Here is a 288358-nt window from a genome sequence, read left to right on the forward strand (position 1 = left end):
AACACCCATGCAATCTTACCTCCACCCTCTTTGAACAATGCCCATAACACACATACTGACTCTCTGCCTTTTTGCTGTAATGAACAGGTTCTACCTGCACTAGCCCGACACCCAGACCCCGAGCCTATTTCCCCTGACAAAAGAACACACTTGCAAAATTTATCAACCACTTCATACCCTTCACATTTGCACACAGGATACCACCTATACCTATCCTGTCCCCTACCCGACTGCTTTCATATCCCACCGCACTACTGACAATACCCCTGGCAAGAAGACCCCAATGCCCTGCTACTCACACAACCTACACAATTCTGTATTGAAATGCTGCAGACTGGAACCTCAAGGTACACATGTGGGCATTTACCTTTACGCTGTATTTCCTGGCTTTCTGACATTTGAGTTTTGCTGAACTGGACATTCTGGGAAGACACGAGCTATCACTGGTCAACCTTAACTCTTCATTAACAAAATTTTGTGCCATTTAATTTCCAATATGGTCAGAGACTACTTGCAAACTTCTAGTACTATTGGGGACCATGCACAGTATTCTAACCCAAGATTGCAAAGTACCAGGGCACCCTTGCTTTTCCTCCCCATCTAATTTATCTAAATATTCTTTAACCTGTTCTTTCCCTATTTTGGCTTATGTTCCTCCCCCCTTATTGTTAATATTGTGTCTAATATCTGGTCACAATTTACCTTTTTAGTGAAGACTGAAGCAAAATAGGCATTAATCACCTCACCTTCTTTATGTCATCTATTTTTAGTTCTCCTTCCCCACTAAGTAGAGGAACTATGTTTTCCTCTATCTTTCTCTTACTCCTACTGTATGTATAGAACCTCTTCTTACTGCCCATTATGTCCTTGCAAGGTGTAACTCAGTTTTTGCCTTAGCCTTTAGGATTTTGTGGTGTTCTGTGAATTTTGTGATGGCTTTTTCTACATACTTTATATCCTTTAAACACTTTGTATCCTCTAGTATTTCTATAGAAACACAACACAAGTTAACAGATAGAAGACCTTATATGTTTCCTCCTTCTAATTGCAAAACATAAATATTTGATTTCTTTTAACTATAATTATTCAATTTTTCTGGCACATACATGGAATTTCATCTTTATTTCTTCTTATTCCTTTTTTCAGATTCTCTCACCTGGCATTACTATGTTTTGTATCATTAATTATTAATTAATATTATTATTATTTGTTAAACACCAGCAGCATGTTTGGCCTTGTTCAAGGCACACAAAAGCATGGATTCATGAAAAATGCTTGTTGGAAGCTTTAGCAGTCAATGTACATTCATATTTTATTGTGAATGTGGGTGGCTGGCATTGAGAGGGTAATGCCTTTGAGCAGAATTTTAAAAATCTGTGCAGGATTGATCTACATGTTGAGACAAATTCTCCCCTCAGTTGTGCATGCCAGTCTGTCATTGATGTCAATAGGAGCTCATCCAAGGTCAATATCTGGACACAGACCACAGTCCTTATTTGCAGAATTTGGACATTAGCCCACTGTGTTTCAGTTTAAATTACAATACAATACCAGGTATCAATTTTCCTTAAAACCTTTTATTGCTCCTAGGATAAGTATGTCTGAGGATCCCTGATTGGCTTCACCCAAGCCCACAGACAAAGAAGAGGACCATCCAGCAGGAAAGGAACATGCAGACCTCCCAAACAATCCCAGGTTTCTCCTCCAAAACCTTCTCTCCTGGTTGAAGCAGCTGCTGTCCTGCAGGGCTGGCTGGGCTCAGCTCCCCGTTTCAGGCATTGCCACCTGCTCTCTCTCCCCAGGGCCGGCTCCAGGCACCAGCAGGTGCTTGGGGCGGCCACTTCTGAGAGGGACGGCAAGTCCAGCTGTTCGGACGGTCCCTCGCTCCTGCTGGGAGCGAAGGACCTCCTGCTGAATTGCCGCTGCAGATCGCGATCGCGGCTTTTCTTTTTTCTTTTTTCTTTTTTTTTTGGCTGCTTGGGGTGGCCAAAACCCTGGAGCTGGCCTTGTCTCTCCCCTTCCTTATCCCTCACAGCCCCTCCCCTCCCTGCTCTCCCTGTCTACCCAGCAATAAAAATAAAATAAAATAAACCTGCATCAGCGAGTCGCAGATCCTAGGTCAACTGACTCGGGTTTGCCCTACAGGGCTAAATATAGCAGTATAGCTGTTCCTTCTGGGGCTTGGAGCCTGGACTTTGAAACCTGTGAGGGGGGAGGGTCTCAGAGCTCGGGCAGAATATCTACACTGCTATTTTTAGCCCTGTTGTGCGAGCCTGAGTCAGTTGACCTGGGCTCTGAGACTCACTGCTACTGAAAAGAAAAAACTGGTAGGATTTGTCAGGAAAAGCTGTCTTGCCCACTTCGATGCCAAGTTTGTTTGGTTGACCACTGAGCCTGATGAATGCCTGTTGCAGGTCATCCTGCCCTGTAGCACTTCCTCTTGATTTAGTGTGGTGCTGCAGGCACTCCTGGCCTCAGTTTCTCTTTTCTGAACCCCTTCCACACAATTGAATTGAGTGAAGACAAAATACCCATGCTGGAGATCTCCTTTATTAAAGCAAAATAAACTTGAAATAAAGTCTCTCCCTTTGGGTTCAGGGGTTGCACATCCTTCCTCCTTGGAGCCTGTGGGTTCTCAGTCCAGGCCTCTAGTCTCTCCTCTTGGGTTCAGGAGGTGGCACAGCCCTCCTCTTTGTGCCTGTGGTTTTCAGGGAACACCTCTCTCTTAGGAGTGCTTCTCCTTCTGTGAAAAGCAACAGAGGGTCCTCTGGCACCTTTGAGACTAACAGAAGTATTGGGAGCATAAGCTTTCGTGGGTAAGAACCTCACTTCTTCAGATGCAAGTGAAGAACCTCACTTCTTCTTGCATCTGAAGAACCTCACTTCTTCTTGCATGTGAAGAAGTGAGGTTCTTACCCACGAAAGCTTATGCTCCCAATACTTCTGTTAGTCTCAAAGGTGCCACAGGACCCTCTGTTGCTTTTTACAGATTCAGACTAACACGGCTACCCCTCTGATACTCTCCTTCTGTGAGCACCTCTCTTCAACCGAGTCCTGATGGCCTTTTATCAGGCTGCCTAGATAGGCTTGTTTCCCTTAAATCAGTTCATCATGGGTAGCCTGGGCCCAGACTCTTCTTAAATGGGGTCAGTAACCCCAGTGATAATGCCCACATATCTTTCTGTTTTAGAGTTATTTGCAGGTACAGCAACATATATAACATAACTCACAGAGCAAGTTGTTTTGGAGACTCAGAAAACTAGTATTCAGTTTCACAGAATGTTTTATTATCCAGCTAGTTAATGTGAAAGTGCTCAATACTTTAGTCTGTATATCTTTGTAGTATAAATATCATAACCAAGACTACAAACAATACACAAATGTATCAAGACATAAATTCACATATGTTATGCAGTACACAGCAGGAAGCTATATCCATTGGGATATTTTCTGTATCAACACATAAATTACAATCTTTCAGAGTAATTGTGATATTTTAGGGCCTGAGCCAAACATCGTTGATTTTAATGGGAGTCTTTCCTTTGACTTGAAGGGTCAGATTAAAGCAGAGGTTCCCAAACTCTGGCATGCGTACTCCTGGGGGTATTCAAGACATCTCTGGGGGGTACACAGGAAAAATTGTGTAATGGTGGATTTTATTTATTAATTATTTTATTTATTACATTTTCATAATAGGCTATGCAGACAAATCTTTAAAACTCTGTGGGAATTTGTTATATAAAATATGGTAGTTAATTTACTTCAAGATGTATCAATGAGAACACAGATACACAAAGACACAGATGTACAGAGGCCTCACCCAGGGCCAGACATAGTAGGCACGTACCTAGGGGCACTAGCATTCTAGGGGCGCCTTACCTCTCTAAAATTGTGTGCAACACAAAGGTCAGCTGTAGTCAGGGGACGGGGGTGCTGAAGATGCTGTGCCTAGGAGTGCGTAAGGTGTAAATCCAGCCCTGTCCTCACCTCCAATCACCGTACAGTGCAGGTTCAGTTGCCCAGCAACGGTCCAGTCTAACTTAGCTCAGAATTTAGGGGGATTTTTTTGGTTGTATATGTCGCACTATAATTATATCTGTACATAACAGTGAATATGGACAGATGGCTAAAGACTGGTAGTGTTAAGAAGAACACACAAAGTATCAGTGATGAGAAGGGTAGGGGTACATGGGCACCTGGTAGATCTGGAAGGGGGTACACAATAAGAAAAGTTTGGGAACCTCTGGATTAAAGAATTATTAGATAATTCATGCAATATAACAACACCAAAAATCTTTCTTTATTCCTTTAGTGAAATTTTATTCTTCTTGATGTTTTTGAACAGCAATACACCTAGTGTGAACAGGAGGACCTGAAAAAAGGAAGAAAGAATGGGTTAAAAATTAAAGCGGGTCATAGTCATTTATGCTCATTGATATCTAAATTTAATCTGTTGCAGTTTAGAGGCCAGATCCTGCTCCCACTGATGCCACAGTAGGCAGAATGACAGGAAAGATAAACCAGTGGTTAGAATGCTAATGTAGGACTTGGAAGATGTGGGTTCAGTTCCCTCTCCCTTTCCTAAGTTTCTTGTGTGACCTTACACAGGTCATTTGGTCTTTCTCTGCCTTCGATCCCCCTCTGTAAAATGGGAATAATAGCACTTCCCTACCTCACGGGAGTGTGTTGTGAGGCTAAAGACATAAAAGATTGTGAGGCACTATGGGAATGGGAGATACATACCTACTTAAAATAACGTAAATGTTGCCATAAATTTCATTTGCCCCTAAAACACACCAATGGAAGAGATGATGTGCAGATCAGAAAATCCCAAAAGTAAAATAATAAAATATCTGACAGAGAAAAGATTCCAGCAGAATATACTTGCAGATAAAAACGGTGATCATAGATCAATTCCTTAAAGGGCTGTATGTCAGGAGAGATGGATAAATCAGTTCAGTCAGAATATGAATTAGTCTGTATCACAGTCCAGTACTTAATATAAATAACCTCTAAACCATTTTTTATTACTAATTTGGCCAACACTGATAATGGGGAATTCCACTGACCTACCAGTATATGACAGTGGAACAATAAAAGTGTCTGGAGATACAGAGTTAGATTCTGCTCTCAGTCTCAGTATAAAACTGAGGTAACTCAATTTCCAACTCAGTGATTTGGGATCTGAGCCAACTTCCTTTGTGCTCCGACAACTTCCATTGGTGGCAGTGGGACTTCGGGCTGCCTATGGAATTCAGGATGAATCTTTGTTGTAATTCGACACAAATTTTGTTTTGTTTTTGCAGAGTTTATAACTTTTTTATGATATATTTTTCTCATAAATTTGAGAATGAATTTTCTTCCTAACGTGATTTTGTGCTGTTTGATTTAGTGCACATTTATCAAATATTAATAATAAGCAGTAGTAGTATGGTATCACCTCAGAGCCCCAGTAATGGACCAGGACCCCACTGTACTAGATGCCGTACAAACAAACAATAACAAGATTGTCCCTGCCCCAAAAAGCTTACAATCTCAGTAACTGACTTTTCCTCCACTGCAGGTTAAAGAAACAAGCTGTATAAACAAATTAGAGACAGAATGGGCACCAACATCAGTGAAGGAGTCTTTACTGCTCTGGGTATAGGCATGGGAAGTAGCGGTGTGGGAGGTGCTGCAGCACCCTCAGCTTTTATGCAGGGCCGCCGGCCCAGCTCCCCGCTCCCCAGCCATTGGGGTGTTTCCCACACCTATGCTGTGCTCCCAGCCCTCCGCTCGCACTCCGCTCCCCAACCCCTCATCTCACCTGGGGCTCGGGTCCTGGTCGCCAGCCCCACCCCCCACTCCCAGGCGTCCGCTCCCGGGGCCTGTCCCTCTCCCAGCCCTGCACCTGGGGCTCTGCTCCTGGGACACCGGCCTTGCTCCCCAGCTGATGGCCCCATGCCTGGCCCCACAGCTGGGGCTCTGCTCTTGGCCCTGTACGTGGGGTCTCGGCTGCTGGCCCCTGCCCAGGGCTCCGCTCCTGGCCCCACGCCTGCCCCCAGCTGTGGCCTTGGCCCCTTTACCCTGTCCAGGTCCCCCCTCCCTGCTTCCAGCCTCTTGGCGGGGGGGGGGGGGAGGGGAGAGCAGACAGGGATAAGGGGGCTGGCTTTCAGCACCCCCACTACTAAAAATGTTCCAGCAACACTGGCTCTGGGAATACTGTTTCTGAGGCTATGTCTACACTAGAGATCTTACAGCAGCACAGCTGTACTAATGCAGCTGCCCCACTGTAAGATCTCTCTTGTTTCCTCTCTATCTTGATGGGAGAGAGCTCTCCCGCCAGCATAATTAAACCACCTCCAACAAGCAATGGTAGCTAGGAGAAGCTCTCCCACTGACATAGTGTTGTGCACACTACCACTTATGCCACCGGCGAAACTTATGTTGTGCACAGGAGTGTTTTTTTCACACCCCTTTCACATAAGTGGTAGTGTAGACATGGCCTAAGGCTGTATCTACAATGCCACACAGTTCAGACTTCGGGGTTGTGAATAGCAGTGTGCACCAAAGTGCTTTGCTGTAACTCTCCTAGGTAGACACAGAGAGCATGAACTAAAAAGTTCCTAGTTTGCAATACACAAACCGGGGACCTTTTAGTTTGAGCCCACAGCATCCTCTTACGGGAGCTACAATGCACTCTATTATTCACAGCCCTGTCATCCGAACAGTGGGTCAGTGTAGACATTAACTTAGTTAACAAAGCCACCAATAAATAGAGACTTATCTTGCTCCCGTTGAAGTTAATGTAACTTCCTACATGATTTTAATGGGGCAGGGTCATGCCCATAGAACACTAAACTTATTTTTGTGGGTCACACTAGTTTGTCAATATTTTCTTATTTTAAAAAAAATCAAGTACTCTTACCTCTACAGTTAGCAGTGCAATATTAATTGCAATTAAGACCAAAGTGTTGTTTTCAAACCACATTTTAATATACTCGTCACATCCCTAGGCAAAAGCAGATGAATAGATATTAACTGCAAAATTATTTTTGATTCCTGGATTCAGACTGCATGTTTATAACATGTCCCTGTTCAAATTTTATGCAACAACTTCCTACCAGGGATTTATGGGTTCTGATACTTACTCATTGGAAGGCAGTCACATTAACGCTGAGAGTTTGGCCCAAAACATTTTCAAGTGTTTTTTTTTAAATGTATAAACCAGTTTTTAAAAGTAAATGACTGAATCAGTTACCTTTGCACCCCAAAATCCTGGGACTAGTGGCTGATCTATCTAAGGGGGAATTTTGCTTTTGTAAAAGCATATTGATGGCTCCTCAGTCAAGCATCCAATCACTCTACAATTGGATGCTTAAAAGAGTATGTTTAGCTATTGCAAGTTTACTGTGAATCCCACATATTATTCATCTCAGGATGGACTTATATGACTTCTGGATCATTGTTTGTGTTTGTTATACCAGTCACTTCAATAATTAATAAACTGTTATATAGGAAAGAAGCTGAAAAGTAAAGAAGGGTCATTGTTACTGCAGGGAAAAGGTATTGTGCAGGTCTCACACTAATATAAACTTCCAATCTCCATGTCTTTTCCTCTTTCCACTTCCCTGATTTTGAATAACAGTACGTGTACATATTCAGAAAACTGTATCTTGGAATAGTGTCAAGAATAAAGTTTTTATAAATTAGGACTGCTCAAAGATTTTCTGTTGAAACTGTTTTCCAACAGCAAATTGGATTTTTGATTAAATGAAAAATTTCATGAAGAGTTTCTGTTTTTCTTTCATTTGGGGATGAGGGGGTATCTAGGAAAACAGAAACCCAAAGAAGGATTTCTGTTGTTTTTGACTGAAAGCTTTCAGTCTCTGACAGTTTTCAGGTAAAAAAATAATTAGTTTCAGTTGTCAAACCATAAATACATAAATAAAAAATATCTATTTTTGAACATTTGCTTTTTTGACAAAAAGTCTTAATATTCCACGGGGGAAGAATACTCTAATATATAGATGATCAAATATGTCTCTATATCCCAGTAAATGACCTGCTATCAGAGTTAATTTGTTGCAACAAAAGGGGACAGTGCCAACTTGATATGAAAAGAATGAAATATTGTCTGCCAGTTCCCTTTCAGGTGAAATTCAAGTTGCTGATTAGTATCTACAAACCCCTCAATGATCTTGGTCCCATTTGTTGCTGAAAATCTTTCTTTTCATACTATACCATTCCAAACTATCTATGATTGACATGAGGTGCCTTCGGCTGTTTGTCTGAAGAATATTGCTCAAGAGCATAGGATTATAGTATTCTCTCTGGATCCTGCCCCTCTTGAATTTGTTCCCAATGTAAGATTATATGAGATCAACTTTGGGTGCTTTTAGGAAGTATGGTAAGATGTATCTCTTTGCTCCAGCTTTCTAATAACTGCAATCTGATGGCCCTAGACAAGCTTGTCCTTCTCTTTTATAATTAGCTAGTTCTGATCTATCAGGGTTCTCTGATAATATGATTCTTATTTTTCTGCTTGGGGTTCTTTAATTCTGTAAAGTGCATGCAGATGTTTTGGTGAAAGACAACTCCTAAATAGGTGAATACACTGCTGGCATGATACAAATAACAACAATGATAACAATTATGTGTTGCCATTGCTTTTATGTTACATTCTTCACTCTTTTCCTGTATCATAGCTGTACTTGCACAGAGCACAAAATGGTGGATGGCAACAACTTCAGTACTGCACAAGCTACCAGTAAATGTTCTCTCATGACTGACTCACTCTGTGATGCTCCCAGCTCCTGTTATCCTGAGGTCTCCTCCTTGATCTAGAGTTTCCTGTGTGGTAGACTCCTAAAGAGTAACAACCACGCCAGCAGCCTGCCCAAGAATGTCTTTGCTTTAATTATGATGATCATTACTTTTGTTTCAATTTTTGTAAAGGCACTTATGGTTTAATTAAGATTTGGAAAGAGTTTTCAAAAGTTAATTTAGGGTATGTCTACACTATAAATGTAAATTGATCTATATTAGATAAACTTACAGCCATTGCACTAATTACTGTGGTGGTGCATGTCCACACTACCCTACTTGGGTTGGTGGTGCGTGTCCTCACAAGGAGCGCTTCCACCGACCTAAGAGAGCCAGTGTGGGGAGCTGAAAGCCTGGTCTCTCAGCTCCACTTGCAGCTCCCTGCTGCAAGCCCAGCTGCCCCACAGGCTCTGGGGCTCCTGGCAGGGTTCCCCCCCCCCCCACACGCTCCCTGTTCACCTCCAGGAGTCGGGGGGGAAGCCACCAGGGGCTTCTTGCCTCCCCATTCCCTGCCAGGAGTGGGGGAGAGCCACTTGGGCTTCTCACCCCAGCTCCCAGATGATAGTGGGGTCCAGCCACCCAGCTCTCCAGTGGAGCAAGGGGCAGCTGGGCTCTAGCTGTCCAGCTTTCTTGTCAATTTCACGGATTCCGCCTTACTTTGACCTAACTGTGTAGTGTAGACCAGCCCTAAGTTATGAAAGCTAGCTACTGTGGTCACTCAGGTAAAATAAAATTGGTTTTTCCTTACCTTAGTGTACACTTCATTCGCGGGGGCATCACAAAACCATTCCTTCCTATTAGATTTTGTACATGAACATGGGACCTGATTTGTGTGTTCTTTATTTTCATTCTTTTTCCAGTCTGTAGAATTGTGTCTTCCACAGCATTCCAGCTAGAAAAAAAAGATCCTGTCACTTTTAATGCCAAAACAAATAAAGAATGACACATTGTGCCCCCAAGGTAGACAGAATTATAATACAATAAGAGATAGTAGTAGTAGTGTCAGTGATGTAGTTTATTCCTTAAAAATATGGTTTATATTGTCTCACCATTCTCTATCATGTAAGAATCCAATCTCTTTTCCAAAACAGCCATTGCAAATATTACATATTTGTAATATTCAATGACATGTTTGGAATGTACATTTTACATGTGTATATTAGGAGAGGAATATGTTCTTAAAATATATATTTTAAGGGAATTTCTATTTGGGGCACAAGGGTCATGACAGAACTACTAAAAATGTAAACTGGAAATGTTGTTATAATGTTTTTATTCCAGGCAAATGCCAAACATTTTGGCCATCACACTCAGCCTTCATCAAGGTTTAAATGTGAGCTAAGAAGGCATTCACTTTATACATTGTTGTTTATGCAGTCAAGCAGTAGAGGCACCAAACTGACAACAGGCCAGGGCACAGTGAAATACTACCAGAAAGAAAAGAGGAAAATCTGTAAAAATACCAAATAAATAGTGTACACTTCCATAATTAGGGCCAGATTTCTAAGGTGTACAGGTCTGATTTAGACATCTCTATAAGAGCAAGATTTTCCAAAGCACTCACAACTCAGCAGCTCTTATGGTGACACTTACGGTAAGATTTTTAAGAGCTCAGCTCCCAACATGCTGAGTTCTTTTGAAAACCTGGCCTTTTATGTTAGTACCTAAATGAGAGTGGAGCTCTTTTGACAATCCAGCCGTAAGGTTCTCGTTTTTTGGCAAAAAGCTAACCACTACCACAAAATCACATGGGTCAGCTCCAGGCATCCTTCCCAAAAACCTGTTTGAATATCAATGGTAGAACTGTTTGGAAAGCTGGATTTCTGTCCCAGGGGAAAGTCTAATATTTCAACATTTGTTTTCATCCTAAAACAGTATGAAAAGTCAAAATATAAAATAAAAATAAAAAATAAAATAAAAGAAGAAACAGTTCTGAAAAATTTCAAATTGGAAATGGCTATATAAGTGTCGTTTTTGACACTGCACAATATTGATTCAAAAATTTTCAGGTTGAAATATCAACTCAAAAGGAAATGTCCTGTTTAGAATTTTCCTGTTGAAAAAAATTAGATAATTCAGTTAAAAATAACATTTTCCTACAAAAAAATGTTGTCAATGAAAACCCATATTTTGCTGGAAAAACTTATCAAGCAAAAAGCTGTGAAATCTTAGGTTGTGGTTGTGTTTTTCTAACAAATTGTTGATGACATCATATAAGAGCTGGAAGCATATTGGTTTATGATGATGTCAGTATCAGCTGTTGCTGAAATCAGGACTTTGCAACTCAGAGAAGGAAGAACAGATTTTCAAAGAATGTTTGTTTTAAAATGTATCTGCAATGCAAATGAACTTGTAATTTTAAGGGTAGATATTGCTGTGATTATTTGGGATCATAAATCATTGCTTATCATTTGCAAAGAATTCTGTAGTTCACCTTTTAAGCAATTTATCCCATGGAAAATGATGCTGCTATTAAGGACTTCTAACAGAGGAAACTGTTCATGTATCGCCATGTAATGAAAATGTTTATGAATGCTCTGAAATATTAGTAATAAAAAGTTGATATGCGGGACTAATGTGGCTTTAAGTTGCCTCTGGCAGTCAGGGCTGGTGAAGAGAAATATAGCACCAGCAGGTGTTCTCACATGCACTTGGACACGATGGTGATGAGTATGGTATAATGCATTGGAGAGATCAGCATTGCCCCTGAGGAAGGCACATGACAATTCCCATGTGATTGCTGCAACAGTGTGACCCCAGCTATACCCTCTTACAGGTTGCAGTGTTCAAGCCTCTCCATGCTGGAACACCTCCATTAGACAATTTGCATGGGGTTGAGGCCACGGCCACATCCTGCCCACATCCTTTGTGGTTTCTAGCACTGGCCAAGGCATTAGAGAATTCTTGCCCTTATGCCCAGGGGCCTAATTAGACCAGTGTCCTACAATGACTGGGACTGTGCCTGCTCCTGCACAGGGTGGCAAAGCAAGGATGGGGAGTCCTTTTGCACATCTGCAGAGCTAGTCCTCTCAACCCCATAGACATCCAAGTTTTCAGTTAAACAGTAGAGAATATATCTACTTACATCTGACACCAGCTGCCATGATATATAAGCCTGTAGCTAAACAACAGTTTTTTCAGAGTGCTTTATGACATAGACTTTTCATATGATAAAAGGTGATAGAACATTTCTGGGGTGGTGATTTTTCAATTTTCTGCTTACAGTATGCTGCACAGCATTCAGAATATCCCACTCATGTTCTCTTCCAGTCAGATTTTTGTTCCCATAGTTAGAAATAACTGCATCAATTCTGTCATTCCACATAATCTGGACCTGTTAATACAGAGCATTTACAATACACACTGGTTGATTTAAAATAAACTGCTCAAAATATTGTATTATTAGTATGACAGTGGTGCCCAGAGGCCCCAACTGAGATCAAGGCCTCATTATGCTAGGCACTGTACAAACATGTAGTGAGAAACAGTCCTTATGCTGAAGAACTTTAGTCAAAATAGATGACATAGGCAAAGGGTGGGAGGGGAAACTGAGGCACGAACTTCAAATGACTTGTCAGAGATCACACAGCAGGTCAAAGGCAGAGGCAGGCTCGTCCAGTCTCCCACTACAGTGCCCTATCAACTAGACCATGTTGCCTCTCCTGAGTATGTCTCCTTAGAGTTCTGATGAAAGAACATGTATGTCAGCAGCATGTTGTATACTCTAGTTTTCATGAAAAGGCTCAGGGACCTGAAACCTGGACATTTCTGTTGTGGAAGGAGGCCCTCAATGTTTCCACTTTTGGGAAAGGGGATACTGCAGTCTGTGTTTTTTCTTTTACTGACATTCTGCTTTCTCCAAGAGCCACCTGTGAGCAGCGTTGCTTTGGCCTCTTTACCATATGTGAGAACAGCCGCGGTCACGGGAGCAACAGAAAAGAAGAAAGCAAAAATAAGAAGATGAACAAAGTGACCCAGTGTAACAGCAGCCTCAAGTGCAGGGGTGGCCACATGCGGCTCTTCAGAAGTTAATATGCGGCTCCTTGTATAGGCACCAACACCAACTCCAGGGCTGGAGCTACAGGTGCCAACTTTCCAATGTGCAAGGGGGTGCTCACTGCTCAACCCCTGGATCTGCCACAGGCCCTGCCCCCACTCTACTCCTTCCTGCCCCCTCCCAAGCCTGCCGTGCCCTTGCTCCTTCCCCTTTCCCCCCAGAGCCTCCTGCATGCCAAGAAACAGCTGATTGGGAGGTGTGGGGAGGGAGGGGAAGGCGCTGATCAGCGTGGCTGCCGGTGGGCGGGAGGCGCTGGGAGTGGGGGGGAAAGCTGATGCGGGGCTGCTGATGTATTACTGTGGCTCTTTGGCAATGTCCATTGATAAATTCTGGCTCCTTCTCAGGCTCAGGTTGGCCAGCCCTGCTCTAGGGCATTGGAGTGACAGATCACAGGGAAAAGTTACACAGAGGGCATGAGTAACATATGATGACATGCGGTAGGTTGTGGAAACATTTCATTACAATGCAAGCAAATGGTAAGTCTCTCTCTGCCACCCCAATTAGCCTATTCATTCTGCAGACATGGTTGGAAGCTCTGCATTGTGAATTATAGCATGTTAGTCTAATTTATTTTAATACCTGAGCAGCATTATAGTTAGGTTGAGATACAATTGTATTTGCTTTACTGCTGTCTTTAAAATAACATACACACACACACAACATTCCTGAATATATCATATCTGTTCAAATATTACAATACAGAAAATTATTCTATGACAGGCAGAACTCAGTCAGCATTAATTACTGGTTAAGAGGCAAATTCTGGTGCCATGGAGAGACCCAGATGCAGCAGAACTGATGCAGTTCTACTGTATAGTGTGGGGATAGGAGCTGGCTTTGGAAAACCTGCACAAGAGCCTGCACCCCCTGTGCATTCTGAGCCTAGTTTTGTGGGGACTCTGTTTGCATTCCCATGCAATAGAGTTTAGGGAGTATGGCCAGGAGAGGGAGGAGTCAGGACTTCTGTATGGAACCACCAATTACTGCCCTCCATAGAGCCGCAGTGCTGAAGTGAAGTGCATAAACTACTATATGAAGGTACAAAACCATGGAGTATCAGGTCAACAGTTTTGCACAGTCTGTAGCTGCTGCTTCCTATTGTTAAAAAAATGAAGGTATGTAGGAGTCAATGACAGATACTGGGGAGAGAGGTGTGTCCTAAAGCCCACCCCTTGCAGAGTTAGGCACCTAGCTAATGTAGGGAGGTGCCTATTTCTGCTCGTGATCCACAGCTAGTAAGCGTCTCCTGGAGTCAGTTTCCTAAGCCATTTTTGCAAGAATAGCAGCAGTGCACACCTAACTCCACACAAGAAGCCTGGGAGGTGGGGGGAAGAGAAATGAGACAGGCTAGGGGACACCTCCTTTATAACCTTCAGTCCAGGGAACTTACACACCATGGCTGTCAGATGGGGAAGAAAGGGGTTTTCCACCCTCTATGTGCATGCCCTAACCACTAGACTATGGGATGCTCTGATGTGGGGCTCGCAGAGGCTTTGTCTACACTAAAGGGAAAAGTCGATCTAAGCTACGCAATTTGAGTTACATGAATAGCATAACTCAAATCGAAGTAGCTTAGATCTACTTACCTGACTCCAAAAGACGGTTCCCAGCTGTGGACTGCAAGCTGTACCTAAATCTGGGACTTGGGTGCCCAAATCCCTTTGTGGATCTGGGCCATAGTCATCGCATAGAATTTTGCATTCACAGATATGCTGGCTGTGCTTGCATTTAAAATAGAACCTAAGTTAACAAATAGTGTAATTAATTCATATATTTTACATGTCATGGTAACAATTACTGTTGCTATAAATTGCAAGATAGATGCAGTTGTTACATAGTGGTTAATTATATCATTCACATTAATAAAGCTCATTACATAAGCTAATTATCTAATTACAGCATAATTCTTTTATCATTTTTAAAAATACATTAATTCCCCATTAACGGGCATTGGAATTTTACAAAAGGTCTAGCAGTGGCAGTACTAATGTATTGTACATTACCTACGCATCTTATATTGCATAAGAGAAAATACCTTCTGTCATGTGAACTATTTTAGGACCATCCCATCTAACACTGTTCCATATTTTCCCCCACCCAGTCATGATCTTGCAGAAACATGTGCTCTATGTGGTCTTTAATTCAGCCAATATGTTCCCTCTAAACTGGGATAATATAAGATGCACTATAGCTCTATGAAAAGCAACAGAGGGTCCTGTGGCACCTTTAAGACTAGCAGAAGTCTTCTGTTAGTCTTAAAGGTGCCACAGGACCCTCTGTTGCTTTTTACAGATTCAGACTAACACAGCTACCCCCCGATACTATAGCTCTATGGTCATTGTTTACACAGTCTTTGCTTGGACAGTGGGATTAAATACTTGGTACAGGGCAGCCTGCCCCTTTAAGGGCCAATGGGACTTGTGTCAGTCAGCACTGTTCAGTTAGCCCCACCCCACTTCACCTGTGCTGGGTGTTGGATTTAAGAGGAAGGAAGCCCAGCTGTGGGGAGCTGGCTGGAGAGGTGGGTATAAATCAGGCAGAAGCTAAGGAGTGGCTGTTCAGGAAATAGCAGGGAGCAAATCAAAGGGGGGATGAGATGGAAATGAACCTGGAAAGGGCAAAAACTGAGCCCTAGGGTGGGCAGAAGAGTGCCTGAAATTAAAGGAGAGAAGACAGACCCCTTGGGAAGGATGGGCTGTGGCAAAGACTTTGGGTTTTAGATTTGGATTCCCCAGAGGGGGTGGACTCTTGTTAATGACTTAGTTGGAGGGCAAAGTCACTGCAGCAAGTCAATGGCATGGTGAGAGCAGGCTGAAGATCTGTGGGGAAACTGGAGTGGAAGTGCTACATCCGCTGGTCTTGCTGCAGGGGGGTTCTCTGGGATGGTGAGTCATGTAACAATACCTGTGATTTTCTAAGGGTCAAATACCAACGCTGCTGGCCTGTATTGTGAGAAGTTGAATTTTATGAGGATAGACCCGTTGGCAGCAGCCAGAGGTGTGCCATGGATCCCCACCCTTCTGTCTCTTCCTTCCCACTTCTGTATGCAGCAGGGGTGTCATAGTTACGGGAATGTGGTGCCTCCCCAGATGTCTTGGCGTGGGGATAGCATCCAAGCTAGCTGATGGCTGGAAAGACAGCAAGTGAGCCTTCTCCCAGCCCAGCACCGGAGCTGGCTGACATCTCCAAAATGGAGATATCACCAGGAAGTGGGCCCATCGGCCCACAGTGAAAGGTAGTGGGGTTCGGGGAAGCTGACGCCTACTCAACCCACACTCACAAGCACCTGTATCATTTCCTTTATGACATTATGACAATTCCTCAATCCCTTTCTAGCTCACCCTGGGCAGATCTATTGGTGCTACTGCTGACCATAATCTCCTTGGCTCCTTCACAGGAGAAGGCTCTATGGAGAGTCCATGGAGGAGGAGGTGGGGAATTAATTTGCAGGAGAACCTTCCAAATCTGCCTGGGTTCCAAGTGGCTCTGTGTCCTCTAATGTGTCAGCATGAACATACTTGGGCATAGTAAGTCCACTGCAGAGCTCCCATCTCAGTTCATAACATATCTTTGTACCCCATAGGGATCGGCCCTTAATAATTTTAGCAACAATTTTAAATTAATAACAGGCCTATATGATAGAAAGTTTACATACCTCTTCTTTTCTTATATATATTAGTACTGGCATTGCAACTTGGACACCAAACAGCAAGACTATGAGTCCCAGATACTAAAAAAAATCAAATACAAATAAATATATAAATAAAAATTATTGCACAACAGAACAATGCATGGAAAGCTGCTTCATAAACTGAAATCTGATCAACCATGCTTATTATTTAGATGTATTCCAATAAAAGCAAGGAAATATGTTCCTATAAAAGCAATCTGAGAGCAAACTGCTTAGCTATCACTGCTGCTGCCATTCAGGATTAGACCATGTCTATACATACAGCATTGCAGCAGCACAGTTGTACTGATACTACAGCGCATCTAGTGAAGACACGCTATGCTTATGGGAGAAAGCTCTCCCGTCGGCATAAAAAACCACCTCTGTGAGCAGCAGAAGCTATGTCAGTGGCAGACGCTCTCCCATTGACAAAGCTCTGTGCACAAAAGCATTTATGTCGGTGCAACTTATGTTGCTCGGGGAGGGGGGGATATTCACACCCCTGAGTGACATAAGTTTTGCCGATATAGGCTGTAGTATAGACATAGCCTTAGATATTAAGTAAAACACATCTTGGTGACAATAGAGTTAAAGAGGAAGCTTTAACTTTTATTGAAATAACATGCAAAGTTACTGATAGGTAGCAGAGATGTTAAGCATAGGGATAATAATTACATAGTACAGTGTTTCCCAAACTTGGGACGCCGCTTGTGTAGGGAAAGCCCCTGGCAGGCTGGGACGGTTTGTTTACCTGCCCCGTCTGCAGGTTCCGCCGATCGCGGCTCCCACTGGCCGCAGTTCGCTGCTCCAGGCCAATGGGAGCTGCTGGAAGCGGCAGCCAGTATGTCCCTCGGCCCGCGCCGCTTCCAGCAGCTCCCATTGGCTTGGAGCAGTGAACCGCGGTCGTGGGAGCCGCGATCAGCAGAACCTGCGGACGGGGGAGGTAAACAAACTGGCCCGGCCCACCAGGGGCTTTCCCTACACAAGCGGCATCCCAAGTTTGGGAAACACTGATGTAGTAGTTGCAGTATATAGTGCCGTTCATCTTGAAAGCATTATGAAACACAGGATGAAATCCAGGCTCCTTTGAAGTAAATTATTATTTATTGGTATTATCATAACAGATAGTAGCCTCAGTTATGGACCAGGAATCCACTGTGCTAGGCACTATACAAACTTAGAATAAAAAGACATAAGAACAACCATACTGGGTCAGACAAATGGTCTGTCTAGCCCAGTATCCTGTCTTCTGACAGTGGCCAATGCTAACTGCTTCAGAAGAAATGAACAGGAATGATCCATCTCCTGTTGTTCACACCCAGTTTGTGGCAACCAGAGGCTAGGGATACCCTGAGCATAGGGTTGCATCCCTGACCATCTTGGCTAATAGCCATTGATGGACCTATCCTCCATGAATTTAACTATTTTTTTAACCCTACTATAATTTTGACCTTCACAGCATCCCCTGGCAATGAGTTCCACAGGTTGACTGTGCATTGTGTGAAGAAGTACTTCCTTTTGTTTGTTTTAAACCTGCTGCCTATTAATTTCATTTGGTAACCCTAGTTCTTGTGTTATAAGAAGGAGTAAATAACACTTTCTCCACACCAGTCATGATTTTATAGACCTAAATCATATCCCCCCTTAGTCATCTCTTTTCCAAGCTGAAAAGTCTCAGTCTCTTCTCATACGGAAGCTGTTCCATACCCTTAATCATTTTTGTTGTCCTTCGCTGTATCTTTTCCAATTCCAATATATCTTTTTAGAGAGGGGGTGACCAGAACTGTATGCAATATGCATGGGCATATCATGGACTTATATAGAGGCATTATGATATTTTCTGTCTTATTATCTATCACTTTCCTAATGGTTCCTCGTATTCAGTTAGCTTTTTTGACTGCCACTGCATACTGAGTGGCTGTTTTCAGAGAACTATCCACAATGACTCCAAGATCTCTTTCTTCAGTGGTGACAACTAATTTAGACCCCATCATTTTATATGTATAGTTGGGATTATGTTTTCCAATTTGCATTGTTTTGCATTTATCAACAATGAATTTCATCTGCCATTTTGTTGCCCAGTCACCCAGTTTTGTGAGATCTCTATGTAACTCTTCGCAGTTTTTGGACTTAACTATCTTGAGTAACTTATCATCTGCAAATTTTGCCACCTCATTAGTTCCCTTTTTCCAGATAATTTATGAATATGTTGAACAGCACCGGTCCCAGTACAGATCCTTGGGGGACACCACTATTTACCTCTCTCCTTTCTGATAACTGATCATTTATTCCTATCCTTTGTTTCCTGTCCTTTAACCAGTTACTGATCCATGAGCGGACATTTCCTCTTATCCCATGAATGCTTACTTTGCTTAAAAGCCTCTGTTGAGGGACCTTGTCAAAGGCTTTCTCAAAGTCCAAGTACACTATGTCCCCTGGATCACTCTTGTCCACATGTTTGTTGACCTTCTCAAAGAATTCTAATAGATCGGTGAGGCATGATTTTCCTTCACAAAAGTTGTGTTGACTCTTCCCCAACAAACTGTGTCCATAAGACAGCCCCTGTGAGTTTTGCCATTGACTTTAGTGAGGCCAGGATCTCACTCTTAGTAAATAATCATAACAACCTTATGGAGACTGGCAGTTAGATACCTGTATTATCATCTCCCTTTAACAGATGTAAACAAGTGATGCAAAAAGGCTAAGATGCCTTCGTCTAGTGCCATAGATTGAGCTGGGATAAGAGCCAGAATTAGAACTCAGGAGTTCCTAGCTCTGACTGGTGTGCCTCATTGATGTTTGTGGTACTCTACTGACAAAAAGGATATCTCTCTGCCTCAGGGTTCTTATAGTATAAATTAGATATTACACAACAAAGGATAATAAAGAAAGGGGGCAAAAAAAGGAATATAAGAGCATGAATGTAACAAAAACAAAAACTGTGAGAATTTAAAATTATAGCCCAATCCTGCTGAAATTGATATGTGTCTTGCCATTAATTTCAATGGAAGCAACTAAATCCTTAAAGAACAGATATCAAATATGAGTACTAGTTACAACCATAATAGCCAAAATAACTGCTAGCTATTCTTTATTTAATCATACTTGGTGTTTCCATAATGTAGCTATATTATAGCCATTTGTGTCTTCAACGTATAAGTTATCTGTCGTGAAACACTCTTCATACTTAGTGTGATATAAATCTAATGGATGAAATCCTCATGCCATTGTATCAATGGGAGTAATATCTGCACAATCAGGCCCAAAGACAAGATTACATGAAATATTCTTGTTTTACAGGGACTCACCGTAAGGCTTGCTTCACATATTCTTAGCTTGCTATTTGTGCTGTTTGATCCCCTAAGTTACATGGTACTGTCACTGCTTCCTGATTGGATGAGTCCCAACATGTGAAGAGCTTTCAAGATGGCCACATGAACACTTTCAGTGGGAATAGTTTTACTGATACTCATTTACATGAGTACCTGAAACACTGATACCTGTGACATTTTCCCTCCTTGCAAACATGCTTGTGAACGAAAACACTTGTGAGAAAAATTTATACTGATGCCAATTTGCAATTTAATTCAAAATGATGCTTGTGAATACTTTTGTTCATTATTCCCAACTCTTGTTTGTATGGATTGGATATGATCTGAACTTCACAGGACTATACAGGCTTCCCTTCTGAGCTATTGGGAAACCTCATTCCAGAATTCTCTTGAAAAAGTATGTTGAAAGTGTGCAAAGTCAATGTGCATTATGCTGTTGTTATAAGCCTGTATATTGTCCTGTGAAAATCCAGCAAAGAAATAGTTAAAAAATGAAAACTTTGTTTACTGTTTAGTCAACATACCTAGACATAAAAACAAATTTTCCCCTATTTTATCCTGATCTGAAATAGTTGATATCAAAATGAACTTGTCCAAGATTATATATGTATATAATTTACCATGACATTCTATAAATGACTATAAGTTATATTTTTGTAGCCTGCTTAAAGCCAACAGAAAACTGATAGAAAATAGAGAAAACACCATTTCAGTCTGAATTTGACCAAATCCGTATCATCCCTGTTTAAAACTTCAAGAATTTTTAGAATGAAATATAAATAATCAGAATGTACATCCACATTTGAAAAGGAGGGATATATTACTGCATTATATTATCTTCACAGCATCCAGAGCATCTTGTTGGGAGGGAGAGCTTTATAAATAAATTAAAACAAAACCATCCCCTCCCCCCCATGAAAATCAAACTTAGATTGTAAGCTTTTTGAGGCTGTGTTTGTGTAAAGTGGCTAGCACAATGGGTTCCGAATCCCTGATTGGGCACTGATTACACTGTAATACTAATTAACAAAAGATCAAAACCAGAACCTTGAATGTTCAAACCTTTCGAGTTAAAGAGATTCATTTTCAAATCTCCAGCTATAGGCCTGCCTGCCCCTATAGTTTTGGATCTAAAAGAGGAAGGGGCCTATTTTCTGATTCCAATTTGGATATAGGTGAAATCTTATGGGAACAGTTGTTAGTATTTCAGCCCAAATTGGTGGGAATCCCATGAGAACAGATTATATTGTATTAATTTTTTTTATTTTATTTTTTTAGTTTTGGATTAACGGATTTTGAGACCTGCACTCCAGACTTTGGTGTTGTTGAATCTGAACTGTAACCTTAGTCCTGATTCAGCCTTGAACTTCAACTCAGAATCACAACCTAAAGTTAGTCCAGATTAAAACACTAGTTCTAGCAGTGATCACATGGGATGTTAGTGCATGACAAACTAGTGTGCTACAGATTCACACACTGGATGGCTACGCACTAACTCACCATGTAGAAAGCCCCGAGTCACAATTTGGTCTCTCCTTGCTCCATAAGTAAAGTCAGCTGCTCCAACTCTTTTCTTGACACAGTTTACTTTCCTCCCCTCACTATCTCAGCTGTACTGGCCAGCACATCAAAGAGGTCAGTGTCAAAGTTCTGCCTTTTCCCCACCCACTCTCCTCTGAATAGCATCGGAGGGGAAGCAGCAGTGCTGGGGCAGTTGCTGTGTTCTGCAATATAAGTAGCCCACATAGGGACTAAAGTCCCTTATTTCTCCATAATCTTTGGAGTATGTACATAGACTGGGCTCACGACCCATTAATCAAGTCCAACCACATTCTTAGTAGGGCATTTATTTTGGAGTTCAGATAGGCCCCAATATATGCACAGGGGTCTGCTGTGTAGACCTCTCTAGGCTCTCTCTACTGTTTCACTGCATTATCTGCTTCCTTTCTCTAATGTGAAGCTACAGAAAAAGCAAAGGCTCCTTCTTAGATTCTATCATCATTACAACATCCATAAATTACTATAATTTGAAATAAGCCCTTGTATGCACTTCTGCTTCTGTGCAAAGCTGTGTTGAAAATATAGCCTATTTGTAGATTATAAACCAAAAAGGGACTATTGTGATCATCTAGTCTGATCTGTATAACACAGGTCATAGGGCTTAAGGTCCTTAAAGTTCACAAAGCAATTGCATGTTGCAGTGTTACAAGTGTAGTGTTAGTAATTTTGCACCTGAGGCCTTTTTTTTTCTTTTTTACCTCCAGCTGTTTTTTTCTATTAGACCAGCAGATTTAGTATTTCTTAGGTCTACTTCTAAAGTTGTGAATGTCAGCCTGTCAAGGAAGGCCCTTAAGCAAGGAAGCTTGGCAGATGGCACACACTGCTAGTGAGTCAATAATGCTCTTCTGATTCAAAGGGCACCAGCATCCTTAAAGCAGAGGTCCATGCACCCCTGGGGGTCCACAGACTATGTCTAAGGGACCCGCAAAAGGTTGCCATTACCATAGAACAGTGGTTTTCAACCTGTGGTCTGCAGACCCCTGGGGTCCACAGACTATGTCTAAGATTTCCAAAGGGATTCACACCTCCAGTCAAAATTTTTAGGGGTCTGCAAATGAAAAAAACGTTGCAAACCATTTCCTTACAGGGACAGAATTTTGACCAGCCTGAAAAGAAGAGACTATTGAAGTAGCTGACAGATGTGGAAGAAACCACTCCCAGGTTGGAATTCTGGTTATACATGGGAAGATACTTTTAACCTGAGCAAGGCACAGGGGGTGGAGTTGGGGTAGTGTTTAATTCTCCACTGCCCTGTACTTTGCACCATTGTATTTACACCTTCCAAATCTGAATTCTCCATTCACACTAGCAATATCAGTTTACATTCACTTTACACAGGTATGAATGACTACATCGGGTCCAAGGCAATGGAGAAACAGGCCCTAACTAATTAGCTGTAGTGGGAATTGCCCTTCTAATCACCCATCTCCTGAATGCATGTTGTATGGCAGAAGTGCCCAACCTTTTCCTCTCGTACCCCACCCCCCCTTACCAGTAATGGAATCTGTCAGAGGGCAAAGCTGGGAGTGGAGCAAGGGGAACAGTGGAGTTGCCTCTGGGGCTGGAGCTGGCCGGGGACAGATCAGAGCTGCAGCTGGGGCCGGGGCTGGGCTGGGCTGGGGGTTGAGCAGGGGGCCAACTGGAGCTGTGGCTGGGGGCAGAGCTGGGCTGCGGGCAAAGCAGGGGGACGAGTGAAGTTGTGGCTGGGGGCAGAGCTGGTCTTGGGGCAGAGCAGGGCTGGATGGCACTCCCACCCTGCCCCCTGTGGGGGCTGGCCTGGGCCCCACCACACCCCCCCCCGAACATTCCTCTGCACTCCCCCCCAGAAGGGTATGCCCAACAGTTTGGGGACCACTGTTGTATGGGATGGTAAATATTTCAATTACTCCTTCTCTTCCTATGCTTGCTAGTCTTCACTTTCAGAAAGGCAATAAAGTGAGCACTGCTATCTCTGCTGAGCTTGTCCCTGCTAACATAAGTCAAACTGTAAGCCTGCCCTGTGGAGTCTGCTGTGCAGCACACAAGTGCTTCATCTCACCCATCGAAGCACTGCACTAAGGAGAGCTGACTCCACAGAGCCTCACAGCTTGCTGGGCAGGCAGACTATTGTCAGCAGGAGGAGCAATGGTTTAGAGCAGTGGTTCTCAAACTGTGAGTCAGGACCCCAAAGTGGGTCATGACCCTGTTTTAATGGGGTCGCCAGTGCTGGCTTTAGACTTGTTGGGGCCCAGGGCTAAAGCCAAAGACTGAGCTTTAGCTTCCATTAAGCTTCAGCTTCCATTTTGCTTTGCCCCCATCTGCCCGGGGCGGCAGGGCTCAGGCTTTGGTGCCCCTGCCTGGGGTGGCAGGGCTTGGGCAGGCTCAGGCTTTGGTCCTCCCTCCTGGTGTTGTGTAGTAATTTTTGTTGTCAGAAGGGGGTCCCGGTGCAATGAAGTTTGAGAACCCCTGGTTTAAAGTGAAATTTGATTGCCCTGTTGAGGTTTTGTCTGAGGGACATGGACACTTTTTCTTGAACAGTTCCAAGAGCACATGCAATAGCACTGCCAATTTACAACTGAAGACAGCATCAAGTAATAAATTAAAGTCAACGAAATGTAAGGGTTTAAATGAACTGAATGGATTCTCCTCTGACAGCTAGCTGGGATGGGGAGAGACTTCCGGAGCAAACTGTATTTACATGTACACACCTACTCTGCATAGATATCCAGCAGTGTTGCTCAAAATAATCAACTTTGGCTGGTGTTGGGTTACAAATCACTTTAGTATTGAATGCAGGGGTAGTGAAATGCTGTTACCAATGTTGTTGGCATTATTGTATGAATACAGAGAAACAGGACTGTACTTAACGTGTCCCAAATGAGGGGGTCACCCTCAGATGAAAGGACCTCATTAAACCAGGGGCTCAAATGCCAGAGCCCTGTGAAAGGCTTCCTAGGGGGCCCCAGAGTGGTTTAACCTGTTCCTCCCCATTGTTCAATGAAAGAGCTAACTAGGCTTCATTAGGAGCCTCTTAGTTATTTTAAATGCTGAATCAGAGCTGAAATCAGGTGTGGTGGGACTGTATTTCTGCCCAGCCTGCTGAAGAGCTAAAAATGACTGAGAGTTGAAATCACTTGAGATGGGGTAGTGTTTCTGCCCAGCCTGAAAAGAGCTGAAAATGACTAAGAGACTGATGTGCAGAGAGACAGGTGGCAGCAGAAGGTGGCTGACAGTTGGCCGGTGAACGAGTGAGGCGGTGAGCAGAACGAGAGGCTGGAGAGGCAATGAGGAACCGCGGTTGGTGGGGTGACCAGGCGGCAAGGAGCAGCGGCCGGCGGGGCAGCCAGCCAAAGCAAGTGCTCAGCTGGAGGTGCCAGCAAGGTTCCTTCTCCTCTAGGTGGGAGGTGAACTCACACAGCTGTGCCCCTGAACCCTGAGTCCTCTCTGACCCAGGACAATCACTGTGAGTGAGGTATGGTGAGGGAGCAGAGAGGGGCACAGAAAAGGAACTTTTGGTTGTCGGACTCAAGAACATGAGTTGGAAGGCATTGCCCCATGCACTCTGGGGTGGGTGTCCTGCTCACAGTTTTATGATTATGAATCCCGCTTGTGGCATTCTCCCTAATTCATGTCGGGTGATTTTCCTCCTTTCATTAAAAGTTTCTTTTCTACACTCTGTGCTTGCGAGTGGGCAAGTATTACCTCTCAGAGGCGCCCAGGGGTGGTGTGTAATTTCCCCAGGTTACTGGGTGGGAGCTCGAGTTGGTTCTGTGTTGTATTGTTGAAAAGGAACCCCTAGATATTGAACCTGGTCCTGGTTGCTGCTGGATCCACCTGGCAGAAGAGTTATACAAATAATCCAGTAAAATAATCTGGCCTGGTAGCAAAACTGACAACGCAATTGTTTTTTTCAGTACTGTCATCACATGATGAACCTATAGTGTTAAGAGGGTGGCAAGATGTACAGCATACTGTAATTCGACAAGGTGTTGCTGTAAGTGGCTCTTTTCAGGAAGCAACCTTTATAGTCTGAAACTATAAAGGAGTTTTACAAATTGCTTCAGGGGCTAGAGGCATTTTTCTCCCAGAAAAGAGCTTACTGATAATAAACCAATGATGCAAATGTACCTAATGGATAAAATTTGCAATGTTCTGACATTTTAAAACCCATATGCTTAATGCTCACTAGTATTGTGACTTGATAAAAGCAATTTCCTGCAGTTTATTCTCATCTGGTAATGTCTTCTCTTATGCCACACAGCTCCTCACATCATGATCTCTCATCTTATATTCACTTTCCTTATCTATTTCTTCAGAGCTTCACACGTGACACAGGCAGTTGGTAGAAAATAAATAATAATATTGGGACACTCTGTTCCTGTAGTACGTTCATTGACTGTGCTTTGCAAATTAACATCTTAAATCTGGAGTCATTTTACAAGACTGTACTTACCAGAATTAGTAACCATCTGATTTCTTCAAAGCTTCCTAGGAATCCCAAGAATGAAATAAAAACAATGATGGATCCAACGCCAAGCAACATATAAGAAATGTATGCTACCAAGTGGTTTTCACCTGTGAAAGCTGAAACAAAATGAATTCAGAAAATGTGATTTTTTTCTTAGTAACCTTCACTTACAAAACCTCTGCCATTAAAACGTCTTCTTTTTAAAAAATTCAGTGTACCAACTTTTTTAAAGCCATTGTTGAATAGACGGAATTAGTGAAGTCACCAAATGAAGTTATTACCTGCACTGCTAGATCCGGCTAAAGAGACAGAGATCTGCTTTCCTCCTGAAATTTTGCTAACTCCCAGTATTGTTCAGAGGAGGTATATACTCACATAGAAAGTAGATCCATTTGTGCGAGTTCAGTCTGAAACCATAGTACAAGGCATTGTGGGACACCCAGAGTTGTCCAGCAGTACATCAGATGTAAACAAGGAGATATATATAGTAGAGTTGTGTGAACACTTCATAGTGAAACCAGAGGACACTCACCTGCTTATAGGTTTGTTGTGCACTCAAAATTCATGCTAGATTCACAAACTCTTTGGGCATGGGTCCAGTCCTCCTTACTTGGAGGATCAGAACCAAGCTTCCATTTATATTTTATCATCTTTGTGGACATGAGAAGATGGTTGTGATTCCACCCTCCACCCCTCTACATCTTCAGTGTCTTGTGTCAGAGTTACTCTACATGAGTTGTGGTTCCTTGGCATACAGACAGCTCTTAAAGGTGTGGCTCCTCACAGGTGGGAAGGATCCCTATCTCAAGAAGTAATTCTGAGAGGGACTACAGGAGTGTGGGTATGTGCTTTCTGCCTGTGGGGAGAAGGCAAAATGGTTGGTGCCAGCAATGCCAGCAGCAGGAGGGGAGCTGCCTCTATACTGTATTGCAGGAATAAAGAGATGTGGTTTTGTTCTTTAACTGAGCTTGTTCTCGTATAATTATTCTGGGGACTCTGCCTAGCTGTGCCAATCCACTGACGAGTAGACCACAAGGTCACATAATGCTTTTCAGGGGCAGCTTGCTTTCCTTCTCCCTATCTTAGATCTCTGGGGGTAACCATTTAGACCAGTGGTTCTCAAAGCCGGTCCGCCGCTTGTTCAGGGAAAGCCTCTGGCGGGATAGGACGGCTTGTTTACCTGCTACGTCCGCAGGTTCGGCCGATCGCTGCTCCCACTGGACACAGTTTGCCGCTCCAGGCCAATGGGGGCTGCGGGAAGCGGCGCCGGCCAAGAGATGTGCTGGCCGCCCTTCCTGCAGCCCGCATTGGCCTGGAGCAGCGAACCGCGGCCAGTGGGAGCGGCAGGTACACAAACCGGCCCAGCCTGCTAGGGGCTTTCCCTGAACAAGCGGCAGACCGGCTTTGAGAACCACTGATTTAGACCACTCTCTGCCCTAAAGGCTGACATGGGAGGAGCCATCTAAGGTGAACTCTTTCCTTCCCTTCTTCCATGTCTACAAGAAAGGTTTTTGGAGTTGTTCTGTGACCTTCAAATCACCTCAGTGCTGATGTCTGGGACAATGTAGTTGGTCCCTTCCCCCACATTCAGCCTTTGTGGCGGTGATTGCTCTCCTCCCAGTCTACATAGGAAATAGCTTGTGAACCCTTGAAGATCTTTCCCATGATTAAAGGTGTGACAGGGGCTCAGGCCTGGTCTATACCTAAAATTTAGGTTGACCTAGCTATGTCGGCTACATTCACACCCCTGAGAGATGTAGTTAAGCTGACCTAAGCTCTGGTATAGGCACTGCTAGGTCGATGGAAGAATACCTCTTCAATTGCTGTTCTAAGGGTCTATGCTACAGATTTCTTTCTCCCACTTTGATAATAGATTTGTCCAATGAGGGACAACATAAATTACAGCAAAGTTAATACATTGTATTTTAATCCAATACTGCCACCTTGTGAAGAAATCCTATAATTATTTCTGTTGTTAGCGTGTGTATGTTTTGCTAGTCATGGAATGCAGAAAAAAATATCTATTTATACTCACATAAAACAGTGAATAAATTGTTTCTGTCAATTAGAAGCCACATGCCGAACATCATAAGCATAAGACCTAAAACCTGAAAATAAGATTTTTTTTTAAATTAAGACAGTTACTGAATAATATTTACCAAGTTATTTAACTTGTTAAAAATAAATCAAGATTCTTACCAAGAAAATTCCGTTGAAGATGCTTAGAAAGTATTTTAGGATTAATATTTTATCTCTCGGTTCCATTCTCTTTCTTTTTCTGAGTTTTTAATGGCTTTCTGCAAATATAATTATTCATTCAACACAAATCATTCATTCAATATAATCAATGAGATAAGTAACTCCTTAGGTATATGTCTGAGTACAGTTCTATAAGAGTAAATATTTAAAACTGCTATTTTGAGTTACAAAGTGGCAGCATCATCAGAGGTGCCAAAATGGCTGACACGTCATGACTGCCTTATAGCTGTGATCAGTCTTACATTTTCTTTTTCAGTCTTTTCTTTCTACATCTGCAAAGACTTTTTGGAGCAAGAGGGATGAAGGTGTGTGTATCGAAGATGTCAGTTATGGTACTGCCTGCTATACACTTACACAGCACCACGGTGATCATGAAACTCCCGCTTGGCTGCTGCTAACACTGTAGGTACTTTAACTCACTCAGCACCTAACATTCCACTGTAAAAGTTCCCTAGATGCCTAAGTTTTAGACCCAGGGGCATGTGCACCGCTTCCCCATTCTAGGTGTTTGGAGGCCTATCTCTCATATAAGCTCCAGAGCAAATCACAAACCAGGGGAAGACAGGCATTTGGCCACCTAAATCATGTGAGGGGCCCAATCTGGTAGGTGGTCACTGATCACATCTTCCATACTGTGTCCCATTCAAAATCTGGCCAGAGGAAGAAGTGGTATTATTGCTTACTTTATAACTTTTAGCCACATGGTTAGAGCACTCACCTGGGATGTTAGAGATCCAGGGTCAATTCCTCCAGAGCTCTCTGCAGAGGGGGAGAAAAGATTTGAAAAGGAAGTATCCCTTCTCTTCCTGTAGCAGAAAGGGGGTAATTGAACCGCACTCTCTCACATCCTATATGAGTGTGCTAACCACTGGGCTACAAGTTATGAGGTGGGTAAGGCCTCCTTCTATAGCTATTTCATGTGGAGTAAAGTGGTGCTTAACTCATGCCCTCAAGATGTGGTTTAGGCATCTAAGCCATCCCATTCCAGGCAGTGGATACCAATTTGTGATTGCATACCAATTTAGGTACCTATCTCTATGAGGGAGTGGGGCTTAGCATACACCCCTCTCGTCGGCATCTCCCGTTGGCTTCCTTAGGCATCTCCTTGCTTAACATGCTGGCTTTTGTGGATCACATTCTTAGATGCCAGGCTCTCCCCATTCATGGTATAGTGAGCCTAGGTGCCTAATTCAGCTTCGTGGATCGCAGTGTTGTTCCTGTGATTTTCTAGGCACCTAAAAGTTAGGCGCTGTGATGCTCAGGGCTGCAGTGCCTAAGATCCTTCATGGAGCCCACCCTATGAGACTTGTCCCTAATGGACAGTCACATTTGTCTAAAGTCAATTACCATCCTCCAATCTATAAAAGTCTGAGGAGAAAGAGCATGAGTCCTGCCAGTTAGGACTGAGATACTTTAGTAGAGCCCTATGGGGAAGACTGTAGAGTGTCTCCTGCATTATTTCTGCATTAGCATTGCATCTTTGCGATCTGAATACTACACATTGAGTAGGCACAATACAGCAGTGAAGCAGGGCCTAGATCCTCCAGAACAAAGGAGCTGTATTTGGAGAAAGTCTGCAGGAATGGGAGTGAGAGTTGGGGAAAAGGTTGCATTATACCATCTTTGCAGCTCTACAATCCTGGAGCTAGAACATGTAAATCCAGTTCCTTGTGGAAGACAGAGCAGCCTAAAGATTACTCTATTTTATGCCAACTGCCAATGGCCCACAGCGGCTTTTCTAGCAGTAACGAAACAGACAGATATAGGGACATCCCAGCCATGATATCTTTTGCCCTGCCCTATTCCTTATGCTGGGCACTAAGACGGAAGGTGGTATGAGTAGGAAATGATACTCCACTGATCAGCTGAGACAGGGTTAAGTCTGCTTCACTGTGCTTAAATAGATTTAACAAGATGGATAATCTCATCCTAAGGGTCTATCCAGGAGGGCTGTAAGGGAAAGAGTCCATCAGGACTGGCAGGAAAAGTCATCAAAACAGAGCTGAGGGAAGACAATCAAGGAATCTTGAGGAAAAAGGGTTGGGGCAGGAGTATTGAAGTTTTGGTGCATTTGAGTTCCATTTAGTTTTAATCTAATGGCTCTAACTAGTGCTTATTCTTGCTTTCATGAGCATTAAATTCACTCACAACATACATAGATAACAAACATACTCAGATTTTTTTTTGTTAAAAAATAACCTTTACTTTCTACCACCTTCTTTGGTGATAGAAGTGGTGATACTGAAAACTGTGAGATTTGTCACGTGCTTATAATACTGTATTACAAACCTAATTCACATAACACCACACTAGTATTAAATTACACCTTTAACCACAAAAGTTATCTGTACACTTTTCTGTAGATGAACAGAAATCTCCACTAACTGATTTCTCTGGTTTATGACATCATTCAGGTAAGTGGAAGAATTAAGTTGCTGAAGCCCCAAAAATTTAACAGTGCTATTCAAATGGTATTTCCCAATGAAAATGTCAAGAGATGCAATACAAAAAGAAAGGATGCCTACGGCTTTCTCCTTTGTCAGGGCTGCTATCAATTTCTGTGCACGAATGAGAATATAATAGTTACATTTTCTGTCATTTTTAAAATAGAAGGAGATTTACCAGGATAGATGCAGCTTCCATATTTTCAAATAACTGTATCCAATAGACAGTTTACTGTACAGACCAAACATATATAATGAAGTATAGTGAAAGGCATTGATTAATAGGAGTATCATTCAAAACACAATTAGTTTTTGCTTTACTTGTCAACATTCTTATTCTTTGCATTAGGAATTTTTACTTGCTAAACACTAGAATGATAAAAAGTATAAGCTTCTTAAAACTGCTGCTTTCTGATGTTTTTAATTCTATATTACAAAACCATGTACAATTTATGAACCATACTGGATAACTGTTGCTCCACTTCCCCTGGAGTAGATTCCATCATTCTTAAAATGATGCACTATGTATTCACAGCGAATTAAATCTCATCCCAGAGTTTTTCACATCTAGAATTTAATGAAATGCTGTACCTGCAGCATATTCTCAGCAAAACAATACTAATGGATACATTACCTGACCAACTTGTACATGAAATAGTCAGAAATCTTTGGAACAATAGTGCTTGCACTTCAATGTTTCATTATTAAAACTGTTTATACACATTTTTTCAATCTTTGTCTAACTGTTTGATCGTATAAAAGGTAAAAATAGTGTTATTCCCACAGAAGCATGTACTGTAGTTGTCCTATTAAAATACAACTCCAAACCAAAACAAAAAATCCTTACCAGTGCTGAATATTTCACTCTCATCTATGGAGCACTACCATATGGTGGCATACATTCGTTTCTTCACTGCATCTCAAGTACAGTATGTTTACTAATTCTTTTGTTGATAATATTTTACTTCCTTGTTACAGAAGACAACTATGTACAAAACTCTATAGAAGTTTCATTCCTTTCAGTGCTGCAATAAGTTGTTTGCTTTAATCACCATGAGCACAATGATTAAGGCCATGTCTACACTAGAGCGACTATACCAGCATAGCTACAGTGCTGTAGCTATGCCAGCAAAACCCTGTAGTGCTGACATAGTGTACACTGATGCAGGACCTTTTCCATCAGTGTAGGAACACTACATTCTGAGTAATAGTAGCTAGGTTGACAGAAGCAGTCTTCCATCAACCTAGCTTAATGTCTACACTTGGGGTGAGGTTGGCATTTTTCACACCCCTGAGCAACGTAGTTATGTTGACCTAAATTTTAAGTGTAGCTTAGGCCTAACGTACTAGAAGATAAATATCACTGAATCAGTTCTGCCCCCGAAGAATTTTTAAAGGATCTGATTTTCTCTTAAATGACAACTTTTAAGGTGGCGGAGATTATATCTTTTACTAGACCAACTTCTGTGGGTGAGAGAGACATGCTTTCGGGATTACACAGAGCTCTTCTTCAGGTAAGCTTATGTCTCTCTCAACAACAAAAGTTGTCCAATAAAAGACATTACCTCACCCATCTTGTCTCTCCCATATTCTGGGACCAACATGGCTACAACAACACTGCATGAAAGAACTTTTAATATTGCTTTAGATGGCGTTGCCAGGCACCCAGTTTTTAACCGGAATGCCCGGTCAAAAAGGGACCCTGGCGGCTCCAGTCGGCATTGCCAACTGGGCCATTAAAAGTCCAGTCGGAGGTGCAGCGGGGGCCCAGGGCTAAGGCAGGCTCCCTAACTGCCCTGGCTCCGCATGGCTCCCAGAAGCAGCAGCCAGGTCCCTGCGGCTCCACCGCCCTGAGTTCCGGCTCCGCAGCTCCCATTGGCTGGGAACCACGACCAACGGGAGCTGCGGGCATGGTGCCTGCGGGCGCGAGGGCAGTGCATGGAGCCTCCCTGGCCACCCATGCAATATTATAAGTATGAGACAAATCTCACAGTTTTTCAGTATCACCACTCCTATCACCAAAGAAGGTGGTAGAAAGTAAAGGTTATTTTTTAACAAAAAAAAATCTGAGTATGTTTGTCATCTATGTATGTTGTGAGTGAATTTAGTGCTCATGAAAGCAAGAATAAGCACTAGTTAGAGCCATTGGATTAAAACTAAATGGAACTCAGATGCACTAAAACTTCAATACTCCTGCCCCAACCCTTTTTTCTCAAGATTCCTTGATTGTCCTCCCGCAGCTCTGTTTACATGGCTTTTCCTGCCAGTCCTGATGGACTCTTTCCCTTACAGCCCTCCTGGATAGACCCTTAGGATGAGATTATCCATCTTGTTAAATCTATTTAAACACAGTGAAGCAGACTTATACCTGTCTCAGTTGATCAGTGGAGTATCATCTCCTACTCATACCACCTTCTGTCCTAATGCCCAGCATAAGGAATAGGGTGGGGCAAAAGATATCATGGATGGGATGTCCCTATATCTGTCTGTTTCCTTATTGCCAAAAAAGCCCCTGTGGACCATTGGCAGTTGGCATAAAATAGAGTAATCTTCAGGCTGCTCTGTCTTCCACAAGGAACTGGATTAGCATTTCCAGCTCCAGGATTGTAGAGCTGCAAAGATGATATAATGCAAGCTTTTTCCCAATTCTCACTCCCATTCCTGCAGACTTTCACCAAGTACAGCTCCTTTGTTCTAGAGGATCTAGGCCTTGGCTTCTCTCTGCTTCCCTGCTATATTGTGCCGACTCAAAGTGTGGTGTTCAGATCCCAGAGATGCAATGCTAATGCAGAAATAATGCAGGAGACACTCTACAGTCTTCCCCATAGGGCTCTACTAAAGTATCTCAGTCCTAACTGGCAGGACTCATGCTCTTTCTCCTCAGACTTTTATAGATTGGAGGATGGTAATTGACTTTAGACAAATGTGACTGTCCATTAGGGACAAGTCTCATAGGGTGGGCTCCATGAAGGATCTTAGGCACTGCAGCCCTGAGCATCACAGCGCCTAACTTTTAGGTGCCTAGAAAATCACAGGAACAACACTGCGATCCACAAGCTGAATTAGGCACCTAGGCTCCCTATACCATGAATGGGGAGAACCTGGCATCTAAGAATGTGATCCACAAAAGCCAGCATGTTAAGCAAGGAGATGCCTAAGGAAGCCAACGGGAGATGCCGACGAGAGGGGTGTATGCTAAGCCCCACTCCCTCATAGAGATAGGTACCTAAATTGGTATGCAATCACAAATTGGTATCCACTGCCTGGAATGGGATGGCTTAGATGCCTAAACCACATCTTGAGGGCATGAGTTAAGCACCACTTTACTCCACATGAAATAGCCATAGCAGGAGGCCTTACCCACCTCATAACTTGTAGCCCAGTGGTTAACACACTCATCTACGAGGTGAGAGAGTGAAGTTCAATTATCCCCTTTCTGCTACAGGAAGAGAAGGGATACTTCCTTTTCAAATCTTTTCTCTCCCTTTGCAGAGATCTCTGGAGGAACTGAATCTGGATCTCTAACATCCCAGGTTAGTGCTCTAACCACGTGGCAAAAAGTTATAAAGTAGGCAATAGTACCACCTTTTCCTCTGGCCAGATTTTGAATGGGACCCAATATGGATTAGGCCCCTCACACAATTTAGGCGGCCAAATGCCTGTCTTCTCCTGGTTCATGATTTGCTCTGGGGATTAGGTGGGAGATAGGCCTCCAAATGCCTAGGATGGGGAAGCAGTACACATGTCCCTGGGTCTAAAACTTAGGCATCTAGGGAACTTTTACAGTGGAATGTAGGGTTACCATATTTTAATAGTCCAAAAAGAGGACACTCCATGGGGCCCCGGCCCCGCCCAACTCCGCCCCTTCCCTGCCCCGGCCCCGCCCCAACTCCGCCCCTTCCCCAAAGTCCCTGCCCCAACTCCGCCTCCTCCCCTGAACACTCCACCCCCCTGCTCCTCCCCCTCCCCTGCTTCCCGCGAATCAAATGTTCGCGGGAAGCCTGATACAGGCAGGCAGCAGTTAAGCTGGGGCTGGGGCGGTGGGGGGGGGCGTGAGGAGGCGCGGCCCAGTCTGCCCCCCCCCGGCTGAGTGGCTCCTTCCGGCGGCCGGCCCCGGCCAAGAGGCTCTGGCCCCGGCGTCTCCGGCCCAGCTTGGCTCGGGCCCTGGGGCCCCGGTTCCGGCCGAGCGCGCCGGCCCCGGCCCCGGCCCTGGCCGAGCGGCGTCGGCCGGCGGCCGAGCACCCCCAGCCCCGGTCCCAGCGGCTCCGGCCCAGCTCGGCTTGGGCCCCGGTTCTGGCTGAGCGGCTCTGGCCCGGCCCCGGCTCCAGCCGAGCTGCCGAGCACCTCCAGCCCTGGTCCCAGCGGCTCCGGCCCGGCTCGGCTCGGGCCCCGGTTCCAGCCGAGTGGCGCCAGCCGGCAGCCGAGCACCCCCAGCCCCAGTCCCAGCGGCTCCGGCCCGGCTCAGACCCTGGTTCTGGCCGAGCAGCTCTGGCCCGGTCCTGGCCCCGGCCCGGGGCAAGCGGCGCCGGCCGGCGGCTGAGCACCCCCAGCCCCGGTCCCAGCGGCTCTGGCCCGGCTCAGCTCGGGCCCCGGTTCCGGTCGAGCGGCTCCGGCCCAGCCCCGGTCCTGGCTCTGGCCGAGCACCGCTGGCCGGCGGCCGAGCACCGCCGGCCCCAGCAGCTCCGGCTCCAGCCCCAGCGGCTCCAGCCCGGACCCAAGCCCCACGACCCCTCCCTATTTTCCCAGACATGTCCGGCTTTTTGGAATTTCCTCCCGGACGGGGATTTGAGGACCAAAAAGCCGGACATGTCCGGGAAAATCCGGACGTATGGTAACCCTAGTGGAATGTTAGGTGCTGAGTGAGTTAAGGTGCCTACAGGGTCAGCAGCAGCCAAGCGGGAGCTTCATGATCACAGTGATGCTGTGCAAGTGTATAGCCGGCAGTATCATAACTGACATTCACTTCCTGGGAGCCGTGGTAAGTGCCACTGGGACCCCGTACCCTCTCCTGCACCCCAACCCGCTGCCCCAGCCCGGAGTCCGCTCCCACACCCAAACTCCCTCTCAGAGCCTGCACCCCACCAAACCCTAACCCCCTGCCTCCAGCCCTGAGGCCCCTCCTGCACCCCAAACCTCTCATCCCCAGCCCCACACCAGAGCCCACACACCCAGTTGGAGCCCTCACACACACCCCCGCACCCCAACCTCCTGCCCCAGCCCGGAGTCCCCTCCTGCACCCAAACTTCCTCCTGGAGCCTGTTCCCCCCCCCACACACCCCAACTTCCTGCTCCAGCCCTGAGCACCATCGTACACCCCAAGCCCCTCATTCCTGACCCCACACCAGAGCCTGCACCCCTAAACTGGAGCGCTCACCTCCCTCCTGCACACCAATCCCCTGTCCCAGTCCCATGAAAGTGAGTGAGCATGGGGGAGAGCGAGCGAGTGATGGAGGGAGAGGGGGTGGAATGAGCAGGGGCGGGGCCTCAGGGAAGGGTCAGAGTCAGGGCAGGGGTGTTCGATTTTCTGCGATTAGAAAGTTGGCAACCCTGGATTTGGATAACATTGTTACATATTATTACAGACTGCTGGGAGACACTGGATGGATTTCAAAAGGACAAGCTTTGCAAATACTTTCAGCATTGACATCCCATCCAATTTTAGTGGAAGTTTCACAATATTTGTATTTTTCCCTCAAAATACCAGCTCCTGGAGTCAGACGATTTCTTGAAAATCACAACTTTCTTTTTAAAGTATGTTTCTAGCTATAGGTGCAGAGAAAAGCTTAGAAACACGATGCTAAAGAGAGCACAACCCAGAAGACAAAAACTAACAAACCCAACATTAATTGTTTATAAAAATCTCGTGATTGTTAAACCAAGCTCATGATTTGAGGGCAGCGGGGATCTGACTACTCGATTCGTGAATGCCTGGGGTTGGGAAAACTATTTCCCATGCCACAAGCCAATCAGTGTAAGAAAATAATGGGGGTTTGAAATAACATTCAAGCTGGATGGGGAAGGGGGGAGCTGCTAACAGGAGCCCAGCGGGGCTGGTGATGGAGGGTTTCCCCTCATCCTGCAGCCACATTTCTCTCTGCTTTTCTTCCTTCACCTCCTCTACCCCGGCTGGAATGCAAAGAGATCGCTGCTCACTAGGTTAGTCCCTTCCGGCTTGCCGTAGCACAGGCCTCGCCTTGCCCCCAGTCTGCCGGTGCCATGGTTACGCTTCCTGTTTAACGCCGCAGCGTGCGCAGCTGGAGGGTTTGCAAAGCGGTCTGCGTGACCGGGAGCTGCAGGATCGGGGCGACAGGGCGTCTCCAGGGGCCGCGGCCCGGGTAGGGGCCTGACTCCAGCCGCGGGTGGCGACCAGCTCCATCCAACCCACGGGGACTGTTCGGCGAGATCCTGGGGGCTGCGGCTGGTCCCCCGGGGATGGGAAGTAGAGGGAACTATCACTCCCAGCATGCCCCGGGGCTTGGTTGGGCGGATCTTTGTCGCCTGGGCGCTGTAGGGTCTGCGAGGGCCGTTTCTTGTTGCATTCTGGGAGCTGTAGTCCTGGGCGGGACCTCGAGAGAAAATGAGCCGGGCGGGCACCCTGGGGCTGTTTGTTCTCCCCCAGGCTAAGAGCCTGGCCTGTTCCCGTGGGATTCTCACCTCCCTCTCCCCCTTTGGGGCCAGGGCCGGCTTTAGGCCAATTTAACCAATTCCCCTGAATCGGGCCCCACGCTCAAGCCCCGGTATGGCGTACCCGCAAGAGCCGGTGTGCTGTACCCAGGTGGCCTGGCTTCCCCATGGGGCAATTTAAAGGGCCTGGGGCTCCCAGCAGGGGCTGGAGCCCCAGGTCCTTTAAATTGCCACCAGAGCCCCACTGCTGGAGCCCTGGGGTAGGACTGCGGGGCTCTGGGGGGTATTTAAAAAGTCCGGGGCTCCCGTTGCTTCTACCGCCCCGGCCCTTTAAATAGCCGCTGGAGCCCCGCCGCTTCCCCAGGGCTCCCGCGGCTATTTAAAGGGCCGGGGCGGTGGAAGCAGGGGAGCCCCGGGCCCTTTAAATACCCCCGAGCACTGGGCTGCTGCTGCTACCCCGGTGGGGGAGGGAGAAGGAGGGGGCACTTACCGTACAGGGTGGGCTGTACCCGCACCCCCTGCCCTGCCCGCACCAGCCCCTGTCTCCAGCCAGCCCCACACCCCCTGCCCTGCCCGCAGCCAGCCCCTGTCTCCAGCCAGCCCCGCACTCCCTGCCCTGCCCGCAGCCAGCCCCTGTCTCCAGCCAGCCCCGCACCCCCTGCCCTGCCCGCAGCCAGCCCCTGTCTCCAGCCAGCCCCGCACCCCCTGCCCTGCCCGCAGCCAGCCCCTGTCTCCAGCCAGCCCCGCACCCCCTGCCCTGCCCGCAGCCAGCCCCTGTCTCCAGCCAGCCCCGCACCCCCTGCCCTACCCACAGCCAGCCCCTGCCTGCACCAGCCCTGCACCGCCTGTCCTGCCCGCACCCCCTGCCCACAGCCAGCCCCTGCCGCATCCCCTGCCCTGTCTCCAGCCAACCCCTGCCGCACCCCCCTGCGGCCCTGCCCGAAGCCAACCAGCCCCACACACACCCTTGCCCGCACCAGCCCTGCCCCCCCTGCCCTTCCCACACCAGCCCTGCCCCCCCTGCCCTGCCTGTAGCCAGCCCCGCACCCCCTGCCCTGTCTCCAGCCAACCCCTTCCGCACCCCCCTGCCTGAAGCCAGCCAGTCCCGCACTCCTCTGTCTCCAGCCTTGCCAACCCATGCCGCATCCCCCTGCGGCCCTGCCTGAAGCCAGCCAGCCCACCCCACACACCCCTGTCTCCAACCAGTCCCGTACCCCTTGCCCTGCCTGCAGCCAGACCCTACCTCCAGTCAGCCCCTGCCCTGCCTCCAGCCAGCCCCATGTCTACTGATGCCCTGCAGTTCCCAGGGCAGTAACCCTGCACACCTGCTTCAATGAGGGGGGCAGGGAGCAGCTGGGACCTACTCATGTGCACACCCCCAGGGAGTGGTGGGGACCCACACATGTGAAACGGAGCTCATTTCTAGTTCAGGCCCATCTTTTTTAAAAAAAAACTTTAGGTAGGGTTCACATACATCCGTATTTTCCCGGACATGTCAGGCGTTTTGGTTCTTTTTGGACGGTATGATAACCCTATTGCTACAAAAAATACATACTGTGGCACATCCCTTAAATCAGAACTTTTTATAGGGAACCGGTTGCTAAGAAATTAAAGGCTTTTTTTTACATGTTTTTTTTTTTTTTTTTAAGTCATCCCTGCTGGGGCCCCGCCAAAAATGTTCGAATTGGGCCCCGCACTTCCTAAAGCCGGCCCTGTTTGGGGCTGTTTTGCCAGCACCTGCCTTGAACCCCCGAATATTTTTAATGTAATAACTTGGCTGTTGTTTGCCTCTTTGGTCCTGAGCCTTGTGGCTCTTTATACTCAATCTTTTCTCCGCAACCATGAGAGCGAGACACTTTTTGTCTTTAAGTGAAGGCTGAGCTTCTGGAGCCCACTCAGCAGCTTGGTTCTGGCAGAAAAAAAAAATCAAATAGCATGTGGCTCCTGAGACCTTAATGAGGGTTGGCAACATGATAATGTTACTTGTGGTGACGATTAGCGCTGCAATTGCGTTGATGGAGTCGAGAAAGGAGGGATTTTGCTGCACGTGAATGTATCTGCGTGAAGCAGATTTTGTGTGTGTGTGTGTATGTGTATATTATTATACACTGAACTTATCAGAAACAATCTAGACATATGCAAATTTAAAATAAAAATTGAATCAGAATGGCCCAAGGACACCAAGCTCCTCCTCACCTTAAAAAGACCTTTATCCCTAAATCAACTCTTCTGTCCCAAAACCTCAACTCCCAAAGTGTGCTATATTGTATCTGCTGTACCTTTTCACTGTGCACTTCTTGAGCAATACCTATCTTAGCTTTCATATCTAAACTAGTGTACAGTATGCAGATGAAAGGCATATTTTTTGTGTATCCTAAGTGGCAGTGTAACACTGACAGATGCCGCTCATCGGCAGGCGGGATTGAATTTGGGACCTCGGACTGAATACACGAGCCTCTACCGCATGAGTTAAAAGTCATGTGCTTGTTAGCTAAGAATGTAGCAGACTCATTAATCTCTTTCTAAGTGGTCTCGGTGCCATTAGATGGGACAGAGCACCACACCCAGGAGGCGTGTGGGTTCAGCAGCATCTGCAGAATCCATAGGAATAGGCTGTTCTGGGATGCTTTTCTTATCTCAAACTATTAAGCAAACCTTTTCCTGGGTTGTATTGCTTTTCTTCATGCCTGTTACAGAGTAAAGTGTGTAGTTGGGATAAACTTGTGCAGTTCCTATTCTCTTTATTAAAAAATAGAGATCTAGGTACACTGCTCATACTCTAAACAAACTACGGCCCGCCAGTTGGATCCTGCCCGCCAGCCGTTTTAATCCAGCCCTTGAGCTCCCGCTGGGGAGTGGGGGCTGGGGCTTGCCCGGTCTGGCGCTCCAACCGGGGAGCAGGGTTGGGGGGCGCTCCACGCAGCTCCCGGAAGCAGCGGCATGGCCCCCCTCCGGCTCCTACATGTAGGGGCAGCCAGGGGGCTCCACTCTGCACGCTGCCCCTGCCCCAAGTGCCACCCCTGCAGCTCCCATTGGCTGGCACCGTGGCCAATGGGAGCTGCAGAGACGGTTCCTGTGGATGGGGCAGCGTGCAGAGCCACCTGGCTGCGCCTCCACATAGGAGCCGGAGAAGGGACATGCCGCTGCTTCCGGGAGTCGCTTGAGGTAAGCACCGCCCGGAGCCTTGCACCCTTGAGCCTCTCCCCATGCCCCAACCCTGATCTCCCTCCCACCCTCCAAACCCCTCGATCCCAGCCCGGAGCACCTTCCTGCACCCCAAACTTCCCAGCCCCACCCCAGAGCCTGCACCCCTTTCTGAATCCCTACCCCAGCCCTGATCCCCCTCTCACCCTCCAAACCCCTCACTCCCAGCCCAGAGCACTCTCCTACACCCCAAACTCCTCATCCCTAGCCCCACCCTAGAACCCACACCCCCAGCTGGAGTCCTCCCTCCCCCCCCCCCACAGCCCACTCCCCTGCCCAGCCTGGAGCCCCTTCCCGCACTCTGAACTCATTTCTGGCCCCACCCTGGAGCCCGCACCTCCCAACCAGAGCCCTCCCCCCCTCCTGCACCCCAACTCCAATTTTGTGAGCATTCGTGGCCCACAGACAATTTTTATTCCCAGATGTGGCCCTCAGGCCAAAAAGTTTGCCCACCCTTGCTCTAAATCCATTATCAATAGCTGACTAAACTGAGGCCAAATGGGAATGTATGTTTACTATGTTTTGTTTAATACAGTCAGTGATTGAAAGTAATGCTCTTTGTGGAGCTTTAAAGGTTGATAAGAAATCACAGATATCTGTACTTCCATATAAATAAATTAGCATGGTCTACCTACCACTACGGCAACTTGGTTAGCAGCTTGAGTTCATTTCTAGGCTCCCCTTTAGGCTTTAATTTAAACTGCTAACCGGAATTGCCATGTCTTTGCTGCTATTTTAATCCAAGTTAGCTAACCTGAGTTAAGGACACACCTTTTTTTCCAGTGTAGATGTACCCTTAAACTCTCATAACTTTGCTCATCTGAGTAGTCCCATTGAAGTCAATGAAAGTTGCACACATGTAAATGTTTGTGGGAACAGGGCCCAAGGTAATATTTTATTATTTGTCTGCATCCTTCCCTCTCAACAGTATTGATAAATATAGAGCTTTAGGTCCCAGTACAACCAAACCTTAACTTTACAAACGTGAGTATTCCGTTGACGTCAATGGGAATACTCACGTGTCTAAAGTTAAGTGTTCATATATGTCTTGTCATAGTTGGAGCCTTACTGTGGATGTGGATGATTTTTGTTTTGTTTTAGAGAAAGAGTTTTGAGATACCTACTACTGCCACAAATCTAGCAGTAAATACAATATCCACTAATGTATTCAATTTTATTTTTCCTCTTTGCTGTTACAATTTTATTATGGAAAGCTATGGAAGATGATGATGTAAAACTTGAAGAAGAAATAAATATAGAATTGAGCAGAATCAGTGTTACTTCCCTTGAAGTGGATGATCTCAACACTGATTTATCAGCAGAAGCTTGGAGTGATGGTGAAACAGTAAGTGTTTAATGGACACAGGAGGGATAGCACTGCCTTTTCTTTTGCATGGCAAACTTGTGTCTTTTGTGGAGGCCTCTTGCATTCCTGCCTTTCTAAGCTACTTGGAGGTGTACTATAGGGTGGATTTGATTTAAATCACTAGTCAGGAAGACTTGATTTAATCATGAATTTCTACATAAAAGTGCATTCTAAGTGATTTATTTTGAAAACTTTTCAGATTAGTTTTACAGCTATATCAGAAAATGAATGATTGTTTGGTTATTTCATTTACGAAAGGTAATTGAAGCAGATAGTTCACCTCCCAATGATTTCATAAATATCTCCAGTTCAACAGGTTAATCATTAATATTTGGAGGATTTTCTTGCCATGCTGAATTAGGAGGAGACCATCACCAGACAGACATTTAAATTGTTTTATTTAACTAAAACAACAACGTTCTGTATTCTGGATTTTTTTCTTCAACAGCAAACATAGAATATTTTAACAAAACAAGCATATGAATTTTTGAATTTAGTTAAACATTCAAGTTTTTTAAAATCAGGTTTGTTTTTGTTAAAATTGTTTTTAACTAAAATAGTTAAATGAAATTAAAAAAATAATTAAATCGACTATGTCAGCCAGGTCAACATGAGAAACTTAAAATATTGGCTTGTGCAGTTAACTCAGTCGTCTTCACCTTCATTTTCCTGTTTGTTCATAATCTGGAAAAGAAAAACAAGCTTTCCTGCCTTTTCAGGTCCCAAATGATTTCTCAATTTGAAATGAATTAGTCCAGAGGAAGAAAATATTCTTTCTACACCTGCAGAAGAAGCTACTGCTGTTAAAAGTGAGATTATCACGTCAACAGTCTCTGAATCCAAGTGCTTAAGTGACTTCCACCAGTTCACTGGTGTGACTTTCTTTAAAACATCATCAGCAAACATATATTTCTTGAATGGTTCACCCTTAGCTCTGAAGTTTATTATAGTTGGCATTATGGAGGGATGATTGCTGGATGTCCATGTCATAGCCAACTCCTCTTCTTCAGCAGTTAAGGTTTGACCCTGGTACCGAGTATTGAGAATATTTGCAGCTGGAGATAGTGCTTGTCCCATTTTTTTTTTTTTTAATGCTTGTAATTTAACTCTGTCATTGCATATTTTACTTTTTAAGATCTCAATCAGTTCCTTCCAAATTTCAACAGCGTCAGCAATAAAACAGCTATTTCCCTGCATTTTGTTCGAGGCTACAGAAATAGGCTTCAGGGTACTCAGCATGTGTTCAACATTTCTCTTAAGCCCAATGTTGAGAACTTTGGCTGTGACAGTGCCATCTATTTTTTCATGATTTTGTTCACAAACTGTCATCAGATTAGGCCAGTTCTTTATATAGTGCTCAAAACAGTCCACTATTGAGTTTCATCGCACGACTTGTGGGAGAGTTAGCTTGGTTCCTTCTACTTTTTCCAGAGCAGCTGCTGCAAAGTGGTTGTTACAGAGGTATTTTGCAATTTCAACAACATTAACCGTTATTTCTGGAACACTGAGGTCTTTGGCTAGGAGGTGCATCAAATGAGCACTGCAACCGTATGTTATTAGCTTGGGACTCTCTTGTAAATTTCTTCTCATCTTGGATACATTTGTAGCATTGTCTGTGGCCAAGCTGCATACTAGACATTTGATTCCCCCCCCCCCCCACACACACACACAGTTTGTTATAGCTTTTACTGCTACTTCTTGTAAGTATTCTGCTGTGTGTGCATTTCCCGATGTATCAATTGTTTCTGTAAGGAAGACATTCCCTTCTTCTGTTGTCACACAAGAACATACAACAGGATCATTGTGGACATTGCTCCACCCATCAAGACTCAGGTTAACAATTTCACCCTCTAGATCTTTTGCACACTGCTCAATTTCTCTTTCATACACTTTATCCAGCAATTTGCCTGCGACATCTGCTCTGTTGGGTGGACTGTATCCCGGTCTTAATTACTGAACCATGTTAATGAAGTGTGGGTTCTCAATCATATGGAAAGGAGAGTTTGTTGCATAAACAAACCGGGCAATTTTTTCATCAATTACCTCTTTTTGTGATTTGCTGGTTCTTATCACAAACATATCTATGGTTGTTTCTGGATGATAGAGATTTTTTTTTCTTTTTGCTACAAGTGATATATTGTGGCAATGTGACATACATGATGTGACTGAAACACTATCATTGGCGGACAACTCTGAAACTATAGAAAATGATGGTGTTCTTAAAGGTGGATAGTCTTCAGAATCCTGTATGTTGAAGATGGATTCTCCTAAACAAAATAAGTCAAAGCAGTTATTTAATTATTATTACCATACTGCTCATTTAGTATTACTCATTGCATTCACTGACACTCAGTACTGCTTTAAAGGTGAAATTGTAAAAGGAAGATCTGCCTATTTCAGCTATTTATTTTTTATCACAACTGCATCTAAAATGATAGTACCATAGAGTAACAGCTATAGTTTTTGCTCAAACATGAGAATTCAAGAATAGTCCAGAAGAAAGACAGGCAGTCCTTAAGAAAGAAGTATGAAATAAAAAAGTTTACCAACCTGAAGATCCTGCATGTTCAGACATGTTCCTTTAATCATCTTCAACGCAGCTTCCTCCTGAGAAGGAACACTTCTCATTATGTTGTTTTATTCGGGCAATCAGGCCTTGCATTTCTTTGTTGCATGTTTGCATTTTGCAAATATGCCTGTCTTACCCACAGGTAGAGGAACTTCATTAAAATATTCCCAAACTGGGTCTCTTTTATGGCCTGCTGCCATTATAGGTTTTCCCTTCTAGTGAGAGAATGGTATGGTAGATCTCAAATCAATGAAGGCTACACTCAGAAAGACCTCAAGACTTCTGGAATATGCTGCTCAAACAGTTTCACTTTTGTTTCTACTGCCTGTCCCTCCCTTCTCACATTTATCTCCAGACTTCTCCTTGTCCAGATCTATTCTGCCCCCAACAATCTTCTGTTCATTGGAACTTTTTGAAACTTTTAGAGAGAGGTAAGGGATTGACTTTGTGTACAAAAATTTGCAAGGGACAATAGGGTTGAGGTCTGTTATTTCTCACCTCTAGGTACTATTTATTTATTTATTTAAAACATTTTTGCTGTTAACAAGCATGTTATCTCCGGAGACACAAATCCACAGTTTGAGAACTGCAAAAGTAACTAAGCATCTCTGATGGTATCTGCTAGACTAAGCACTGAGTCCCATTGGGTAGATAGAAAGATTAACCTAAATACTCTAGGCAGAAGCCCCTGGAACCCCATAAGGTTGGGTCCCTAATCCTTGAACTATTGGAACTCATTTACAAAACTTTTCTTAAACACTACATGAATATATTCCAGTGGATTGTAATTTTTTACAGAACCTTTCAACGTTAAAGATGGGTGAACTTTAAAAGAGATAACAAGATAGATAAAAGTTGTGATGGTTAACCAAATTAATCTTTGGTCTTAAAAACTGGGCTTGGAAATCTTGCAAGAAGAATCTGTCTTGTGATATATTTACAATACTTGCTGAGTTTTGATTCTTTCTATGTAAATTAATCCCTTTAGTTTTCCCCCCTCCCCCCTTTTTTTAAGCTGTCTTCTGAATTCTATCCAGTTGATTGAGACAAGGTAGGTGAGGTAATACTTTTTATTGTGGGCCAACTTCTGTTGGTAGAAAGTACAAGCTTTTAGTGTCATAGAGCTCTCCTTAGGTATGGGGAAGGTAACCAGACTGTTGCAGACATTCCCTTCCCCATACCTGATTCCCTTCCCCATATCTGAAGAAGAAGCTAAAAGCTTGTACCTTCCACCAACAGAAATTGATCCTATATCCTGAGACCAACACAGCTACAACACTGCATCCCGTTTAGATATAATTCAGGTATGTAGGTGCCTAGAATTATATGCAGTATTCATAGAATCATAGAACTGGAAGGGACCTCGAGAGGTCATCTAGTCAGGTCCCCTGCACTCAGGGCAGGACTAAGTATTATCTAGACCATCGCTGACAGGTGTTTTACCAACCTGCTCTTAAAAATCCCCAATGATGGGGATTCCACAACCTCCCTAGGCAATTTATTCCAGTGCTTAACCACTCTGACAGTTAGGAAGTTTTTCCTAATGTCCAACCTAAAGTGCCCTTGCTGCAATTTAAGCCCATTGCTTCTTGTCTTATCCTCAGAGGTTAAGAAGAACAATTTTTCTCACTCCTCCTTGTAACAACCTTTTATATACTTGAAAACTGTTATCATGTTCCCTCTGAGTCTTCTCTTCTCCAGACTAAACAAACTCAATTTTTTCAATCTTCCCTCATAGGTCATGTTTTCTAGACCTTTAATCATTTTTGTAGCTCTTCTCTGGACTTTCTCCAATTTGTCCACATCTTTCCTGAAATGTGGCGCCCAGAACTGGACACAATACTCCAGTTGAAGCCTAATCAGCGAGGAGAAGAGCGGAAGAATTACTTCTTGTGTCTTGCTTATAATACTCCTGCTAATACATCCCAGAATGATGTTTGCTTTTTTTGCAACAGTGTTACACTGCTGACTCTCATATTTAGCTTGTGATCCACTATGACCCCCAGATCCCTTTCCGCAGTACTCCTTCCCATTTTGTATGTGTGCAACTGATTGTTCCTTCCTAAGTGGAGTACTTTGCATTTGTCCTAATTGAATTTCATCCTATTTACTTCAGACTGTTTCTCCAGTTTGTCCAGATCATTTTGAATTTTAATCCTATCCTCCAAAGCACTTGCCACCCCTCCCAGCTTGGGACTGTCCGCAAACTTTATAAGTGTACTCTCTATGCCATTATCTAAATCATTGGTGAAGATATTGAACAGAACCGGACCCAGAACCAATCCCTGCGGGACCCCACTCGTTATGTCCTTCCAGCATGACTGAGAACTACTGATAACTACTCTCTGGGAACAATTTTCCAACCACGTATGCACCCACCTTATAGTAGCTCCATCTAGGTTGTATTTCCCTAGTTTGTTTATGAGAAGGTCATGCGAGACAGTATCAAAAGCCTTACTAAAGTCAAGCTATACCACATCTACTGCTTCCCCCATCCACAAGGCTTGTTACCCTGTCAAAGAAAGCCATTGGGTTGGTTTGACACTATTTGTTCATGACAAATCCATGCTGACTGTTACTTATCACCTCATTATCTTCTAGGTGTTTGCAAATTGATTTCTTAATTATTTGCTCCATTATCTTTCTGGGTACAGAAGTTAAGCTGACTAGTCTGTAATTCTCCAGATTGTCCTTTATTTCCCTTTTTATAGATGAGCACTATATTTGCCCTTTTCCAGTCTTCTGGATAGTCTCCCATCTTCCATGACTTTTCAAAGATAATTGCTAATGGCTCAGATATCTCCTCAGTCAGCTCCTTGAGTATTCTAGGATGCATTTCATCAGGCCCTGGTGATTTGAAGGCATCTAACTTGTTTAAGTAATTTTTGACTTGTTCTTTCCCTATTTTAGACTCTGCTCCTACCTCATTTTCACTGGCATTCACTTGCCTCAAAGTCTTTGGGCTACGACTGTAACCTCAAGGATCCATTCTGTTATGTCCATCATCAGAACCTTTTCTCTTCGTAAACTGCCACTGCCTATTGGCAGAGAGTTCCTAGAGCATTGGCCAGTGGGGATCTATTTAAAAACATACGGCCTGATCCTGACAGTCACTAAGCACCCACAACTCCCACCAGAATAATGAATGTCAGGACCTCTCAATGTTCAGAGACTCTGAGTACTAAGTGCTTCCTGAATGATGCTGAACACCTTAATCTCCTGTTGATATAAAAAGGCATTGACACTCAGCAGCTCTCAGAAGGCACTGGGCTCTTCACAGAATTTGGACCCTTAATCGGGAAAAACAAATACAAACTCTGAACAATGAGGGTGAGGACTCTCTTGCCCAGGTGAACAATCTGCTGATGCTATTCCATACAACTGAGTTCACTCCTCTGCTTCTGATTGCTCCTTTCTGCCTGTGACTTATGTAGTCGGGGATAGAGTAGAGTACCAGTGAAAAGAAGTGGAGTACTGGGGGAGCAGGGATGTCATTTGCAGGCTCATCTGAGAGAGCTAAATTCTATGGTTAATTATGGTCCATGGGTTGGGGTATAAATTCAGGACTATACATTCCCTAGATGCACAATGGAATGCTCTCTGATGTCAGTAAGAAGTTTTTACAGAGATCAAGGAGACTATGTGGCCTTTTTGTAGTAACTAAATGTTTAGATATTTATTACTTGTTAAGTGCCTTCTTGTAACGCCCATCATTCTGAGGAAAATCTGTTCCCCTTCAGGTCACTGTGATCTCTGCCTTGTTTCTCTTTTCCCTCTCCTCTGTTCTTTTCATTTCCATCCCCGCAGCAGCATCCTGTTCCCAACCTAGTGCACTTTGCTTCCATCCACTGAAATGATCAATAATTAAATAGTAGAGCTGCCTGAAAAAAAATTCATTTAAAATTTTGTTCCACCAAAAATGTTGTTTTGTCAAAATTGAAATGTTTTGTGGAAATGGATTGGTGTTGATGAAATTTTCATTGGGAAGTTTTTCAGGTCTAGCGCCTGTGTCAAGGCTGTATCCCCACTTTGAACTTTAGGGTACAAGTGTGGGGACCTGCATGAGGACTTCTAAGCTTAATTACCAGCTTAGTTCTGGTCCGCTGCCACCATTCCCTTCCCTGGGAAGCTTTGAGAAACTTTTCAACAATTCCCTGGTGAATACAGATCCAAACTCCTTGGATCTTAAAACAAGGAGAAATTGACCCTTCCCCCCTCCTTCCTTTCACCAACTCCTGGTGAATACAGATCCAAACTCCTTGGATCTAAAAACAAGGAAAAATCAATCAGGTTCTTAAAAAGAAGGCTTTTAATTAAAGAAAAAGGTAAAAATTATCTCTGTAAAATCAGTATGGAAAATAACTTTACAGGGTAATCAAACTTAAAGAGCTCAGAGGACCCCCCTCTGTCTTAGGTTCAAAGTACAGCAAACAAAGATAAACACTCTAGTAAAAGGTACATTTACAAGTTGAGAAAACAAAGTAAAACTAAGACGCCTTGCCTGGCTTTTTACTTACAAGTTTGAAATATGAGAGACTTGTTTAGAAAGATGGGGAGAACCTGGATTGATGTCTGGTCCCTCTCAGTCCCAAGAACGAACAACCCCGTAAACAAAGAGCACACACAAAAGCCTTTCCCCCCCCCAAGATTTGAAAGTATCTTGTCCCCTTATTGGTCCTTTGGGTCAGGTGTCAGCCAGGTTACCCGAGCTTCTTAACCCTTTACAGGTAAAAGGATTTTGGAGTCTCTGGCCAGGAGGGATTTTATAGTACTGTACACAGGAGAGCTGTTACCCTTCCCTTTATAGTTATGACAGCCTGAGAGAGGGAGAGACCCACCCACCCTAGCATAGCTAGAAGCCTGGTGGTCAGGATACTTGCCTAGAGCGTAGGGAACCAGGGGCTCCCAACTCAGGGTCAGGAAATCTCGGGGGTCTCCTACATTTCAGGAAAGTACCCTAACCACTAGGCTACAGACTCATTCTCTTGCTGGCCCACTGAATATTGAATTTATCATAAGTGGAACAGTTCCATCAAAAGAGATTGAGAGACACTGGCTCTATAATCTGGTGGTGAGGGCATTTGCTGAGGATGTGGGAGACCTAGGTTCAAGTCCCTGGCATATTTGTATTTGTGAATCTAATCTGTCCTTCAAAAAATCAGTATCTCAGTAACAAAGACCCCACGTCACATGTCTGATTCCTCCATATTGAATCATTTGTCCTTTTATTCAACTTGGATCAAACCAATAACAAAAAAAACCAATATAAATTAGAAAGATGCTTCTAGAGGGCAGTAGTAATTAGATTGCTGTGAAGTCTAAATGACTGTCAAGTAATGAGTGACACAATAATGAAACTAAGGCCTGACTGAAAAAATACTAGTGTGTTAGTGAGGGACACATACAGTAGGTCTACACAGCATTTTGGAGTGAATCAGGAACAAGTCTCCCAGACTGGGTGGATTGGCTTGGCTAGTGAGGCTGGTGCTAGTGCTCTAAAAATAACTGTGTAGACCAGAAGTCAGCAACCTTTGGCACCCGGCCCATCAGGGTAAAGCCGCTGGTGGGCCGGGCCGGTTTGTTTAGCTAGAGCGTCCGCAGGCACGGAGCCCCGCAGCTCCCACTAGCTGCGATTCGCCATTCCCGGCCAATGGGAGCTGCAGGAAGTGGCACAGGCCGAGTTATGTGCTAGCCACTGCTTCCCACAGCTCCCCTTGGCCAGGAACGGCGAACCGCGGCCAGTGGGAGCTGCGGGGCTCTGTGCCTGCGGACGCTCCAGATAAACAAACCGGCCCGGCCTGCCAGAGGCTTTACCTTGATGGGCCGGGTGCCAAAGGTTGCCGACTCCTGGTATAGACAGACCCATGGACTTTAATTAAGAATGTTAAGTATTTACCAGTGGTCTTCACAGAGAGATGAACATACAGAATTTAATTAAAAATAATGTTTACTTCTAGACTTCAGATGAATTACCAGAATCAGTTCTGTACTGTCTAAACGTTGTGAAGAACAGAAGTCAAAATGCTGAAAATCTTATACTGCAAGACTTGGAAGATGAAGAAACCACAAGTAAGCTGTGATTGTAATAAATATATGTGTGATGTGCCTCCCAAACCCTCCTATTGCCAATGCAGATCAAACAACCATCCATAATATAACATAAATCCTCAAATGCAACAAAACTATGAAACCTATTGCACCAACTTTAACTCATCACCTAGTATTGCAGCTCCTATGGTCCTCTTTTAGATGTTCTCCGAATAGCACTAACTAATGTAGCATGTAGTCTGAAAAATATGTGGTCCTGTATAGTATGGTATGCGTCCCTTTTATTACTGCAAAACAGTTTGCAAAAGATTGGCTAGGAAATATGACCCTTTTCAGTGGTATGAAAACCTTGGTTAATAGTTTATAGACTGCAATGCTTACAGCTTGAGGTGGTGTTGCTTTTCTAGCCTGCACAATAGCATGAAAGGTTTCTATTATTATAAGAGTGCTTAAAATCTGCATTCTTTTCTGTCTCATTGACTCAGTCAAGGATAATCTCAAGTTTCTGCATAATGTAGACGGTCTGCGGAGATGGGAGTCCAAAGGCATTTTACACATGTGCTGTATAGAGGACAAGTTGAAGTTGTCTTAATCCCATCCTTAATTCCTTTCTCATATCCTGCATAATTTACTGGGAAACCATCCAGGCTCCAGAATGTCACCACAGTCACTTCTGACTTCATTGTTGTGGGATGCTGAAGAGTGATGCATAATGTGCCTTCCCTTCTGGTGTCTTGAAGCCCCAATTCTGTGGGCTACAAGGAATCAGTGTTTCTCAATGACTGGTCCGTGGACTGGTGCCAGCCCCTAAAATCTCCCTGGCACAGTTTTGGAAGGCAGCAAGTCAGTCCCTGGTATCAAAAAGGTTGAGAAACACTGTTCTAGACTATTCAGGTCAATCATGAGTTTTCTTTTTTTTTTTTTTTTACTTTTCAAACACATATGTTTAGCACTTGTAAACTGGAAAGACTTAATCCAGAAATAGCATTTGCTAGGGTTGATCTTTGCACCTGGTGATTCCACACAGGTCCTAGGGCCATTGCTGGAAGGTCTCCTCACAGGATTGTTCTCTGAAATACTATTACTCAGCCACTCTAGACCATGTTCTTGTTAGGGTCAATCTTGTGAGGTGCTCAACACCCCTGCCTCCCACTGAAATTAGTGGGAGCTGAGGTAATTGAACACCTCACAAGACTGAGCCCTTAGTTTCTAAATTACCCTAGGTTGTTGAGACTCCAAATTCCAGTTTAGTCAGAGTTTCCAGGTTTCACATCTTTTAGTTGGGACCTGTTGTGAATGAAGTTAAGTGTTCCCTATTCATGCTCATCCTTAGGGGAAGTTTCTTCCATTTTCTCAGTAATAAGAATTATGTATATTCTAAATATAATTTATGTATATGCCTACTTATTTACCTTGTCCTTTAGGGGAGCTTCAATTTGTCACAGTTCTTATTCTAAAAAAGTAACCACCCCAGTCTTATTACTTCCTGCTAGCTGGAGAATGTTCAAATGTGTTTTGCCTCCTGGAGTGCTTTTCTTTGCATAGATGCTGTGGCCATAGACTTTTTTTTTTTTTACTCTATTTTTTTATTTCTATATATCTAGTGCTTTTAATTATCATAGATTAATTAGATTTAATTAATATTAAAGGGGCCGCTTCTTGTCTGAGTGGATTTGGTGTTTTTCTTTAAATAGTACCTGTGGTGTACACTTTTAAAGCAAAAACACATTGGGTTTCAGATTTTGGATTTTATGGACAGATAATAGGAAACTAGCATTCATCAGAATTAGACTACTTAGAAAGACATCTTCTCCCAATGTCCTTTTTTCTCCCCCTTCCCTCCTCAGGTGACATCTATCGAGTAGTTTCTAGCCAGGCTTCAGAGTACTTGGCAGAATTGGCTTCTGAATACAATGAAGATCCAGATGCATTGAAGAAGAGGGTATTCTATGTTTAAACCATCTTTGTAATAGATTAGATTCCATAGTCATTACAGATAATCAATTCCTTTTTTGGACCCAATCTTTCAATGACCAGTGCACATACTTAAATTTACACACTCTAAGTAGTCCCCACGGGACTAGTGGTGCACATAAGGGGAAGCATTTGCATGTGGTTTTGCAGGATGGGGTCCTTGGTTGTGGTTTAGTCCCTAGATCATGAAGTTATAACATTCGGTATAAATGTTCAGTAGTCTTAAGTGGTGGGGATGAACATTAAATGACTAAAATAGACTTGGACTATCAATTATTAATATTTAATCCAGTGGCAAAATGTCATTTCCATAATATAAGATTTTTATAGTGTTCATTTTTGATCTTATCTATTATTTTATCATTGTCTGTTCCTTTTCATTATTAGGATTATGAGATCACTAACATAATTCACTTATTGAAAAAGTTTTTCTGTTTCATGGAAAATGTTAAAAGAATTATGACTGGAATTTTCAAGTGAGACTCAGGGAGTTAGGCACATAATTTCCATTGAATTTCAATGGTATTCAGTTGCCAAACTCTCATAGGCACTTTAGAAAACCTGAACCTATATTTAAAAACAGTTCTGTTTATGGGCCATCTTTTACTTCTTTCCCTGTTTTTACCAGTGAGCACTGTATAAAATATGAAGTTTAATTACATTAAGAGATCACTTTCTTGTGAACATCCTGTTTGTGACAGCACAATTATTTACTGTGATGGTTGTTATATCACAAATGTAGAACTATACATACTCTATGCAGATGATCAATACGTAGCAGGAATAGATCAATTCTTGGCAGTGAAGAACAAGGGAAGAAAAATAAGAAGATGTGATCCATGCAGTGTTGTTTTCAAATAATGTTTTTTCAGTTTCCCTGTGTGATCAATTTAACGTATTTATTGCCATAATAGAATTAATTTATACATATAGTACTTGCATTTACTTGTGCAACTTCTTAAAAAAAATTATATTCTGACCATTTCCCCTTCAATATACAAAATATAAGAAAGCACTACAATCATTTGGGAACTGCTCCAATATTCCTTACCCTAAAAAATAACATTCTAATTTTAAATATATTTGTGTGACACTGGTGCTTAGAGGCTGCAGTCAGGGATCAGAACCCCCCAGATTGCTAAACTCTGGACAATGAAAATGAAGTCCCTGACCCAAAGTCTTTATCTGAAGTGTTCTGCTTGGATTGTTATAGCTTCATCCCATTTCATTTCATCATTAGAATGTGTTTGGTTTTATACAGATACTGTCTGAAATAGAAAATGAAGAATTGCAGAGCAGAGCAACTTCTGATAGTAATAGTCAACCCATCAATGAAGATATAACTTGCAGAGTGGTTGCTGATGAGTGCTCTGTCACAGGTAAACAAACTTAATATTAATTTGTTTGTGCTGCTATTTAGTGCAATACTCATATCACTGTATAAAATATTTCTTCTGCTCTGTTCTTTTGATGAGAATAGTTATGGCAGTCCAGTACAATATATATTACAATGCATAGGTGCCAACTCTGTGGGTGCTCCGGGGCTGGAGCACCCACAGAAAAAAAAATAGTGGGTGCTCAGCACTCACTGGCAGCCTCCCTCCCCTGATCAGCTCCTTCCCTTCCCCCTCCCCAGCGCCTCCCACCCACCGCAGATCAGCTGTTGGCAGCATGCAGGAGGTGCTTGGGGGGAGGGGGAGGAGCTAGGGTGGGACACGCTCCGGGGAGGGGGCGGAACATGTTGAGAAGAGGCGAAGCGGGGGCAGGAAGAGTTGGGGGAGCAGAAAGAGGCAAAGCGGGGTGGGGGTTTGGGGAAAGGGGTGGAGTTGGGGGCGGGGCCTGGGGTGGAGTGGCGGTCAAGCACCCCCTGGCAACTCAGAAAGACAGCGCCTCTGTTACGATGGGATTTAGATCCTGATTCTGGAACTGGAGCTACTTAGGCAGATGCCTGCATTTATCCAGCTGTAGGAACGGGATCTTAATTTCTTATTCTTTTCTTTGTAAAGTCTTAATAATGAGTTTATTTCAAATGGTATTATACACAGATGTCTTAAGTAATATAATTTATTAGCTAATTTCATTTGCTGATTGGCTAAGCATACTTAAAAGGTCCCCAAATCAGCAACTGGGCCAAATGTATCGATCTTAATATTTGTTAATTTCAGTTTTTTTGACATTAAGGGCCGCATTTGCAGAATGTGGCTTTGGTCTGAATACACACAATCTGAACGTGCTTGTTTTTTTGCATACATAGATCCAATTTAAATACCCAAATTGAGTGCAAATAAACTCAATAAATAAATGTATGTGTCAGTTCTCTTGTTTCTCCATGCAAAACATAGTATGAACACAAATGAAAGGTCGATTGTGGCCACTGAGCATTTGCTTTATAGACCATTCACTTTAAATGTCACCCTCCAATATGGCCTCTGTATTCTACACTGGTAGAATACAGGGGCCATAAAAGCCCCAATGTGGCTAAGGGAAAATTGCCCTGGTGCCTGCATGTATAGGACTGCCCTAAACAGTCCTACACAGACCTCCTTACAAATCCTGGTATAGTGGGCATGTATGTTTGTAGCAGATCCTTAGGCTGGAGTGCGTAGGCCTATAAAACTGTGGGCATTTTGTGCAGTGCCAGCTCTTGTAGGCAGCCCATAATAGGTTGCTGTAATTTAGAGCAGCTCCAGGGGCTGCCATGTTCTGCTCATAGCACTTTTTCAGCCCCTGGAACAACTCCTCCTGCTCTAGGGCTTCAAGTTATAGGCTGTACAAACACAGAATCTTATTCATATTGTTTTCTTTTCAATCCATTAAATTATTTCATGATTTCAGATTACTATGAGCTCAGACTTTTAGTTAAAAGGTGTGTTTGCTTAAATTCTTGTAGATAATGGTGACATGGCCATTAGCTTTACTTACCATGAAGTAGAGGAAAGGTGCAGGCAAGAATTTGAGCTGTGGGAGGAGCGACAAAAAGAACTTGAAGACCAGAAAAGGAAAAAGCTGAAAGCTGAAAGGGAAATAGAGGAAAAACAAAATGAAGAGGAAAAGAAAAGAAGGCAACTGTATCTGGAGGAATTTGAGGCTGAAAGGATGAAGTTAGAGATGCTTCATCAGGTAACGTTTTAACAAAGATATTTATAACACACCCCTTTATTTAGCTGGACTACTTGAACATAAAGATCAATGCTGAAGAAAGGGAAAACAGTACCCTCTCAAATGTGTGCACATCCCCACACTTCTGGTTCCAAAGAGAAATATTGCTGAGAATAGATCATGTAGATCTTTGTATTATGATTGTCTCTCTTCCCTATTTTGATAAGCTGTGAACTACTTAACAAAGCTGATATTTAAATTGTCATAATTAGGCTTTATCATTATTAGTAAGTATTTGTAGTATGGTACCAGCCAAAATCCCTGGACAAGAATGGAACCCCAAAGTGCTAGATACTGAACAGATACAAGATGGTGCTAGAGCAACTCATAAAAAGGTCCTTTTCATGGAAAATTTTAACTTTTTGGTGAAAAATCCCAAACAAAATATTTTGGCTGAAAGCCAAACATTGCTGTGGTGCCTCTTGGGATTTGTAGTTCTGGTTTCTTGTGCTCCAGTTCTCTTCTTTATGCCGTTCTCCTTGGTCAGATTACGTCTGCCCGATGCACCAGAGTTCCCTCATAGTGAAGTGAAATGGTTGCATCATGGAAGATATAGTCTGGCTGGGAATCTCAGGCCATAGAGAAGAATGAGGGCATAAGAAAAATGAATTACAGCTCCCATGAAGCACCTGATTCAGATATCAGATTTCTTTTTTTTTTCTTTTTTTGGTTTTCAGTCTAAATATTCAGGCTGAAATATTTTGGTGCTGAGGAATCTGCTTTTTTGATGAAAAATCACAATTTTCTATGCAAGTTTACCGTGAAAAATTTTATTTCATCGAAACCCCAGTTTTCCATCGAAACCCGTTTTGGTGTAAAATTTTCATGTAGCTATAGGAGACATTGTTCCTCCTTCAAAGAGCTTATGAACTTCAGAGTTATACAGTATTCTAATGGGGGTAGTTCACACTTCTATCAGAGCAGTTGTTTCAGACTTAGACATCATTGCATCAGTTAGCCTGTATGCATTTTGAAGGATCTCTTCATGACCCATAAGGATAGACCTTTTTTTAATTTTCAATAATAGATTGAAGATTTTGAAGAACAAGATGGCAGTTATTTGGGTAAAGTACCAAGTTTCTGACCTGGTTTTGTTTGTCTGGGTATACCGCAAGAAGGACAGGAGACTTGTTATGGGTTTTAATCAGGCCGCAACTTTATTATATAGATGTCTGGGACTACCCGGCAGATAAAGTGTACAGAGCAGGCAAATCCATGGTTATTCAAATCAATTCTCTGGGGCTTTCACCAGTCCCCCTTTGTTTCTATCCAGGTCCCTCAGCCGACCCATAGCTTGGACCTTACCATCCACCAGCCTCGCAAGAGGCTTAAGGAGGGCTATGAGAACGGGGGGGTGGGGGAGGGTTGGCTCCCTGCCATACCGGTCATGGGAGTCCCTGAACCATCTCCCTCATTCTGTTTCTTTATCCAGTACCTCCTTTTAAGTTCTTTACGAGGCCATTTATCTGGTCACTGGCTGCCCTCCCTATGGAGTACCTGCACTGAACATCCGCCACAAGGAGGCGCCAGCCATTTGCTTGGCTGCCTCCCCCCAACCCCTCCGGGTTCCCAGACATCTGCAAATGGCCTCTTGGCTAGCAGCCCTACTGGGGAGAAAGAACCCATTGTCCCATGTGTAATCGTCAAGGGACACCAGCAGCTGCATTGTCCTTGACCTGGTACTGCAGCAACCGCCCTTAACGGGGGGCCGCATAGGCCACCCAGTCTCTGGATCCTTGTATTGAGAGGAATCCTTAAAAGAAAACAAAATAAACAATTTGTAAGTTAGAGCCAAAAATCTGCATTTCGCCAACCACATGACATTCCGAGGTTCCAGAGAGCTTGCGGCAAACTAGAAATGAGACAAGGCATCTGCTATGGCATTATCCATGCCTGGCATGTGCTTGGAAGAAAAAACAGATGTTCAAGGTTAAGCATTGGAGAACAAATGCCCTTGCCAACTTTCCAATCCTGTGCGATCTGGAATTTTGGCGATTGATAACCTGTACCACTGTCATGTTGTCGCACCAACGGCACACCCGTATATTAGACCCAAATTAATAACCATTTGTATCTCCACAATGATACCTCCTTAAATTGACTTAGAAAACTTTTCCAAGTCTTACTACATCTGTGTAGTGACTCATATGTAATTGTGTGGTCTGGCTATGCCACCTGGTTCCGCTGCCAGCTGGGCACAAAAAGCCTGCCCCGGGGCAACAACCCTGTAAGCAAAGTTCAGCGCAAAGCCCAGGTAGGTTAATGTCGTGAAAGGGGGCTTCTGTTTTGTCCTTCACTAGGGTTTTCCCCAACTATTTAGCCAGGACCTGAAAATGTGTCCCAACAGGTGAAAACACTCATTTGGCCCAGCTCGCCCTGCGAACAAAAATTGTGCAAATAATGCACTGTTTGGTTTAGTCCCACTGACTGCACCACTGCCCAGTGCAACATTGTACTAAATTTCTGAAAAGCTGCACAGGATACTGAACAGCCCATGGGCATAGCCTTGTCGAAATAAAGTTGCCGGCGGTAGGCGTCCTAAACAACCACCATTATTAAATGCCCAGCAAATACTATTACGTGTCCAGGGCCCTTTTCAGGCTTGTTGCGGTATGGACAAACCCCTGGCGCCCTTGGTGTTATGCCCTTGAACCACAGTGCGTGATGCCACCTAATTCCAGCTTGTGTTGCTGCCCTTAATGGAAACTGCTTCACCTCGCTTGCAAATTCACCCTCCCTGGTTGCAGCTTCCAGCCTGCCTGGGGGTGAAAGAACCTGGGGTAGGGGACGCTAGTTCCCCTTCTTTTCACTGTCCCCTTCTGTGTAATTTGCCTGTGCCTACCCTTCCTTGTCTCTGGGGCCGGGGGAAGAGGGGTAACCCTCCCCCCCCCCGTTTTCCCAAGCTTACTCTTCTCTGTGCCCCTGGAACCATGCTGTTTCCAATGCTGTTTGCTGCTTTTCTGGAGCCATGCTTTCTTGGGGCCATGCTGCTTCCACGTGGTCCTGCAGCAAGCCTTAGAGCCCCAGCCTGTTTCTGTTCTGCTGGCTTCCTCACCGCTTTCACATAGAGACTTGCCCCACCCAGGTTTCATACCTTTATGCACATTCCTGGGGGGACAGGGGGTGAGTCATTGCTGCAAAGTTGACCACCGAGCACCTTTTGCAGCAGTTTCTGACCTTCTTCCTCTCTTCTCCTCCCCCCCCCCCGACACACACACACAAAGCAGAGCTGTACTTCTTTGGGTGAGCCCACACAAATTCTGCCCTACCTTTAGTTGTGGTGCATCACTTTCAATGCATGACCAAATGGGTGACACTGAATTTGAATTTTTAGCTACTGTTTGTTTTTTTCTGATCCAACCAACCTGACTGCTTATTATATTTCAGGTATCAACACAAAATAAGTGGATCTTTGGAGAATGCTATTTTTATAGTCAGCTATGATTTTAGTGAGTTATATAATGAAATGTATTAAAATAATTGATATAAGGTTACTTGTTATACAGCAGCAACAAGCTATGATGGAAGAAGAGTTAATGAAAGAAAAGGAAGTTTGGAGAGAGAAGTTTAGGCAACATGAGGTAATTTGTACACGTGAATTTTTGTCAAAAAGAATTTGAATGTTATTAGAATATGCTCGAAAGATAATTTCATTGTTATGTAGGAAAACACAATCAAATTGAATGATTTATGCCATATGTGTTAAGAAAGATACCTGTGTGTGGTTTTAAAAAAGAAAAAAGTTTTTGAAATTTGTGAAAGCAGCCCTTCTCTGGCTGAGCAGTCCATTTCTCTTCTTGTTTGAGCAGCTGCAAATAGCTCTCAGGTTCGCCAGCTAAGCAAAACTTTTGGCCAACTTTACAAACTGGAGTTTGTCTCCATGTACTGATAAGAAGACAATCCTGTGTCCAGACTTACCTGAAGAAATGAAGAAGAAACCATATTAGCAGAAAGTAAAATAACATTTAAGAATAAATCTGTCTATCTTGTTTCACATATTATAATTACATCTTAAGGAAGATTTCAGTAATTCAGATGCTGAATAAAATGTATTTCCATTATTGTTTTGGCACAGGAATTGATCAAAAGACTACAGTTGCAAGTAGAAGAGGAGAAAAGGGCCTTTGAAGAGCAGAAAGCAAAAGAAAGAGAACACTTGGCAGAGCAGTGGAATAAAGCAGCTATTAAAATCCAAGCTAGATTTAGAGCATTTATCGTGTACAGAAAATATGCTCCTATCTTAAAAGAATGGAAAGCGGAAATTAAAAGGCAGAAGGAACTGCAACAAAAAATGGAGAGAGAAAAGAGAGAAAAGGAAGAAAAAATGAGGAGACGGATGCAGGAAAGGAAGCAAAAAGAAGAGGAGTCGAGAAAGAGACAAGAAGAAATAGAAAGACAAGCACATATGGAACAGGTGAGGAGGCGTGAGGAATATGAAAAGAAGAAAGAAAATCTCAGGCTTGAACGAGAAAAAAGCCTTCAGTTAGAAGGACCAAGAGGGCAACAAGGAGCAAAACAAAAAGAGAAAATAGCAATAAATGCAGTGGCTGAAAATAGAGACAAAGACACAAAAATAACAAAGGAAGAAAGAGAGAGAGAAAATATAAAAGACCTAAGAGAACAGGAAAAGGAGCAGAAGAAACAGATACTGGAAATAAGAGAAGAGGAAGAGAAACAAGAAGAAAAACATGTTGGAAAGATACAAGAGGCAAATAATTTAGAGAATACAAAAGACAGAAAACAGACACCATCGAGCTCTGAGAAGAAAGAAGAGTCTCATGATAAAAGTAATGAAAATGAAGATGGGTATGTGATGACACATACAGGAAAAAGTTCCCTACAAACTATGGATCTTGATAAAAATACAAATATGAATATACTGGATAGAGAAGCCATTGTTCTTGTAGCTAATGATGCAATCTCAAATAAGGAAAACAGTATGCACAATAGTCAGTGGAATTTGGAGGTCCAGCCAGATAACAGGAACAGTGAACACAAAGTGCAATCTTGTAAGTTTGAAACAGTTAAAACAGCAGAGGTTGTGATGAAGAAAATTCAGGAGGAAGTTGCTGAGGATTGGGACAAAAGTGAGAGTGTAATTAAGTATTTTGAGAGGCCACTAACGCTACCTGATAATGTTGAGAAGAGGAGGCTAACTTGGATGACGATGTGTAAACCCTGGTCTAAAATTTATAGGGAAAACCAAAGAAAGAAAGTAGTTAAAAGAAGCAGACCAAGAAAAACCTCAGATAGCAAGATGCCTCCATTAAGTGTAGAAATGATTATTCAATGTGGCCCTTGGAATGCCCTCCAACAGGTAACTAAATACTGTAAGTGATTCTTAAGCAGTGATTTACATGAGAGCTGACTAGTCACGTGAGGTGGAATTTTCAAAACTGTCAGTGTTGGCCTAATAATTGGTTTTTCCATTGACTTCTTCAAAGGGAAAAGAATGAGGCCAATGTCGAGTGCTTTTGGAAATCCTGCTCATGGTGCTGATTCTTTGTTTTCAGCTGCTAAACTGCATTAAGTCACAGCTGAAAATACATTATTTTTCCATATAAGTAATTGATTTATTGAAACATGGATGTTCTGTGACTGGGATAGGAAGTGGTGCATAAAACAATGTCTCTATCAAAATGTGGTTCACACTAATAAAACGGCCCAGATCTGCAGAACAGTTTATTTTAATGCAAAAGAGGCTGGCACATATTTGTACTGTGGTCATCTGATTGGTATCAACATACCATTATTATTCCTACTATGTATGATATTTAGTTTAGCGATGATTCTTCTCACTTCTATTATGGTAAGATTATGTACACTTCTAATCTGTTGACATTATAAATGAGACAAAACCCCATTGACTTCTGTTTTGCTGTCGCATTAATCTTCTATTCATTCACATTATACATTATTAGTAATGAAGCACTTATGTTTGAAATGGACATCAAAATCAAATGAGTTTGGTTACCTTTTTATAGTTTTACCAATTAGGGCTTTCAATTAATTGCGTTTAACTCAAATGATTATCTCAAAACAAATTAACTGAGTTAAAAAATTAATCATGATTAAGTGCAGTTTGAATCGCACGGTTAATAATAGAATACCAATTGAAATTTATTATAAATATTTGTGGATATTTTTTCTACATTTTCAAATATATTGATTTCAGTTGCAACACAGAATACAAAGTGTGCAGTGCTTTGTAATTATTATTTTGTATTACAAATATCTGCACTATTCTCTGGAATGGTGGCCAAAGCGTAAAGGGGCATACGAATGTTTAGCATATCTGGCACGTAAATATTTTGCAATGCTGGTTACAAAAGATACATGCAAATGCCTGTTCTCACTTTCAGGTGACATTGTAAATAAGAAGTGGGCACTATTATCTCCCATAAATGTAAACAAAATTGTTTGTCTTAGTGATTGGCTGAACAAGAAGTAGGACTGAGTAGACTTGTTTTGTTTTTGAGTGCAGTTATGTAAAAAATAATTCTACATTTGTAAGTTGCACTTTCAGGATAAAGAGATTGCACTACAGTACTTGTATGAGGTGAATTGAAAAATACTATTTTTGTTTCTTTCTTTTTTACAGTGCAAATATTTGTAATAAAAATAATTATATAAAGTGAGCATTGCAATTAATTGCAGTTTTGTAATTGTTTGACAACCCTATTGCAAATCATTTCTATGTTTTTATGATGCTTAAGTAGTGTTATGCATTTTTTTTTTTATCATGGGAGCAACATTTATCAGTTAATGTTTTTGCTGAAGATCAGAAAACTTTTAGTCTTTTATAAGTGTTTTACAGTAAATTCAGAATCTAGACTTAATCCATATAATTATATGTTACATAGTAGGTATTTAACTTTAAAAATACTTTTAAAAGGCTACGTAAAAATACTATTAGAGTGCAATCTTATGGGCATCCTTTTCATTGAATGTGTGTAGGTTACGACACTTACACTTCAAGATTTGCCTGGCTGTAGTCTCTCCACATTGTCCGAATGTTCAAGTCTTCAATTATTGACCCTTAGACGCTGTGGACTAACTGCATTGGAAGGACTCAGTAACTGCAAAGGCCTAAAGTATATTGATGTGGAGGTACCTAGCATATTTTACTATCTATATGGAGGTGGGGTGAGACTGCCATCTCTGCCATTCAGGATATGATGAGACTGAATCCATCTGTTTATATGTGTATGTACATATAGGACAAGATTTTTTTTTTTTAAGTGCCAAAAGTTAGTCTACTAAGTGCATAGTTAGGATATGCACTTAATAAGCAGCCTGATTTTCTAAAGTTCTGAGTACCTAATCTTGTTCCTTGTTTTTGGCTCAAAGACAAAGTTGAAGGGACACAAGGAGATACTAGTCTACTGTATATATTGTTATAATTTTAAAGTGCGGTAATTTGAAGCTTCCAGAACTAGGAAATAGGCACAGTCTCTTTCTCTGTCTCCGAGTATTCGGTCGTGAATGGCCCTAGTGTGAGTATGGAGGGAAAGTGATAAATCTTCATTCCCTCTGTTGCATGGCTGTGCAAAGGCTGTTCTCCCTAGCAGTTTGTGTGCTCCACCCCCGCCCCTCTTAGTGACTAGGGCATTTAAAAGTGGGCGAGGAGGAGGAGGTGAGGCCTTAGGAACATAACTCCTGTGTACTAGCCCAGATTGCTTGCCCACGTGCACAAGGAGCAGCACCAGCATTGATTTCTGAGGCACAATCTCTCCAGTGCTGCTTCTGCAGGTGGTGGCAGTGCACTGCTGCTTACACGGAGCTGTGTCTTAAAATCTAAGTGACTAAAGAAAATGTGTCTTTATAATGTGCCTCATTTAAAGAACTTGATGATCTACATGAAACAGATGGTTTTACCTTTTCGGTTTTTAGCATTTTGAGTATATCAATGCACTGGGAGAGTTCATGCATAATGACTAACAGAAGACCCATTGTGTATAAAAGTTTTTTGCCCAATGATTACTGTTTGGTGTGTGCTGTGACCTTCTCAAAACTGTGAGAGAAATGGGCAAGGTCAGTTATAGCTAAGGCAACATTGTCTAGTGGTTAGAGCAGTGCACTGGGAGTCAAGACTCTTGTGTTCTTTTCCGAGTTTTCCTACCTATTAAAAATAATCTTGGGCAAAATTTTCAAATGTCCACTAATTTTGGATGCCTCAAATTACAGCGCAAAAGGAGTAAGAGGATTTTATATCTATATCAGGGGTAGGCAACCTATGGCACGCGTGCCGAAGGCGGCACGTGAGCTGATTTTCAGTGGCACTCACACTGCCTGGATCCTGGCCACTGGTCTGGAGGGCTCTGCATTTTAATTTAATTTTAAATGAAGCTTCTTAAATATTTTGAAACCTTATTTACTTTACATACAACAATAGTTTAGTTATATATTTTAGACTTATAGAAAGAGACCTTCTAAAAAGGTTAAAATGTATTACTGGCACGCGAAACCTTAAATTAGAGTGAATAAATGAAGACTCTGCACACCACTTCTGAAAGGTTGCCGACCCCTGATCTATATATATCTATATCTATATCTATATCTATATATATCTCTGTATAGCTAACCTGTTGACCTTTCTCTGACTGACATTTATAGGTGACGAGGTTTTATACTAAGTATTTTTACACACAAACTTGGTGTTTCTAAGCATTAAAAATGTTATTCTAAATATAGTATTACACTAGCTGTCTATTCGCTGGAAGTTGGGTGGCTTGATCTACGGGCAGTGCTGGCTTGTCTGATAGAAGACTTCCATTCAAACTAAAATGACAGAGCAGTTAAATGCCCCTTTGTTTAGTAACAGCTGAAACAACAAAAGACACTGCCCAAATCACAGACCAGCATGGCAAGGCTTGAGTAGGAGTTGAGCCAGTTGGTCTGAGGGTTTTTCCTAGCATCTGCATGCCAACACAGGGGACTGAGTATTCACAGATTCCAAGTCCAGGAGGAACCATTGTGATTGTCTAATCTGAGCTTCTGTAAGACACAGGCCATAGAACTTCCCCAAAACAATTCCTTGAGCATTGTTGTTTGGTGGAGCTGTAAGTGTCTGTGAGTCAGAAGCAGGCAGCGAAAGCCAAGCAGACAGCAATAGAAGCACTAGTAATGTGGTCCTGGGGGAAAAAAAGCCAGGAGAGCTTTATAGGCAGAGTGCTGGCTGGAAAGAAGCTTGGAAAAGTGAGCAAAGAAACTGCCTCCTGTTGTGTGCTTCCTACTGTGTTCAGTGAAATAGGACTCTCTGTACATACTTTATAAATAGGATTACATCAAAGATGGCTGACTCAACCATCAGTTTCGCCTCTTAATGGAAACACTCCTCAAGGCCCCGAATACTGGCTAACTGCTCAGACTAAAAATGGTTAACAGTAGTAAAGTTTACAATATTTTTGAATGACCCATAATAATGCTTAACTTAATATTGTGATTTTCATTAGTAGATCTCAGTGTTTCAGTCTTTCTTGTATTTCTCCTCACAAACACCCCTGTGAGGTAAGGAAGTGGTGGTATCCTCATTTTTACAGATGGGTAACAGAGAGACTACGTGACTTGTCCAAGAGCACACAAGAAGTCTGTGGTGGAGTAGGGAATTGAGCCTGGGTCTGCCAAGTCCTAGGCTAGCTATCCAAACACTGGACTATCTTTCCTCTCTCACTGAAAACTGTCTATGCTTTTCTATTCATGATCTTTAATTTTATCTGCTTTCTTCTTTGTGGTAGGAAAACAATATTCAGACAATAAATTGTGAGAATCTAGAAAATCTCTGCATTTTAATTCTGAATAAAAATCAACTTGCATCACTTCATGGCTTAGATGGCTGCAGTGATCTCAGGAATCTTGAACTGTCCTGCAATAAAGTCACTCGAATTGGTAAGAAAATATTAAAGATGATGCATTTTATTCATTTAACATCAGTATTGTGCATTTATTCTTAACTTGGTTTGGTTGAAGATAGAAAACGACTGTTGCCAATGTAGTAGTGTTTATTTTTAATCCTGTAACAGGCTTATTTCAAAGAAGATATTACTCAGTACTCATGTCCTTATTAGGATGGAAAAATCAGAAAAATACATATAAAATCTTGCACCCTTTGTAGGATGTGAATAGTTTAAAATTTCAAACAAATTGGGTGGGTGGACGATGAGAGAAGAACCAGAAACTTGGGGAATGAATTTGTTTTAGATTAGAAAGGAGGAAAAAAATATACAAGAGGAGAAATCCTTGTCCTAGTTCCTCCCTCTGGGGGTAACCAGGAGACCCACTAACCTGATGCTGGTACAGCAGGCCTCAGAATGTTTCCTCTGTAATGAAGGGGCAGTTAAATTCAACACAATGGAAATAATTGCTGATTCTGCTGCATTAGAGTGGGGAGAATCGGTTCTTTGGTTGTCTACAGAAGAACTAACCTATTCTGTCCCCCCTCCAAAAGTAGCTTTAATAATTGAAGGGGGGAGAGAGGTAAACCGCCTTGTAATTACCTAAAATGGCGATCCCAGTGCTGAAAGGAGCAAGGCGCTTCTTCCTTCAAGAATGCAACACAGCAGGTAGGTCTGCTGCTGAAAGGGTTGCAGGTCCTGCTGTGGGGACTGGGTCATGTTGGAAGGTAGAGAAGTGAGGGCCACAAAGGTGTAGGTAATCATTGGAATACTTAACTAATTCAAACACTGAGCCTTCTGGGGCTTGCCAGGCACTAATTCTAATGAAAATCAAAGCATAGGTTTTGAGTCGTAAGGAAAGATTTCATTTGCTGAAGCAATTCATCTTTTGTTTGGAGGAAACTCATTTGAGCTGAGGAAGCCTATGCAAGCAGTGGGTGGGTAGGTGGCCAGCTCTTGAGTTGAGGCCACTTCAAATGTGTGTATGGCAGGACTCGAGTTGAGCATCAGAAAGGTGGTGCTTTTGAGTGCTTTGTCTTGCTTTAGACTTGTCTTGATGTTTACCTATAAACAAAATGAGGTGTTAAAGGAAATAAGGAATTGAATTAAATGAAAAACCAACATTATCACAACTTCCAGGCTGACAAATTAAGCCTGTACACATAAGGTCATTAAAAAAAAATTTAAAACGTTTTTACAGCAGCAAAAACAAACATTTAGACAAATATGCAGATATGAGAGGTGAGGACCAAATTCCATGATTAACAAATAAACAAGAAAATGGCAAATAGGAAATACTAAACTTGAGAAATTAGTGATTGTACAGCCACCTATGTGGTATTAATAGCTTCAGTTTCAAAATACTAATACTTTGGATATTGGATTGTTGATTTTACATATTAAAGTACATGACCATAATTCATGTTTCTGGGGACAGTGTCCTGTGGTGGTGGTAAATGGTCGTGTTATGGGCACCTACTATAAAAACCAATGCCAGTAGCCTAAGGGGAATTGAGGAAACAAACTGCAAGAAGCAGTGCTGGAACTTCCTTCATGTCTGGTTGCCAGTAATGCGCTGTGAGATTGTTTGTTTGGGATGGATTTCCTGTGGCAGAATATCTGCAAGATTAATATGCAAGTGACATAATATTAATTGATGATCCTTAAGTATGAAGTATCTGTGTACAGAGCAAATGGAGTAAAAGCCTCCAGTACTATCTATTATGTACAATGAAAGTACTGTATTCACTGAGTGTGATTATGAGTTTAAATGGGGAAGTGAATGTTCAACGAAAAGCCACATGGTTTTCTCTCCTAAGGAACAGCTTTGAGGATGTCTGGATAAACTAAATGCATAACATAGATTTTTTGTTTTGTTTTGTTTCACACAATAACATATTGATAGTAAGAAATCTTATAGAATCACACAAAGATGGACTTGTGTTTTTAAGATGTTAATTTGCTCCTCCCATCTATAAATCTAGCAGCATGTCCCATGGCAATTTTGGAAGTTGCACTGCTGTGTAGCGTTCTTTTTTACATTCAGTTCATTCTGTTTTAAATTATTCTAATCTATGGATTTTTTTAAAGGCTTATTTATATTATGGTTGTAGCAATTCAGGTTAACTTGTTGCAGGAAGTTTCCTAGATACTATTACTTTTGTTTTCACCAGAGTAAAAAGTGGGGAAAAATGGCAGTTGGCAGAAGCTGTTAATAAAATAAATGGGGGCTGAGGGGAATGCTTTATTGCAAATGAGCATGTCCCCTGAAATCAGCATGCTCACTTCCTGGGTATACATTTGTACCATGAACATAAGGAACTTTAGCATATGTATATACTTGGGAGGGGGCTGGTTCATTTAAATATTTCTTTTATTAATGAAAAATATTAAAAAAAAATCTTGCCTAGAAGGGACCTTTGTGATCATCTAGTCTTGTCCCCTGTGTAACACAGGTCATAGAACTTCCCCAAAATAATTCCTAGAGCAGAGCTTTTAGAAAAAACATCCAATCTTGATTTTAAAATTGCCAGTGATGGCGAATCTACTACATCCCTTGGTAAATGGTTAATTACTCTCATTATTAAAAACGTATTCATTATTTTCAGTCTGCATTTGACTAGCTTCAACTTCCGGCCATTGGATCATGTTATACCTTTCTCTGTGATTGAGGCACCAATTAACCTTCTCTTTGTTAAGCTGAATAGATTGAGCTCCATGAGGCTATTGCTATAAGGCTTGTTTTCTAATCTATTAATCATTCTTATGGCTCTTCTCTGAATCCTCTCCAGTTTACCAACATCCTTCTTGAATTCTGGACACAGTATTCCAGCAGTGCCAAATACAGACAAAATGTAACCTCTCTAGTCCTATTTGAGACTCCTGTTTATGCATCATGGATCACATGAACTCTCTTGTCCATAGCATCACACTGCGAGCTCATGTTCAGGTGATTATCCACCACAGCTCCCAAATCTTTGGTTAATAACTAGATCCAGCCTCTTTGAAAATGCATGTGTATGCTGCTGCTGCTTTTTCCCCCCTGTGAATCTCTATGTAGGTCATAGATGTGTATTCTACCCAGTAGGCTACCAGTGCTAATGAGAACAAAGCACAGCCCTGGATCCCCCTTTCAGGCAGTCTTGATTTTACCATTTGTTAGAAGTTAAGAAACGCCTAATTGGAGCATCAGCTTACTCAGAACCCCTCCTCTCTCTTTCAGTCAGAAGTCTCCTCCTGTTCTTCATAGGACCTCACTTCTTTTGCCTCATCCATCTTCTTACTGTTTTAAAAAGAAAGTTACTTTTATTGAGTCAGGACAGTGTGTGCTGAACGGGGTGCCGTGGGCAAGTGGATGCTCCATGCAGCTGCACTGTTTTCACATTACCAAGAGCAGTTCTGCTTATAGAGGAGTTTTCACCTCTGCTTGTTTTATTGAGACATATGCATATAGTTACAGAACACCTTTTTTCATGTACTGCCATAGCTGATATCACATCGTGTGTTTTATGTTGGTGCCTTGTCAGTGCCCATGAGAATTCAGACTTTCAAAGAAATCATTACTATTTAAGCATGACATTGTACAAAACATAGAAGACATGTTCTTGTACATAAGATTGGCCATACTGGGTCAGACCAATGATCCATCTAATCCAGTATCCTGTCTCTGACAGTGGCCAATGCCAGGTGCTTCAAAGGGAATGGACAGAACAGGCAATCATCGAGTGATCCATCCCCTGTCATCCACTCCCCTTGCACCCTGCATAGTGCAAAATATATAGTCACCTAACATTTGTGGTTATTTTTAACCTTGCATATGTCTGCAATACAGCCAGTAAATATACAAATTACATATTTGTATTACAGTAGCACTAAGAGATCCCAAAGTAGATTGGAACCCCATTGTACTTAGCATTATACAAACACAGTGAGCAACAATCCCTGTCCCAAAGAGCTTACAGACAAAATAGACAAGACAGACACAAGGCTTGCGATCTAAATAAATGAGGAAACAGGCACAGAAAATGAAGTGACTTTCCAAGATTGCATAGTAGGGTAGTGACAGAGCTGGAAATAGAATCCTGGTCTCTTGATTCACGCACACCTCCTGTAGAGATCCCTTTTGCACATCCTCTACTGGTCTGCCACCTATTTGAATTCAGTGCTTGTCTTTTAAGGGTGTTGACCTTCCTATACAGAAGTACAAAGCTTTAAAAATGGAAAAATGATGTTGAGGCAAGTTCTTGCAGCTGTCAGTTTTCAGTATTATGCCTGAAATGAAACTGTGCGCAGTCCACTAGATGGTGCTAGTTCCCTTTAATTTTTTTTCCTCAATAAATAAATAAATAAATCCAGAAAAGCAGCTTGCAGTCTGGTGTAGTATGTCACAGGCATATCTGAAATTCTTTTTCGGTAATTAAAAGCTAGTAAATTAATTTCTTAAAGCTCGGACGGGAGGAAATAAACTGCTCGTAACAGACCATTTGCCTTAAGTTTGGTGTAGTATCAGTTTAATATCTGATATTCTTTTCCATTTCCAGTTATTATTATCCTAAGTCCTATGCTGTATAAATTCTTAATGTAATCTGAATATTGATGTTTAATTTTTACTATGTTTTTTTCCCCTTCATCTTTTCTCTTCTTTCTCCATACACCCTCTGTACCTGTGGTAACCCTTTCTTTGGCTGGGACAAACAGTACTTTTGAAGGCCCAGGTTGCTCCAGGGAGATTACCACAAAGCTAGCTCCATACTTGCACAGATCATCTCTATTCTGTGCATGGAAGGATGGGAAGGTTGGGGGTAGGTCTGAGAAGGCCTGTCTCAACCACCTCCCAGTTCTGTGACGATTACCCAGAAAAAAGGACTGGGAGGGTACTACATTTTTCTCACTTTCCCTCCTCCCCCCGCCATAGGTTTTTATACCATATTCATTCCTATCATTTCTGAGCTCCCTTGAAGGGAGCCACAATGCTAGGAACAAGTGAGGAGGTGAATGGGCCCAGAGCTGGTACAGAGGTACAAGGCCTGCCCATCTTTCAGATCCCCTGGGTTCCACAAAGTTGTGGGAGGAACCTAGTCTCATATAAACTGCTAACAGAATGATTTGGGAGCAACTCCAGGAGAGAACTCTCACTCTCCAAGAGTGGGATGTGATAGTCTGATTCTTGCTCTGTATACCAGCTGTTAGGATTGCTCTTTAAAAATATGGTAGTTGTAGCTATAGTTCAAGACATACATATATTTACAGATACCTCACTTTCCTTATAAGACTTTGTTTTAATGTGCTTGCTTGTACAGTGCATGCCCTCATTCACATCCCTGCTGATTGGCCTCTGTGTGTTATAGTGATATGATTAGTTCTTACCATTTCTGGTCACTTTTTTAAAAAACTTTAATTAAAATATTTCAAATTGAAACTTTTGAGCATTTGCTCTTAGTAGAGATTTTAAGATGGCGGCTAGCATTTTGCTGACACCACAGGACCTTGACTAAATATGCTCTCTGCCTTGGGTATTTAGTAATTTCTCTAGTTACAGCATTGTAAGAGTACTTTATTGCATGAAGCATGTCCTGTTACAACACTTTGACAATGTGATGTGCACAGGGAATCTAAGCTAATTTGGTTTCTTGTTTAGTTAATAGACTCAGACGTTTGCAATTTTTGAAAATGATTGTTTAAAATGCTTGAAACACATGGGGATGAATATAAAATTAATCAGTGTTTAAAATACCTCAAAATCATTGTAAAGCCTTTTATAGAAAACTGAGTGTGTTCATTTTTTATGTATAAAATATGAACCTGTTACAATCTCAGCGTGCTTCATGTTTCAAAACCAACACAATTTTAATCGCATTATGATTTAATTCAGGTTAAAATATGAGTTTTCCTTTTCAGGTGGTTTAGAGTCATTGAAAAATCTCCAGCAACTAATTGTGGACCACAATCAGTTAATCAGTACGAAAGGTCTTTGTGATGTGCCAACTCTCATGCACATAGACTGCTCTTTTAATCATCTTACTCAACTTGAGGGCATTGAGAATTGTGGTCTGCTTCAGATTCTGAAGTTACAAGGAAATAATCTAAGTGAGGTAATATCCGTGAATCAAATGGGCTGATTTTTCATACCATGCTTCTCTGATACCAGTAATACAGCCCATGATGCTGATCACATTTATTTTTTTCTTGAGGGGGAGATGTACAAAGGGCCAGCTATGGGAGTTTGGTGTCTCAGTACCCTTTGTACCTTTGATAATCCACCCCCCCCCCGCCCCTCGCTAATTTAATTTCCATTCGTTGTACTATAGTGGGTAGTTTTCAGTTTGTTGTATGCAAAATTTATTTTTTTTAAGTTGGTCAAACTGCTATGATCATTAAAGGTAAAACGAGCCATGCAGTAGAGATATTTCTTCCAGAATTCAGTATGGGATGATTTCATAGGTGATAACTGCCTACAACTTGAATTAAATCATTGTGGGCTGCAACTCTAAAAATAAGGCGCTAGATGGCTACCTGTACATTTAGTAACCTTTCTTGGCAATGGCTTTTATATAAAACTGAGGCAAAACCTACTTGTCAATAAATAGTCAGTCATTAGAATCATAGAATATCAGAGTTGGAAGGGACCTCAGGAGGTCATCTAGTCCAACCCCTTGCTCAAAGCAAGACCAATCCCCAACTAAATCATCCCAGCCAAGGCTTTGTCAAGCCTGACCTTAAAAACCTCTAAGGAAGGAGATTCCACCACCTCCCTAGGTAACCCATTCCAGTGCTTCACCACCCTCCTAGTGAAAAAGTTTTTTCCTAATATCCAACCTAAACCTCCCACATTGCAACTTGAGACCATTGCTCCTTGTTCTGTCATCTGCCACCACTGAGAACAGTCTAGATCCATCCTCTTTGGAACCCCCTTTCAGGTAGTTGAAAGCAGCTATCAAATCCCCCCTCATTCTTCTCTTCTGCAGACTAAACAATCCCAGTTCCCTCAGCCTCTCCTCATAAGTCATGTGCTCCAGCTCCCTAATCATTTTTGTTGCCCTCCGCTGGACTCCTTCCAATTTTTCCACATCCTTCTTGTAGTGTGGGGCCCAAAACTGGACACAGTACTCCAGATGAGGCCTCAACAATGTCGAATAGAGGGGAATGATCATGTCCCTCGATCTCCTGGCAATGCCCCTACTTATACAGCCCCAAATGCCGTTAGCCTTCTTGGCAACAAGGGCACATTGTTGACTCATATCCAGCTTCTTGTCCACTGTAACCCCTAGGTCCTTTTCTGTAGAACTGCTTCCTAGCCATTCGGTCCCTAGTCTGTAACAGTGAATGGGATTCTTCCGTCCTAAGTGCAGGACTCTGCACTTGTCCTTGTTGAACCTCATCAGGTTTCTTTTGGCCCAATCCTCTAATTTGTCTAGGTCCCTCTGTATCCTATCCCTACCCTCCAGCGTATCTACCACTCCTCCCAGTTTAGTGTCATCTGCAAACTTGCTGAGGGTGCAATTCACGCCATCCTCCAGATCATTAATGAAGATATTGAACAAAACCGGCCCCAGGACCGACCCTTGGGGCACTCCGCTTGATACCGGCTGCCAACTAGACATGGAGCCATTGATCACTACCCGTTGAGCCCGACGATCTAGCCAGCTTTCTATCCACCTTATAGTCCATTCATCCAGCCCATACTTCTTTAACTTGTTGGCAAGAATACTGTGGGAGACTGTATCAAAAGCTTTGCTAAAGTCAAGGAATAACACATCCACTGCTTTCCCCTCATCCACAGACCCAGTTATCTCCTCATTGCATGAATGAAAGCAGTAAGTCTGTGTATATTGCTAATCTCAAATGCTGTGGCGTACATTGAATGTACAGACTATGCACAAAGCATAGAAAAATGTTAGCATGTGATAAATCGAAAATGCTATACATACTATGTAACAAAGCATATCTGTAATAGTATTTAATAATATATTCAAGAAAAGCAGCTGATAAGCATTCAATTGTTGTTATATGCAATCAATTTTTATTTGAAAAATAATAGCAAAAAATCACTTTTCTGTATTTAGCTCCCTACCTTGGAAAATCATGTTCTGCTAAGAGAACTATACTTGGATGACAATAGTATTTCAACTATGGAAACATTTTCTTTTTATTGGCTGCCTCTGCTACAGATCCTTTCTCTATCACAAAACAGGTAAAGTGGAAACTTCTTCTATTCAAGCAATTTAATACATAGATATTTACAAAATAAGAGTTCTCTTATGAGTTTTCGGTATGAACCTGAGTGTATATAAAGGACCATAAAGAACAGTTCAGCTGTATCAGACAAAGCAGAGTTCCTAGGATGATGATGTTTGAAAAGGTATATTTAGCAATTAATAGGTGTAATCTTCTTTAGACAATTTTGAAAACAATGGTGACCATAAAAGGTTAATTTAAAAATATAATTATGGCAGTGCTGTGGCACTGCTGAAACCATGTTAACAGAATTCTACCTTACTCTATAAATAGGATTATTAGTAAAACATTCTCTGTCTTACTTCCACCATAGGGCTTGTTTTGCTCCAAACGTTGGACCTAATAGAGGCCTCCCACTCTATCTGGAATAAACAGTGCTAATTAAAATGTTCATCAAAAAATAATTTTCATTTCCATGCACACATTGTATTCAAGTGTCAAAGAAAAGGAATTTCAAGTTGCTTATCAGCTTTTATTTTTCATTGTTACAGTTTAGTTTGATTTAATGTGTAAAAAATAAAATGGGTTTTTGCTTATTATTTATAAGCCATATAGTAAAATACTAATTAATGACTTCCCATAGCTTTGTATGTGGCAATCTGTGTTTCTATGGGAATATAGTGGCCACATGTTCTGAGTCAAAAGTTTGCTACCTTTTTTTATGTAGCTGATTTCAAAATTGAGTCTACCTCAGTGCATGAGCAAAGGCAAACAATAACAAACACTTACAATTCTGGATATTTCTAGTTCTCTGTATTACTTTTGTACAATCTCACAGGGCTGAGTATGTGTGCGTGCGTATGTAGTTTTTTTGTTTGCTTGCTTTTGAGATATAATTTTTGAGATATAAGCAGCTACAGTTTCTGAATGAGAAGTGTATTTTACTAGCTTACATCACCATTTCAACAACAAGGAGTCTGGAGGCACCTTAAAGACAAATCTGTTAGTCTTTAAGGTGCCACCAGTCTCCTTGTTGTTTTTGTGGATACAGACTAACACGGCTACCCCCTGATACTTATCACCATTTCAGACATTTTGTAAAGAATTTTTGTTAGCAGCTTGCCCTCTTGTCACAATGTAAGGTAAAGGTCTGCAGATATTTTACATGCCCTACTGTAGGGCATATACAGAATCGATAGCCTTCCTGAAAACATAGAGCAGTGCTAAAGAATTTAGGGCATGTCACACTAAGCAAGGTTCTGTCATAGCTGGGGCATGGTGCTTTCTGTGTCTAAGGAGAGCTAATTGGATGTGATTGTGGGGAGATGTACATAAAAAATAAGTTTAGATTCACTTAGGGGGCATTCTGACTTTTCTAACTAAGCTTTACAGGTCACCTATAATGTAGTAACGCATATGAAATTGCAAGGCATGTAGGGTGGATATGCCAAAATCTAGACTTCTTTCTTGATCAAGCTTTCTGGAGACAGTGCTTCATGTCTGTGACTAACATGAGTACTGTTTGGTGGGCAGTGGATTTTGATTTACTCTTATTTTGGTAACTCAGATAAAAATATAAGTCTGTGTATGATTTCCCCAGACAGTATTCTCTGCTATTATTCCTCTGTTTACTTCATGTCTTTCTTTTCTGTTTTCTATTCGGCTTCTATGAAACACCCATCAAAGTGGTATCTGAGGCCTGGATTTGCAAAGGTACCTAGTCACCTAAACCCCAGACTTAGGTGCCTACATTTGGGTTAAGGTGATATTAAGTCCCAGTTTTAGGCTCCACTGTGATTCAAAAAATTCCTCCTGAAAGCTTTATGCATCTAAACTCACTTGGCACCTAAATTTTCAAGGTAAAAGTTCCCTTCGCACCTAGTTTTCTGCCTCTAGATGTGTGCACTGCTGCCTCACATGAGGTGTCCGATTCACAATTCGGGGAAGATAGGCATTCAGCTGCCTACCTTGTATGGAGGGCCCAATCTGGTAAGAGTGCTCAGAGGTTGCCTACCGGATTGGGTCCCATTCAAAATCTGGCCTCCGTACAAGATGATGGTGATGAACTTTGAGCCAAAGTGGTTAGAGTACTCAGCTGGGATGTGGGAGATCTGAGTTCATTTCTCCCCGCCCCCTGCCAGAGAAGAAGAAAGGATTTGAACATGGGTCTGCCACCTCTCGGGAGAGTGCTCTAACTGCTGAGCCATAGGATTGTCCAGTGTGAAGCTCCCTCAGTCTCTCCTATTGAAGCTGTTCTACTTTGAATAAAGAGTCTTTGGAGCAGAGAGAGTGGATGCTGGGCCTTCCACCTCCCAGGTGAGTGCTCTAATCACAAGGCTATAGAATCATATTTTCTCTCGCTCTGTCTCCCAAAGACTCTTTAGTATTTGAAGCTGTTCCACTGTGTATAAATACTTAAAAAGTCACAGAGTGAGAGAACGACTGACTATAGGTTGGTGGTTAGGGTATTCACCTAGGAGGTGGGAGGACCCTTGGGCTAGTCCTCCTGCTCCAATCATTCTTCAAATATTTATCCAAACTGGAACAACTTCAGTAGAAGAGACTGAGGGAGCCCCATATCAGACTATCCCATAGCTCTGTAGTTATAGCATTCTACAGGACGGGGAGAATTGAACCTGGGTGAGTCTCTAGCTATTTTGTGTGGAGCGAGGCTCTGGCCTAACTCAGTCTCACAAGAAGCAGCTTAGGCATCTAAGCTGCCTGACTCCAAGAGAGGGGTTCCTCTTTGTGAATCGCTAGCAAAGAGAGACATCTCCCTACAACCTGGACTTAGGCATCTCCTTGTCTAGAGGGCTGGGGTTTATGATACACCTTTGATGTTGGCATCTCCTATTGGATACCTCTAGGCATCTCCCTGTCTAGCATGCTGGCTTTTGTGAATTGTATTCCAAGGTGCCTCTCTCTCCTCATTCATTGTATAGGAGCCTAGATGCCTAACTCAGGCTTGATGAATCACAGTATGTTCCTGTGATTTTTCTAGGTGCCTAATTGTTAGGGGTTGCGATGCTCAGCATTTTAGTGCCTAAGTACCTTGTGAATCCGGCCTGAGTGCCTTTTCCTCTTCTCTATATTTTATGGAGTCCTTCTCTGTTTCCTGTCTCCTGTTTTTCCCCTCTCTCCCCTGTCTCTCTTTTTTCTGACTCATTCACCCATCCAGTTGCCATCTTTTCTGTTAAAATCCTCATTCCCTGTCATGTGTCTTCTCTCTGCTAGTCCTGCTGACATGCTGTGCTTTAGTGGTTGGCTGAAATATGAAGTGCTTCCTGTAGTGGGGGAAGAAGTGCTGTAGTATGTCAGAGCATCAACAGAACAAATATATGAATGATAAGTCAGACATGAACGACTACCACATCATGTGTCAGTGCCTTAAATCAAATCTCTGGGGCAAAAGAGACAAGTTAGCATTAAATGCAGGATAGAAGCCTCAAAATTCCTAGTATTGCAGTAGCCTATTCTGTTACATTCACTTCATGTACATTATAAGCAGCTCCATATGCATCTTCTTTGGCATGAATAACTGGATGTTCTATATAGGAGGAATTAATGTAATGGAGTAAGCTGTTGAAAGAAAAGCTGTTTCTTTGCTTTAATCCTTCAGCCAATGCAATCTTGTGAATCTTTTTAAGAGTGTGCACTGAGTGCCATTTCCTTTTTGCCGATTTCAGGAAGCCTCTGCAATGGTAAGACTGTGAATTTATATTCTCCTTAAAAATAAAGCACAGTGTTTAAGAAAAATCAAAGGAAAAAAGAAAGTTCTTCACAAACTAATTTATAAGGATTTCTTGATCTAGATATTATGTCCATATCCGATATCAAAAATTGCTCCCCAAAATCATTTTTCAAAGTTGAACCTCAAAGCATAAAGAAAATGTTTTAAATCCACAAATTAACAACAGGGAATTGCTATAGAGCTAAACATTACATATTGTAAATTCATCTGAACACAAAATATCTGAAAACAAGTATCTCTTTTATATACCTGCAAAAGTCCAAGTTTTTTGTGGTTGCAGTGCTACAGCTTAGATGATCTGTTTGTCAGAGGGTGGAGATGGATGGCAGGAGAGAGATCACTTGATCATTACCTGTTAGGTTCACTCCCTCTGGGACACCTGGCATTGGCCACTGTCGGTAGACAGGATACTGGGCTGGATGGACCTTTGGTCTGACCCAGTACGGCCGTTCTTATGTTCTTATGTACTTACAAAACTCCCATTGACTTCGGTCTAAGCGGGATCAAATTCAGTGCGAACACATTGATCCTGCAGCATGTTTTTACACCCAGTTGAATGTGTTTTTTTTAAACGAATTCTAATCAAAATGCTAATAGGCCTTCTCAGAGCTCTCACTTATTAATACATATTAGTCTCTCTATTAAATGCACATGTTATATGCATTTTTATACTACACTACACTAATGACTGTAATTATGGTTAACTGTATTTCTATTGCAAGCCACTGTCTTTTGGGAATTACAACCTTTCCAGAAGTCCTTAGTGGTAATTAACTATGATATTGCAGTTAATCAGTCATAAAAATACATTTGGATATAGAATTTTTCTGAATTGGACTGGATTCTATCAAATTCAGTAACCTTTTGTTGCAGATATTTATTTTGAATGTCTAGTATTAGACAATGTTCTTAAGTATTCTCTGCCAGAATATTCAGGAAAAATAGAACGATAGTATAGGACAATAAAGGTGAAGTTTTGTAAGTAAAACATTGTATATTTTTTAAAGAATGTGAAAGAAATACAGGAGCTTTATTTTAAGATAAGAATATACATTATAGAACATAAATTAAATTTTAGTTCTTCGGTCTTCCTACCTGTTAAACTTCAATTAATGTTAATGAAAAGTTTCCTGGGTAAAGGCAGACATTCAACAGGATTTGGGCCATCATGTAATATTTGGTGAGCAGGTTCTAAATTTCATTTTTACACTGTTTTCGCCTAATCAAGTTTTTAAAAAATCTGTTTTCTGACTGGAAGCCTTTCTGGCTGTCAGTGTCCTATTCCTGCTACAACATTAAATGGGAGCAGAAAGCGGAAGCTGTTGCTTGCTTTTTTGTGAATATCTTTTACTTTTGTGTCTTCTTTGTAATTTATATCTTTTTTATGCCGAGGGCTAGTGTGACAAGGTCAAGTGGTATTAAGTTTTCAGTAATGTCCTTTGTCTTTCTGGTTTGAATTTTCTTAGAAAAAGAATTAACAAAGAATGTCAGTAAAAGGAAGGCGATAGATTGACAAGAAAGTTTTAAATCTCATAATAATCCCAGCAGAAAAAAGCAGAGCAGGAGTCAAATAGAATTGTCAGTTCATCACAGAACAGCGCTACAACTACCAACATAATCAACACAGCATAAAAAAATAGTGCATCATTTTGTCTAGGAAACTGAACTCTTAAAATCAGCGTTCACCCCATAGCACCCAGTCCAATTTTTGTTGATTCTGAGGTACCCGAGCCTGTGTCATGGATTTTCAAGATGCAATATACACTGTTATGAGAAATAAAAGTAGATGCACTATTTGTGTGTCAGTGGAAAAACTACCTTTGAAGAGATTTTTAAATGATATTGTTATTTCATATTAAACCATATTAAACCAATTGTTTCTAAGACTGAAAAAAATATGAAACATTATAATCTAGTTGAAAAAATATGGGCAGAGGATAAATTGGAGTAAGTGCAGATCTTATTGTAAAATGTGACTCAAAAAGAAAAGGCATACTGAGACACAACTAATATGAATTTTACTAACTCTAGAGCTGGTTTTCTGACTTTGAAACTATATTTTTACTTGTAAGCTGCCCTCCCTGTGACTTGACATGGGATGTGAAAGTCAGGTTGAGCTCTCTGTGGCTCACGTGCACACATCTTCATCAGTAATAAGGATTCTGCAATCAAAACTTGGTTCACAATTCTATTGATGATACATGAACCAGAAAAAAATCCATCTTTCTCTTAGCAGTAATGACTGCAGGAATAACAGTGTGTTTAAAAAGTCATAAAACATATATTTTGGCAATATATGAGCAGCTTTGACTAGCAGGTTGTGAGTCTATAAGTAGATATAATTTTTACACAAAAAAGATTTTTGACCATAGCAGACTCTAATTTATAGGTTCATTTACTTTCCTCCACACAGTACATTCCTTTCAATTGTAAAAACTAATAGTTGCCAACAGTCACAGTGCCATCTGTGATATTTAGGTCTTGTCCGTACAAAAACTTGAACCAGGTTAATTAAATGTATGGTTTTTAACTGATTTACCTAAACTAGTGCAAGTTTGTGCATAGACCCTCTAATTTTGGTTTAAGAGTGGCATATTGCAGTTTAGCTTGATCCCTTCTTTTTTTTTCAGGTTTAAGATAAAGCAAAATATAAACTACTCTTAAAATGAAAGAATAGCATTTGCAAACAAATTAGCAATGGTTTAACTAAATCCAATTAAAAACACACTTTTCATTAAACCAGTGCAAATTTATGTGTAGACAAAGTCTTAGAATAACAGTGCATCGCACAACTGTGGATAAATTTTGATTTTTTTTAACAGCCATATCTGAAAATTTTCTTTAATTCAGGAAAACTGACTATGTGTTGAGCATGCCCATGCCACAAATACTCTCCACACTAGATTTCCTATTTTGGGGACCCAGTATTTTGCCATTTCAGTCTCCAGGGAGAATTCTGTTCTGACTCGTGTATGAAGAGTAATTTTATATCAGTCCTTGTACTTGGCATATCTCTGATAGAGTTTTCTGAGGTAGTGAGATACAGGAGGCTCTACAGAGCTAGTTGACCTCAATGTAGCAGCTGATATATGAGAGCATATGCACGCCTACACGGATATTACTGCTGTGTACCTTTTAAGGTCTAGGAAGCAATTTGAGTGAGTAGAGAAGGGAGATGGAAACAAATAGTGTAAGAGAGGAGAAAACTGAGAAAAAAGAGGAAAAAACAGATTTTCTTATTTCTCCAGAATCCTGGCCCCTTGTTAGTCCCATACTGGTGGTGCTATCTCAAGCAAAGTCATGGTAGTTGAGTCATTGAAAAGTAGCAGAAGAGTTCACATAATCAGAACTACATAAAAAAAGAATAAAATCTATGAAGCAAAAAAAGAAAAGAAAAAAAGAAAAACTCCTAAAGAGAAAATTGTTAGACTAAGCTGAGCTGGTCTAAAGTACTGTGCTGCAATGCCATGCCATGCAGAGGATTAAAATACTATAAAGCACTATAAGCTTAAAAGGAAAACTGCAGCAATTAGTTGTAGCACCTTGGATAGCTAAATGAATAGTTAGTAGGGCTGTCAAGTGATTATAAAAATTAATCACGATTAAACGTGCAATTAATCGCGCTGTTAAACAATAATAGAATACCATTTATTTAAATATTTTGGGTATTTTCTCCATTTTCAAATATATTGATTTCAATTACAACACAGAATACAAAGTGTACAGTGCCCAGTTTATATTTATGTTTGATTGTAACTATTTGCACTGTAAAAAAAAAAATAGTATTTTTCAGTTCCCCCTTTGCAAGTTCTGCTGTGCAATCTCTTTATCATGAAAGTTGAATTTACAAATGTTGAATTATGTAAAATATATATATATATATATTCAAAAACAAAACAATGTAAAACTTCAGAGCTTACAAGTCCAATCAGTCCTACTTCTTGTTCAGCCAATCACTCAGACAAGCAAGTTTGTTTACATTTGCAAGAGATAATGCTGCTCGCTTCTTATTTACAATGTCACCTGAAAGTGACCAACAGGTGTTCATGTGGCACTGTGGCACAAGATATTTACGTTCCAAATGCCCTAAAGATTCATATGTCCCTTCATGCTTCAACCACCATTCCAGAGGACATGGATCCATGCTGATGACTGGTTTTGCTCAATAACGATCCAAAGTAGAGTGGACCAATGCATGTTCATTTTCATCATCTGCGTCAGATGCCAACAGCAGAAGGCTGATTTTCTTTTTTGGTGGTTCGGTTTCTGTAGTTTCCACATCGGAGTGTTGCTCTTTTAAGACTTCTGAAAGCATGCGCCATACCCAGTCCCTCTCAGATTTTGGAGAGCACTTCAGATTCTTAAACCTTTGATTTAGTGCTGTAACTATCTTTAGAAATCTCACAGTGAAAGTCTTCTTAAAACAAATAACATGTGCTGGGTCATCATCCGAGACTGATATAACATGAAATATATGGCAGAATGCAGGTAAAAGAGCAGGAGACATACAATTCTCTCCCAAGGAGTTCAGTCACAAATTGAATTAACGCTTTTTTTTTTTTTTTTTTTAATGAGTGTCATCAGCATGGAAGCATGTCCTCTACATTGTTGGCCGAAGCATGAAGGGGCATACGAATGTTTATCATATCTGGCATGTAAATGCATACCTTGCAATGCTGGCTACAAAAGTTCCATGCAAAGGCCTGTTCTCACTTTCAGGAGACATTATAAATAATAAGCAGGCAGCATTATGTCCCGTAAATGTAAACAAACTTGTTTGTCTTAGTGATTGGCTGAACAAGAAGTAGGACTGATTGGACTTGTAGGCTCTAAAGTTTTACATTGTTTTGGGTTTTTTTGAGTGCAGTTATGTAACAAAAAAAAATTTACATTTGTAACTTGCAGTTTCACGATAAAGAGATTGCACTACAGTACTTGTATGAGGTGAATTAAAAAATACCATTTCTTTTGTTTATCATTTTTAGAGTGCAACTATTTGTAATAAAAAATAATAATATAAAGTGAGCACTGTGCATTTTGTATTCTGTGTTGTAATTGATATCAATATATTTGGAAATATAGAAAAAAACATCCAAAATATTTAATACATTTCACTTGATATTCTATTGCTTAACAGTGTGATTAAAACTGCAATTAATTGCAATTAGCTTTTTTAATCGCAATTCATTTTTTAGAGTTAATCGCATGAGTTAACTGTGATTAGTGAACAGCCCTAATAGTAAAATTTTATTTATATATATCCCTGACATCGTATTTCAAAACTTATTTCAGTAATATTTGTCCCTACATCTGTCTCAATGAGAAGTGCTGCTTTTTTATTTACATAACTTTCTCTGTTTTGTTTTTAGTTTGACTCAGCTTGCACCCCTATTTTCATGTGTATCTTTGGAAAAGCTTAATATCAGCAACAACTGCTTGTCAGGTGAGTATGTAAAATGAATTAAACAATATATTTTTGTAAAAATTACCTTTAGGCTTTTTTTAGGAATACAGGCAACCAGCATATTATAAATGTCAATTGTTTATTAAAATATATAGAATGGGGTCTTAAAATGACAGGAGCTATTCTATTCTATGACCACCTTCATAGAATCATAGAATATTAGGGTTGGAAGAGACCTCAGGAGGTCATCTAGTACAATCCCGTGCTCAAAGCAGGACCAGCACCAACTAAATCATCCCAGCCAAGGCTTTGTCAAGCCAGGCCTTAAAAACCTTTAAGGATGGAGATTCCACCACCTCCCTAGGTAACCCATTCCAGTGCTTCACCACCCTCCTAGTGAAATAGTGTTTCCTAATATCCCCCTCCCCCCAATCATTTTCCTTCCCTTCTGCTGGACTTTTTCCAATTTGTCCACATCCCTTCTGTAGTGGGGGGGACCAAAACTGGACGCAATACTCCAGGTGTGGCCTTACTAGTGCCAAATAGAGGGGAATAATCACTTTCCTCGATCTGCTGGCAGTGCTCCTACTAATACTGCCCAATATGCCATTGGCCGTCTTGGCAACAAGGGCACACTGCTGACTCATATCCAGCTTCTCTTCCACTGTAATCCCCAGGTCCTTTTCTGCAGAACTGCTGCTTAGCCAGTCGGTCCCCAGCCTGTAGCAGTTCATTAGTGTAGTATCTGGGCACCTTCCAGTTGTGTATTAAGTGATATCACTAACATCTGTCACGTGTGGTTTGTTCTCTCTCTCATCCTTTCCCCAGGGGAAGAATTGTGTTTCTTTCTTTCTTTTTTTTTAATGTACATGCTGCTATGTGCTTATGTTAAAGAAGGGTTGAAGAAGTGCATCTTGCATTTGGATTAGAAGGTGATGAAGTTTGTGAGTTCATTTTGCCATCTCAGATGGGCCCCCCCGAGACAGCTCTTTCTTCCACACAGAAGAGTATTACCCTTATGATAGGAAGATTCATTATTCTTCAGGAGCATTTGTTGGTCAGACTTCATCCCAAAGTTTCTAATGATCTTTGAGATATGCTGGGCCTAGGCTGTTGAGCACTGCAAACATAAGGACCATTATTCTATGGGAAGCCAGAGTAGGCAGCAGAGGACATGTTTGACATGCACACAGTAGCCTATGTTGCTAAGGAGATGCTTGTCTGCTGTACTAGTTGTAGTTTCCCAAGGGCTGAGTGCTTGCACTGCTGTAGTCCAGATGAGAGGTGAGGAAGGCTTATGTAACTGAGGCCAGCAGCATGGAATGGAGTCTCCTATCCAAGTAGAGTTGTTAGAAGGTGTTTTATTCATGGATGCTGCTATGTGAGAATTTAGAATCGGAGTGAGGAATCTGGGAGCACTACTCACCTACAGACTGACTTCACCAACTGAGGGTGTGTACCTTCAACCAAAGGAGATTGCACTATGGCTGCAGACTCCTCAAACTGCTTTCCTCTCTCTATCAGCATAACCTCTGTAAAGTTCTTTTTCAACCAGTTGATCTTAATCCATGAGATGATCTCACCCAAGCACTGGGGCATCTTAGTGGTAGGTCATGTATGGTGAAAAATAGGTAAAGCTGTGTGCCACCTGCATGCTGCTGGCTAAAGAACAAAAAACCTAGACATGAATTACTGCTATATTCCAAACACTGAAGAGTATCTTGTAGCTTTTATTCCACAGACTCAAGCTGGAATTGTATACCATCAGCTCTATTTGTAGTAGTCCGTGTTAGTTGTGCATTTCCAGCTATAATGCAAAGGATCATAATTTAATGTCAGAGTGCTCTTTAGATGCAGGAAATCTGGAAAGAAGGAATATATCATCATTCTATGTTTTGGGATGTTCAGATGCCTTGTTGTCCTCACCTGTATTTCTAAATGTAATAGCATAATGTTTGATCAAATACCTATTTATCTAGATATTTCAGGTATTTCCAAACATATTCAGGTAAACAGGTGACTACTTTACAAGACAACAGAAATGTTTGTACACTTTTGCTGAATTTTATGATTTCTGTTAAATTGAATTTTACTTGAATATACTCTATACTAGAGCTGGTTGAAATTTGAGAAAGCCTTTTCACAAAAAAGTTTGGACAGTTGTCATTTTGTTTCTAACAGAATCCACAATAACTGAGAGTTTGTTAATGATACTACTTTACTATAATTGTTTGCTTTTACACATGTCTGCACCTTAATTATTCAGTATTATATTTACTTTTTCTTCCCTAATGTAATATAGACCTTGAGAGTGTCATCATATGGTTTAGTGGATGTCAAAAACTAAGTGAGTTGTCACTCAATGGAAATCCAGTTCTCCAAGAAAAAAATTGGAGGTAAGATAAACAATTAATTAACCCTTACAATATATCCATTGCTTAACAAAATCTAAATCAATCAAAGTTCACACATAGCCAGATGGTAAATAAATCTTAATATTTAAGTTAGCTAAATAGTAATTTTATAAAGATCTGGAGGTTGCAATCAATACATTATACATTTTATTATTCAGAATATTATATCTGATCATTTTTGAAATCTAAATATTATAAATACCTCCATCCAACAAATGAAATTATCCCTCAGCTCTCCTGCACACACTGGAAGTGCAGGGTTAGTATACATTTCTGCATCTAGGCTTGTGGCAACATCAGCAAATGTTGATATTTTTATAGGTGATCTGATTTTTTTTTCTTGGTGTAAATGCTGGTATTTTTTAAAGTTAGATATTGTTGGGAAATAATATCCAGAGAGTCATCATCCTTCTAGGGATTCTAATTTTAGGCAAAGATTAAGGCCTGAGCTTATATGATCAGGGAAAACTTATAGTGGTAAATATTAATCTTTCTCTACATTTCCTGGATGTAACAAAGACTTGGGTAAGTAGCTGGCAGTGAGATTAATTATGAAGAGCTGTGCAGGGCTTGCCAGCTGTGGGAGATATTCATTTCCCCTTTTTGTTTAGAGGGATGCATTTTGCATCACTCACTAACCTCAGATTTGGGGCTGTCTTCCAGTTTATGACTATGATGGTTAATTGTCTGGGCAGCCTGCCTGTGGGTAGGTGTTCACTGCAAAAACAAACACTTTGTTCTTAACTCAGGTTAGCTAACTCAGGTTAAAATATCAGTGAAGACACAGCACACAGTTTTTAATTTGGGTTAGCAGCTTGAATTCAACCAGCTTTAATACAAGTTGCTAACCCAAGTTGCCATGTCTTTGATGCAGTTTTAACTTGAGTTAGCTAATGTGAGTGAGCTAACTTGAGTGAAGAACACACCTTTTTTTGCACTGTAGGCATACCCACTGTTGCGGAGAACATGCCTACTTCAGGCCTCAATAATGATAAAAGTATGAATCAATAAAACCCTAGAAAAAACTGCCAGATGGCAAGCTGAGACTACCTTCTACTTTTCAAACAGTTCTGCTGTTACCATTCCCTCATCCTGTTTACCTGCTTCATCTATGTGTTGTTTCCGGTTGTGAGTTTAGCTTCTGAGCTCTCTAGGACAGGGACTGCCTTCCTGTTCCATGTTTGTATGGCACATAGCACAATGGGGCTATGATCCTGGCTGGGGCTCAGAGCCTGACTGACATGCCTGGACAACCAACCCCACACCTATAGTAACGTGCACATAGCTAAGACCATTCAGACATGTGTACCCAGGCCACACTAGTACACCCAGGCCACACTAGTAGTGTTTTGGGGAAGGTAAGGGAATTGACTTCAAGCAGCAAAAGAAGGCCCAGCCCCTTCGCTTGTCCTTGAGAGTAGGGCGAAAAAAACGCTCTGTTTTGCTTCTCAGCAAGAGGAGTGCAGCTGATCAGAAGTACCCAGCTTTATGGGGTGCTGCCCACCAAAATCTCTGCCATCAGCAACAGACAGAAAGAGAAGCCAGTTCCCTAACATAAGTAATCGCCCCCCACAAACTGGAATGAGCAGATAGAGAGAAAAGTCAGCATGCCCTATTCTGTAGAGAGGGAACTCCCAGATTACACTGTCCAGTGGAAGACTGACTGTCAGCATCAGTCACTAGGCTTCTTGTGCACCAGGAGTCGAGGGAAGGCCAGGGTTTCAGCAACCCAGACCCTGCTTCCCTGCCAGCCTAGCTTGTAGTGAGATTTCACAACTATGAGTACAGTGGTACTGCATGTAGGTGGTTAGGAAAGAGGAGAGTTTAGACCTGGTCTGTGTTTGCACAGAAAGGTGGAGGTGCATAGAAGTGAAGGAGCATGTCAGTATCACCATGTACCAAAATGCTGGGCAGGCCGGAAAAATTCATAGGATTATCTGTAAATTTACTTGCTTCAGTAAGCCTTATAGAGCTTCAACACCAGGAATATGCCAACCACCCTAAAATTATTTAAAAATCTCATCTTGTGCTTGTCAAGTTATAAATGGACACTTACACCATAGTAAATGTATGTGAAAGGCAGTATTGTGGTGTTTTGGGAGTGTTTTTTGGAGGGAAGATTTGTTTCCCTGATACTTAGTATGGGTGTAAGGTGCTGAGTTAAAGTTGGATCCTGCCTGATCCTGCCAATTTTTGGACTCGAGCACCTTGCCCTCCCTTTTCTTCCCTTCCAACTCTGAATTCCACTGCTTAAAAGGAGAACAGTTTTCACCACCACAGTTAAATTTGGGGCTGGGAGGAACCCTGGCTCATCTCAATACAAAAATTTGAGACTGGCTGCTGGATTCTGCAGTCCTTTTGTGTTCAGAGATTTATAACTTGGATGGGGGTGAGAGGGAATGAGTCTGGATAAAAAGAATTGGAAAAAGTTCATGACTTCAGCGTTCGTTTTATGGAGACATTCTGTTTCCTTCTGATTTCTTTTCTTCGCAGTGAAGGACTCTGAAGAGTCATTGAAGGTATAAGTGAGCAAGTAGCTGTCTCTCTTCACTTGTAAAATTGTTGACACAAAGCATGCTTTCCCTACCCACAACTCTTTGGTCTTAGATACACTTCTGCAAACAAACTAGTATGACACTTCTAAATGAATGAAGTAGGAACAGTAGAGGGTATACTGTGGAAGAGAACTGTGATGTACATACATACATCTCTTTACAATAGCACTGATGGGGGGGAACTGCATAAAAATGGGCTGAATTCTGCACTGTTTATTTGAGGAAAATTCTTATTGATATCAATGGAAACTTTGCTCAAGCAAGGACCCCAAAATGTAGCCCAACATTTCTGGATTTTTAGTAAAATGCTGTATATTTTCATAAGTTTGCCAGAGTGTGGCAGTGGTTACTTCAAACTTATTCTCCCTTCTAATTAGCATTTTTTCCCCAACTCCAAATAAAATTAAAGAACATGTCTTAAAATGTTTTATAGCTTTATAAAGTTAAACACACAAATTAAGATGTTTTAGTAGAGTACTTACTGCTTCATAAAAAGAGTGAGCATTGGCCTGTTCTGGCACAGATGTTTGTCACTCAGATATTTCACAGCATACCTATCACTTCATCTCTGTTCTCTTTCTGAAATGGTGTACAAATTTAAATTGTCAGGTTTACTAGGTTCCATCTCTTTGAGTTACTGCAATCCCTGTCATAATCTCAATAGAACACTTTTATGATATTTCCAGAGTGTGATTGCTGTGAAATGCTTCTTAAAAAGTAGTTTTCATTTGACTAAACATTGAGAAAACAATATTTGATTATGGATTTTTGTATGCAATGGTATATAGGACATAAAAACATAAGAACGGCCATACCGGGTCAGACCAAAGGTCCATCTAGCCCAGTATCCTGTCTACCGACAGTGGCCAATGCCAGGTGCCCCAGAGGGAGTGGACCTAACAGGCAATGATCAAGTGATCTCTCTCCTGCCATCCATCTCCATCCTCTGACAAACAGAGGCTAGGGACACCATTCCTTACCCATCCTGGCTAATAGCCATTAATGGACTTAACCACCATGAATTTATCCAGTTCTCTTTTAAACGCTGTTATAGTCCTAGCCTTCACAACCTCCTCAGGTAAGGAGTTCCACAAGTTGACTGTGCACTGCGTGAAGAAGAACTTCCTTGTATTTGTTTTAAACCTGCTGCCTATTAATTTCATTTGGTGACCCCTAGTTCTTGTATTATGGGAATAAGTAAATAACTTCCTTATCCACTTTCTCCACATCACTCATGATTTTATATACCTCTATCATATCCCCCCTTAGTCTTCTCTTTTCCAAGCTGACGAATCCTAGCTTCTTTAATCTCTCCTCATAGTTCTTCAGTTGTGGCTGAGATGTGCTTAGTGTAACAGTGTGGGGGAGAGAAGCGGACAAAGTATTAAATCTCAGGCTTCAGAAACTGAGCCAGTCTCGGGTGTAAAGCAGAGCAGCTTCAGGGACATTGAGGCCTGGTCTACACTAGGAGTTTATGTCGAATTTAGCGCCGTTACATCGAATTAACTCTGCACCCGTCCACACCACGAAGCTATTTAGTTCGACATAGAGGTCTCTTAAATTCAACTTCTGTATCCTCCCCAACGAGGGGTATGTCTACACTACGAGAGTAGTTCGATTTTACTTAAATCGAATATGTGGAATCGATATTACAAAATCGAACGTGTGTGTCCACACTAAGGACAGTAATTTGACTTTGTGAGTCCACACTAACGGGGAAAGCGTCGACATTGGAAGCGGTGCACTGTGGGCAGCTATCCCACAGTTCCTGCAGTCCCCGCTGCCCATTGGAATTCTGGGTCGAGCCGCCAATGCCTTCTGGGTAAAAAAATGTGTCGAGGGTGCTTTTGGGTAACTGTCGTCATCCGTCCGTCACTACCGCCCTCCCTCCCTGAAAGCGCCGGCGGGAAATCAGTTCGCGCACTTTTCTGGTCAGTGACAGCGCGGACGCCACAGCACTGCGAGCATGGAGCCCGCTGCGACCATCGCTGCAGTTATGGCCGTTGTCAACACCTCGCAGCTTATCATCCACCTTTCCCAGAGGCAGATGCAGAGAAATCATGCGAGGAGGCTACGGCAGCGCGGTGAGGGCCTGAAGTCTGAGAGTGGCACAGACCTGTCAGAAAGCACGGGACCCCGCGCCGAGGACATCACGGTGGCAATGGGTCATGTTGATGTTGTGGAACGGCGATTCTGGGCCCGGGAAACAAGCACGGACTGGTGGGACCGCATAGTGCTGCAGGTCTGGGATGAATCACAGTGGCTGCGAAACTTTCGCATGCGGAAGGGGACTTTCATGGAACTTTGTGAGTTGCTGTCCCCTGCCCTGAAGCGCAATGACACCCGGATGCGAGCAGCCCTGACTGTCCAGAAGCGAGTAGCCATAGCCCTCTGGAAGCTTGCAACACCAGACAGCTACCGGTCAGTCGCGAACCACTTTGGCGTGGGCAAATCTACCGTGGGGGTTGTTGTCATGCAAGTAGCCAATGCAATCGTTGAGGTACTGCTCTCAAAGGTAGTGACCCTGGGAAATGCGCAGGTCATCATAGATGGCTTCGCCGCGATGGGATTCCCAAACTGCGGTGGGGCTATAGATGGAACTCACATCCCTATCCTGGGACCGGACCACCAGGCCAGCCAGTACATCAACCGAAAGAGCTACTTTTCAATGGTGCTGCAAGCACTGGTGGACCATAGGGGACGTTTTACAAACATCAACGTCGGATGGCCGGGCAAGGTTCATGACGCTCGTGTTTTCAGGAACTCTGGTCTGTTTAGACGGCTGCAGGAAGGTATTTACTTCCCGGACCACAAAGTAACTCTTGGGGATGTGGAGATGCCTATAGTCATCCTCGGGGACCCAGCCTACCCGCTAATGCCCTGGCTCATGAAGCCCTATACTGGCGCCCTGGACACTGAAAAAGAACTCTTCAACTACCGGCTGAGCAAGTGCAGAATGGTGGTGGAGTGTGCTTTTGGCCGTCTCCAGGGGAGATGGAGAAGCTTACTGACTCGCTGTGATCTCAGCGAAACCAATATCCCCATTGTTATTGCAGCTTGCTGTGTGCTCCACAATCTCTGTGAGAGCAAGGGGGAGACCTTTATGGCGGGGTGGGAGGTTGAGGCAAATAGCCTGGCTGCTGATTACGCCCAGCCAGACAGCCGGGCGATTAGAAGAGCGCAGTGGGACGCGCTGTGCATCCGGGAGGCTTTGAAAGCTAGGTTCCTGAGTGAGCAGGGTAACCAGTGACTTTTAAGTTTGTGTACAGAGAAGCTGAACCTGCCCCCGTTTCTTTACCCACTAAATGTTCAGTATCCTCTGCAGTTACATACCCCGTTCCCCCCCTTCCAACACACGTTTAAAAATAAAATCACTTGAATTTTGTTAATGAACACCATTTTCTTTATTACTGTTTTCGCGGGAAAGTGTTGAACCTGGGATGCAGACTGTGGTGGGGAGCGGGTGTAGTGTAGTGATGCAAATGATGCTTCTAAACTCCAGGAATGACAGGCTCCGCAGTGGTGGACTGGTTGTTTCAACGGAGCCTGCCACCCCTCCTGTTCGGGACTGTGTGTGTGGGGGGGGCTATGTGACTTTGTGGCAGGGGGAGGACGGTTACAGATCCCCTGCTCCGTGGCTCTGTGATCCAGGATAAGGACCGCTGCATAAGATCTCTAACTGCCCTCCCCCGCCACAAAGTCACAGAGCAACCCCCACCCCCCCACCACAGAACATGAAAACCACCTCCCAGACTGACCAGGGTAACTAGTGACTGCACTGTGTGTGTGCCCTCCTGCTGAACCTGCCCCCGCCTCTGTACCCTGGTAAAGGTGACTGTCCTGTCCAATTACCAACCCCCTTCAGACAGACTCTCCTCTAAAAGAACATGATGGAAACAGTAATTAACAGAAACATATTTTTTATTAGCAACTACACATGAAACTGGGGGGTGAAACTTGGACGGGGGCTTGGGTGAGGCGGGAAGGAAAGGACTTGTCAAATTTTGGGGAATGAGAGCCTTCTAGTACTAGAGCAGTCTGCAGGGGTGGAGTGAGAGTTTTCACGGACTCTGCCGCCCCTCCTTCTTGGGACTTTGGGTGAGGGGGGTATGGGACTTGGTGGCGGGGGAGGGCGGTTACAGATAGACTGCAGCGGGGCTCTGTCCTCCTGCCTCTGGTCCTGCAGAACATCCACAAGGCGCCGGAGCGTGTCCGTTTGCTCCCTCATTAGTCCAAGCAGCGTTTGAGTCGCCTGCTGGTCTTCCTGCCGCCACCTCTCCTCCCGTTCCATGTGTGATCGGTGCATTTGGGACAAGTTATCCCTCCACTGGGTCTGCTGGGCTGCCCGGGCTCGGGAGCAGCCCATAAGTTCCGTGAACATGTCCTCCCGTGTCCTCTTCTTCCTACGCCTAATCTGCGCTAGCCTCGGGGAGTGTGATGCCAGGCTAGGTCGGGAGACAGTCGCAGCTGTGGGAATGGGAAAAAGGGAGTGAATTCCTCAGAAAGATAAATTTAGTTGTGAACAAAGAACATAGTCTTTCTCTGTGAACAAGACCATGCACAGCACCTATCACATGCGCACTCAGGACAAGTTCGAATTTTCGGCCTTCGCATTCAGTGCCTGGGGTCTTGCAGTGCAGATCAGAGAAGCGGGGCAGGACACCGGAATTTGTGTAGCAGGCCGACATGGTAAGCCGTAGACTTGTGGCTGCTTAAAACTTTAATAGTAGCACTGGCCTCCTTTCACATTGAAAGCAATGCCAGTCCCTGCTGCCAGCAATCCGGCAAGCATGAACTCTGCCCCTGTCCCACCCCCTCTCGGCTGTCCCAGGGAAAGATCCCTGTATGCTGCCCCTCTCCTGCCTCCACCGCGTGGCTGTAAACCGCCGGTTACAGTTCTGTACAGGAACAGGCAAGCAGTCCCAATACTAACATTCCCCTACCTAATTCAAAGCAGGTCACCATGAGCCACATCACTCTGATGAGGATTTCAGAGACGGAAAAAGAAAGGATGCTTCGGGAAAGCCTGCAAAGACCAGGGCCATATGCCGCCATCCTCTGCAGGGCAATGATCCCGGAGTACTTGCTTGTCTCCTGGCGCGGAAATGTTTGCTACTACGGAGGACCCAATAAGGCCGCTCTCCCCAGGAACCTGATGCAAAGGCTTTCCAATTACCTCCAGGAGAGCTTCGTGGAGATGTCCATGGAGGATTTCTGCTCTATCCCCGGACATATAGACCGGATTTTACTGTAGCTGCACTGGCAGGGACTAAACAGTAGAGCGGCTTGGGCAGAACAATCATGCTAAACCGGACATTGTTAGATTTTTTTTAGTAGTTGCACTGCCAGGGACTGAAACGTTAAGCGCCTAGGGCAAAGTAATCATGCAAAACCCATTGTTAATATTCCTGTTTTGTAAAAAATAAATGTTTAGATGTTTTAAACACTTACTGAGTGATCCTTCCCCTGATTCTGTGTCCAGGTTAACGGCTGGGGACGGTTGGTAGGGGATTTCTGTAAGGGTGATGAAGAGATCCTGGCTGTCGGGGAAATCAGCCGGGGAAATTACCGTCGATTTCCATCCACACCTAGCCTAATTCGACATGGCTATGTCGAATTTAGCGCTACTCCCCTCGTTGGGGAGGAGTACAGAAGTCGAATTTAAGAGACCTCTATGTCGAACTAAATAGCTTCGTGGTGTGGACGGGTGCAGAGTTAATTCGATGTAACGGCGCTAAATTCGACATAAACTCCTAGTGTAGACCAGGCCGAGGGGAGTAGCGCTAAATTCGACATGGCCATGTCGAATTAGGCTAGGTGTGGATGGAAATCGACGCTAATAGCTCCGGGAGCTATCCCACAGTGCACCACTCTGTTGACGCTCTGGACAGCAGTCCGAGCTCGGATGCTCTGACCAACCACACAGGAAAAGCCCCGGGAAAATTTGAATTCCTTTTCCTGTCTGGGCAGTTTGAATCTCATTTCCTGTTTGGACATTGTGGCGAGCTCAGCAGCACTGGCAACGATGCAGAGCTCTCCAGCAGAGATGGCCGTGCAATCTCAGAATAGAAAGAGGGCCCCAGCATGGACTGATCGGGAAGTCTTGGATCTGATCGCTGTGTGGGGCGATGAGTCCGTGCTTTCCGAGCTGCGCTCCAAAAGATGGAATGCAAAGATCTATGAGAAGATCTCTAAAGCCATGGCAGAGAGAGGATACAGCCGGGATGCAACGCAGTGCCGCGTGAAAATCAAGGAGCTGAGACAAGGCTACCAGAAGACCAAAGAGGCAAACGGACGCTCCGGATCCCAGCCCTAGACATCCCGTTTCTACGAGGCACTGCATTCCATCCTAGGTGCGGCCGCCACCACTACCCCACCACTGACCGTGGACTCTGAGGATGGGATATTGTCGACGGCTGCTTCCTCGGACATGTTAGTGGATGGGGAAGATGAGGAAGAAGATGAGGAGGACGAGGCAGTCGACAGCGCTTACAACGCTGATTTCCCCGACAGCCAGGATCTCTTCATCACCCTTACAGAGATCCCCTACCAACCGTTCCCAGCCGTTTGCGTCCCCTTCCGCATGCGAAAGTTTCGCAGCCACTGTGATTCATCCCAGACCTGCACTATGCGGTCCCACCAGTCCGTGCTTGTTTCCCGGGCCCAGAATCACCGTTCCACAACATCAACATGACCCATTGCCACCGTGATGTCCTCGGCGCGGGGTCCCGTGCTTTCTGACAGGTCTGTGCCACTCTCAGACTTCAGGCCCTCACCGCGCTGCCGTAGCCTCCTCGCCTGATTTCTCTGCATCTGCCTCTGGGAAAGGTGGATGATAAGCTGCGAGGTGTTGACAACGGCCATAACTACAGCGATGGTCACAGCGGGCTCCATGCTCGCAGTGCTGTGGCGTCCGTGCTGTCACTGACCAGAAAAGTGCGCGAACTGATTTCCCGCCGGCGCTTTCAGGGAGGGAGGGCGGTAGTGACGGACGGATGACGACAGTTACCCAAAAGCACTCTCGACACATTTTTTTACCCAGAAGGCATTGGCGGCTCGACCCAGAATTCCAATGGGCAGCGGGGACTGCGGGAACTGTGGGATAGCTGCCCACAGTGCACCGCTTCCAATGTTGACGCTTTCCCCGTTAGTGTGGACTCACAAAGTCGAATTACTGTCCTTAGTGTGGACACACACGTTCGATTTTGAAATATCGATTCCACATATTCGATGTAAGTAAAATCGAACTACTCTCGTAGTTTAGACATACTCTGAGGGCCATCCCAGCAGCTGAGGAATACGGGCAACCAACTGTGCACATTTTCCCTGCCCACATCCCCTAGACTGTGGGAGGGTTGTCAGGAAGCCTCTATAACAACTTTGTACTACCCAAGGATTATTCTATAGTTGGGAAATCTTTAAGGGGCTGGATCTGCCATCTTTCTGGCTGCTTTGTGAGATATGAAGCAGCCAGAGTGGGCACCAGGATCTGGCCCTATAATGTGGGGTGATCTTTGCTTTCACTATATGCTTGATGCCTTTAATGGACTTCTTTGCCCAGGAGTTGTATCTCACTCCTTCATATGGGATTTTAAAACTGGCTGAAAACCATTCCATAAATAAGCTGCATATTTTTTCTTAGGGTAGTCCAATAATATTCCATAAAACCTGTATTTTAATTTGGAGAAGGAGCCTTCTCAAGGTTACTGCCTCCCCCTGTAGCATCTCCTGAAGCAGTGAGTCCTTGTTGATCCCTTTTCTTACCACCTTTTACCCCCATAACAGGAGAGGGCACTGTGCTGACCTCCCCCCCCATCACCTACAGTGGTGTTTGTTTTTGCTCCCAATGCATGTACATTTTCCATATTTAAATGTAAAGCACATCTTCATTTTAAATCCGTGTTTTGAAAGTGAATGTCTATGAATGCCAGCTAGGTGGGCTGATAAGAAGTCATACACTCCAGCCAAAGTTCCTGGTCTGTTGTAACCCAGGGTATTTGTCTCCTTTGCCATCCTCTGTCTATATTCTCTGTCATGCTTTAACCGTGCTACCTCACAATAATGTAGCATAAGCCTTTGCCATTAAGTCCTCTTACTTGAACAAGGAAATACAACTCTCTCGCAAATTATGCTCACATAACTGCAAAAGGTTGCTCTTAAAATTTTGAGGCACTTTAAGTCTGCGGGGTTTATTCTCATCTTTTTTTTGTTCTTTTTGCCCCCTTTCTCTGACTGTTGTTCCCTAAAGAGCCAAGTAAATAAATCGACAAACTCCCCCTTCCAAACCTTTTCCTTAACCTTTTTAGACAGATGATTCCTGAGCGGCCAGTCTGATCCTGCATCAGATCCAGAGTTCTTTCATTTAACTTTCTGGCTTGGTAGCTTCAAGAGAAAGATGGCAGGCCTGGAATCCAACTTTTGTCTTGTACATGATAGGGCAGAATAAACTATTGAGTCAATAAGCTGTCCCTATTACTCAACTTTTTAAGTGAGCCATTTAGTTGATTCAGAGAAGCTTTAGATTGACCAGAGTAATCTAAACTGTTCTTTCCAAATAAGGGCATCTAGTATTTATTTGGGAAAGTATTACTTATATAGAATAGCTCTAGGGATAGAAAAGAGATATTAAGCCCATTAAAAATGTCAGTATTCTGGGTTGAGATAACAAGGGAACTTTCAGATAAGTTATGAGTAATGTAGTTGATTATGATTTTGACTAGGAACATTTAAAAATAAAATAAAAGAGCTTAGCAATTGGATCCTGGCCTGGCTTGTATTGTTTATCAAAAGTGATATCACAAGGCGGTGGAATATGTAGCAGTGTTTGAGGGTTTATTTTTAAAAATTATTTAAAAAATATATTATTGTCATTGATAAGCCCTTCTTGGAACCATAGATTGAAATATTTCTTAACTTCTTTTCTTCTTTGTTTTCCTGGTCTCTGGGACCAATCTTTCCAATCCACAGAAATATGCTGCTAGTAATGTTCTTGTGTTTTCCTGCTTTTGCTGCCCACGAGCCATAGTCCCTCAAGTGCAGTACCACATGACTGTATATAGTAACCTTCAGTATGATCATTTCAGTATCTGAGTAAACATTTACTTTGACATTCATTAACATTCATTTCTGTAATCATTTTTTTTTACTTTTCTCAGTTCCTTGCATAACTTCAAGCCAGTTAAACACAAAACTTTATGCTTCAGTATTACCACAAGCTTCCCCAATGCAGTGACTTGCCATTTTTTTACTTTATTGGTGTGAGAAATTCAGGGTTTTTTTTGTTTTGTTTTGTTTTTGTTTTTTGCATGTGGTATATAAAGAGAGAAAAATATATATGCATATTTTCTCCAGTAGGAGATCTTTTAGCAAACTTCAGGTTAGTATTCAAGTGGAAAAACATGTGTGCACGTTTTTGGAATTTGAAGCTTTCAAACAGTAGCAGAAGTAGCTGTAAATACATGTTTATATTATTTAATGCATACAGGTATTTACACTATTGTTAATTAATGCAAGTACTATTTAATATTCTTCAACATATGACATTTTAGTAAAGCTCACATTTACGTTTCCACTGTTTTTAATTTCTGATGTCTCATAAAACTAATTTCTTCCTCAGACATTACTCAGGAAAAAGAAATTACTTCTGAATTCCTATTAACTTTAAGAACTGATACCTCAGGTTCCTCTCTTAGATCATTTGACCCAATAGAGCTTTTATGATTGGACAAGAGATTCATTTATCTAAAGGATTTAAAGGCTGGGATAGTATAAAATATGGATTTGTTGAATACAGCATTAACTATAACTTCAGGCAATATGTTCCAATGAACTTTACGTAACCCCTTGATACCAACAAAGGAATTAGTTGTAAAATTTTCCAATCGGTTTCCTACTTTCATGTCCAGCCAGCGATAACACCGACAAAACTGAAGTACTAAGAAATTGCTTTTTAAAAATTAAACCCTGGGATCAGTCTGAGCGCTCCTAGGGGAATGTGTTTCACTGCAGTAATGATTAATAGAGCCTCTTAAGTGACAGAATATTCACCAGGAAGTTTTCACTAAATGAAATATTGACTCAGCCCTTCACCAGGAGAAACCCAGCTGGAAAAACTAGTGTTGAGATCCCATAGCTCGAAGATACACTACTTCCAGCATTAATCAACTTGATATGGCACTTTTTAAATGTATCATTATTCAACATTGGCTCTTCACTACAAGCTCAAGGCCAGTGTATCTAAAATGATCCTTTTATTTCAAGTATATTTTAGACAGTATTACATTTGCCATAAAAAGGAGGGTGGGGGTGGGGGTGGGGGGAGTGTAATCTTTATATCTGCATCAAATAGCACTGCTGTTGTAAAGACTTTTGCCAATCTATGTTTTGGATAATGTAACTCAGCCATAGAAATTTGCTCGGATTTGAAACTTGGCATATATGATCTCAGCTAAGTAACATTCTTTTCTTTAAATATGGGGGGTGGTCAAGGAATGCTTTGGTTCTGAAGGATTATGTAATGTAGTTTTAACTGATGGCAAAGGTGCCTATAGTGCAGAATAGGCTTTCTTTAATGTGTGTTGTTTAAATCTAAATAAAGGAAAAGCTAATTCAGACTTATTTAAAATTCTTTGCATTAAGATATACTACTTTACCAATTTAAGCTATTTTTTGCCATTTGATAACTTGAAAAAAATTTGAATTGAAAATAAGGAATATCGGACACAATACATATAGTATTGTCCTAAATAAATATTTAAAATACCATGAGGTTTAATTGGCGAATTAGACACACATAAAAAGTGTTCTTAACATCTGTGTGCCAGATTATCCCTTGCATGTGAAAGGGCTGCCCAGGAAATTCATTAGCCCTCCCCCCTCTGATTTCACTGGTACAACCTCCTTTCTTCTAGGATGGACTTTATACTATGAGAGGCATTGTTAATCCCATAGTCTATTAAGTCAGATGTTACACATTTCTGAATATTTTTTAAAGTACATCTTTTAGAAAACTAAAAATGAATTCCAATAGCTATCTAAGGTGTTTTTTTTTAAAGGGGGTGAATTAACCCAGTCCTGTTCTATTGAAGTCAGTGGGAGTTCCATTTAGGTATATACAGAAGCAGGGACCTATCCTAGTGACTAGGATTGGAGCAGGAGCCATCCCTTAATTCTCATAAAAATGTGTGATTTACAGCACTAGAATTTGCAAGTTCCGTGCTATTTTCCTCTCATTCATAACTTGCAACACCCCTGCTGTTTCACATGGACTTTCCTGAGACTGTGACTCAGGTTGAATTGTCTTGTTTTTGTTGTGTATACAAATGAAATGAGATTGCAATGCCATTTTCGTTCGCGGTCTATGCAGTATTTGAATTTGTCTCCAAAAGTGTCAGGTCAGCCAGTGCTGCTTTATTTTATTGTTGTTACTCCATCATGATCTAGTTTTCTGTATTGCCTTCTAATCAGTTGCCTATGTTTAAAACAAACCACAAAAATATTTCAGGTACTCATGGAGTTATTAATGGCAATGGATGACATCTGGGCCCTTTTGAATCAGAAATTTTTGTCACTGACTTCAGTGTGGCCAGGATTTCACCCAGTGTCTATATACCTAAAATGTATTAAGAATTGCTGCTAAGAAATGATTTCTTATGTTAATTTTGTGGTTTCCATAAGAGTAATTATTACTAGTAATAAACAGTAAATAAATATCAAATAAGGTATAGTAATTTTATGTAAACATTTTCATGTATACCAAAATGTTTAGTAAAATAACATACGTAAAGGTCAATCTCTTTATGTAGTTGTGATGGGTATTTCTAGACTTTGGATTCTAAAATGCAAGTTTTTCCATAATGCTAATGATGGATTGTTTTCTCCTCTTTTAAAAGGTGTTCCCTACTTAAAATATTTCCTAGTTTGCAATTTCTTAATGGTGAAAACCTAAATTCTCCTGCAAAACTCTCAACTGAAAGAATCAAAGAGTCAAAACCAGGAAGCTTTTTGAAATTTTGTCAAGCCCAGATTGAAGAAATTAACTTAATAAAAAAGAAGACCATTGAACAAGGGTACATATCTGAAATCTTTTTATGCAAATATAATTATTTTCAAAAGCATGCTTTTTAAAATGTTATGTCTTTAGGATACTTCCTCATTGTTTTCCTGTATTTTATTTAAAATTTTGTCTGGGAATATAAATTACGTTAAGAATGAGAGTATATATTAGTAATTTTAAACAGAAAGAGCATTACAATGATGTTATAATTATCCTCAAAATAAGCTTACAAAGCCAGGTCAGAGTTAAGGTTAAATTTAAGAGATCCAAACATGTCAAGGCCTTCAAATAAGTTTAAGTCTATCCTCTAAGGGCCGATTCAATCAATACATTTTAGTATTTGTGGCCCAAGATTAGAATAAATTGATTTTTGTTAAAGGCACATTGAGGTTTTTTTCCATATTAGTTTTTCTTGGGTGTGTTGATAATACTCCAAATGATTGGAGGTACATAGGTAAAAGCTCAAAGTTTTTATAAGGGAAGACTGTGGTCTTCAAAGTCTCTCATACTTCCAGACTTGATGCTTGAGCAGCAGTCCTGTGGTAAATTTTTCTTAAATAAACGTATGGGATTGAGATTGTCTTGCAAGGAGATAATGTAGAAGTATGGAGAAAACATCTTCCCCAGAATAACTTTAAAAAAGATAACATAAAGCAAGTAACAATGAGGCAGGTAACAAATTAATTGGTCTTGGGCCAACCAAAAGTTTCCTGTTTGATCATTATTAATTTAGTTCTGATACATACTCCAAGAAATGGATATATCAATTCAAATAATTCACTTGTCTAGCACTGAAATGTCAAGTCCTTTTAGAAACCAAGAAGCTGGTCACTCTCTGTGTGTGTGGGGGGGGGTGTATACGCTTGCATAAATAAAATGTACAGTATTTGTTAACAGACATCCTCCTACTATATATGTTGCATAAACAGCTTTTTTTCTTTTTTTCAAATTTGTTACAAGTTTATTTTTGCACAGGTTTTTTTATGTTTGCTTTATTTTGATAAGGGATCTTATTGGAGCTTTTGTTGTGCTGATTAATCTCTGGAATCACTCAATGTTTTCATTCTGGGGCAACATCTACATTTCCGGGATGAGACCTTCATGCATTGTCTGTAGTGATTGTCCTATTCCTTACTAGGGGTTATAGATTTTGTTAACATAAAATATTTGTGATATGAATTCTGAACTGCATATTATTACAATAAGGTATCTTAAAATATCCCATACAAAATATCTATTTGTTTTTTAGCTATTTATCGGAAACACACTTTTGTGTATATTTCATAAAATTATACAGAAATCCGTGATCTGTGTTTCTCATTCCATTCATGAGTTCTTTGGTATCTTGCATAGGGATAGACTCTTCAGTTCAGGAAAGTACTCAAGCCTATGCTTAACTGTAAGTGGGTGAATATTTCCACTAAAGTTAATGAGCCTACCCATATGCTTGAAGTTAAGTGCTTGCTTAAGTGCTTTGCTGAAACAGGCCCAGATAAATCAGGAAACTATAAATCTTTCCAAGCCTTTCTGTGACATATTAGCACCTTTACATTAAGGACTGTAATAACTTCTTAAACCAGAAAATAACTCTTCTTAATGTTAGGTAGTCTCTGAAGGGCTTTAGATATCTACCATTTTATGGTTCACAAGGTCTAGTATTAAAGGTTCTTCACTCAAAACAAAACATTTTACCCATGTTTGTTAGATGTATTCTCTCATATCATGAGGTGTATCTGAGTTGTCTTGCTATATTTACAGATTATCATTCTAGTTTCCTACATGAGTAATTCTGTCATGCTAACTCTTCTTACATTGTGTGTTGAAGACTTGGGTGTGTTATTTTGCAGAGATATTCTCACTACTTCTTCAACTGCTTGCTCATGTCGATTCCAATTAGGTATGTGTGCTCTGAGTGCATAGTAGCCAGAAGGTTTTTTTCCTAACAGTACTCCTGAGGTTGGCTCAGGTGCCCCCTGGAGTCACGCCTCTATGATGCCATATATAGGGCTCTGCCGACCAGCCCCCACTTCAGTTCCTTCTTTCCACCTGTGACAGTTAGCCAGAACACTTGTTCTCTCTTGCTTTGGTAAGCTTTCTCCCTAGTAGTCTTCAGACTATTTTTTCTGTAAATAGTTAGAACAGTAGTTAGTAGTTGTAGTTAGTTTAGTCATTATATAGTTAGAATTCCAGTAAGGAATTGTTCTGGTGGTACTCCCCATTCCACTCAACCACAAGGTGCTACTCAAGGTTTGGAGGGACAAAGCCTCGGTAATATTGATAGCTCCATGTCAGCACTGGTACACATCTCTTCTGAAGCTGTCAGTGGAAACTCCGATCACTCTACCACTTCTCCTGGACCTGATAATTCAGGACCGTCTTCAGCACCCCAACCGTGAATCTCTCCACTTCATGGCTTGGAAGCTCCAGGGCTAAACCTGATGGAGCTTGCTTGCTCTGATCCAGTTAGGGAAGTCCTCCTTGGCAGTAGGAAACCGTCTACTAAGGCCACCTATCTAGCCAAATGGAAGAGATTCACAATTTGGTCATTGCAGAAATACACATCTTCTGCGCACTCGACAGTACCTTTTATCTTGGACTTCTGCACCTGAAGCTGTAAGGGCTTTCTGTGTCATCAATAAAAGTCCACTTGGCTACCATTTCCGCCTCTCACCCAGGTGTGGTGGGCCAGTCGGTCTTCGCCAACCCAATAGTTGGATGCTTCCTTAAAGGACTTGAGAGGCTATACCCCCAAGTACAACAACCGATCCCGGCCTGGTTCTTTCCAGAGTATCGGGCCCCTGTTTGAGCCACTAGCGACATTTTCTTTGCTTTGTCTCGTGAAAGGGAACATTTCTGGTAGCAATAACATTTGCCAGGAGAGTATCCAAGATTAAGGCCCTAACATCTGAACCTCCTTACACAATGTTCTGTAAAGACAAGGTTCAGCTTCGGCCACACCCAGCCTTCCTACCGAAGGTCGTCTCCCAGTTTCACTTTAATCAGGACATTTTTCTTACAATCTTTTATCCCAAGCCACATGCAAACAACCGGGAACAAAGACTTCACTCTTTGGGTGTTCGCTGGGCGTTAGCCTTCTATATTGAACGGATGAAGCAGTTTCGAAAATCTACTCAACTATTCATCAAAGTAGCAGACAGAATGAAGGGGCTCCCAGTCTCTTCTCAAAGAATTTCTTCATGGATTACCTCAAGTATCTGAACATGCTACGATCTGGCGAAAGTACCTGCCCCCATGCTGACAGCACACTTCATGAGGGTGCAGGCTTCTTCAGTGGCATTCCTGGCCCAGGTCCCAACCCAGGAAATTTGCTGGGCTGCAATGTGGTCCTCAATCCACACCTTTCCCTTGCATTATGCCATTACTCAGCAGACTAGAGACAATGCAGCCTTTGGCAGAGCGGTGTTTCAATCAGCAAACCCATGAGCTCTGACCCCACCTCTGAGTTCCTGCTTGGGAGTCACCTAATTGGAATCGACATGAGCGAGCACTCGAAGAAGAAAAAATGGTTACCTACTTTTTGTAACTGTCCTTTGAGATGTGTTACTCATGTCCATTCCAAGACCCACCTGCCTACCCCTCTGTCGGAGCAAGGCCAGCAAGAAGGAACTGAAGTGGTGGCGAGTCAGCAGGGTCCTATATATGGCGCCATGGAAGTGCAACTCCAGGGGGCACCTGAGCTGACCCGACGGGTACTGCTAGCAGAAAAACCTTCCGGCTACTGTGCACATGACATGCACACACCTAATTGGAATGGACATGAGCAACACATCTTGAAGAACAACAGTTACGAAAGGTAGGTAACCATTTTTTCTATACATGATAGTCAGTATATCCTAAATGGAGTGTCTGTCCTCTTCTGTTTCAAATTATATGCACGTATTATGTGGGCTTGCAGTGGAAGAATCACCTCATCAAGAGTCAACTTTGTCCTACCTTAACCACCTTTTAAACTAGTAACACCTTCCTTCTTTACTGCGTAAGTTCAGTATTGGAAGGGTTTTTTTTTTTACCTTTATCTGTAGCAAACGCTGCAGATGAGGCCTGTAGAAGGTCCATTTAGTTTGTGTTTACAGTTCATTTTGTCTGACCGTTCCTGGGTTCTAGGTCATACTGCCCTGATTACTTTTCAGGGCTATAGTATTTAGATTTATTCTTATTTTATGTGTCCAGGTTTCTCTCTGGTTTCCAGAACGTGTTCACACTGCATGCTCTTATTCTTACAGCACACAGTAAGAGTTTTCACATCTCCATAGCCAGCTGTATTTTTAATTGTGATTCTTGACTTCAGTTTTGCAGATGAAGCACTGATGCTTCCTCACCACTTTACCACTTGAAGCAATATCTCCTTGCTAAAAATTTTGCCTACTACTTATTTACCATGTAGAGAACTTTATAGTGTCCTGAACTGTGGATCTATAACTGGTACCTCAATAAGCAAATCACTTTCCTGCAAAGTGACTACAGACACTTAGGACTGCTTCAGCCCTCAATAAGGATGGGAAATATCAATTGCTGGTGTATTGGGGAAGGATACAACAAAATTCTAAAGCTATGGCAGTTCCTGCCATAATATAGCACTATGCACCCAAAATTTTGGATATATTTGAGAAGAGCGATTACAAGTAGATAATTCTCATGTCCAAATTTTGTTTCACAATTAATCTTTAGTTTAACTATCTTCTATTGTCAATTATATCTGAAGATCCTTTAAAAATTTGACCCTTAGTAATTTTTAAATTTAAACTTGTAAATTGGGAATGGATGAAACAACTCTTATGAAATTTGGTTTAAAGAAGTATTCACTTGGGTTACAACCCTGTATGTTATATTTTTTGGCCCAAAGCACATTTTATGGATGATTTAAAAACCATTGAAAAGTGCACTTAAAAAAACACACACAAAAACTCCTAAACAAAACATACCTACATAAGCCTAAACAGCACAGCTATTATACTTACATACTGCAATACTTTTTCCAAGTTGACTGACTTAATGTAACGTTGAATAAGAACAGACTGAAAAAAGAGCAAGCTTCTTGTCTGTTTCACATCTCACTAAGTTATGAGCCCCTGTAGGTACGACCTCAGCTATGTAATCTGCCAAAAGTAATCACTGGTTGGTTCTCTAATCCATGTTTCATATACCACTGCTGCTCAAATAAATTGTCTGTGCAGTTTCTGCTTTCAAATGTCTTGTTTTTACCATGCTTAAGAATTATGTTTTTTAAAAATTAAATTTCTGTATTCTAATAATGCCTGCCATGTAATCTTTTGACACTTACTAATAAATAGCTATATTAAGAAATACAACACTTCAGTTTCAGTAATAGATACTGATGGAAGTTGAAAACCTTATAAATAGTAACTATTTAAAATAGTGAAAATGACAGGCAAGCTCTGTTATGGGAATGTGAAAGAAGAAATATAAACCGTAAACTCTTTTATGTATCTGTAAGGGACTTTTGTACTTTGTAGTTGAATAATAATGATACTTCTATGTGTTTCCTCTATGCAGAATTATTTTACTACACAATTACAAACAGAATCTAATGTAGTGTCTGAGTGTATAGTCTGCATATACTGTTTGTCACAACTCAAATTTCTTTTAAACACAGAATTGTGTAATAATTCTTTATTAAAGCAACATACGCTGAATACTGAAACCTGATATAATTTAGGTTCAGGAAAGTAAGTCATTCTACACTATCAGATGGCATGGTGCATTATTAGTGTTTATATTGCCAGCATTGGTGAAAGGGTGCTTTTAAATATGTACTTGTAGGGTAAAGATCCAGATAAGAATAAGACATTTTTGCCAGAGCATTACTAATGCTTACATGTATTTTTGCAAAATTGCCATCTAGCATGTTAGGCAAAGTCTTTGCTGGCTTGTCAATAGTAGTAGTAGTAGTAGTAGTAGTAGTAGTAAAGTCCATTTGTTTCTGGCTGACATCTGGTGACATCATAGCAGAATTTTCGGAAGCCTTTTCAATCCATCGCTAACTTCACACACACAGCAGCTGAACTCCTAGTGATCTGCTGCAAATCTTCTATCCATCTTCTCATTGGTTGTCCTTTACTATAATGATCCATCACTATTGCTTTCATGATAATTTGTTCGAGGGTATTTTCATGTCTTTGTTGATTTGATCACAAAATATAAGTTTTCACCTGTTGATTTCCAAGAGCCAAATCCACTTCTCTCTGATAATATTTTGAATGTAAGTGCTTTTCTTCTTTTCTGTCCAGGAGATGCACAAGAGTCTTCACCAGTACCACATCTCAAAGGCTTCAATTTTCTTTTTGTCTGCAGCATTAGTTTCCCAGGATTCATATCCATAAGTAACTAAAGTTCACCAGTTGAACTTCCATGCACTTTGAGATGGGAGTTTTTCCACACTTTCATATAAAGACTATGGCTGAGTGATCCATCTCTAATCATCTTCTGATTTCTTTGGAGCAGCCTCCTTGGTTGGATATGTATGATCCCCAGATAATGAAATTGTAGCATTTCTCCATTTTTAATAGTCTTTTTAGACTTTATTCTCTTTTAGACCCTCACTAGATATTGAGGCTTGTTGGTTGGAGTCTGTGTTTTGTTATGTTCTACTCTAGATTCAGAAATATTTAGTACCATCTTTACTTTGTCTTGCTTAGTTCCTATTTTACAATAGATTCATAAGGTTATTGGTGTATAAAATAAAATAGACTCAAATCCTCCAGAATTTGCTGCACTATATGCTCCTAACCGCACTAAAATTTGCAGTGAAATAGATACCCCTGTACGTATTTCAAACCCAAAGTCTGAACACCAAGAAAAAATAATTTTCTAATGAAGCTACTGGTACGGTAAAATAAGCAAACTAATGTGTGTTAGTGTATTCAAGATATTGGAAAAATAAAGAGGGGAAAAGAAACAATTTCAGAATATTATAAATTGGCAATTAAAGCAGGAGTCATTTAGTACTCAGTGTTCACAATGTTATGTGTGTGCTAAACTCATCCAATACGTGGTTTATGTACATTAGAAAATAAAGACATGGTTGTTTTAAAAATATAATTCCAATCGTCAAAATAAATGTAATTGCATTTTTATCTTTCTTCAGAAATGCTTCTTCCTTGGATGCTGCACAGAGTCAGTGCTGGTATTTTAAGGAGCTGATGAAACTTAGTAATGAACACCGATATGCACATGAATATGGAGACCTAAACATTGCTGACAGAGACGAACCAGAAGCACAGCAAGATCATTTGAAGCAAACAGCCACCGACAGGCTACAGCAAAATAACCTCTTTATCGCTGGTGCAAAGGAAAATAAGCAGGGCTTGTTGAATCCTTCTGAAAGATGGATTACTACAAGCCACATTCAGCCTATGTTCATTAACTCCTCCGTACCTGTGCCTCAAAAAAAAAGTAATCAAGAGCACAAAATAAAGAAGAAAAGTACTGAATGTTGCATCAGTCACAAAGGGGAGAGCAAAGATAACCGTAAAATATCAACCCCAACTACAAGAAATACATTCAGAGAGACAGTTATTGCAAGTAATGAGGGAGAGACTCTCCAGCATGTTGAGAACAGTGTGGAAAAGTAAGATATAAATGTCAAATATTTGCCATAAAAACCCAGTTCCATTTCTGCATAATCGTAATGTGAAAAGTTAGTTTTCAAAATAGTATTCCAATGGGATACAAACGTACAACTATTACGTTCTATTAAGGGCTTGTCTACACAGCAAGTTACCGTGCTGTGAATCTACGGCGCACTAGCTTGCCATGCAGTAGCATCCTATGTGGACACTGCTACAGCACAGTGAAAGTCCTGGAGTGTGGCTTAGCATTCTTCTACTTCAAAACGTAGTATGCTATATATAACACACTGGCTTGCTGTGCAGTAACTTGCCATGTAGACAAACCCTTTGTCTTTTCTGTTCACCTCCTATGTACTTTTTAATAAGTTTTAACTCTTATCGTCTCCTAATCATGGTTAAAATTCATATCCCTTAAGCATGACAGTTCTGTGGTATTTTGTCGGTGATTGCATTTTAACAATATTTTTAAAATGTATTCTAATTGAAAACTGCGTGAAAGTAAGGAGAAAATTTAAAAATGTGACTTCTATCTAACTTTTCCTTTCTTGGTACTAAATACATGAACCCTCTGCCTAATTGTATAAAACAAGAAGAAACAATAGTCCAGAGGTTTTTTACCACTGTTAGTAAGATTTTTTTTTCTGTAACTTTCATTAGGGCTCAGTCCTAATCTGTGCTGAGTTTACAGTTGAGAAAGTGGGAGGGGAAGGTGCTGTTAAAGCTACTTCTCCATTTTCCTGACCCTGGGCCAATCACATGCAGCTGTGCTGACTGAAGAGCCAACTATCTGTCCTGTTCTTGGCATTCCCAACATGCCTCTTTCCGTCCTGGTCAAAAGGGGCTGGGGAGCATACAGCCAACTACACTGGATTTGTGCCACCTAAGGATTCTCCTGTGTGAAGTGCAATGCTCTGTTGCCATTTAGGGCAGATTTCTAGCTGCTTTGTACTGATTCAGGCTACGCAGGCAGAACTGGAGGTGAAGATTTGGTCCTATGTACATAAGAGTTCAGATAGGACAAGGTGTCCAGTTTCAAAAATACACTGTACATAGAAGCCTGGGGTACATTGTGAGGGGCAACACTGAAAGGTATGTTCCTTCAGTTTCCTTAGAAGTACAATATGCAGACAGCATTCCCTGTGTTTTGGGGTTTTTCTGTTTTTTTGTTTTTGGTTGTACTTGGGAATTGATTAATTTATTATGAATGTATTTCTTGAGAAGGACTGCAGGATACATAATGAACTCCAGTGGAAATGAGCGGGAGCATAGTAGCCCATTATGAAACCTGAGTGTTTTTGAAAATCTAAATCCTTTTCTAAACATTGCATTTAAAGTATTTTAGTTACTCTTCTAATATAAATATTCCAGGAATTCTGCTGTTGGAAAGCCATCCTCTTAACTGTGAGTTGCACCCAGTGGTGCTGGAATATTTTTTATAATGGAGGTGCTGAAAGCTATTGGGCAAAATTGTAAACTAAACTACTTAAAATCAGGGGTGCTACTGCACCCCCAGCATCCCTATTTTCCCCACCCCTGGTTGCGCTTGCTCATCAGTACTTAAGCAAGGTTTTAAAATATACTTTTTATGGTGAAATCAATTATTTTTAAAATTTTCCTAAGTATTTTCTTAGAAGTGCAGATTTTTAAAAAGCCACATATTTTCTATGTAATATTTACTTATCTCTGAGTTAACTTGTTGACTTCAAAATATTCCTGTGGGAGGCTGTGACTTGTTTCGGAGTATCTGCTTCACTGTAAGCTGCTTCGCATTTTAAGCAGCTACACCTAAATAAGAAGAGAAAACAAAAAAAATATAGAAATGTGGGGTGTGTTTCAATTCTTCTGTCCTTTCATTGGTTTGTTGATATAAGAGATGCAAGGGTTTTTTTTCTAAAATTTTGAGATAACAACTTAGAACTGCCATCAGACATTAACTTCTCTATAAAAAATTTATCTGCAGATCACTGTAGGGAGAATGTGCCTTGGTTTCTTGAATTCCCCAAACCTTTAGAAAGCACCAACCATTTGACAGATCTGAATATTCTGATTATAATATAATCAAGATTGTTTTACAGCATTTAAATTAATAACTGTACTTTTAAAACAATAAGCAAAATGGAACTTGAACAATACTTTAACCACTAGGATTGCAGTATGAAATTATAAACTATATTATGATTGCATAAGGGTAACTCCATGGCACCCCATACACAACTGTTTTAAATCATTGTGTAGATTTAAAAGCATCCCTAGTGTATTACTCTCTTGAATAGTCTTGTTGTTTAAAAAGTAAAAATAGGTAGAAGGTGGAAATGCATTTTCCAAGAGTCTCTCAACCATTGTGTGTGGATGAACACATGTATGCATATCTAATGGGGAACGTCTTTACAGTTACTGGTAGAGCCTTCAGTTGCATAAACCTTTCTTTTTTTGGTGTTCATAGCTTGGCAGCTACACTAATCCAGTCATATTGGCGAGGCTACATAATTCACAGAGATATTCATTTCTGTGCTAGACTACATATGGCAGCAACGGAGATCCAGTGTGCTTGGCGGAAGTACCTTGCCAGGAGAAACGCTGTCTACTGCAAAAAAGAAAGCAATGAACTCACAGACGCTATAGAACAGAAGCATAAAGCTGCTGCCCTTATTCAGGTTGGTTTGCTACAGTGTTCTCTTCATTTGTTACAGTTAGACTTAGTAAGGAATGATTTGATTAATTAGCTGTATTTATAAGTAATGTTCATTCTGTTTTTTTCTTGAACCAAACAGATGATTCTAGCAGAAAACCCTTTTTTTGTTTAATAAAATCCTGCATAAGCATCAAAAGTTTTTGTCTTTTACAAAATATTAGTTTGATTTTAATTTTACTGTGGTGGCAGAGGTAAATAATGCCATGTACCCTGTATATTCTTAGTTTCAAAATCTTTCTAGTCCTTTTTAAATTAAAGGGACACTGCCAGAATTTTTGGCCTTACATAAACCTATCTTGAAAGTTATTCCATATTTTGTTTGTTGGATGAAAACATCAAAGGTACCTAAGTGATTTAGGATCTTGTCTCATTTTCAAAAATACCTTAGGCACTTTGAAGCCTAAATATTATTTAAATGTCAATAGGATTTAATCTACTAAGTATCCTAAGCTACTTTAGAAAATTTTACTGCTTGCCTCATGGATTTCATCACATTGTGGCATCTGTTCAACGGAACTTGTCTTCTGGGAATGTAGAATGGGTATCAGGAAAGGACCAGCATTATGGGGAAATGCTGGCTTTTCCTTCTCTCTGAATTCTAGAAATGAGCTCTCCAAGCACAGGTCACTTACCCATGAGGATGCCCTTTCCTGCCACCTGTGCTCTGGAAGAGTTGAGGATATAACCCAATATACAAGTTTTTAACCCAGCCAGTCATAAGTGCTACGGTATGCCTGATTTAACTTTAATTGTATGTTCCTAGTAGTTACAGGCCAACAGAGTAACCAGTAGGAAAGCAGATCTTCAGTCTCAGCATTTCATTATGTTTATGATAAATCATTAGTTTGTGGCAGCACACTGCAAATGATAAGGCAAAGCAGATACAGGGCTATTATTTGCACATAATTTTTGAGAAGGAGGAGGAAATGTCAATATCCTCTCATTTATACAGTGTAGAACATTCTCAGTGAGCAAGGAAAATTGCTATCCAAGTTCTAACACTGTCTACCATAAAACAGGAATTTCCCTTTAAAACCATGATCCATAAAACTACAGTTATAAAAATAATATTCCCGTGTATAATGTGCCTTTTATCCTAAAGTATCCAGTATGTCTTTGCACATGTTCCTAATGTCTTGCATCATTTTCAGGTATTTAAGTGCTCATTTTTTTGCTGTATGTTCTTTTTTACCTAGATGATAATGATGATGATGATAATAATAAAAAACCTCTTTCTTAAAAAATGTAGAGTAGACGGTGACTGTGAAGATGTGGTTGACTGGTTTAGGTTAATGAGATGACAACAAGAATTGCCACTTGTAACCACTGGAAATTTGCTATAAGTGTGTTTTTATTTTTGTTCTCAGTAATTTGAAAGTGAACACTCAACTTTTTCTTATATCTTCTTCCCCCTCTGCTTAGAATAGGCCCTGTAGGAATTGTCAAATAATTAATTAGTTGACCTAGGTTTGTAGTTGAGGGAGTTTCAAGATTCCATTCTGCTTACTTGAGGAAAACCTCTTGAGTATTCTGAGCTTTAGACATATGCTGGCATTTAATTTGTCTTGTAGTTTTAAATGTCACATAAAGTTCAAAAAACAGATCATTGAGCTATTAAACCAAGGTCTAAGATGTTTTATCTTCCTAATGGGATAACATAGAGAATCTGGATTTGGGTTTGATCTATGGCCTTGTATAACATGCTTTAAATTTTTGTTTAGGCATTTTGGAAGGGTTTCCTCTTGCGGAAGAAACTAGCCAGTGCTCTTGCAGCTGTTAAAAGTGATGAAGTGGAGGATGACTATGAAGAAGTAAATGTGGATGATTTTACATTTGATGAAGTAAGCGCAGTTGTTAACATAAAAGTTCACCTAAAACAGCAGCAAACGTACCTACATTAGAACTGTATGTTGGATGTCTTAAATAACCCGAGAGAGCAAGAGAGAGTTACATTTTGTGTACATAATTAATTTAAATGTACTTTTTATGGATTATTGGCTTCCTGGTCGCATTGATGTTCCAGTGCTACTATGCTATTAATGACACACCTCATCTATATGGAATCTCATCTATTTCTAGAGCCTGAAGGCAAATAAATGGATCATGCAAGTGGCTGTTTTTGTCCAAAAGTGTGCAGTTCTGTAACCCTTTTAATAATATTTTATACCCTATGGGATATAAGGTACAATGTAGTTTCAAAAATATTACAAAACAATAATTTTTGGAGAAAATAAGGATTGGCCTTGACCCTCACGAGTGGTCCCCAGGAACTCCAGTGTCCCCAGTAGGTGTGATGTCATCAGCATAGTGATCAGTAGGGTCATTTGACAGATTGGGAGCTATGACACTGATGGATGCAAACTTCTAAAAGAAAAACATATTTGGGAAAATATATCTGCTAATTAACATTGAGGGATAACAAAATAAATAAACAAACCACCACCATCAACAACCGGAGGTGGAGAATGCTGAATTGTTTAGTAGCTATCTCACCTCTGTCTTTTGGAAAATGACTAGGAGGATCAGGGTTCTTAATGCAAGAGTAGTTAATGAAAGGGATAGTGAAATTGGGAAGGAAAAGGCTAAAGTAGCAGTGATCCAGAACATCCAGCTGCAGTACTACAGGAACTATTAGAATCATTGTCAATATTGGCAGTTCAGGGAGGGTAAGTGAAGTTTTAGAGGACTGAACTTGAGCAAAAATATTCATTTTTAAGAGATGACAAAGATCACCAAAGGAATTACAGAGCAATAAAGTAAAGTTCAAAACCTGGTAAATTGATATATAAAACATGTAGGCAATGCTCTACTGCATCAAGGGAATCAAGCAACTGCCAACAGCCACATCTTTTCAGTAAGCATGTAAAAGGAGCCTTACATAGCATCATCTTCACTTTCCTGCAAAACAACTGAAACTCCTCTTTGCAAATACTTGCACAATTGGGGCTCTGTTTTTTGGAAACAGTTGGCAGAGTAGACTCCAGCAAGGATGTAATTGTTGCTCAGAGCCAGTCAGAGGGTCATTTCAGGAGAGAATTAACCCAGTGTGAATTAAATACTACACAGTACAGTCCACCATTTCTGGAAACTGGATGGTCTCTCCAAAACTGAGTATCTGTAGGAGCAATTCTGGATGAAGAAAGTTACTCACCTGTAATTGGAGCTCTCTGAGTTCTCTGCACATCCTCATTCACTCACCCTGCTTTCCTTGTCCTTTCAAATACAAGAAAGGAACTCATCGTGGCTGGCGCCATGGAACCTTATATGGCTTTGTCATGGACATTTGGATACGGGTGAGCATGGGTGCTTGCAATAGTCCTGTGTTAAAATCCCACCATAACTTCAAAAGGGAGGTTGAGATGACCTACTTCTAATGTGGTTAACCCCTACTTGGCTGGAGATGACATGTTCCTAGGGCTCATAAAATACTTCTGAACATCAAATATTTTTGCCTTTGCGGTGTACCAAAACAGGACTGTACCAGTATCTGGTGACCTGAGGATCAGCCACCTTTTGAGGACCCCAGTTAGAGTTGCACTGGATTAAACAAAACAGGAATGGTGTTTATTATAGACACATGCAATGTGTTACTTATGACTTGGAATAATTTTTAACAATCAAAATTAATTTTTCTTCAGTCTTTGAGTAGCTATAAACTTTTCAGGGGTAAATTTTCAAAAGGGCAGCCACCCTTTTGAGAGTGCAAATCAGACAGAGACACAAGTACCAGGAAATAATTTTGCGGGCATAAAATGGGGGTTTAAACCAGGAGAGTAGGCTTAAATTTTACTTTTTAATGTTTAGGATTTTAAAACGTATCCAGCATAAAGAGCAACTCTGTTGTTTGCTCCCATCTTTCTCTCAAATAATACTCAATACTAGAAAGTTGCAGAACTTCCTTTCTAACACAGGGAGGAAAATATCTGTTCATGTGTATCAAAGAAGGGAAAAGCACATATGCTGTATTGCATTTTACACCCAGTGAACCAGATTCTTATTTAGTATAAATCAGTGTACTTGCATTAAAGTCAGGGGAGCTATGGCCTTTTATACCACCTGGAGATCTGGCCTGGAATCTCTATTTATTCCAAATATTATAGTATTTTTCTAAAATAAATAACAGTGGTGTTTATAGCCTGTATTACATATCAGAGTGCTATCATGTCATTAACTGAATATTCTTAATAGTTGTTCATCTAGGTGCAAATACGAAGTCAAGCAGCTGGCCTGAATGGCTAGGCCAGGCACAGAACAGATGTATAAAAGGGAGGAATCTTTCTACGCCTCCCAGGGTCATGGAGTGATTAGTCCAGGCTAGGAGGCAAAGCAGTTTCTATGGCATGTTACAAAGTGAAAAGGCAGGTGAGGATTCATGCAGTGATAGATCCTTCCACTTTGCCTGTTTCTCAGTACAATTGCATCAGGAGTCCTTGCACAGCTGCAGTGAGCATGAGGTGCCAATTCCCTGCATTCAGCTCATCCTTCTGCAATGGACCTGCACTAGCTCTCTTGCCAGGGGAGTCACTGATCTCATGGAGGCGGGGACTGGACCTGGGTCTAACCCTAAATTCACATATTTTTGTGTCCAATTAAAATTAGTATTTCAGTGATGGTATATTTTGCCTTTAAAGAGTTGTCCAGAATGTATAAATATCCAGAGATCTGTCACATCAGTTATTCAACATGGTCACATAATATTTGGTACATTGACTGCTGGGGAAGAAGACTTCTGTAACATCTTCTGGGGAAGAAGACTTCTGTTTTCAAACACCAGGAGTTTCTCCCTGCCTGGCTGCTCCAATGATTGCATTCTGGCTTACTAATATGGGTGTCCCTCTATTTCTTCTGCACGTTCCTGTCCATATTAACTACTCTTCTAGGTGTTCCTGTATTTCAAGGACAAGAAATTCTGTGTCTGGAATGACTGAGGGTTTTATACATCTTTGCTGTCATGCTTTTAGCCTCTGTACAATTGAAATGCCAAGAGATACTATATTAAGCGTCTCCATCCAGTTGTCTGCCATTAATTACCCAGAGCTCCCATTTAACCCTCATATAGATTTATCATAATCTGCTCCCTTATATAAATTTATCATGGCATGTATGATATCGTTATATACAAGATGAGGTAATGTGGGGCCTAGTTAATCTTTTCCAGCCCATAGCCTAGGGGCTTTATATATAGTTGCTTCTAAAGAGTCAAGAACTTTGGGTTACACTCTTACTAAAGTACTTGGAGATCTGTGTGCCAAGAATGTGCTAATTGTATCAACATTCACTTCCATACTCTGTGAAAAGAGGTCATCAATGCAGCCAGTATTGTAATTGGCTTTAATATCAATACTTTTAGAGGGACAAAGGAGGAAAGTGAAGTGTCAATTTCCTTTCTTTCTCTCTCTACGCAAAGATCCATATGTATCTCATTGTTTGTTGCTTGGCTCATGAAATCCTTTTAGTTTAGAGCACGGGATATCTTCTAACCCACAGATCAAATATGAGGAGAAATTTTATTCATCATTAATTATTTTGTTTTTTAAAAGAACATCAATATTTAATGTAGCAATAATAGAAAAGAAAGACCAAATTATTCAAAATAAAATCTAGAAAATAACAAATTCTTGCTTCCAGTTGAAGCTCTTGTCTTTGAGAGCTGTTCTGAAGAATTCATAGATATAGTCAGCATCAGCTTAAACTTCAGAAGTATTAACTTCTTCCAATCTTAAGAAAAGCGATGAAAGAAATATTTGAGAACATTACTAAAGGAAACAATCCTCTCCTGAAAAACAATTACTGTTATCTTCTTACTAAATAGAACAATGTTACACAGCTTTTAAACTGTGGATTTGTCACGCAACCTTTCTTTCCTAAGCTTATTTAGGACCTATCCTTCATGTTTCAAACTACCTGGAAGTAAGGAGACAAAGGTGGCTATAAGTAGCTCAACCACCTACTTCATCCTCACTGTTTTTCCTCTTTCTCCTGGTAGCGTGAAGTGTATGCCTTATTTCTCTAAGCCTTTTCCCCCCTCTTATCAGTTCCTGAGCTCCTAAGGAAGAGGAAGCTAGGGAAGGAAGGAACAAAAAACAAATGATGTTAGGAACAAAACAGGCAGAATACGTGCATCTTGTAACCATGTACATTCTTTGAGTGTAAAGAGTCTGTAAATTTTGTCAGGTTCTAATAATTTATTCCTATGATTCTTAAAAGTGGAACAAGACATTACAAATCTCTTTATGGAGACTACTCAAATACTGTATTATCTTTGCTTATAAACAGGCAGATTTCCCTGACCCTGTATCAATCAAGTCCGTCAGTTTTAGGCATGATTACACCTTGGTATGAGGGGCCAAAAATGCTGTTGGCTTTCTGTGGGTTCTTACATTAATTGTTTATTTTGTACCCTCTCCCCCCCCAATCAATTTTGACTCACAAACAGTGACAATTATTGATCTGCAGGGGTGACTGTCCGACAGAGACACATTTTGGAGGGCCCAGCACTTGGAGGTTCTCAAAACCTCTCTAAACAGTGGCAGATTGAGTACAGATCTCAAAAGAATAGTGGATCCAAGTCCTAGACTGACAAGATTCGGGGACCAACTGTTTTTAGAGCTACATAGGACTCGTTTCTAAAGAAGAGTTGGAGCCAGGAGGCACAGAATGTGGGGACTCAGGTCAAAGCAGGTGGCTAGCCACCTTCTGTGCTTCCTGGCCCAAATTTTCTCAAGCAGTGGGTCTTATGAAGATAGATCTTCTTAATAATTAAGCATCTTGTGTCCACATTAAGCACCTTATGTTGTGATTTTCAAAAAAAATAGGAGCCTAAAACTATGTTCTGAAGTCCATATTTAGACGCTTAAAAAGTAGCTTGTCTTTCAAAAGTGCAGAGCATGCAGCAGCTCCCCTATTTTGAAAATCTCTGCCTTGGGCAATACCTCAACATTTATCCTGTTCCACTATTAACTTTTCTCTCCGGCTTCTCTTCTCCTGATAAAGCTGCAACCCCCAGTAAATGTAGCATATTCTCTAGTGGTGATATCCCATATTGGAAATCTGGAGGTCAGTATACTCTGAGTTACCTTTAATAGAGAAAGCTCCAAGTGCAATATTATTTAGATACAGAAGCTTGTGGTCTTGCCATAGTGTAGCAAAGCTGCTGTAGTTTGAGTTCCATAGTTTTATTTACAAAGTTAGGAAGCATGGGAGATTTGGTTATGTGGGCACATCATCTGGAACATTTAGGGACAGTGGTCTGGTTGGGATCTTGTAGAGTGTGGTGGAATCAGAGGTAGGAAGGAAGCAGGAACTGGGAGCCTTTGTAAGGAAGATTGTTTGGGGATCTTGGAGCCTTCAAGGAGGGCTGAAGGTGCCAAGAGTCTGGGGATTCTTGAGGTTGGTGAGAGGGTGGAATTGGGAACTTCAAAAGGATTGGGTAAGCATCCAAGCATTTCTGGTGCTTATGTGAACCAAGTCTAACCTCTGAAGCTTATGAGGTTCACTCATCTGTACTTTGTAGTCTTTTATTCAAAACAAAATGTAGGAATTGGCTTCTGACCCATAACTTCCTTTGAGTACTATCAAGTTTAGGGCACAAAGCACATTTTGCAGAAAAGTTATGTGTATGTCATGAATGACTTCTGTAACATTATCATAAGACTTGACCTCTTTGGAGTTAAGTATGGAGTGTTTTCATTTGCAAAAATTCCAACGTTCTGTGAGATTGTTTTATTTTACTCATTTACTTGCATCCTCCTTCATGTACTGAGTAGTCAGCTAATTCTACACAGTCCTAATCATATTTATTTTTTAAAAAAACACAGGCAATAGGAATAAGAGTGAAATCTATTGTTAGAATGATTGTCTAAGGTTACTCTAAGCATTTTGGCAAATGACATTTGGTGCAAACATTCACAAATGTGGTCCTGCCTTAAGTTTCTCTCAGCAAAATGTTGTCGTTTTCCATTGTGTCCACTTACAAGAGAAAGATACACTATAGCTGTACTTCTCTTCTAAATTAACTGTCTCTTAAGGGAATGTTCTGTAATAATTACTCTACTTTCTTATGTCTTTAAAATCTCTTGAGATCCCATGAGAACAATTCGCTGTTGTGATATTTCTTTGGAATCCATACAACATCTCTCTCTACTTTTCTTGGCTGGACATATTGTTTGCTTTTAGCAATTAGAATAGTGTTTTAAAATAATCTCAGTTAGTAGTAGCTCAGAGTTCTTTCTGAATCCAGGTACAGCAGGTTTCTAAAGCTTCCTATTTTTGTAGATAGAGCTATGCAATAGTCTTTTTCTGTAATCCTTATTTTTGTATTTAGAATGCACACAAAGTTTTGCACAATTTTTATTGAATTTACAAATTCTGATGATCCGTATTTTCCTCACTTTGTTTTCAGAGTGGTTTGCTGTATGGTTCTACTTTGTAAAATGAGGGTATGTCTACATACCAGCGGGAATCGACTTATTGCATCTAGTCTAGATGCGATAAATCGACCCCCGAGTGCTCTCCTGTCGACTCCTGTACTCCAGCGCTGCGAGAGGTGCAGGCAGAGTCAATGGGGGAGCGGCAGCAGTCAACTCACCATGGTGAAGACACCACGGTAAGTCGATCTAAGTACGTCGACTTCGTAGCTGAAGTTACGTAACTTAGATCGATTCCCCGCCCCCCCCCAGTGTAGACCAGGGCTGAGACAAACATGGCACTCCAAAATGCCATTTTAATAGCAATTTACCTATGAAATGTGCTATGTTTACAAATGGAAATTTTTCTAACTGCCAGCCTTGCAAAACTGGGATCCAAAAGCTGAATTTTTTCCCCGCCATCTTCACTAGTCTGCACTACAGAAATCTCCTTTGCAGATTCACCAGAAGCAGCTGAAGTGTTGGTGTCAGGCTATGCTGCTTCCTCTTACTGCTCAGGCATTCTACATTCAATGGCAGAGATAATCATCATGCTGCAAGCTCTCCCACTACAAACAAAAGTGTATACCCACTTTGCTAGCAAGTAAACAGTATTAACCTCTCTCCATTCTGATTCTATCTAAGGGACATTTTTTAAAAGCAACTTTTGGAACTTCTTTAAGCACACATGATCATTTTCCCTTTCTCAACTCCTCCACCTCAAATAATGTCAGAGCTAAGGAAGAAGCATTGGTCAAAGGTTAAAATGCTCTTCTGGGGAGCTAACCTGCTTACTTCTACCAAATAGAATAGGTGAAGTATCAGGAAAAGTAAAACCAACAGAAAAAGGCTACTTTATTCTTATTGGCTGCAATTCTAAGATTCTATCCATGTACGTGATTCATCAACTGGACTGTTTGAGGAAAGATTGATTAAAAACATATCAGGATGATAGCTTTTATAAAAACAATAGGACCTGATCCACCTAGTTACACTGTTTCTTATGCTTGTGTAACTCCACTGACTACAAAGGTGTTTGCACTGAGGTGTAAAATCAATGTAATGCTGAGAAGTATCAGGCCCAATATGTACACTTTCTGTAACACATCATTCATACTCCCTCAACTTCAAACTTGTATCTGATCTTTTTGTTTAAGATTAGTACTTGTGTACTACCAGTAACTTCTTACCTTTAATTGAAAAAGCAACTAAAAATCTTCCCCTTTTAATGGAAATTGTAGCAAATCTGCCTGAGGACACTCCTTCACTAGATGTAAATTGGTGTAGCTCCATTGGATTCAGTTGCATTTATACTAGCCAAGAGTCTGGCCCTGAATGTCTAAATATGTTTGGCTTCCTGATTCCAAATTAAGCTATACAAGAGAAGGCCTGTTGCTTTCTTGCTCTGGAAAACTAGCCTGTAGAGTAATCTGATTTATCAAAATTCTGGGGATGAAAGAGAACTTTAAATGCACTAAAAAAATTCAGATCTCTAATTTCAAAGGCAGTTTTCATTCACAGTCAATCAGCAATATATAAACAACTGGGAAAGAATAGTTCAGGGATCTTTTGCCAGGAAACCTGTGAGTTAGAATTGCATGTTTTCTTGCAACTTTTGCAAGTACTTAAGTTTACAGAGAAGAACTTTGTATCAGAGATACTAAGATTCTTGCAGAAAACAAAAGCTAGATTAAGTGGTGAAAAGGTTTGTTCTGGAGAATTGAATGGGGTACACCAGAGAGAGAGAGATGTTAGCCAGAAATCAGGATAGAAATTTGCAGCTTTCAGCCAAATGAAAGTCAATACAGTAATTTTTTCTCTGGTATGCTCTTTTCTACTTCCATCATCCACAAAGTTGGCCACCATTACTCGATTCCTTATTCCTGACCCAAAGAAGAGAGAAAGCAACCATATAGCCCACTAAATAGCCAACATGGGGTGAAGAAGTTTTAGTCTCTAGCTTGTCACATGGAAACAAAGTTAATCATCCTCAGCATCTTGGGGAGTGACAGTTCTGAGAACACCGTTGAATGTATTCCACTTGCATTGTGGATTAAAGCATTTTTATTTCAACACTGAGCTAGACTGTTACTCATTTCTGTTAAAGACCAAAAGTGAGCTTGGTACTGTATAAGAACAACGTGAAGACATCCCCTACCATGAAGAATTTAGTTTAAATACAAAACTGAAAACACTTCCAGCATGGGGAAGATAAGCATAATGATTAATTTTGAGTCATTTTTCTATTTGTTCACTCTTTGTGGTCGATGTGGAAAAATCAATGTTAAAAAAAAAATGGATGCAGAGAGGATGGTGGTGTGGTAAAATCAGAATGAAGACGACATTCCTTACCTAGAGATGATGTGAAAAAGGCATGGTGACAGGATTGGGAACTGGAGATGAATGACCTCATTGGCAGAGCAGAAGGCAGGGAAACTGATTAAACAAAATCAGAGGTATAAACTGGAACTGAGTATAGAACAGCCTTGAGTTAAAATAAGCAGTGGATTTAGCTGATAGGCCTGTGGAGAGGCTGTTTTTTAAAACAAGATTTTACTCAGTGCCCTCTTTCCTTCCATTCTTCTCATGCCACCATCACTCCCACAGGCCAACAGGGCACCTGAATTCAGAATAACTGTCAGAATAACTCTTTTCATTGCTTTGTTTACATTTGGAGAATTCCAGCCAGTCACTCCCAAATTTTGGTTTTGAAGCCCAGTATAAACACAAATATGACAATTATTCTGGACAAACCCATGCTGTACTGTAGGCAGAGAAGGGGTTAATTGAGGGGGAAGAGGGTGATTGAGGAGGTCAAAAGGATTTTCTAATTTTAAAAAGGTAACATTCAGCATTTTGAACAGCTCTCTTGTAGGTTCTTTTTCTCCCCATATAATATGTAGCTATTTAAGTGAATACTTCAGTATAATAATGAATTGACTCTACTTCCTAGAAATTCAGTAATAAATATATTCTGGGATTAATAAAAATATAGCTTAGGACATAGTTAGTACTTGTAAACAAGAAGAACTGTCAAGCTATTATAATAACTGAATCATGGGCTAAATCAATTTAGAAGCCATAAATCTATTGTGTGTTTGTAGGCAGGAGTTTAGGATTCTACATTAACTTGAAGAATCTTTGCGTAGTTGATTGTTTGAAATGCTGATTTATTTAAATATTTTGAGACTCTTCCCTCCCTCTTCTCCTTCCTGTCAAGCCAACCTCTCCCTATTTTGTTTTTTGGTTGTGTGTTTTTGTTAACTCTCCTGCTCCACTTTGCTCCTGGAGAAGACTATGGTCCAGTCCTGTCCAAAACTATTCATGTGCATAACTTTACTCACATGAGACCTGTCCATTGATCTCAGTGGGGCTGCTCACAAGAGTAAAGTTACTCTAATGTATGTTTGCGTGATTGGGGTGCAATCTCCACCTCCCAGTAGGCCTGATCCAGCGTACATTCAATGGACATTGGATTGGATCCACTGGAAGTAATTTACTTTTTTGTAATGCTGTTGTATTTTTATAAAAGATGAATTAGGACACCCACCTTCTCCACCCACTGCCTTTTCCTTCTTAAGAAGTCACTGACCACCTCATCATTGCTATTATTATTATTTATTATTATTTTATTAAGTTTATTTAAATTGTACTCAGCAGAATTCCACACTTTTATGTTCTGAATGTCATCTGCAAAGTGCTGAGCTCCCACAGCTCCCATTGACTAACACTCGAATTGGGGGTGCTCTGCACTTTGAAATATCAAGTCCAAAATGAGGAGTACTTAATAAAAGCAAGATATATAATGCTCTAAAAAGAAATATTGGGATTATTTTAGAATGAATAGATTAAAGGTAGGAAAGAATAGCTATATATGAAAAGGTTATGTAGTAAACTATGGAGTGGAAGAATTCACTGTTCATTTGGAATTCATTTATGAGATACCAGAATACTGCGGGGGGAATCACAGGATTACATTCATAGAAGCTGAAAGAATGTGATGCAGTGAATCACTGAATGAAGTTTTTTATCTAATGGATATACCAAAATCTACTTACAGCATAAGAATTCTTTATTACTATAATACACCTCTACCTCGATATAACGCTGTCCTCGGGAGCCAAAAAATCTTACCGTGTTATAGGTGAAACCGCATTATATCGAACTTGCTTTGATCCACCGGAGTGCGCAGCCCTGCCCCCCCGGAGCGCTGCTTTACCGTGTTATATCTGAATTCATGTTATATTGGGTCGCGTTATATTGGGGTAGAGGTGTATATATTTACATTTTAATAGTTCTTGCAATATGAAGCGATGAGGAGAAAAAATACTGTATTTAATAAAGAATTCCATGAGAATGAAGGTATAATCTGGACATTCTTGTGCCCACTCCTGGTAAATCAGGAGGTAAACTGGTGCAAACATTAACTGAATATTACTCAATATATGTGTATTCTTTCTTGAAAAAAGTGCCAACAAACTAGCGTTTAAAAGGTGAGACTGAAAGGAGGTTAACATAAAGAATTTCTTTTTGGATTTAAAAATGTGCTAGATGTTCCTAACTTGCAGCCAATTTATGTATTATCTCTAGCCTCATGAAAAATCACATTTTTCCAAATCATCAGTACCATTAAATGAAGCTTTGTAAATTGCATTGCTTATTTTGAAACAAATAGAACTAGATGTAAAATTCCCAGGGTATAATCCTGCAGCGAATTGTACGTGAATTATTGACTTTACACATGTGAGTTGGGTCCATTGAATGGGATTTGCAAACATGTATAAAGTTACTTGTATATATTAGTGTTTGTAAAATCAAGCCCTTAATTTGGTTTCAGAAATATACTTAATATTCAACAGAGGCTCTTCCACATATACACACTCGTCTAGTAAAAATGGAATTGGTAATTTTTTCTTTAGTCCATATAATCATGCTTTCTACTTTTTATACATCTTTAGTCTATCCCAGCTTGCATTTTTTCCATCAGAGTATAGCCTCAGTAGCACTGGGATCTAATTTTTAGACTAAGTTATCAAAAAATCATTTATGTATAAACTTTGTTTTAGATAGTTATACTTCAGTACTATATTTATGGGGGGACTATGAACAGGAGTGTCTTGAGCTTGGTACTGTAGAAATCTCTAGGGATAAACATAATAGAATAACATACATTTTGAAAATCAGTGATGTGTTTATTGTTGTTGGCCAAAGTAAATGACATTTTAGAATATTTTTAATACACAGTACATTCTTAGTAGTGCCAAATGTGTTTCATATTAACAAATCTGATCTTAATGATAAATCAATTGTCTTGGTAATGTTTTGTTAGTTACTGTACCTTTTATACCTTTGAATAATGCTTTACCATTCTGTACTGTGGTGTCTCTTTTTACCAGACAGCTTTAGACATTTTATATTTTAATGTACAATTAGTGAAACAAATGAAAACACTATTAAAATAGTAACATTGATATAAAATTTAGTAAATGGTAAAAACTGAATTTAAAAATTACAGTAAGGCTTCAACATACATTTAAAAGCCAAAGAAAGAATATTCGTAAATAATGCATCTCTAAAACAAAAGGATCCAATCCATACTCCAGGCAGGGACCATAGTGGCATCTAGTCTGACCTCCTGCATACCGCAGGCCACAGAGCTTCACTCACCCATTCTGACGATAGGCCCATAATCTCTGGCTGAGTTACTGAAGTCCTCAAAACTTAAAGCCTTCTAGGCTTCTATGTTTATTTTTGTTGACTGATTTCCGTAGCAAATGAGCTCAGTTTAGACTAGAAACTTAAACTGCCAGGTCTACAAACTTGACCGGAGATGTGAGAGTCAAGCTTGGATCTTATTCTGCATTAATAAATGTTTTGCAGAATCTCCTTTCAAATATGCCTGTGGACCACAAGTAGCTTCAGTGTGATTACCCAAGAGAGATTGATTAGAATTCAGTATTATCAGGAGCAAGGCACTGCAGCTGTGCCTACTCAGTACTTCTGACACCCTAACGAGCCATCTGGGCTGCCTGACAGACCATCCTGCATGACTGGATGAGGCAGCCAGCAGGCTGGTTCTGAAGATCAACAGGAACTGTAGCTTGCTGACTGCTCAATGCACATGCCCACATACTTTCTGACTCCCTATGCTTGTCTCACCAAGCCCTGCTCCTGCTCTGCTCCTCCACAGCTTCAGCCCGGGCCCTGCCCTGCATCCAGCCTTGTTCCCATCCTGTCCCTGCCTTGTTCCTCCCTCAGAACCAGCCCTGCTCCTGCCTTCTGTGACTTCTTGTAATCCGGTTCAACACTCAACTCTGATTCCTGACTGCAACAGTGCCTCAACCCTTAGCTCTGGCATTTGGACTCTGACTCTGGTTCTGACCTTCGATCCTGGTTCTGGCCTTGTCTCAACCCTTGGCTCTGGAAATTGGAATCTAGCCACTAGGCCTGACTCCTGTTCTGACCACTAGGCCTGATCGCCTATGACCCAGTCTCCTGACAAATATGGAGAAGAAATAATAGACTCCAGTACACACTTATCTGTGTTGACTTTGTATTGCTAACAGAGAGGGAGGAGATTTTTGAATAAGAAGTCTACATCTTTATATAGCTGCTTTTTGGAGCAGAACTTCTAGTGTCAGTGAGACTACTTGTGATGATTGCAGGACTGGACTCGGGATGAATGAAGGGATGCTCATTTGAACAATTATAAGTGTTTTTCTGCTAGTTAATTGAAGCTGAGTACAAATTAAAGAGGGCATGAAGAGTACTCATTTGTAAACTAATACCTATTTCCAAATGAGATGTTTGATAGTCTCATTTAATTTTAAGAAAAATACACAAATTTGACTCCATCTAAAATTGTTCTTTTTGTCAAGATTGAAGAGATTTTTAGCTTCAAAACTTCTTCCCACAGCAGATAAACTTCACAGGCCAACAATAAGTATATACTTTTAAAGTCTGATGTCCTGAGATACCATTCCAAAGCTTAGAAGCAAATTCTGTGTGGAAAATCTGGGACGCTCCCAAGTCTAGCTCTGCTGGGACATAAACATAAACATATCAAACCTAAACATTGTCCATCTTGCATCTCAGATAGGTGGCTTTTAAGGTGTGGAGTGCAAAGACAGAATCCACATTTGGAGTGGCACTTTGATTTTTTTGTTTTTAAATGGGAGCGGTTTGAAGCTGCTCACTGATTAGGAGTGTTAGAATAAGTTCCAAAGGAGATTGTCTCATTTGCCCTCTGTCCACTGATCAGTCATAGGTGCATGATAAATTTATCTGGCAAATATGTTTTCAATTTATCACACTGCTATTTCCTTAACATGCAACTGATGTGAAGGGGGTTAAAGGAAAACCTACAAAACTTTGTTCTTGAAATTAAGCGATAAATGGGAAAGAAGAGTGATGATACATCAGATATAAATGAAGAGGGAATATAATCTGATCTAGATTTTAAAAAAAAAGTAAATCACAAATACCAAATATGGTTAACCATCATATCAAGCTTAAGGTAGTTACAGAAACAAGGAGTCTAACATGGAAGAGTTCTTACGATTTAAAACTTGCATATACACTCTAAAAAACCTTGTTTCAGGAATTTTTGAGTAAGTATGGAGGAAGGATGGTGATTCAATATCGTATAGTACATATACATCAGAGCTGTTTTAAAATGAGTATAGTATTTGATCATCATCCAAGGTTACCTGTTCAAAATAGGTGAAATATGAACCTGTCATCTCTTCTTCAGAAAGAACCTGGCAGCACCCATTGTTCAACAATGTAAGGTTATGCAAAGACTTGTTAAGCATGCTAGCCAATAAAGAATTACTGTAATCATGTCTTAAGGTATTCAAAGCTGGGAGTTCTGATGGAGGCAGAAATGAATGCAACCTAATAATATTCCATAAATGGGAGAAAGATGTTCTAGCCACATAAATTAGAGTCTTTTTGGAAGAGGAAGTAGAATTAGAATGAACCCCAAGATTCTTTGCTGCTGAAGTAGGAGCAGTCTGAGTGGCTGAGTCTTCAGTAAGAGAAGCCAGATTCTTAGAGGTACTTACTTATTCTCATCAGGATGTGCATTTCTATCACTTGTCTAAAAGTGTTAAAAGAAAATATGGTCAAAAAAGTCAATGAAGTGTAAGAAAAAAGTTAGTCTGGCTGAGTTTTAAATTAGGAAAAAATAAGATACCCTTCAGGATCTGATTCTGCGACCCTTGCAAGTTGTTCCATTAGGCTATAAATCAGTTGGACTACTTGCGTGAATGTTTGCACAGTCTGACGTATTGATTTCAGTGGGACTCTTCACCAGATAGGTACAACTCAACATGAGTAAGGGTGACAGAATCAGGCACGCAAACAGGGATTTAAAATATTAATTGTTCAAAAAAAGCTTACAAGCTTCTTTGTGCCCTTTATATTAATATTTGAAAACTACTTTAGCTCTGTAGTTTTCTGCTTTAGTGGCTCTTATTTGCTTATTTTAGCAAAGGTGTTGGAGTAAAATAAAGAGAATTTGAGAAGAGGATAGAAACATCTGAGTGAAAATAACTATTAATTGTGGATTTATTTGTGTCTTTTTGTTCTATTTCTACAGCACCTAGTACAATGGGGGTCTTGGTCCATGATCATGGTCCTAGATGCTACGATAATACAAATAGTAAATAATAATAAAAATCAATCCAATGCAGCACTTTGGAATTGTGACTGTGATTGCATTGCAGATGTATTCTGATATACAGCCTGAACACATTTGAATCAATATGCATGACAATTTAAAAGAGACTTTGTAGAAATTATCAAAACTAAACTAAACTGTTTTTTATCAGTGCATTATTTGACTTTACTCATTCATACAGGCTGCCTTAGAGAGAGAATGGCTAGCTTTGGATTCCACCCGCTTCCCTTCAAAAACACTGCTGCTCACAAACCAGCTGCACTGGCCAAAGGTAACATGTCATGGAAACTTCTTAGTCTTCAGTCTTTGTTCATTCCTTGAGGATATGCTACACTGGGGTGATTAATACTTCAATTTATTGACTTGAAAAACACAATTACTTTTAGAAGCCTCTGACTTCCTCCTCATCCCCAGATGTAATTTTTCATGTAGCTTTTCTTTCATTTGCTTAAATTTTTCTTTATTTTGGATTTCTTTCAACACTTTACTTCACAGTAGCTCAAAAAAAAAAGATGATGTGCTTCATCTGCACATTTGGCAATGGATTAAAAATTGCTCATTGACACAGTACTTCAAAAATACTAAAGTCCTGCATTATATAGCAACAGCTGAGGACTTTCAGAACAGCTAAAGGTCATTGAACTGTAATGTCTGTTAGTTATTTGATAAACTTTGAAGTTTCAGCTTTCTGAGGTGTTTTTGTTTTAGGTTTTTTCCATTTTTTTCCTGCTATATGCAAAGTATTCTTTAAAATATTTTTGCCTGGATTAAAATAATGGATATTCATAAATGTACAGTGAGTTAATTTTTTTTTGTTTTTGTGATATAATTAAACTCACCATCTTTTTGCAATATTCCATACAGCATTTAGTTAATTTAAGATAAGGTCTATGATGGACCTATCATGTTTTTACTATACCTCTGAAATACAAACAAAGGGCATGACTCTGCAAACACACTCATGTTTAACTACACATGCGAATAGCCCCATTAAAATCAACGACGCTACTCGTGTGCATAAAGTCAAGCCTATGAGTAAGCATTTGTAGGATCAGGCCAAAGTTATAATACTATTCACTGACTTTTTTTTTTCTTTTTCTTTTTTTTAAATATTTCCTTACTTAGAAGTATGCTAGGCCTTTAAGTTCAGATCATAATTCATTTAATTTACTATGGCCTCCACATGAAGCCTGGCAGTGTGATGAGAGACCACATTCGTTGTCATCAGAAAAAACCCAGTTTAGTACCAGGTAAGCCAAAATGATTTGCTTTTTTTATTACTACCTGTACCTGCTCTGGCAGATACCAGAATAAACACTGGAAGAGTAATTAATACTCCTCTTTGTGGTGCTTTTTGCAACTGTTTGATTGGTAACTCAGATAATTACTGATTTGTAAGTAAATGCACTTATTAAAACTGAACAAAACAAATACAATCTATTAGGTTTGCAGTAATTTAATGTTCATTTAATTAAAATATAAAAGTTATAAGAATAAAAGGTTTCAGAGTAGCAGCCTATACATATGTAAATAATAAAATGTTAAAAAAATCTTATAATGTAGGCCTTAACATACAGATACCTATCAGATAAGAATTTAAAAGTATTTCTCACAGTGCTGTATTCCTTTGCAGAAAAGGACTGAAATATGCTTCATTGTAACTGAAATGTAAACATTCAAAATTGATGGCAAACTTTTATTACTCTCAACGATAAAGCCTTCCAGGAGTATTAAAATAAATGTTTTTATTTCTGAGTTTCAGAAGGCATAAATAGTTTGCAGAATAATAAAGGCTGCAATGCCATCACACCATACTTCTACTACTGACCCAGGTTTCAGTACTGCTCTGCTACTCTTTTGTCAGGTCAGAGAAGAGAGCTATGTCACGTCTCTCTGACTTGCAACCCAAAAAGAAATTGTCTTTCAAATCGGAAAAAGAAGAGAAAATTTCAGAAGAATGGTATGTCCAAGTGTATCCTACTTTTTTGTTTTTAACATGAATTCTACACATCAGGAACTATAGATGTAGGGGCTTTTAATAGGTACCCTGGTTAAGTAGGTATTTATTTCTAAATGTCAAAAATATTATTTTAAACTTTTAACCAGCATGTGAGATACCAAGTCAATTAACTACAGTTTCTTAACTGTTTAAGATGAGCATTGCAAGCATCTCTGTAGTTCAGTGTGTCAAGTATCATACATGAGATGTCCTGTGCGCTTGCTGTATTCTGTGTGAAAAGTGTGTGTGTGTGTGTGTGTGTGTATATCTATAGATATATAGATCTATCTATCTATCTATCTAGATAGATATATACACACACACACACACACATCTATATATATATATATATATATATACACACACACACACACACATAGAGAGAGAGAGCTGTGCAGTTGATATGTGAAAATGTGTATATATTGATAGTAAAATATCACCTTCCCTTAGGGGTTTTAAAGATATTGCCACTGCACAGTTAATGCTGAAGAGGGCCCATAAAATGAAATCCAAGAAATCTAGTAATAAAAATCTAGGTAAGTCAACAGTTCTATTACAATATATGTTACATAAGAATATGTATAAAATGTTGGAAACAGCAGGTCTCTACTTCTTCATCTGAAAGCAGGTTGTCACTTCTAGAAATGTTGCTTGTATTTTCTTAGATCACTTCACACGTTAATATGAGGGAGGGAGGGAGGAATGTGCTTCAGAAATGAACATATTAAATCATCATAAAAGGAAGTTTATTTTGTTTATATGTTCAATATATTAATATTTGAAAAAGTACTCTGGTGAATATTGAGAGTAATATTTGACAAATGTATGAAATGGGAACTTTGTTTCATTGTGTTCTGTGTATTCCCTTTGATAGATATAAAGTTTATATTTCTGTATTTTTGTGCTGATTAGATTTTTTTTTTTTCCTTCAAGAGAATATCTCAAGTTATAATAGCATTGCTCAGTTTGGGTAGTTTTATATCTGTTTGATATGCTTAAAAGTCTGTCCTAAAAACATTTCTGTATCATGTAATCACACCTATCACCTCCGGCTCTTGATTGTGTAAAGTGTTATTGATATACATTTGTGAAGGTTTCACAGTTTTTGGTGTCTCTAGAATTGATCATAATTTGGCATTCAAGCTTCAGAGATGATTCTGTGAATCTTGGAAGGTGCTCTCCTCTTCTTTCTGACTGATGTTAAAATGATTCCTTCCCTGCATGGTCACCTCTTATGTCTGTGAATTTTCTCTGTGTATACAGTTGTTAATACAGGAAAGGATAAAATATCTTAGTTGATTATTGGTGGACACCTTTAAGTTCATTAGTCGTGGTAAGCTGTCTTGAGAAATCCTTCCATTAATAATGTTTAACTCTTTGGTGATATGTTTGGAATACACCACTGGCTATAATGCATTTTCCATTACTGCATAACATGGGAAATCCCTGTTTTGTGTCAAGTGGTGGTTGGTTGGTTGTTTTTTGTTTTGTTTTTTAAGTTCAAGAGTATTTTTCACTCAAGAGGGGGAAACACCACTTACAAATAAAAAGGTAAAGTTAAGAAAAGTTTGCAATTCCCCCCTTCCCTAGCCAAGTACCAGCACCTAAGACTACTTATGACAGATAGATCTCTAGATTTAAATAAAAGGTAGCATACAATTACCGTAATCTTTTCCTTATGGGTGAGGAAAAGACAATGGGCAAGAGGCTAAAACATTATTTAATCCTTTATAGTTTCCCACCGCGCCCTACCACACTGCCCAGCCACAAAACCATAAATATCTGGTGGCCAGCTGAATGTTTGACATATGTATAACTTGGTGGCCCATGTATCATTTTTAATGAATAAAGTCTATTTGGTTATATCATCTTTTCTCCATATGTTGTCTGGTTTATATTCGTAGTGATTAATTCAGTCATAAATGGTTTGCAAGTATCAAATTCAATTATCCTATTTTTTATTGTTGTTCTAGAGGATTTTTTGGATGTTTTTATATTCAGATGATTGGAGGGGGTTTTGTTTTGTTTGTTTCTAGAAAGTGCTGCACTGGAAAATTCTCATAAGCACGTGACTAGTGTTTAAAAAGTTAACAAAACTTTACAATTTGACTTGTTAGATCTGTATAGACCTGATCTGTTGTATAGTTGCAAGATATCTCCTTCCATGACTACCCAGTAAAGAATCCCCTTTCCACATATTCCATCCAGGCAAAGGAGAGCACTGATTTTCAGTGTCAGTGCCCCCTCACAGAAAATGCCTACCTTCAATCCCCTTTCAGTGTTTGGGCTGTTAGGTCAATTACCTCTCTTCATCTGAACTGCTCTGGTACAGCATGGTGAAAGAGGCAGACTCTAAGGTAGTCAGATCTAAATGGAGTTTAACTTAAAACCCACATTTTCAGTTGCACCCTGATCTGAATTGGACACTAGTGCAGATACTGAAGCACAGCTGTCAATCCCTCCTTGCCGGAAGCAGCACTAAGTATGTAAACAAGCAATTACATTCAGAACTTTCTGGGCTGGATTCTGTAGTCTGCCAAAGTTTCTTTGTGCTGCTTATGTGAAGTGGCTTAAATACTGGTCAGAAAATCCTAGTGGAAAATTCACCCTGTATAGGGAGGATCTCCACAAGCATAGCTGTCTCCTACATCCCTCCCAGTATATGGGCTGGGGAGGAGAAACAGAAAGGGAATAGCAGGGATGGGCTGAGGGCATGGTGAAACTGAGACCTTACACCAGAAGCTTAAGTAAGAGCGGGAGGAGTCCTGTTCTAACTTGTTCTGAGACCATGTAGCCCTGAATCAGGGAGCTGCAACAAGCTATGTGTGGCTGCCACTCTCCCCTACTTAGGGATGAGTGGTCTTCAGATGCAGCCCCAGTAGAACAAATTGCAGTAACTCCAGTCTTGAAGGGAAAAAATGATATTTGGCAATGTCAACATCCTTTTTAAGAATGAGAGAGGTCACAATCTCTTAGCCAGACCATTTAAAAAAGCAACCACCACCACCTTGGGTCACTTCTGTCAGTTGAACCTCTCATGCAGCTGGATATCCCCAGAACATGTGCCTCTTACTAACAAAAGGCAGGTAACAACCTCTCTAAACAATAAGCAATTGTCAGCCCCATCATTTCCTCTTGTTTCCATAGCAACCAGCATCACATCCTTTCCATCTTCTCTAAACAGATCCTCAGCCACCGTCCAGTCATCCACACCTCACTATTACCCTTATCCTGATTATATCTTGTTGGGGTTTTTTTTATGTTTGATCTTTTCCTAAACTCCAGATTGAATGTTATGTTATTTGGCACTATTCCGTCCTAACATAGCTTCAACTAATTTCATTCAAAAATTTAATACTTATATTAAAATAATACAAACTCAATGATATAGACATTCCCACCAATCTGAGTATAAAGTACAAAGTATGCACCTACAACGTTAATTAAATGCTATAAAGAAGCAGGTTTCCAGAACATCTAATATGTCCCTTCATTGCTCTATACATTATTTACAAACAAAAACACAATAAAAATAAAGTTGTCAGCTGAACCATAGAATGACCAACCTCCAGTAGCTCTAAATACAAGGAAGTTACAGAATATTAACAAGTAGGCATCCTTTTGTGCTCAAGTCTCAATGTCAGCCCGCTAACCAAACATCTTTCATGAGAAATCTTGCTATGCTATGGTAAGGATCTTGCTAAATTGAAGATGTTGCATTCACACAGTAGTGACTTATTAAATGCTGTTTCATAGGACCACTCATGTGGTCTTGTCACAGTGGGGCTACCTTCTTGCAAATGTCACCAACTTCCTCTGCCTTAAGGCTTCATTAGCTGACATCCACATACCCCCAAAATATAAAGTTAGCATCTGCCCTGAGTTTTACATAGCCCCTCTTTAAAATGCCTACTTATTTACCACAGTGGAACTTGGATGGGATTAGCATTGTAATGAACATCTTGGGTTCCTGATGCTCTCTGGTGAGGGGACTTGTTCCCTTCTTCTCTCCATATATCTGCTTCTTATGGAGCTGTGATGAGTAGTGTGATGAGTGAGTGGAATTCCAGATAATTAGTCACATTGTGTGGAAGCATGTATTTTCCAGGGTCTCTTGGGTAGCTCACCATTCCACTTCATTCATAGTCTTCTGACCACTGAGCTGAAAACACACCAGCATGGAACCTTCTGTGTTTGCAAGGGATACGGGCCAGAACAAGCCCTTTGCAGTCTTTGCTGCTTCGTGATCATGGGAGCACAACCAGATTTTGGTGACTCTCTGAAGCAAGACAAGAAAAAATGTGGACTTTAGTAAAAGTATCAGGAATTCCCATGCATACCAGCAGACAGCAAAGAAGCTAGCAGTTTTGTAAATTTACTTGACTGGTGACCAGTGCAGGCAGCAGATTAAATGGCACAAGAGTATGTACCGGAAGACCAGGGACCAGAACTGCACCTGGGGCAACTTGTAGACATTGTCCCAGTTTTGTGAGGAGTTTAACCGGGTGCTGGGCATTGTGCCCAGCACAGAGACAACTGTGGTGCATGATGACTTGGTCAGCCAGGTTGGTGCCCTTTTGGCCCCAGAATCCAGCATGGGGACTGATAAGAGCAAGCAGCAGGCACTGAGTGAAGACCATGAAGTAACTCTGTTGCTAAAACCAGTCCCAGAGCATGCTTTGGAACAGGATCATCAGCAAATTCTGGGTCCATACTCAGAAAAGCTGTTTGATGCACTCCCTGAAGAATAGCCTGCTGTGGAGCCTGTAGCAGACACAGAAGGGACAAAAGCTGCCCCTGAGCCCGGAAAGTTTCTGGCTCCAATGTAATGTTTATTACTACAATAATGAGAGGGATTCTTGCTCTAAGAACCAATGCAAAAGTTATGAGGAGTCCCGACTAGCAGCGTGTATTCACTAATGGCAGATTGTATGTCAGGAGCTTGGCATTCTGCCTTCCTTTCCCCTCCACCTCCACATCACATGGAGTTCAAAATGACGACCAGGAAGTGCAAACCATAATAAACACCTTTAAAGAGGATTTTTACTGGAAAGACCGATTTTTTTGCTAGGCCCATTCCTGTTTCATAAAAATAATATTACATTGCCATGCATTTGCATTTGCCGCACTGTAATCACTCAATGGTCTATGGAGCTGCCTATAAAAATGAACTGTGTGTTTAGGGAAATGTGATCCATTTTCAAAACTAATTAATTTCAGTTAAAGGTAGTCTATGCAGTCCATAGATGACACAATCATTTGTCCCAAGTATGACTGGGGTTTGAAGCTTAGTCCAGAAATGTGCTGTAGGAGGGAAGGAGGAATGCAGCCATAACAGAGTGAGATAACTCAGCATTCTGTTAATTCAGTCATGAATTCTGACCCAATCCTGGTTGCTAATAGCTGCAAACTTTTCCTGAAACAAGAATTCCAGATAGTTAGTCACATTGTGTGGAAGCATGTATTTTCCAGGGTCACTTGGGTAGCTCACCAGCCCACTCCATTCATAGATGTGTTGTTCAATCATTATATGTTTGAATATTTCTGATGTATACATTGCAGATTTACAACCAGCAGCTTCGAATAACATCTTCCTTTGCCTATAGGGCACCATAAGAACAGTTATGTCCTCCCAAAATATGAAAGGCCTGAAATGATTAAAAAAAAAATAAAAAGCTTTTTTGTAGCAAGGCCACCGACCATTCCCCCTCCCTCTCTCTCCAACCCAAGTAATTATGCAAGTTTTGTAAAACAAAAACAGCTTTGCATTTTTATTTACCATTGTGTCTGCACTACTTTAATTGTGGTTACACAGGCTGTCTCTAGGGAGATTCTGTGGACTGAAGCATCCATTTCACAGAATATTGCTGTTCAGTTTTGAAATGTAACATTTTATGTCCCTGAAATTCCACAAGAAATAATTCTGGGGTCCTCTACTTGACATATTTGATACCCTCTATGTTGTGTCCTATTGCAGTCTCCACTACTAGCTGCTGTACCTCCACAGCTCGATATCAGTACCTTCATGGACCATTCCAAGAGGAAGCATATCTGTGTACTGATAGTTGATGTTCTTGAGAGGGCCAACAAGCTAGTCCAGTACCAGAAACACAGGGACTTAAGAGTGGAGAAAAGGCATTCTGAGAGGCAAGAGGAAAGGCTGAGAACAGAGTATCTGTGCAGGAAGAGGAACAGTGGCTAAGGACAGGACTCAGCAGAAAGAAGTGTTTGAGCTGCTCATCTTAGTCATAGCTGCAAGATTACTGGCTCCTGCTACCTTTCCCACACTATGGCTTGATTCTCCTGTGACATACCCTGAGTCCAAAAACAGCTGCAAAAACTCCATGTCTGGGTGGCCCATTCAGTCTGTCCCCATGAGCAGCTGGGCAGGGCAAACTAAACCCAATCCGGCCCTCTATCTTGACCCCCTCTCCTGTGAATACCTCCATCCACCTCCTGCGGCACCAACTGCATGGAAAATGAGGAAAGAGGGGAAAGGAGAATAGGGTAGCCTGGGAACATATTTTGGGGATGTTCTTTTGTAACTGGTATTTTGGTGTTATAATGGCAGCTGTCCTGCCTGGCTATGTGACTGCTGCACTGTTTTAAAGCATGTGTGTGTGTATATGTATATATATATATAAACCTTTTATGTCACCAAGAAAGTTTATTGCTATCACTGTATCTCATAATACAACCAAGATTTGAATTAATAAAGCTAAACGTAAGGTCAGGAACAATTAAGAATTAGTAAGCAAACACTATTCCTATACAGTTAGGTAAACCAATCCACATGTCAATCACTTCCTTATTGAACCCATACTATGACTCACTTCCCACCCATTTCATAAGACATCGTGATATTCATAATAACATTGCATGGCAATCTAGCCCTGTTTTTCCCCCACCCCACCCGCACAAGCACATTTATAGAGATACTATTCCACCTCTTCTACTGGGCCATGCAAGTCCATAATATGGGAGCACAAATCATCCCTGACTTCTGTTGCTCGGGTGCATCTAGCTCCAGCAGCGGTAGGTGCACTTTATGACTGAGTGTACCAATTCAGCGGCCCTGTGACAGAGTGCAGGGAGTGAATAGATGAGCCTGCACTCTGATCGCTTAGAGGCTAATTAGTACCCAGGAGAAGCTGATTGGGATCAATGAACTCACTTGGCTCATCAGCCCAGGGCTGATACAAGGCACAGGAAGGACGTGCAAAGGGAAAAAAAGAGAGAAAGGGGAGATCAGAGGGACAGGGCTAGCTGGGGCTGATCACAGAGAGGGCTCAAACTAAGGAGACCTCTTCTCCCCTCAGGTCAGGACCTGAGAGGGTCTAAAGCTGCAGCTGGAAGCACTGGGTAAATAGGGGGGAGCATGGGGTACTGCGGTGATATTGGTGAAGGGGATGTGCACTGAAAGCATACCTAGAGGACTCTGTGCAGTTTTCGCAGATTAACATGAGCCAGTTGGGGTTTGCCTTCCCCAAAAGTTTATGGGGGGGACTTTATGTGTATGCATTCTACTTGTGTATTTGTTGAAACTTTGTGGAGCAGATTCCAGTGCAGGAGTTCTAAGAAAATGTGAGGTTTTTACCAATCTTAACCTTGAGCACAGGGTTAGAAAAAATTTAAGACAAGACCTGTAGGGCATGGGGTCTTCTACAGAGTCATGCTGTGTCTGGGCCCAAGAAGCTTTGCACAAGGTAAGACAGGTCTGAAGGATGCTAGTAAGTGCCCTAAGTCCAGTGGCTTGTATCATTAGGGAGAGATAAAGGTACCCTCTCCTTACAAAGTGGAGTGTGTGCAGACAATGAGTACATATTGCACTGGACCAGTACCTCCAGTGTAGATTATGCTCCAGTCTATTATGGTTATGGATGCAGATATAAACAGTTAAAATCGTGGCCTGTATTTTAACCATAACAAATGTATGCCGTGTTTTATATCTCCACTATGTCCACATCAACTACTTTTTCTTGACTGTCAAATAATATGAGACGTGTGGGCAAGATACTAGAAATTTTTGCAGCCAAGTAGAAGCGGCAAAATATCAAAAATATTCCCATTTATTAAGGATGCATGAAATCCTGCAGAACTCTAATTAAAAACCTAAATGCAATAGACAGTAATGCACTTCATTGTGTCTGGGTACTAAACATCTATAATTCATAAGATCACAGAGCCCTTAAAGATATCTTGGCACAAGAGAACAGAGTTTCTGGCTTAACTTTGGGATTTAAGGGGCTATCATCAAATCCACAAAATCAAGGAAATTCAAAAACTTTAATAAAGTTAATTTATTTTTTCTTTTAACAATTTTTTTATGATGGCCAGAGGCCTGGAGTAACTGTTTTCAGCTGCTATCTTCTGCCATGCTGTACTGTTACTTGTTTAACCATTTCCCTTCTGGAGGCAAAGTTTGTCAGTGATTGACAAAATGAAGTGATACTTCTGCTGCCACCCAGACAGAAACACAAGAAGAGACAAAGCAGAAGTTAAGGCTGAGACTTGACTATTCAGATAAAACTGAAACAACTGATTGATTTGTCACAGGACAAGAAGTATTGTTCGGTCAGTCTGTTTTCTTCATCTTTGAAAGATACTACATTAACTACATTCAGATTTAAAAGATTCTCTGAGAATACAAAACAACACCATTCACCATCTGTACCTCCGATATGAATTCAAATACCCTTATTCCTGAATTTTCCTTAATGGATGCAAGAAATTCATCTGCTGTAAGAAATAAAATGCTTCCATTTTGTTGTCTGTTTATTTATTTAGTTATTCTTTGTATTGCAGCAGTCCCTAGGAGCCCCAATTATGGACCAGTACCACATTGTGATGAGCACAATACAAACACAGAACAAAATGATGGTCCCTCTCCCATTGAACTTACTCGGACTAATCCTCCTTCACATGATGCAGTATTTGCAATTTTAAAATATCAACTCTTTCAAACTGGTACAAATAATACCTATTTTCATTTTTTCAATTTTTCCCCACACCCAAAATCAGTGACAAACCAATTAAAGTTTTGGGTTTTTTTTGTAGTTTCACACATTGCCACAATGTCATGTAACAAATGCCAGTTTAGGCAGTAACATGAATTTCCATAGTATTTCTATCACATTTATAATGTTTGTCCAAATTATCTTTTATATCTGGAGTCTGCCAAAATGTGTGCATTAAATTACCTCCCTAGTTTCCAGATATTCAGTACAAATCATCAACAAATATACCACATTTAAACAAGTATTCAGGAGTCCAGTAAGATCTCAATGTAATTCTGAACTGTTTAACTCTTTCGCAGTTCCTCTGTGTGAAATCTAAAACATTTGCTGATTGTCTGTAATAAAAACATAAAATCTAATCCATTTCCCCATTTCTCTGATACTTAAAAACACTAGTATCATAAAATAATCAAAGTAATATTGCCTTAATTTGAGACTAGATTTTAAAAGGGCTCTTTTTAATATCAAAAGAGCTGTAGGCAATGATTAAGGTAGGGTGACCAGATAGCAAGGGTGAAAAATCGGGATGAGGGTGGGGGGGTAATTGGCACCTATATAAGACAAAGTCCCCAATATCGGGACTGTCCCGATAAAATCAGGACATCTGGTCACCCTAGATTAAGGTGATCCATGTAGGTGTAATTTAAGTACTCTGGCATTGTGATAAATCTCAGTGGATTATTTAAATTATTTTGCAGAGCTCAAAAGTGGACTATCTGATATAAATCTCTCAGAACGGTTTCCATAGCTCTCTTCCCAATATACATATCTCCTTCAGTACTTACTTTGACAATCTTATACATAGATCAATTATAGAATAATTCTGGTGATATTAGCCATTTTATGTGACTTCATCCAAATGTCCCTAATGCACTGTATTGTTAGACTGGTCATCTTTTTCATGGGTGTAACTAGGCAGGTTTGAATGTGAAAAAGTTCCATTTCTAAAGCTTTTAGACATAGCAAGTTTAGAATAGCTTCAATAGACCCAAGAAGCAAAACAATTTATAATAGTCTGTTGGGAACATCAGAAAAGAAACCTAGGAATCCTTTATCACATTTTGTTTTGTGAATTTCTAATCTGTCAATTTTAGTAACTTGGTCTTTTACCCTCCTCAAGAAAGTTACCATATTTGAAATTGTTCTAAAGTAGGGTGCTGACGTGTCTGGTTTTTCATTGCACATTACAGGCTTGGTTTTGGGGAAACAATTAGTACAGAAAATATTCTTCTCTACCTTTCTCACTGTGTGTTGTACTGTACATAACAATGGGTCTCATTATATAACTATAGAAAATACAGTAATGAATTACACTATAGTTTAATATTTTTATATTTCATATAGCTTTTCTGCCAGCTAAAGTTATTGAGAAAAAGGATCTCTGAAATTAAAATTATATGTGCATGACTGATATAGTTATACAGTTGCAGTATTTTTATTGAGTTATAGTAAGAAGTGCAGGATAAATTCTCTTGTATATTGTAACAAGGACTGATTATCTGTTACTGTATTTTAGATATTAGTTATGAACCTCTACACCAGTATGACCGAGTACTGTAAGCATTTGCTGACACTAAGAATGCCATATTAATAAAGATTTTGGTGATTTGCCAAAATGGAAATACTTGACTGGTCTAGCTACCCACCATAACTGCTAAAATATCCACAGTTAACAAGTTAGCCCAGTAGTCCGGTTCCTCAACAGATATAATCTAGTTATCTGAAACACTCTAAAATGTCTGATTTAAGTTAATGGAGCTAACCTTGAGAGAAAGGCTGATGAAACTTGCAGCCAGGCGGGTAGGGGGTCAGGCTAAGCTGACTTTACACTTCCTTTGTGGCATCTCAATCCTTGGCTCCTCCAGAGGCTGGAGAGGTCATTACTACAACATAGACAGCCATTGGAGGCCTAAGATATGGCAGCATCCTCCAGACTGCCCTAAAGACCACAGCACTGCCTGGAATCTCCGGATTCGGTACGCTGCAGTCCCTGTTTCTATATACGTTTTTATACCATGCTCATGACCATAGTATCAGAGTGCCTTTCAGTAGTTTCAGTTTAATAATTGAGGCCAGATCTTTGGAGTCCCTTAGCCAATCAGAGATGGTAAAAAGTATTACTTCTAGATGCTGCTGTGTGAGAGCCTAGTGTCAGCAAGGAATCCAAGAGTACTCCTGAACTAGAGACTGAATTGAATTATTGTGAATTTGTTCCTTCAACCAATAGAGATTGCACCATGATTGGAAGCTCTTAAAAAGCCTCCCTCACCCCCCGATACACATCCCTCCCCCACCCCCAGCCATGCCTCTATCATGACTTCTACCCTAGGACTTGTGATGGGGTCCTGGGTCTGGAGTACTTGCACCAAGGGAATCCTCCCCTGTGCAGAACTGGAACTTCTATGGCCCCTTCAAGCCACTCCAGCCCTTTTTCCTGGCATGAAGGGACTCCAGCCAATTTTCTAATCTAATTCTGCTGCCATTGAAGTTAGTGGAAAAACACACCTTGACTTTGGAGGGATTAGGGTCCAACATGTATAGACCTAGCTGCCTTTCCCCTCACCCTCACCCCTCCAAAGAGCTACATACTTTGCTGCTGACTCTCAGAAGCTCTGACAGCCTCACTGATTAAGAAGTAATGCTGTCCCCACTAAAGCCTCCTCCTCCCCCGGCTCCCTCGGTAACAGTCTCATAATGGAGAAACTGACATTATCAGTCTGATACACCCACTCTCTCCAAAACTGCACTTCCCATCTTCCCTAATCCTTCTACCCTGCCTGCCTACTCATTCTTTTTCCTGCTAAATTATATTCTTTTTTCTCCTAATTGTCCTCAATCTACATCCTTTCCTCATTGTCCCCACTGCTAAAAGCCTTGTCACTGCTAAAAACCAATCCATCACCTTGTAACTATCTCTTTTCTTCCTTCATTTACAGTCTCCTCCCCCCTTCACTAACCATATGACCTTTTCCCTTGGTTCCCTCCTTTGGGTCTCACACTGTTTACTGCATCAGGTAGGGTTGCCAATTTTGGTTGGATGTATTCCTGGAGATTTAATCACATGACATAATCTTTAATTAAAGATTAATCTTTAATTCCTGCAGACTCCAGGCCAATCCTTGAGGGTTGGCAAGCCTATCTTCAGGTTCAAACTTACCATACTCACCTACATGATCCTATACAATGCCTCCCACTCTAACTCTGTGCATTTCTTCCAGTTCTTGTGTTCTTCCCACCCCTTTCTTCATTTCCTATTCCAGATACCTGACTTTAGCTTATTTCATTCTGCCCCCGTGTGTGAGACTCTCTCCTTGTTCTCAAGCACTCACTTTCCTTCATAGCCCTACTTAAATTCACCTGTTCAAGCAGTCCCTTCTCCCTTCCCATCATTAATAAACTGCAAAACTCCCTTCTCCTGAACTGTTGTCCAGTATTGGTTTTGCTTTTCTTATATAAATTGTAAGTTCTTCTGGTGTGGGAATGATAAGTTATGAAGACTTAAGACTATGTAGCCTGGTAATTATGGGAATGATTATGGAGAGTATGTTTCCACAGGCTGCTGAAGGCCACCTCTACTTTGAACAGGATAGGATATGTTAAAGGGCTTTCAGTCCATTTATGTTCCTCAAGTTTAGCCTCAGATAATAAAATATTTGTGATTTTCTTTGCTTTGGTTCAAATAAAGGTGTTACCACCTATCTATTAAGTTGTAAACGTTGGGGTTTACATATTTGTATACCTAATATTTATGATTGAGATCCCCACCTTCAAAATAGAACTTCTAAATATTTCCTAAAATATATATCCTTTTAAAATGTAGTTTAGCTTTTCACAGGTGGCTGATTTAGAAATCATTTAAAGGTATGTAAAAAAGTCAAGATGGCTGCTTCTTTGTACTTATATTAATTTATTTTAGAAGTAATATAATTGTTTTTGTTAATGTAAAACGTACACAAGAGATTCTGTTTCTTTTATTACATGACTAAAAGGTGAATAACTGCTTCAAGGAATGAACAAGCCAGATCTGACCTCTGATTTTAACTTATTCTTGTCGTCTAGACCCAGCTGTGCGCCTGGCGTTGTTCAGAAACAATGAAAATAAACATCCCCCTGTGAAACCACCAAGGAAGAGACAGCCAGCAAAAGAGACAGCCAGCAGTTACTTTGAAGGTATGAACAGGAGTTTCCCTTTATATTTATATATGTATTTTGCAATGTCTTTGTGCAATTCTTTCTGAGTTATGAAAAAACATGCAGAAGTAAGAGAAGGCTCCAAGTGTGTGTGGACAACTCAAATGACGTGATGAAACATTTCAGTTTTAATACATTTTTTTTCCAGTGATTAATTTGTAATGTGCACTGTAGGCCTGACCCAAAGCTCATTGAAATCAATGGGAATTTTTCTGTTGACTTCAGTGAGCTTTGTATCAGGCACTAAATACTTTTAAATTGGGGGAGTTGTTTTAAGTGACATGCTTGAAGCTACATGCAGAGAAGGGAGGTGAAACCAATGTGCCCTCTAATTTTTTACATCCATGTGCGGAATTAATTTTGTTATGTGCACCAATATGGAGATGATGTGTGGCAGGGGTGGCGCTGAGGGTTTTGGAGTGTGGGAGGGGGCTCAGGGCTGGAGCACAGGGTTGGAGTGCAGGGGGGATGAGGGCTCTGGGGTGAGGCTGGGTATGACGAGTTTGGAGTGCGGGAGGGGGCTCAGGACTGGGGCACAGGGTTGGTGTGGGGGGGTGTGGGCTCTAGCTGGGGGTGAGGATTCTGGGATGGGGCCAGTGATGAGGGGTTCCGGGTGCAGGAGGGGGCTCAAGGCTGGGGCAGAGGGTTGGATGTGGGGGGGAGAGGGCTGAGGGCTCTGGCTGGGGGTGCAGGCTCTGTAGTGGGGAATAGGGGTTTGGGGTGCAGGCTGCCATGGGGCTGTGGCAGGGAGAGAGGACTCCCCCAAGCCCTCTATCACCTCAGTAGCCAGGGGCCGGGGGAGAGGCGCCTCTCCCCGGCCGCAGCAGCTCTGGGGCTGGGACTGGGGGAGAGGCGCCTCTCCCCGCCTGCACAGCCCTTGATAGCTTGCTGTGCAGCCACGCAGCTGCGTAGCTTAGAGGGGACTCAGTGAAAGACCCTTTCAACAAAATGGGGAGCTGCTCACATGCTGTGGGATTGGAGGTGGAGCTGTATGACACCAGCTGCTACAGATTTAATAAAATATTTTACACAAGCAACAAAGCACTGTACAGAGAAAATACAAAGCAGTAGCATAGAATACTATGAATGGTAGTAACCAGAGAAATAATATAGCTTAGGCCTTGTGTACACCCTTATTTATTTCAGACACAGTACTTTTTTCTTACCTATTTAAATGCACAAAATAACCCCATTTCTAATCTCATTTCGTTTCTTGATTATTATTTTTTTTCAAGTTACCCATTCCTGAAGACAATGGACCTTTTTTTATTTTTACAAACTGTTCTGTGAATTCAAAAGAAGAATATGATAAAATCTTTAAATGAAAAAAAAAAAAAAAAAAAAACATTTTTTTCTCCATGCTCATACAATTCAAACATTGTCTTGAACATTCAAAAAGAATTCACCTTTGGGCTGAGGGTATACATGAGAAATGTCAACAGAACATATAAAAGTTATAGATTGGGCTTTTCAAATGCCCTCAGCGTTTGTTCAATTCTGCTACTATTGAAGTCAGTGGTAATACTCCAATTGTCTTCACTGGAAGCAGAGTTAGGCCACTACCGGGCACTTCTCCTGTCATTCACAGCTATTCCCCTCTGATCAGTGACTTGGCTGGTTATTTTTCCAGCAAACTCTCACAGGCACTGCATGCTATTAGTGACTGTTCCTTCTCTGAGGGGGTTCTGGTTAGACTGAGAATGCTGCCACATTGCTTCATTTTGATCAAGTGTGAGGAAAGCATCTCTAGTGCACATAAGATGGCTTCAAATGGGCTTGCCAGAAGGCATTAAGTTGGGGTTGGGAATTAGGGTCAAGAGCACACCTGAGAACAGCTGCTGGTGCTGTTGTGATACTACCAGGACAACTTCGGAGCTTTCTGTGCCTCAGTTTGACCCCCACAGAACAAAGAGCTTGCATGAGAGTTTCACTGAGTTGGGCTGGAACAGGACCTGTGCAGATTGTTGCTTGTCTCCCATCTCACAAGCACCAGGCCAATGTCTTCCCTTCCTGCCCTTTTGACCATGCCTTTTCTTGCCTTGAGCAGATCTCCTTGAATCTTTTTTATGGTAGGAGTTCCCACTCTCTGCCAACAAGCTCTGTAGAGATACCAGGTAGATACAAGGTGGGTAAGGTAATATCTTTTATTGGACCAACTTCTGTTCAAGCCCTGCAGACATTGTCCCCCAGAGCAGGAGGAGGAACGAACCAATCAGCTGACTGGTAGGAATCAACTTCAACCATACAACCCATTTTCCCTCCACAGCCAGCCAGCTTGCCTGCCAGTCAGTGCTCTGGTGGAGGATTTGAATCCCAACCCCTCTCCTTTAGAACCCACTAAAGAGAGATCTCAAAGAAGAGGGTATCTACATTCTAAATATTCCTGCTTTAATGTGGGAGGTGGGGAGGAGAAATTATAACATCAATAGCAAGAACACATGTTATCTGTTAAATAAGGGGATTGCTACTTTTGAAAGGGGATGCCCTAGGAAGTGAAACAATTAGACCATTTTTAGCTTTTTAAACTGGAACACATCACAGTAGAGAACATCTAGAAGGATTTAAGTTGTCAAATGTATGGTATGTCTCTTGAGTCTTCTCTGTTCTTTTTGGTTGTAATTATGGATTATGGTTAACAGTATTTAAAATAAACCTAATGCAAAAAAGAAACACTGCATAGAAGGAAAACAAGTGGTAGAAAAAATAATATATATAAAAGCTTATATCTGAGTCCTATGTATACAGTATTAACCAGTATTGATGATTATTTAAACCACTGGTATCATATTTGTATTTTACGTTCTATCCTTGGGTTGGTTAAATTTGTTTCAACTTTAAATATATCAGGTATTTCATTTTTTCATTGTTATTTTAAAATATTTATTGTTCTAAGGATTAATGGATGCCAAGCATTTGTAGGAAGGGAAGAATATAGCAAACTTTTTGTCTGGTAACAAGTTCACTGGATGGAAGGAAAAAACTTGCACTTAAATAAGATCAACAATCTGGTGAACTAATTAAAGCAAATCAATTCTGTCTGAGTTAAGGATGACATTTTGTCATAATTCACCTTTTTTTCCTACATAGTTCAGAAGTCTCAGAATGTTGTATGCTGTTGTGTGACATAGATCTAAACACAATGGGGGAATTAGGCTAGATTGGCATCTGTAATACTCAACTTCCTTGGTTTAAGTAAGACCAATATTTTAATTTGAACGGGATTTTTTAAAATCATTATGTTTTAATACTACATAAAAAGTATAACATTCCCTTCTCCCACATCTTGAGTTGACAACTTATTGAACTTATGGCTTTTTAGAAACTCACTGAAACTTCATGGAAAATAGCACTTTTCTTGCTGACAATTCTCTTACTGGCTCATGTATTTTCTTTCTACCTTCATTCATTTTTTATTACAGATTATTGTATAAATCCAAAAGCTTTGGTTTTGAGACCTCCTGGTCCTGCTTATTCCTCATTTGAAATTGGAATTTCATTTCCGGCATCACACTAATTGTACTTGTAAAAGCAAGAGTGATGCCACAGATTTACCATACTGTGGTATCGCCAAAAAGAGCAAATGAGCTCTGCAGAAGAAAACCCATTTTTTATGCAAATCATTCTATAACAAAACTGTAGAGGAAAGTGAGGCATCTGAATAACTTCGATCATGTGCATAACTTTAATCACATGGGACTACTCGTGTGAGCAAAACCTGACACATGCTCCTTAAGTGCTTTATAGGACTGGGGCCTTTGTGAACAGGAATATCTAAAAATATATTTTTTTAAAGTTTGCCATAAGATATCAAATCTTCATGAAATGTCAGTGAATCCACTACTGATCCTCCATTGACTTTATAATAGGCCTAAAGGAGAAATTGTTGTTAGTTAATATTTACAGCACAGTAGCATGCAGAAGCCCCAATCAGAAACAGACCCCTTTGTGTTAGGTGTTGCCTAAATAACATATGGAGACTTGATCTCCATTTTGAAGAGTTTCCTATCTAAGAAGGTAAGTGATATGTAAAAGGGGTGGGAGGAGGGATATATACATGCACCAAAATAATTTTTGTAACTTGTCAATACATCTTAAGGCTACAAAACCTTCCTAAATATTGACATTGTAAATGGCACTGATGGGCCAATGTTAGCACTTAGTAAAATTTTAATACATTTTAAATACACACACAATAACCTGCTTTTTTTCTTCTCTTGGGAAATTAGGGCCTGATCCAAAACCCATTGAAGTAATCTGAAAGACATGTTCTCTGATTTCCAGTGATCTGTTAGCCGCTCATATGTAGGGTGACCAGATGTCCCTATAAAATTGGGACAGTCCCGATATTTGAGGCTTTGTCTTATATAGGCGTCTATTACCCCTCACCCCCTGTCCCGATTTTTCACATTTGCTATCTGGTCACCCTACTCATATGCATCAAATATGTTGGACTGGATCCTCTGGTCCAGCTGAGTTCTGCTTAGATCAGGATTAGAAGAGGGAGGGGTTAGATGGCTTTAAGCTAGAGCTGGTTAAATTCTTTGTCAAATTTTGATTTCAATTGACAAATGAAAAATTCTGTGAAACTATTTTTGTTTTTTTTCTCAATTAAAAAAATCAAATTATTTTCATGATTTTTAGACCAGCTCTACTATAAACCACTTTTATATCTACTCCTTCATCCTGGGGCTGCCTAGGGACGTCCAATTCCTGGTCTCGTTTAGAGTAGTCTGTGGCCTTTTGGATCCAAAGAGTTGATCTGACAGATACAAAATGCTGGTGTTCTCTGTCTCCTTCTTCTTGTAAAACTCCTGTAAATCATGAACTAGAGTGTGGCATAATCCCTCTCTGCCACATCTGTGCCATGATTCCACTTATGAAAATTCCCACACAGTCAATTCCACTGGCATCATGGCTGATATTACTCTGTTCTAGCAGCACAAAACTGCCGTAGGGGGTGTAAGTGTCTGGCCCACTTGGAATATAAGCTTTGAAGCACTTCAGATCATCCTAGCCACCTGATAGTGAATGCAGTCCAGCTACCCATATGATTGGTGAGCCATGTTCATCACTTCTCTTAGGTGGGGAATCAGCTGTGCAAGATGGAGAAACAGAATGGATCTGTTAGGAAGTCAGTAATCCTATTGAACATTTTCAATGTCTGGATCCACTTCTCTGGCTACCACTCAGAAGTTCAGGCACTATACTCTGATGCCTTTATTAAGATTTACTCGCAATTGGCGACCTACTGACACAGAAGTACATCCATCAGCGTACATCTTAGTGCACATGCACTCTCTGTATAGTCTTCAGATTCAGTGAAAATAACTCATTTAGGTGGCTTCGCTCCTGAGTGTGCACAGTGTTCAGTGTCACGAGGTTAATCTCTATTAGTCATATTGTTTTATATTGTTAGTTGTAGCCAGCAGGTTGGAAATTTCTTAATAAGCCTGAGTATCTAATTAGTAATACTGTGTCCTCTGTCATCTTATGATCATTGATCACTAAATTATAGAAAGCATAATAAGAAATATAGAAAGCATAATAAGTATTAAGGACAGTTTTTCATAAATATTCATTTGAAAACTAACAGGTTCTACTTTAATTAAAAACTGACTGATAAAAGACAAATGTATTAATTTCTCTATACATTGCAAATGAAAATAAAAGTTGTTTTCAGATAGCATTAACCAAAAATTAGAAGAAAGATGATTGTATGGTTACAGCACAGGACTGGGATTCAGGAAAGCAGGTATGAAATCCTGACCCTTGTGAAATGAATAGCTAAACTCCTGTTGTCTTCAGTGGGTCCAGGATTTCATACATCCTGGCTGTGATACAGACAACTTGTATGACTTTAGGTATGTCTCTTAAAATACGTCTGTGCCTCAACTTTCTCATAACTCATATTTGTAAAGCACATCTACATCCACAGACAGAAGGTGTTACTTAAGTGCAAAATGTTGTTATACTGTATTTATTATTACTAGGCTTAACTTAAACCCATGAAAACTGAGACTTAAGACTGCCGCTTTGTCTTTAAATTTCTTTGCTAAACTAGGCCAAATACATCTGGTAATTTAGGATTCCCTTTTTTGGTTAATTTAAGTACGCATTTTGAAAATGTTTTTACATAAACATGTTTAACATATGTAATTTCTTACATTGTAGTAATGAAAGGAAATACATTGGAAAATATAAGTATGTAGTAAGTAAATAGCATTTACTTATTGATTCAAATTACTAGTGGTTGTCTGGATATAATATCTTCAGATGAAAGCTGATAGAAGTGTCATTGAGATTGAGATATTTTCAGTAACCTTTACTAGTGCTATGAAACAGATAAGCTTTCATTATATCAGGATGTGTATGTCATTCAAAAGGTAGATAAGAATATTATGAAAGGTAGCTAATACTCATGGGTATTAACTGTTTTCAGGCTTTAATAACTTTACCATTTTCAATTAAAGCATATAAAAGGCCTTAGTTCCCAGAAAGCACAAATTGTTTGTATGCATCCAATTTCTAAAATTGTCATCTTTTATTTAGATCTGGTCTAAAAAAACATCAGTAACCATGCTGCAAAATTAATGCTCTATAATTTAACAAATGTTTTGCCATGTTTACAGTAAAAATATAATAATCTCTCCCAGGCACTGTACTTGTATGGCAGACTATGGAAGCAATATCTGATCCTTATAGTATTGCACTGGTGAAAGTGACAGAATAATGCATTTCCAAAAAGCCTAAGATCTATCTTGAGATGTAATAAAATACATTAAAAAAACCTGTAGTGTGGAAGGGAGTCTGTCTTTTCAAATCATAGTTCTGTAGCATTGTTTCTCATTATCTAGTGTGAGCTCACACAACAGAGCTCTGCACATTGAAATATTTTCTCATTTTAAGGAATTAATGGCTCTCCACCAGCCCTTTAACATGTAAAATGAGTAGGTTACTTGTGTCCAGTACATCCAGAAAGAGCCAGGATAAAATAAACATAAGGAGTTGGATATCTTGGAAAAAATCTGTCATGGGTTTGGGTTAATCATCTCCAGAAGAAATCAACTTGATGCCTGAAATGTAAGACTTCTTGGAGAACGCAGTAAAGCCTGAGGCAGTGTTGATCTGAAGGAGTGCTCTCCATGGGTCAGAGCTGCTCTGCTGGCAGAGTGCAAACCCAGTTCACAACAGCGGCCCGCTGAAAAGTTGCAAAAGACTGCAGGGGCCTTACAGTGCACGCACTCGAGCTTCAGTTACATAGTTTTAGTGGCCCAGTTTCTTATTATGAAATAAAACTTTAAAATGAAATCTGTGCCTAATTTGCCAGTCTTCTGTCCATCAGTGATAACATGGGCATTTTCAGTGATCTTGGAATAAACCAATCTTGAAATTGCTACACAAGCTTAAAAATAAATAAATAAAACATCTTTTGTGAGATGAGCAATGCAGTATGCATTGGCCTTTGAATATTTAGAAAGTGAATTCTGTGTTTTATGTTCAGAAGTCTATTTTAAACAGTAAGGTTGGCATTTGCCTGAAATTCCAGCTCTTTAAGTACCAGCCATGGAGATACTACAGCTCGATACCCTGTTGCCTAACCGTGGTTCTGGTCTTCCAAATTCCATTGTGTTAACCCCACAGGATTCTGAACTTGGCGGAATGTTCCACCCGTTTGTGCACTGTCCTGTCTCCTCATTTCCTACCTCCTCCCATTTGAAGATTGTGGTCATTTGTAATGATATTAGGTGGACCACAGTAAGCAGCTTGTGAGGCTATCTGACTTTAATATGTTCTCCAATCTTCTATGCCAACAAATTTTGATGTCAAACTGCCACAATCACCTTTTAAGGCCCCAAGCTATTATAAAACAATGTTAAAGCTTTGACACCTAGGTATTCACACCTGGCTCTATGGCAATTTACCTGGTTTTGAGGGGACTGGGGAGGGGGACTTTACATTTAAAAACAATAGATCTAGGTCTTCCTGCTTCTTAAATTAATGACTGACTAATGTGGACTTCATTGGGTGGAAGAAGCTTAGGCCTCATAATTTCTGCAGTCACTGAGGGCAATTTTTTTTATCATTCTTGAATAAGATAGCTGAACAGTAATTTACAGCATCTGAAGTTTCCTTTAATTTAGCTTCTGTGACCTGGAACTGGGTAACATAAAACTAATATTTCTGCCTCGCAACCAATTTATAGATGAATAAATTGAGTGCAGAGTCAAAATCCACAGCTTTTTACACTGCATAAGGCAATCATTTTGGATGAATAGACTCCTGAGTACTAAAGCATTTCAAATCCTTTTTCATCTGACCATTCAGTGACCTGATAACTATTTCCTGTCCCTAAGTAAGGTTGTGACCCAGGTCTTTGAGTGCAAAAGACAGATAATTTTAGCAACCAGTTAAATCCAAATGGGTTTGGTTGGAGGGGCTAAGGGAGAGTAAATTTGGCTAAATTCCTCTTTCAGTAAAGGTTTACAACATTTGAACTTAAGTCTAATTAAAAATAATCATTGAATTTGTTGCCATGTACTTGGATGACATACATCCATACTATTTTTTTTTTAAAACAACATGCCAATGCAGAAGTTCTACTTTTACTTTCCAGAAAGTCACTAAACACAAATAGGTTATCTTACTTAGTTTTGGATTGCTAAATATTTTAAACATTTAACTCATTTAGATATGCAAATAACCTTTTACAAAGGTTAAACAGAGCATTTAAGTATACACTGCATATTCAAGGATCCTCAAGTGCCGCATTATATGATAGTTCATGTCACGAAAATAAGTTAGGAGTGTGCAGAGTTATGAATCTGGGTGAACAAATGAATTCTTAGAAACAATTCCTGCATGCAACTCTTATAACAGATGGCAACATGATACATTTTAAATCCACAACAGAGAAAATAAAACATTCTATAAATGTATATGTTATTATAGGAATGCCTCTAATCATCTATCTTAACTGGTCAAATACCTTTAGGAGGTTGGATTAGGACAAGAAAGACCTTTACAAGGTCATTTTGTTGAACTGAAAATGTAATTGACTGACATCGCTTATGAAGAAATTATTGGTTTTCTATTCTGTGCATGGGACCTACAGTGTTATGAAGGATTAATTGTCTTAATGAGGTCAGAGATCTACAGCGTTCCAAAAAAGTTGTTTCCTTGTGACAACATTTTTAATATTGAACACACATTTTTGGTTGTTTTTTTCTTTTTTCTTACTAAAAAAGTTGTGGATCAGCAGTATAACTCCTTTTGATTATGTGAAATATTCTTTTAAACAAAACATTGAGAAAAGACTCCAACACTGAAACTTAGATATTGAAAATATAGTGCTGTTAAATAAAATGAACAAAGCCCTGTACCTTTTACAAGATTCATATAATCTAAAGAAATAGAAAGTAAGCATGCTAGATTTAGACGCTTTTACAAGGAATTGTAGGTATGGTTACAAATTATTCAAATATTTTAATAGAGGAATTGTAGCATAATAATATATCTAGTTAATTTTATATTATCCTTTAGGACATGTATTATATAATATACATTTTTCTACTGCATGACTTTAACATTCAAATTTTAACATCTATAATATACAAACTTTTCAAGTCATGTCAAATTTGTACATCTGTACTGTTTATAAGGAAGGTGTTTTTAGGTTGGAGTTACACCACAATGCTTGTTGGTGTGTATGCCTTAAATATCTTATCTTGCCTATGTATATTCAAAAAGAAAATTACAAAAACAGAATATTGAGTTTCAAGTTTTAAATAGGTTTGGAAACAAATCTCATACTGTACAATTAATACTGGATAAAGAACAATGTGAAAATACTATATTTTCCAATTGATACAGTTAGCTTCCTCAGCTGTGACTCAGAAAACTTCTATGCTTGTAAACATTGTCACAGCACTGCAGAGATCATGTTCTACAATAAAATTTCACTTAGATGACACTTAGATGACCATTCAAATAATTCTTCTATACATATACTATCAGGTTAAAATTTCTGACATTTTATTATAGTTGCATAAATTAAATCATTGCAACTAAAAAGCCAGTGATAAGGCTTGTGTCTAGCCCCCTGTGTCACGTTAGGTGTAAAGGAATAAAAATAGCCAGACAAAGGTAGCAATTAACCTCACTTTCATATTAATTATACAGCAAGTGGGATATGCTTAAGCATAAATTATTTAAGTGGTTTTCAAGTGCAGACTGAGTGCCAGGCTTACTAAACTATGAAGGGTCATTTCTCTTAAAATAGTTACATCTTTATTGTACTCTAGTATGAAGCATTTTGAAGCATATGAAGAGAAAAGGGGCATATTTTATAGATATAGTTAAGGATTTAATTGCAAATATATATTTTATTATTATTTCTAAACAGTTTAATATGTATCTCAAAGTAAAATCTATTAAGAGAATTTTCGTTAGAGGTTCCTCCTTTAGGTAAGAAATTGATTGGGAATTAAACATAAAACAATGAGCTACAAGGTTAAGCAGAGAGTTCTGATTTAACCTCAAGATGACCTGGCCTTGTTTGTTCAGATGACGGTTCTAAAAGTGTGCAGAGAATATTCCCTTTTGATACAATTATTTGCTGCAAGCCCTGACCTCACTGACTGTCAGGGAGCAGGACTGAATTGGCCCTTTCTCTGATATCGTGACATTGCTTCTGTTGCCTCGATTGTGACCTCTGATTGCAAGATACCCTTGAGAATTATATATAATAAGCATGACTCCTGATTCTTTACCAGGTCTGCTTGCTTAGGTTTTGTCAGACTCTGCTTGTAGTCTGGGTTACATATGCTAAAACATCACGTAGGCTGTCATGGTATTATGTGACTTTTGTACACCATACAAATCTCTTTGAAACATATTTTTTTTAATGCTTTTTGCAAATACTAATATTTGTAAAACTTACTTGACATACATTTCACAAACAAATTCCTTGTTCATTAGATGTCCATCTCATATGATGGATGTGATGGATTTTTTTATACTTGTACAAGCATCAAATAGTTTCATAGTCACTGATTAGTGATAAAGTATGTCTTATAATATGTTGTACCAGTTACGTAACGAGAGCTTTGTCTTATTTCTCTGTTCAAAGTGCTTCTTGTTTCCAAGTCTCTCTGCCAGTATGATATACTCGTATTCCTCATATGCATCCTGGCAGCACTGCTAGAGGGTGAAATCCTTATCTTCATTGTACAATTAACCATGTACAAGGAGGCAATACTGGTGAGCTCCCAGACCACCTCAAAGTGAGGTGATCTAAGGTCTGGCTAGATGAAAACTGTAGAACCTGGCTGGAATCTGGGAGAAGGTAAGTAGTAGTATGAATTTTAAGTTTGTTGGAGTTCATGTATCTTGCTGTTAATTACTTTTTTACTACATTGCATTATTTTTTCCTGTTTTATTAACCGTGGCAGTTAGAATCATGAGGGAGAAGAGAGCCTCTTCTGAGAATGTGCTTGTTTGGGCAACTATGATGCCATCCAGGCATGTCTCTGTATTAATTGCCTCTGCTGCAGCAGCTGAACCAGAGTGGGGGAGCTGCTTGCTTCAAAGGTTTGAAAGGATATTTTGGGGACTGTGATGCACCCACTGATGACAAGTTTGTATGTTTTTCATTAACATTTTTTTATCATCTCACTGCAGTGATACATTAGTCTCTGTGAGAATATTTTTAACGTGCTGTTTCTAATCAATTTATTTTCCTTTCAGATCAGAGGAGTAGAAGAAATTCTGCTGTAACACAAGAATGTTAAGCATGCACTTACTTTCCGTTGTTAGAGTGCATTTAGATAAATGCAACTACCATATGTTGTAAATATTTCTAATTAATGTGGGACTTTTAATTTCTTGAGCTGTTATAAAGCCATCATCATTTTTGTTCACACTATTTTGCTGCTGTTTGTGTTGCAAGAATCTAATAGAATCTATCTAATAAGGTTTTATTTTGTATGAATCTCTTTGTGTGTTTTCTCTTTTTTTGTGACTTGCTTCAGCTCTTCCTGGGAGAAGCCATTGATTCTGGGTTCTCACAAACAAACCCAAAAGCAGGCATGTGGTATTTCCAGATTTGTCCATGAAATGCCATCAGCTATGCCTTATTACAGAGGTTATTACAGATCAAGTAGAATCTTCTTAATTGGTTTGTTTTGTCGTCATTTTGAGGACTTCTCACCTGAGATGACAGCATTTTATTAGTATAGTTGTAGTCTTTAAAAATTGCAAAGATCATCATATTATTGGACATTCCCTGTACTGGAATGAAATAGGGACTGTGTGTTTTGCCTGTTCAGTGCCAGAGACAGGGACTGAGCATGTATAATTGGCATGGAGGTTGCAAGTGAACAGTCAGGAACAAACAGCAGTGAAACAAATCATACTTCTGCATGTATCTCAGCTATGGAGGTCTTGAAAATTGTTAGAGATGAAAAAAAAAATGAAGAGAGATTAAAGAGACGGGACAAAAGTATCACCTGAAGTCAGAATCAGCATCCTAATGCCTGGATTTAAGTGGTTCCCTAGGAAACATCCTAATTAAACACATGATCTCCCCATTAATTGTGTCCCAATTAAGTGAACTTGGGTATATTCACTGTATTTTTAACAGTTGCCCAAATAAGGATATCTCAAAAATCATGGGAATTAGTGTACAAGTCCAATGAGAATAAAATATTCATCATCATCTTATAAGCTTAGGTGAGAACTCAGTGAATTAAGTGGTGCAGGGTTGGGCATTGTCCTTTTGTCATTGGATCAAAGTTAACTTATATTACGTAGGTATTGTGCGAGTATAATAGTTCCTGCAAAGAACTGTGGGAGTTCAGGCAAATCATTTAGGCCTGGTCTACACAAAGAAATTGTGCCAATGTAACTATATATGTTTCTAAATCAATCTAGTTAAATTTGGTGCAGCCTCCTAGATAGACACTCTTAAATCATTTTAAAGGTGCCCACACAAAGAGGTTATGCCAGTTGTAATTAAATTGGTTTAGAAACAACTGTATTTTCCACTGCATGCATCCAATTAAGTGGGTTTTAGCCCACGAAAGCTTATGCCCAAATAAATTTGTTAGTCTCTAAGGTGCCACAAGTACTCCTCGTTCTTTTTGCTGATACAGACTAACACGGCTGCTACTCTGAAACCTGTAGTTAAATTGTTGCCATTCCTGTGTGTAAACAAGTCAGAAGACTCTTTTCCAAACAGTTGAGGCTTCATTAAGGAACATTTGTTAAGTCCTTTGAACTCCTTGGTGTAGAAATACAAAGTGTTACATTAGGGCTAGAAGAATGTGTTCAAATGACTCAGTGTCTTTCTCAATGCTTCCCCTTATGCATGGAATGTCCTCCCTGAACGTAACCATAAGATCTTGTCCTTCAAATCCCTCTTCAAGAACTACTTCCTCCCTGATAAGTATTAGTCGCCAGTGAATTATGACTTGAAGGGAAGATGGGGATAGCTGGCTTTTATATCTATTTATAATTATGTACAAATTGCAAATATATTTTAAATGGTATGTATTTGATTATACTCCTCTCCACCTACCATGTCACTTGTTTCCTTAGATTTAAGCTTTTTGGGAAAGGGACCATGTCTTCCTATGTGTGAATCTGAAATTGAAATCAGTAGGTCTATTGAAATCATTACAGTTCTTTCCATTGATGTCAGCTGGATCAGGCCTTGTTTGTACAATGCACAGCACAATAGGATGCCTGATCCTCACTGGTGCCTCTGGGTACTACTGTAATATAAATATTAAACAATAATCCTCACATCCTTTTTCATACACTTTGTGTTTGTGGAACGTCTATGAGAAAATACATAATGATGTAGTGTGATATGACTTATTGCCATATATTTTTGAATTGCTGCATTTCTTACACTGATGAAGCCCTGAATAGTTAACACACTACTCTTATCTAGTTAAAGAATACATATTTCATCACGAAGCAACGACCATGACTGACCCAAAAATAAATACTATTTTTCATCAGTAACTGAAATAACACAAGATAAAATCCTTCTAAAATGAAACACAAATATGTATGTGTTGATCAGCATAATATACAAGCCCATGTGCATTCATAATTTTACCATACATTGATAAAGTATACATTTTCTTTACTAAACTTCACTTACAGTGTTATTCTAAAGAAACAGCAATTATAAGTACATATAAAAACCCTATTATCAATTGACAAATGTTAAGTTATAATATCTTAATTAGAATATACTTTAAAACAAAATATGTAGATATTAAAAGCAAGATAAAAAATACATAAATACTGTAATATTTTTTTTTAAGTAACAATATAAGGTTTGGTGAAAAATATGCATTTCTTTTAACTTCATAAATAGTACTGGCCAAATATTCATCTGGTGTAAATCATCCACTGAAGTCATTTTATACTATCCCTACCTAATCATTTCCTTGCTTGTAAGTACTTAGGTTGATACAAGTTAAGTACAGTGTTATCACTTAGTAATCTCCATTTTTTTTTAATGTTTGGGGTTTTTTAATATCCCAGTATTTCCTTCCCTTTGCCCATCATGCCAAATCAAAGACACACATTATTACAATGATTGCTAAGCTGTACAACGTTTCCCAGCTTGCTTTCCCCACTGAATCTTAGAGTGGTGGTAGGTGGGAACAAACTCTTCTGCTTTGACAAAATGGCTTCTGAGACTCTATTAGGAAGGAGACTTCTCACACTAAGCAAACTACAGCAAGTGTTGTGCTTACACCTGCCATCCTAGAACCTTCAGGATCAGATCCAAACCATATTCAAATAAGGAAAAAATAACAGGATTACTGAGTGTATCTCTATCTAGGCTGAAGAATAATCCTAAACCAAGGAGAAAAATTCCTGTCCAACCTCTTTTTGGTACTCCAGCCTCACATTCAAAATCTAGGGGCAGTAGAATAGGTTTATCCATACTGCTTTCCTGAAACCATTTCCTTCCACTCAATGACAATGCTACTTGTCATAAGCTTGTGCTTCAAAGTGGAGGCACTTTTCCATTTATATTTCAAACTAGGCTCTGGTGCCTCCATTCTTGTTTTGCTACCTTGCATCTCATATTACTTACTTTCACTGAATGTTGGCTTCTGCTTGTTTTCCCTGAAAGAAGCTGCTGCACTTGTACTGTCTACTAGAGTGCCTAGCAAATTTTTGGGATATGAATATAGACTTCCGCAAATTCATGGACCCTTCCTTTTGAATCATGTTGTGAACATTCTTTACACTTTCTGTAGCAAAAAGCGGCCACCTTGGTCATTATTACCACTGTTAAGTGTATGGGCAAGCTCCAAGCTTTGATATCAAGCAGAGTGCCCCAAGGGTCGGTCCTGGGGCCGGTTTTGTTCAACATCTTTATTAATGATCTGGATGATAGGATGAATTGCACTCTCAGCAAGTTCACAGATGACCCTAAACTGGAGGGAAAGGTAGATACACTGGAAGGTAGGGATAGGGTCCAGAGTGACCTAGACAAATTGGAGGATTGGGCCAAAAGAAATCTGATGAGGTTCAACAAGGACAAGTGCGGAGTCCTGCCCTTAGGAAGGAAGAATCCCATGCACAGCTACAGTCTGGGGACTGACTGGCTAAGCAGCAGTTCTGCAGAAAAGGACCTGGGGATTACAGTTCACGAGAAGCTGGATATGAGTCAGCAGTGTGCCCTTGTTGCCAAGAAGGCCAATGGCATTGGGCTGTATTAGTAGGAGCATTGCCAGTAGATTGAGGGACATGATTATTCCCCTCTGTTTGGCACTGGTGAGGCCATACCTAGAGTATTGTGTCCAGTTTTGGGCCCCCCCACTACAGAAGGGATGTGGACAAATTGGAGAAAATCCAGCAGAGGGCAACGAAAATGGTTAGGGGACTGGGGCACATGACTTACAAGGAGAGGCTGAGGGAACTGGGGTTATTTAGTTTGCAGAAATGAACAGTGAGGGTGCTATGAATGAACAGTGCTAACAATTTGATAGCAGCCTTCAACTACCTGAAGAGGATGGAGCGAGGCTGTTTTCCGTAGTGGCAGATGACAGAACAAGAAGCAATGGTCTCAAGTTGCAATGGGGGAGATCTAGGTTGGATATTAGGAAACACCATTTCACTAGGATGGTAGTGAAGCACTGGAATGCGTTACCTAGGGAGGTGGTGGAATCTCCATTCGTAGAGGTTTTTAAGGCCCTGCTTGACAAAGCCCTGGCTGGGATGATTTAATTGGTGTTGGTCCTGCTTTGAGCAGGGGATTGGACTAGATGGCCTCTTGAGGTCTCTTCCAACCCTAATATTCTATGATTCTGAATCTCATCCCTCTCTTACAGTTCTTTATAAAGATAAGATAAGATAATGTGTTTCAATCTCTGAAACAGTCCATCTGTCTACCATTTCCCCTCCCCCTCCCCCCCGACTCTGTGATGCTCCTAGGGAAATTTTGCTCTATAAAATGAATGTAATGCAGGTATTCTATTATTAGCTGGATAGGCCCTAATATTTTTGAAAGTCCTGCAGATGACGTATTGCATTTGACAATTCCCTTAGGTGTTGAGATGATCAGTCTCACAATTGCACAATCTTCTCCATGTAGATCTATGATGTACTCTCTGGAGTTCAACTACCTGATGACCTTAAAGCCAACTCTAGTAGAGTTAGAGCAGCTTCTACAGACTCCCAGTGTCCATCTCTAAGATTCACAGAGAGTCTTTGAGGAATTGGATGCATATTTTTATCCAGAATTATTCTTGATGTTGAGGCTAAATCGGATGAATGTTTGGGGAAAGCTATCTCATCCTTCCACTAAGCACTTGTCAGTCACCTAACATAGTGGGTTACTTCTGTTGTTAATCTCAAGAGTCTGAGAAATGTAGAAGTAATGTCATAAACGAGAAACTGTAATGAAGTTTGTGGCTCATTTCTTGTCCAATCCCCAGTTCAATATTTAGCCAATTGAGGGCTCCATGATCTTCAGACAGGAGAAGAATGACCTGAGGTCATTGGGGACAGGGTAGGGTGGAGAGCCAGAGACCCTGTGAGAGCAGGAGCACCAGGCCAGAGGCAGCATTATGCTAGCTGGCTGCAGAGGAGAGGCCTGGAAGCTGGGACTGGAAGGCTGACAGTCAGATTCAATCTGTTGCTGGCAAGGAGGCAACAGTAGCATCCCCCAGGGAGATACAGGCAGCAGCCTACACGCCAAGAGGATATGGTGGAAGGATTACAACGTAATGATTATACTGATGAATTGGACTGCTCTTAGGGGCCGGTCTGAGGACTGTTGGTGGTTTGAACTTTGTATTGTAACATAAAATCATTGTGCCTAGGGTGTCATTGTGCATCTTGTAGTTTCAGGCAGTGCTGGTAAAGCAATGTGTTATTTGAGATGTGTGAATGTTGATTGTTTCCTTGTTTATTGTTCTCCCTGGTCAGTCTGTCTGTATCCATCCGTTGTGTCTTGCCTTATCCTTAAATTGTAAGCTCTTTCAGGTAGGCACTGTTTTTGTTCTGTTTGTGCAGTACCTAGCATAATGGGGTCCTGGTCCATGATTTAGGACTCCTAGATGCTATGATAATAAAAATAATTAATAATCCATCAGGGTCTGGATCCTGAAGAGTTTAGTGCTTGTAGAACCTTCAGCACTTGCCTCCGAGCATATACTATAGACAGTAAGATATCTAGAAGGAGCTGGTATGCCACAGCACTTGCTGCTATACCCTAGAGCAGAAGTTCTCAAACTATGGGGCTGGGTGCAGGAATGTGTCAAGGTGTGAGCTGTATGCTTTTTTTTTAAAAAGAGTTCTGGCTGTCAGCATCAGGTGGCTAGGGCTCATGCAGAAGGCCGTGCAAACCTGGGATGTGGGGATAAAGGCGATAGCTGGAGCCTTGCCACCTGGGCTCGGGCTCTCCTTAACTCCTCCACCCCCCAAATCCCTCACCTGGAGGCAGCGTGGTTCTGGCTGCCATCCCCGGGGTGGCAGTAGCAGCACAGAAGTAAGGGTGTCAATGGGGCACTAAGTCTGCTGTGAAAAGTGATATTGACGAATATCACTTTTCACATTGCTTCCCTTACTTTTGTGCTGCTGCCAGCATGGCACTGCCTTCAGAGCTGGATGCCCAGCCAGCAGCCATTGCTCTCTGCTCTGCCTTCAGAGCTGAGTGGCGGAATATGTGCTTGTGGAGGGGGTTGGGATGTAAATGACTACAGACACAAAGAAGGGAGGCCAGATCAAATAAGTCTGAGAACCACTGGCCTAGAGGAATATCAGTTACAATATAGCACTTTATCAACAACTAAATTTTCCCAGTTATGCAGTATGGCCTCCACAGATCCGTGTTTGCCCTTCCTCCTATCTCTCCAATCCTGTTTCTTTGGTGCTTTTCTTTATTTCAGATTGAAACTGAGGAAGGAGGAGCCTCTTTGCCTTCTTTATCACTTCAGGCTTGGCACCAATCTGTTGTGTAGCAACATGCAGCCAAGTGCTCTCAACGTTTTTGAAGCCTTACAACATGACACCTGGGCTCTAAATGGATTTGTGGAAGCAACATATTTTGGAACATCCAGCTACTGATAGTGATTTAATTATTTATGTTATAGCTAGGCTTTGCAGAATTTAATTTTTATTCTTCTGTAATTTTGACAGTTAGTATTGTTTATTTTAAACTTTTTTTTAGATTTTATCAATTTACATTTTCATGTTTGTGCAAAATTATGTCTTAGCAATTTTTTATATTCATCTATTTAAATATTCACAGTTGCAGAAAGTATGGGGGAGCATACAATAATTATTTAATGACAGTAGACTGAGAGATTCAAAAAGTTAAAGCTTTGTCATTTGTTAAAACACAAATTGTCAGCATCACATCAGCATATACAAAGTAAATATCCTTGAATCCAACTCTAATAAGTTTTCAAGCATAATTTTTCTTACTTTGTCTATCTGAAATTTCCGTTATTATTGCTGCAAATATTTTTGTTGGTTTGTGTATATGATGAAATCTGTGTTTACTGATTTTTACCAATAAAACTCTAATCCTTACAATCCTAGCTATAGATAGCACTAAGTGAATGCTGTTTCAAAGTGATTTAGCAAATGCACTTGACACATTTCTAACTTGGTTGATTTTGTTTTTTTCTAATTGTCCACATATTTCAATTCACACTAAGGACTAAGGTGCTGTGTAAAGAGAGGAAGGATAGTCCAGAGGTTAGGGTGCTAACCTTGGACTTGAGAGACCCAGATTCAATACTCTGCTTTGCTACAGATTTCCTATGAGACCGTGGGCAAGACAGTATCTCTGTGCATCATTTCCCTATCTGTAAAATGTGGCCAATAATACTTCACTACCTTAGAGGGTTATTATATGAATACATATATTCAAAGATGAAAAATAAATTAAAAGGTGTTCATATAATATGGTGATTGGGGGCATATAGGTACCATAGATAGAAAAAAAATAATTGGCACTCCAATCATACGATAGTCAAATGTATTTTTTTCATATTTTTTTCCAATTGTTTTGCTCCTAAAATGGGTATCTTGTATCTGTAACTTGATGCAAATGTTTATAATCACTTCAAATTATCTGTTCTAATGGAAACTGCTATGCTTTGCTTTGGAGCTACAAATAGTATTGCTATGATACCTGTCTTCTGTTTTTCTTAATGCAGCCTTATAGATTTCAAGAATCTAAACGTTAGATCAAATGCTGGCACAGATGTTACAAAGATTTGATATTCATCCAGAATACAAGAAATGAAAGACTGCTTTCTTTCTAAACCTTGCTTTGGAAATAGTAGTACTGACCTTTTGTGGGGGAGTTGAATTATTCCTATAAATCTGTAAAGTTACAGAGCAGTTTGAATCTTAGTATTTCAGCATTTATGTAGTTTACTTCTGTCTTATTTTTCGTCTATATAATTCACTTGATTAACCATTTGAGTCTGGCTAATGTGCCAGGTGCAGAAGCAAAAAAAACCTACCGTTTTGCTGCACATACCTGGTACAGTATTACAAGGTGACATGCTGATATTTACCAGAGCAATGCTAAATATAAATGCCAGAATGGAGATTGTCATCTTAGTCATCTATGAAGGAGTTAAAATGCATCTACTCTTGAAAATAGATACATTCTATGGTTCTCTGCTTGTTAATCTTGGATGTTTCATTATCAAGGAGAAACAATGGTCCCCAACTTTAGGTACTAATTTTAGTTCTGGTATTCATTGCTAGAATCTCAATTGTGACTACCCAAAACAGTGGCCAGGTCATGTTTACTTAACTCTGTTTCTAGACCATAAAAATCACACAACCTTCTCAGAAGAAAAAAAAATCTCCCAGGTAATTTTACTTGAGAAAACTGAGTTGTCTTCTTTAGCTAGAATAAATAATGGTAATGTTGGCGAGAGCAGCTGAGATATGGTATTGAATGGAGGGAGGCAGGTCAGGAGTGGAGAGGTAGATTTGCAATTTGTCAGGTACTTGAAGCCATGTGAGTGGAAGAGAGCACCCAGAGATTGGGTACGGGGGAGGGGAATTGAGGCAGATGCCAAGAAACTGAAATAGGGGAGGGAGGAGTATGGCCTCACGAACAAAAAGTGGTACTGATTTACCAAGATATTGGACTCTGGCCCTATTTGAGTCATTGCTTTTTGAGGATCAGGGAGACCAGAGCATGCTTGCATTATGAGAGGAGAGAGCTGGAGAATGATGGTGGGGGTCAAGCGAGGTCAGGATGTGAAAAGGATGGGATCACTCTAGGGCAGGTGGAGGGATTAGAGGAGAGCAGGAGGGGGAGATTGTGGTAGGTCTTATTGATCTTCTCTTTGAAATCTGAATGATCTTGTGTGGAGAAGAAGAGGGAGAGAGTTTTAGGAGAGAATCAAAGGTTGTAGTCATCATTTTACTAGCTTCTGGCTATGTATGCCTCAGTTACTTTCTGCAGGACTCTTGCTGTTTTGAATGGATCAAAAAATCTGTGTACACAGTACTCCATGTTAACCTTTTCCTTAGTACATTTGTAAGCTTCTGGATGCTTGTTGGTTTAGAGTTCATTTTCATGGCCAGACATCGCATTTCCTTGAGAAGTTTCCATTTTATAGATCTTTCATTCACCTTTGGAAGTTAATTGGGCTCACTGCGAAACTCCTGGACCGTGAGTACAAACTCAGGGCAGCTAATCTATGTTGCCACTCACCACTGCCTGTGCTACTGCAGCTACACTACTTTTAGCACGCTGGGAATCACACCCCTAGCTCCAAGTGTAGATGTAGCCTAAAAATCCCCACTCAGCACACTGCAAACTTTCTAGTTGCCCATCCCCCCAGTAGGGGAGCAGCTAAAGTTCTGCTGCTGCTGAGCTGTGGAATGCAAAGGCTCAAAACTACAGATTAAATACAAATAATATTCTAAAATATTATTTTCAACTGTGTTTACCTTGCTCTTAAACTACTGACATTGAGTTCCTAGCACTTTAGGTAAGTGTTAATAGTTACACCTCCGGCATTACTTTCCAACTTAAAGTAAGACCAGAGAAATAACTGACATAAAACTAGAGACCTGAAATCACCTCCATATATTTTTTTATGTTTGAAAGATTCTTCTTAGACCAAACATAATCCTTTCGAGTCCCACGTGAGTTGATCCCTCAGTTTGCATCCTCAGTAAGCTGAATACTTGAATAAAGTCATCCTCTAGAGTCCAAGTTTCATGAAAAAGGCTGGACATGCACAATTGTGAGGATTTTATCTAGCCTAGAGAAGTTTTATATTGATTTAAGAGTCACATCATTTCACTGTGTAAAGCATAACAGGCTGCATCTGTGTGTTGTGCGGGCTGACTGTTAATTGACAGCACCTAAAAATCACTATTGTATTAATGCCAGCTGTAAGAGTTTTCTAATCTTAAATGGTTAAACTGCATGTATCATGTAGGTAAAGTGTAATAGATTGAAAGCTTAGAAGTGATCCCTTAGTGTGTTTTATTTTAATGCTTCTGAAATTATTTGGTTTTCTTGTATTGTGTAGTGGTTAGAGCACTGGACTGGGACATAGGGATCCTGGGTGTTATATTTCTGGCTCTGCTCCTGGCCCTACTAAGTGACCTTGGGCAAGTCACTTTACCTCTCTGTGCCTTAGTTTCTGCATCTGTAAAATGGGGAACAATGAGACTGACCTCCTTTTGTAAAGTGCTTTGAGATCTGCTGATGAAAAGTACTAAATAAGAGATAGGTGGTGTTATTATTACTGTTATTTCCCTTTGAAAAGTCAAAAGTTCCCTTTAACCTGGTATTCCAAGAGTTGTTCATGTTTTGCAAATAGATAGGCCTGATTTTCAAAGATGGTGAACGCCTGTAGCCCCTAATGATATCAGTGGGATTTGTAGGTGTTCAGTACTTTTGAAAATCAGGCCACAAGCTGTCAGAAAGCTAGAGTCCTAATTTAAGAATGCTGTCAGGTAAATAACATTTTATTACTATTGATATATCAGATCCCCAAACACATGATATTTGCTATGGGTAGTTTTGAAGGTTCACAAATGGAACAAGATTGATTAACATTTATTAATTTTTAATATATTTTTCTAAATAAGTAAAAAGATTGTAACCGCAAGGAAAATATTCAAGACATTAACACTGAGATTTAAGTGTGTGGATATATTTGAGGGAGAGACAATAGAACAGAATTTTCTGATGCATTACTAAGAAATTACTGCATACCATTTGCCCATTTGAGAAAACAAAAACAGTATTAAATGTAATATGGAAAGTGGCCATTGTGTTAAATAGCTGATGTGATTTAAAAATCAGTTCATACATTTGTCAGTTTAATGTACTTACATTTATCTTGATCACTTCCTTTTTTAAGTAACTGGATGTCAGAGTGTTTTGCATTGCTATGAATAAAACAATTGGCAATATTCCCCAGACATAACACAGTCAGAAATCCAAACCATACATGTAGCAAATTATTAACAATAATTTGGGAAACATAACTTGCCAGTTAAAAAGTACAGTATGTAATTTTTATTATAGCTTATTGTACATGCTACTTCCTCCCTCACTCTCTCCCCTGCTTTCCCGTGACACTCAGAGGTAAGTTTCAGCAGTTGTTCCAACTCTTTATCTAAATTTCCCCCAGAAAAAAAACCTTTGCTAATACATAGTTAAGATTGATTATCTTAACATGAAATGACTGTTTGGAGGCAGCTGAAGCTGGAGAGTTGGGACCACCGTCAGCTGAGCTCTGCCAACTTCTTGTGTGACTTTGGGCAAGTCACGTTTGCTTTGGTTCCCTATTTAGAAAATGAGGATAATGATATTTCTTACCTTATGGGGGCAAAGTAAAGATAAATTCATTGTTTGTGAGGCACATAGATGCTGCACTAAGCAGAGCTGTAAGTTCCTACATAGAATTTTATTTCTGCAATTACTGCAAAAGATTGTTCTGCAATCTTCCCCTTCTAGACACTTTTCTTCAAAGGGTCAAGATTTTTATTCTAAAAAAGAATAATATTTAAAATATAAAAGTAATCCAGAGGGCTTTGGACTCTTTGCAGGTTAAGTGGATAACACTAGTTTGTTGACTTCCCCAAAAGCATCTTCTGATATTTGCAGAGTTTGATGGTTACTCTTTTACTCTCTGTTATTCTCAAATAACAGTGGAAGATGAGGATCTCTTTCTCATCCCCAGGTAGGGAAGAAGATTTTGTACACTTGGATACTTCTTCAGCTGAGAAATTACAAAGGAGCAAAGAACTTACATACCAATGGCTTCACACACAGGTCGGAGATTATGAAGCAACCGGTTTGAGAAATGTTAAATGGTGAGGTCATTGGCTTTTAAATTAGATTTGTGTATGTTAAATACCTCTTGTAAAGTGAAACCTAGGTTTATTGTCCTAAAACAAACATGGTTTTATAGCCAAAGGCCAGCACACCACAATGCCAGGTCCCAAACAGACTCCCGTTAAAACTGTTTTAATAATTCTATGGATCCCTCTTCTGCAACAGATAGTGAATTGGTATGCTACCAGTATGCAATATCTAATGATAACATATATAAGTAACCTTTCACCACAAACATGAGGAATTGTAGTCTATGAAGAATATAGGAAAAATATATGATGTTCTTCACATGGGGCATAATTCTCTTGTTATATAATGCATTCAAATTATTTTAGTGTAATAGCTAATTAGATACACTGTACATAGGATAGGTTAAGGAACTAAATAAAACTTTATAAATGGATAATATGTATTTTTATTGTATCTTTGAAACACTGAGAGGACAAATTAAGAAAAAACTACTTTGACAAATCTATAATACATTTGAAAAGGGGGTTGTAAAACACCCTATTCTGTATTAACTTTGTTTTGGTTACTAACTAGATCAAATACAAATATAGATTTCTTAAAAATAATTTTGCTTCTTTAAGATGTTAACGTAAACACAGTGCATTTGACATTTCTTATTCATTAAGTCAATATCCAATAAATATTTGGCCATTGAAGTCACTGGGAGCTGAGGATACTCAGCACTTTTTTTTTTTAAATCAGGCTAGTTGTCAACATACAATACATTGTTAGTATGCTTATTTAACATATTTTTAAGAAGCGAAAATATTAATTTCTGAAGAAACTACTGTACTGATATATTTTTGCACTTAGAAAAAATAACCTTTCTCTACATTGTTAAATTGTGTATATCAGATGAGTAAGTAGCAGCAATTTTTTTTTAAACTCTTATCTGTAATATAGTCAATCACGTACCTTAATAGTGAGCTTCATGCACTCCAGGTGCTTAAGGTGATTTTTCACTGCTTTTGATTTTAATGAAAACATTTTGAAGTAAGAAAATATGTCCGCTTACAACAGGAAAAGTTTTAAAATGTGAAGTCACCTCTGCAAATGTGTGTATCAGGGTGCTGGAACTATTTTTTATAGTGGGGATACTGAGAGCCATTGGACGAAACTGTAAACTCTGTATATGATGGAAACCACTTCAAGCCAGGAGGTATGGTAGCACCCTAGTTCCAGCACCTATGGTGTGTAGTACATTAATATTAGTACTAGAGATACAAGGTGGGTGAGATAATAGCTTTTATTGGACCAACTTCTATTGGTGAGAGAGAAACTTTTGAGCTTATACAGAACTCATCTTTAGGTCTCTGTCACATCTGTGTCAGAGTGTCACATCCTGGGACCAACACAGCTACAACGCTGCATATAGATATTTTGTCCAATCCTGCTTCTATTGAAGTTAGTTTCAAAACTCCCATTGACTTCAGCGGAACACAATGTGTAAAACAACTGATAGATGTAAACAACTTAATTGTGACAGAGGGTAAATATAACAACTGATTTGATAAGATCTGGTAATTGTGAGCCTGAACCAAAGCCCAGTGCAGTCAAAGGGAGTCTTCACTTTCTTCAGTGGGTTTTGGATCAGAGTCTATGGCTGTAATTTATACACATTCAGTAAACTGCTATATTTTTTGTTTCCAGTCATTGACTGATTTGCATTCTGAGAACTGCATCTTTGGCTAGCTTGAAATAACTGATGACTATATTTAAAAAATAATATGCCTTGATATAAAATACAAATAATAATTGATCATATTTAGCTGAATATGTTGCTTTCTCTATTGAGCAATAGTACTTCCAGGAAGGTATCTTATTGAAATCAGTATACTTAAGGTGTTACTGAAGTATTTGCTCTGGTTTTTATCACTACACAGCAATCGCTTCTTGCCTGACTTAGATCCAGACATACTCAATGGTGGACGAGTTCAGCTAGTGGTAAGAAGTTTGTTTCACTGTAAAACTTTATAGAATCACAACTTAAACCTTAATAGCTGATATTTCCAAATGTGTGTGCAGTATGAAAAACAAGCATGATATTTTTTTTTCTTGAATGTAATCCTTTTATTTAGATTCTGACTTTGCAATCAGATCCACATGCCTGAATCTTGGCAGAGTACCATTGAGGTAGTGGAGTTGCACGTGGGCACAAGAATGCACCTTCACCGCAGAGGCATAATTTTCATATGGAAATTGATATTATTTTTTGTTTAAGATTAAAAAATAACACTGAATTCATTTTAAAACTTCCAAATACAGCTTTTAAAAAAATTCCTTTAGACTCCAGTTCAGGAAAGCATTCCTGTTCAGGAAGAGCACTATAAAGCATGTGCTTAAGTGCTTTGCTGAATCAAGGCCTACATCTGTTTCTGTCATATGTGTTTAAATGTGCTTAAGCCATATAAAGAGGTCACAAATGTAAACTACTCCAATGTGTTCAGAGCATAGTTTACTAAAAGGTGGTAAGTTGGATTTCAACATTAATAAAATGTAATGATTATCACATAATCCATAAAATTATATTTATTCCTAAAATTTCTATTCTATAAACAATAAAAATCCAATTTTAAATCTTAAAATTCATTCCCCCTATTTGCCTTTTCTTCCTTTTCAATTGAGATTTAAAAATATTCTGAAGTATTTTCTGTAATGAGTTATTCTGGGATTTTGTTTGTTTTTTGTAAACTGATGATGCAGGTTAAATTCAAATATGTCTTTGAGAAAAAGGCTCAGCATCCAGATAATGGTTTTGAGCAGTTTAATAGTGCCTGTGTTCTGTAGCTGGACTTAAATCACATGTGATTTAAAAGCTCAGTGCAGAACCCTGGGGGACACCACTATTTACCCCTCTCCATTCTGAAAACTGACCCTTTATTCCTACCCTTTGCTTCCTATCTTTTAACCAGTTACTGATCCATGAGAGGACCTTCCTTCTTATCCCATGACAGCTTACTTTGCTTACAAGCCTTTGGTGAGGGACTTGTCAAAGACTTTCTGAAAATCTAAGTACACTATATCCACTGGATCCCCCTTGTCCATATGCTTGTTGACCCCCTCAAAAAATTCCAGTAGATTTGCTGAGGAATGATTTCCCTTTACAAAAAACATGTATGGTGAAGTGATTAAATTGTGTTATAATAGCACTCAAAACTAAGGTTATTGAAGATAAATAGTTTATTGATTTTTTTTCCTCATCCAGACTGTTAATGCGACAATCTTTTAAGATGTGTTCTCCATTTGGACTCTCTCTGCCACTTGTGTGCACTACTTACACTCTCACTTATGTATGAAGAAAATACAGGTACAGATCCTCAACTGGCATAAAGTGGCATAATTCCATTGAAATCCATGGTGGTATGCTGAATAACTCCCAACTCAGAATCTGGCTCATAATTTACCAGGCCAAACCCCCATTTTCACATGCAGATCATGCACAAATGGTACATGAATTAAATATGTATTGAGGATGAGAGCTTATCCCTACTTTTTTTCCTTTCCACTGGGAAAAAGGGCTGGAGCTACATAAAGAGGTGCTAGAAGCCTCAAATTCACCCAGGCACAGGAATTCAGAAGGCAGCCACAGGCCCCCCATCAAGGACCCCTTCACAAGCCCTGGAGAGTAGGGTTGGAAGTGGTACATGGGAGTGTCATGTGGGGGCAGACCATATCCAGTAGCACCATCATCCATTACTTATCCTCTCAGGACTGTCTGAATTATGCCAGGTGTCTTTCCAGTCCCTGGATTAACACAAAATCAGGTGGCCAGCAATGTGGGTTAAAGACTCTCTCCTGACTCTGTACTCTGTGCTGTATATCAGAAGGTATGTCAACACAGGGATTAAAGACCTACGGCACTGCTGTGGCTGGCCAGTTGGAACCGCAACTGGCCGAATCTGCGGACGCGGCAGGTAAACAAATCGGCCCAGCCCGCCAGGGGCTTTCCCTGAACAAGCGGCGGATCGGCTTTGAGAACCACTGGTCTAGACGTTTGGGCTTGAGCTGGAGCGTGCGCTCTGGGGCCCAGCTTGAGCACAAACAATAGCATGAAAAAGCTATGTAAGTAAATATCAAGTGGTTGTTGTTGTTATTTTTATTGAGGTCATGTCTAAAATGTACAGGACATTTTCCAAATATAGAAGATGACACAGTCTCCTCCCCAAAGGGTGCACAAAGCTGAGGTCCACTTGAAATATGGTTCAGTAATTATTTTATTACATTCTCTCCAATTTATTTACATGGAGAATACAAAATTCCACCTGAAACAATTCTGATTGCTGTTTTCTTGATACGGTTTTAATAAGTGTCAGGATTGTTTATTATTTCTCTTTAGTACAAGATCTGTTGTTTGGATCCAGGTTAAAGATTGCTTTCATAAACTAGGTTTCCTTTCTGTGGCTTTTGTGAGCAGTAGCTATGATTGGTTTTAGAAAGGGGATAAAACAATAATTACCTCCAGTCTGAAATGGTTCTTGCCGCCAGTGAAGGTAGTCGGAACTTTGTGCTCCAGCTCTGCTGTAGTGCGTCTAGCCTTAGTAGTACAACTCTTCTTCATAGATTGTTTCTCTAGTTAGTAGCCTGGCTGGGGGCATGCCCCGTGCCCCAGGCTTCAAGTCGTGTGACTCCTGTTGCAGTTCTATGCCCAGGAGCGATCCACACTCTCAATGTCTTCGCTGTCTGGGCGAGACTCACGTAAGTGAGCGTTGTAAAATCTGCAGATCGTTCAAACCTAGAACAAAGCGTGAAAGAGATATCCGACTCCGGGCTCTGCTAATGGTGTCAGCATTGGCCCCGGCACTGGTGCGCCGACCCGACTTGGCGCCGGGCACCACATCCTCGGTACGGAGCGATGCTCCATCCACCAGTCGGCACCGCTCCCCAGCCAAGAAGCAAGGGAAGACCCAGCGGTGCCGAGAGAAGGCAGAGGTGAGGCCGGACCTGAGTTGGGCAGCCCACGATCCCCCTCAGGACCCAGACCTCCGACTTGCACTGAGTGGAGTAGTCCGGCCCCGTCTGCATGTGCCTCTCCTGCGGTGAGAATACCGTCAACGCCGGAGGCAGCACAGGCAGTGCGTGATATCCTCGCCCTTCTGGTGCCAGGTGCGCCGCCTCAGACGGGCCCCCGATCCCAAGGGAAGCCGCTGCTGGGAGCTCACTAACCCTCCCCAGTTCGGCATAGCCCCCGCTCCAAGGATGAGGTATCTACCTGCTCCGTGAGGCCATCTTGTAGCCCGCGTCAGACTTCCACCCCGTGGGAGGGTTCGCCTGAGAGGGAGTCTCGAGGGTCCTCCGCCTCCCACAGGGGATGCAGGCACCGAGACAAGAGGCGTCGATGCTCCTCTTCCCGACGAAGTTATAGGAGCAGGTCTCGACGCCGTCGGTATCGATGTTCAGATTTGAACATTCGCTCTAGCAGACGGCATGCTCAAAGTGCTTCTCGACAGTCACCGGCACCGAAGCGTCGTAGCCATGGTCGCCGATGGGAATCAAGAAGCAGTTCCTCCGATGGATACAGGTCTTCGTCGTCGAGGTCTAAATCTCGAGGCTGGCACTGACACGGCCGTGGACGCTCCTGACACTCGTATGGCACCCATGTGTTCTTCCGCAACTTCGGCTTCGGCACCCAGCCGCCCATCCCCGGGCCGTGCCGCTCCTCCCGATCAAGCGGCCCTACTAGGTCCACAAGCAGGTCAGTGGCAAGGGGCCCCTTGGCAAGGGCAGTGGTGTCAGTGGGCACCGTGGCCCCAACTACCCGCACTGGCGAGACCCCATTCGGTGGCTGGGGCATCGCAGGTACACTCAGCGTCCCTGCCTCGGCACCGGGAAAAGTCAACTGGCACCGAACCAGCGGCACTGCACCCGGACTCGGACTTGGGGGTTGAGCCCCCAGTACCGCCCGACGCCCTGGGGACAGATAGGGTCCCCTCACCGGCACCGGATGAATCCATAGCAGCGCCACCACCCGCCTTGCAGGAAGATTTTAAGGCTCACCAAGAGCTCCTTAGGTGAGTGGCCTCGAATCTCCAGCTTCAGGCTGAGGAGATGGAGGAGCTGTCCGACACACTGTTCAACGTGTTGTCCTCCTCGGCACAGGGCTGTGTGGCCCTGCCTCTCCACCAGGGGGTGGCCAACATATCGATGTCGCTTTGGCAAACCCTGGCTTCCTTGGCGCCAATTTCTAAAAAGGCGGAGAGGAAGTACTTTGTGCCGGTACTCTCACCCGGCGCCCAACTCTCTGGTGGTGGAGTCGATTAACCACCGAGAGAGGCATGGTCAACCCACGCCCACCCCCAAGGAAAAATACGCCAGGAAACTCGATACCTTTGGCAGGAAGGTTTATTCTTCGGCGAGCTTCCAGCTCAGGGTGGCAAACTACCAAGCCCTACTGAGCCGATATGATTTTAATTTGTGGGGTCCCTCCCACAGTTCGAACCTCTTCTCCAGGAAAGGGACAAGAAGGAGTTCAGAGCTTTTGTCCACGAAGGAGCTGCGGCGGCGAAAGCGGCCCGCCAAGCAGCTTCGGACGCGGCAGATACAATGGCCCGTTCGATGGCCTCGGTGGTTGCCATGCATAGGGCGTCCTGGCTCTCGCTGTCGGGGCTGTCCACGGAGTCCCAGTCCCTCATGCAGGACCTGCCTTTCAACGGGAAGGCCCTGTTTGCGGATCAGACAGACATTCGTCTGCATGGGATGAAAGACTCCCACACCACCCTGCAAACTCTGGGCCTATATGTCCCACCAGCTAAGGACAAACCCAGGCCACAGACCTTGGCTCCTCCAACTAGGAGGCAGATATGAGCTCCCACCTAAGAGGCCGAGGGAGCAGAGACATAGGTCCCAGTGCCAGTCCCGCTCGGCCCCGCGACCTGAGCCCTCCAAGGGCAAAAGGCAGGGGAAGAGGCGCTTTTGACTCTTTGCGGGGGGCCACCAGGCCTGTTGCCAGGGGAGCCCCCCTGTTAACAAAGTTTGTGTTCTGCAACCATTTATCTGCCTTCCAAGTGCAATGGTCCTGTATAATGTCGGACCAGTGGGTCCTCAGCACCATTTCCAGGGGCTACATGTTGCAGTTCACTTCGCCCCCCCCCCCAGCACCCCCCGCCCCGGAGATCCCCCTCCTTCTAGCACGCCCTCCTTCTAGACCAGGAGGTGACGCGCCTCCTCACCTTGGGCGCGGTGGAGAAGGTGCCTCGGGAATTCCAGGACAGGGGTTTTTACTCCCGGTACTTCCTGATTCCAAAGGCAAAAGGCGGGCTCAGGCCCTCCTAGACCTGCGGAGCCTCAACCAGTTTATGGTTTGTTACAAGTTCCGCATGGTTTCCCTGGCCTCTATTATTCCATCCCTATACCCGGGGGATAGGTTCGCAGCCCTGAACCTCCAGGATGCGTATTTCCACATCCATATTTTCAAGGGTCACAGGCGCTTCCTCCGCTTCCTGGTAGGGCAGGACCACTACCAGTTTACTATCATTCCCTTTGGCCTCTCCACGGCCCCCAGGGTTTTTAACAAATGCATGTCGGAAGTGGCAGCCTACCTCAGGAGGAACGGGCTGCAAATTTTCCCCTACCTGTACGATTGGCTGCTCAAAGGCAAGTCTCTGTCCCAGGTGCAGGCCCAGATAAAATTCCTGCTGGCCACTTGCGAGAGTCTAGGCCTAGTGGTGAAGGAGGACAAGTCCATGTTAGTACCGGTTCAGCACATACATTTCATAGGAGCGCTTTTAGACTCGGTGGTGGCCATGGCCTCTCTCCCCCGGGAAAGGTTCCAGACGCTCAAGGGTCTCATAGCTTCCGTCACGGCCTTCCCTGTGATGATGGCAAGGGTGTCCCACCCAATCAACATGTTACAAGAGATCCCCTTCCGAGAGACCCCTCCCTCACTAGATCTAGTGTCGGACACCTCGGATCTGGGGTGGGGAGTCCATGCGGAGAGCTTCCAAACCCAGGGCAGATGGTCGACCTCGGAATTGTCCCTGCACATAAATGTCCGGGAACTCAGGGCGGTGCGCCTGGCATGCATAGTGTTCAGCCTACGGGGAAAGATGGTCAGAGTCCTCATGGACAATACGACCGCGATGTATTACATCAACAGACAAGGGGGCATGCACTCCTCGGCCTTGTGCCAGGAAGCCCTGGACTTATGGGAATTTTGTATAGCCCACGACATCTCTCTGTGGACTTTTCACCTACCAGGCACGCGCAATATGTGAGCCGATCACCTCAGCAGGGTTTTCTCCCACCAATACGAGTGATCACTGCACTGGGAGGTCGCCTGGCAACTCTTCCGAGTGTAGGGAGCTCCCCAGGTAGATTTCTTTGCTACCACCCAGAATCGTCTCTGCCCCCAGTTCTGCTCCAGGGTAGGGCCAGAAAGGGGGGCGATCTCGGACGCATTCCTCCTTCGGTGGTCAGGCCAACTGTTCTATGCCTTTCAACCGTTTCCTCTGATAGGCAAGGTCCTGCAGAAAGTTAAGGCAGACAGGTCGAGGGTCATCCTCATAGCCCCGGATTGGGCCCGCCAGCATTGGTATGGGACCCTCCTGCAACTGTTTGCGCCCCCTCCCCCCCGTGGAGGCTGCCACTCCGCCCGGATCTCCTCTCCCAGGAGAGGGGATGCCTTCTCCATCCCAACCTAGCCACGCTTCACTTGACAGCGTGGTTGCTCCATGGTTAAACGAGGAGGAGGGAAGGTGTTCGGAGGATGTTAGACGAATTCTGCTGGAGAGCAGAAAGCCGTCTACCCGACGGACCTACCTGGCCAAATGGTTTAGGTTTTCTAGGTGGGCGGGAGAGCGGGGCACCTCCCCGTCATCCGCATCCTTCCAACTTATTCTAGATTACCTCCTGTCCCTTAGGACCCAAGGTCTAGCTCCGGCCTCCGTCAGGGTACATTTAGCGGCCATTTCAGCCTTTCACCCTCCGGTGCAGGGTTACTCGGTGTTTTCCCATGAGATGACCTCCCGCTTTTTAAAGGGACTAGATCGTACATTTCTGTACGCCAGGGCCCTGGTCCCGCAATGGGATCTTAACCTAGTGCTGTCCCGCCTCATGGGCCTTCCCTTTGAACCTGTGGCCACGTGTTCTTGGTCCCACCTGTCCTGGAAAGTAGCATTCTTGGTGGCTATCACCTCAGCCCATCAGGTCTCGGAGCTTAGGGCCTTGACCTCGGAACCCCCGTATACGGTCTTCCGTAGGGATAAGGTCCAGCTTCGCCCACATTCTGCGTTTCTCCCCAAGGTGGTCTCCGCCTTCCATATGGAATAGGACATTTTCCTACCGGTACTCTGTCCTAAGCCCCATTCCTCCAACGAGGAACGCTGCCTACACACGCTAGACATACGTAGGGCGCTGGCCTTTTACCTGGACCGTACCAGGCTGTTCAGGAAATCCTCGCAACTGTTCGTTGCATCGGCCGAGCGTATGAGAGGGCAACCAGTCTTCACCCAGCGCCTTTCCCGCTGGATCACCTCGTGCATATGCACGTGTTACGACTTGGCAGGAGTTCCCCCACCGCCTATCATAAAGGTGCATTCTACAAGAGCGCAGGCCTCGTCAGCTGCCTATGTAGCCCACATCCCTATCCAGGACATATGTAGGGCACTGACACGTGGTCCTCGGTCCACACTTTTTCCTCGCACTATGCAATCGTCTCCCAAGCACAGGATGACGCCGGGTTTGGTAGGGCACTACTCCGTCCCAATAACCTTTAAACTCCTACCCACCTCCATCAGATATAGCTTGGAGTCACCTACTGTGGAATACACAGGAGCAATCATTCGAAGAAGAAAGGACAGTTACTTGTTCCGTAACTGGCATTCTTCGAGATGTGTTGCTCCTGTCTATTCCACATCCTGTCCTCCTTCCCCTCTGTCGGAGTTGTCTGGCAAGAAGGAACCGAGGGTGGGGGGAGTGCGCAGTTCCCCTTATAGTGCGATATAGAGGCTCCACTCCAGGGGTCGCAGTGGTGCTCCCCCACTACGGGTACTGGTAAGGGAAAAAACGTCCGGCACCGGTGCACGTGGCGAGCATGCACAACTACTGTGGAATAGACAGGAGCAACACAGCTCGAAGAACGCCAGTTACGGAACAGGTAACTGTCCTATCTTGTGGTGTTCCCACATGCCCGGCAATGCTGTGTGATTGTCGCAGCTTGTGCCACATAATTACAAAGCTGCCCTGCCTAAATATTGTACAGAGGAAAATGCAATGGACGGTCATAAAAAAGAAATGTAATAATATGGATCTCCAGTACCAGAAAAATCGTATATGTACATAGATAATGAATTAATGATCAGATTTGTATACACCGATGAATGTAGAATGTAGTTTCAAAATTTGTACATTAACTTTCTTGTATTTTGATTGTTGAAATTTGAATATGTTCCTAATATGTTTATAATGTAATTCTGTTAAAGGCTAAAAAATAACATTGAGCAGTTCTCTTAATGAAAAAGGAAGGGGAAATGCAGGCAAAAGAGAAAATGTTCCCACCAAAAAAGCAGGGCATGGTATCCCTAGAATATCATTAGGCTTGGCAAAATTCATTTTTATTTTTGATAATTTTGATGGATAATATCAATATTTATTTGCAAGCATTTTTAATTTCCCTCCTCAATTTAAGTTTTCATAGTTGTGCAAAATTATGGGGGGTGGGTTATTTAATGACGGCAGACATTGAGATTCAAAATGTTAACACTTTATGATTGTTAACACACACATTGCCAATGTCACATGTCAAAATTCACAAACTCGACTAATTTCTCAAGCAGCATTTTGCTTACTTTGCCTGTCTGTAAATTTTTATTATCATCATTGGAAGTATTTTTCTGTGTGTACAGTGAAATTGATGTTTATCAACATTTATCAATAAAAATTTAATCCTTCCAAGTCTAAACACCATAGCAAAAAATGAAGTCCTAACCTTCTGGTTGCAAAAGCAGCTTTGTCTAGTATGCTGTTTTGAGTCTTCAAGACAGATTGAAGAAGTAATACTAAATTCCTAATTCACCAGTGTACTTGAAAATACATGCCTGACTTTAAGCACGAGTAGTCGCATTGACTTCATGTTTAAGTTAAGCATGTTAAATTAGGCATGTGCTTAAGTACTTTACTGAATTGGGGTATAAGAGTAGAGCACACTTCCTTTTTCATTTTAACAAGGTGTTTATTACCAGTTGTGATAATTGGGCTGACAAATTTACCCTAATTGTAAACTCAATTGTAAAAAGTATATGAAAGTTCATAAGATATTACAATAACCTATAATAATAAATGTTCATCAAGAGTAGGTCAAGTTGTTTTCAGTAATGAATGTTAAAAACAGATGCAAGAGAACCAGACAGACTAAATTAGTCCAAACAAAAAAAAGGCCACTTGATATAACTCAAGGACTGTGTTGAAATCGCAAAAGATGTGGAACCAGAAATTAATGAACCAGAATTGGTGTATCCGATATTAGGCCTAACTGGTAAACACAATAATGGGCTATTCCACCCACCATTCTCTTTGTGGGTCCTTGAAGAAGGAGACTTTGGGGAGAGAATGGAATTAAAGTCAGAGGTTACTACAGCAAGCTTCACCATCATGGCTGCCAAACCCCACCCCATCTCATCCTGGTCTCCTTGGACCCTGGGCTTTGGTCATCCAGATCCTGAGAGATGTCCTGACCAGACCAGGACAGAGAGAGAGGGATCCAGATGACGGCGCCACCCCTAGCTGAACTGCAAACTCCATCTGAGATGAAACAGGATCATATTTTGACAACAGCAAAAACAACAACAGCGCCAATCCATTTCATCTAACTTTTTCTCTTTCCCCCCCACCCCAAAGGATGGTTATTACCCCTTGGATACCATCTAAGAGACTTTCAAACAAGGGCTTTTCCTTCTAAAAACTCTTTCCAGCTAAAGAAAAGGGGAACAATAAATATTAAAATGAAGGTTTTATTTAATACAGTACTTTACAAATGTTTTAACTGTTTTTCCTTCTTTTCTTTTGCTTTACTAAAAAGTTATAAGGACTTTTAATGGTCTGTTTGCCCTGGTACTAAGCAGGCTGAGGTCGTTGTATACCAGACATTATATTTTGTTTAACACTGTTTAATGTTCAACGGGGACTGGGGTATGTTAACACCTTTGGCCCATTTATTCCATCTAAATTAATTCAACATATCCCCAAATAATTATGTTGTTAACTACTTCATTACTGATTAGCATACCAAAAACATCCACATATCTTTTACATGTCTTTTCTCTCAGAAGATTTGAAAATTTAACAAAGTAATAATCAAATGTACAAATCTACAGCTATATTCAAGGCAGATTGAAAATTTTTTCACCCCACCGGAAAGTCTGTGAATTTGAAATGATGTTTTATAGGAATAAGGCCAAGGGTGAAATAGGGAAAAAGTTAAATATACTGTCATGAATTCAGGTGAGATGCTTACTACCACTGTTCTTAAAAACATGTGTTGGACTCCTGCTGCACATCTTGGACCTGATCCAAAGTCTACTGAAGTCAATGAGAATATTTCTACTGACTTTTGTGGGTTTTGGATTAGGCCGCTCCTGGGTGCTGGATGAAACTTTGTTCTGTAGTAATGAAATTTTAAAAGCTAATATTTTGATTGACCATCTTTTGATGTGATTATTCTTACCTTTATTTTAGCCTGTGTAGTAACAATTATTAATAGTCATAAAGCCAGCAACCCTGATTAAATCCGGTGTAAATGTGTCTGTAAGTGAGGGGTGCATTCTCAAAAGATTTGTTGGTGGACAGATTAGATAAGAGCTCCACAGCATGGATACTTGTTTAAATTACTGAAACCTTTTGGACATTTTATGGGCACAAACAAAAAACACTGAACATTACATTTTTGACATTGGGAAACAATCTGCCATGCATGGAAATGAAAAAGATGGCGATATGAATGATTTATCAACTCTGTTTAATTTCAGTTGCTATAAGTGCCAAAGTGATCAAATTGTACAGAAATACTTGATACCAGAGGGAGACAAACATAAATAGTCTGATTTTCAAAGCTGTTGAGTACCTGCAGCTCCCATGCACCTCTGAAAATTAGGCCAAAAATGGCCAATTTTTCAACAGAAAACAAAGACATCTTTCAGAGTACCTTAATATTGTCCCTGAAGAGAAAATTGATTGTTGCAATTAAGAACAAGAGCAGAGCTTGCAATCCGTGCAAAATAAATTTTAAAAATCATGGCCACTAAACCTACAAAAGGCAAACAGCAGGGAATATGTCATATACCTTGTGTATTGTCCAAGAGTGAAGAATACATTCTGGATTACAGTACTAATTTAACTGACTGCATCTTTGAAGTTGATGATTTGAAAATGACCAAGGGTAGAAATTGGAAAAGAAAAGCCTAATGAAAGGTAGAGAATTAGACATAGACAAATTATGTGAAATTTAAGATACTGGGTAACTGAGGATTGGGTTGTTGTGGGTTAGTGAGGAAGGGCAGGAGTGGTCTCATTGTACCACTGCAGCTGACAGTTTAAAAATTGCAGCAACAGATGAATAGGCATAATAGGAACAGTGGGTTGTCAGAGATAATCATTTAAGACTGATTTCTTAATAGTATGCTCCTTCTCTTGCTCCTCTTCATTATCTCTATGCATGCATAATCCATCTACACAGAAAAAACAAATTGTCCCTGGCATTCCTCCCTCTAGCCTTCCTGGTCCTTAATAAAGTTGATCTTAAGAAAACCATGACTGAGTCTTCCCCACAAGTCCCCTGCCTGCATGGAGTCAGCACAATTTGGAGTAGTAGGGCTGGACTTCTTTGTTCCTCTCCATCCTACTTCTTCTGCAGAGACAGCAAAAATAGAACAGGGTTTCTATTCCTCTGCTTATTAGTCCTTCCTCACACCAGTGACAGCTTCAGGACCCAATGCAGAGAATATAAGAGCCTTCACAGCTATTTTTTTCCCTCTCTCCTTTATCCCATTCTTTCTGTGCAACTTCTGACTGGAGATGGAAACCTAACATGGAGCAAATTGTTTCATAGCTCACATCCTACCTCATGTCTTCTTTTCTTGAAGCAATTCGTATTTGAATCAGGTGACAAACTAAAAGGGGACTTAATTATTAGGCAAAATAAAACCAATACTGTCTTTCAAGGATGAGAAAATCTGACTGGCAGCTTGAGAAAATGATAGCAGTAGCAGCTTTGGGACATTTCTCTATGTAGAACCTCTAAGAAAAGTTAACAGAAGAGAGTTCTCCTACTAACATGCTAGAAGCTGTAATGGTAGCAGGAATGTATGATACAGTAATTCAAATCCCTGATCCTAAAATAACTTTTCCTCTTCCCTGAGCTCTAAGATTACTACAATTTTTTGTTTGTGGAGAAGATAGTATGAAAGGTCAACGAATGCACTGAGCAACTGAAGAGCACAGACAAGTATACTAGAGCAGGGGTGGGCAAAATACGGCCCATCTAACATTTCTGTCCTGTCCGCCGGGCACTGTAGCTGCCCCCTCGCGAACTCCGGGCTGCTAAAAGTCCCACGGCACAACAGGGTGCTCAATCAGGCTGCCTACCTGCCGTGGCCTCACGCCGCTGCCGGAAGCGGCCGGCTGCTGCTGGCATGTGTCTGTGCGCCCCTGGCCAGCACCGTCCTCACAGCTCCCATTGGTCGGTTTCCGGCCAGTGGGAGCTGCGGGGGCAGTGCTTGCGGGCGTGGGCAGCGCACAGAGACCCGCTGCTCCCCTCCCCCACAATGGACAGACAGAGATGTGCCAGCAGCTGTCCATTTCTGGGAGCTATATGGGGCCATGGCATGCAGGCAGCCTTCCTGAGCGCCCGGCTACACCACTGGCCGGGAGCCACCTGTGGTAAGCACCTCCCTGCCAGAGCCTGCACCTCGCATCCCCTCCCGCACCTCAACCCCCTGCACAAGGTCAGAACTGCCTCCTTCACCCAAACTCCCTCCCAGACCCCGCACCCATTCCTGTACCCCTATCTCCTGCCCCAGCCCGGAGGTCCCTCCTGCACCCAAACTCCCTCCCAGACCCCGCACCCCCTCCATTAATATAGTAGAAATGTGCGGCCCATGACAACTTAGCAAAATTGTGGAGTGGCCCGCTGCAAAAATTATTGCCCACGTCTGCCTTAGAGGATGAGAGGCTGCACTTTGGAGTTTATAACAGCTCCAGCAAGAAATTGCAATAATGGGGAAGGTGTCTGGAAAAGTGATAGAACAAAAGTCAAAGGAACAATTTGTGCATTGTGGGTTGAGGAGCCCAAGGCTTGATCCCACAATCTTCTCTAACATGAGGTTCTCTGAAGTTTTAAATCTGGAATAGAAATGTAACTACATGAAAATTAACTCCACTCACTGCTCATTAATTCCTTATCTCCTGGAGCTCCAAGAACAGGAGCTGTTATACTGTGACTCCACAACTTCACAAATAAGGAGAAAATCCTAAAGCACTGCAGGGACAGAGGGGGGAAATGTATTTTAGTGTTTCTCTCCAGTTACATCTTTAAGTAAATCCTCTTTTATCTGGAAGTGCTAAAGGTCACAAAGGCAATGTGGTGCAGACAGTCTACAAATCCCGCAAACCAGCAGCTTTCATTTGACAGAAGGAGATTGAGGTGTGAGGATATGAAAAAGCCTGATACTCATAAAATAAAACCAATCACTCTGAGTCTCAGAGAATGAGTGAATGCCTGGTTTATTCCATTTCATGCAAGCTCTCTTGCTCTCACTCTGTTAACATGGAGGTGGATTCATTTTCTTTCTCTTTTCTAAATCTTGTCTGTCGTTTTACTCTGCTTCTGAAATTTCCTTTTACACATCATTGATACCTATCAGTATTTAGTTGCAGTTTGAATGGAGATTACAATGGGCATTTTTTACGATACCTTTTACCTGTCCAGCTCAAGTCAGGAATTTAATACTTACAGGTTGCTCTCTTGTCAATGACTATTGTCTCTTTTATGTCTCTCTGACATAAGATACTATTACTTTTCTCACAATGGTGTCCAGCCTGAGCAGGTTAGGTTTTATTTCTTTGGTACTTGTCATATCATAAGTCTCCTAATTTTCCTCTCATCCATAGAATCTGCTTAAAACCCAAAATTTTAATTGTAGAGCCCCTCCCTCTTTTGAAATAGCATTTTAGGCCCTCTTTATATATTGTAAACAAGCTAAAAAGGACACAGCCCTTTTTCGTTTCCTTTGCAGGTTGCCTTTAAAACCTCCATCTTACACAATGTTTTTTTCAAGGACGAGATGGTGCTCCCAACACAGCCTGACTTCCTTCCAAAGTTGGTGATGGTGTCCCACCTTCATTAATCAATACCCCTTTTTATATCATTCCTTTACTCACATCTGGTGCAGTGAAGCCCTTCTTCACCAGATCAATGTGAAAAAAGCCCCTGAGCTTTTATGTGGAGCTGACTTCTTTTCTCAGAAAGTCATCACAAAGGCTGTGAGCAATCTTAGTTCTTGTGCTGTTTTGAATGCAAAGACTATTGAAGTCTATCTAGCATCACCGTAGCTGCTAGACTCCACAGAGGAAGGAGGGAGGATCTGGAGCAGTGGTTTACCTGACTTGGGTGTGATAGCACCAAGGATGGTACAGTGGCCTTTCTCTCTCTGCACTGAGGCACAATAAGTTGAAGTTCCTGCTGAGGATCCCTACAAGCTGACACATAATGTCACAATTGAGCCCAAAATGTGTACACGCCTATATATGTGTGTGAGCACTTGTGTTTTTATATACTAATAATGTAGAATAAAATTGCTACTGTTCAAGATGTATGTTCACTGTGTTTATTGTCACACACTTCCTATTGCAGTTTCTTTTCTTTGACATATCTGGAGCAGTTTAGTCTCCCAGAATGGAAATCTATCAAAATGGGTATCTTCAGAGAAGAAATAATTACTTTCCTATCATTGTTTTCATTGAGGAGATGCATCTTGACAGATTACCACTCCCCGCCAGAATGGGGACTCTGAAATTTGAATATATGTATATTGTTCATCTGCTTTTGTTTTAGAAATATATCACTCCCTACTAGAAAGAGAACTGATCATAAAAGCACAGTGGACTGCTAGGTTCCTAATCAAGGGTGTTGCAGGATATCCCCTGCTTGGATTAATATCTCAGATCTTCTAGCTAAGGGAATTCTCATTAAGTACATGTAAATTCAAGCTCCTAAGAGTGTCATCTATGGAGTATGGTATCTTCCAGGTCAGTGTTTCTATGCCATGCTGTACAAGCCCCCAAGATCAAGAACCCAGTGTTAAAATGAGAGAACATTTCAATTTTATGTTATTGTATTTAGGTTCATATATCATGTCCATCACCAACATGTACCACCGTTGCATGCCAGATTATAATTAATATAATATTCAAAGTACAATTTAAATGCTCTTTGATGGCCATGGTTAAGTAGCAAACCACTAAAAGATGAAATTACTTACTGCATGCTTGATTGATAGAATTGATACTTGCCCTGGATAAAACATAAATATTGCAGAAAATAATTTGATATGACATTTCTGGCATTCAGCTATGACTTAAATTATAGACTGGTCAGTAAATGATCTTAAGCTGTTTAAGGTTTCATCAGCTGTCTGCAAGATTGATTTTCTTCAAAATTACTGTACTGAAAAGTTTTCTTTTGTTGTTGTACTGACTCAGATCGCAAACCACAATTTTAAGATCGGCTCTTATTTACAAAAATGCTTTGACATAGTGCATTTGTTGAGCCGAGGCAGCAATAAAGGACTATGGTATCATTTTGAAGAAGGTTGTTTGACAGAGTCTGTTTATTTATTTGAGGTAATGTGAGCTGCATTCAGAAAATGTCATATTTTGTTTCATGATTGTGTACATTCTCTCCCACTGCTCCCAGGCAAGCCCTGTAAGCAGAGAAGACACGGATTTAGACCTTATTTCCATGATCAGTGGAAGTGCTTTGACTCAGAACAGAGAAAAAAATAATCAGCCACACAGACACTCAGCAGGATCTTCAAGTATGTTGTGGTTTCTTTCAATATTCACTTTAAAATGAGTTGATGGAATTGCCTGTCTAACTGCATTCTCATATAGACGGGGGATAGGATGCCAGCCATTGGAATGGCTAGTAACATGTATATTTGATTCTTTCTTACCTGAAACTTTCCCTTTATGTTTTACATATATAAACTCTAAATCACTTCAAAAAATTAACATCATTAGTTTTTTGTCTGTTAGTTAATTGTAACCTGTGATTCTCCTGTAAGCCACACCAAATCCTTTGATCATTCATTTCCTAAAAACAGATTTTTGTCTAACTCTTTAATTATGAAAGGAAAATTTTGTACTTCTAAAGAATTGATTTCTTGTCTTTCTTCTATAAAAGTTCATTAAAAATATTTAGGGAAAGTTGATTTATATAACCACCGAATGCCAGTACATATATCCCAATCAAGGCACATATTGCCATGAATTCAGTTATTAAATTGGGATGGAAGTAGTGATGACTGCTGGACTCTAATAGCAGATGGTATTTTCAAAGTTCTGGGGAAACTTTATCATTGTTTAAATTTCACAGAAATAAACAAGAGAATCAACACTGAAAATAAGTGTTCTAATAATTATTAAAAATCATAAAAAGCTTAACTTTTTAAGCTTCAAGTTTTGCTTTGCATAGTAAAACTAATTGAGGAAAATTGGGAAATCATCTGTTGTATAAATATATTCCATATGCTATTTATACTTTTGATGTAGATTTTGGAAAATGTGATTTTCAAGGATAAGTGAAATTCGGGAGAGTGGGGGGAAAGACCGCATAAGAGGTATTAAAAGACCTAGGCAGATTTGTGTAGTTCAGTAGTACTGTATAACTAGTGAAGTTCATTGAGATTGTTCATATAATTGTAAAATAGGTTATTTCAACAAAAAGTAAATCTAATCACTGGTTTCAGATATTTTGATCAGACCATTACCATTGACATTAATATTGACTGTTCAGTTTAAATGAAACTTGAACCAAAGTCCAATAAATTGATGTCCTAAAAGAAAAAAGTAGACATAAAAGCATAAGGAATACTTTTTTAATCTATATTTTGCTAATGTAATTAAAAAATGTTTAAAATAAAGGGTGAAATGACGATACAGCTGGAATACAGTAAGTCAGAAAATCCACTAAGAGCAAAAAAAGAAAACATTGCATCTAATCCTACACTAAGTAAAATCAATGGCAAACGTCCCACTGAAATGAAAGGAAGTAGGGTTGAGACCACTGTGCTCATAAGTGTACAGTGATACAAAGTCCTGTAATGAACACTTAAATGAATTGTTCATAAACAAATACAGGTATAATGAATGCATCTTATCTATAATTCAATTAAAAACAACTTCATAAATGCAACATATCTCGAACAATATATATATAGAAACCTCAAATCACATATAATGATGAAAAGTGGGTGTCTGTTTTATTAAATAACACAAGGTATAACAATTGTGTCCTAGGTTGTAATCCTAGCCCTATGTGACCAAACAAGTGCACAGGAAGGAACAAAACGTTGGCAGAGCCATATTGTGTTTGGGTGTGTGTGAGACAGGGTGGAGTATGCTGTGAGTGGCAGTAGGCCCCTCCCCCTCCATCCTCCTTTGCACAACCCAGGAACTCAGGGAGAATTGTAATTCAGAGTAGTGCCCTTGTATTTGTGTCTTTGGTACAGATTTCAGAAGACGATTGATACTAAAGGCATACAAAACCAAGATTATACATCTGTGTGTGTGTGTGTGTGTGTGTGTGTGTGTGTGTGTGTGTGTGTGTGTGTGATAATTCCAGTATAGACAAAAATATGAGTTAAAGTCTCTCTGCTTGTCCTCCATTTGCCATCCTTCATTCACAACCCTCCATTGGCTCAAGTGAGTACCACGTTCCATGGTCACATTTATTGTAGCTGAATACTATATTTAAGAGAAAGAAACATATGGGATCTTTGACTCAGAAAGGCAAAAATCTCTGTATTTCTCAACTTGTCTTTCCTACCTTTCTCTATGCCCCTCCCCCCACACCTACTCACCTAATCCTGCTACACGTCACAGCCCCTCACATCTTGCCATCATACTTCTGTAAGCCATCTTTCTCTTCCTTTTATTTTCTCTTTCTCTCATATCCCTTCTTTCTTTCTTTCTTTCTTTCTTTCTTTCTTTCTTTCTTTCTTTCTTTCTTTCTTTCTCACACCATGATTTCATATTTCCCTTTCCTTCTCCTGGAAGGGGTGGGGTGGGGCAGGTAGCTGGTGCTCCCATTATGCCTCTGCAGTGCAGCACAAAGAAAAGGAACTCTGACTAGGATCAATGGGAACTATGAGGAGCAGCCTCTTCAGCATGTAGAGCAACCCAAGTAGCTCTGTATCCTCAAGACAGAGATGCAGTTAAATGAGATCTAGAGCTCAGAACTAAAATCTGAGACAGTGACAGCCAAAATGAGACTGTTAGCAAAGTTCCCACTGGAGAAGGGAACTCAAGTTCTGAGCTGTTCTCTCCCCCATCCCTCCCTTTCCTGGTCAAGAAAACTCAATGACTCATTTCTCTCTTTCTACCCTGTACTCTCCCAGGCAGGGGGTGGATAGGGGAAATGCAGTAGAACAGTATATCTCAACTTTACTAAGGCATCTGATATGGTTCCACATAATATACTCATAAAGAAAATTGAGTGCTGTGGATTAAATGGAACCACTGCAAATTGGATATACAACAAGCTAAAACATCAACATAAAGAATAGGAATATAAGAACTGCCATATTGGATCGGACTAGTGGTCTTTTTATTTCAGTATCCTGTCTCTGCCACCGGCCAGTACTAGCTGCTTCAGAAGAAGGTACAGGAAACTTTGAAGTGGTGAGTTTTTGGATAGCCTGCCCCCAGGGAAAATTTCATCACAACCCCATTAGTTAGAGATTGACTTGTGCTCTGAAACATGAGGGTTTATATCCCTTCGAAACCTCTTGGCTGTTAATTTTTTTGTTTTTTTAATCATTGCTATTATAACTCTGGGTGTTCTCATTATCCACATAAATGTTCAATCCATTTTGAATTTTGTGAAGGTGTTGACCTCAGTGACATCTTGTGGCAGAGAATTCCAAAAGCAAAATGGAGTATTGTGTTAAAAACAAAATGTTTATGATTATTAAATGTTCAGCCTTTCAATATCATTTCCTATCCCCTTGTAATTGTATTAAGAGACAGGGTGAATAAGTAGCCAGTATATCTTCTCAATTGTCTTAATTTGTCTGTGTACCTTTAGTGGTGATTATTAGTGGTTTATTGTCAAATAGAGTCATGCAAAGTTCAGGTATGACTCCAGTACTAATTAATATTTTAATTAATGTCAGGAACTTTGCAGTAAATAGGACAGTAACCAAGCTTGTAGATCATTTTTATGTAAGACTATTAACATTCTAGATGCTTAGGTAATGCAAAATTGTGGATTGGATTTTTTAGAGAGAATTAGAATATAGTATAGCTTTGACAAATTGGAAGGATAGACTAAAATACTTACACTGTGGTCATATATTGCAAGACCTGATCACAGTGACCTGTTTTCAATCTCCTCTTCCCTTTTTATGTCACCATGACTCCTCTTGTGGTTTTGACTTCCAATGCTAATTATCCCTAAATCTGCCTCTACTCCAGACCTCTCCCCACTCCAACCAGTCTTGCACTTTTAGATGTCTCTCTGACATCTCTTCTGCGATGTCCAGCCACCATCTCCATTTTTCCTAATTTGAACATATCCTTTTTTTCTCCTAATCGTTGGCCTTCTCATCTTTTATTTCCATTCTCCTCCTTGTTTCTGAGGCCTGTAATTTTGTTATTATCTTTTAAAATGGGGTTCCCAAAAACATATGCATGATTTAGAATTGAAAATCAATGGGACTTGTGCTCTTAAATCACACAAGTGCTTTTCAGTATCCCACCTTTAATTCTTACCTCTCCTTCTCCCCACATGCTAGTCTCTTGCTGAGTCACTGCTTTAGGAAAGCATCATTTCTCAGGCAAGGAAGTTTGCCTTAATCAGATGACTAAATCCTGGCACTTTTTCCTCATCATTCTTTTCAGAATCTACCCTCGATTTACGGTCTCCACTGCTAAACCTCTATCCACTCCCTGGTCACCTCTCACCTATATTACTTCTCTACTACATCAATACATTGTGAAATTAAGTTCATCATGGTTAATGAAGCATTTGTATTCTACAGTGATGAGACTACAAAAAACCCTCTAGTGAAATTAACTAATTAAATAAACAGTAATCTCCAGACAGTCATTACAGAAATTTAGTCTTCTGTATCGTCTTTATCTTTATTTTGCTGCTAGCAGTCTGTAAACTCATGGGGCAGGAAACATTTTATTTCTGAGCTAAATCCCAAAGTTTTTACTCATATTTTACTGAGTCTATCTATCTAGTTAGCTAACTGCCATTGACTCCAGTGATAATGTGCCTCAGTATAAAAATAGACCAGGGATCTCCATATTTGACCTTGTATCTTTAAAGAGATATATAAACTACAACAGTATAAAAATGTTTATTAATAGTAATAATATGCACAAAAGGCAAAGTTGCCATGGAAACCTTAATTTTGAGTATCCTAGCTTTTCCCTGCTCAACCAGCTGGAGAAGTACAGGAGCATCAATGTTCTGGACCCTCAGAGGAGACGGCATTGGGTACAGCTGCCCTTACTTAATTGATTTACTCTAGCCAGTAGAACTACAGCATGCAAATTAATGTGAGGAATGGTGATGAATGATTGAGTTGTCTCTGATATCACAGTGATACTAAAGAATGACATGAACCGTTGAATTGTCCCTGATTTGTAATAAGTTTCAAACAATAGTCATTAATGAAGTTGCTTAATTACAAACTTTTTCAAATGTGCCCTTTTCCAGTTTTTCCAGTTTTGACTGTATGGAGAGTTTAAAGGATTAGTAACAAGCCATTGGAGAGGCCTGAAAGATTCTGAAACTCAACGTAATTTTGTAAAGAAATTTTTAAGGGATCATTTTTAATTAATTTTAACTGCTTAACAACTTACTTGAAAATAGCCATAAAATTCACTCTTCACTCACAGATTAAGTGCTATAAATTTGGAGAAGATATAGTGTATTAGTCATACAGAATAAGGTCTTTTAACCCCAGCCTTACATTAAATTGAACCCTGCCTTACCTCTGGAATCACAACTACTGCCACCATAATTAGGAGTAAGGTGGATATCTTCTGTAGGCTTATAGCTAGGTGAGGTGTCCACATGTATTTTGGCAGGCCTGCATTCCATCAAACAGAGGACATGATGGGAGGTAACAGACAGCTGTACAAACTTTAAGTGTGAGGTGATTGGGAAATGTTCTATGATTCTAAAATGCTTGAAATCTTGATAAAGGTTATAATACCTAGTAGAATGGCATGGATACCTATTGAAAAGTCTGATAATTTTAAATATACCTTTAAGGTTGTGAACACTTCATAGTAATAATTACTTATTTAAATGTATAACATCTCTGTATATTTAGGACTGTATGGTACTCTCAGCTGTAATCAAAATACAGACTTTCCAAATATGTACTTTTTCAACTGATGGATATAATATTGATACTTTTTATTCAATATATAATTAAGAATAAAACAATATCAGCTACTAACAGAAGTTACATAATGTTACTTTAGCTATTATTGAGTTTATTAAGTTGTTTTTTAAAGCACAATGTGTGAGAAAACACAACAGAATAGAACTCATTTGCACAAAATCATAGAAAACTGATTTTCTGTGTATAGCAAGTGAATTGTATCACTGGCCTATATTATAGCTACTTGGGAGAAACTGTGGTCTAGTGAGAAAAGTATTGGAGTGGGATTCTGTCACTACCTGCTAGGTGAACTTGGGCAAGTCACTTCCCCTCTCTATACCTCAGTCTCTGCATATGTAAAATGGGGACAATAATACTGACCAAATATGTAAAGTGTATTGATAGCTACTTATGAAAACTTGATAGTATTATTTTGTTAACTACCAAGAGTATTATGTGAGAAAAGGAGCAAGTCAATACTAATTATATATTTCCTGCTCATTTATGAGTTAGCTAAACTGCTTGGAACCTCCATGTCAAGACAGGGGTAGGTCCTACAAATGGATCCATCCAGGTATCACAGAGAACCCCATTTAAAGTCAATGGAGCTCTGTACCAGTGCAAATCAATTTGCATGATCAAGGCCTTTATTGGCAAAAATAAACACATGGCCAGACACGTGAGGCAAGTGATGTACTTACCAGCAAAACAAAGCAAAGTTGGTTGGTCAGACTGTAGGTCTATCAGCTTTGACAGTTTCTTTATTTTCTCTAACTTTTTTCTGGATATATTAAATGACAAAAGTCCAGTATTACTCTCAAGTTATATTATTTAAAATTTGACAGTGCATCATAAAATAAAATGTCACAATGAATTAAAGATTCATGAAAATGACATGGGTTTTCTTTTCAAAAAATTTCTTTAGACTTAGGCAGGGGTGCTGGAACAATTTGTATAGTGGAGGTGCTGAGAGCCATTGAACCAAACTGTAAACCCTGTATATGATGGAAATAACTTCAAGCCAGGGGGTGCAGCAGCAGCCCCGAATCCCTACTTCCAGCACCTATGGTCCCAAGCCTACAAGTGAAGTGATTCAGCATGGGTAGAATCCTATATGTCCTCATGGAGCCCCATTGACTTCAATGTGCGGGTGCAGGGATCCTCCCCCATGCAGCCACTTACAAGAAAAGCACCTTAGGTTTGATTTTAGTAGAGAATCGCAAGTAATAATGGGACAGAGTGAAAAGCTGGACTTCTGGGTCAAATCTTGATTCCACTGAAGTCAGTGGCAAAACTCCCATTAACTTCAGTGGGACCAGGATTTCACCCATAATTCATTAATACCCTAATAATAAAGACTATTTATTGCATCCCTTTAATAAAGTGCTTAATCTGTTTTTAGGATACGTATTTTGTTGGAAAAGCCCTAGAAAGAATGCATACATAAATATTGTTTTCACCTCCGAGGCGCGTGTGTGTGTGTGTGTGTGTGTGTATACAGATAGAGAGACAGACATAAATCTATAATTACACATACAAACTACATTAAAAGAACATTATTAAGGTGAAAAAGTCAAACACTCAAAAATTAGGAAAGGCCAGAATTAAGCTGCCTGTGCAACCTTAATTTGACTCCCTTGTGCATATTCATTATGAGGGTCTAGTTAAATGAGTACATACTGTATTTTTTTCAACAAGTTCCCTGTGCATAGAATGGATAGTGCGCATTTAAGAGGCAGCTATACAATATTTTGTTTTATCCTTATTGTTCAATGTGTGGCCCAGGCCTTATTTATTGCACACTATTCAAACCCTGCTCTGAAGAGAGAATTATTATTTTCCATATGGGCTTTTCTGTGGCACTCATTGCTATAGTACAGAGGTGGCCAAACCCATGTGACTCTTTTACAGTTAGAGTGCAGCTTGCGGGGGCCCCGCTATGTCCCCCATTCTCTGCCTACCAGACTTAGGGGAGAGCTCAGGGCTTCAGCCCCGTGGGAGGTGCTTGCCAGAACTCGGGGCTTCAGCCCCACTCTTGCTGAAGCCCCAAGCCCAGGCAGGCATCTCCCGTGGGGCTAAAATCCCTAGCCCCACCACCCTGCCACAGGGCAGAAGCCCCAAGGCCTGGAAGGTGTTCCTGGCTCTCGAACTTCTGAAGATTATTGTATGTGGCTCGGAGGGTCAGTAAGTTTGGCCACCCCTGCTATAGTATCTGAGTGCTTCCAGACATTAATTAATTTATTTCACAACACCCCTGTGATAGTGTGGTGGCATCCCCACTTTACAGATGGGGAACTCAGGCAAAGAGACTTAGGTCAAAAGTATCCACTAATTTTTGGCACCCAATTTGAGATACTTACCTCCTGGTTATTTTCAGAGCATGTAGCATAATATAGCACTATATACGTTCAAAGCACAGCTCTCATTGACTTCAGTTGCAGCTGTGAGTGCTCGGCACTTTGCAGTTCAAATTCCAGGGTGTGAAGTCAGGCACCCAGAAAAGGAGGAACACATAACTAATGACCACCTCTGAAAAGTTTGATTCAAGTGACTTGCCTAGCATCACATAGTAGCTTAGTGACAGAGTCAGAGAGAGAATTGAATTCTCCAGGGCAACATTCAGTGTCTTGACCATGAAACTGTACTTCTCTTCCTGCAGTCCCGTCTCATTTACTATACATCTTCCATCATCTACAACAAATGGACAGGGGTCCAGCAGACAAAAGCCTCCTTTACTACACAATGTTTATTTATCTCCACAGCAGGTCCATCATATGTACTGAATGAGGCAGGAGGCATTTGTGCTTATAATTGAAGACTGTATCATAGTCCATGTGTACATGGGGAAATGAATTAAGATTGCAAGGCGAACCTTAATTCTGGTATTTCCTAATTTTGCGTGCTTGACTTTACAATATTAATCATGTTGTTTTAATGTAGTTTTTTGTATAGAGTTTTCTAGGTTTTTAAATAAGCAAACTGAAAAAACAGAAATTCCATCATGTAACATATTGACATCTACTTGGGTGATTATTAGGGCTGGAACCTTTAGATCCACCACACAGACCTCTGCCACTTGAGCTAACTGAGTAAAATAATCTGTCATCATTCTCTATCTGAATTAGCACCCACTTTGCCAGTGGGTTTTATTGTTATTTACGGATTTCAGAGGAATGGTGAGACACAGGAATCTGGGGCTTCATTTCGGGCTCTGGAGAGGAGTGTGCTCTAATGGGCACAGACTTTTCTTCTTATTTCCCCAAGCTTGACCACTTCTGCTCCTTTGCCTCCAACCTGTCCCAATCCTGTCTCTTCCTCATCTGTGGCTCCTTGTCCCAGTCCCATTCTCCTCATCTAGCCAGTCTCAGGCTCCACTCCTGAGCTTCTTATCCCAGTCCTAGTCTCCCACCACCAGTCCCATGTGGTCTTTTTCCCACTCTCAATCCCAGTCTTCTTGCCATTTCAGTGCCAGTTCCCTCCTCCCAGCTCCTCATCTCCTCAACTTCCAGTCTCAAACTCCCTCCACCCCCGCCACTGGCTCCCTGTCCTATTATACTGCCTCCCTCCGCCCCACCACACACAGTCCAGTTCTTGTTCCCTTTGCATTTGATTCAAGCAGTTTCCTATTCCATGCCCGGACCTGGCCCAACCTGCAGGAGCAGTTGTAGGGAAAGTCCTTCTCAGTCCCTGCAACTCCAGACCAGAGATGCTCAGTGTGGGCATAATCTTCTGGAATGTATCTGCAAAGCTCTAGGAAGTCTGTACTGATCATGTGTGAACTAAGATTTTTGAAAGGCTTATAACGTGGCTAAATTCGAACAGATCATGGGAATGGTAAAAGACACATCCCTGACACAAAGACTGCCTCCTTGCTAAAACTGAAGCCAATGCTCCATAGCATGGATGTTGCTAGAGCTTCTCAGATAAAACGTCACCAAAATAAAAAGAATCAGCCTGAGGCAGATAGCTGGCATGAAAAATTTATTTGAGCCAAAATAGGTAAAGGTTGGCAAAGCAACTGAAAACATAGTCTTGTAATGGGAAGTGCCAGGCAACCTTAATATCAGTCCCACCTGTGATTTAAAAAATGCTGTGTTTTACAGTTATTTGTAGGGAAATTGAGAAACTGGATTATTAGCTTTTTAAAACATTGTTTCATTATATAGAAATGCCATAAATAAATAATTGCAATTTAAGGCCCATATCCTGCAAACACTTAAACACATGAGTATCTTTATGCGTTTGGGTAGTCCTTTGGAGATCAGTGAGGGTACTCGTGCATAAACATTTGTAACATGCGGGCTGAATTGACAAAAAAATATTTGAAATTAGTTGTCTTGTCTATAAAATTCAAAAATCAGGCTCCAATCCTATAAATGCCTATTCAGGTCCTTAATATGAAGTCAAGAAGACCCAGGCAAAAAGTTTAACACTTGCCTAAATGTTTGCAGGACTGGGATTTAACCAACAAGAATATCATTAAAGATGTCATACCCCAAATCCTGTGAGATTTTTTTCCTCATCTTTGATCTTTACACATCCCTTTCTAAATTTTACACTTGTTAAAAGTTCTGAATGTACTGTCTCATTTATATTACAAAATCTGATAAGAGGAGTTGTTTTTAACAGGTCTATTTTTGAGTCTGAAAAGTGGTTGAGGCTTCTTGATGCTACTGCAGAATAAGAGTGAAATAATAATACAGGGAAAACTGATCAAATTGAAAATTAGAGTAAAAGTATTAAAAAGTCATTTTAAACTGGTTTAAAAATGTATGAGACAGTGTAACTAAGAAAGATCACAATATATGTTTATTGAGATACCAAATATGTTATACATTGGGGGTAAAATCCTCACCCTACTCTAATACTCCCATTGATTTCAAAAGGGCCAGAATTTCACCCTCAGAGTTTTCTATTTATTTTCTCCCCTGATTTTTATCTATTTATAAAAAAAAGTTTAAATGGTACAAATAACGTTCAGGGGAAGTGGCGAGTGTAACTTCAATGTGGACATAAGAAACAACATTAAAAAACAACTGCTGATAGATTGTAGCATCTAGCTCACCCCTAAACCTCCTGAATCTAACTCATTCGCAGAGCTTAAATTGATGTAAACGCTTTGCTGCTAAGAATTCGTTCTGGTCACTTTCATTAAAATGTTGAATTTTTCTCTCCATGCTTTCTTTTTCAGTATTTGCTGTTAAGCAATACAATATGGTAAGGACTTTGAAATGAATTATATATCCAGACAACATGTTAGGTGTATTGATGAAAATCCTATGACGTCTTAGCATACATCATGAAATTTCTAACATAACTTGTTTAACAAAGGTTTTTTCTAGATACCAAGAGTTTCATTCAAAGCATTTTACATATTGCATTACTTATCCAAACAGAGCATATGTAAACCTTGACATTTGTTAAAGAACCGAGGATTTAACCAAAAAAGACCAGAACAAATCATTAGCAGAAAACAGATTAAACTTCAGAGAAGTGACTGCATAAAAATATGAACACATTAACCAAACTCAAGAGATGCTTTCAGCACATATTTAAACAAAAATATTATTTGGTGCGTACAAGCACCTGAAAATATCTTTGAGACTTGGAGCGTCACATAGCCAAAAACACACAGTGTTACTATAAACAAATCATTTTCAATAACAGCTTCACAATTTTAGAGGTATGAATAGTTTGAGTTAAGTCACTTTTCTTGTTTAAGAATTGTTCACGATTTTATTCCCACCTGGCTAACTGTTATAATTTAACACAGTCAGTGTATAATTATTTTATTTAATAGACTTGTCTGATTCTATTTAAATGTAATACTAATCATACTTATTAATAAGGGTATTCTTGTAGTTGCCAAACAAGTGCCAGTACGATCCTGTTGTTTTGCATTACTGTTTATTTTGTCACTATGTGTATTCATTTCAAAAACGCAAGGGCCTGATCTGAAGCCCACTGAAGTCAATGGGAGTCTTTTCATTGATTGCAGCGGGCTTTGGATAAGACCCAATACAAATTAATGTATGGAACACAAAATGAAGTGAAGGTATAATGATAACCAGTCAAAATTGTTTGTTTACATATATTTAACAAGTGATGAATGTAAATGCCTCCAGCTATTTTGTCAGCAAAAGTTCTCTTTAAAAATTACTTGTTTATTCAGTTGTATACTAATCCACTAATCCACTGTCCATTCATTTCAGAGCAATGTTTTTCAGTTTAGAGAAAAGAAGCTATTACAGAATTCAATGCTGTTGTAAAATCTGTTCGTATTGTCATATAATAGGAGCTTTTATATATCATTAGCAATATCAATATAAAGATTGCAAATTATTGTTTATGTGTAGGGTCTGACTGAGAAAGGGCACAAAGATAACAGCTGAAGGCCCACAGAATAGTTTTGCAAAATAAATACCTGACCATGCAGCCCTTACTTATGTAATTAGACCCATTGAGATTAATGTTTGCTACAGCACCTTGAAAAATACAAAATGCTATACAAGTGCTAGGTATTATTTAGTAGAGATCTCTGGCTTTATCTCCCGAAGCTCCAATCAGTCATCTTCCTCTGTCTCTCCATTCTTTCGTTGTCCCCACTCTTGGCTGTTTAAAAAAAACACTTTAAAATAATATTCCTGCTTGGCCTCCTGTGGCCAGAAGGAAACAAGCAGCTACAAACACATATACCAATGAGGAGGAGGAGAAGTGAAATCAAAAGAAAAAAGTATAAATAAACAGAAGAAACATAAACTGGGATTTCAGTTACCCATTCATTTCAGCGAGAGACTGCAGTGCGGAATTTCTGGGAATAAGTGGTGCTATATAAGTAAGGAATACTCTCTCAATTCAAAATGGTGTTGCCGATTCTGTAAGTACCTGTTGTGCCCCTGGATCTAGATGGGATTAGGAACACTGGAGATGGTTCTCTCTTTAGTGGAACACTTCACTCAACAAAAAGTTTGCCCAGGTTTCTATTTTGATAGTGTAGAATTAAGAGACAGATTAAATTAAAATTACAGACCAATTGACACCAAAATAACTAAATTGGTTTTAATTGACATCTTTTGTTATTTCGGTGCTAGTCTGTGTATGGACGCTCATTTTGTATAAATGAGACACTCTTAATGCAAAATAAGTGTGTCCATGCACAACTTTCACTGAAGTATCTAACTGTGAATTACAACCAAAACAGTTATTTCAGGGTCAATTTGTGTATAGACAATTCCCAGTTCTGCAGTGTCTGGCCTGCAGCTGGCTCCTCTTTCTTTTTCTTCCCCACAGTTTGTTTCTACATTCAACTCCAGGAAGGACTGGGATAAAATTGGGGTACTTTTCTTACTAGGCGAACTCCTCCATTGACTACCCAGACTGCCTCTAGCATAGATCACACAATCCCAGGGCCCAGTCTTTCAATCATGATTAATGTGTAAGCCAGTGGTAGTTTTCTGTGTGTAAAGCCTGCAGCATTAGGCTAGAGTAGGTATAGAAAAGAACAGGCTTCACTATACTTCTATGCCAATCTGACTTAATTCTGTGTTCAAGGGACAATCTTTGGGTATGATAAGGTTGTTTAATCTCCCTATCCATTCAGTCTTTAGCCTCTCTGCTAAGACTGTCAGTAGTAGTAGTAATAATAATAATAATAATAATGCCTAATTCTTATATAGTGCTTTTCATCGATAGATCTCAAAGTGCTTCACAAAGGTCAGTATCATTATTCCATTTTACAGATTTGGGGAAACTGAGGCACATAGCGGTGACATGTCTTGTGTGGTTATCTTATAGCTTCCCTGAACTCCTGGGATTTTATAGTAGTTTGGTTAGTCTTTCCTTTCAGAGAGTAGTTGATTTTTTTTAGCCACTAAAGAGCAATCCTTTGCACCCCATATATGGATCTTGTCCGTTATGGAGGTAGAGAATGGCTAGATAATCAGGGAGCCACAATTGGCACCCTTACAAATCCCCCTCCTTGCTTGACTGAATATAAACTCAGTGAAACAGAGAATCTGGTCATGTAGAATTTTCTGGAAACCTGCAAAACCATCAAAAGACTGAGAGATTAATCCTACTCTGTGACATTGTGTAACTGCGTAGACTTTTTGAAGTCTGAGATACGGTTGTCATTCTTCCCACCAGGTTAATCACAGACTGTTGGAACACCACTTGTTGTCGACACAGTTTTCAAACTCTAAAAATTATTAAATTCATATTTATTTACAAAAAAAATTAACACACTTTTTTCAAAAGAAAAATATAACAATCAGTTACAATCAGAAATACAAAGTAAATTTGTGGACATTTGAAGCTGAAGTTTGGGGACTTTGGGGCAAGAACAGTTCATGCCGTAGTATAACATGGTTCCCTTCTGTCCAAATAGAAAGATATATCTCAATAATTTTGTAAAACATTAACAATTATCTTGCAACAAATTACACCAAACTGGAAAAAAATCTTACATTACCATTTCAGAATAATATTTCATAGTAATGGAAATGTAGTACTGTCCCTTCCAATGAATTGTGTACATTTATATGTGGAAAAGCAGAAAACCCTACATGCAAAGATTTCTGGAGTCCTTCCACTGGAAATCAAATTTAAACAATATAGAAATTTACAAGCAGCTAATGCTATTAGTAGTTAGGGTGTGATTAATTTCAACTTTTGCTCCATTGAATTCTGTCCCTTTTGGGTGAACTTCCAGAACCGTTTTGGTATGGAGTTTTTTTTCCACGTAAAGAATATAAAAAGGTGTGAGATGGGGAAAGGAAAAAAATAATTAGTGTTCCCACCTTCACCCATTCATATTGCTACAGCTTGTAAGAGAAATGCTGAAGAAAGACTGTCACATACATACAATAGCGCCAACTTTTTTTTTTCCAGTCTAAACATGTAACAATGACTTCCTCTTTTTCACAAATAAACAAACCATGTTCCATATTCTTAATTCTTCGTGCCTTTTCTTCTTAGCAACTGTTCTTTCCAGCTTCAGAATCTCTCCTTCAGTTGAGAAAGAAACTTCTTAGTATTATTGTTTTATTACGCTTAATTTGAAACTTCACCAAAGAAATTATTGAATTTACCACTCTGCTGCTGTCAGCTTCGGGTATCTTCTGTGAGTACTTTGTCTCCAGGTAAAGAATACCCTGAAAGTTTACAATAAACTTCATTAATTATTATATACCTTAACTCCAACTCCTTGCTCCCTAATAAAGGTCCTATCTGTACTAGTGACATTATCTAAAAATGTGTTACCATTGGTAAGGTAACAAAATGACCCAATGTTGAGAGCCTTAGTGTAGATGGGGCAACAGCTGCCACAGGCATTTTTGACACAATATTAATTAGGTCTACTGTAGGCAGTATCAGAAAAGAATTGGGAGGAAAAATTAAATAAGAAAAATATGTATTGTTTGATTAAGCCACACCTAAAAATCGGGGATACATAAAAAATATTTGAAGGGTCACAATATCAGGAAGAGAGAAGTGTTATTTTGCGTAGTGCATGACAGTATAACTAGGAGTAATGGGATAAAATTAAAAGGGGTGATGGAGACTTAATATCAGGGGAAATGTCCTGACTGTGAGATACTGTTAGACTGTAGAATAAGCTCCAAAGGGAAGTAGTGAGAGTGCCATTGCTTGGGACTTAAAACTAAATTAGACAACACAGATATATATATAACAGTGTACAATCCTGTTTTGGCTGAGATGATATAATAGGCCTTTTTCATTTCTAATCTCCATGATTATATGAATGGCTTTAATGCAGCTAATTAAAATTGTTGAAAATAATGTATGGGGCTACCCAAAAAGGGTAAATTAGAACAGGTTCTATTGATAACTGGCAGAAAGTAAAATTTTGTTATGCTTGCTTAGCTTAATTGCTTGGTAACAGACACCTTAGATAACTGTGTTATCTTCACCATTTTCCTCTCTGAGGATTTGCTACACAATGTGAGATGTGTTACACAGAATATGAGAGGATTTTACATGCCTAATGAGAGAGAGGGAGACATTTCTATCAATTGATTTTCTTAAAATAAAATTACATCTATGGCACTCTCTATATATTACTCTCTTGTCTATTAAACTACCCATCTTGTCTCACGTGGCTTGTTTGTAGAAACCAGTAGTTGTATTACTTAGGTATTTGTATAGATGTTACTGAATACTGAATAATTTCGTAAGATTTAAAAGTTTTGGTGAGTATAGTGTCTTTATATATGCTTGTTGTCCCAGTTCTGTTTTCATCAGCACTAATGGCAAAACTTCCTTTGACTTCAGTTAGAGCAAATCTGACCCATTGTATTTGTACTGATGTATGAAAACAATAACCAATTAAATAGATAAAACCGCAAAGCTTGTTCTTTGTGTGGTTACAAAACATCTTTAATTATAAGAGTGACTTGTTTCTCTAATGTATCTTGTACATATTCTTTAAAATAATTTCAAAATGGGCAGGGAAACTTGTTTGGAAACTACATTGCCTATGTCTAATAATTTTGCAGTTTATTTTCCAAAATACTGTATTATATTTACAAAATTACTGCTACAAGCTTCTTTTAAATCTTGAAATTACTTTGAAGAAAAAGCACAAAGACAAAAGACATAAGCTATGCAAAGATATAAACTACGAAATTAGACACTTTGATGGAAGAATTTTTACTTTATTGTATTAAAAATAATCTAATTTGGCCGGACTGATGACATATTTTCATGCCACTTGTTTGATTGTATAGCAAAGGACATATCTGCTTCAGAAAGAACACACCCGGGTCCATTTCATAAAGAGCGGATATCGTTTCGAGACCATCCAGTCCGGCTTAGTGGGGGATGGGGAAGTGGCAAGAAGAAGGCAAAATCTTTGAAGAATTAGTTGAAACTTCAACATGCAAAATGTATGGAGAGCTGTTTCTTTTCAAGAGGTCTGTGATTATCAGTTATTTCAGGATTCTACATATATGTTACCAATTAGATACAAAGTTTCAGAGAACTATGTTAGATTTATTTTACCATACATGTTTTGCAGGTTTTTTGTTTTGTTTTTGTTTTCTGGTGATGATATTCTATACATATCATATTTTGTATTAGCAGTTGCTTCTGTGTTCATGTGGTATGGAATACAGAATCCATTAACTTCTGTTACTATAATGTGATTTGTGGGTTTACTCATAACAACTAGTTTAGATGTATAAATGCAATAATGGGTCATTATTGAGGATGTATGTTAGAAACTGAAGTACTGATTTCTTATAATACAATAATAATATATATCATGTTTATACTTATGAACTGTGTTGTGAACTCTAATGGCCAAGAATGGCACCCTGAGAAAAGTCTACATATATGTATTATTGAAGAAGCAATGGAAATTCTCAGCACGTTAGAAGCTTATAAAATGCTAGTATCTGTTTCTAGTAAGATGAGAGGTGCATATGAATTCTAATACTAAATTATGTTAGTACTGTTCTGTTGTGATGCTATGGCAAGCTGCTAATATTTTATACTTTTAAGGACTTCTAACATTTTTTCCAGTGAAAAATTGAATTTACCATTCTGAAATTTTCTCCTGTGGTAGTGTAGCATTACATCTCTAGGTCAATGATAGGCAGTCTCTATTTGTTCAAGTAATTAGTCTCATTCAAACTAATGTGTGCATGCGTAAAAGTTTTGTGATACAGCTTTAATGTAGGAAGCCTGAGAAATACTATGTTTACCTTTAGCATGCTTGAAGTGGGTGCATAACTCTCATTGTTTTTAATAATCACGATGTTCATCCATAGACAGGACAGAGAAGATCGTTTGATTTGTATTCCTATTTTTTAAATGTTTTCTGTTTAGAAGGTGGAAATTGCTAATTGGATATAGAGAAGCAAGTCTTTGGTGATTCCTCATCTGTTTGCTTTTGTCTCATCCTTTCTTGTGACGCCGTAAACTGCTACAAACTGAGACTGAAGTGGGAAGGCTAATGGGGCTTGAGATGTCAGTCAATAAAGAAAACATAAATTCTTATGTTGTCCTTGTTTTTGGCACATGGTGTACATTTCATATGATGTTGTTTTGTAAAGTGTCCATCATATTGTCTTCTTTTAACATCCACAAGTTAATATGGATTGGAAGTGTTTAACTTTATTGTCTTTTACTCTGAACAATCCAAAGGAAAGCTGCATTAATACTGATGTTTAAGGACTTTTACTATTCATATGCAAAGTCATGAAGCTGATCTCTGCCTATTTAAGTGCCTCATTATTTAAAAGGAACAAAAACATTTGCTAATTTCTTATCATTTAAATTTTGAAAAAGATAAATTGCTGCTTACTCCATTGGGCCTGCTGTTCATAGCGAAGGCCAGTGTGACAGGCCTTCACTATGAGTGAAGTAACTGGGGAGCCTGCACTTTGATCACTTAGGCACCAGTGAGTTCTCCTGGAAAAGGCTGATTGGGGAATATACCGCTAATTCGCTGATCAGGGTGAGCTGAGGAGTATAAAAGAAGACACAAGAAGGAAGGGAGGGGAGAACCTGGGTTAGTTGATCCCAAGTATGCACTGAGATCTCAAGGAAGGGAGACTCTATTTGTCTCTGGCTGCCCCAGACTATATTGGTGATGGGAATTATAAATAAATTCACACAAAATTGCTACTTACTTGAAAAAATCTGAGAGGTTTCTGGGGCATCCGAGGGTGGGGATGGAGCACGCCCCATTACACCGGTTACCTTATTCAGGATGAATAGAAATTTATCAATAGAACTGCCTGTGGAGTAAGCTGCTATCCATATACAAGAATATAAAATGCCCATAAGCGGTGTGTTACAGCATCCAGTTCTTTAGATGTGTTCACAATTTGGTACTTACCTGATCAAATACCTATTTTAGATACTGAATGTTAATTTGAAGATCCAGATGCACCACTAGATGCCATGTAGATGCCCAAATTTGAAAACTATGACTACCGTTATAATATCAAGGATGGCACCTCTGCAGGAACAACCTTCTTCCATCACTTAAATAACATGGTTTTGAATATGTATAGCTGTACAGTCACTAAGTAGATGTCTGACTATATGTTTTACGTGTGTATCAGCTGAAGCAGAGGTCCGAATGTAACATCTAGCAATTGATTCATTATGTGATTTGACACACACCCATGGGTGTAGCAGATGGCAATCTGCACCCCACTGCACATGTGAGAGCAGCTACAAATGAAAGGGATTTGTATTTCCAAATTCATGCTTTGTAAAGGGGAACTGTACCTACTTTCCTCAGGCAGCATTGCAAATTTGCAAAAGTTAAGAACCCTCTCCAAGCATGAATAAAATGAGAACTGTTTATGCCAACTGATTTGGCATCATCATTTAATGTACATACTATGTGATGAGCAAAATGGTAGTTTTGTCTTAACTGCTATACAACATAATCTGTGAGCAAGTACTCTGAAGTGAATTTTGTAGCAAACTTCTTTGTTATAGTATTATACTTATTCTGCTATTCCACAACTTAGCATTGTCATGGTGGTGTTTATATAGCATATCCACCCAAAAGTCAAGTATGGACTATGCCAAGATATGCTGCAGCCTTTACTACATAATGTTGCAATGTATTTGGTCCTGCCATGCGGGCAGGGGACTGGACTCGATGACCTCTCGAGGTCCCTTCCAGTCCTAGAATCTATGAATCTATGAATCTATGAAATATGGACAAAGGAGTCTGATCCAGCTCCTGTTAAAATTAATAAAAAGACTTTCATTGATTTCAATTGGAGTTGCTTTTGTGCAAACATTTTATAGTGGAAGGTACACAACTTTGTAATGTCTGATATTATGAATAATAAGTATGGATGTCTACAGATGGCAGCATATTTATGAGACATGACATCTTTTCACTATCAATTGGGACCCTGTTCTTTACAACAGTGGTTTTCAATCTGTGGTCCACTGACCCATGGGGTCCACAGACTATGTCTAAGATTTGGGTCTGCACCTCCATTTGAGGTTCATAAATGAAATAACGGTTGAGAACTGTAGCTTTACAGCACAAAGATGTCAGATGCTACTTCCTGTATACATCAGAAAATGCTTCCCAGTTAGGAACATGGTCAGAGTATTTTCAAGGAAAAATTTCCCCTGGAGCTAGTTCTATTTTCTGACGTCAGAACAGGAATGTGCTGAATGAGGAAAAGCTGATATAGACTAACACTGACCCTGTAAACTGAAAACCCTTCTCCTCTCCCCATTAGTGGTTTAGCAAACCCACATCCACAAAAATCCAAGAGCATAGTCTGCTAGAAGTTCTACTGTCCATATGGTGCCCCAGCACTCTCAACAACAATTCACCAACATTTCCATCTAAGGCTTATTTTTCTTTGTACATCCTATAAATCAGGAAGAAAAAAATTAATGGGAATAGCAACTTAAAAATTCTTCTGGTGAGTGTATAGAATACATTCTCAGAAACCTAAAAATGCAGTGATTCCAAATTATGTTGGTCATTTCAATCCCAGAAATATACATGGGGAGATTTGTTAATAACTGTGTCATTTACCAAATCAATTTGAAAGACTTTTGAAATTTTTACATGTATTCTCCTCTGATCCAAACACTGAACTCTCTTTGCCTATCTAGCTTACAGCTACTTGATTCCCTTCTACACCATAGTATCTGAGCTCATAAAATGAGATTTTTTTAAACTATGTGTTTATTTAGAAAGTTTTAACAGGTTTATAGCTATTTGAATACTGGTAATCAAAACATCCTCAAATGGAGAGACTGTAACCAAAATTGAACATTATTACTCAGTTAGACTAAGATGTGTCAATGATGCTCAAATAATCTGTGCTTGAATGACCAAGTACCATAATTATATGTCTCTTGTTCATGATACAGTCCATTTTACTTGTATAGTAGACAGTTATTAAACAGTAACCTTATTTTAACAAGAGACTATTCTTCAAAATGCTCTCTTCTTTTAACTGATCCCCATTTAACAAGGCGCTGCTGTATTTACAGAAAATATATTTTGGTTGATACAAAGAAAAAAATATTCTACATCTTTCTTTTCATGGAGGGTTAGTGCTGCATTTTACCTTAATGGAGAATCATAATTAATTTTAACAGGCCTGTCCCTTAAAGGTGGATCTACTGTATGATGCTATAATTTTCTAAGATGCTCCCATAACTAGGATCCAGATCAGTCCACAGATACACAGGAGCATAACTACCATTTGATTGCCTACTGCACAAATTACAGGCACTGCAAAGAATGTAGTTGATTAACAGCCCTTTGATTTCAGTGTCACAGCATAGTAAGGCAGTCATGGAAATGTGTATTTATGGAGATACATTCTTTCCTTGATGAACGCCAAAGTTACTCCTATTAGCAGTAATGGAAGCCAGGTTGTACTGGAAGGCGATACCTTAAAGTGACATTGTATAATGAGAAAAATCCTTATGAAAACTAGTTTTTATTGGACGTCCCCAATAATACAGAAAAGAACTGAACCATATTATGCACGATTAGGTTGCCAAATTTCCAATCTTAGATCAAAGCTGTTTGTACTAAACTGTACTAGCATAGAAGTCTTACAGCAGCAGTCTTTGTTGCTTGTTTTATTTTTTACCTGCATAAGTGGGAAAAAAACAGATTATCTAATTTTAATCTTTTTAAAGACTTATGAAAAATATTATCCTGGCTTGGAATGGGAGTTTTAAACCTAGTAAGACAAGGAACCAGATTCAGCACTGATTTACAGCCTCTGCAGGCCTAAAAATTGATAGTGGAACCCATGACACATAATTAACTAGAGTCTGTAGGATACATTAGATAAGACTGGGATACTCGAGGGAATTGGGCATTATTCCAGTCTAAAATAGAAAAGGAAAAATTGTCCCTTCTCACACAAAGTCAGAAAAAATGGCCTTTTTGTGTGAAATTTAGGGAAAAGACCTTCAGCCCACCTGTAGATTAACACATCCCTCTATTTCAGCTCAAGGCTGCTGACACTATACCTTACAGGTGTGGTCTTGTAGTAGTTCCTCGCCCTGTCCCCAACTGCCCTATCTACATGTTGTGCAGCAGGGGGAAACTGATCACAACTTGTAGAGGCTCTGCCTAGACCCTCGTCCCCCCAACTCACTCAGGCAACTCATGGTGGTGCAGAGGGCCATGTATATGCAGTTGGGAGACTTTCTCTATAAATACTGAAGCACTCCTGACATTTCAGCCAACCTTGCAACTGTCTTGGAATTGCCAGTAACTTGAACAGAGACACTGTGTAATCGACCCTAATCCCTTGTTGGACAAGCCTTTTCTATGGGGATTTGAAACTGACAGGAGTAAAATTGTGAAGAGAAAGCATGTATGGGTTACCTGTATAACAACATACAAATAGATGCCTATTTATGGGCAAATGACTGGACAGGTACACTTTTTGATAGTCTAGCTAAATAATGTTAATAAGGCAGGTTAGCAAAATTCTGCCGGTCCCATGCTCCAACTGATTAAATTATTTGTGTTTTGCTGGGATTTTGGGCTGATTGGTTGTTTCGGAACTGGAGAATTTTCATTTGTTTTTTTGTGTTTCCATTAAGCATCAACATTTACTTTCCTGCACCCACATACTAAAGAAAGCCAATAACCACTGATCAGATAGTCGCCAAGTGTCCTGGTGGCTGAAATGCAGTGATCTCTTCAATCTTTAGGGGCAAGCAAGTACATTTTGTGCCGTAGCTGATATTTGATTGCGTAACTCATTATGTTGAAAGACCCGTAAGACCCACAACGCAGTTAGTTAAGACTTTAAATCAGCTCGTCTGGTATTTCTCTGTCCAAACCAATTTTCGAGGGAAAGTTGCTGCTATGTAGCTAAGGCTTTGTTAATTAAATAAGCAATAAGAAATAAAGACTAACTTCTGTATTTTTGTATCGGTGTTAATTGTCTACTGCTGTGTGTCACGATTTTTCAGAGTATTAAAAAAACAAGGTTGATTCAAGTTGCTGTTGATGAAGATAAGCTATTTTCCGGCAGGATGACTGTAATAATACCTGTCATTTCAACAGGACAGGTGTTCTGCCATCATAATCATCTGCAAGAGATTAAAGAGTCTGCCCATTTGCAAAAACACAGGACTAACGTGAATTCTTTCTCTGCCCCGTGTAATGAGTTCTTTGTATTTCACCTAATTTAATTCAGTTCCTCAGCAATTTTCTTTTAAAAACAATTTTCTTAATGTGGGAAACGAAGAATGCCTGCCACAGAAAGCAAATACTATTAAGCAGATGATGGAAGTGGAGGCAGTCCAAGAAAATTAAACAGGCTCAACTAAATAGTGATTTCTAAAGACTTTTTTCCCCCTCCTCGCAAATAGTTTTTTATTAAATTGGAACCTCTATGAAGAACTGGACTGATGAAATTGAATGAACTTTTTGCTGCTTAGGCGATGTTAGTTCACAGAAGCGCAGTACAGCGGCTCCTTAAAGACCACAAAGGAATCTCTATTTTTAAAATGTCATAGTTAGAAACAGTGATCAGGTAGCTTCCTTTCTTTAAAAGTAGCAGTTTCATTCCTTATTTTGGGCCCATTCCCATTGACTCCCATTAATTTTTTTTCTGAGAATAGATGCTTTAGGCAACAGTTGTTATGTGGGGATCCTACCCACGTTGATGTCGTTTTCATTAATACTCATTTGCTTTGTTTCTGTTGCAGACCGTGCATCTTAAAGGCTGGTTGAGTCCATTGAGTATATTGTATAGCGCGGCCCTATGAGGTGATTAAAGTCAGTCTCTTGATCCGGACAGCGTTGGTGTTGTATTTGTTTGTATGTTCCTTATCTGGCGTTTCAGACCTCAAGTGGCTATCAAGGATGCGATCAATCTGGTTCTATCCTATGCCCAGGGCATGCTATCCTGCTCGCTTCAGATATAGGTCTACAGGGCTGCCCTGTGATCAAATACAAATAAAGGCGTCGAGATCCACCTTCCCTTGGTTATTTGATCGCACCAACGATTTACTGGCACTAATGCAGAGATACACGTGGCTTATGTTTGAGTTTGACGTATCCTACTTTGCGCCATTTGCTTGCATTCCCCTGACAGGCAAATGCCTCGCCAAAGGGCTCAGGCACGTTCTGCCGGAGTGGCAAGTGGACGTAGGAGTTTTGTGTAGACAAGTTACCTGCACCCCCCTCTGGATATTTTAGGCCATTTGTAATGCCCTGGGTTAATTTTGATTGCACAATTTCGAAACAAAAAGAATACTGTCTCTAGCTACGGACGGTGAGATGGGGCTTTATTTGCCAATATCAATATTTGTGTGGAAAGCTTAAAATATGTTGTTTTTCCAAGAGTTAGAGTTTAAAGGGAAAAGAAAAGGACCGTGGATGAAATATCAGCAGCACATCGGTTACCCACTAAGTCCTTTTTTTTTTTTTTTCTGTATTCACCTAGGTGCTCATGGTAAGAAAAGCCGAGCGAGAACCTTCAGTTAGCTGGGAATAAATGCTCCATTAAGCACTCAAAACGGCTCGAAAACTACAAAAAGGTTCTCACAGAAGGGCAAAATAATGCTGAGACTCTCCAGATCCAAATCCTGAAAGGGTAGAATAAAATCGCTTTGTGGCTTTCGGCCTGGGCGCTGTATGAGTAATGATGAAGCTGAATTACACATTTTTGAATCTGATCTAACATTTATGTTGCATGGCGAAAAGCAGCGGCCTTTCAGCTGATCTAAGCTTGAAAACTAGCAGTCCCTGTCAATGTGGGGTTAAATCGACTCAATGTAGCCGTTTGTTAACGCAGGCTACATAAATAGCGACCTTTTTTTAGCCCTTGTACGATCTGTAACCGACTTTCTTTAGCTTCGTGCTGCAAACCAAGAATTTCGACCTATATTTCATGTTGTTGTTTTTTTTTAAATCGTGAGATGACAACTCAGCCCTAAGCCCACCCACACCAGCCTCCGCGATGCTTTCCTATGTCTTGGCGTCGCTGCAGTAATGTAGCCTGTATATATTTAGAATTGTCCTAATAGTAATCAAGAGGCCAGCGAGGTAAGAGTGTATGACCATTACGGGGTTTTTTTAGGTGTGTGAAGTCTTGAATTTTTTAGAGTCCAAGTCGGGGCTAGGTTGATTCACTTTGGGGTGATTCTACATAGAGAGGATTTTTTTTTAAATGTAATTTAGTTAGGAGCCTTCGAAAATTAAAACTCTCAATAAGCTCATTTTCAAAAAAAATACATATAAAAATTAATTTTGCTGGGAAAATGAGCAGCAAATGTTCAACTTTCACTTACTAGCGAGCTTGTTTAGTCGTGTTTGGGCCTCTTTCTTAATGTGACTATTTCTTTGATGTGGAAAACGGTATTTGTGTTTTTCTTTATATGTATCTCCTTGATTTATTAGACAGAATGGCACGGGGGTCAGACCTCATTTCAAAGTTTTCAGCTGCTGCAGAGGAGACCTACTTCAGCTATCTCCCCTCTCATTTTGAACTGGTTTATCCTTGTAAAGAGTGCGAATTGAATACGGTCCAGATGCTCCACCTCCTTTAGGGGCCCAATCCAACTCCCAGTGATGTGAAAGGAACTCTTTCTATTGACTGCAGACTGACAGTTAGAGCCGGCTCTAAAGTGGAGTACGGGACACGATCGGGTCCTGGAAACCTGCATTCTTGAGTAGCTGGTCTCATCCTTATGACACTTATTACTCAAATTTCAAACCTTTTACAGACTTGATAAAGAGCTAATATAACCCCCAGATAATATGCAGATTGAAGTCGTGTTGGGTTTGGTTTTTGCAACACACGTGAGTAGGCTTCATTATAATTTAAACTAGATCCTGTTAAGAGCTCAGTCTGCTTTTGTGGAGCATCTCAGTTGAGATTCCCTATTGAGCTAAGATTAAATCCATACCACACACTACACAGTCTCAGACCATTTTGTTTTTAGCGAAACGTTAGGTGGTTTAAGAATAGTGATTACGTACTCCAAATGGAAATTCATCAAAGCTGGCGTAGCTTTTGAAACAATTTTGCTGTTTCCTGCATGGGCAAAGCAAACTTTTACGTTCCCTACATGTGCTGTATTTTTCCTGGACATCTATTTGAGGCAAATTAAACTGACAGGGATTTTCTTCTTTTTATCTGTGCAGGTGTCATAAAATAAATCAGCTAAACCACTAAGGTATTGTCAACGCATCAAACGGTAGATACCACAGCGTTACTGCTATTTTGCCCTTGGCTGGATTGTAGATAGGAACGGAAAGTGCCTGACCTTGCATTCCTTGGGTTTTGGCTGTGGGATCGGGACCGGCGTAACTAGTGAATGATCCGTTTGTTTTAACTTACTACAGATAGAGATGAAAGGGATTTATTAGAGCCAGTCAGTCTTTTTCTTCTGCCAGCACAGGATTAAATATTAAAATATCAGTAAAAAACTTGATTTATTGGTACGTTCTAACTAAGCCTACGGAGCCCAGATATTAGTAAAATTTCTGAAAATATTTTTGATTCAACATTTTTTTCTCCAAACTGTGAAATGCGAAGAGCATCTGTCTATATTGAACCAAATTTGTATGCGTTAATGGGGGCGCGGCGAGGGGGAAAGTGTATTTGGTCCTTTGGAAAGAAAAATCATCAGTTTGGACACGACCTGTCTCTAGAACTTAATAGGGTTGAATCGGGTCCTTTAAGTATCCTGAGTGCTTCGGTTAAACATATTCAGTGTTTTAATGCATTGAACATGAAATGTACCATATTAAGTAACTCGTTTTAAACGACGTGTAAATACATTTTAAAACGCTGGCATTGTATGTTTATTATAATAATATTTGATTTGATATTTTTCCCAAACAGAATGTTTTGGTAAAATGTAAATCGGTTAATCCATATTCTACATCTATAAAATTTGGCTTCTCCCAATCCCTTAGATAATTTTTGGTGAATAGTTCTCACGTCATATCATTCCTGCAGGTTGCACTTTATGTTTTATTCGCCTCTCTTTGGCTCGCCCATCGCCAAAAAGAAGGTCAAGTGAGTCATAACTAAGCTTTAGAAAATGATTCATAACACTGTAGGCTGGTGTATTTATTTCTTGATGGGTTTCACTTCAGTGCAACTCTCGAGTTATTCTGAGATAATACAAATCTATATATTCAAGCATGAAAGCGTGGGTGGGTGAAGCCTCCACAAAGGAAACAGAGGGCACATAAAATATTGAACCATTTGGCCACTTGCCATTCTACATAACATTCAATTACTTTCGTTTTTTTCATGGACTTTTTTTTTCTTTCCAGGCAGTTGACATGTTCGGTCATATTCACGTTTTTTTTTTCCTCCCTGGCTTCCCTTACTGGTATACCTCAAATTCACTTTGTAAAATAACCCTGTAAAAGCATCCATTTTACAACCCCTATAGCTTGTCATTCCCTTATCATGGGGTTGTGTTAACAGCTCGGGAAGAACGCCGTAATGTAGAGACGCCAACCTCTGCAGTAAGAGATTTCTCTCTGCCGCTCAACCTAAGCGAATAATTTCTCTTTTTCCACAAATATATGTCGTGTTTGCAGCACAGGCAATAAAAGCAGCTTGTTGTTTGGAAGACATCAGCGGTGTAAAGTAGATCCCTACAGTCCAGGCCAAAACACCAACCGTATGCCTGACCCTAATGCTAGAAAAAACATTGGCTGAAATAGAGGGTGGGGGTGGTCTTATTTGAAATTTACAAAGGAAATCCCTGAGTCTTACTGGTGTTTTAGTCCGCTCTCTTTGTTTAAACAAACTGAAGAACTAAGGGAATTCCCTGGAGAGTGGGACATTAATTGGGCCGTGAGCTGATGCCCATAAATATAGGGACAGGGCAAACTGGAGAGACAATGTGAGCAACTCATCTGGGCTGTAGCTCCAGGCAGTTTGTCCCAAATAATGATGGTTGGTTCAGTGGAGAAGTTTTTACGACACATCCAATTCCTTTTTTTCCCAAATAGGTTTTGTTTTTAAATCAGGGATCTGTTTGTGTTTGATGTTTGCTCATAATTCACTCCTGTTGACTATCTTAGTTTAGCTTCCTGATTGCGCTCCTAGACAGCGAACCGATCCCGACGGGAAGGGGAAAGGTTGCGAAAGAAAGAAAAAGAAGCCAAGTTCTGTGTTGAACACGAAAGCCCTCAAAAAAGTTCTGAAGTTCCGAAATCTCAGGGCTAGGAGCCACTTGGCAGCGGATAATCCGGGGGTTATCTCGGGGGACAGCGTTTCCCTGGCGAGCTAGCGTTCGCTGCAAGGGCAAGCGCCTTCACACCACCTCTGGCCACGAAACGTCTCTTCATCACACGCAACACCCTTTCACAGCAGGTTCAGGAGATCCTTCATCTCTTGAAACACAGAGGCACATCTGCGCGCTGCCCTGCCTAGCGGGGCGGGCTGGCTGCTGCACTCAAGGAATCTGCCCTACAGAAAGATGCTTTTTCAGAGAGAGAGAGAGAGCTCCCGGCGCTGTGTGATTTGCCTCCTTCTCTCCCGAGATCTTTAAAAGCCCTTTACATTTTTTTCTGCAACTGAAGGCAGCTTTGCACTTTCAAGTTCTGAAGAAGAATAAATTTACGACTGTGGCGCCAATTTCCGCCCCCCAGTTAAGTCCTTCCACCCCTTTGAAGTCAGCAGACTGGCAGGGATGTAAATGGGAGCAGAATTTGACCCCTAAACACACAATGGGTGGTGGTGGTGGTAGTGGGTATCCCCCTGCCCCCCGCACCCTGTCTGTAACAGATTCAGCCCGGTGCTGTGCTATCATAACCAACAGCCCCTCCATCAAGGTGCCGCTCTAGGCGGGAAATGGGATGAGAAGTGGTGGTAGCCCTAGGCGCTCAGCCCCATCGCATGGGGTTTTTTCCTTAGAGCGAGAAGGAACCAAGCATCAAGGGCAAGTGAAAGTGACGGTCTCACTTCGGATTCTCTGCGGGCTGCAGCTCCCCTCCTGGTGTGCAGGAGTCACTCGGCGCTTGTTAGGAACGCTCAGAGCTGTGACATTACCATGAACAGCCTTTCCAGCTTTGGAGACCCCCCTGGCACCCAGAGAGCTCTTTCCTTGCCAGCCAAGTGCCGGTGAAGCGTTTATTACGGGAGTTTGCCACCGAGCGGGCCCTGAGTTTAAGCACAGAGAGAGCTTCGTGTCCCTCTCTAGCAGGGATCCCGTGCAACACAATGTGTTTCCTAGCGTCTCTGGGGAGAGTCCAGGCTTGAGGTCTGCTGGGAACCGGTTTTACAGGCAGATGCGCTGTTCCTTGTCCCCGGCTTCCCTGCAGTTTACTAGCTGCCTTTTAAGAGGGACATTTATTGGGATAAAAGTGCACTGCAGGCTGCAACAACCTTGCATGTGGCTTTCATTTAAAAGACACCGAGCATTCTTTTTCCCCAAGGCGTTCAGTGCTTTTAAGGCATATTTGTAAACAAGCTGACAAGGCTCTAGTACACAGAGATACGGATGGCCTGGGATTATTGGCCTATTTTCTCGGGTCAGCGACAGGCGTCGAGCTGGATGGTGTAGGGGGGAAATGTAACGTTCCTCACACAATTCGCTCAGGCGATTGAACGTAGCAGGAGGAGCAGAGAGCCGATCAGAGGGATTCCTGTGTGCGTGCTAGCCTCCGCCTCTGGCCCTGCGGCTTGGCTGAGCGAGGCTTGCAAGACGCAGCTCGGGCTGAGTCCGCAGCCACAGCAGATCTGGGCCTCAAAGGCGCTCCACCAAATGTCCTGTTAAAACCAGTGATCCAGCTAGAGGAGCAAACCTAGCGCTGGACCTACCCAGGCATACACACGCCCAGGAGTGTGCCTGCCTTTCCCATCCTGCACCCGCCGCGGCGTTCTCCCCATCTTTAGCAGGACATAAAAAACCCTTCTTTAGAGTGGGTGTTTCTACTGATGGTCCAACTCCGCTCTGTCCTCTTTGCTGGCACGTTAACTAGACCCCGACGGGGGCGCGGGGGGGGAGGGGGGTCTGACTCCAATACACTACATTGTTAAACTGTATAGTTTCGTTTAGGGTTCATCTAATGAGAGTCAGTTACCATCAGAGCTTTAGGAGATCTCCGCTAGAGCCCTATAAACCAGAGGGCACATGGGCGAAAATGTAGCATAGACAATGTGTAGTTCAGTGGCGCTGCAATGGCTGTTAGATAGTGAGAATGCCAATGCAGAGTAAGCTGGACAGCCAAGCTAATAACCTAAGGCACAAGGAAACACTAAATAGTACAGTGCTTAGGAAGTGGCATTTATATTGACAAATTAGACGGGTCTTTTAGCCAGAATATGTGTTAAACGAACACACACGAATGTTCGTTTCTAGATACCCTAGAAATGGACAAATATATCTCGACATAAATCGGCCTTGCCTACAATTCTGGTACCCTTCTGGCTTAAAAGCAAGCAGGGATGTTCATTTTAATGGTTTTTTTTTAAAAAAAACTTCAAAATAGATGAGAGAACAGCAGAGAGGAAATGCTTAAAAATGAGGGTTTTCCCCCTTTTCTTTTAACTGTCCTACACACACACACCAGCAAAGTGGGACAATTAATAACAGGACAAGACGGGGGGAAAGGATTATTCGGAAGGAAGAAAATAATTCCTGCCGAATATTCAGGTCACTAAAGTAGCTTGACGTTGTTCATTTTAGGCCCTAGCTTGTCTATCTAGTTTACTACTAACAGGTCTACCAGCAGCCAAAGCAATCCATTCACATACCTATACTTCAACAGCTCACAAAAGCTTAATTTGTACAATAGTTTTCGAGATGAAAGAGGGTCCATGTTTTAGTTTGACTGAGCTACATTTTCAAATAGCCTTAAAAAGAAAGACAGGGAAAGCTGACTAGTCCTCACCTCTGGTGTTAATAAATTACACCTCTGGTGTGGGCGCTTTTAATACTAATGTGAAAATTAGGGACGTTTTTTTCTTGTTCTGTTTCCGCAGTTTTTTAGTGATCGACTCTATAAGATGTACTATTAGTAAATATAGCCCACATAGTGTCATGTGTTTTAAAAGGTCAGCATCGATCTCAATGGAAAATTGGCCTTAAAACTGATGATATGGCATATAAATGTGAAAAATTGAACATGATTTTGAAGAAAACCCAATCTGGAGGGACAGAAGAGAACCTTATCACTGAAATATCGATTTCTTTGAGAGGAGGAGTGTTGCAAGGTGGGATCTAAGTTTCTCTGATGATTAAATAATTAGATCATAATTCGACCGAAAGAGCAGAAAAAGGCAATTTTCCGCTCTCTCCTGATTAGGGTCTTTTCTAAATATTTTTGTCTTCAAACTGTAAATCTGTCTCTTTTTCTGTTCTGAATCCTCCACGTTATTCAACGGGGAAAAAAACAAGAAAGTTAAAAGCTTCACGATTTATGTGCTTTGTCTATAGTATACCTCTTTTTAATATAGGTGTTATTTTTTCTCTTAATACTATTTTTGTTGCAGTGACTCGGCGATCATTTCCCCAAGAAGCAATAAAGGGGCGACTAGACGTTTTCAAAATGTGATTCCCCCCCTTAAAGTCGTTAAATGTTTTAAGATCTAGAATGCTTAAGATAAGGGAAACATTTAGTCTCTTTATACGCATACACAAAACCAGATTTGGAGTCTGCACGGTAAGTAACATATAAGGGATGGAGGAGCTAGTTTTCTCTTGGGCTAATTTCGGATGTAAATTTCTTTCATTCCTTCGATTCTCCCATTCACACAACCCAAACAAGCCCCAAAGCGTTTCTTTTTCTTACTTTGGGATCAAACTCTCCATCCGTGTGAATAAGAAGCGGAAGAAACCCCAGCTGTTAATTTCACAGCTCCAGATCATATATAGTCCTATCTCTGTGTCGTTCCAATAGATTAAATAAAAGCCCGTTAGAATGGAATTTGCCTCTGAAAATGTATTGCTCTAAACTTTTCGAGGAGGAGAAGCGGCAGGGGGAATTAGCGCACTTTCCAGAATCCCTGGAGAAATGTGAATCCATCGAGGTGGGGGAAATGTCTCTTTCCATCTGTTTGCCCCCACCCTCCAGCGCGTCTGTGTGTCGGTCTGTCTGTCTGAAATGGATCTGTCTGTCTAAAGTGGGCCTGGATCTCCCTCCAGTGTTGGGATTAGGTCTAGAGGGATCTGGGGTGGAGTTACACTGGTTGCCTATTTTCATATTCATTAGAAATGGGAGGTTGCGCAAGGAGCCCTGCTGAGCTTCAAGATATAAGAGCAACTTCGGGTTCCCCCTTTCAAGACAAGACAAATCAAAGGATCAGAGGCAAAGCAGCTCCCTGAGCTCTGGAGGTCTCTTCCCTTCCCCTCCCTCCCCCCACCCCAGCTCACAGTCCAGCCTCTGTCTAGGGAAGAGGCTCCCAAGCAGCTTTAGATGATTATGGATTTTCTGAGCGAGAAGTTTGCCCTGAAGAGCCAGCCGACTAAGAACAGTGACTTTTACATGGGAGCAGGAGGCACTTTGGAGCACGTTATGGAAACTTTGGACAATGAGTCCTTTTACAGCAAAACTCCAGCCAGCAAATGCGTGCAGGCCTTCAACCCTCTGCAAAGGACTGAGCATCATGTGAGGCTCGAGAGGACATCTCCCTGCCAGGACAATAATGGTGAGTCTCCCCGTAGGATTATTTAACACTATTCTTAGTTCGCAGAGCAGGGGAATCGGCGCGTCTCCCCTCCCAGGTTCACTCCTTTTATCCGAGGACAACAGAGGAAGCTTTAACGGGTGCACTTAGCAACTAAAGTGCGGTGGATCCGGAGCACGTTCCGGTGGAGGATCGGTCGCACGCTTTTTAAGTGATCTTTTAAGCAAATATATTAAAGAGCCCCTTTCGTTTGGCTTCATCCTCTCTTTCCGGCAGCACACAGGCGAAGCTCTCGCTTTGGGTTCTACCGCACCATAGTTTAAATGTTTCCGGAAGACACAGCCTGAACTCAAAACATTCAGCTAGAACTAGAATCACAATCCGAATTGCAGTAAACAGTACTGACTTTCCCCTTCCTTCAGACAGTTCCATAGAATTCCCTGAAGGATTTCTAGCCAAAAACCAGTCGAGCCAAACAGAAATGTCGAACATTTTTAAACAGTTATTTTCCTTACAGCATGCAGCTAAATTTGGAGATTTTATAATAGAAAATATCTGTATGTTAACCATTGATTGATCTGTAATGTGTACAGTGCACAGAGTCAGATTTATTCTCTTTTATATATAGTTCAAGCTAGAATGTAATGATCATATATAGCTGTGTGCTGTTATATTATAGACACACACTGCGTATGTTTCTATAATCAGTCCATCTTTTAGCTTTGGTCATTCTACCTTTTAGCTTAGACTATCTTCTAATGTACTAAAGAGACGAAATAGCTAAACTTGCAATAACATCTGGTGCAGTGTCTAGAAGCATTCTTAACCTAGCAACACATGCTCTAGTGACTCAGATCTGGCTTGCTATACAGTCTGTTAAACTGACTTTTAATAGCCAGAAAAAGACCCACTACAGATTTCAAGCTACTACAGGGACATTTCTTAGTGGTAACTGTTTGGTAAAGTCTTCAGCTCCAATACAAAAGCCCTCCAAAGTCAAAATGTTATCAAAACAAACCATCTATCTTTTCTATCTTGTAACCGACCGAATACAAACCCCATCATTTCATTTCAAGACAGTTAAAGCACTTTTGCAATTCCAAGAGGATTTTTGTGTCTCCTTGTATACAGCACATAACCTGCAAGCGTGGGTTCTTTTAAAACAACAAACCAATAAATGTGAGATATTTATAACAAACCCATTTATTTTAACGAGGTTTCAAATCTGCCAAACACCTTACTGCAAATGTTAAGTACCAAAATAACTAAAGTATATGTAGTTTTCTAATATTTTATTCAGAATGTTTTCACTTCCCAAAAGTTACAAAATGATTAAAGTATATGTAGTTTTCTAATATTTAATTCAGAATGTTTTCACTTCCCAAAAGTTACATACAATGTATTTGGGTTATAGTTAATTATTATATTCTATATAATATTTTTATTGTGAACATTTTCAATGTTTTATTTCAGACTGATCATTTAAAATATATACTATTTGTACTTTATTTCAAAAGCTGAAATTGAATAACATTTTTTCACATTTCTTTCAAATAATTATTTGGTCTAATACTACTTTAGTACACTACGGCAACTCACTTATAATTGTAATGTTTATATTACAGATCATAAATTATAACACATATTTTTGATCATTCTGACTAAATAAATAAATATAGTTTATATTTCTGGAATCTAGGCAAAATAAAATATGGTACACTTTATTTTTGTTTTTGTAATGAACAATTTACAATTTTGACAGTTTAATTCAATATTTTCTCTCTATGTAGTTCAGCATTTATAAAAATAATAGTAAAAGAAAAAAAAAACTTGGTCTAGTAGAAAGTTCCTATATATGGCTACAAATCAGCTAAGTACAATACTAGGATTAATAATATATCAAGTTTGCTGTACTTCGTATATGTATTGAAAGATTTTTGAGACAATTCTTTTTATGTGAGAAATCTTAAAGGGACCAATGGCAATCTTTTGCTCTTAAAAGTATCAAGAACAAGTGTGGTTTAGGAAAGCTACAGCATATTGATTTACTGAGTGTGATTGCTTTTAATTAGCTTGCTTAATTTATGTTTGGTGTTTTATTGCATTATTAATCTGTGTATTGGAGTCGGGTATCAAAAAAATTATGTTTGGTTAAAATCACTGTGAATGAACAGAGAAGCATCAATGGTTCTGAATGAAATTATGGAGCATGGCAGAGAACCACAAAACAAGCTCCAAATCATATGCCTGATGCCATCCTTTATAAAGTTTTACTGCAGTAGATGTTTCAATTTTCCCTCCTGTCTGTGAGAGCAAAAAAAGGATCTTTCAAATCTTGTAACATGTTGCATGAGTTATCCATGCAATGTGACATGTTTAGCAAAAATATCAAATGTGTTTTATTTCTTATTTAGAAACTAAAGAAAAATATTTTAATATTTATTGCTGTCATTTAGTGTTTACCTAAAGATAAATAGTTCCTGTAATACTAATACAAAATATATGAAATAATTTCTTTTAACTTATTAACATTTTGCAGAAACCCCCTATATTTTGTAATCATAACAACCTTAATTGGAAACAATTCCACTTCACAAATCCAAGAGTATTTAAAAATCTGTTGGGTTTGTGCACAATGTCAAATTTTAGTTTTACTCAATTGAGTGGTTCTTGATTAGTCAATTTACAAATATTTAATTTGTTCTATATAATTATTTTGATTGTTTCATAGAAATATGTTGGGGTTAGTTTAACTGCCATCTTAGTTTAAAATCACATTTTTCAGCAGCTTTTGTGCCATTTATTTTAAATCAAAATCTAGTTCACACTAGAATTCTGTGGCTATGCAACTCTATTTTAATCAGATTTCATATACTGCCTATTATGTATTTTATTTGCAATATATAAGAAATAGGTAATTTACTTATGCAGACTTCTTTATCTTCACACCAAAAGAGTTCAAAGAATATTTTTAGATAACATATCTTTGCAAAAATTCTATAGGTATCAATAATGGCATCAATTTTTTTAAAAAAATTACAGGATTCCTTGCCAATTGTATCACATTCCAACACATCATTGCATATAATCAACTTCCCTATGAAAGTTTTCTAAAAATCCTCGATCTAAAAGCCCATTTAACTGCTTATTTCCCCCTCCTGTGTACAGTGAACTATGGGATTACTAAAGTAGAAGGACAGCCTCTTCACACAGAGCTGAATAGGCCCATGGACAATTGCAACAGTCTTAGGATGTCTCCAGTGAAAGGGATGCAGGAGAAGGGAGAACTGGATGAACTGGGAGATAAGTGTGACAGCAATGTCTCCAGCAGTAAGAAGAGGAGACACAGAACGACCTTCACCAGTTTACAGCTGGAGGAACTGGAGAAAGTGTTCCAGAAAACACATTATCCTGATGTATATGTAAGAGAACAGCTAGCTCTGAGAACAGAGCTCACTGAGGCCAGAGTCCAGGTAGGTACCTAATTTAGACATTACACAGGACAATTTAAACATTCTGGAACCTGATCAACAGCACATTAGGGGTTGTACAAAAGTTCATAATGTTGCATGAAACAGAATATATTTTGTCATGCTTCTCTATAAAGAGGAGCCAGTTCATTACATAGGAAAAATAACTTGTTAATATTTAAGTTTCACTGTCTGAGAAACTTGCATATAGGAGGAAAAATAGAAAGAAATATGGAGTTTCGGTCTCTGATAACCTTGCTTCTCTGTCAGAATTTCAGGCAGTACATGAATATGGTGTTAATATGTAAAAGTTCCCAACAGTGTAATACAAAATGTATAATAGTTTGGCATCATCATCATACCAAATTGGACTGCAGTGGACTCCAATTCTATTATTGAACACAAATTACAGATTTAAAGTAATCAAATTCCTTATATTTTGTTTCAAAGAGTAAACACTGAAACAATATATATATAGACAGTAAGGGCTTGATCCATTAATATCATTGGGAGTTGAGGCTGCTCAATACCTTGCAGGATTGCAACCTAGTTTCTTTCACTTATTGTATGATCATTTTTCAAGATTATTTTAATTTCTTGGGTACATTTATTGTTAAACAATTAATTAGCTAGCATTATATGTATATATCTTAGTCACACACATAACTGATTTAATACATCTGTACATGTACGATGATGAGAAAAGGTGTTAAATATGCAGAAAGGCTGACAAAAAATCTGAGATCCTTTGAATTTTACTTTCAAAGGATGGGTTTAGCTGTCAAATATATACAGTGGTTGCATTTTAAAAGTTCATTCTGTTTTTAGAGATCTTACTGGTTTCATTGATATTCCCTGTTTTTTACAGTTTAGGAAATATCAGTCCTGTTGAATCACCCAGAACAGGAGTAACTTTTTTGAGTTTAACCACTTTACGTGTTAACAACTTCACAACCTGTAATTTATAAAGAAATAAAAGCCAGTTCACATGCACACGACTGAAAATTAAACAAAGATCACTTTTATAAACTATTTAAATTACTTAACTTTTATAAAATAAATGGCCTTTGCCTGTCTGTATTTAACTGAGTGACATAGGCATTGTTGTCATCTGAAAACGGGGTCCAGATATTCCCTCCATTTGCACCCATGCAATGTCACTGAAGTGAAGAGAATTTAGCCCATGGACTTTTAACTCTTTAATAAACCCTGGAGAATCAGTCTTCTTTTTAAATTTAGAGAGCTTTTTGGGAGTGACTTCTGGTCATTACTTTTTGCAACAAATCTCTGCTTAGATTTCAAACAAATACATATAAGTCATTAAGACCACTGTGGCTTTATATTATTTCAGTTATGTAATTTTGGGGCCACTGGGCCTCCTCACAGAGTAAAGTTCTACTTAGTGAGAATTAGGATGGAATAATGGGGTCCAAATTAATAGTTTCAGGTTGGGAAATTGATCATATTTTTTTCACAGTTACATAAGCTTCTTGAAGTAAAAGTAGGACAACTGAAGAATTAAAAGCACAAAGCACAGTATATCTGAATAATAGGCTTTCTGACAATATTTGTTTTCTATTTTGTTTACAAATAATTTTCCCTCACTTAGAAAATGACCAATATCTGCATTTCTGAGAAGCTAAATAAGAAAGGAATATGAAAGGAAATGGTGATCATGTTGATCCTGAGTAGCAACATTATTCCATCATGGGATTAAGCAGTTTAAAAGGCCTTGCATCATTAGGGGCAAGCATCTGGCAATGTAAGGATAACAAGCAGCAGTTTTGCATTACTTTGTGTAGGCAAATGGTTACTTTATCTTTGCCAAGAGTCAGTTTCTAGTAAAGTGATGTAAACAGAAACATTCTGGGGGATTGTCAAAGAAAAAAAAGTGTTTTTTTTTTTTCTAGTTTAGTTACTATAAATTCAAACAAATTGTTTCATTTACTTTAGTGGAATGATCAGCTGGATACGCTACCCACATTTCTCTTCACCGCCATTTCATCAAGATCCAGTTTAATTTGTGTCCTGCGTACATGCAGAGAGAGCCAACCTGAACCTAATTTATCTAAGTTGTTCTCTTTCCTGCTGCATGTCAGTGCAGTAATTGGCACCCATTTTAAGGAGATTGTCAAGGTCTTTTTTCAATGAAAGAGCCTCATTACTAAATTCCCTTAGCATGTTCCTGGTGCCTCCTGTGGAGACAGCAGGAAAAAAATACTATATATATATTTTGCTGAGCCCCAGGCATGATAGATAATACAAATTTACCAACAAGGTTCATAGAAAATATGCTCAACAGGTATTCTGTGCCTTGTTTTGATTTCTGGGTACATTTTTCAAGACTGCCATATTAAATTTGCAGTAAGTAGTTAGAAATTAAACTGACCAATAATATGCCCCTGCTGCTCAGACAATATCAAGGGAGTGTTAGAGTCCCAGAGGACCAGGGCAAAAATCCCTAAGAGTTAAAAGCACTAAAACCAACTAGAAACTTTTTCAAGTAACTCTCATTTTGATGTTACGTTTTAATGACAGATGAGTCTTTAAATTATTTCCTCATCATGAGACTTTCTGCTCAGCCCAAAGAGAGCTACATGCCCTATGCTAGAGTCTAATACCATATAACTTTATTTTAAATATTGTGGTATCCAGTATAATGAAGCATCCCTTTGTATACGGGTGGGTACCATCTTTTTGTTCTATGTTTGTACAGTGCCTAGCACAATGAGGTCATTGTCTGTGACTGGGGATCCTCAATACAATTAGTGATATTAGTTTTACTAACATGGTAACTTTATTAACAAGTATCAAAATGAATTTACCCATAGCAGAACAATAAGGGCTTAACTGGGCAACCCTTACTTCTGTTGATGAACACTTTCAAATTAGCAGTCCCTTTGATTCTGTGAGATGACTCTCATGAGCAAGTGTTCACCATCATGAGTCTGGATTGCACAATAGAGCCCTCAGTACAGTAGTTTTAGTTCAACTTGTAGCAGGCTACGAAAGAGGCATATAAAATCTTCTAGGCACTTCAAACTAAACTTCCAAAATAGAGTGAAGCTTTAATTATACATCACAAGGTGGACCCCCATCTTTAGACGCCAGTCACAAGTTACAACATGGTGGACTCATATTAGTCTCTCAGACAATACTGTGCTGAGTACAATATAAATACTCAGAGAGTTAGATACATTAATGCCTTAATAACTAAGGGCCTAATTGAAGGGCCATTTAAGTTAATCTTTCCATTGACTTCAGTGGGCATTTGATCAGACCCTAAGTGAACCTAGAAATGAAATTCCTTTCCTTCCCAGACCTCCAGTGTTCCAAACAGGACCATCTCCCAGTAGAAGTAATATTTCTTTTCATTGAGCTATTTCATGCATGCTGCCAGGACTATCCACTGGATCCTATTAGAAAGAACAGCCTTTGCCCCATAACTGTTTATTGTTTCCCAGCCTTGACTGGTTGTGTCCCTTCCTTCAAGATCCTCTCCATTATACAGCAAAGCTCACAGATGCTGTTAGCCAGCTTCCCCCACCATTTTTTATTGCTCCAGATAAAGTTTATATACCACCTCTTAACATAAAGAGTTTAGCCAATCATAACAATCTATTGGCTGTATGAAATTAATAATAAGTGAAGGGACTTTTTAGGTGTGACTTGCTGCTACCTGAGTGGGCTGCCCAAAATAATTGGGATATATAACATCATGTTACCTTATGTGCTGTTCATTCTCTGTCTCTTTCCTTCAGTCAGTAGGGGAAAAATAGATTTCCTGTAAACACACCTCAAAGAGCCAGAATTCACTTCAATAGACCTTATATCGAAAGGGTCTGGGGTGAGAGGGGGCAGTGAGCTTCCTCTTTTCAATGAGAGAAGTTTCCTTTCAGAGAAACATGGCAATTTTGGAAGTTGCCTTCGGAAGTCTTTTGGTTTCAGGAAAGGCTTTTCAATAGCTTCTTGTGATTGTTATTTGCTTTCATGGTGTAGGTTTGGTTCCAAAATCGAAGAGCCAAATGGAGAAAAAGAGAACGCTATGGACAGATCCAGCAAGCTAAAAGCCATTTTGCTGCCACCTATGATATATCTGTTCTACCACGGACTGACAGCTACCCACAGGTACAGTAAATAACATAGAACAACACCTTTGTTCCCCCCTCACGCTAATGCTTACATGTAAAGGTGCCCAAAAATAGTACAGTTGTAGCATAATGAAAATATTCAATCATCATTACCCTTCACTGAGACATTCGAGTCCATGTTGATTTTATTTCTGACTCTACTAATTTGATTTTCTTTTAACATTCTTCATTTAAAATATCATTTCTGTATGACTTCATACATGCAAAGACCTAGAAACAAAATAGCCAGCAAGAGCACTACATTTGCACTATAATTCCTGCACACTTTCACTTTTCAATTTCTTTACCTTTGTTAACTAATCAAATAAATATAACACTGTATATAGCATAATAAGACAATATCTTTTGGGCTTTGTTTGGTGAGCCTTAGCCATTCTTGAACAAGAGCGCCATGAAACCATCCGTCTCAGCCAAGGCATCTGTTTTCCTTTACTTCCCCCCCTCCCCCAACCAGTTACTGTATATTTTCATTTCCCCTGACCATACTTTGTTTTTTATGTTGTTTATAAATGCCAAAAAACTTTGTATCCAACAGAGCTGCCATTACGACCAACACCTCAACTGTTTATACAGAATAATTAGCTTTCACAATACATTTACAGCTTTTCTTTTTTAGATGAGAAAAGGCTTTTTATAAGATGTTGCTTTTCTATTATGGCTGATTTTCCATAAGTTATGGAGGCTGATTTATTCTTAAACAGTGGGCAATAACTTTGGTTTGTGCAGTTTTCCTTTTTTCCCTGCATGTATATGATACATAGGGTGTATGTGTGTAATCTATATACATAGGCACATGCACACGCACCCGTGGGGGAAATCCTAGTCACACTGGGATAACAATGGGTGTTGGGCCACTGAATTTAATAGGGCCAGGATTTCACTTCTTATATATATATAAGCTAATAACGTAAAGCTAATTATTCTGTATATATATATATGGTCACATACAAACACCCCTACATAATCTATACTATCTATTCATTAAAAAAAAGAACACCAAAAAGCATTAACAATGAAGTCAGGAAATTCAGAATTGCAGATGTCACTCTACTTTGTTAACAGACCTTTCATTACATGTTCACTAGGCAGTTTGGCCCTGACTCTGCGACCATTTAAGCATGTGCATTAGTGTCTACTCACATGAGCAGTCCCATTGAAGTCAGTAAGACTACTCACAGGCACACAGTTTATGATTAAGTAATTTAAGGGTCAGACTCGGGGGAAGGAGAGGAGGGGGAAGAGATGATCATCAAACCCTTCTCACCTGTTATCAACTCCTTCCATTTATTTCTCTTCTCTTTCCTTCTCATACTGTTCCCATCCTCCTTGCTGTCTGTCCCCTGTCCCATTCCTCTCTTTGCTCTTTGCCCCCTTTCTTTTAGACTTGGGATACCTTTATTTTTGTACTCATTCCTCTTCATGTCTTCCTTCTAATTTCCACTTCACAATATTAAAAAAAAAAAAGCTTTTCTGGGCACCCTGAGCCACACCTGCCCCCTTCCCTCAATGCCAATATGTTCTTGTGCTACCAGGACTGCTGAATCTCTGTCAGCTCATCAGTTTACACTGACTTAGACAGACCTGCACACATTTATATTAGGAAGTGGGGCTTCCAGAGCATTAGTATTATTTCATAGTATAGTAGCACATAGGGGCCCCAACTGACATCAGGGCCCCAGTGTGTAAGGCACTATATATACACGTAAGAGATAGTCCTTGCCCCTAAAAGTTTACAATCTAAGTAGACAAGAGGGACAATGAGTGAGGAGGGGAAACTGAAGCACAGAGATGTGAAGCGATTTGCCCAAGATCAGGGCCAGCGCAACCCATTAGGCGACCTAGACGGTCGCCTAGGGCGCTACAATTTGGGGGGCGGCGACCGCGGCGGTATTTCGGCAGCGGGACCTTCTGCTGCCTCTGTGGGGGGCGGCATTTTGGGGCGGGACCTTCCGCCACCTAGGGCAGCAGAAAAGCTGGCGGCGCTCCTGCCCAAGATCACACAGGAGGTGAGTGGCAAGGCTGGGATTAGCATCCATATCTTCAGAACCTCAGTCCCTTGTGCTATCCACTACACCATGCCAGCTCCCCTAAAGCACAGTTTCTTTCAGCACAATCTCATTTGCAATCTTTCCTGACCAGCAGACTTCCAGTAATACCAGACCCTAGAACTATGCATACACCTCTCTGGGATGCTCAGTAAACATCTTGAAATGTGTGTGCTAAAAGTGTATATTTTAAAACTAACCCTAGTTTGGTTATTTAAAATATTGTTAAATATAGATAATGTTTCATCCACATGATGTGATAATTGCTTGGCAGTTATTGCTAATATTTAAATGAAGCTTTTTTGAGTTATAGGAGAATGCCAAAAGAAAAACCTGAAGCCAGTGAAAATGTCTGTTGTATACTTCTTTACTGGTCTGAAATGGGTGACCTGATTATTGTTTTTTTCATGAATCTTGTGAAAAATTCTTTGCCAGGCTTAGGTCATGTCTGCCAAGTTTCAGCCTGGAGGAAATTTTTATCACTGGGTTGAGTTATAAACTCCTAAAAATAGAGGTTTATATTAGAAATCCTGATAGCAGAACATTACGTAAGTATTGCTACCTTACTGCTATATGTATTCTTTGCATACATACATATATACATCCACTCCAAAGCACACCCACATATATATGTATATGGAATAAGGCCTGCCTACAAGAGAAAGCTGTACAGGCTTAATTTCAGTTGTTTTTTTAAACTGAGTTTTAAACTCAGATGGGCTCTCTTGTTTAGGTTTAAAAGTGGTATTTTTCAGTTTCTCTTAAGCAGACTCCTAATCAGCTTAAACTGATTGAAATAAGACTGGTTTAAACTGAAATATGAGAGTCCCCACAGTTTTTGCACTGGTTTAACTAAGGCTATGTCTACTCTACATAGGGTGACCAGATGGGATGAAGAAAATATCGGGACACATGGGGGGAGGGGAGATTCCCGCCGGCGGAGTAAAAAAAAACAACAAAAAAACCAGGAATGTGAAATATTGGGACAAACGCCTAAATATCGGGACGTCTGGTCACCCTAACTCTACAGCCTATGTTGACAAACTTATATCATTTGGGGATATGAATACTCCATCCCCCTATGTGACATAAATTATACCGGCATAAGTGTTTGTGTGCACAGCACTATGTCGGTGGGAGAGCTTGTCCTGCCAATGTAGCTTATGCCTCTTGTGCCGCTCTGTGCCGCTGCAATGCTGTATGTATAGACAAGGCCTAAATCAATTTAAAATTGCTCCTTTAGTTAAACTGGTGCAATGTACTCATGTAGACAAGGCCTGAGGCTATGGCCTGGTCTACACCTAAACCTTAGGCCGACTTAACTACATGGCTCAGGGCTGTGAAAAATTTTGCACCGAGTGTTCTAGTTAGGTCGACGTAATCCCTCATGTAGCTAGGTTGCCAGAAGAATCCTTCTGTTGAACTAGCTACTGCCTCTCGAAGAGGTGGATTACCTACAACAAAGGAAAAAATCCTTCCATTGATGTAGGAAGCCTCCACACTACGGGCTATGGCAGCATAGCTGTGCTACTGTGGGGGCTGTAGTGTAGACTTGGCCTATGAAATCTTCTACCAGAAGACATAATAGCCCCTAGAATCATTACATTCAAACCTTTTCATTTGGCTTCTTTCCCGTCATAAGTGCTTCACACCCTCACAACACATACAACATTCCGTATGAACTACTCAAGCTATTTCTTCCACAGATAAGGAGGAAAGAGAGAAATTACTATTGTTATTTCTATTTTTAAATGGTTGGAAGACATTCTGGCACTATGGTGATGGAGTTATATAAGTGGTTAGACAGATGTAATATGCAACAGAGATATACGCTGCTGTTATATTAGAGATTGGTCAGGATTTAAATTTGTGGTCTGCTTGCCTGCCCTGGATGCTGTTAATAAGGCCTGGTCTACACTAGAAAATTAGGTTGGCATAACTACGTCGCTCAGGAGTTTGAAAAAATCCATGTAATATCCACGTAAAATGGCGTAGCTAAGCCAACCTAAGTTGGTGTGTAACCTGTGCTAAATTGACAGAAAAATGCCTCTTGGGGAGATGGATTACCTATGCCGATGGGAGACTCGCTCCCATCGACATAGGTAGTGTCTACCCTGAAGCGCTACAGTGGCGCAGCTGGAGCAATGCAGCTGTGCTACTGTAGCATTAAGTGTAGTCAAGATCTAAATTACATTAATGTAATTTAATAGAGGCTGCAATCACAGTGCCATTAAGTAGAGTGAGTGTCATTATCACAGCACTCCTAGTGGTACCACAACTAGAACAATAAATAATGATACAAAGTAAACCAATCAGTCATTTCATTTTCCCTAAATGAACCCTCTCAAGCACTATTATTCTGACACTGACATCTCTAAAGATCAAGGCATGCTCTGCCATGCATGCAGATAAGAAGGTTGTCTGGGAGTGGAGGAACACAGATAATTAGATTGGGTGATAAAGTTGTGAAACCCTTATTTACATTGATGTGCATTTACCAACCTTTGATTTTGCCTGTGAAAAGTACATGGGGACTGGGGAGGATGGAATCTTTCTCCTTCCTCCAACATGAATATAGGGACACTGGGGCAGTCTGTTGCACTGACTGCCGTGTGGCATGAGGATCAGCAGTCAATGTGGTTCTTTGCTCTGCATTATATGATTTGCAGCCTGCAGATCTCTGCTCTGAACTCATGTGTGGGTTGTATTCCAAACACACACAGCCCACCTGAATTCCAGCAAAGATAGAGCAAAACAGAGGGTGTGGAGACCCCCCTGCTCTGCTTTTCCACTGCCTATCTGACCCCCACCCCACAGTAACAATATGATGTTTTTTGATGTATTCGGAGCCTTGTGTGAACTATATAAAGGATTTCTTCCTAAGTGAGTAAAGAATCTTTTCAACTTATTTGGGATGGAAGATTGGCTCTGAATTATCTATTATTCAGCCCAACCATGCTAGTAAGTTACCCTTCTTAATCTTTAACATAGTAATAGACAATGTACTTTTGATATTTTTATAGACCATAATTATTTGTTCTGTCTAATTCAGTCTAATCTATTTTGCAGTATGTTGACTGTTGACACAAATTGTGGTGCAAAATGATTGCTCTGCAGGTTGAAAAAATAACTGGAAGCCCCAATGCCATTCAATTCTTCTCTTGTGTCTGCACACTCAGATCTCCCCTTGACTGTAATGGGAGCAACCAGCATACAGGTGTGGGCACTTCAAGTAGCATTTGGGACACAACTCCTTGCAGTTCAGCTGTACTTCAGGCTTGTGGTCAAGCATGTTGTACGACAAAATAGCCATGGAAAAATTAAGGTAAAATAGTAAAAAGTAGAGTTTGTTGAAATTTTCCAAAAAGTAGATGTTATCATTACCTCCCCCAACACCCTGCAAATCATCAGGGTTTTTTAAGCCAGCTGTAGGACGAGTTGAACTTTTCCAAATTTTGAATTTTTGACAAAGGTTTGTGTTGAAAATTTGATTTTTGATGGAAAAACCAACGCATATGTTTTATGACCTGCTCTAGTAGCAGCTTTTGGCCTCATTAGAGGATTAATTTATGCAGCACATTAGGGCTCAGATCATTTTTAAAGAGTGTAATAAATAGGCTAGAGCTTGAGAGGCTAAAAGTGCTGTCCCTTGTGTTGAAAAAGTATAACCTGAATAACTTCAGGGTTATTCACCTTCAGGGCTCTGAGGGTGCACAGCCCTGCTACCCCCATGTCCAGAATACAGCATGTGCTTCCCACCCCACTACATGGAGCCAGTTTTGGAGGGTGGTGAGAAGAGGGAGACATTGCTCCATGTCCTTTGGAGAGGCTAGTGCCACTGTCCGTGCTAAACTTCAATAGTCTTTGTGCTCAGGTATTAGGTTGTAAATGGACCAAGGCTGAGACAAGGTTGAATCTTCTTATTCCCTATGAAGAGTTATAATCTGACTCTCGATCCCACATTATTCATGTTCAGTACTTAGGCTAGTAGTTTTACACTGTATACCTTAAATATAATCCATATGTATTATCTCTATAAATGCAAGAAGGCCAATAAATAAATAATTGTATTCAATCACATCCTTTACAGATAGAGAGAGAGGGATATCTCCCCCCCCCCACTCTCTCACTACCACACCCCTACTTCCCTACTTGTTTGTTCTTTGCTGTTGCTGCACTGTTACCTCTGCTGGATTCTTGTTGCTTTTCCTAAGCTGACTGCCCTTTTGTCACTGAGACTCTGGGGTTCCTTTTCTCCGGAGCCACAGCATCTCCTTTGAAATGCAGCTGGAGTTGGAGATGGAGGTATGTCTGAGGAACTGGCTGCACTTGATTTTCAGGGAAATTCCAATCCACTGCAAGTGGGAATCCCAAAAGGAGAGCTGGGGCTTCAAAAGAAGTAAGAAGCTGTGGGGGTGCAAAAGAGAAAACGTGGGGAGAGTAGATGGCAATCTCTTAAAAATAGAGAGGGGAAGAAGTACAAGGGCTCATCCCCTACCTTGGACTGGCAAACACACTCAGACAGGCTAAGTTAGGTGATGTGTACTTATTTATCCTATGACTACCTAGTCAGCAATGGAAAACCTTAAGGTGCCATATTTTATTTAGCAACTCAAGGATGTAAGAAATTATATAACTATGAACATGCTGTTTATTAAGCCCATGAATCATAATTCCAATTCCATTGTAATGGATAACTCCCATTAAAAATAATCAGAGTTATTGGCTCAAATTAAATCCCTCATGTGGTCTATATTATACACCACATGTTATATGACTTTAACTATAGGCTAAATATAACTGGCAGATAACCACAGTAGCTGACTAACAGTGACTGTTATTTAGTGCTAATTCTGTTGACCAGTGCCAATTAGAATAATAGAATCTAGAATAATAGAATATTAGGGTTGGAAGAGACCTCAGGAGGTCATCTAGTCCAATCCCCTGCTCAAAGCAGGACCAACAGCAACTAAATGATCCCAGCCAAGGCTTTGTCAAGCCAAGCCTTAAAAACCTCTAAGGATGGAGATTCCACCATCTCCCTACGTAACCCATTCCAGTGCTGTTCTGGACAGGATCATACAACGTATGACAATTTTCTTTTCAAGTCCATAAAAGCACCATACTCACTTACCCAATTAGTACTTCGAAATCCTTGGTCCTTGGTGTCTCAAGATTTCCTCTCTCATTATTTGCTGAATCCTTAGTCCCTTAAACTTTTTGGGTGAAAGTGAATCCAGAGTTTCGTTACAAGGTTACTTAATGGTGTGAGGTGGGATTTTCCCCTTTAATAGTGTTCTCCAAGGGTATGAAATATGGCCTTTGACCATATCATAGCAGTGAATGATGCCTTTCTTTTCACTCTTTGGCTCTGAGAGTTATGTGGGTTACAGTACATCTGGGATGTACACTATACAAGAAATAAAGCATCTTTTGAATACTAGGCCAATTTAGTCTGGCCAAGCTGTGGTAGACACAGGATCAAGGGGTGGGAAGCTGCCTTTCTGCTCCCTTGGTCCTGGGCCTAAGCAGGGACTGAATTGACCTGTGGTGTAGTTTAGAGCAGCAAGATTAACCTGGCTAAACCAGTTCCATAGGAACTTTTTGCCAGCCTGGGATTGCCAGGGTGCAGTGGCAGTCCAGGAATATCATCTACACCGGGGAGAAGGACAGGGAGAGTAGGGTAGGTGGCATAGAGCTAACAACCCTGACTTTTTGCCATATGGGCATTCCCTGTACATCAGGGGAATCCCCCACTATCCTGCATCATTCAGCAGCACAAAAGGAACAGACCCAGTGGCTAGGATCTGGCTCATTACTATATTATTATTGTTGTTTATTAATTAACATCTCAGTGGTCCATTGTGCTAGGCACTGAAAAAAACAACACATTAGTAAGAGACAAAGACCTTCTTCCTCATAGACCTTACAGTCTGAATAGACGAGACAGAGAAAATGTAGTAGACTTTAAAGATGAGCAATTCAGCTACAAGGCGTTGATTTGTTCAAAGGTTACACAACAAGATCTGTGACTTGAACCCAAAGAAGTATGGAATTTGTACATGGAAAGACAATCAGAATACTGATTACTTTAGTTAACTTCATATTTCAGTTCTGTGAGGTAGAAGGGCTATTCTAAGGAAGTGACATCATAACTACGATGACAACTATGACTTTCCTAGTGATGTTGATGTCACAGCCATGAAATCTGACTCTTTTTTTTTCTAGCTGGCAGTGTATAAATATATATAAAACATGGTAGGTAAATATATTCAAGGGTTCTGGTGATTTCATGGTAACCACAAGAGCAAATCTCAAGCTGTCTGTGATGTTAACAGAAACCAGAGATGTACAGTATGTATAGCCTTATTCACAGCCTCCCTGAATTGCCTTTTATATAGTACATGGATCACACAAGATTTTAAGAGGAAAAATATTTTCTTTAAATTCATGTGCACAATGTCCCCTTTCCCTCCTGTCTACATCTGCTATGTACACTATAGAAGAAGCACTGATCATTTCTATTTATTGTAAAGTATTGCTCTGTTTATATGTAATTCTGGGATATATTTTGCACTTACAATTTCACTTTGAGACAGTTATGGAATAACTTTTTGCTAAATAGTGGAGCTGTGATATCAAACATGATTCGAGCACTTAAAATGAAGGCCGAATAATTTTCATGTCCAATAATAAAGGAACAAAAAAATGACCTGGGGAATAGGATGATAAAGCAAACATGATACATACACTTGAAAAGTGCAGCTGCCTCATGAGATAAGCTGTAAGCATCTTCCAGGATCTTGTTAGGCTTTTCAAATTCAGGCTACTAGTTAAGATTCCTTCCTCCGATGAAGGAATCTGTGGGACCACTTTGTAATCTTCAAGAATCAATTGTTTGTTCATTTTTTTGACATGGCATAGATCTATTTGAGCATTATGGGCTGATTCCTTCCCTCGCTTACACCTGTACAACCTCAAATTGAAAGGGGCGCATTTAGGATAAAAATATCATGAAAACTTGTGGTACTATATTTATAGTATGACAAACACAGAGGTAGCAGAAATCTCACAAGTACTAATCTTGTGATACTTCCAGACCACACAAGTTTATAGGAACATCTAAACTTAACCTCTGAAGCTTCTGAAGTCCACCCATCATCACAGTAGTAGACATACTATTGGACAAAGTTCCACTTGTCTGTTTTACCCATTTAAAGCAGTTTTCAGGCAAAATTATTCCAGTAATCATACCTCTGCAGCCCATGGAATTGCAGAATTTGCCCTGATTTTTTTAAAGAACATTGGGCAAGACAGATAAAATGGGATTTTGTCTAATGTATGTCAACTATGGGAATAGTGGGGAAATTTCAAAAGGTTGCAAGGTTCAGATTGGATACTTATGGGCTGGAAATATCACAAAATCATCTTTTTTTGTGAAATTTCTTCTATATTTGAATATCATTCAAACTGGAAACACAGTACTGCAAGAATAGTTTCATAAGATTGTAGTTTTTGGGATCATACACCATTTCTAAGAGCTTTCAAAAGTATAATAGCTTATGTTTGGAACAGCCACCATACTTGTTCTGCTTGCAGGTAGACTATAAAATTGCACACAGAGCATTAGTATATAATTAGTTTTCTGTCACCTTTGTAGGCACAGTGGGACAGATCCTCAGCTAGCATAAACTGGCAAAGCTTTGAATGGAGCTATGCTAATTTACACTAGCAGAGGATCTGGCCCATGAGCGCCGTGTCTAATGACACTTAGGTCATTGGTTGTCATAGAGCCTGAGCATATGAGATGCTGAACACCCTGAACACCTTGGAGGATTGGGCCCCCCAAAAGGAATGGGGAATGATTCATTACTGTCAGTAAGTTATTGTCTAACTAGGAGTTTATAAGACAGATTTGTTTCTGTGGAATGTGAATGATCATAAAGAAGGCCAGAGTTAGCACAAGCTCTAGAAAGACAAAACTGTTTGCTATGGATGGATAACATAGGCTTGAAAGAGAGGCTGTGGAATCCCTGTCACTGAAGGTTTTTAAGAAAAGGTTGGACAAACACCTGTCAGGAATGGTCGAGGTTTAAATGGTTCTGACTCAGTGCAGGACTAGATGACCTCTTGTCCTTCCAGCCTTACATTTCTAGGAAGATAATCCAGGAAGCTCAAATCCCCTGAGACTCCTTGGCGGTTATTAGGCCTCCAAATCTGTAAAAACCTTAGCAGGTTTGTTGGTGCCTCCAGTCTCTATGAGTTTTAAAAGGCTCTAAGGGACTTCACAAATCCTGTAAACCTTAAGACTCATTGGGGCCCTCTCCAACCTTCACCCTCCCCTAGAGTTATTGGAGGCAGTGTTCTACCCTCCATCCCTACAGGCTTCATGAGGCTTGTTGATGGTCTCTTCCTCCTCCACCCCACTCCCTGCAAGACTTTGTATCCTCATCAGGGCCTGCATTTTGCAGGCCTTAGAACATTCATGGACCCTATCTCTTGAGCCTTAAGAAGGATACTCATGACCCTCTCTATGAACCTTAGAAATAGCTAATGGGCTGCCACTTAGTAGCCTTGGCACTGACCCACACATGTCTGCCTCAGACATAGCAGGTTCCGTAGCCCCCCGGTAGCTGAAATTGGCTTCCCTGATCTCTGAGGAGCAAAAGTAGGCTTGTCAGTTTATGACAAGTTAAAATAGGCTCAAACTGGTTCTTTGGGGAATAACAAGCCCCATGTAGGGGTGGGGTGGGCCTCCTATGGGCCTGATGTTTCTGTGAGGTCGGGATCTTCCAAAAGCAGGAAGTGGATGGGGACTGACAAGCCTCCTAAGGGTCACTGGATCTCTTTCCTCCTGTCAATCTCAGGAGGCCCACAGGAAGGAGTAATTATCCCTGATCTCCCTCCCACCCCCGAGCACTTTGCTCTCTCCATCCCTTGTCCTGCTCCCTATCCCCATCCCTCCCAGCAGACCACCTGAGATATGTAGGAGCAGATCTTTAGGAGGTGTGTGTGTGTGTGTGTGTGTGTGTGTGTGTGTGTGTGTGTGTGTGTGTGTGTGTGTGAGAGAGAGAGAGAGAGAGAGAGAGATTAGGGAGAGCAGGAGCATCAGGATGGGTGTGATTTGCCCCTTATTCGCCAAGTGTTCTGCAGGACACCCAGGAAGGAACATTTCCCGTTGGCTACCTCTTTCTACTCCTAGCACTGTTTCTGGAGCTGCCAAGGATCCAAAATTAGCTTGTCAGCTCCCGAAGACCCATGCTAACAATATAATTTAAAATATTAACTTTTAAAATATGAGTTTAATTACCTCATCTTTATATCTGCACACTAGATCTCAACTAGACGAGTTTAGTGAACCATAATTTATCTCTGTCCTTCTGGTTGGTGGTTTGTGTGTATGTTTGCTATGAAGGAGTAGAGGAAAAAAAACATCAGAAACATTTTTTAACTTGGGAGTGCAACTTTTTTTTTGGTGGGGTGTCATAATTCATTAACCCCTTTTCCAACTGACGGCAAATTTGATAGGAAAAAATGGGGGTAAAATTGGGTTTATAACTCACTTTGTGACCTATGGAGCAATTTGTGACACTCCAAAATAGCACCATAAGTGTGCATAGCACTTAACAAGCACATAAAAAGATATAGGCCCTATCCCAATTTGCTTGTAATCTAAAGTCAGCATGAAAATGTACAAACACATTTTTAAAGGTGTGGGGGAAACCACAGGAAATGAAAAGAGCATGATATAGTTCTTGGCAGAGCATTTTCCCCATTTGAATGAGAAGGGAAAGTTGTCTTTATCATGGATTTATTGTTGTTTCAGTAAAGATTGAAACAGGACTACATTAACACGCACTAGGGAACTTTTAGTGTGTATCAGCAAGGTCCACGTTGAGCCTGTTAGTGCACGATATGCTAGTGTGGACTAAAATTTACACCCTTCTGGTGTGGACTAAAGCTCCATGTAGAAAAGCCCTAATTGTATAAAGAGAGACTTGTTTGAAGAAACAGGGATTGTAAGATCAATTCGCCCATTCATGCAAAAGGTGGCCGCATGATGGGAGAATGGGAGAAGACAAAAAAGGAGGGTTGGATGTGAGTCTTGGTTGGAGCAAAGTGCACAGATAGGGCAGTAAAAATATACACAATCTGAGATGGAGGCATAAGTTGTGCTGAGCCTTGAAAATCCTTGTAAACCACCATCTAACAAATAACAAATATATGAAAAATATATATTCATAAATTATATAAATATATACACTGAAGAAAGGAGAAACCAGTGGTACTTTATGTTTAAAAAATTAGGCTTTAGGTGAGTGCCAAGCACAAAAGGCATAAGACAGCAAACCCTACACACGCGGTTACTCCAGATCTGTAGCAGACATTGCCGGTAACCACAAAGTTTGTCTCCTAGTGTGTCATGCAAAGTTTTCCAATAAAAATGCCACACTGTATAGCCAGTTAAGGCAGAGAGCTGGAAAAAAGGTTCATGGGTGTAATTTTGTTTTAAAACATCATGAAAAAGACGGTTTTAACTAAAAACCATCTTTGAAACCACTTTAGAAAGGAGCCATGAATGTGTTATGACTCATGTCTGTATCTTCTGGATTCATTTGTTTTAAAGTAACTAACTATACAAAGCTATCCAAGACGCTGAAATTTCATATTTTATAGTCAAGCATAAGTAACTCGAGAAAATTATCTGTTCAGTTCAAAGTTTGGTATTTTTATCTTCAAATACTTACTTAAAAACTCTCCTTTGCCGTGTTGTGTATGCAAAACATTACAACAGTTAGGTGACTGGTGTGCTGAGACCACTATGTACCATGATGACCAATACTGGCTCATTGTTTCCTTGTACTCCCCCAGCTGTCTGTATCCATCAGTTGTTACTTGTCTTATACTTAAATTGTAAACTCTTTGAGCTTTGTGTTCTGTGTTTGTACAGTGACTAGCATTATGGGGTCCTGTTTACAGTAATACAAATAAATAATAATAAAACAAAGTGCAAATTTTCAACTATCAAAAGGTTTTATAATGACAATGATATTTTCACTTCTACAGCCCCTTTCTTCTGAAGTCATTTGGAGGCTTCCATTGACTATAATGGGCATTAGATTGGGTTCTTTATCTCCATGAGAAGATGGATATATTTAAGTTCAGTGTGCCAAGTGAATCAGTGGCAGAGCAGAGAAAGGGTTCCGCAGTCCTAACTCCCTGGCATATGATCTAATACACTGCCCATGCTGTATCTTCACTATATTTTTCAATGAAATTGTATAGCACTAGTAGGGTAGTTGCTAATATTATACAGCAGAATTAGTGAGGGAAACCAAAGAAAGAAGAAAAAAACACGAAAAAAAATCTAAATGTAATCTTATTTTATATGTTCCAGATTCAGAACAATCTGTGGGCAGGAAATGCAGCTAGCAGCTCGATGGTCACTTCCTGCATGCTACCGCGTGACACTTCCTCCTGTATGACACCTTATTCCCACTCACCCCGGACAGATTCTGGCTACACAGGCTTTTCAAACCACCAGAACCAATTCAGCCACGTGCCCCTCAACAACTTTTTCACTGACTCTTTACTTTCTGGGGCTACCAACGGACACGCATTTGAAACCAAGCCAGAATTTGAAAGGAGGTCCTCCAGTATTGCAGTTCTACGAATGAAAGCCAAGGAGCACGCTGCGAACATTTCCTGGGCCATGTAATATCATAGTACACTTTCTTTTTTCTTAAGTAGCAAACTAAAAACATCCTTATTTCCCATATTTAAAGGACACAACAATAAGCTGCTGTGTTTGGAAATGCTAGAGGTCAGGATATACATTGAAGCCTGCTTACATAAATATCCTATATTATTTAACAATAAAACTAAAGGATAAACCTGAATAGATTTACCAATCTCAACCATCCCTGTTTTTTGTTTTTTATATTAAAACATGTTTTATTGTACCAGTTGATGAAATATGATTATAAAACCTGCAAAAAGAATAAACCTATTAAACAAATACATCGGCTATATTTTGATATATGTCAGTGCTACATACAAAAGGAATTCCTTATGAATGAATACCTGATAAAGGAGGAAGTCTGGTGAGGAAAATACATTTGTCATATCAAGGCTTTGATGTAAATCTTTAAGCACATTGTGTGGGGTGTTAAGCATATGATTCTCCTTATTGTAAATAAATGTTGTAGGTCTAACTCTGTGAGCACGCTGCTGCTGCTTTGGGCCTGATCCATTATTCTGCTACACCCATGTATTGAGTTCAATGGAGTTATACCATTGTAAAACTGGTGTAATGGAATGGTGAGTCTGATCCTTTACTCATATAGACCTGAGTGTGTTCTCATTGAGTTTAATGAGAAATTTGCCGTGGTTTCACTGGGAGCAGAAAGTCAATGGCAAAACTCTCATTGAGTTCAGTGGCAGCAGGATTGGGCTCTATATGCTCGCTGCATATTACAAAGGAATTAAAACGTCAGCAGACTTTGACATTTAAAAATAGGGAGGGGGGGAAGAAAAATACTTTACATCTGGAGAATTGCTATCTGCTTTGATTTACTTCTCCTCCCTTTCCCCTGTCACATTCCAGGCTCCTTCAGATGAGTGAAATGTCAGGCTCCTTGAAAGCAACAGCCAGTCTCTCAAGTTCATAAAGGCAAAGTAAATTAATTGAAATAAAGAAGGACTTGCATGGCTGTGATTAGAACAGGATACAGCTCTCCACACAGCCCGTGCTTCTTGCTTTTCTCTCTAGCCACCACTTCGAAGCAAGGGATGCAGCGGGGAAGCATTTTTCATTACAACAAAACTGAACTAAGTAGTATTAATAAAACAAAACTACAGGGATCTAGGGAGTGCTCCTCTTTCTATTTGAGATGAAGGCCAAGCTTCTAATGACTTAAATGTCAGAAGGATCCAATCCATAATCCTTAAGTGCAGTAAATAAGCCTCACTTTGAAAGCATTATTATTAATTGGAAATGAGATTTTTATAGCAAATATTTTAAATTGGATGATTTGAAAAGAAAGTTGTCCTATGCACAGTCTTTAACAAAAAGATCAGCCTTTTATTCATTTATAGACTTGTGGTTTCCTAATTTTATTACCTTGCCAAAATGAGCTTCTTCAATTTTGGCCGTGGATATTGGGGGCGGGGAGAGGAAGGGGGAATTTTCAGGCTCACATTTAGCAGCTTTTTTAATGACCTGTTTAGACAACTGTAAAATGTGCCTTATGCTTTAAAGCAGACTGATTTGTTTTTAACATATGTAAAGATACAACGGCTATACAGACACTTGTGCCATATGAAGAAGGATTAAAGTGATGATTTTTCACAGGTCAAATTGTTTCCAATTTCAAAATGTGTTTTTCGTTATTATTATTATTTTTTTAGCATTTCCACATAATAATTTTTAAGGTATAGCATATGGAACATGCCAGATCAATTTCCAGATAATTTTTATTAGAGCATCATTAGCAGTAAGGCAATGAAAGCTCAACTGGCAAAACATTGAGCCATTTTATCATTGCCTTTCCTTCAGTTTACTTGTATATTGTAATACCAGAAGTTTCAATTATCGTCCAGGAAATTCTGCATTAAAGTTCATTTTTACAAGGCAGTTTAGGTCAAGATTAGAACTGAACAATTCCCAGCAATGTATTGCAGTGACAGAGTGTTTGCAGGAAATAAACTGTCATGTTCAAAACATTACAAAACTGCTAGATGTTTGAATCCTAGCAAGAAGCAAAGGCGGGGAGGGAACCCCTCATTTTCCTGCTGATTGTAATCAACTGGAAGGGTTATATTTGAATTAAACTTTTCCTCCCCATTTTGAACAATGGAAATGATTTGTTACCTTTTGCAAGGATACCCTGATGCATTAAACAAACAGGTATTCAAGCTCCAATTAAACCCGAAGTGTGATAAATTGCAGACCCTGAGTTAAACTTGTCACACTCTCGCAACAGCCGAGTCTCTTAGTATGAACGATAGTCTATATGCTGCAGCATGTAGAAAAACCACCCTCATATGTTAGATGTCAAATAATACAACAGGGTCAGATTCTTCCTCCTTTACTACTCTTATTGAGTAGCCCTTACTCAGTGAGTAGTCTCATTGATTTCAATTAACAGCCAGTTTAGTGACCCCTCTAGACAATTTCAATGGGACTCCTCACAGAAAGCCAAACTGTGAACTTATGCACAATGGGGAATGGTTACTCATATGACTAGTCCCACAGCAGACAATGGGACTATTCATGTGGATAGTTGCTCACCACCAGCTTAAGTGAGTCACCATCAGGCCAAGAGTATGGTACTATTCAACAACGGTAAGGGTGGCAGAATCTGGCCCACAATGACTAATGGCCTCTGACTGCCAGAAGCCGGGACTGGATGACCGGGACTGGATCACTCAATAATTGCCCTGTTCTGTTCATTCCCTCTGAAGCATCTGGCACTGTCAGAAGACAGGGATATTGGGTTAGATGGACCACTGGTCTGACCCACTATGGCCATTCTTATATTCTTAAGAGTTAAATACCTATAATCCCTTTGAGTAGCCACTTCCTGCAAAAATAGTGGTATTGAAGTCAGTGGCACTATTTGTGGAGTAAAGCGCTACATCTGTTACAAGAGTATTTTACAAAAGAAATGTCTGTCTATATATGTGTGTGCATATATATAATATAGTCTGAGTGAATTTCTACTCAGTGTGAATAAGGGTATCAAAATGATCTTTTTCTGTTGGATACACTTCTTCAGTCTACAAGACTTTTGTTAGCTTTAACGCATACTTTAACTCTTTTTTTATTTTTTTTTAAATAAATAGATTTTATCCACTTACTGATTTCTTACTGTGAGTGACTGAACTTTTAGTTGCTTCTTCAACACATTTTCCTTCACAGATGGTGTGGAGAATGTACTAAAAACAAAAGGAGGTGATTTACCTGCCCTTTCTCCTGAGCACTTTAGCTAACGTTTGAAATATGTGATCATCATGCAACGATGAGAAGAAAATTTATAGAAGTACTGGGCTATGATTCCCCTCACTTGTTAAAGAAGAAGGTGAAATACTGTTGTAAAACAATGTCATGATTTATTTGTAATGATATACTGGTGGACCATTTTTTCTTAAGATTGATTAATCATTCTTACATTTTTAAACTGATTTTCTGAACCAAAAAAAAAAATATTTAAACCTAACTCTAAAAATTTAATTTTGTCATCAATGTTTGTACATCTTAATGTGCAGAATATAGTTAATCTGTATTACAACATTGAGGACAATATTTCACTGACTAGCTGAAGACCGGTATATTCACCACTAGAAATGGTCACAAATTTTCAATAAAACAGTTTTCCACTGGAAAATTCACTTTTTCAAAATTGAGATGTTTCACAAGAATATATTGAATTTGATGACATTTTAAATGGGAGAAAATAAAAAAGAAAATTCACTCTCATTCTGTTGTGATAACAACTAAATGTTTTCATTGCCCTAATGTTGAAACGTTTTGTTTTGAAAAGGTAAAAACATTTCATTTCAATGTTATTATTTCAATTATTTTTGACTTGTATATATTAAAATATGAATTCTAACATTCTATTTATATATGCTTATCTTGTATATTATATTTAATATTTTTATACATTATAATGTTTTGACATTATTGGAATGAGCCATTTTTACCTTACTGAAGGAACAATTTGACATTATCTAAACAAAATGATTTGACATTATCAAAACAATTAGATGTTTCTGAATTTGAAATATTTTGGAATTTCCGTTCCATGACAGACCTCAAAATCCTGACTTTGTTCCAATTCAGAATGAAAGCAAATATTGTGATGCCAGATTTTCTGTGGAAAGAAATTCTGTTTTCCAACCAGCCCTATTCACCACCAGACTTTCATCCTTCATTCTCCCTATGACAGGGTCCTGACTTTGTCCCAACCACTGAACCCTTCACTTTCTCTCACAGCTGCTGAATAACCCACTCCCTCTGCCCCTAAATATACACATTCATTCATTGCCAGTTCCCACTCTTTCCTCTTAAATGTTAGCTCTCATCTACCTCAATTCCCCACTGGTTCTCGTCTCATCCTCCTAGATGTAATCTTTCCATAGCCCACCTTCCCAGTAGCAATTTCTGATCCAATAATCAAATGAGAAGGAACGTTGTGGGGGGGATGTGTCCTGGATAACTGAGGTATTTTTTTGGCAGTGGGTTTCTGAGACATTGTGAGTCACATGAATTTTAATATTAGGGCCAGATTCAGTGGTACACTCTGGTTGCTTTGCACGACTGTCGACAACCACAAAGCAGCTAGAGATTATTGGCTAGTTTAACTGGGTTTACAGCTGCTTTGCATTGTCTGTGCAACACAAAACAGCTGCAGTTCAATGGTGGTTCTGGACCTTACTTCTCATTTGACTTATGGGTTGTATAGGAAAACTTACCAAGTAAACTTCCAGGACATGAAACTATGGAGTGAAACTGTTGTAATTGAAAGAGAATGTTTTAAATGTGACTTACCTATGAAAATCTGGAGGCAGATTGGGCAATAAGGAGGAATATGGTAGGTGATAGAGGGGTTGTGGCGGGAGTTGATTAACTGGAAAAGAGGATTTTCTGAAGGGGAATAAGGGTGGTGTGCTGAGTTGTAGGAGAGCAGGGGGAGAAACTCATGTTAAAGTCAAGGAGAGTGGGAGGAAGCAAGAGATGTACATGCAGTGTGTGTGTGTGTGTGTGTGTTTGTGTGTGTGCGCCCGCGCGCCCGCACATGTGGGAGTTATGAGGCTTTTATGCAGAGAGGTCCATTCAGGGGTCTGGATTGGGAAGCCTAGTGTCTCTGTGACAAAGCTTCTAATGCACGGAAAGGGTCTCTATGACATTGCTGTATCCACTGTGCAGTGAGGTAGAACAGCCTGGGCCACTGAGGCCAGAGTTCACGGAGAGCCAATAAAGTTCAGAAACATCAGTAATTAGAGACTGGTCTCTTCCCCACCGCTACCCTGCAGCTCAAGCCCCTCCTTCTACATAACACGGGTCTCCTTTACATATTCCCCCCTCCCTACAAACATTCATTCTCTCCCTGCAGGCCCATAAACAGTTCTGCTTCCAACTCATCCCCAATTTCTCCTTTGACCCCACAGCCACCACTGCCCCTTGCTCAACGCCTCTTATACCTGAAAGTAGCGCAATGGGAAGCCATAAGGACTTGCATATTCTTTTAAAAAAAAGTATTGTGTACTCAGAGAGTAAATGGTGCCATTATGGGGAGGATACACTGTAGTCAGACATATTTGTTGAATCCCTGCTTTAAGCACAAAACAAGCTTAATTATGGAGCCCTACCTGGTGCCTCCATAATAACATGCAAATTACTAACCAGCCAAATTAATCAATCCAGAGACAATAATATTCATGAATAAGGAATGGGACTAATGACATGCATAAGCACCACTTGCCTCAGTAAGGGTTGCCAGATCAAGACCCAAGTGAATCCTTCTTGTAAAGTGACCTCAGCTATAAAATGGACTTTCATGCCTCTTGTACACCCCCAGTTCTAATAACCACACACAAATATAACCTAACAAAGGGCCAGGTCCAAAGCATATCAAAGGACCCCCATTGTTCTCAGTGGGCTTTGAATCAAGGCCAAAGCACGGGCACAAACCTGCAAGCTCTCTCTAAAGTTGGAATGGGATAATGTAAAGCATACATGCCAGTGCCCATACAATATCTCTAAATCTTTTGGAGGTGCCCATTTCCCAAAACCAGGATCCTAATAATCTCTACATCATACTATGATTATGAACATTATTAAGATCCTGTATGTCTTACCAACATATGCGGTGTCAATGATTTCATTGGGAATACGTACAGAGAGCAGGATTTGGTCTCATTTAACAAGAGGCCACTGTAATTATGGGTGTGCCAACACTTCTGTTGTAATCCATTATTTTCAAGGGGTTAGAATTCTATCATGAAAATTTGTTATTTGCTTAAATCTTGGCATGTGATGGATTTTTTTAATAAAGTAAAAAAATCTGATTTATAATTATTCAGAAACGATTCACAACAGTGGCAACAAGATTATATTTAACACCTTTCTGATTTTTTCCTCCTATGTCTCAAAGGCCTAATTTAAAATAAGAAGCTGTTAAAAAATTAGGCCCCAATCCTTCAAACAATTGCTTACGTGTCTGAGTGTTTGCAAAGCCAGGGCTTTAGTGACTAAAATGGTTTTGCTAGAAAACAATAATAATGGAAAATGGTTGAGTTCTTCACCAGTTAAAATAACAATACTAAGCTGGACTATCACAGATTTCCTTTTCAAAACACATTACATTTGTTAATAGAACAACTTGGCTACCAAGCAGTGCTTAAGTAAGCTTTTTTCCACTCGTTTTCATAAGGATTTTAATAATATAATTAAATTCATATTTACACGTGGAAAAATGTTCAAGCTGTCACTTCACTATATTGGATACATGATATTATTAAACAGAATGATCTGTGAGCCCTTTAAAAAGGCCCTGAAGCTGAAGTCTGGACTAAAGTCTCATAATATTATTTAGTGATTCATAGATTCCAAGGCCGGAAGGGACCATTGTGATCAATTGCTAACACCAACACTATATATAGAGAGGAAGAAGTAAAATACACTCATAGGTCGGGAAGTTATTGAATATTTAGAGCCAGAGAACACAGAATTGGAAAGGGGGAGAGGAAATTTCCTTGGCTTCACCCATATTAAAACCTTACTCAAGATCACATCCTGGACTCAATTCAAGTTAATGGGAATCTTGCCATTGACTTGACTTGGGACCAGGATTTGGTTCTTAACAAATATATAATAGATTTATTTAAATGAGACTATCTTGAATCGGTTAGTTTATATGAAAGGCTTGTGATTAGATAGCCCATTCTATTATTGAAAACCACAGTGCTTCATTGATTAGCGTTCATTCTCTAATTGCTTACAGTAGTTTCCATACTTGTTTCTAACTGTTGTTGGTAAGAATCATTGATGAGGATGGGCTGGAAAATGTGTTTTGGTTTTGGTTTGTTTTTAGGGAAGACCAGTCCTAGGAAAGAATATCAGCTTTAGTTTGAAAATGATTCTACACATCCTCTAAATCTCTGAATCTGAGCCACAGCATTAACCATTATCTAAACTAATTGGTTTAATTCTCCTCTGGAATTTCAGCAAATAATGTAACTGAGATAAACAGAGAGACACGTATGTGTCCACATTTATCTACACTTCCTATTTGTACTGCTAAATGCTTAAAACAACACTGGCTCATAAATTTGCCTTTTCTTTCTCATTCTCTTGGCAGTGTTTCCCAAATGCTGCACTTTTAAAGTGTGCAGTTTGGTCTCCTCTCAAATAAATAAGAGCAGTGGAAGGAAAAAACTCCAGCTACAAAGTAGTTCTAACCCATTAAATGCAGATGGCCCACAGGGGGTTTAATCGTAAGAGAGAGAACACACATCATGCTGAAATATAGAGCTGTTTTCTATCACTTGTTACCATTTGAATGTCTGTCCCAGGAAAGTGAATTCAATCTATCTTACTGGCCATCAGTTGCCCTCTGAATACTCCTTCTCTCTCTGATGTAGCTAGATTTCCCTTTAGAACATACAGAGATGAATGAGCTCTTACCACACGTAGAAGTGAAAGAAAACATTTCTTTCTGCACCAGAACAGATGAGATTCATCATTAAGAGAATGGATTTGACCTTGTCAAGTGGACCAAAGCAATTTATAAACAAACTCCTCTGGGGGAGGCTACTTTTGCCCAAGTACTATATTACAGTGTTTTAGCTATGCCCACTGCTACCTTACAATAACTTCACAAAGAGGCTGACTACCTGAAATATATGGTGCAGAGAGAGATCACAGATGAACTTAGAAAGATTGGGGTAGCACTGGGGTTACCCACCTCCTTAATGCCTGGCTTAATATTTGTCTACCCATCCTGCTATCTCTTTCTTGCCAAAAGTTTCAGATCAAATGTGTTCAATATCCAACTCAAAACTCCACTTGAGATTGGATATGCAATCCAGAAATAAAATTGAGCTCTAAGGATGCTATTGTTATGCAATCCCTTGTACAGGGAGCACACCGAGCTATTTGAGAAGAAAACCCCAGGTGGAAAACTGACCAGAATCTTTTAATGGAATACTGATAGAACAATGCAAACAATTAGTTTTTTGGGGGAAAAAATGAAATGTGTAAAGGATCAATACCTCTGTGAATGGCTGTTCTAGACAAGACTACGCAACGCCACCCCTATCTCTATTAACCACTCAGAATTTCAACTATGTATGTTGACACCCTCCCACCCCCACTGGTGCCACATACCTTATTTGGGTGTGAACATTTCAGCAGGTGAAAAAAACCTCAAAGGTCCCTCTGCTCCTCTCTTCCACAAAATCCCACAGAGGAGAACATGATTAAGAAATATAATGTCTTGTACAGAAAACCTCATCTGCAGGACCAGTGAAATGTACACCAGCCAAAGGGCAGGGCCAAAAAAATGAAGGGGAGGGGGCAAGAATTGTTTGTGTCTTTGCCGTATAAGCGACAGATTCCTCACTGACTATGAGGACAGATTTTCCTTTTGTTCTTGTCTCCATGAAGTGCCCTTCCCCACTACCTTTAGTCATGGCAGCATGGTCAGATCATAGTCATGATCCCAAAAAGGAAACACAGGGCACTCAATGCAATTAGTATTCCTACAAGTGGCATTACCCTTCTGCATGTTTTGACCTTCCATGGCTTTTGGAAGAGTAGAACATGCTGGTCTGCTCACATTTTGGGGTAGTTTAGAATAGTAGATACCCAGGAGCATTCTATAGAGCCACTGTCCGCTTGACACCGTGGCTTTTGTTTCCCTCTGCACTACACAACAAGGGCCAATACTTATTTTAAGAGCTATGCTGATAAGTCTGTGCCTGTTATTATTATTTCATATTTGTTTTGCTGTTGCATCCAGATGTCCCAATAAAGGTCGATGTCACATTGTACTAGAAGACTTGTCATGGGCTCCCAGCATTTAATCCCTATGATTTTAGAAAGATTTATGTGGGGGCCTCCCAAACTTTTAACCTGCCCCCACCACAATCCTGAGAAAGCTCATTGTGGATCTGGGGTCTCCATGCGCTATGCATGTTATGTGGCTGGTAAACAGTTGGATATAACTTTTAACCCAAAAGAAATTCATACTAGTCTAGCCCAGTTGATCTTCATAGCTTCTCTGTAAAGTTTGTAAGCAAGAAAATAGTCTCAACTATGTTCAGTTGCCACAAGTTAAGAATATTGACCTGCTGAGGTCAGAACAACACCAAAGTGAATTTCCCAAGGCCTCAGAAGACACCATGTTGCAAATATTCATAGCTGCTTAGCAGATTTATGTTTTATTCATTAATGGGTCACGTTCTCAAGGGCTTCTCATGTTAGACAGAACGATGAGGAAAATGCCTCTTGCCATCTTTTTATTACTATTATTTATTGTTCACACAGTCCCAAATGTGTGCTAGGTGCTTTGGAGCCAAATATGGAGGTATGAGACCAAATTCTGATCTCGAGCACACTAGTTTTACACAGGAGATCCCCTGATTTCCACTGGTGTAAGTGAGATCAGACTCAGGCCCCAAGCCCTTGCCCTGAGGGACATACAATCAAAATACATAACATATAGACAAAGAAAGGGATGAAGCAAAAAGCAAGTGATTGAGTGGTGATGTGGAGCACACATCTTGCCTCACATTTTTATTACAAGCGCTCTTTTGTTATGTTAACACTCCTTTGAGATGAAGACTAAGGTTCACAGGGATTTTTTTAATACCCTGGGAAGAGAATAATCTTTTTTTTTTTAAATATAGTGTTCATGTGAAATGAAAAAGCTGCCATTTATCTCTTTACACAATACAAAAAGCATCCAAAATCAATGGAAATTGTGTATAGTGGAGGTGTTAAAGACACTGTACACACCAAATAAGGACTAAGGCCTAGATCCTCAAAAGTATTTAGGTGCCTATCTCCCTTTAATTTCAATGGTGTTAGGCACCCAAAATACCTTTGAGGCTCTGGGTCTAAAATCCTGTTCCAATTCTCAGTGAAGTGAATGAGAGTCTTTCTGTTGCCTTCATTGGAAGTTGGTTCATGCCCAAACTGCTGCTGCTGCCACCCTCTGCCATGGAAAATCATTAGCAAATGTGCAGAGGGATGGAAGTTACTGTGATTTAGTCCTGTGGAACGCTCCTGCTGACTAGTATCCATGGCGCTTCCACACTCTTGCCTAAGGAGAAGACATGGTGGGTGAAAGTAAGAGGTGCCATTACTGTTCATGTTAGAACAGTATCCTGCCAAGGGGCCTTGGCAGATCTTCAGAAGAAAAGAGCCTGTAAATTAAAATAGTCCTGCCTTGGAATAAACTACAACTTTTCTCACTCCATCCTTCCACATAGTGCTCCACTTTGGTTCATATAAAATGCTGCTGCTAAACTCATCTTGCTTTCTAGTTTGATCATGTAGCCCTGTGATACAGAGGCCTATTGGCACCAGCTGGCAAAGCATTCACTGTTCTGTAACCGTAATTCCTGAAAAGCCTGACAGACTCACCACACCTAGAACACTGCTTTCATACGATCTAGCCAAAAAGTGTCATGTGAGGTTTCTGAGAAAAGCTTATGTCATACTGAACCTCAGACTCGTTGTGTGATTGTAGGTACATGTGATATTTAAGGACTTGTGCATGTGTATCCAAAACATGTTTTAAAGTCTGTCACCAACCAAAGAGAAAAACAGGTTTCTTCCAGACAGGGGTTAGGCTGTATATTAACCTGTCTAGCTTGGATCACATGTAAATTAAACAGTGTAAGCCAATACAATGGGAGCCTAATTTACATGTGAAGTCATCAGGGGATTGGGAAGACATTGGACACAAAATCAGAGGAAATTGACCTGTCTCTGGGGGCAAACATTTAGCTTTGAAGCGTATAAGAAGAATGCAAAGAGACATTATGGTATCCACTCACTGAGGAAAACCCTGGCAGAGGTGGGTGCTTCATGAACTCATGGCCCTTGGGTTTTTTTTTAAAAAAAAAACCCAGCTAGCTCTGCAAAAGACTGAAACTTTTGGGGGGAAATCTACATTATTGTATAGAAAAAGTTAACCATTGATAAGTGTAGACCCAGGTTTGAATTTTATGATTTTGTTTCATATGTAATAATTTTGTTTCTAATTGTCCTTACTCACTATCCCTTAATCTTTCATAATAAACTTATAATAGTTTTCACCATAAATATATCTCAGTGTTGTGATATTATATATGCGTTGATCCTCCGCTGAATCAAACAAGCTAGTGCAGTGGTTCTCAAACTTTAGCAACCCAAGGACCCCCATTTTGATTTAATTTTTGGGGGGGACCCCCAAGCCTCCCTGCTCAGCCCTTGCCCTGCCCACTTCCCTGAGGTCCCACCCCGACCCATCCCCTTCCCTGAGGCCACGCCTCCACTCACTCCATCCCCTCTCCCTCCATCTCTTGCTTTCCCCCACCCTCACTCACTTTCACCAGGCTGGGGCAGAAGTTTGGGGTGCAGGAGTGGAGTGCAGGCTGTGGGAGGGAGTTTGGGTGCGGGAGGTGTGCAGGAAGGAGTTTGGGTACTTGAGGGGGCTCAGGACTGGAGAAGGGTGGTGGAGTATGGGAGAGGGAGAGGAGTGTGGGAGGGGGTGCGGGTTCTGGGAGGGAGTTTGGTTGCAGGACGGGGTGTGGGGTCAGGTTATCGAAGGGAGTTTGGGTGCAGGCTCTGGGCTGGAGCAGAGAGTTGGGGTGCAGGAAAGGGTGAGGGGGGCAGTGCTTACCTTGGGCAGCTCCCAAAAGCAACCGGCACATCCCTCTGGCAGTGGCTTCTAGGCGGGAGGCCATGGGGTCTCCACGCACTGCCCCTGTCCGCAGGCACCACCCCTGAAACTCCCATTGGCCAAGTTCCCAGCCAATAGGAGATGCTGAGTTGGTGTTCAGGCTGGGGGCAGTGCATGGAGACCCCCTCCCCCCTCCCTGGCCGCAGGGACGTGCTGGCTGCTTCCAGGAGCAGCAGAGACCCAGGGTCCCTGCTCCTCCCCCTCCCTCCCAGCACCTCCTTCACACCAGGGAACAGCTTTCCCCAGTGTGAAGGAGGCCCTGGGAGGGAGGGGGAGGAATTGAGGCAGGGATGGGGGAAGAGTTGATCAGCGGGGCCCGCGGACCCCCTGGAGTACCCTCAGGGACTCCCAGGAGTCCACGAACCCCAGTTTGAGAAACATTGAGCTAGTTTGTACACTGTCCCCCTGGGGGATAGCAAACCTGGTAATTTCTGTGAGTGTCCAGTGGTTAAGGGCTGGACACTGCAGGGAGTATACAGTGGCCTTGGGGGTTGGTGTGTCCCTATCACTAGGCTACATATAGAGACTGAAGTCTGTGGAAACTTGGAAGACAGTGCTTGTGTTGCCAGAGTCTGTTGGTTTCTGGGAGCTGAGCTACAGAAAGCAGAAGGCAGGTGATGGTGAGGTGCCTCACAACATTGGGTACCTGTGGGGAACATCACAAACCCTCTTTTTGGAATATCGCCAGTGGCTTCCCAGCCAACACAGTATGGAAATTAAGCTTCTTGTCCTAATGCTCTACATAATTCTGCCCACCCTATTTGTCAATATTCATGCCCCCCCTCATCCTCTCTGCTTCACCAGTGCTCCCACATCATCTGCCCATTTTTAAGACTGTTACACAGTCACTTCCATGCCTCCTTTCAAGGAGCCCCGCTCCATGGCTTGATCTTCCTGAGCTCATCTGAAGGGGCCATGCCCTGTCCACTTTTAAGTCTTACCTCTGCTATGCTGCCTATAGCGAAACTTGTTGATTTGTATATAAATTGCCTATGGTTATTCCCCCTCCCTAATCTCTGCCTTTAGATTGTGACTCCTCAGAGCAGAGACTGGCCTTAAGTGCCTAGCACATATTGGGCATAAGAACATAACATAAGAACATAAGAACGGCCGTACTGGGTCAGACCAAAGGTCCATCTAGCCCAGTATCCTGTCTACCAACAGTGGCCAATGCCAGGTGCCCCAGAGGGAGTGAACCTAACAGGTAATGATCAAGTGATCTCTCTCCTGCCATCCATCTCCACCCTCTGACAAACAGAGGCTAAGGACACCATTACTTACCCATCCTGGCTAATAGCCATTAATGGACTTAACCTCCATGAATTTATCCAGTTCTCTTTTAAACATTACTGCCAACAAATAAAACAAAATTAATAACCTCCTGCACCATGTGCAGAAACTCATGACTCCCTCCCAGGTTCCTCACCCTTAGTATCCAAGCCCAACCTTGCTCCCCACTTCCTGCCCAGCTGGCGACCTTTCACCCTCACTCAAATGCCTGAGTGGCCCTCCGCATCTTCTCCTTCTCCCATACGGACATCTAGCCCCTCCCCTGCTTCAGCACCTGACCTTCCCTGTCCACTTGACCAGCCTCTCTGCATTCAGCCTTGTCTATATAGGGCATGGATATGGGGTTCTAGACTGCATTGATCATTACTATTTCTATACAGGCTGGTGTAGTGCAGAATCAGCCAATAGCCCCACTGTAGCTTTCTGCACACACATGGTTCAAACTTGACTGTTCAGCATATGTAATGCAGCCTGAAATAAAGTTGCTACCCCGTCTTCAGCTCTGACACCCAGAAGTGCCCTCAGCCTTCTTAAGGGGCTATCCATAAATTATGTAACACATTTTTGGTGATTTTTCAAGACCCACCCACTCACTTGTAACATGCAAAATTAACATCCACCCACCTCCTAATGCATTATGCAATGTATGGGCAGCTCTTAACTCTCTGTTAGCATAGCTCCCATGGAGCCATGCAGCCAGCAGGGCCCTCTGGCTGTGGGTTTTCTTTCTTTATAGAGTTCTATACAGCCCTCATCACGGCAATATCTGAGTGCCTAATGAATGTGAGAATGGCTAGGAAGCTATGCAAAAGCTGATACAGCTTGGGACTATGTTAACTTTTCCATGTAGGTTCTGCTGGGCTGGTGAAGGGCCAATGTGTATCCTCTGGCCCTGGTTACACCTTTCTTAGTCTGCCCCTCTGCAGCCTTTGTGGGGGAGATGAAACAGTGCTGTAGAACACTTGATTCCCCTTTCAGTGCAGAGATAAGGAGATCCTTGAAACAGAGCTGTCTGGATTTACAAGCTGGCCCACTACAGGCAACGAGTGCATGCACTGGATACAGAGAGGGGAGTAATGAGAAGGGAAGAACATTCTTGCAGCACATGTTGAGAAGGGCTTTTTGGTTTAATTTGTTATTCATAGCGTACAAATGGGTTTTGTGCAGAATATGCCATAGAGCAAGACACTTTTCCTGTTAGTTTTACAGCCAGAGGGTATGATTTTTCCTTTGCATGTTTTTAGTATTAGGTTCAGTATTAGCATCAGGTTTTTCTTACTCTGCCCTGCAACCACAGCTAAAGGTAGATACTGAGGATGCCTTCTCCTCCTGAGGCAGAGGCAAATTAGCCCTTTCTTGGAAGGATTTGAAGCTTTCATCTATCCTGTGATTCTCACTAATCCATTTTTTAAAATTTCAACCCTATCCATCCTTCAAGCGAGCTTCACTTCATCCTAAGGCTAGGCGCTCAGAAGCAGCCCTCCAGCTCCTCCCATGTACAAAGATAAGATGAAAAGCTGGAGGGACCTTCCTTTGAGACAGAAAGCCTCACCTAAAGGAACATTTTCAGGACTTGATTCAGCAATTAGCTTACTGACATGAAAGGCAGTTTTGCCACCAGAAATGTCTGGATTTCTGCACTACTGGACAATACCTGTGATCTGTACCTTTCCTAACTGCTCTTCTCACCTCACAACACTGTGAGTGTCTATGGTACCTCCACCATGGTGTGTAGAAGCTGTGAAATGGAGATCTAATGCTTTTCTGGAAATCAGTAACTTATAATGCTTACTGCAGCACAATCTCCAATGATGTTTGAGGGGAACATGACTACAGAGAGGCTATTCCCTGGGTCCCTTCCTCTCTCTGCTGGCACCACTCCTATTAGTTGTGAAAAGGGCAGACAGACAGTGGGGTACAGGGAAAAGGACATGATAGGCCAACTCCTCAGCTGGTGTGAATATGAGTAGCTCCATTGATGTTAACTGAGCTACATCAATTTACACCAGCTGAGGATCTGGTCAATAGCTGCCTTTCCTCTCTGTGCAATCCCACAAGATTTGGGCTGTAGCTGTTCTCCACACTTCATAGGCAGAGAAGAATGTACAGTTCTTAGCATCTGTTGGCACAAGAAGGGAAAGGAACAAGGTTAGACAAAACCATGCAAGCACATTCAATTACCAGCAGAGCCTTCAGTCTAAGATATAGATCAGCTCATGCGGTGTGATATAGATGGTTCTGTGGTTAAGGCACTTGACTGGGCTTCAGTAGATGTGGGTTCAGATTCTGGCTCTGCCACAGACTTCTAAAATCAGTTTAGGCCCAGATTCTCAAAGGTGTTTCAAAGCCTAACTTCCACTGAAATCAATGGGAGGTAGGTGCTTAAATACCTTTGAAAATCTGGGCCTTAATCTCTCTGAGCTGCAGTTCTCATCTACAAAAAAGGGATAACACAAACATATTTTCCCCACATTTTGCCTATCTTGTTTATTTAGATGTGAAGCTCTTTAGAGCAGTGACTGTCTCACACTACATATTTATACAATGCCTAGCTCAAAGGGGCCCCAATCTCAGTTGGGACTCTAGGTACTACTATAATGCACTTTCACAGTAATAATTAATAATGGTATGTTATGTGTGCTCTTCCAAGTAATTCAAATCCACATTTGTCTATATTGTGACACCATTTAAAAGGGCTATACTCTTCAATCATCATACACAGTGAGTTATATACTAAGATAAATATGTAATTTAATGTAGTTGGGCACCAAGGTAGCTTTCAAATTCTTCTTGTGCTTGTCTCTGTCTACAGTTGTCTCCAATTAAGGTTTGTGATTTGAAAAACAGAAATGCCAAGATATTGCAAAAATGTTTATGTTACTCATATGTATATGTATATTACATAGCCCCTAATATTTATTACACATATTTAGAAAACAGTGTTGCAGTGTTAAGATATCTAAGCAGATTTTTTTAAATGCTACACTACGTAAAGACAGCATAACACTATGTGTATTTAAAATCTTTCAAGATATTATCAAATATTTTAACTATCATAAACATGGTTAATTTTAAATTATTTTAAATATATGTTCTACCGTATGACAAATATTTGCTTTATGAAACTTATTATATACCATAGAAGTGGAAAATATGTGCATTTTTCAATATGGGTGAGATTTTAAGGATAAAATACTATTTAATCAAAGTAACCTGAAGCTGTAATTTTAAGAGCCAGAACTATCCTATTTCAAAAAATGTTTTCCACTCAGTCCTTTTGACTTTCATTGTAGAATCTAATTTCTGTTTTATAGAATCAAAAGAAGTGGCAGATACAAAAAGTGGATACAAGATATCACTTGTGCAATATTTGAGTAGCAAAACAATAGGTATTTGTATGTAATCAAATAATGTATTTTGAAAATGTGATTCATAGATTTGAAAGCCAGAGGGTATCATTAGATCATCTAGTCTTACCTGTACAACACAAGCCATCAAATTTCACCTGGTTGCTCCTGTATTGAGCCCTATACCTTAAGTTTGGCTAAAACATATCTTCCGGAAAAGCAACCAGTCTTGATTTGAGAACACCAAGAGATGGGGAATCCACCATTTCCCTTGGCAATTTGTTTAAAATGTTGTATGCTATCTTTTAACACAAAGTACTTGAGCCTGCAATCCTTGCTCGGGAAAATTCCCACAGATTTATTCTTCATTAGTGTGTTTGATATCCTAATCCAAGACCAACTTTCAGTGCATTGGATGGAAAAAGAGGTTTTATGAATTCCATAAGGTATTTGGTGAAAGAGAACTTGTGATTTTGAACAAAGATCCAATACATTTACTAAAGCTCATTCCAGAAGGCTCTGCCATGTCCCTCCTAGCTAGTATTGCTCATCAGCCTGTTCTAGAATGCCCCTGGCCCAGTTCTCCTTTTGTGCTCAGTTTTGCGGTATGCTGAGGGTCACTAAGCCAACTATGATTATTTAAGTTAGGGTAGCATTTAAAAGCACCCAACTATCCTTGGGACCCTCCCTGTGCATGGTGCAGCACAAATGTATGCTAAGAGTTGAACCCTGCCCTGAAAAGCTTACAGAGTTAAGGGTTCTCAGTATGGGTGCTAAACAATCAGACCTTTAACATGCAGATATTTACTGGTTTAAAAAACTCTTAAACCACTGGGAAAACTGGAGTTTTGCCTCAGTAAGAGTTGCTACACAGAACAAAAGCAGGCATGATCCATAGTACAGGCCAGAACTTCCCTGTCCCAGAGGAAGCACCAGGAATAATGCCCTTCATTAATGCCATTTACTCCCCCGCCCGTGCCTCTGTTCAGCTTCCCTTCATCCTTGATAAGATCATGGGGGGGAAAAGCAAGGGGATTGCACAACTGAAACTCCCAATCCCCTGGGTAGAAAGCAGTGGATTCTTGCCCCCTGCATGCCCCTGATAGTTGGTGAGGATTAAATAGTACCCTGCTACTGTTAAGTCCAGCAACAAATTTCTGCCCTCCAAAAGCAAGATCTGTGCAGGGAAGCTTAGGAATTGCTCTGACTATGTCTGCACTTGGAGCTGTGGGGGCGGGGGGGCGATTCCCAGGTGGAGCAGACATACTTGGGTGAGCTCTCATCACAGATTGCAGGGCCAGAAGGGACCATTCCAGTATAGCACAGGCCATAGAACTTCCCCAAAATAATTCCTAGAGCAGATCTTTTAGAAGACACATCCAATCTAGCTTTAAAAATTATCAGTGATGGTACCATTGTTCCAATGGTTAATTACTTTCTCTGTTAATAATTTACACCTTAGTCCAGTCTGAATTTGTCTAGCTTCAGTTCCAGCCATTGGCTCATGTTAGACCTTGCTCTGCTAGCACAGCTAGTGTGCTAAAAATAGTAATGTAGCTGCAGTAGCACAGATAGCTGTGATATAGGCTAACCATGCTGAGTACATCCCTATGGGATTCAGGCAGGTTTGTACTTGGGCAGCTAGCCTGTGCCGCTGATAACCACTGCCCATGTGTCCATGACTACACTACTTTTAGCACTTAGCGCTAGCTCAATGAGAGCTAGCATGAGTATGTCTACTCAAGCTTGGAATCATACGCCCAGCTCCAAGGGTAGACACAGGCTATGAGACATTATTCCTTCCTTGGACTGCTGCCACACAGAAGGTGCAGGCCAGATGAAGTATGTGTATGCAACAGTGGCTTTAAACTGTTGGGAATCTGGGAAACTCCCAGAACCAAAATGGCTCCCAGTGAAAATTGGAGCAGCCCCAGGTGTGCTATAATTGATAGCAGCACATCCTAAGCTGACTAGTGGCATAGCCCCAAACCTATGCTATGTGCTATGGACACTCCTCCCCTGACCCACTGTGCATGATCCCTGTTTTGGGGATCATGAGGGGCCCAGAGTTGGGCTGCTCATGGTGGCCTTACATTGTTCCCCAACTGGTGGACTTTGCCCCTGACTCTTTGCAGCCGCTATCTACTCCCCTGCAGCAGCATATAAGGGTTGGGACAGGGACCAGAATTTGTCCCAGTGTATTTGGAAAGAGAAACAAGGAGACAAATATTTTCAAAATGCTGTGGAAGGTTTTAGATCTACAGGGCAAATTTCACAGATGTCACTGGCAGGAGTTATGCTTCTAAGTGCCTAGCACTCTGCTTTGAACATTAAGGAGGAAGAGTGCCCATCTGTGGGTGAGGTTTGAATCCAGGGACATCGATTCTCTGACTGTGTGATTTGATTATTCCATATACAAGGAGGAAACAGAGAGCAAGACACAAATGTACACAAAAGCCCTCTGAGTGTAAGTTATGAAGCATGTGGAGGAGGGGTTCCTCCCTTTTCCTTCTTTCCACTCCCTCCCCATGAGTACGGCTTACAGATGTTTTCCTATGCTCTTTATTCTTTTGTTCCTGTTCCCCTCAGTGACCCTGACTCTCAATTGAGTCTTTTTTGTCAAATTTTGCTTTCTTCTGAGCCTTTGATCCTATGCTCTGATGCCTCTAACAACTAACCCGACATTGTTATCATTGGATTTGCTTTACGATTCTTTACCCCTAGCAGCCCACAAGAAGATCAAGAATTTTGCTTTCCACATTCTCTCTCTCCTCCTGTTGCTGCTACAGGAGAAGAGAACTCTCACTTATGAAGTCTCACACCTGGTGCTTAGGATGGGTACAATATAAACTGACACATATGGATTAGATGAATAGAAGCATATGTATGAGTGGTCATCCCCTCCATGTTTGGATTTTGTATTGTGGCTTCTTTCATTTTTTCAATCACTGTTCTGGGTACTTAGCTTTTTTTTTAAGATCAGTAATAGGGCCAAATTCAAAGGATGCACAGGGGGTAAGGACTCCTGAAATAGGCCAGGCCTGCTCACAGTTCCCTGCTCTTGGAAGAAAATTTCACCCACTTATGCCAAAGTTGAATTTGATTCTGGTTCCTCTGCTGTTTTGCTGATTTTGGTGGCTCTACTCAGATTGGAGATTACTGTTAATCTGGAGACAGTGGAAGAAAAGGACCCACCTCTGTTTATGTATGTCAAGGGCACACACACAGAGATGTTAGATAAAAACTTAAAATACTCTTGATGGAATGTTGAAATGTAACACTACTTTATTTCTTAGAACTCAGAAAGATAATATAGAAGACTTCAAAATAGAGAGACAAAGCAGGCTTCTCCCTAAAGCAGAGAGGTAGAACTCATCCCACCTTACTCTAAGCTGTCTGTCGGCAGAACTGACTGCAGCTCACTTGCTTCCCTGAAGAACCCTCTAGCCTGCAAGCAGGAGCAGGAAACCCCCTGAGAATTTTAAATAATAGCTGCAGCTTTAACACAATTTTTACTACACCACAGTCCACAGGAGGCAGATGCCTGTATATGGGGACAAAGAAGATGATGATGCTAGTTTAAGCTCTGTTATATAACATACACAATGTGGTTTAGGGAGGTCATAGTGTTTCTGCCTTCTTGCTACATTAATATAGAAAAGTGGATAAGCAAAAAAAGAAAGTTTCTGAAAACATTGAAAACTCACCTGTTGGGGAAGTAGCTTTTCCAAAGCACTGATTTTAGCTGTGTACATTGAGGATATATGTCATATATATAGACATATATATACAATTATATAAATACAGATTGATCAAAACTATTGGCCTGATTCTCCATTAGCCGAGGGCCCTTTTCCACCGCTCTGGTGCTATAAAGGAGTCTTAAAGTCAATGAATCTCCTCCTCAGAGAACATCTCTGGAGTATGGAGGTTCCCCAACTGACATAAAACTGACCAAATAGCTCTCCTCTGTCACTCTTCTCCTTGCACATCCTGGTGTAGGGGAATGTTTAAGTGGCAGTGTGCAATGGTGCTACCCTGGACTATCCTCGGCTACACATAGGTCTTTGGGCAGCTCTAATTTACGCAGGGGTTGGGCAGGCTTCCAGCCCAGGCCTAAAATACTGGAAGCATTTGATATACTGAAATACCGAAAGGCTCTGCTGAGTGTACCCCAGCTGGAACAGAGAGAGTCAGGCCCCAGGACTGTAAACATGATGGAGTGGAGTGAGCTATCTATATAGCAAATGAACCGTGTTAAGAGGTAATTGAGTTGGTACAGTGGTGATAGCTTTCTGTCTAGTGTTTTTATTCTTGTTAAAAGAATAGCAAAAGGCTGTTTGAGTATTAATTATACAAAGTAAACATAAACAAAAACAGAACAAAAGGAAAAGGAGGGAGGGATAGCTCAGTGGTTTGAGCATTGGCTTGCTAAACACAAGGTTGTGAGTTCAATCCTTGAGGGGGTCATTGGGGGATTTAGTGTGGGATTGGCCCTGCTTTGAGCAGGGGGTTGGACTAGATGACCTCCTGAGGTCCCTTCCAACCCTGATATTCTATGAAAAAAGGATGGATCTGCCAAAGAAGTTAATAAAGAAAAGCAAATAGAACACAGAAAAAATGGGGAAAGGTCTTCTGCCTCTTCCTACATTATTATAATTTTGTTTTCTTTTAAAAAAAAATGCAGGACCAAACTCATAATCAAAGAGAAAGCCTATTGTCCAACTGCAAACCTAGATTGCCAGGATGGAGTTGTTCAGGGACCAAATGCTTACAGAGTAGTCAGCCATCAAGGGAACAGCTGGAGAGATTCCCACCCCAAGGATTCATATCGGCTACATGAAGCCTACTGCCTGTTTCTCAAACAACTCCACTGCTACACCTCTAACCTTCTAGTAAGGCAGTGAATATTCTCAGCCAGCAATGCCAATCAGGGTCATTGTCTTCTAGCTTTCCTACAGAGCCTCTAAAACCAGAACCACCACAATTCTAGGGTTCCTCAATCTTGTGTATGACCATTATAGTGTTGGAGACTGCTGACAGTTGTCATTGGGGATGTTATTTAAAGGATAATTGTGAATAATGGGGGTGAAATCCTCACCCCAATGAAGTCTATGGCAAAACTGCCAAACCTGCTACCCTGGATATTCTTGCTCCACCTCATCTCTGCTTCCTTGATGTGCCTTTCTAGCAGGCCAAATCCAAATGATGCTGCACATCCTCTCTTCTTCTTTTGGAGATTCAAGCCCTGAATCACCTTTTCTTGTTGTCCACTACAATTGTACAGGTCAACTGTCTTTTGAGTGGCCACTCTTTTTGATTCTATGTTGGGCTTTCCTCCTTGACATTCTAAAAAAATATTTACCTCCTTTTTATTTTTCTTTGTTGGATCTCTTTTCACTTCAAAGTGAACTTTTTTCAGGCCCCATATCACATTGATAGTGTGTCATCACATAAAAGTGTCCCAGGGCGAGTTAGACACAAACCACTCAAGACATCAAACGAGATTCCATTCACAGTAGTTCTTCAGAATGGGATACTGCCTCTTCTTTCTTGCATGCATTGATCAGCAGTGAAACCATTATTAATACGGTGCTTAAAGTGCTGTCATTAGGCTTCTGAGATAACAGCTCTTTGATATGAACCAAAGCAGTCATACCTTTCTCAGAGTATTTCACAATGTGTGCACACTCAAGCAGATATCATTGCACTAATCTGTACTTGATTCACATCTTAAGAAAGATTCATTCTATCTTTTTTTTTAAGCATAGATTCTGGCAGGCTCCAGAAAAAAGTTCTGCTTCACCAAATTTTGAGAAACCAGCTCACTTCTGCCAGCCCTTGTCTTTTAAAATTGTTGTTGGAATTAATATTATGGCTGTTGGATCTGTTATCCATGCTTTTTATCATCAACGTGGTAAGACAAAAATGGACGTTTCAAGGATACATAGACTCTGCGGCCAGAGGGGACCCCTATAATCATCTAGTCTTACCTCCTGTATTCACAGGCCATAGATTTTTTCACAGAAGATGGACTGGGCAACTACAGTCCTTGTTTATCTCACAGAGACATTCCACCTCAACTTGGGCCAGACATCTCTCAGTTTTCCTGTCTGTAAATGGAGATAATACCTACTTAGCTCACAGGGATTAATGGGGAAAGGCAGTGAGACTGAATTTTGTACTAATTGAGGCATTTAAAGTATTAGGGCATGAGACAGTTGTGGTGATGATGAACTTTCTAAACATAATTCTCTGTACTGGAATAATGCCTGGTGATTGGAGAAAGAGCACATTGGTCCCTGTGTTCTAGTGTAAAGCAGAACACAGTAAACAATGCTGTATCAAATTAATGAGACACATGACAAAATGGCTTGAAAGAATTCTCGAGAAAAGACTTCAGGAGGAGCTGGAGCACCAATTCGGGTTTATGCCAGAACGGTCAACAGTGGATGCAGCGTTTGCAGCCCAAATATGGCAGAAGTATGGGAGAAATGCAAGGAATTGTTCTTAATGTTTGTGTATTTAGAGAAGGCTTATGACAGCATTCTTAGAGAATTGTTGTGGTGGTACCTGCAGTCACACAATCTGCCAGGGACATATGTTCAGACAGACTATCATGGATATGTATGAGGGTAGCACAACAGGAGTGAGGTGTAACTGCAGCTGCAGTGAGTAATTCATTTTGAGGGTAAGTCTACATCAAGGATCAGCATTCAGCCCATTCCTATTTGTGATTGTACTGAACTGAATTATGAGAGAAGTTCCATGGAGCATGTTTTTCACCAGTGACATTATTTTACGTGATGAAGATAAATACAAATTGTAAAGGGACTTATAAACATGGAGGACTGCATTAGAAGAAAATGGCTTACAAATCAGCTGACAAAGGATGGAATACATGTGATGCTTCATTGACAGAGACAATGAGAAACCAATTAAACTAGATAGTACAGAGTTAAAGCCTATGCAACAATTTAAATATATCAGTTCTGTGTTGAACCATTATGGGAATGTGGCTGTGGTTAGGAGCTGCATGAAGAGTGCTTGTTGTAAATGGAGGGAGTTGAGAATGCTCTGTGATAAAAATATGCCAAGTAAACTAAAGATTACAATTAGGCCAGCCATGATGTTTGCTGGTCAATGAGGAAGAGAGAAGAACAACCATTTCACGCTGCCGAAAGAGAATGCTCAAGTGGACATGGTTAAGATGAGAAGTGATAGGCTACACAATGAAATAGTATGAGCCATGATACAGGCAGCCCCCATCACAGAACACCTAAGGGAGTCTTGACTAAGATGGCTGGGTCACGTGAGATAATGAGAGTGGGATATGTTGGCCAGAAAATACAAGAGCTAGTAGTCATGAGGAAAACTAGATAAAGGTGGTTTGAGATGTTGAACGAGGATATGAAGAAGGTTGGTGTCAGTTTGGAAGCTGTACTTGACAAGAACATTTGAAGACAAAGAATAAGAGCCATCTGACTCATACTGAATGGACAAGGAGAAGAGGAAGAATATGTTTTCCTTGGATAGATAGTTGGGGCCCTATTTGAGTGGCATAAACTGTAAATGAGCATCTTTGCAAGAGTAATAATTTTTTTATGGAGTGCATATGAAATCACATACCTCTCTCTCTCTTTCTCTCTCTCTCTCTATGTGTGTATGTGTATGTGTAGGTACAATACTTTGGAGCTTGCACTTCATTCTCTTGTGTGTGATACACAGACTTTTTATGCTGAGCTTAGTGGTTGAGCTATCAGTGGGACTTACCCCAGATCGATCTTTCTTATTAAATCATTATCAATGAGCCGCTCAAATTAATGTCTGAAAAGAATATTTTTAATAGTCTGTTTCCTTAGAATTTCACTGATCACCTACAGTTATTTCTGGATTCTCAGTACGTATCTGACCAAAGGTTAGACTATGACTGGTAGAAGCATAGGGTGAAACTCTACCTTTATTGCCTGGTGGCATGCAGGCAGAGTGGAAGAAAATGCTGGCTACGGAGTGGCACAAGATTGGTTCTGCCAGGACTTGTCCACTCTTCACACAGGGCAACTTCAGTAGGCAGGATTTCACCCTAGACTCCTTCCAGCCAGATAGTAAGAATCCAATGACACCCGTAGATGGACATTTAAGTGTAGTTCTCAGGCAAGTTATTGTGAATTGCCATTTCAAATACAGTATTCATTTAGGCTGTTGCTCTTGCCCAGCATAAAACAGAATGTAGACCACAATAGGACAATCACAGTACCTCACTGTGGTATGACCTGACATGGGTCCAATGAAGAAGGAGAAGTTTTGCAAACTTGCACAATTGCCTTGCAGTGAGACTTGAGCTGGATGGTGCCAGATGGTATGAAAATGTTCTTAATCTCAGGAATGTTAATATTAATAACTAGCCTAATCTAGTATCAGAGGGGTAGCCGTGTTACTCTGAATCTGTAAAAAGCAACAGAGGGTCCTGTGGCACCTTTGAGACTAACAGAAGTATTGGGAGCATAAGCTTTCGCGGGTAAGAACCTCACTTCTTCAGATGTTCTTACCCACGAAAGCTAGTCTAATCTAGCATATAACAGGAGGGACAGTGTTCAATATGAAGGAAAAGCAGATACTAGAGACTGCTCTATAAATATCAAGTAAAAGTGGAACCTCCTGCACCGTGGATGATACGGAAAACTGACTGAGTATAGCAGCTGGGGCAAAAGCCAAGAGCAATCATTTTTACACATGAGTTTTCATTTTCACCAGAACATGAAAACACTAGCACTTCTTCTCCCTTGCCATAATCTGAAACAGCAGTAAGACCATTTCACACATTTCTAGAGCATTCTTTATGCCATATATATATCATTTCTGCTTGATTCCAAGTTGTGCTCCAGCACTGACACAGCCATTGCTCAGAAGGTAAATGCCTGGGCCACTATCATGCTGCATTTTTAATTCTCGATGTATTTGAGCAGAGCATGATGGATGAGCTGTGAGCAAGAAGTGGCGTAAACACCTCTTAAAAAACCACAGCTGCACTTACATCAGAGCACTAAAAGTTACACCCCAGGAAAAATCTCTTAAAAAGAGAAGAAAGCATGAAAAATGGAACTGTTTATATTTAGAGAGAGGAAACACTTCATTTTAAAGAATATATGGAATGCCAAAGTAAAAAATGTTAGTGAAATTCCACTCTGTAAATGGTATTTGTAATCTTGCAACCAGGCCATCAAAGTGTATTCCTCATTGTGATGTTATTTCTGTTGGGAAACATATTTTTACTTATTTGTATCATTGTAAGATCTAGCAGTTCCGGTTGAGATCAGGGCCCCAGTGTACTAGGCACTATACAAACACACAGCAAGGGAGAGTTCATGCACTAAAGCTCTCCTAATATAAGGTCCCAAACCTGCAACTGATAGGGCACCAGCAAACGGATGCACACAAGAGGCAGACTCAGAAGACGCCAAAAATATTGCAATCTAAACGTGTCATGGTTATTTTAGTTGATATACATTAAAGTGCATTGCTTCTAGCACAAATCATGGTTGACATTACCTTTAAAGTTGCATTGCATCCTCCTTTTTTGCACTGGTATCATGAGCTATAAATAAGGTGCAGATTTTTGACAGTGAGGGTAATTTACCATCGCAACAATTTACAAAGGGATGTGGTGAATTCTCCATCACTTGTAGTCTCTGAATCTAGACTGGATGGCTCTTTAAAAGATATGCCCTAGCTCAAATAGAAGTTAGGGGACTGATGCAGAGATGCATGGGAGAAGTTATGTGGCCTGTTATGCAAGAGGTCAGATCAGACGATCATAACGGTCCCTTCTGAATCTATAAACAAAGGAAAAGATTAAAGGAAAACTATTTCAGCGCTTGTCTAGTAAAGTTCTTTTTTATTAGCCTTTTTTTTCCTCAGGCTGCAGACACAAAATATTTAAGACAAAATGTAGCTATCAAATGTACCAGACAAAAAATAAGACCATTTGCTTTTCTGTTATTTTCCATAATGGCCATATTGATCCCAGGCAATGGAGTTATACCAGGCATGTACATGGGCCAATTTGCTGATTGTCCAAGATACTTGGCTTTTTGAAGGACAAAAATCATTCAGAAATCTCTGTACATTTCAGCTCATTAAGTAGCTAGAGCTTTTTAGGAGTGGGGTGAATTAGTGGTGCTGTGGAAAAGTCTTCTTGATTATATTCTTAGAGGAATCCTGGCCATAAACCATCAAACTTGGGGCAGTTTTATGTGAGAGGCTCCGCATATACTGTCCTGGTCCCCATTTTTCCCCTGGTAGCATGACTGGTTTGTAGGCCATACTTCCTCTGGCTAACTGATTTATGGGTGTCTACCCACCAAGAGGAGCTGAGAAGGAATTGGGAAGGAATTAATGCTCCTCAGAAAATTCGGTGGCTCTGTCTTTTTGCCACTGTCAATAGACTCATGATAACATACAGAACCCCAACAACACAGTGTCTATCTAGAGGAATTTGTGCCATCTCAGAGGAGAAGGTTGATGTCTCTTCCACAGCTTTGTTCCTTTCCCTTCCAACATGATTAGATCTACCTAACTTGACTGTTATTTACACTCATTTGAATCTCACAATGAAGGGGATATTACAGATAATTTATAATTAGAAATGCTTTCTTCCCTCCTCCCATCTCTCCTTCTTTTGCTACTTGAGCTTGCAGTGATGTCATAATTTGTGATATTTTCAGGACCTGGAGCCTTACGTGCTAAATTAAGCTGATTTAGACAATCAATTCCTATTTAAGTATCAGGGGGTAGCCGTGTTAGTCTGTATCCACAAAAACAACAAGGGGTCCGGTAGCACCTTAAAGACTAACAGATTTATTTGGGCATAAGCTTTCGTGGGTAAAAACCTCACTTCTTCAGATGCATGGAGTAAGAGTTACAGATGCAGGCATTATATAATGACACATGAAGAGAAGGGAGTTACCTCACAAGTGGAGAACCAGTGTTGACAGGGCCAATTCGATCAGGGTGGATGTAGTCCACTCCCAATAATAGCTGAGGAGGTGTCAATTCCAGGAGAGGTAAAGCTGCTTTTGTCCCTATTCAAGCCCAAATTAATGGTGTTAAATTTGCAAATGAATTTTAGTTCTGTTGTTTCTCTTTGAAGTCTGTTTCTGAAGGGGTTTTTTTTGTTCAAGAATAGTTACTTTTAAATCTGTTATAGAAGGTCCGGGGAGATTGAAGTGTTCACTTACTGGCTTTTGTATATTACCATTCCTGATGTCATATTTGTGTCCATTTATTCTGTACTAAATTCCTATTTAAGTAATGGGAACTGGGTGGCCACATTTATTAAGTGGCTTTGAAAATCTCAGCCTAAACGTTTAATTTTTTTCATATAAAAATGGCACCATATGGGAAAAGTATGGCCTTGTCTATACAGGGCATTTGTCCTGATTTCAGCCTGGTATATAAGCATCAGTGCAAACCTAGTACAAACATGATTCATTTGTGCCACTGCATCTTAACAATGCTTGCAACTGGGGTGAACTACATTATGGCACATGGTGGTTTATAGTAACTTCATATGTTTGCACCAGGGTTGTGCAGTTTAAACAGTGAACAGCCTCTGATGGCTGTAATTTGGGCAAATTCCAGCCATAGACAAAGCTCTAGATATACCCTAATTCTGATATAAATTGAAAACTTGCCTGGAGTAGTCTTATTTTGTAAAATAATCATTGCCATCTTAGCCAATTTCTATTGTGAGACATTTGCCTAGTATAAATACTGCTGTTGGTAAGGGGATGTGTTTCGCCCAGTAGTTTCTATAGCAAACATACACACACAAATTATACAAAGGTGAAAGTCTTCATTTTATGTGCAGAAGCATCCATCTGGCCAGATGTCTAGGAAAAGGGAAATCTCTCTGGAGCATGTTTCAAATGGCATGTCAAGTTTACAATAAACAGAATAATTGCAATGCTTATAGGATTTATTTTATTGCTATACGTGTGATTGTTGTATTTGTAAATAAAACGTGCTCCTTGGCACAGCTTTATTTTATTTTCCAGAAAGGAGGACAGATTTGCTTCAATACAGCAATTATAAATAAGGGGCAGTGTATGTTTGCATTTTGGTTTCTTCAGCCAATGTAAGCCAGACAGCAAGGCAGCTGTTGATCTCAAAGGATTATCACAAAACAAGTTCACTTTGCTTCAGATTGTAATTTATCACTCTAGACAAAACCTTGATTGTGTTTTAAAAATAGTTGCATTTTTTAATAAATGACCACTCCAAAGTACATATAAGTTATGAAAAATGGTATATCTATTTTTACATGAGAAAGCAACCATTCTTCTATAGCCCATGGTGACCATGTCTATAAGCTATAAGGAAATCCTGTTCAGACCAGCTCTACAGTAGAAGTATATACAAAAGACCAAAATATGCAGACATGGAAACAGATTCTACACTGCATTTGGACCACTTTATGCAATTTCTATCAGTGAAAGAATGCTCTAGTGTGGGGGATCCACAACTGTTCCTGCACTACCTCTTGCCCTGTGGCTAGGAAAGGTGGCATGACCAAAACATTGATTGTGCCTAGCTGATTACTTGGGAGGCATTGGTAGATGGCAAATAACAGAACAGCCTTCACTTTATCAGTAATATCAGTCTCAGACAATTAATTTTAAAAAACCAAATTACCATTTATTATTCAAAACCTGTTAAAGAAACAGCCCATAAATTTATTTAGCCCATAAATATACTGGGTATTATTTTAGTTGATTCTGTGAGTGGTATCTAAACACTATCTGGTGCCAGGTCCTTAGATGTAGCATGGTTAATTTGGACAATACCCTTGGCAGATTCTAGACATATTGCCTAAGTATCCAGCCATTGGAGTATCACCTGAGCACAAATGGAAGCTTACAGAAAATTGGATGCTTCTGGGCTACCTCCAGTTTGTTGCTGGTATAGGAGTCACATCTGGAAGAAAGGGGTGTGACTGGGATGCTCCTACACTGTGCCAATCCCCAGTTGCAGTTTTGGCTCCTTGAGATCTTTGATAGTTGGTGTAAATTAGAGAAGGCTAGCGATTGCTCCAAGGAAACAACCTTGTACACAGGACCCTCAAAACTGGGTGAGTGCAAAGGTGAGTTGTATGTAGCTTGTCTGGATTCCAGGGTTTGGCCTAGAGGGTTCTAGGAGTAGTTCAAAGAAGGAGAGAGCAAAATCTAAGTCGAAGTTAAGATAAAGACCAGAGGCTTCGATGACATGCCTTTCAGGGATTATGAGGGGAATTTTGATGTATGGTTTTGATATACTAGTTTACCACAGATGTTTTCCGCACAGAAATGTCTATGTTGGTGAATGAAAGGGGGTACAACTTCAGTGGCTGAACATTCATTATTTTGAGTCAAATTGAAAAATATACAAAATGTAATTTTTTAAAAGTTATTGACCAACCGTCATTATACAGAACAAGTCTTTGCTACTTCTGTCAATCCGTCTATTTCAGGCATTTACAGTTATTTGTCATCACTACTCTCTGAAGAGTTTTTAAAAGCAAAATATTTGGTATTTTGTATGAAACGAGTGAATCCTGTTGGCAGCCTATTGGTATACAACATATGTCATCATTAGCACAGCGAAGGGGTTAGCAATAAAATCAACGGGAGATTAAGTCCATTCATGAAAGTTCATTCCCTATTGACCACAGTGCTAAAAATGCATGACTGCTTAGTTCTAACAGTGCAACTGTAGCCAGGGTCCCCAAACCCTAGTTATGTTTTTATAAGGCTTTTCACAAACAACATAATTGTTATTTCCACATACCTCCATTCAATTTTCAGGGATTACTTTATGTGTGAATTTGCAGGTATTTCTTCCAGCTGTCTCCTGTCAACTCATAATCCCATGTACTGAGCTTTGTCCCTGCAGAGTAGGCACTTGATCCTAAGGTCAAAGGTCTTTTAGCTCTTGACTAATGCACCTCATTAGAAGAGGAAAGCGGTATGTCTCCAGCAATACAAATGTCATGAGATGTAACAGAACTATATATTTTTAATTACTTCTAACAGTTTTTTTTTAAATACACTGAAAAAAGCTGAGGGGTTTGAGTTCATTAAAAGCCACTGGAAACTAGAGGAGTACCAAATGTCTAGTTTTGTTATTCATCCAAAAAGTAATTCAGCAAAGATTCAACAACCAAGCTGAATGGGAGATAGAATAATAAATGGTTGTCATATGTATTATATTTCTTCTTCTATTACAGCAGGATGCTAGTAATAAAATCAATAACAATTGTTAGTCAACCTTATAATTTAACTAAATTGCACATCTTAGTTAGGTCAGATAATATTTTCCTATTACTTTATTAATAATAACGAATGTTTTCAATCTATGCTGAAAAAATACTGCAGATAAAACATCTACTTTTGATTAAACAGTTGTACTGGAATTCAGACCATTCTTAAGCAAATGTAAAAGTTATTATTTTCATTTCCTATAAAGATACTTTGGGCTAGAGCCACAAAGGAGGTAGGGGTTATAATGAATAACTTTTAGGTGCCTTGCCACCTACAGTCCTGAATTAGGTACCTAGACTCCTTATACAAAGCATGTTAGCTGCTTTAAAATGGGATCCACAAAAGCCAGCATACCGAGCAGGGGGCTGCCTCACCTAGACAATGGGAGTTACCAAGGTGAGGGGTGTGACCTAAGCCCTGCTCCTCAAAGGCAGTTCAGTGTCGAGTTGGGGGGGAAAATTTCAGTCAATAGTAAATGAAATGACATTCAAAATGTTTCATTTGACCCGAATGAAAATTTTTTGGTTTTTCATTTTGGTAAAAAAAAAAAAAAATCAATTTTGATTAGAAACTAATCTCCTTTTTTTGTTCAGCCACGAAACAAACAAACAAAAAAATCAATTATTTATTCAGCTCTAGTTTAGAGCATAAGTCTGGGCTGGAAGGGAGTGCCTACTGGGGATTGGGCCTGCTTTGAGCAGGGGGTTGGACTAGATGACCTCCTGAGGTCCCTTCCAACCCTGATATTCTATGATTCTACTGTCACTTGGGATTCTCAGATATGAACTCCTCTCCTGGAGTTAGACACCTACAGCATTTCTTACAAGTGGTGCCTTCCTTATAACTGTTAGCCCAGTGGTTAGTGCACTCATTGGGATGGGGAGACCTGCCTGATGCGTAGAAGGGATTTGAATTTATGTCCCCCCCCCCCTTTAGAAGAGTTATGGGGTACCCTGGATCAGCTCTTTCTCAATCTGTCCTGTTGAAATTTTTGCACTTTCTATAAAAAAGTAAATACTCATTGGGCCAGAAGGAGCAGGAGAGCACTTATGTGGGCTGGGGGAGACACAAGTTCAAACCCCTTCTCCAAATCAGGCTGAAGGGGGAAGTGAACCTGTCTCCCCCACATCCCAGGTGAATACTTTGATCACTGGTCTAAAAGTTATAAGGAGGGTGGAAGGACACCATCTCCTGTGTGAGGTTAGGTATCCTCTGAGCATTCCTGCCACATCGGGCCCTGCAGGTGAGATAGGTGGAGGAACTCCTAGAATGAAGAGCCAGCTGGGGTGTAGGTGTGAGGTAGGCATATGCCCACCCGCAGAAACATAGGCACCTAGGAAACTTTAACAATGGAAATTTAGGCACATAGTGATTTTAGGCACCTACAGAATGAAGCAGCAGCTAAGTGGGGTTTTGAGCATCCCAGTGGCACCTAATGTTGGATTTAGGTGCCTTTTGAGGATCTAGTCCTTTGTCAGTTAACTGTACTCTTAAAATAATTCCTTTTGTCTTTTATAAAATGAGTAATTTTTTGTTTCTTACAAAATGTGGTTTATTCTGGTAAGACCTTACTTTGAAGGCTCTTTACAGTTAGGTTTAGCAGAATTTGATTTTTTATCATTATTATTTTGACAGATAATTTTGATTTTTAAAGCATTTTCCTCAATTTTTATTTATTTCAGTTTTCACCATTGTGAGAAATTATGAGGGGGATGTCAGACAATAATTATTTAATGTCAGTAGATATACAAACTTTAAAACACAAATTGTCAACACTACCTGTCAAAATATACAAAGTAATATCCTTAAATCAAACTCTAATAAAGTTCTCAAGCAGCATTTTCTTTGAATTATTAAATTTCAATAATATCGATGGAAATATTTTTTCATTGGTTAGTGTGTATATGGTGAAATCGACATTCATCGGCAATTACCAATAAAAATCTAATCCTTCCAAGCCTATTTATGACAGACTTACTTTGGTTATTGACCTGGAGGTTTAATTAATGCAATGCAATGAGGATATTTTAAATCTACTTTTAATGTAAACTTTGACAATAGCTGTACAACGATGATTTTAACATACATATTACATAGTAGTGAGGATATAGATGCAAGTAGCCTAGATACAAAGGATGAAATTTGACCCCATTGAAATCAATGGCAAAACTTCCACTGACTTCAATGGGGCAAGGAGTTTATGCAAAATATATACAGGTACATCGACAAGCTTCATTTTGATAGGGTTTCTGAGTTCATTCCTGAGTTGGAAGCAGTATTTTCTGGAATATAGGTGCAACCTTAAACATAGTGACTGGAAAATGGTGTGATGCTATTATTTTCAAAAGCAAAGGTTTTAGAAAGGAGGTGATGTCAGAACATAACTCTTCAGCGCAACAAATTAATATTTAATTAATATTTTAATGACAGTTTTTCCCCTCTCTCACACCTAAGTAGCTGTATAAGGTTTACTGAACACTTATTCTGAAGGAACTTAAAGGACTTCTGAAATCATCAGTTTGTACCCACAGTACCATAAAAATACAGCTATATACCCAGACTCTGAACCAAAGGTACTTAACTTATCCAGCAGCAGACCATCCTATTTCTCCTTAAATCACTTCTTAGGAACTATCCTGTACATAGTTCAGAAAGGGAGGGTAAGTAATCAGTGAAGCTAAAAATAAAAGCAGATCTCAAAATTTCACCTAGAGTCTCTGCCCCTGCCAGTATTTCGGGGATCCAGAGAGGAGGTGGTAAGTATTTTAAAATCAGCTCAGCTCTACACATAACATAACTGAACTTAATCTTGGAGATTCATGCAATACACTAGGTTTGCTGTAGCTGCTATACATGTGCAACATAACTCCTTAGTCTAATTTTGGCTCTAATAACCACAACTGCTTGGGAACTTTGTATTTATCTAAATCCCACCCATTATTTATCTTTATTTGACTATTTCATTCACTACTATTGCTGTAAACTGTTGTCTTGCATTTTGTAAAAGGATATTAAATCCCATCTTTCTGCAGAAAAAGAAAATACAAGTTACATCTGAGCTAACTTTCACTATCAAATTCTGTTGTTTATTTTATTTATTTTCCTGTTAGCGGCCACAAGCCTCCTGATGCCTGGATACAACAGATCTGCCAAACCCTTCCTCAGCTGCTATATCTATTCTAGGCCTCTGTCTAGGCCAGGTACATGATGCACCAGACTGCAAGAAGAGGGACAAATCTCAAAAATAGATAAGTTGAAATGCAACATTTTGTAGTTCTTGTGGGCAGTAGGAATGATTTTTACTTATATACACCTTAGAGGCCTCATGTAGTCATTAGAGAAGAGCCATATATGGAATACTTGCTAATTTGACATGCTAGATATCTGTAATAGCTTCTGATCCACTGAAAGGAATCAAAATCTTTCCATTCACCTCAATGAGCTTCAGATCAAGCTCATAGGTTGGATAATATTCTCAAAGCCTACAAGTGAGATCCCATTGAAAGGAACATAGCCATATATATCAATGGAAAGACATGATAATATATGTCTAAGAAACTTTCCATTGATTTCTAGCCCTCTCACAATGCTTACCACTTACTTGTGATGAGCAAGCATCTCTACCGCCCTTATGTCACCCTGACAGAAAACAGCCCCAATATTACTTTTCCGCATTCTCATTCTGCATATTGATGATAGTCTTGCCTATTTAAGTTGCTAAAATTGCAAGTGAAAAGTACAGTACCTACCTATATACACCTCTACCCTGATATAATGCGATCCGATATAACACGAATTTGGATATAACACGGTAAAGCAGCGCTCTGGGGGGCCGGGGCTGCGCGCTCCGGCGGATCAAAACAAGTTTGATATAACGCGGTTTCACCTATAACACGGTAAGATTTTTTGGCTCCCGAGGACAGCGTTATATTGGGGTAGAGGTGTATATTATAGATGTACAAGTGAGACAAATCATTTTGGTAGGAAAAGCAGAATAGAAAAATGCTTGAATTGTACAGAATACTTTCCTTCCCTCTAAAGATGAGTGTAGTACAAATGTTATGCTCCGTTGGCTTATTGTTTTTCAGGTGGGAATAATTACAAGAGGCTTGATCCAGCAACTTTTATTCACACACATAGTGCTTAATCACATCAGTAGTTCCAATGACTTTATCTGAACTAAATTGCTTGAACCCCTTCTGTCCTTGTAGAAAGTGTCTACACTACAATGGCACAGCTGCAACTGTGCTGCTGTAGCATTTCTAGTGTAGATATAGCCCTCAGCTAGAACTACTCAGAAGAAAAAGGGACCTAGAAATACATTGACCACAGACATATCCATTCCCCAAGACCTGCTATGTGTCATAGGTAATCCTTGCCAAAAATCTTGCTTTCTTGCAAGAGGAAAATAGCTATGACCTTTCCTAATTGTAATTAATAATCCTATTCCAATGGAAATCAGTATCTAATCCTTCACTCCTTCTGGAACTTGGCTATGTACCTATTATAGGGAGTATATACAATAGACAGCATTAAACATTTTAAAACCTGATCAATTTTTGTTAATATCTATGAATAGAATAGAACTCTGGGACGTGATTTCCAGAAGTGCTCCGCCAGAGTACCCCACTGAAATCATTCAAACTGTTCACACAAGTAAAGATTATTCCAGTGAGTGAGAGGTCACAGGATCAGGCCTTGAGAAGCTATAATGTCCTTGTTAATGCAAGTTTTATATCCTGTACTTAGCTACTGTTTCCCAACTCCTCTCTTACTTCTCCATTCTTATATACAATATAAATACTTTTGATTTAGGAACCAATAACAATTTGAGCTTTAACTAAAAAAAGGGTGAGGGGAAAGGGGGGAAATGATTGAATTACATAGGACATATTTTCCTTCTGAAATGTAGTAAAGAGTTCAATGGTTCAAATTGCTCAGTAGGGATCACATTTCTGTCGGAAGGTGCTCTGTATCTCGGGGGCAGTGGATATATCACATGCCACTGATAATGCAGCAGATGCATTTTTATTGAAAGCTACAGAAAAGAGTTTCAATAAAAACCTGTATTAATGGCCAGAGCCCCAAATGGGGCTGCCTTGGGATCTATACACTCTCCCTTTGGTCTTGGTCTTTTTAATGAATGTGACTTGCAGCACATGGGGTTTTCGCCTTTACTCCTTCCACTACAATGCTCCCACTTTCTATTTGGCTTGTGCAGACTCATGTAATCTAGAAAAAAAAAAGTAGCCACTGAGTATGAAAGGTTTCATTTTTTGCCATGACCGTGGGCCTAAGCCAAAGCCTATTGAAATCAATGGAAAAACTCCCATTACTGTCAGTGGGCTTTGGATCAGACCCTATGTGCCCATTTATCAAGCCAGATGTTTTGGAGGCCTGATTTTCTATTGCTCCTTGTGTATTCATAGGTCTTTTCAAATGCCATTGATCAACATATGCTGGACATTTCTAAACAAAGCTGGGGTTTATGAAACTCAACAAACCACCATTTCCACATTGTCCAAAAAGGCTATTTTTCTTTATTTAAAAATTTTTTTGAGGGGGGGGGGGGAGAGGCATTCTTCAGGACCTGCCTTAGTTCAGGGACTGAGGCTTCGGAAGGGTTTTTCCAAGTATGGTCACAGGATGGCTACTAATTATATCGAAGGCTTTTTTCAGAATTTCACATTACACTTGCCTCATGAAAATGACTTGGGGGTAGGAGTCATTTTTCAAATGTTATTAATAGATAAAGAGTAATCCAAGGATAAATGCTTCCAGACTGTAGCTACTGTGTGTATCTAGGCTAGACATGTATATCTCGGTGTATTGTTTTTTTAGTCTGACTAATTGTCTTTGCTTTTAATGACTCTCCTTCACATGTCTGCTTTATGTTTCACAAATACTTAATCATTGCTTTGCTCCACCATCAAGGAACTCAGTCCATCTATTTATTAATGGAGTTTACATGTGCACCACACAACAAAGTAACGTTACCTGGGGAGACAGTGGGCAGGGAACTCTTTTCTCCTAGTTCATCATTCAGATCACGTTTTTGTTGGTAGCTGGATTAACAATAGTGACAGCCTCAGAGTCCTGTTGCCTTTAACTACAGTAGGGAAAGGCAGTGAGCACTGGAAAAACACATTATATTGCGCAAAGAACTCCTTTGACAAGGGACTGCATGAGCAAGACAGCCAGCTAAGATCTCCTTCCTTGCTTCTGTGTATAGTGTCAGCAAAGCCTGGTCTACCTGTGCAAGTAAGCATTACTCACATGAGTATGGGTGGAAGGTCTATTATGATATTATTTCAATGCAACAGCATGTGCATTTGTTCCATATTAAATCAGTTATGGAAATTAAGTTGAAGCCTGATAAGCCTTTTCCCATTGGCTCCAAAATTTCAGGCTCACAAAGTGCACTAACAACTGCCAGAAGATAGCATTTTCCATCATGTCACAGTAAGACTTTCCATATTCTTAACAGCCCTGGATCCTATAAAAAATGATGAGCTATTGGTGTTTGTAGAAGAAGCCAAGTTTTATACATTTCACTCCAGGATTTTTGGATGTTGCAGACAGTTTGTGATGAGATGCAATTTTTAAAAATCGTATTTATTTGTTTATTTTCTCCTCATAGGGGATGTGCATTTGCAGTTATGCTAAAACATGTGTCCAGATTTCAGGGAATCCTGAAAATACAGAGATGTATACTGCTGTTGCAGATATATGATTATAGTGCTAGCCTCCTTGTGTTGGCCACTGATAACCCACTCCATCTGTCTTGCATTTGACATGTGCACTGAACAACAGAGAGAGGGGGCAGCCTTTAAAAATCAGAAGTCATCATGAGAAGAAACAGTGGCACAATGGCAATAAGATAATTTATTGGAAGAGCTCAAGGGGGAATGTTCACATCTTTTCCCTCTTCCCTTAGCTTCCCCCACACACTAATGGAAATGTTTTAAGTGTCCCTTCGCCTAGTAACCACAATCTTCCTTTGGGGAGGTTTAGAAGGGGAATCCCTGATCCCATTCAGTTTGACATTTCTATTCAAAATCATGGAGGAATTGTATCTCAATCCTATTATTTAAAAGTAGTATTATGTTCATATTCTATATAACATATATATTCCGTGCATATAGTCAACAGAAAATAGAAATACTAATATGTATACTATAGGGGGAAAAACAAATATATATGTGCTAAAGGAAAAGCTAATTCTGAGAGCTTAAATGAGACTTAAGTGGTACATAGGCCTTAGCACAAGGGTGAATTTCACCCTTTGAGAACATTCAAGCTCTGGACTTTTAGCAGTGCAAATGTTTGCAAAAAGTGAATTTTAACTTGAATGCTGCAATAGACACTGGAAACAAAGTTTAACATGTATATTTCATTGGAAATTTTCCAACAAGCAGTTCATGCAGCACTGGTTAATTACAGAGGTAATGTGATGTTTCCATTCCCTGACCAGATGATTTATGGATTTAAATCAACTGTGGCTGAGTAACTATTTCTGGGTTAAAAGAGTTATCGTCTTTAATGGGAGTACTCCTGCTGAAAGTTAGGCATGTGCTGAATGACATTGCTGAATCGAGGCCTAAGAGAGTGAATAGGTTCCTTGGTACAGGTGATTCTGGTAAAGGCTGATTGGAATGCAGTGGTAACAAAACTTGAGGCAGCTGTAGACTGGCTAAGGTATGCCTTTAGCTATACCCAGATGTACAGACACTCTTTTCTTAACCTGTGTACTAGTTAATTTTTTAAACATTAACTTTAATGAAAAAATTTAAATCTGAAATAAAAACCTCATTCTGAGGAGGACTCTTTCAGATGCTTCCACCCCTAGATATTTACAATTGCTAGTTATTGAAGAGACAGCCTAATGGAGCCAGAAGAGACAAGGTGGGTGAGGTAATATCTGTTATTGGACCAACTTCTGTTGGTGAGAACCACAAGCTTTCTAGTTTACCCAGAGCTCTTGTTCAGGTCTGGTAAACTTAGGGCTTGTCTACACTGGCAATTAACAGCGCTGCAACTTTCTCAGTCAGGGGGGTGAAAAAACACCCCCTGAGCGCAGCAAGTTGCAGTGCTGTAAAGTGCCAGTGTAAACAGTGCTGGGAGCCACGCTCCCAGCACTGGGAGCTACACCCCTCGTGGAGGTGGGTTTTTTAGAGCTCTCCCAGCGCTGTGCCGCGACCACACAAGCGTTGCTAGTATAGACTAGCCTTTACACAGAGTGTCACAGCTAAATACAACGTGATGCAGATTATTTAGCATAAGTAGCTAGCACATATTCTCAGGGATCACTGAAGGTGAAGTGGCCCATTAACACTTCTGTAGTCATAGGACAAAACATGGATGTCACTTCCCTCTACATATCCCTCACATGACAGCATAGCTACCCGCCTCAGATATTTACAAGACAATGGACACCCCTCAGATATCCACCCCAAACACATTGCCAAACTCATTAATTTCATCCTCAGCCATAACAATTTTACATTCAACAACAATTTGTCCAAACCATGGGAACAGCCATCAGTATTAGGATGGCTCCCCACTATGCCAACCTTTTCATGGGCCACCTTGAAGAAGAATTTCTGGATAAATGCACTATGAAACCTAAGATACACCTGAGATACGTGGATGATATTTTCATCTTCTGTACATATGACTCAAACTCCCTCATAGTTTTCCACCACAATTCAACCACCACCATCCATTAAACTCTCTTTGGAACACCCACACTAGCATTAACTCCTTGGACACCACAATCAGCTTCAACAATGGAACCCAACAGACAACTATATACATGAAACCCATGGATCACCTGACCTACCTTCATAACCACCCCAAACATACCAAGAAATCTGTTATCTACAGCCAGGCACTTAGATACCACAGAATATGCTTCAAGGAGAAAGTCTGGGATATACATCTTAACACACTCAAAACTGCCTTCACCAAACAAGGACACACCGCCAGAGAAGTAGATTGCATCATGGAATGGACCACCCAAATACCCCGAGGGAACCTGCTTTAATATAGAAATAAAACCACCTCATATCGCACATTCCTAGTTGTCATCTACCACCCCCACACTGCACAAATGTATAGCCAATTCACTGATTTCAATGCAATTACTCACTGGGAATAACATTTAAGGTTGAGGCCTAAGCATTTGAATTATATTCCAAGCTCTCTTGCACATTTTGCAGTTACTGTGCAAACTACTAAGAGTATATCTGAATGTAAATCCAAAATGTTAATGATCTGCAGACCAAGAAATATGCAGTGGAAAAAGTTGGTGAGTAAAGAACACTTGAAAACTACTCAGAGTATTTGAAAAGAGCTTGCAAATTGTGTGGGGAAAAGTGAAATTCTTAAATAAGTGACTCAATGTGAAACATTTAATCAGGTCTGAAACACACAACATTTATATTTATTAAGCAAAAATTAATTTTCAGAATCAGGGCAACTAAGCTTACTTCAGTGCAAACCCACCTGCACATAGTGGATTTGAAACTCTGAGCTCTGATGTCCTTAGTTTCACATTTGGTTTACGAGAAACTGTGAAAACCAGAGTGAGGAGGAAGAAAGAATAAAAAGTTCAGTGAAAAAATAGGAACAGAGACTGGGCAGAGTGAATAATACAGACAGAAACTGTGAATTTTACTCAAATATATAGAAAATAAATGCTAATGAAAAATTAAATATGCCATATGTACCACGGCGTCCTGGCAGCCTAAGATTTTAAGAAGCTATTCCTTTTAGTAAAAGGATGAATAAAATTATGATGTGTTTTAGAAAGGGGACAGGAGCATAGATTTACATTTTATAGAGAAAAAAGGGTTGTGAAATTACAGTAGTTTGTGAACACACTCCTCAGACTTCACAAGGGTACCCCCATTTAGACTTCCCTTGACATTAAACTAAAGTTTAATTGTTGAGGCATTGGCATTCACCGTGGGCAGGAACTCAAGTGTTTTGCTTTTTTTCCAATCAGCTCAGCCTCTGAGAAAAGCTTGAAGCTTTGAAGTAGGGGCTTTTATTTACTTGTACATGTTTGGTTTTAAGTGCCCATGGTTTGGAATCTAGCACTGGCACGGTACATGGAAATTTGTGGCAACCAACCATAGCACAGCTCTGAAGGGGAGCACTAGTGATTACAACGTTACTTACTGAGGCACATTCCCATGACAACCATTGTCACAAGGATAGATTTATGTGATACCATCATCTAGGATTATTGGGAAATTCTATTGCAACAATGAGACTTCATGCTTTAATAAACAGTGAAGACCCACAGCCAAGACTGTGGACTCTTTGAATCCACCCGTCCCCAAAGATCTAGGACATACTGACATGCAGCCAGTCCCTTAGGAGCTGGTGTCCCCATAATAAAAGGGTTCAGAAGCATCTTTCTAGGCTTCCCCCAAATTCCAGTGTTGGAACCACAATAGTTCTACTATCCCAGGGACTTCTGAGAGCCATAATTTGTTACTAAAGTTTTAAGGATGGGCTGAAGTGATGCATAGGAACCTTGTGCATAGGCCCACAGGGTTGCATTTTATCCTTGCATTTTAAACTAATACTCTGCAAGTAGCTAATATCTCAGAAATCAGTGTGAGGAGACTGGATTGTAGGTGTTCAGGCCTAGTGGTCAGATCAGGAGTCAGGCCTAGTGGTCAGAGTCCAAATGCCAGCACCCAAGGTCAAAGCAGAGTCAGAATCTGGGCTAAGGGTCAGCACTGGATTGCCAGGAATCAGGGAAGGCACAAGCAGGCCTGGTTCCAAGGCAGGAGCAAGGCTTGGACAGGATGGGAACAAGGCGAGGTGCAGGGCTTGGAGTGAGGCGAGCACAGGAGACAGAGAATCCGTTGGTGTGTGTGTTGAGCAGTCACTGACCTTCTGTGACTGCTAGGCTTAAGGGCAAGCCACCTGATTGCCTTAGTTAATCAGGTTGCTCTGCTGTGGCCCAGATGCACATGATTGGCTGCCTGACAACTCATTCCAAACAGGTATTTAATCCCATATTCTAACCACCTTTGGCCAAGATTTTTAAAAATAGATGCCTAAAGTTAGACTAAGTCCATATTCAGACACCTAAATATGTGGCCTCATTGTCAAAAGTGCTGAGCTCCTGCTGACGTCAATGAGAGCTACTGGGTGCTCAGCACTTTTGACAAACAGGATTCTTCCATACATCACTGTCATATGGCATGGCCAACCCATAGCACCCCTAGCTGGCCAAGCATGATGCTGCCAGCACTTCCTGCCTCAGTTTCCTTCCCCAAGGTGTGTTTCCTCAGTTCTCACCATGCTAGTCTGTGCTGGAGATGTAGCTTAACCCTCTGGCTAAATCATACACAAACCAAACCCCTTCTGGGGTAGCAAATGTCCAGCTAAAATCCCAACAAATAATCGTTTTTTCTGCCCTTCAGGGCTTCTCTTCAGCCAACCCTATGGACCAGGTTCCCAATCCCTTTTGGGCTACCTTGGAGAGTCTTTCTGGACCTGAAATAGAGCACTCAGTCCCCAGGCTGTTACCACTGCAGTACTCAACTTCCTGCAGAAACTGGCTCAGTCCATCCCACAGGCACCTACCTGCTCCCTGTTGTTCCACTCTCCAACCTGAGCTTTCTCAGCCTTCTTCTAAGGCCCACGTGTCCATTAACTATCCCCTTACCCTCCTTAATCCTGCCTCCTCAGACTAGGAAGCAGTGGATTAATTATGGCACAGGCGTGGCTGGCCCCATCTGCCCAAGGGGCCAGATACACTGTGATAATTGCCTACATACAGAATTAAGAGGCTATTTTGGAAAAATCTTGTCATTTATCTTGCCAAAAATATCACTTTGTGATGCATTGTACTGAGGCCGTAATGTTTTACATTAAACAATTTTTAAATTTTGAATATAACCTCTCTTTTATTGATTCCTATAAGCTAAATCAAAAGCCATAGAAACCTACACCACAAGGTTCTATAAAAGTGCAACACAGAGCATACTAAATATTACCTAGCAAAAGAAAGGCATTTAATAAAGGGTTTTTTTTCTCCTTCATTAAATTTGCCAGCCAGAATCTCCCTACTAATGACAACATCTTCTGACAAACTCTAAAATTCCTCAGACTGTTTGTCCCTAGTGAAATTGACTCCTGTGCAGAGGTCCCTATATGCACTTAGGCTGGGATTTCCACCTGGGAGCTGGGCATCTCACTTTCTTAAATCCTTTTGGAAATCCCAGCCTTAAACTGAATAAAAATCGCACCTAGACTGTCAATGCAAACCTGTGTTTCATCCATTGTGAACTGTATCACAAATTAAAGTGCAGCTATGGTCAGTGCAGTGACTCTGTTCAAAATACTCATTTGGAGCGTTCAAAGTCATATTTACTGACTTCAGTGACAAAAATAGGTATTTACTAATTGTTACTCCAGAGCCATCAAGACTAAGAGAAAATTATCTGTATTATGATCATTAATGACCTCCTAGTTAAGAGGGTGTTTCCAAACACACTCTGGGTAACTTCTAGATCCACCCAGAGAGTTGTTCCCCCCAATACTCTCCCTTTTCCTCATCTGAGTTAGGCCGACTCCTTTCAGCAAGTATGTTTCCCACATGTCTCAGCCATGCCTCAAAGGTGCATGTTCACCTTTTCAAGGGAAGGTTGGAGAGGAGGGACAGACAGAGGTGCTTTAAACCAATTAATTAATCTAGTTGCAGAGTAAGTTAACTCAGTTCTCTGCTTTTCACGAGAAATAGTTAAAGCTTCAGATTATCAAGTTGTTGCCTAACCCTTTATTTCCAAAGAACAGAAGCACTATGCCATAATATCCTGTGGTGCTTTTCTATTTTAGTCATCTGCTGAACAAATAGGCTTTTTACTGGTGGCTCCAAAATAGTCTCTTGATTTAGGGTCTGATCCCCTATACCTGGGGGGAGCCCTATATACTTCAATGGGGTGCTGCATGGGCATAAGAGTCCACTCATATGAAACAGCTTGTAGGATCAGGGCTCAGGAAGAAAGAAACATTTCATTATGGAGGAAAGGTAGCATCTTTCATAGCACGAGCAGAACTGTTTAAGAGCCAATTTTTCAAAATCTGTAAATCTGCTCCTTAGTCTAAATCCTTGTGACTGTGCAGGCATGGTAAGATTTAAGTGCAGCAGTAGAAGTGTCACCCAGGTCCTCAAAGGTAATGAGGCACCTAACTCTCAGAGATTTCAATGGGAGTTAGGTCCTTAAATACCTTTGTGAATCTGGGTCTATATTTAAAGTACCTGCCTACTGATAGGAAGTAGCAAAAAACCAAAACGAATAAAGCAAAACTTTTTGGGTTTTTTTGCTAAACTGATAAACATTTTGCTAATTTGCTCCACATTTTTATACCCAAAGGAAAACACAGCAATGAAAAATTAATACTTCACCCCCCAAAAAAGTCTTTTACTATGGAAATTGTGAACTTTTATCTTGAGATGGAATTTAGCAGCAGTCGCAAGTCTGGTGTCATAGTTTCACCATAATGAGCAGTGAAGAATTGTCATTACTCGCAGAAATGATGAAATTTTGTCCCATTCAAATCAACAAATCTCGCAAATGTCTGTAATACTCTTAGTTTGGGGGGAACTGGAAATCTCTGGATATTGGTAATGGAATCTGAGTGCTCTTTGTTCATCCTTAAGCAGAAAATCTCACTTCAGGGAAGAAACTGGACAGCTATACAAAGGGCTAAAAAACAGAGAACTATTTGTCAAATGGATCCACTGAAATTCTATGGTTTGCTGCCCCTGATAAGATGATCACTTACATTTTAAGAACAACTCTATGAAAATATAAGAGAAAGCAAATTTTGGAAGGACATAAACCCATAATGTTTTTTCATGACAGAAAATCATATATATTTATATCATAGTATATATTCCTTTGCATAGTTAAGTGGAAAATATATTTTAACTGATCAAATAATGCTTAATAGATCATAATTAGATATTGAAAAGTTATAATGGGTACCAAATGGGCTGTTCCCTATTCTGGCTTGTGTGGGTCTCTCTCTCTCTCTTTCTCAATTTCATCCTGAACCTGAGAAATGTTCCTGATGAAAGTTTAGTCAAAACATATATTTCTGACAGAAAAACATTTCATCTAAAAATTCCCAACCCGCTCTACCGTACAACCAATTCACTCATCACTAATACTACCACAGTACCTCCTTCTCCATGAAGATAAATATCTATCTGCATTTGTTCCAAAAGAAAGAAAAGAAAAAGTCAACATTTCCTTTTAATACGTTTAAAATCAATTATATACTCAGTGCAACCACTTCTCCCATCTCTAGTTGAAATATCTATCTTCATTGGCTCTGCAACAGTAATCCAGCATGTGTCTACCCTGCAGACTGCATGCATTTTTCACAAACATGTCAACATACACTCCTTCTGGCGGACATTGTTTACTTTGGATAAACCTGACCCTCTGAAGGATAAAATCATTTTTTTTGAACACTCATGAAGAGTGAGAGTACTTCTTATGAAATGTTTCATTATATTATCTACAGTATGCAGTCTCCATTATATAAATAATTCTTTCCCCATCATCTACTTCTCTGTGGGAATACTGAATAAATAATTAAGGGGGGAGGGGAAACATAGTAGGAAAAATAAGTCTAAACAACTGGAAAGATTATTCATAAATTGAGTAATGTTAATTGTATTTCCTACTGAAACATAAAAGTGTATTTGGCAACATGAAATATATACACCTTTCCAAGATTTTGCCTTTTGGCTCTCTTTCCAGGGCAGTGATACTAATATACAGTCACTTTACGGAAAATATTCCTGAAGAGGAATGTGTTATTTAGTGTTTATTCTGTGGACCTAGACAAAGCATGAGCCCATTCATCACCCTTCCTAAAAAATGGTTAGATCTTTGCTCTAAAGTATGGCAAACTGATGAGGAACTCCGCTAAGCCCCCTCAGTTAGGATATGTAAGTGCCTACCATGATCATGTAACTTTTCTGCTTGCTGCCTTCGTGTGGCTTGTCAGTCACAGAAAAAAAGAAGAGTAGACAGAGTGCTAATAACTAGAAGACTCAGCTTTGGCTACGTTTTCTGAAATGACTGTATTCTCAAAATTATTATTTGTACTGTGATAGGATCTGGAGGCCCCAATCAGAGATTAAGGGTGACATTTTCAAAAGCACCCAAGTGGTCTAGAGCCAAATTGACTTACGTACTTAAAAGTACTTGATTTTCAATGAGATGTAGATGCCTAAGTGCCTAACTCACTTTGAATATTAGTGCCTAAGCCAATAATGCACTTTTGAAAATGTTCCATTTAAGCTACATTTTACTAGGCATTGCACACATTTAAAAAAAAAAAGATACTTACTGCCTCAATGAGTTTTCCCTGGATAAATCAAAATGGCTTTTGGTGCATATGTTTAAAGTGACATGAAAACATACACCATAAGTGATGTTAATTTGTGCACATGAAACTAGGCTGACTGTCCCTTACAAACCAGTTAACAGCCGCAGAAACCTGACAAAAACTACTCCTGTGCATAAATCATTCTATCAGGTGCTGTGTGAAGAACAGTTTATGATCATTTGAATGCAGAGGGTGAAATTCTGGTCCCACTGATATCAATGGCAAAATTCTTCAATTGAATGGGACAGGATAGTACACATGTTCATTCTTGCCTCTTGCTTTCTTTCCAATGCTGCTGTCACACTCCCAGAACACATATGGCTGTGTGTTTCTGCCAGTTTTGTTGCTGCCGGAACTGCATTGCATCGAGTGATATGCGTGTGCAGTAGACTTTATGTCTCAGACAGGGACTCTCTTTCTGAGCACAGATCAGTGCACATTTGTTGCCAGGAGGCCAAATTCCAACATCTTGATTCCATTTTTACTAGGACTGTGTGGAAAACAAGAATTCCATTTTGTGGGAAATTTCAAGATTTCAACAATTGTTTTCATTTGGCATTGGAACAAAACCGAAGACATTTCAAAAAAATTTCATGAAAAACGAGAGTGAGCCCAAGTGGTCAGGATGCTCAGCTGAGCTGCGGGAGACCCACGTTCAAGTCCTTGCTCTAGCTGAGCTGGCCTCTGGGTTTCTTTCAACTCTTACTTGACCTGAGAAACTGATATGTTTTGCAAAACGTTTTGTTTTTGACAAATCAGCCTTTTCCATCCAAAAATTCTCAACCAATTCTAGATTTGACTCAGCCTTTTCTCAGGCAAACTCCCAGTTGGCCAAACTGTGCAGCCCTTAATTAACTAAAACTTCCACTGGCAGGAGTTTTGCTTAAGGACTGCAGAATTTGTCATGACAGGAGTTGGAACTGAGGAGAAACTGAAAAAGGATTTAAAGTGACTAGCATAAGGCTAAAAAAACACCAAACAAATGCATGCACATGAATGCACGCAAACACACACTATTATTCTGTCTTTTTCTACCTAAAAATTATGGGTTTCAAAATAATTGTGTGAGTACTTTATTGCATTTTAATTTCCAACATGTTACAGGATATTTTAGATTCTCCCCCACTCTGATAATGGCTAAATAGTGGTTTGTTCACTAAACTGAAACAGAATAAGACAGCTTGAAATCAGGCCACAAATAACAGATTGTTTTGCTTATATTTAATATGAGTTTCCCTAGCCTGATCATTTCTTATTTTATATATCCTGTCTCATCAGTAGGATACATTTAGAGATGCCACATACCTTATGTATGCAGATCGGCTGCAGAAGAAGCAATACAAGCCCAGACCTAGCATTAAGTAAAATAAAACCTCCAAATACAGCATCTCTTACTATTTGCTGACTGCAGCACTAGAACCATAAACCACTGGCAATAAGAAGGAAATTAGGACATGGTTAGAAACACACAATTACTGAATTCTGCTGTGGGATTCTGATAAATTCTCATGTTTTCATCTAACTGAAAACCCAGATCAACTCTGCTTGTGCCAAACTTGCTTTTTTACTTCAGAATTTCTCCTGATAATGACTTATTGGATCCTGCTGTATCATATTTATAAACAAAACCATGTGTTATAAAGGTAGTGTGATCAATATTGCTATTTGTTCACCTAGCATTACTTGGGCATGTTCACTCTGCTTCTACATGGAAGAGCTTAGTTGTGTGATGATTCAAACTCTTGTCACTAGAGGTCTCCAGTCAGAGATGAGCCCAAGCCACAAAGAGCCAAACTTCCCCACTGTTCAGGGGTGTTCAGATCCAGGATTTTATTTCAAGCTCATATTCCAGGGCCTGATCCAGATTCTAATTACACCAGTGCAAATCCAGAGTACCTCCAGGAAGTTAACCTGGATTTACACGGGTGTTTCTGACATCAGAATCTTGTCCGTAGTCTCAGTGCTTAGAAGGAACTGGCACTACTGCTAGAAAGATCTAAACTAGGGAGACATGCGGGCCCTTTGCCTTTGTGATTGTCCTAACTCTGAACAAGATCAACTTTGTAAGCCTTCAAGAGTATTCAATAACTCGCTTTGGCTCCCTACTTTTAATCTGTTATATCCTTTTTTCTTTTCTTCCTTTTTATTTTTTTTCAAGCAAATCCTACATCTGAGAGGCAAACCCACTCCCCCCTTTACATGTCCAGCTTCACAAGTGGATATGAATTTGATTAATTTAGGGGTTATTTGAATCCCTTTTGTGGTGTTTAGATGCAGCTGTAATGATTAGAACTGGGAGCACTGGCTGTTGGGAGTCTGAAAGGACAGGAAACAGGAAGGAGGGGGGAGGAGTTGAGGAGGTTGAGTGAGAGTTACAGAGGGTGCAGCTGCAGCTTGGTAAAGCAGTTTCCACTGTAAAAATAAAGTCCTGTTGAAGTTTGTTAGTACCTTGCCTGATTGATACAACACCTTTGTGCCGAACCACCCAGTTCTTCATTATGAGGGAGACCAAAGAAACGGAAGATCCACAAAGGTTTGCTCAACGAGATTCACCCATATTGGAACTAAGGTTTTGCCCCTTGCCTCCTTCCAGGGAGGATGCAGCATTTCCAACGTTCAGGCATTCTAGCTCTGAAGAGATAGAGGCCAGGGTCATATGGACAAAAGCCCTGCATCTGTGCACTGGTTTCATGGTTCGCTGCAGCTTTTCTCCTCTCCCTGGCAATGTACCTCTAGTGCTTCCCTTACCAGCAGTTGCCTCAAGATCACCACTAAGGGGCATTCCCCAGAATGGAGGAAAACACAGTAGGAAAGGCAGTACACAGATTCCAAGATTTTGCTAGAGACTCAAGCATTCATCTTCTGCCTCCAGTTCATAAAGCTTTGAACCTCCAGCATTTGAGCCCTTCTGCTGCTGTCATTTTAAGTCTTTGTGACCTCCACTTTACATTTTCCACCTTTCTCAATGCCCAGCCAAATAAGCACCAGAATGAAGATCTGGGCAAGACTGAGGTGTTTCTGGTGGGACGCATCCCCCACTATTGAGAGCATTTTCTCTCAGAGTAAATCATTCAGCAGTCTTGGAGTTCTTTTGGATTCCACGGTGCTATAGTCATGGCAACAAAAAAAACTCAAACCTCTTTGTGATGGGCCAGAAGACTGAGTCCTATCCTAACGGACACCCCTGGCCACAATAATCTATGCCTTTGGTATAAAAATAGCTGATTTAAAGAGTTAGCAGTTCAATTTAATGCAAGCTGACAAGATCACATCCACACCATGTGCTCTCTCAAGGACACTTTGTTTTTTTCTTTTTAAATTTTTTTCTCTCAATCTAAAATAAAAGTAATTCTCACTGAAAGTATCTGTTTGCTCTTTGTGTATGAAACATATAAGTCTTGGAATGCAATAGAATGGGAATGCAGTTTTTTCTTGAGGAAGTTTTTTCTAGACCACCCTAGAAAGGCTGGACTCTCTCATGGCTTTCTCAGCCCACTGCAAAATTTGAACCGGGGTGGTGAATTTTTTTCACTCCTAGAATTTTTGTGAATAGTTGGGAGGCAAGATGGGTTCATGAGAGACAGCATGGGCAAAGGAGGAAGAGAATGAGAAAAAAAAGAAGATTAGCACCCTAATATCAGCCCAAACTCTATGCTTGCTGTACTGTGAAGGGAGTACTATTACAGAAAGTGAGCCTCCAAAGACTGAAAAATGGAATCACCTGAGGCTTATCACAGCTGCTGAAGGTGGAAGCTGCTACAACAAAACACAGTGGCAAGAAGCATATATATACATATATATGGTTTAAACTAGCTACTTGTCACATGTACAATATCTTTTGGGAAACAACCAAAGAACACCAGATATTACTCAGTATACAGTAGCTTGCCTTA

At 40.5% G+C, this 288358-nt stretch overlaps 3 protein-coding genes across 3 annotated transcripts; 2 read left to right on the top strand and 1 right to left on the bottom strand.

Moving 5' to 3' along the window:
• Positions 1-4300: 4300 nt before the first annotated feature.
• On the bottom strand, positions 4301-28136 carry TSPAN19 (tetraspanin 19). Its single transcript, XM_065401403.1, has 8 exons — positions 28071-28136; positions 27907-27979; positions 25857-25987; positions 16518-16592; positions 12029-12139; positions 9554-9697; positions 6908-6991; positions 4301-4372 (listed from the first exon to the last, which is right to left on the bottom strand). Exons 1-8 carry the CDS (start codon positions 28134-28136, stop codon positions 4301-4303), a joined length of 756 nt encoding a protein of 251 aa, XP_065257475.1.
• A 13482-nt stretch (positions 28137-41618) lies between these two features.
• LRRIQ1 (leucine rich repeats and IQ motif containing 1) lies at positions 41619-200746 on the top strand. The gene is made up of 26 exons (XM_065423814.1): positions 41619-41747; positions 50295-50406; positions 52233-52327; positions 53621-53738; positions 55250-55479; positions 59025-59099; positions 59594-60835; positions 62476-62628; positions 65256-65406; positions 71310-71503; positions 73475-73602; positions 82707-82780; positions 85044-85137; positions 99602-99778; positions 106892-107374; positions 109819-110029; positions 111789-111908; positions 127337-127426; positions 128281-128405; positions 129020-129115; positions 129605-129690; positions 142231-142341; positions 166086-166218; positions 168133-168193; positions 184149-184269; positions 200610-200746. The coding sequence occupies exons 1-26, from the start codon at positions 41619-41621 to the stop codon at positions 200744-200746; spliced, it is 4746 nt and encodes a 1581-aa protein (XP_065279886.1).
• A 15513-nt stretch (positions 200747-216259) lies between these two features.
• ALX1 (ALX homeobox 1) lies at positions 216260-237855 on the top strand. Its single transcript, XM_065423338.1, has 4 exons — positions 216260-216491; positions 219639-219943; positions 223940-224068; positions 237535-237855. The coding sequence occupies exons 1-4, from the start codon at positions 216260-216262 to the stop codon at positions 237853-237855; spliced, it is 987 nt and encodes a 328-aa protein (XP_065279410.1).
• Positions 237856-288358: the final 50503 nt, after the last annotated feature.

The sequence above is a fragment of the Emys orbicularis genome, chromosome 1 (assembly GCF_028017835.1).
Source record: "Emys orbicularis isolate rEmyOrb1 chromosome 1, rEmyOrb1.hap1, whole genome shotgun sequence".
Classification (NCBI taxonomy): Eukaryota; Metazoa; Chordata; order Testudines; family Emydidae; genus Emys; species Emys orbicularis.

Coding starts and splice junctions, on each gene's coding strand:
- TSPAN19 (XM_065401403.1), bottom strand. CDS start 28,136: ATGGAACCGAGAGATAAAATATTAATCCTAAAATACTTTCTAAGCATC. Junction 25,988..27,906: donor CAATTTATTCACTGTTTTAT/GTGAGTATAAAT, acceptor ATTTTGTTTCAG/CTTTCACAGGTGAAAACCAC. Junction 6,992..9,553: donor CGAATGAAGTGTACACTAAG/GTAAGGAAAAAC, acceptor GCTTTTGCCTAG/GGATGTGACGAGTATATTAA.
- ALX1 (XM_065423338.1), top strand. CDS start 216,260: ATGATTATGGATTTTCTGAGCGAGAAGTTTGCCCTGAAGAGCCAGCCG. Junction 216,492..219,638: donor TCCCTGCCAGGACAATAATG/GTGAGTCTCCCC, acceptor TCCTGTGTACAG/TGAACTATGGGATTACTAAA. Junction 224,069..237,534: donor GGACTGACAGCTACCCACAG/GTACAGTAAATA, acceptor TATATGTTCCAG/ATTCAGAACAATCTGTGGGC.
- LRRIQ1 (XM_065423814.1), top strand. CDS start 41,619: ATGGAAGATGATGATGTAAAACTTGAAGAAGAAATAAATATAGAATTG. Junction 53,739..55,249: donor TGATGAGTGCTCTGTCACAG/GTAAACAAACTT, acceptor AAATTCTTGTAG/ATAATGGTGACATGGCCATT. Junction 60,836..62,475: donor CTTGGAATGCCCTCCAACAG/GTAACTAAATAC, acceptor GAATGTGTGTAG/GTTACGACACTTACACTTCA.